Here is a 229,187-nt window from a genome sequence, read left to right as displayed (position 1 = left end):
TCAAGTGTAACAAAGTCCTTTTTGAAAGAAAGAAGTTAAGCTTAAAGTTATTCATATCAATGCAGAACCTATTTATCAAATGAACCTGAACAGCATTTTCTGTCTGTAGCACTGTTTGACACAGCTTTTCCCCTCCTGAGCCGAGTCTAAAAAATTGACTAATTTAGGATCTCAATTATGTGGAACTTGAAGTTATGTGAACCAGAACTAATAATCATGTTTAAACATACAAAGTTTTTAAACTCACCCCACCACTGCCAAAAAGGGGGCTCAACTTTCATAAACCCACTGAGTCCAAAATTAAGAGAGAAAATTATGCATCAAAAATAAGGTTTGAAGACTCTACACATCAGCCTTTATTATCTGAACTTTATATATCAGCAATTCCCAATTATTTGCTGCAGGATCATATTATCCAACATATATTAATCACACTGAAAATTCCCTCATTTTCTAAAACCTGTCTTATCTGAAATTATTCATTGTCCTCCTTTACCTTTGGATAACTGAGCTGAAATTCTGGTCCCTCTGCAGAAGTCAAGAGCAAAACACTTCCATTTACTTCAAGGGGGCCAGGATTTCACTCCATATTCTGTACAGTTGGGAGGCTGCTGTGCATCCTTAATAATAATAAATATGCAAAGACTTGGTTTTTACTGGCAATCCTGTACCTATATCTAGAGTATCTTCTATCACAACTGCAGTCAGGAAAGATTGTTATACTTTACATGTCTGAGTGGGAAAATAATCTACTCAACTTTTCCTCAGTGCTGATCAACATGTACAGAAGTGAAAACTAGAGATTATTTTTATTTCAATTTATATTTTGCATATTTTAAAATGTTAGTATAGACAATTTTAATTGCATGGTTCAGAAAATAATTGGGCATGGCACAGCAATTGAAAAACATAATCATGCTTCTTATAATTTAAGTATATGTACACTGGTGATTCCAGGGGAAACAGACAAATGCTCAGCATATAATTTTACAACAAACATTCAACAAAATGGGAAAAAATAGGAATTTCTAAGAGTTAAAATTGGGGATGCTATTAGAACCCGGCTAGAGGGAGTAACCAAAACTCACTTCGTTCATTGGTCAGATTTTGGTTGAAATTATTTGACAAAATAGGTTTATTAATTACAGAATAAAAAAAGATAAGATCTAGGTGTATTGATTTAAATCACCAATTGTAATCATTATTTAAATCAGGAAGCAGGAAATCTTGATTTAAGTGATCAGTTTTAACCTTGTTTTGCATTTGTACTTCTAGTTATTTTCCTAAAGAAAGGATAATTCTCATTGGTTGGTAACCATTAAACATGTTCATGTGCAATTAAATATAGCCTTTACACTAAATTTGCTACTTCTTTTTGCTAATCAGGATACACAATATCTACATACATTTATTTAAGCAATTACAGTATATAGAACATAAGCAGCATTTAAAAATGCCAAGTAATAAATATGAGACTTGTGATAAAAATAGCAAGATCTGGCAACCTGCACCATGCAGAAGAAGCTCAAGGACCACATTCTGGATTCCAGCCTTGCTGGGGAAAAGATCAAAAATGCCTGAGAAGGGGATATCATTGGTACCTGGGTAAAGGACACTGGCTTCCCTGCTCTGCAAAAAGATGACACAATTGATCTAAAAGGCCTTTTCCCTCCATCTTCTATGAATTCATCCCTGTATTCTGCAGCAAAAACAAGCGGTGCCAGAGAAGACAGGGTTTGAAAACTGCTTGGTCTGGCACATCACCAGGCAGAACTGTCACCAGCGCCTTTCTGGCCTATGGAATTACATAATTTAATAAACAGAACCAAGCCCTGTACTAACCCAGCTGCCTGCAAGGACAGAGTTTAGTGCCACATATTCAACTTGCCCTTGCATCACCAAGCCTAGGCCAAAGGGTGCTTCTGCCTCCAGCAGAGTCAGGCACTGACTCCAGTTTTAATGTCCCAACAGGCACAAGATCACATCCTCGTGGGGAGGGAAGATGGCTGCCTTTATGTGACCCCCTCATATACAGGTCACAATATATGGGGGACAGGTTCAGCCTCCAAGGCCCCGCTCCAGCTGGGGGTGGGAGGGGGGATGGGAAGAAGGGTTAAAAAAAAAAGAAAGAAAAAAAGCCTCACTATGGGAGGAAGTGACGTAATCTCGGTTGCCTGCCTGACCCCCACCCGGAAGTACGCGACAGACCCGAATGTCACCGAGCTCAGCAGTAACCGAGTCCAGCCATGTAGCCACCGTTACCGGCGCGAGGGGGGCGGTGCGTCGGCGCGGCTATGGAGCCGATAGACAACAGGTAGGTGCAGGGCGGAGCCTGACCCTAGCGGGGACCCGTCACCGAGATGCGCCTTCAGGGGAGGGGCGTCGGACGGTACCAAGTGCTGCCTGGGAGAGGTGTTGCCTGGTGGGGGAGGAGGTGTTTCAGCTTCCCCCTTTTACCTGTCACTGGTTGGTACAGTCCAGCCAGGAGCGCAAGAAGGCTTCCCTCCCTCTGACCCCCACCTAGTCCTCACTTCGGTCATGCAGTGACAGGGCAGCCGCCTGGCCCACACATCTGGGGGGGTGGGGAGAGGTGGAACAGCGTGCTACTGCCCCACTCCGGGGAGGGGGGTGACATGACGTCATCGTCTCAGTGTGGCGTCTCCATCCACTCCCTGCACGGCCCTATGACGTAATTCCCAGCTAATACACAGCCCCATGATGTCATGCATCATTGCGCTGACCTGCGCTGACGTGGCTTCGCTGCACGGCAACGTCTCAAACTTGCTGCCCGGTGACATAGTTGCATCAACACACAGCCCCGCAACATCCCAATGGCCTTGTGTCCATGCAGTGCTCTGTCACATCAACACACTAGCCAGCCTCACGTGCAGCCTTTCCTGTGACGGATCGCTACCTCCCCAACCAGACCAGACCAGACCAGAATGCACCATAGGATGTTGCATCAAGAAGGTGCCTTGATGCAGCAGCACAAATGTGCCATGACCTCACATGTCGCACAAAGATGTCATGCTGTGATACATTCCTCCACTGGCACCCCCCCCTGCTAAAACTGGGCAGTGCTGGAATAATTAAGAGAGATGGCAATTGAGCATCTGCAGCCACATCTCTTAAACTGGTACAGCATGGCAATCTCATGAGGAGGTTATAAATCCATGTTTATGAAATGCTGTGATATGGGTGTACTCTTATTTTTCCTTCCTGCAGAATGTTATTAATAATACATATCTTAGTTCTGCTCTTTTTTATTATTATTAAAGGGATCCTCTTTTTCCTCCATCTAATGAGACTGCAGACCTTCCACTGCCAAATTTAACACCAAGGCATCAAGAACTTATTCCCACTCCCTGTGGCCCTGTAAGTACTTCAACTATGTAATCTTGATTTAGAATAGAAGTTACTTTGATAATTTTACAGCAGGAAAGGGTCCATAACCCCTCAAGGAAAATCTCTTTCAAACCATCTATAATATGTAACACTTTGGCTCTCCAAGAGGTCAAATGGGCTGGCCACTGAGCAGCATGTTTACCTATTTTAAAGATTGACATGCGGAAATAAATCATTGTTGGAGGAAGGGGCAGAGTGAAATACAGGTCTAAAATGATTAATTACATACACTTAGGTTAAAATTACATTTAAAAAAACCTATACATTTCCTTTCATATGTTACGAAAACAGCTTAGATTATTAAAAAGGAAGGAATTTTTAACGCTCTTTGTAATAAAAATAACTAGTCACTCCCTCTTTAGTTTCTAGTTAATTTCAGAGTTGTGTACTTGTACAACAGTGGATTGCAAGCACAGCAAGGGAATGTGTGTTTAAGACTTCTTTATACTGGATTTTAAAAGAAGAAAATGAGGGGGGAAATTAGAAAATGAACCAGATTTGATCTGGAATTGCTCACTTAAAAAAAACAAAAAACAAAACAAAAACAAACCAGTAAATGATAGGGAGTGTTGAAAACAATGTCTACATTATCAGTTGATTCTTTACTAGCACAAATGCTAAGTACCAGAAATGCCAAAGCCCACTGGTTTGAATAGCTTGAACTGTATTAATTGTGCCTGCATAGCATTTGTTATAAAAATCCAGAATACAATGGACTACACAAATGGTTACTTTATATGTGGTCTCATTGGAAATTTTTAACTAATCACTTGTGTTAATAACTGACAGAGTATTTATGCTATGAGGTTTTTGCTGTGGCTGTGATCTCTAAAGTGAAATCCATTATTAAATATAAACTGACTATAAAGCAAATTCCATTATTTATCTCCAGTGGGTATGTCTAGACGGAGATAAAAGCCCTGTGGATTGCCCAGGTTTGCTGACTCAGGCCACATGGCTAAAAATTGTTATGTAGATGTTCAAGTTCGGGCTGGAGCCCAAGCTCTCAGACCTTCCACCCTTGCAGCATCCCAGATCCCCATTCCAAACATCTACACAGCAGTTTTTCACCCAAGCCCCACGAGCCCAAATTAGCTGACCTAGGCCAGCTGCAGGTTTTTTATCCCCGTGTAGACATACCCAGTGTGGCCAGTGTATTGCCACTGTACTTATGTACATGCCTAACTTTAAGTATGTGCTGAAATCTCATTGATGTCAGTGGGACTTGCACATGCTTAAGTGTTTTTCTGAATAGTGGTGATCTTAACTGTGTGCTTATATGCTTTCCTGAATTGGGGGTCTGTGTGAATAAAACCTAATATTTGAATTAGGAAATGTTACTGGTTTATACAGTAGATATTGTACACAAGGAAGGTGTAATAAGTACTACAACCCTATCATAAGCAATAAACTAACATGTTACTTACTGTAATCAGTAGGGGGAAGTTACGAAATGAAGCTGTGTGGCAACAATCATGTTATGCTAAACCTTTCCTCTAGATGACTCTTCTGCTCTATATGCCTGTTAATAAAGTCTTTTCCTGTTGCCAATGGCACAGAAAAATAAACATTGTATCAATATGGTATAGTTTCTCAGCAATTCAGCTGGCTCTGAGGTTTTGGCTGTTCTGGGAAAAAGGGAAAATGTAACTCATGCAAATCCTCTGGACACTGCTGAGGAATCTGAAGGGATTCAGTTAATTTTCTAACAAAAGTTCTATAGCTAGAAACACTTTTTTGTGTGTGTGGATGGGGAGGACATCCCTCTATGTTTTAGTGAGTGTATTTATCTGGGTCAAAACCCTTGATTTCAGAGGGTTGAGGATTATAGCATTCTGGCCTTTTATTCAGGGCTACTAAGAGCAGAATTTGGCCCCTCTTGATAAACTAGAAGTTTAATGATCAGTTCTAAGGCTGGGAACTACTACACGACAACCTGGCCATCTCTGGTCCTCCTTAGTTTTGGAGTAATTTCTTTCATTGGATAGAGTTTCCTTTCACTTTTGTAAGTAATGCCCTGTAGTTGGAAAAGTATAATTTAACTAATTTAGTGTAATGCATTTTTTAGGAGTGTTAATGTTCTGATTTTAAACAGACCTGTCTGAGTATAAATATTTTCTCATTCCAGATAAAACCTTGGTCAGAGTTGTCCTCTCCTGTCAAGATCTACTTCTGTGTAACTATCCTCTCTCTACTGAGTGTAATAGGATTAACCATAGAGACCCTTGTTCAACAGACTGATGAAGATTTCACTGTTTCTCTTATACAGTTAATTGGAGTTGGTAAGAATTTACCAGTTTTTGCACTTTAAAATATATGCACTGATTCATCACCAAATTAGTAAATAAAGGACAGTTCAGATTTAGGGTTTTATTCTATTTGATATATACATTGCACCTCAATACCTGCAGGAGCAACATTACATTCGTTCAGTAGTGCACATGCTAGATTTTTGCGGCAGTTGTATTTTGGCATTATTTTAGAAGGAAGATTGATAATAGATAGAGTATCATGTAGAAAGCGATTCTCTGAACAGCATAAAATAAATACTCTGGTTTTAGAATGTTTTAGCTTAGGGCTGTTTTGTTGCTTCTGTTTTTATTTGGTTTTAGTGTAGTGGTTTCCTATTGGGCAACTATACCAATGATTTTAGTTTTGGACGACTATCATTCTACTAGACTGGAAAAGCATGTGAGGGAACACTGTCACATGTTTGTGGGGCTACATAGCATTGGGAGGGTTTTGTTCCCCTGTACCCAATGGTCATTAGCCATTTGTTCTTGTGATACATTACAAATAATCATAACAGGGCATCGCCACTGGGCTAACACTTTAGGGTTGGGTTTCTGCAGTGGAATGCGGTCATAGTGCAATGCTTTTGTCTTCACTAGTCACACTTGATTACAAACCTTTGTTACCAGGAGCACTCAGTCTCTTAAGGACTTTATCAGCATTTGCTTGGGGGTGGGGAGGATGCAGCCATTTTTGAACTGTTCCTTGTCACTTAGCAGCTGTTATGGAGTACTAAGCCCTACTACAGTTGAAACTGGTCATGGTTGGAGATCCGGGGCGGGAGGGGGAGGCATGGATGTTTAATCACAGGATAATGGCAAGTGCTGTTGTTGCCTGCATTGTTACTGGAAGTGTGTTTTTGTTTTCTGTTTCTCAACTAAACCACAAAGACATTTATCTTCCCATTTTCTTTGTGGTAGCATTCTGCTACACTGAAAACTCATAGTGCTTTGTGTAAGCACATAACACTCACTGCACTTTCCCCATCCCTCCCATGTAGCCTTGGAACTGTGGATATTTCTGAACATGGGGGTGAGGATAAGATAGAAGTGTTTGCTGTATGATGGTACCAGAGCCAGACAGTCACACTGTTCCATTTCACGGACTGTGAGTCATGGGCAAGGGTCAGGAAGAAAAGGGGTCAGTGCATTGTGGAAATGGAGGTAGAGGACTATTGAAACTTGGGACCTGGGGCACACCCCTTCCCCCTGGCTACACTACAAACTGGCATGGGTACAGGGCCATGCCACAGCCTGAGGCATGTATTTACCCATACCCTGCAGGTATGCTATCTTATTTGTCCACTACTTGCCTTCAGACACTTGCTTCTGGGATTTAGGTGTGGCCAATAGGGGGATTATTTATGGCACAATCATGCACATGGAGATGTGTACAGTTGCTAGTGTAGATGTACCCTAACATTTCAACCCAACATAGAAGTTGCTATCAGACTGTGGTCAGATCCATTTGCCTTCAGCAATAGTCTATCCAGTAATGCTTCAGAGTTATCCCATAATGCCTTTAGCCAGTTGAGCAATGCTGTAGACATGTGTCTGTAGGGTTAATTCCGTGCCAGCCATAGAGATATAGCTTTCTCATTAATTACTTCCACTAGGAAGCTTAAGTTATTTCACTTAGTATTTTTTTATTTTGTAGAAGGGAGTTGATAGGGTAATATTTTCCAGGTGGCGTATGAGGCAAGTCAGAAAATGGATGTCATTTGTTGTGTGTTAGACATTGTGTCATCTACGCCTGGTATCAAGAATATATGCCCCTTGTGTGTTCTGAGTCCCAGTGGCGTACCAAAGAAGGAGGAAGGGGGAGCCAGGCCCCTGGGCACCAGCCTTTGAGGAGGCACCGAGCCAGCCCTTCACCACGCACAGGAGGCTCTGAGGGGTGCCCCATAGCACCTCTCCCTGCGTGTCGTGAAGGGCCAACCCGGCCTCCCTCCCCAGGTCAGGGTGTGTGGCCACCCCCTCTAAGCCAGCGCCAAGCTGCGGAGCGGGAGAGGCAGGCGCCGCATACCAGGTAAGTGCAGGGAGGTGTGGCGGAGCCAAGCCTGCATGTGCGCCTCCAAGTCCCTCCCATCCCCCCACAGGTACAGACCCCCCCTTCTCTGGAGCAGCTGGGGGGGCGCCGGGACCCCTCCTGCCCTGTGTAGTGGGTTGGGCGGTGTGTGAGGCCGGGGGTGGCACAAATATAGGTTTGGAGGAGCCTTGGTATGCCACTGCTCACTCCCGGTGGTCACTGACCCATCTTTCTCCTTCTCAGTGTTCTGCATGTACTATGTGACCAGAGGGATCCTGCAGGAGAATCGCCAAGAGCTCATTGTCTTCGTTCTCTCCATCTTGCTGGTGATGTTTCGATCCATTGTAAACTTCATAGTTCTCTCTGCTGAACAAAAGCCAAACCTGCTGGTCAGTATCTCAGTTTCATTCTCTTTGCTTTTCTCTAAATACTGACTTTGTAGATCTTAGGGAAGTAAAGCAGCCTGCAAGTGTGTTAAGACTGCTGTCATAGGGAAAGTCAGGCATCTTAGTCCATCAAGATTACAATATTCCTACAGGACATCAGGAAGTTTGATTATCTGAGATGAGGAATTCCTTTCTGTTGTCCAGGTACTTTTGTGGTTCTCCTCACGGGAGTATCTGAGTGCAGCACAAATCTCAATGGATTTTACCTCACAATCCTCCCTCTGAAGTACACAACTACTATTTTCACATTACAGAGGGCGCACTAGCACAGAGCAGGTTAAGTGAGTTGCCCAACACAGGAAGTCTGAGCTAGGAATTGAACCCAGGTCTCCTGAGTCTTCTTGCCATGGCCTAGTGACTAACTCAAATCTTCCTACTGTTTTTTCCATGGGAAAAGTAGTATGATCTTGCTGTGCTGGAAAGTTGCAGTATCTACTGGAAAACAAATGGTGGGTGCGGGCTGTAGCTTTGTTTACACAGCAAGTTACTGTGTTGTAAGCCAGGATATGAATCTATAGCAAACGCACCATCCAGGACAGTCACTCCACTGTAGTAGTGTGCACACCAGATGTTGGTGTGCAGCAAACTGGTGCGCTGTAGATTCACACCCTGGTTTGCAGCGTAGTATCTTGACGTAATCAAGCCCTAATGTACCTTGTCTGTGTTTATTAGAAGCAAATGGGGTACAGGATTTTGAGTTAAGCTGCAGCCCTCACAAACCCATCACACCCAGACTCTGCTTCTAGATAGTCCTTCCCCCTTTTCTTGCACGCTATTTCCCAGGGTGGGAAAGAGGTTCCTACCTCCAGAGTCACACTGAATTATTAACTCCAGCAGGGAGGAACACTGCAGAAAATAAGCTAACATGATTCAAGCTGCTTAGGATTGGCCTGCTCAATTTACATATCAATGACTCATTTGATCACGTTACTTATTGACAATGAACAGGGTTTTGGGGCTCTCCAAGGGAAAGATATCAAGGAAATACTGATTAATTTAATGTACAAACCCTAGCCATCTTCCTATACGGTAAACAAAAGCCAGGAAGGAGATGAAAACAAAGCTATGCTTATTGATCCTAGCCAAAAAAGTTTCAGACTCACAGAGAAACAAGCACAGTATTAAAATTAAAACTGTGTTTCCCATAGAAACAGATAGGGAAAATTTTCTCCATCTCAGGCAATCAGACGTCTTACCTTTTCATGAGGACCTGGCAACTCTCATGAAGTAAGCTCAAAACCAGCCACTGCCAAAGAAATGTTGGCCCTCACAACTATTTCTTTGATATGTAAAATAAAAATCAAGTGTAGGCTTCTATATTAACATTGCAATGACACTGTTTAAATACCCAAGTTAGGGAATGCAAAGGTTAAGGTATAACTCTCCCATTATAAGGGTAGCGTATGCTAAGTTGCACCTTCAACATCGTAATTAGTAATCCATTACATCAAAAGTATTACAAATTTATGAGGGCATAATCAATGCCAGTTTATATTCTAGCAGTACATACTGTGTGATCTTACTTGCTTTAACTGCTATGTCAGAACCTCTGCATTTGCATACAGCCTGATTTCCTTGTTCCTGGTCCCTGTGATTTCCAGCAATAACAAATCCATATTAAATGTTGTCCACATTTTCTCCCTTCTGTTGAAGGTTGACCTGACTGTAGTGTGGCCAGTCCAGGTGTGCCATTGTAACTCTCTTGCTTTTCTTTCCCATCAGGCCCGCTTTATTCTGATCCTCTTGGTTGGATCCTTTGATGTGATCTGTGCCATCATCCTCATTCAGAGTCAAAGCATGATGGCTTTCCGAGTGGGTGGAGCTCTGGAAAGCCTCCAGTTGCAGTATTTTATGCTGAACCTCTGTTTTTCCATGTTGACCTTTGATCTTCAGGCGCAGGTACTAATACACTCTACGCTGCTTCCCTCTCCCATTAATAGTGACCATAACTTAGCATTGGACTAGTGCAGCATTTCGCAAATTGGGGGGCCTAACCCAAAAAGGAGTTGCAAGGCTATTGTAAAGTGGTCGCAGTATTGCCATCCTTACTTCTGCGCTGCCATCAGAGCTGGGCAGCCAGAGAGTGGCAGCTGCTGGCTTGGCATCCAGCACTGAAGGCAGCACCTCCTCTCCAGCAGCAGCACAGAAGTAAGGGTGGCATGGTAGGGGTGGGGGGCATCACTTTTTGGGAGCAGGAAGTCATCACAGCCTGAAGTAGTTTCAAAGGGGGGCCCAGCAAAAAAAGAGTTTGAGAATCTCTGGACTAATGTATGTAAGAAGCAACTGCAATCCTGTGCAATCATCTCTATAGCTCTCTACCCATCTCTAAAATGTTCCTAATAATGATGACCTCCCGAAGTGCCCTTCATAGGAAAAAAAGGCTAAAACCTATAAAAATAAATCTAGATAATATTTTCTCATTGTCCTGCCAGACAAAACAAGAACAGAATCTTATTGTTAGGAAGTCAGTTTGCCCAGAAGTCCAGTGACTTCCAGAAGCATTGAAACTCCACTGTTTTGGTTTCCTAACATAGGAAAGTCCTTATAACTGAATATCTTTACAGAATCGAGCTTCTTGCTTCTGTAGCCACGTAACTGCTACTTACAGTTGGAAACAGGATCCTGAGGTGTGGGTGAATCACATTCTGATACAGAACAACTTGACCTAGCAGAGCAATTAGGTCGAGACACCAACCTGAAACTACAGATATGTAAAGTGAACCACAGCGCTCTGTTTGGAGAGAGATTGTACTTCAATACCTATGCTACTTTATTACTTATACTTTCACCTGGGAACACACATTGCTGCCCTCCCTGTTCCTTTGCTGCACCGATACAGTGTGTAGGGTATAGTATATGCCCTTGTCTCCTGTTTGGTGTTGTCTGTGTTTTCCTGTGGGAGAAATCTTGCCTTTTAAACTCCGCCCATCTGTCGCTGCTGAGAGTTTGTGCCATCTCTTTGGACACTGCTCATTTGTCGCTGTACCCAATTTAAAAACAGCCATTTCACTCAACTTCTGCCTCTTCTCTCTCAGCTCTGCCTTTGTGTTCTGCTGCTGACGAGTCTGCACGAAATCACCCTCCTACACAGCATCATCCTAGCAGTTGGTGTCTTCTGGGCATGCCTCAAAGTGACCGTTGGCATCATCTCAGTGAGTGTGAACCTCAGAATGACTCTATGAATTTTATAATGGGATGTGAACTCCTTGGAGAATGGGTTCTCAACCTGGCCAGACAGGAAAGAGACACGGGTCTGGGGGGTCTCAGCATTGAGGCAGAAGAGAAGCATTAGAGGGCCCTGTTTTCATGTAAATGACTATATTATGATTGAAAATAAGGGCTTGTGAATTTAAAATTTTGGATTTGATCTTACTCAGGCAAGACTTCCACTGAAATCTTGGGAGCCCAAGTAAAGAGTGCAAGATCAGGAGTAAAGTAGATTCACCTCCTTTTCTCTGATGCCACATAGAACGCGTGAGGTGTGATTTAGATGCGTTGAGTGTTTTCAGTTTGCTTCAATGCTCATGGAAATTCTTAACAGCTGAAGGATGGTTTTATACTTCATATTACATATAGGCTCCTGGATGCCAGCAGTTGGTCTGTTTGCATGTCTAGCTACACAGAGCTAGCTAGAAGCACGTAACACTTAAAATACTACTTCCTTCTAGGTAATATGTCACATGAAATCAACCCTGACCTGTAGCCTGGAATCTAGTTGCAACAGTTGTAGCCTCCTCCTCCTATTGCTGGGAAAGCATAATACGGGCCACTTTTAAGTGTTGAGACCAGGAAGTCAGCCCTAGCTGCTCCCCACATGCCTTTGTAAAGAATTCGATCTCTGGCCCCCATTAAATCCCTGTAGACAGACAGCAAGGGAAGTGGGGGAGGCATCAGGATAGCGTGACTGGAAGTGCACAGCCACCAGTTTGTTTTTCCACCACCAAGTGCCAACCAATCATCAGAAACCACCTGGCCTCAGCAGCTGGCCTGCATAAATTTCCTGGGTCTCTCTGAGTTACCTGGAGAGTGAGAGCATTAGGGGAGTCACTCTCTTAGACATGCATTAGATGGAAAGCTCTGTCTTCACACACACAATCTCTCTCACGCCCTACACAGAGGCAGTGCAAAGGTGGGTATCTGTACATTAGTAGCAGCAAATGCTCTGGTGGACCATCTGTCTTCTTACTCTGCTCAGAGCCCTGTCTACACTACAGCTACCACTGGTGACCTGCACTGCAGGGGTAACTGCTGAACTCCAGCCCCATTGTTTCCCAGAGCAGACACAGCCTTGCACTGCTCAAGAATAAGAGATCTGGGATGCCTGGTATATTTAAAGCAATAAAAAGGCAGCATCTCAGGGCAACATCTTGCCAGCCTGTGGTACTCTGCTGCAGGGGTCACAGACAGGGCAGCTAGATTTTAGAAGGGCTAGAATGTTTCCCACTCAGATCCTTGTAGTTCTGCATTCCAATGTCAGGATAATTCCTTCTCTGGCTTTGGGTCATAGGTTCATTGCACCAGGGTCAGGAAAGGGAATCCTTCCCCATCCCAAAATGGACAAGCTTCACACAGTCAGCTCGTTGCAGGGTACATAGAGCTTTTTCACCTCCCTTTGTAACAGTGGGTCTCAACTTCCTTTCCTTGGAGCCCTCAGTCTGCACTGTCACATATAAGCATCTGCTCTCAGCTTGTTGTGGAGGCAGAAACGTGGAGGCACATGAATCTACAACAGGTATAAAAGCTTTAACAACAATAACCTAGCAGTGCCCCACACATCATGGTCCTCTCTAGAACCTAGGGGACTCTGATTCCACTCCAGCCCTTCCAACTCTCTTCCCTTCCCCCCCCCCTGCGCTGACAGTTGTCACATCTCACCAGGTGTTGGCCTTTATCTTGCTCTTATTTTATCATCTCTTCTCTTTATCTCCCTTTTCTTCTCCTGATGTTTCTTTCTAAGGTAGTTCCCTGGTTTAAGCTGCTGTCCACCCCCATCTCTTTCCCTTCGCTCCCGTCATTTTCTGTTTCCTCTGTTCTCCTGTTTCCAGTTCTGTCCTTACTGTTGTGCTTCCTAGTCTCGCCCATCATCTTTCTACAGCCTCCTTCATGGCTACCACCATAGACAGCACAAGGAGACAGCAGAGGGGAGAGAACACAGGGCCTGCCCGAGGGGCCAGAGTGAATCAGGCGTATTCCACAGGAAGGATCTGGCACCCCCAACTTTAGAATCCCTGCTGTAGAGTTTCAGGTAGCGAGCACGGCTGAAGGCAGGGTATTAGGCTTGATGGACCAATGGTCTGGTCTGTCCAAATGTGGTAAATCCTGCAGGGACAGTTGTTCCAGGCAGGTGTGTGGTCCTCTGTGACTCAGCACTTTCTCCTCTCCTTGATCAGACCTGCTCTTCTGGTTGAAGAGGGCCAGAGGCCAGCCCTAGGAAGAGGGGCTAACGCTAGTGTGATGTGCATTGCACCCTTCCTCTTTCCCTAACTCTGGGGCTAAGCAAAGAGAGAAATCACTTTGTCCCAGTTACACTTGATCACTTTCTCAGCTTCCTGATTTTAGCCTTTAGTGATTTTATTCCCGCGTCCCCGCCCCCCAGGAGAATAAGATTGAAAACTGCAGGGCGTGGACATTCTGCAAGCTAAGTAAACATAAATGTTGGAGCAACTCAGAGTGCATGTCTGGGAGCCAGCTAGAAAGAGAGGAGAGAATGATTTTGAGGCATGTTAGGCAAACAGCAGTTTCAAAGGAATTGGCTTCTAGTGAAAAGCTGGTGGCTTTTCCATTCAAACTAGCTGTCAGCCTCACAGGGAGCTGTACAGAACTGAGTGAATTGAAGTTCAGGGCTGTGAAGGGCGACAAGATTGCCTCAAACTAGACAGTAGTCAGTGGTGTCTAAGCTTCCCCATATAGCCAGGCAACCATGGTTCCATAGTGACCTGCACCATCACCGATCATGCCAGTCCCAGTTTCCTCAGAGACGAACCATTGGTGTGTGGTGAGGAAGGCGAAGGGAGACTAGAGGGCAGCAACTGTAGCTTGACCCCAGCGCTGCAGCAGTGAAAGACCAATACATTGCATGTTATCAGCCCCTCTAACTCTGGGCAAAGGGGTGGGCCTGGCTTTGTACATAAACCTTAACTAATCTGGACGATTTGATGTTGGGCGGAGGTGAGGGGACAATTAAGGCATCTGCTGATTCCTGCCAAGGTGCAGACCTGAGTGAGGGGCAAGAGGGGACTCCCAGAGCTCAGTCAGACCACAGCTCGGGGCCAACCATATGCAACCTCATGCCTTGTCAAAGTCTCCAGCATCCAGTTTTAAAGCTGCTTGTATGCAATTTTATTTTACAGATTTTGAAAGAGTTAAAACCTCTGGTCTGGATTTTTCTGAGTCAGAACGTACCAGAAGTGGCTAATCTCATCTACCTGCTCTACATGGTAACTCAAGTATTTTTTGATGTAAAATAAAGGCCGGGGACAATTTTTATACATCGCTGGGTTCTTGCAACCAAGCTCTACCCCCAGGCCTGCACCATCCAACTACTGTTAGAGCCAGCAGGAGTTGTGCATGTACCGCAGCTCCCATTGAAATGATTGAGAGCTGCAGGCATGCCAGACCCTTCAGGATCAGGCCCATTAATGTTTATCAGCTAGCCAGAGGAAAAACACCCAGTGTTAAGTTTGCTCTTGAGCTGCTTGGATACAGGGGGAGGCACTGGCAGCATCTCCCATGGGCAAAGGGTCAGGAACCGTTAGGGAAAGGCGGCAGATATGCCCTAGCACAAGGTATGCAGCTCTTGATAACACCCCCTTTCTCCTCCCTCCCTCCCTCCCCCCCAAGAGGTCTCAGAGCATACAAGCAGCTCCTAGACCAGCTGCAGGCTCTCAGGGTCAGTGTGTGCTGGAGATTTCCTTAGGCAGCACAACCACCACCCTTTCTTCCAGACACAGCTAAGACAGCATAGACACAGCAAACTGCAATGCTCTGCATCTCACGTGTTTCTAAGGCGCTTATCACTCTGCTATCCCAGCCCGTCCGCACTATTTGTGCCAGGAGGGAGGAGGTAGAGGATGAGCATAGGGAAATGCAAAGCGGATTACTGCACGAGGGAAGGGCCTGAATGCCAAGAGGAGTTAGCATTTTTCATACCAGTCTGGGCTTTTCCATGTATGGCCAGAGGGCACACTGCTCAACAAGCACCTTTTCTCAGTGGTTGAGCATGTTGCCTCCGCAGCCTTGGCAGCCTGAGACGAGAGAGACGAAAATCTAGCCAAGTCCCCCTGTGGCTCTACTGAGTGCTCCCACCCGGCCACTGAGCTCTCTGCCCACGTTCTTGCAGCCATCAGTGAACCCCAGTATTTATCTCAGGCTTCTGGCAGTCACAGGGTCAGCAGAATAATTCATCCTTTTCCAGGAGTGGAAAAGCATCACGCCCGTATGCTGTACCTGGTCACAGGACTGTCCCCCATGGTCTCTTCTTACCATGGTATCACTGGGGTCTGCATTTAAATTACAGCCCACCAAGAACAGAGCCAGCTAGGAGGCAGGTTCCTCTGGTCAAAAGAATCCACCCTCCTTCAGGAGGGAATTGACAGACCCTGAGCCCCAGGGAACTCGAGCGGAGCCCCTGGCCGAGTATGTAAATCATTTTATTTCTGAATGTATTATTCATTAAACAGCAATAGTTGCTTTAGAAACCCTGGGATCAGATGGCTCCATGCAAAATTCAGCACATCTTCCTGAGAGCTGGGCGCAGGAGACTTCCCAGGAAGGGCAGGTTTGAGATTCTGAATAGGACTTTAATTTCTGTAGCAAAGTCGTTTCCAGAGAATCAGAAGTGGTGGATTTTATTCCATGTCAGTTCCCCTATCTGGCGGCTTCACTCCTGATACATGAGTGATACAAAAACTTGGAGAAAGTCAAATCCACTTTGCACTTCTGCACTGGCATGCTCAACCTGCAACAATCCTCTCTTAGCAAGAGAGCCCACCAGGTGTTAACACAGGTATTAACGTACAACCTGTGTCTCCATCTAGAAAAGTTACTCAGCGTTTCTCACAAGGAACAAAAGTTTCCTCAAAATAATTCTGCCCTTCTCTACGACTTTCCATCTGAGGACCCCAAAGTGCTTTACAATCATCAATGAATTAAGCCTCTCTTTGACCCTACAAAATTCCTACTAGCAATCACTTCACCACTGAATGCAACCACCTCAGGGCTGCTATATAGCAGCAACCCCCTGATAACAGTTTAGGGACAGGAAGTGAAGAATGCAGTAATCAACTGAAACTACCAGGGAATTTTAATAGGCACAATTGAATCACCTGAATGGGAATTTGGTCAGAACCTCGCTTGTACATCTCAGCTGGGCAACCCCTAACACCATGGTGGGGTACTGATTCATTTCTGACTCCAAGGGAATAGTGCACCAGCATTTCTAACACCACTCTCTGTAATCTTCAATTGTTGTAGAGGTATCTCCTAGTATTAACATACCAAAGTCCTACGCAGCATGAGAGCTGGGTAGCTTACACCCCCCAAGTGGGTCTGCTACATGAAATTTAAAAATGTCATTTTTAACTAAAAATAACCATTCTGCCCTCACTTTGTGTTCTAGGCCCATTCAAACATGGCAGTGACAGAGTTTCACTTAAAATCATAAATCCTCATGGCAGGCAAAGCAGCGGGGGTGGAGGGGAGGGAGGAGAGAGAAAGCTTGTTATAACTTCTTTGATTTTTGTTTATGTGATTTAACTACACCCACATGCTGCTTTTACGTGCCTAACAAAGGAGCTACAGATAAAGCTTGCCCAAGGAAAGTGTGGCAGAGGGTGCAGCAGTGGACTTCATGTATCTTGCACTATTTAGACAGTCATTATTGAGTCTGCAAAATAAGAGTTAGATTAGTTAATGAGATAAGGAACATTTCTGCTTGAAAAATTCATAGCACAACCCAGGCCAAGAATGACGTGTTGAGACACGATAGTAAAATTGAATAAAACTGAGAAACTGGGTTGTGTAGGAGCCCAGAGGTTTTAGGGTTTTGAGGGATTCAATGTGCGATGAAAGCAGTTTCTTAACAGTGCTAGGTAGGTTAATGCTGGAAAGGCAGCAGGGGCTACTACACATGGAAGTGTTTCATAGACAATGGTTGGATGACCCTATTGGAGGTTTAAGTAGAAGCAGCGGGAAAATAAGCTAGATATGGGAAGTGATTCCTGAAATAGTCTGCTTATATAAATAGATGCTAATGGAAACCTGCAAGACTAGAGAAAGATCTGTCAGGCTACTAGAGATCAAGGGAAGGGGAATTGTGACGAGAGTGCCCTTCACATTCATGTCAACATCAGTGCAGTGAAAGGCATGTAAAAACAGCTTTGTCCCCAAACCCACAATAGAGAGAGGTAAGGGGAAGAGAGAGTCCTGCTTGTCTTGTGCCTGCTCTGGCTAATCTTCCATTTCGGGAGAGTGTTGTTTTCACATAGCTTTAACAACGCTATGAGTCTCTGGCCTGGTGCAGTTTAGATGGCATTCTATATGAGATCAGTGTGTGGCTTTGTGTGATGGGATCAGGCTGGAAAAGGGAGGAAGGTGTTGGTATTAAAGGATACCTGGAGGGGAAGGAACAGAAGTCCAAGCTGGAATGTGTAGGGGCCTGAATAAGATGGGTGCAGCAGAAATCGAAGAAAGGGAAGTGTTTGTTTGTCCTTCATTTTTTAATGTAATGCTGGTAAAGGTGCAATCGTGTTAGCCCAGGAGACAGAAGCTCTGCTTATTTACAGAACAGGTACAGCACAGGAAGAAATACGACAAATTTCCTACCAACATTCCTCCACCGTGCTCTATAGGGATCACTGCTGTAACTAAAAGCAGAGTCTCCCTAGCCCATTAACTCTAGTCATTCTTCTAAGACTACTAACAGGCTTCTGCTTGGGGGTATTTTTTTTGTGATCTACTGGGGCTGGACTAGGAGATCATTGTGTAGCCAACACAAAACCAAGAGAAGAAACCCAAGCACCTGTCATAAAAGCACCTCCCCTCCTTGGAATCCACACTGCTGCTTCTCCACTTACCTGTTTTGGCAAACTGATGACTCATTACATCCTATGGCAGGTTTCTGTCAATACAAGTGCTGATTGTCTGTCTCCATTTTTCCTCAGGTGATAAGAGACTGGGGCAAGGGAAATTCCTACACTCTAGAAGCGGCCGTCATCATTGGCTCTTGCATCTCCGTGGCAATAAAATCTGTTTTGTTCTGGGCACTGCTCCATGTCTATCGCAGCTTTGGGCAGGGGCTGAGAGAGAGAAGTGAGTAGTTAGAGAATTAAACTGGCCAGTGCAAGACTGCAGGCTGTAGCATTTCAGCCACAATCAAGCAGGGAATTGGTCAGGCAGGAAAGGAAGTTTGGAGTGAGAGTTTTATGAAAATAGACAGACTCTTAACTATAGCAGATGCTGCTGCAGCCTCTGAATTTACTGACCTGGCCAAAGGCTCCTCAGCTCCTGCAGGGCAGTGACACAGACCCTCTCCATAAGGGTAACATCATTCAGTTGTCCCTTAACCTAAGCTGCAGTGGACACCCACCCAGAGAGCAGCTTTATGTGAGACTTTTTTCATGCATCTAGACTACTTAAACAGGTGCTTTTTATCTTCATAGTGCTTTACAAACCAGCTGAGCTCACAGCACCTCAAGAGGGGCAGCTTAAGGGCTGGAAAAACAGAGGCACAGAATAAAGGGACTTACTGGAGCAATTGACACTTGGGATTTGAACTCAAAAATGTCCATTGGCCCACTGTTGTGCTTAATCCCTCAGCTCCTCTCTGTCATACAAAGGATGTAAATACTAAAAAGTGGCTCTGACTATGACCTTTTTCTTCCTTTCTTCTCCAGTGTTTTCTTCCTATGGAAGGATTGACTCCTGAGGGACAGGAACCCCGTTGGGTCCCATTTAGTGCTCTTACAGAGCGAAACCACAGCGGGAAGGAGCCAATCCCTCACCCCGCCTACAAAGCATGAGATGATGGGATCCATTTCACTGGGGATTTATTCAGAAAACTCAGCCCAACACAGGGAATTTGAGTTCCTCGCTTCTTTGGTCCTCCCATTTCCCAGTTTGCTGTCTACACATTCCGTAGTTTGCTTTATGCTTTCTCAGGTCCGTTTGTCCAAGCAGTTGTGGCTGCATGGCTGATCACTCTTCCAGAGCCCTCTCTGCTTTCCAGACGAACGCCAACCCTGCCATTCCACAGCTGGTCCTGCTGACAGGATGGTACATCTCGCCTTTTATTTCACATTGCTGCACCAACCACCACTTTGTGACCAAAGGCCATTAAGACGTGCATGTGAGTGGAGAGTGTTACTGCTGTAAATGTTGGTTTTATTCATTTAGCACCACAGAGGAGGTTAATTGCACAGAGTTTAAAAGCAGAGCAGCAAATGCTGTCTTACAGCTCTCACGCAGACCACAGAGACATGGGTTTTCTGACTGAGCAGTAAGGCAGTGGATTGGCCTGCCATAGTTTCCCCATGTGGTGTGCAGCGTTGTCCCTTGTAGCACCATGGTGCATACTCTCTGTTGCACTATTACAATTAGAAATGGTTTTTAAAAAACAAACTAAAACCAAGATGTTTCTATGATTGTTACACATCCCCAGGCTTCTGATATTGCTGTGCAATTGCTTGGATAATAGCATGGATAGATCTTTTACTCCTCCAACTTGTTAAACTGGAATTTTTTTTTTTAATCCAACTAAACATTAGTTTGCAGAACAATTGCAGATTAACTGAATCCAACTGTGTGAGTGTCTAATTAGCGTGCCATTTCATACCTGATTGATGGTTGCAGGCTTGGTCTACACTGCCGGTGAAATTCAGCAGCAGTTGATGGGAGATACGCAGGCTACACAAGCTACTCTACGTATCTCCCCTCAACTTCCTATCTTCTTCGTAGCACGGCGTCCCCACTGCTCTGTGTCTATGGGAAATGCCTTCCTGTTGATGCCACATTAATCTTTGTGCAGGGGTGGATTAACGGCATCGACTTCCAGATTGATTGAGCAGGTCTCCACTGCCGCTCAATCAATCCTGCAAAATTGATCTGGCAGTGCCGACAGTGCTGCCATCAATATAGGCATACCCACATTAAGCCTTTAATAATATAATAAGAAGTTTGATATTTTATTAATTGGAAGTTTTTGTTACTGGCTTTGTATTTTTCAATAAAGTGTAAACAGTTTGAATGTGGAGAGTTGTTTTTTTTACTAAGGTTGTCAGCGTGGTGACTTGCCGAGGAAGCTCTCATATGGAGTATGGATTAGAGTTACAACTGCAGTTTTCATGTTGCGGTTATAGATTTAGTTGGGGGGGATGATATTAGAGATCCTGAATTAAGTGTTCAGAGTAAGTAGCTAGTATAATACATTGCATTTTTATATGTAGTTTCTTACATCAGAGGATCTCAAAGCATTTGAAAAATTAAGTCTCTCTGCACTCCTGTTAGGTGAAACTACATCCACTTTGCAGATGAAGAAATGGAAGCACAGATAAGTCAAATGCTTTGTCCAAGGTCACACAGCACATAAGTGGCAGCACCAGGAGCAAACAAGGGAGTTCTCTCTCTCTCCTCTCCACCCTCAGCCATTGGATAAATACTCTGGCTTCACTTCACTAAGACAAACTGTTTTATTTTTATGAATTGTTGCAGAAACGCAGGAAACCAATTAGATTAGCTCAATAAGTTTTTGAAATAAGCAAACTTGCTCTGGCTCTCTCCTCAGCAGACAATGTATGGTTGATTAGCAATACTTCTACTGCACAGCTGGGCTCTGCCAAAATGTTATTTCAGTTAAAAAAATGGACACCTTGCTAATATATCCTTGTTATTTACTTCTCTCTCTCCTAGCAAAGTGGTAACAGAAATGGTTTTATAACTAGACATAACACAGCTGTAACTACACACAAACATTAATCTCCTAGAAAGCAACATGTTCTTATGCCTCAGAGAATTAACCTTCACCTTTTAAGAAAAAATGGTTCTTATCCCCAACCAATGTCTTGTTGAGCTCCTCTGGCAGTCTCTCTGTTCCATTTCACATTTAACTCATTTTAAAAAAACCTGAATATAAAAGTAACAAGCTACCTATTGAGTTCATTTTAAAAGCACATTAACATCCCCATGAATGTTTATTCTTTAGTTACAAGCTCAGCAAAACAGTCAACATTAATATCCAAGCATAAGATCTTTTGTTAAAGCTAAGTAGGTTAGTGAAATTAGTGCACGTGCAAGTGAGGGACAAGTAGGGTTGGTTGAAGCAGGCATAACATGGGCACAAAGTTTCCCTACAGAGGATTCAAAGATCACAACCATGAGAATTCTAAGTGAACAGAATACAAGGAACGATACAGTTGCTTTATTTTTTTGTATGATTTGCCCCTGGCTCTTTTCTCAGAATTCTGTTTCTAACCACAGGTTTCTAGAGCAATTGCTCAATATGCAGATTTTCTCACCACTGCCCCTTCAAAATTCTTGGTAGTTTCTATTTCCATTTCCCTGGTTTTAGGCTCTAATTTTTCTTTGGAGAAAGGACCCAAGGGGACAAAGCCCAACAGTCCTTGCTCAGGCAGATCTATTGAGGTCAGTGTGAGCTTTGCACAAGCTTTAGGTCCAAGGTCATTTTTTTTTTTAAATATATAAACACTACTGCTTTTCTCCTTACTGCCTACTAGCCACCTTGGAGATGTTTGAAACTGCAATGGATTTTTATAGCCGCTGTCAGCTGACACTGGACACTTTAGGAAAAAAGAAAAGAAAAAAAAAATCTAAGAATTTGATTTAGAAAACATGCCACAGAGAAGCCTATGAAGTTGACAAATAAGGAAGAAAAGAAAGTTTTGGCTTTCCAACTTTGCAAGTGCTCTGATATAACAATAAGGCATGAATTGTTATTGTGAATATAAATGCTTGTGAAAGAATCTACACCAGTCGTGTTTATTATGAGATAATCCAACTCACAAGATAGTTCCCTAGTGTTGTTTCTTCAAACCAAATTCTCCTCAAACCCTTTCAATCCTATTAACATTGGGGCTGCACGCAAGCAGAATTTGGCCCCATTTATTTAAATGAACTCGAAGACATCATGGGAGGGTTCAGGCCCTGATCAGTGGACCAAATTATTTCCTCAGATACAGGAAGCCAAATGGCCTGTTTTATTGCTACTTTAAAAACATGTCAAAAATGCTAGCTGTCTGAAGAGTCCAGCCATTCCTGTAAAGCAGCTTTTTATGAATGTAAATGGCCTCCTTGTGTGCCAAAGCACCTGCTTTTTCCTCCTCAACCTGCAAGAAAAATTACAGGACGTATTTATTTTTTGATTGGGTAAATCTAGTTTTTACCACCACCTAAAGCCTAGTCATTTAAAACTGGATATGTTATTTGGAATACCCAGTTGGACAGGAGAAATGTGGGCCACAAGCTCTCTATAAACAATCATGGGAGTCATTCTGTCAAAGGCAAAGACGAGTTCAGTCAAATGAGACCCTTGCTAGGACAATGCTATACCCCCGCAGTAGAGGCAAGAGAAGGAATCATAGTCATGTGAAAGACTGGGTGTGGTTTTAGTTACAAAGAGCAATGTTTCTTAACTGGTGAGACATGACTCTCTGCAAGGAGAAAGTGAAACCCCTCCTACCACATATTATCAAGCATGTCAGCTCTAATGTGGATGCAACACTCAAAATCAGCTGTATTAACCAGGTGCAGCCAACAATGAATTTCCTTCACTGCTTGTCAGCCCCTTCATGTGGCCTAAGAATGTGCACCAGCTGTTGCTTTCTTGGACATGTTACAGGATAGACTAGTCAAGAAACCCTGTAAAGATGCCTTAGATTCCCAGGCTAATTAAAAAGCCCTTTAGTATTTTATCACTGGGTACAGGTCAGGATGAGCTGTATGGCATCATAGCAGAATGTTCATTCCTAAACTTCTTTGGGGCCAAAAGGATTGTGTTGTAGTATTCTTCCCAGTGTCTCAGAGGTTATCCTTAATTTCACCTGTTCTTTATCCCCTTCTCTTGTAATTTTTCTATTCCTGAAACCTTAAGAAATTCAGTGTAGTTATGTGAACACTTGTTTTAGCTTACATAGCAAATGCCAGAAGTTTGTTTTGTACCTTTCCTTAAAGATTCAAAGTCTTTTCTCAGGAGTGCAGACATGCTCAGTTCCACTTCCATATAACAGTAACAATATAGAAGCTAGTGTTCAAGTGATACGTACCCTAAAACACACTGTACTTTTGCGAAATTACTGCATATCTGTTTCAATGTTCTAGAGACAAGTCAAAATGCTGATGCACAAAGCCAACTTTTTTTAAAAGTTTATTGAAAGGTTTGAAAAACATTGGATATTTCAGCAATATTTAACAAGTTTCCAAAGCGTTAACATGAAACATTAGGATTTATTTTTAAAAGTTCAGTATTCACTAGCTTATATTGTTTTACATCAGTTTTAGTACTTCAATAACTTACATTCAAAAAGATCTCCAACTAATTGGAGGTAACCAACTAATTTTTCCTTTCAAAGGAATACAGTTGTAAGTCTCCACTTAGGCCCTGCCTACAAGTGAAAGGGTTTGCTGGTGCAGTGATACTAGCAACCCCCATCCTAGTGGAGATGCAGCTTTTATCAGTAAAAGAGGTTTCTTGCTGGTACAGCTTAAACCAGTTCCACAAACAGAGTAAGTTATATGGGCAAAAGGAGGTTTTTGCCAGCATAGCTATATCAGTAAGGGGTTGCAGAAGAATCACAGCTCTGATTGACATAGCTATGCTGGCAAAAACATTTTAGTATCAACCAGGTCTTAGTAACCTGCTTATGTTGGCCAATTAGGAGACCAGGGTCTTTGGCTGGGGGGGGTGTTCTTATAGTTATAAAAATTCTTAAAGTATTAAAATACAAACTCACTGTTTGAGATCTTTTGTTGAAGAAAAGCTGCTAAGAAAACAAGATTAAGTAACTTTTCCAAAGTGAAAACTGAAGCATAAGTCCATCAGGTGGATTCCGTGTAGTCATGACTGTAGTTCTCTGTATTCAGCTGTGTAGCAATCCAAAGATTTTGTCATCAAGGTTCCTTTCACAGGAAAAATATGAAGAAACTTCACTCAGAGCCAAATAACGCAACTGCCTGGGTATGTTAGATTAATTTCAATAAGAAACATAAGTCAAATTTAGAGAGAGTAGTTACATAGGGTTTATTTAGAGATACATTTTATGAAATGTACACTGAAAATGAATGATATTTACTATTAGAAAAAAGCACAAATAAAAAAGGTGCTGAAAATGCTAGGTTTTAGCTTTTTTTTTTAAAAAAAAACAAAAAACAACCAACTTCTGTTCTATATAAGGCTCATTTTCATGCATTTTGCCTTACCACCTTCTCAAATGGGTTATTTTTTCCACTGATTTTCATTCATTTTAGTATATTTATATACTAAAGTTAAAATTAAATGCTTTACTCTGTTTCTTTTCTCAATTATTGCATTTTTAAATCGGGAAATGTATCTTTTCCAAAACAAAATGTTTCTGTAACTCAGAAAGTAAACAGCTATTCAACAATTGAATACTCTTTCGGTTAGAAAACCCGTAAGCAACTTTAAACAGTGATATAACAATTATACCGTAAATTCAAGTGAAAAACAAAGATCTAAAGCTGTCTGAACATACTCAAGGATGTCACAAATTTTGCTGGTTCAGACTGAATTAAACCAATATTCTAGTTTACAAAACATTTACAAACTGAACATTAATTTATATTAACACAATTTCAGTGTGATTTACACCATTACCAGAGTTTAAATCTGCTTTATGCAGTGCTCTCACCTTGATTTGACAAAATTAAAAAAACCAGGGCAACATACAAAAAAAGACATTAGCCCATCAATCAGAGGACTGTAGGTTAGGCAGAGCATGGGAATTCATTCATCTCCCTTTGTTACCCCTGACTGCACAAACATTAACAAGAGCAAGACAACCATGGAAGTTCAACAGAGCTTCTTTGAAACACCACACTTAATCGGTAGGAAACAGATTCCTCTGCAATAATATGCTGTAGACTTCAAGATTAGCAGAGAAGGTCCATCCCTTTTAATGGTCTGTGCAGAGAAAATGAAGATGCTAGGATTTGAACAATATGGTCATGAGAGATTGCACCACAAAGAACATAAATGTAAACATTATAACCGAGTTTGATTTTTAGTAAAAGTGTTTTCAGTACAAACCCTTTCTTCAAACTACTTATTTTCATAAAAGCATGTACAATAAAATATGTACATAAACAGGTTAGAAACATTTGAAAGACTTTAAAAAAGTACATACAAGACTTAAAATATCTTGAAGTGTGCTGAAGGCACCATCGCTACTATCCTGGGAATGTGTCCTCTTTCTGATCAGCCTATCAATGCAGTATCCCTTTTCTCCTTACTCAAGAGCTCAATCCTGCAAGGAGCTACTGAGCACACTTAACTTCAATGGGCATTAAGAGCATTCAGATCCTAAGTTAGAATATTCATACTTGTGAGACTAGGTAACATAATTAGTGGTTAGTGGCTCAAAAGAATAACAATACAGCCAGTCTAGAAGATATAGCAGTTCAAGTCCAGATTCCTCTAGTTGGGTCAGCAATGAGCACCTGATGAAAATCTGTAGTTTACAACCTCAACTGCTGCTGCTTAGTTCAGAGGGTTAAAAAGAGGAAAGAAAAACCCCAACCCATTTCTAAGGGTCACAAACATGCTGAAAAAACAGAACACTGCTCAGGCATAATTAGGTCATCAACAAAAAAGCATGCCACTTTACCAACTTGGTCCATGCAAACAGTTGTCAGTGTTGCCAATGGGGACCCTAAGAGTTGGAGGACAGTGGGGGCTAAATGATGTTAGTTCAAATGGGCAGAAAAAAAAAAAGAGGGGTTTCAATACTTACAACTTACTAACAAAAATACAGATAGTTTTGTATCCGTAGAGTATCTGTATAGTGGTTCTTTCCCCCTAATTCTACCTTTTTATGGAAAAGCAAAATATTTAAGTGTTCACCTGACAGGAAGACATTCTGACTACTCTACATTCATTTATGTTAACAAAGAGCATTTTAAAAAGAAAAATTCCTCTGAGTTTTAAGATCTTAACCACAGAATTACAAATCTACCAAATTAACTAGAATATTTCAATGCCATTTTTCTATTATGTATCTGGGTACAACTTACCATGCTACTCTACAAATTACTTGTTACAATCGTGTTTTAAGTGGTTTGTAGATTTGTGTGTTAATATTGATTAAAAATATCAACCCATTATAAGTTTTAAAAAACTGGCTAACAAAAATCAGATTTTAAATTCTTCCACTCCAATTCTCAGCAGACAGGAAGCAACATGATAATTTCTGGTCATCAGCAGAGCAGACTGATGAGGTACATCACTATTTAAAAATATATGTATTGGTCTATTCCCAGTAGGATTAAAAGACGTTTTTATACAAGGGATACTGCCATTTTAAATTCCCATGAGTCTCATTAGGTGTCGACATTCAAAATTCTTCTTCTTCAACAGCAAAGTGATTTTGCTTCTTCCGAACATTCCAGTGTAAACACTCAGCCAGGCTTTCAAACCAGTCACTCACAGGATCTCGAAAACAGATCGAAGGAAGGGGATAGCAAGAGGTAGTGATGCTAATACTGCAATACAGAAATACCCTCAGTTAGTAAAGGAGGAGAATAAATAGCAATAAGACTGTGTTTGGTGTTTACAGAATCAATTAGCCCTGGAAACCCAGATTTGGACACTGGCTAAAACACTAAGCATTCAATCTTTGGAGAGGGGTCAGTTTCCAAAGTCTGGGGGTGGCCAAAAATGAGGCACAGTGCCTCAATAATACAGTGAACAGAGTGCTTTACAAATATTGAGAGGTACTGTAGTTCAAAGCTCTTAGAAACAGACGGTCCTAGGTCAACCTGCCTTGCCCACGACCCTCTCATCCTTGGGGCTTCGCATCCCCTTGCTGGGGGCTACCAACTCAAAATGTAACATCTTAAAATATTAAACTGTCACCAAGAGCCTCAAATTCCAAAAATAAAGGCAGCAAATGCTATGGAGTCTAACTTTTCTGCTAAAGGACCAGTCACCAAATCTAAGATGGGGATCTCTGATGTCTTCCTGTCCGTTTTTCCATTCAAGTGGTCAGGGCACTACAGAAGACTCCAAGTACAATATTTTGGTAATTTTCCAGTTCTCTGTCTGCCCACAAATACCTGCTCTTTATGGTGTTTTGTCAGCCTCGCCAATGGCACAGCACACAAACATGGTTTTATCCTGAGAGGTATGGTGCACATGAAACCCACATTGATTTCACTGTGCTCAGCTGCTCTCATGATCAGGACCACAAGTTGAAATCCAAAGTATTCTTTAAGGACATGCATTAAGTAATGTTTGTACGATATTTTCCTGACACTTCATTTGCTTTTTAAATGTGATTTTAAAAAAAAATTTCAAGTGAGAAAATGTCTGAAATGATATAGCATTTTTAGTTCACCGTCCAACTTAAGGGCCATAATGGCTTATAAAACAACCCAATCATTTCCATACTACCTCTAACCCATGTTTGAAAGTGGGGCCACAGATACTTGTGTCAATATTATGAAGGAAGGTGATAATAGTCAAAGAAAAATCCTCACCTGTCCCCATGGCAGACTTCCTGTCTCTTCCTCCCATCAAATGAAACCCATGCTGTGTTCCTGGCATCAGGGGACAGCATGATCTGAGGAAAGGTAAAGTGGAAGACTTCAGAATGAAAAAAATACAAGAGCTTTTGTAGCTAAAGGGCAGAGAGGAAGCACTCCGCTGAATATACTTTGTTACTACTTTTGTACTGAAATTTAGCTTCCTCTGCTGCCATTTTTTACTAAAATGTTTGGCATATTAGGGATACAAGTTAATATTTTATGCGTCATATATTTCATGTGCAGTTTATACATCCCCTCGTTATATGTACACTGGAGTCTTTTCCTAATGATGGCAATAAGCTCATTTAGTAAAGGCATTCTAGTTACAAAAGACCTGAGCTTTATATAAAAGTCAATACATGACCCAATTCAATGAGATTATGAAATTCTCTGCAGAGCGGAGTCTAATCCGCATTCTGCAATAATAGGTTTGAACTTTTACGCAGGGTGAATCTAAAGCTTGCAAATTTAAGACAGTTTTTCTTTTAAGTGATTGACAAACTATCATAAGAACACCTACTGTGTAGAGAACATAGATGCCAAGAATAAGCCACAAATCCATGAAGTAAACTTATCCTTTCTTTAAACTCCACCTTGCATGCTCACTCCTTGCCACATTATCTGCCCCACCCTCCGCTAAAAAACAGCCCAAGACTTCCATAGTATAGATTACTATATAACTGAAACAGTTATATAATAAATACAAAACACCTGACATTCATTTTTTGCACTCAAAAATGATTTTGTTAAAACAAAATCCACTCTGTAGTAAAACTTTGCATGCCAAATTTTTCTGCAGAACTATATTATTTAACCACAGCAGTAATAGACAGAGAGGGTTTATAAAAGATGAGCTCATACCACTTTCACTACACACTTGTGAAAGGTGTGATTCTACTGTTTTTAGACACCAGGGGTCTGATCCTTCACTGGTCATCTATGGTCATCTACCCTTATGCCAATGAATACAAAATGCTACTACTAATCAGAATGATAGTGTATTTACACCCATTTTGCACTGGTACAGATAACTATATAAGGTGCAAGACAGTGGAGACTCATGGTCTAGAAGTTTATTCTTCTAACCAAGTATATATTGCTTCAAGATTACTTGACAAAATTCTGTAGTCTTCAGCCATGGTGGATAATAATAAACACATTGTACCCCCTTTGGTTTTTTCGGTTTTAATAGTTATCTCCACAAGTTTCTATCTTTAAAGAAAGAAAGAACACAATTTAACCTTGAGCTCAACTCCTGCAGGAACAACAATGGGTCTGAAGGACAGTGAGTGAGGGCAGATTGGGGTGATCATTATTGCAGGGACATTTGGATGAATCATAGATGCTCCGGCTGCAGCTGCATAAGCTGTGCTACCAGTTGGTGTGGAGACGATGACTCCTGTGAAGGGAACAAAAGTTTTATACCTGTGGATGCATGGCTCAATGCTGTTGTTAAAAGGAGACTCAGAAATTGGACTGTTGCACTTCCTTCACTTGAAAATACTTTTAAAAAAAAATGAAAAGAATAAAGCTATTTCTGACCCATCACTAGATGGATTTCTGCCTCACTCACTATAGGTGTAGTAGAGGCTGGAATTTTTAGATAAACGCTTTAAAAGATTGTTTATAAAAAGTTACATAGATGAATAGAGAAGTCTAAGCAACAAACTCACACTTCATATGACAGGTGTTGTTTTAAACACATGACTGGGATCCAGAAACATCTTTCCAATCCTTGCACTGACAAAGACTACCTCTACATCCTTGAGCAAGTCATGTGAAATTACTATGCTTAGTTTGTACATTTGTATAATGCTGATAATATTTACTTAATCCTTCTATCTTTCTAAGGTAATGTTTTTGAAGAGCTCTAAAGGTGAAGTGCTAATATTAAATAAGTAGTGACTTGATTAAAAGATCTTAAGATTTCAGCAAACTCCAGACATCCAAACATGATCTTCCCCAACTTCTTATTTTTCTTGTCTTTTGTCCCTAATTCTCTTACACAAACAAGTTGCGACTTGGCACCATGCGTCCACATGGGATACAATCTGTAAGCCTCTTTTCTGCTTTCAGTGCTGCTCTATGGACTGCAACAATTGTCTAAATGAAACTCACCACTCCTCTGCACACCTAATTTTCAACAACTCAGAAGCAGAAGGCAAGGCCTTGATTTCTACCTCATAAAACAATGCACCTTTTTTTAAAAAAAAAAGTAGGAGCAACCTAAATAAGAGCTGAGATTACTTCTTACTGTTAAGACCGATATAGGCTATAAGCTTTTTGATTATGAAATGGACTTACCATCGCCTTGCACTGTAGTTATGAGATGTCCATCTAGAAAAACATCCACATTGGAAAGGTAGGAGGAAGGACCACGATCCACTACAACTTCATTTAGTACCTGACATGATGTCCATTACCACTAGTTAGTTAGTTATTTCCCTGGCAGCATAATATTAGACAAGTGACTAGTTAATGTCTCCCAGATCTTTGAAAGGTTAACCTCCCACCACCCCCCAATTTAGCTTAGTCTTATAGTCACATACTCTTGCTTTAGTGATCACCAGTTGTAATGATTATCTAAAATTACTTTCCAAAAGCCAGTTCCCATTGCTGTTGATGGAGTTTCCCTTTGCTTATATCAATTGGTGGGACATTCAGACATTCAATATTACTGTAAGTAATTTCTTTGTTTTCAAAAAGGTAAAGAAACCTCTGATGCAGATACAGAATACTACAGAAATTAAGCACTTAATGAGGTTGCAGCAAATGATACTTCTGCACACTCCACCCTCCTTTCACTATCTTTAGTAACCATTCTGGAAGTTATGTGGAAGCAGATATTGTAGGAGTCATAATACTGGGTTAATATAATTGGGTGCAGATATAGTAAACGAAAGAGAACTGGTGATGAACTAAAGTGAAGTCAATTATTTTAGTTCTTTTGCTTATTTCCCATTTTATGCTATTCAGACTCTGACCTGATATTGCATGATTTGCTTGCCTACTTCTATCTCTAGACTTGTAGTCATCACTCCATTTTCTTCAATACCATTTTGTATCAATGTCTTCTTTTCTCTGTACTCCTTTACTACTTTCACTTTCAGCCTGCTCCGAAGAACAAGTGCTGCATTGCCTATTAAAAAAAAAAGTGAAGGACAAAAAAAACAAAATGCAACACTAGAGTGGCAACTACTACATTATCAGGAACTGCACTGTTTTCACAGCAAGCTGGTAGCATTCACTGTGAAATGTTGTCCCCCACTTTTCAGTTGCTTATAATGTTTTCAAGTTTCTTTTGCAAGGAAAGTTTCCATGTTTTGTCTTAACTCAAAATTGAATGGGGGGAGGGGTAGGAATGAGCAAAACCTGAGTCAAATATGAGTAATGCAAGTATAAAAACCCACTTCCCCCATATATTCTAATGAGAAATCTGAGATTTTACATGTACATAACCCAAAACAGCTGAAGCTAGAAACTTTGTATTTAGCTTGTTTATTATCCTTAGTGAGACTTAAGTAAGACAAACATGAAGGCAATCAATTCATTTTTAAAAGTTATGAACTCTTAAAGGCAAAACTTTAGCAACATGGCAATTCTGATAATATTTTTGGATAGCTTAATTTTGGGATGCAAGCTGAACAACTTTATTTCCAAGTGACCTGTAAAACCAGTTTTTTTCCTTTTCTTTCAAACATAATTTAAATACTGAGAACTACTGTAAAGGCACCATTCAGGCTGAGAAATCAAGCACTTGAGACAAAATTCAAAAGTTAAGATTTCTCATTCAGTGCTAACTCAGTCACATAGCACATGATTTTCTATTCCAATTTTCCATATTCAGTGTAAACTGTAATGGTTTAAACAACGAGAGTCCTGTAGCACTTTAAAGACTAACAAATTTAATTTCTGCAGGCATAAGCTTTCGTGGGCTGTAACCCACTTCATCAGATGTCATGTAATGGTTTACTGTCTATTAACACATCAACAGGATATCTTCAATTCACAATATGAACAAGATTCAAGAAGAAATTTTAAGTTTTGAATTTTTCTGACTTTCAAATGCTTGATTTCTTACCGTTTTAACATGACACAGCATACCAAAAAAAAAAAAAAAAAAAAAAAAAAAAAAAGTCAGAAGTGGATGGGTCATCTAGAGTGTATCCCTGCCATTATATCTAGATTTTTGCATTTTATACATATACTCAGAAGTTGTGCAGAACATTAATTTTATATTCTTTCTTGGCATACCATAATAAAGCAAGAAGGTATTTCTGGAGCATTCCAACTATAAAACCAGTGAGGAAAACAGTAGTGAAAGTTGTTAAAATATCAATTCATATATTTTTGATAGTTCAACTGAGTCCCTCTTTAAAAAAAATTCCTAACAATACAAATAAAGGATAACTCTCTAAAAAGCAGCAAAGACAATAGAAGATCTGATTTGCATTACAAAAAATTCTTACCTTCTATAACTTGAGTAACTTGGGACTGAAAGTTCTCAAAGTTAAATGGGGTAAGAAATCCAAGAGATCCCAGATGGAAAGCCATAACTGGAGGTACGCTACCCTATTAATAGAAAGAAGAATTGAGAAACTGTTAAATGTTGAACAAATCGAACATTTATGTTACTTCCCTTCTTTTTAATGTGTAAGGGGTACCATATTACAGCCCAATCTTTCTGCAAATATCTTAATTATGGGTTTTACTTTAGTTGCGCATAATAGTAAAAAACAGATATAATTCACCTAAGTAGCTCTCATGCTTTTTGGATAAGAAGGGGAGACTTATCAGGAGCAGAATAAAACAAACACAACATGGCAGAAAACTTCAAGACTGTCTCTAACATAGGGGACTTGATTAGGAAAAGGACCTCTAAAAACTATTTCCTATAGGACTCACCTGGAAAAGTGAAGAAGCATAAAGCAAGGTACCATCTCCTCCCAGACATATGATAAAGTCTATCTGATTGGAGATATCATCATAATCTAGAGGATAACATTGAAAATAAATGTTTAATTTACATAATATATCAAAGGTTTCAATTTACTGATGAAAATTTGGTGCAGCACACTGATGCTAATTTACAAGTGTAAATAATTGACAGCAGGCTATCAAAACAACAACTGAATGGGTTTATCAAGAACAGATTTCCCATCAGACAATCCGATTCATTTGAATAAATCACTAAGGAAACAGGACGAAAAGGTAGTAAACCTAGATTTTAAGAAATCATTACTGTACCTTCTCTGAAAGTGCAAAATTTCTTCTTCACCGGTCCAAAATTATCATCATTAACTATGGCTGGGTCTTCTAGCACTTTTTTTTCTACATAAACGATCATGTTGTTCTCCTAAAAGAAGCATAATTATTTACTAAAAAAATCTGCTAATGAAAGAACATATGTCTGACCCTCAGCAATATTCTATTAGTTTAAAACATATGATGTAAAATATTACAAGACTGATTTCCTACTTCTGTATGTATTGTTATAACCCAGAAGAATGTAAGCGTAATACTTATTGTCATGTGAGGGTCACATAATGGTTGAATTAAACTAAACTAAACTTTGGAATTTTCATTACATGCCTGTGATATGGTTACATTGCTATACTTGCTAATATTTTGCTCAAGACATAATGAAATGAGTATTTTATCCTATTCATCTATGTTAGAGAAGAAGATTCCTTTAAGGTAAATTAAGCAGAGCTCTTATAGCAAGAGAGTCACATGTTTTAAGTTTAGCAATTTATTATTTCTGTTGTTCTCTGTATGTACTGTCTTATTTATTCATATAATTCTATACACTCCATCTGTAATAAAGCTAATACATACAAGTTAAATATGAGATGGTTCTACTTTTACTATGAAAAAGTCCAAACATTCACAATTTGAATTACCTCAGTAAGATATACACAGAGTTCTTTAAAAGGCTGTAGCAGACTGGCATCACGAATCTTTTTGATAACAAGGACACTCTTTGGAGGTTTGTTCCATGTCAACCGTTGGCTTGCTGGGTCCTGAATATGCCTGTGGAGGGGAATCAAAGGTATAACTATTATACATGGGAAAGTGGATTGTGATTTCATGACCATCAAGTTAACATCCTCCTTTAGTCCAAATATGCTGGACTACAAGAGAAGTGAATAATCATTCCAAATCTTAACACAATAATTAAATTTAATGTAAAGAGACCAGACTGGCTACAACGCAAGGCTATACTAGCCAGCTTTCAGCAAATATCTTATTGCACTTCTCATTGAGAACATTCTGTTCAATCTTTGTTAAGAAAATGTTCTAAGTTTTAACCATGAGAGGTCTGGAAAGATGCAACTAAACAATTATACAGTGATTTATAATTATAGCGGTTTTCTTGGAGCCAAACAGCACTGCTTTATATTGTATAGCGTTCTGACTAGATAGACCATTTTTCTGTCCCAATATAGCAATTATTTCCACTGAATTGACAGACTCAACTTATATTAAGGTGCCTACTCTGCAGGTGCAAACATGCTAGAGAAGTTTGAGTCAGCCCGAGTCAGCTGGCACAGGCCAGCCACAGGTGTCTAGTTGCTGTGTAGATGTACCCTAACAGACTTCCAGTGATTGTGCTCCCCTGACCCTTGCATTAGGGGCCATTCCATTTGGACTATCAGAGTGGTGAAGCATCCAATTAGAAATCTGAGAAAGTAGTAACATGAAAAAGTAGCTGAGAAAGTACTAACATGAAAGAGTGTTATGCTTTTCATCCAACACTATAAATTAAACATTCTGCATGGGCCTATGTCAACCTAAGAAATAATGCAGTTTTCTCTCAAATAATTATTTTAAAGGTATGTTTCCCATAGTATTTTGATACAATTCCCATAGTATTTTGATATTCCTATATCAATCCTTCAGTTTTTCTTCAGACTTGAATATAGCTACCAAATTCACCCAAAACAACAGTAGAGTAAAAAGAGGGGAAACATTTTAATCAATCAATGAGACTCTCAATCTGAAATCATTAAAACCAAAACATGTCAAGAATTGTAAAGGGAAGTTTTAAATATTTTAGCTCTAGTCTGGGAAGTTCCCTTAGTAAACATTTTATATTTCCTCTTCGGTGATATTGCAATAGTGCTATTTAGTTAAGCTAATTAGTTATGCCTTCTGAACAGTTGCCCAACTAATTCTATTCCTACACAAAAACTTCATTAAGGTGAAGTTAAGGTTACTGCAAGATATGAGTTCATATTTTCCTTTCAGAGTTTTATTGTCCAATTCACTTTTCAGTTTGTCAAACTCACTTCTAATTTTACAAAAACAACTTAAGCCTCAGATCTAATCTATCAATTAGACTAATATAACTTGGTGGATTTTGGGGGGCAAAAAAATCTGTAATGGAATCTTAGTTGCAACCCTAAATACAAGGCAACAACTGTTGCTCCATAATACATTTAGCTGATTTAGGGAACACATCTACATTCTGCTCTGTTTCTTTAGGATGAACATCTAAAGCTAATAAGTAAATCATTTCATACTTGTGCTTAACAGTTAATAAGCATCTCATCTTTTTCCATATATTATACAGGTAATCCAAGCAGACAAGTGGATTAATGCAAATGCTGAATAAGCCAAATTTGCAAACAGATTTGGAATAGCCATCTTTTGGTAGATAGAGGGTTAAAACAAAGCACAGTAGTTTTACTGTCACTGACATCTCCAACATACATAGCGTAAAAATTTCATGAAGGGATCCTGAATTGTAAGATAAAAGCTGAAAAGATCACCTTCTATACCCAGTACTGCTTATAAGTATATTATATTGTATGTACATATATGTAGCATTAACTAGACTGTAGTAAAATACCAAAACACCAACTACAGAGTTACTGACAAACAATATTGTATTTTTTACTTATATGTAACCACAGAATGTAAAGGGGAGAACAGGGATCTGAACTCATCTACCCCATACCATTTACAAGGCCTTCAGTTTCCTCCATCCTTTTCTCCACTATTTTTAATCCTATTAGATGTTTTAGTTTTGAAGACAATGTATTGTGTTTCAAAGGTCAACACAACTAAGATCACTGCTTACTTTGAAATCTCCTCCAATTTTACTATCCAACCATTAACTGAACTGCTATTAAAAAAAAATCCTTATTTCTAAGATCAATGTATGAAGGAGCAAGCAACTGAACAATACAGAAAACAGTCACAAGCAGCACATTTGAAATTGCTGCAAAAACAATTGCAAAGGGAAAAGGGATTCAAATTTTACAAGCCATCTTCAACATTAATGACCACTAAAGAAGTAGTATTGTTTCTCCTCTACAACAGTTTTCAGAAAGTAAATTAGTATAGTCTCATATCTGTAACAAAGAGACAGGATAAAGACATTTCAACGTAATCAATGTTTTTCTGCTAGCTGTAGGAATAGTAGATTATTCAAGCAAATAAGACAAAGTCCATATTAGTTCTAATGAATTCTCACATTACTAAATGCCATGGTAAATGATACAAACAGCTTATTATTTCACTGTACTCACCATTTCAATGTAGTTCTATTAAACGACGGGTCATTCATAACATGCTTAAAGATTTTCATGGCTTTCTTCAAAAGTCATGCAAGTGCAATAAATAGAACTCCAGAAAAGGCCTTGACTTAATCATTTTTAACAGAACTGCTACCTTAAACAAATCATTTTTGTCTGAATTAGATATCCAGTTGAACATTTCAAATGGTCCTGATAAAATGTTTTTGCTGCTTCACAGAAAAATTCAATACAAAAGTGTTACCAAAAATAATTTAGACACATCTTAATATCTTTCATTTGCAAAAACTCCTTTCAAAAAAGTTTAACTGAGATTAAAAGCTACCAAAAATGAAATATTTATACCAATGGTTTTTCATTAAAATTAATGCCATTCAGTCATTTCAATAATAGCTTTTCCACAAACAAGCTCTTCAATTCTGTCAGACACTAGTACTGTAAAAGACTCAGATTTTGTGCTTTTATACAAACTGCTGCCTTCCCATTCTAATCTAGGATTTTCTGTTATATTCTTCTTGCCGAAAGTATTTTAAACTACAATTTTCAATAATCAAGAAAAAAAACAACCTCATTTTAAAAATACAATTCTTGAAAGCTGAAACTATCATTTACAGTTTAGATTCTAAACAGCCTTTCACTCTGATGACCCAAGAATGTCCTTATCTACCCAGCAATTCTGAACACTGCATGAGCTGTTTTTTCTTGGCAATTAAAGTGCTCTTAGTACTGCCTACAGTCTCTGTACTGGACTAATCTTGACATGCTATCATTATATTGTACAGCACTGGGTCAGCCCATGGGGAGGAGTCTATTTCTCATAATCAGGTGATGAAATACATGATGAAAGCAAAATCTTCAAACAAATTAGTCATTTTAACCACAAACTCATGCTGACAGAGGTTATAAGGAAGTTCAAGTCCTGCCTGCATATCACCATTTCCTCCACACCTTCACCAGAAAAATCACCAACAGATTTTGAGGAAAAATTACTACTTTAGTGCACATTTAAAAATCCAGATCACTTCATTTTGTACATTTTTTAAATTAAAAATTAAGAGCAATAGTACACCCACCAGCTTATTTTAAGAGACGTTCATCAGGATGGTTAGTCCCAAATTTTTATTTATCTTCTCTCTCTCAGCTCACTCCTGTTTACCAAATTAGGAATGAATTCAGTGTCTGCTCGAGGGAGACAGGCAATATTTTTATGCCATCTAACTGAGATGTCCACTGGCCAACTGACACCAATTGCAGAATTGAATTAATGCCTTGTTTCTGCACTAATTTTACCAGCAGAGCATGAGGTAAGCAAAATTGGCTGGTTGACCTAAGTTTTGCCCACAGCAGGTGTCATAGGTAAAGCACTTCAATTTAAGAACATGCACCTACAGTGTTCTAAGTCTAGAAATATCAGCTTGAAACTAAGATCTACAGGGGAAAGGGAAGTGTTCACCACACTATGATACCAATTAGCAAGTTCTGCACCTTACAAAGTCTATGCAAATCTTTGTCCCCATCCCTCCCCCAACACTTTAAATAGAGAAAAATGCCAGTTTATAGGTAGATAAAAACAAGAATGCCAACAGTAAAGAATAAAATAAAGGATGGGAAAGAAATTTGATAAGAACACCAACAGCCTCAATTTTCAAACATCTACTTCTACTCTTTAAATTCACATGATACTGTGATTCTTTACAGAAAACAATTCACTCCATTATAACTTTAAACTTCAAATCAATGGAGAAGAGTTCCACCACTATCAGATTGTATTGTATGATTTAAAAAATCCCTTCTAATAAAGATCAATCTCCATCAGTGATAAGAAACTCTTTTCCATGTAATTCACATCAGAATTACAGATTATGTGCAATTTCCAGAATATAACTAATATGCTTACTGCTTACATTCCCTGAATTATTCTAAGTTAAATGGCTCATGCCCTCTGCAAATTGGAAATAAACTTATTTGAAAATTCACAAAGTAGTTTAGGAGATAAAATATGGGCCATAAATATACCCTAGATATAATTAAGGAAAAGCTGTTACAAGTTGTTCAGTTATAATTCTGCTAGGAAACGAACAACCAAAGAATCCTGACCAATGTATCTTTAGATAAACTGAATTACAAGATCAAACTATTTTGGAAATCCATTAATTATTTAATTAAGGTATTACATATTTTGGTTAGATCAAGCATCAAATGCTTAGGTGTGAAATTCAGAATAATTCTGTCAAGCCACTTTTATATCCTCCAATCATGGAAATTTACAGGTTAACAACATGAAAGATCTGGAATATGATTCAGTCTTCATGCCTCACAGAAAATAAATTGGTTTTGAGATATAACAATGAATAGTCCAGAATTTCTGTCTAAACTTGTGGTGTTCTCTTAAAATATATGTTATGACTACTGGTTGCTCAGTCAATAGAACAAGAGTTGCTTCATGAAGAATACCAACAATGTTCTCAAACACTTATCTGTAATTCAAATTAGCATTGTATCAGGGTTTAAAAAATTAATTCACCAGTAGCAGGTGGGAAGTAATATGATGGCAGAAATAACCTGACAAATAATACATAAGGGATTCCTGAGTCTACAGCCATTCAGCTATAGTGTCTCTGCTGGTGCTCATTGCTTTGCCAAGCAAGCATCAGAGTGGAATTAACACTACAGTGGTCAGTTTTCACTGGGGCAATTCAGAATCCTGTCTGCAAAACAAGTCATGTCAACTTCATGCTGCTACATGGGAAAGCTATAAACATGGCATTGGAATTATTCATGGGTGAGGACTCCTCAGAATGCAAAGCTGGGAGAAAGTAAAAGATAGCCACAACCTTTTTTCCCTCCTGCTCACAGCCAGGCATCTTTAGTGAGGAAGAGAGAAAACAGAAAGCCATTTCTCTCCCTTCCAGCATGTAGAGGGGTGTGTAAATTCTAGTTTATAAGATTGTTTCTCTCCCTAGGACACATTGCTGCAATGGTGATCAGTGGAGATGCTCAAGATCCCTTCGTATACAGGAGAAGGTGCAGGTGACAAGTCATTCTTGACTCTGGAATTCCAGAAGCTCTGGACAGAGCTTTTTGACTCTGGAATTCACCCCCGTCCTTGGTGCAATATAACCCAAATTTTATTGACCTTTAGGGCATGCTGCACAGCCCATATATGTGAGCAAGAAAGTATGGATTTTTATTTGGGGGTGGGTGGGTGGGAGGATTAAGATTTGTAGAAGCAGAGATGGAAAAATTTAAGTTTTGTAGACTTTTCTGTTGCATGGAGAGAAAAATATCATTTGCTGCTATAGATTGTCTTTGACAAACAACTAAAAAAGAAGTCCAGCAAAGAAACAACTACAGAATAGATTGTTTAAATCCAAATAAATAAGGGTCCACAAGACTGCAATGTTAAAAATCTAAGGAAACCTAAAAATTCTTAAACCTGTGCACGAAGGTTTTAAAAATCATCATAAATATAGTGCCAACAGCAATGTTTTTTAAAACTTGTTTCTGACAAAATCTGAATTTGAGATGAACCCTTAATTGACAGTCTCCCTTTGACTGAAGGGAATTTAGATTCTCCAAAATATTCTGGATTAGCCATAGACATGTGATTCAAATCCTTTAAGAGCAAAAAAAATGCATGTTTAAAAAAGGTCCTCATGCACCATATGGACAATTTGACCAGTTTCAGCTGGTGTGTATATTTTCATATAAAAATCTATTAATAAAGTGTAAAGTCATCTAATTCAGGAAGGGAAGTTATAAAACTCTCAAAATAGAAACAGTGTGCATTCACTTCCTTTATAATGGAAAAGGAGGCACTACCATGTTTGGATTGAAGGAGTAAGATCTTGAGTCCACATCTTAAGAATACATTGCCTAACCCAGTGTAGCATCAACTTCTCCTTCGACATCTAGTACTCAGAGAAGGAAGCAATTAGCTTCTCCAGATACCAGACCTGCAACCTCCAATACAAAGCCAGTTTTCACTAGAGTAGAGTAGTATCCGAGTCTAGTAATACATGACCCCATTAATGGCAGTGCAACATGCTGCAGTGGATCAAACCTATGACAATTCATAAAAAGATAGCCACAAAAAAAAAAACAAAAAAAAAACCCCACCGATAGCTACAAAAGCAACACTTCCATCATAAACTTGTGAAGACAAGGGGTTTGTAGAGTAAACTTTGAGGTAACTTGACTACAGCAATGCAAACAAAACCACTATAGAATATTCACTAGAGAAACACACACTTAAACAAAACTGCACAATCTTGGACATGAAAGGACATTGTCAATGTGAAACCTAGTTCATTTTTTTAGAAAAGAGTTAAAAGCCTTTTCAGGCATTACAGCTGCCCCAGGCATACACTAGGACTTCCAATTTTGCTAACAATGTTGAAACTGAACCACTGGCAGCAATAGTAGAAAGATTCCCTAATATAAACTCGACTTTAAGGAAAGATATGGAGTATCTGAGAGACCAGAGGCTGTCTCTCAGATACTGGCTATAAGCAGGGCAGAGAGAAGAAAAGAATGCACCTTTCTAGAAATGGAACATTATTTGTTGGCTGTAGTTACTACAAATTATACCTAACTAAGCTTACTTTGGATGAATTTCAGAGTAGATACATTGCACATACCATTTCAGTTGTTTCAGGATGATTTCCCCTCTCTAGTCTTAAATCAGCTGGGAAGAAAGTGGTGTATTCCTGAAGCACTTTGTTAAGGCAATCGCTAAAGAAATGCAACCCAGATAACTGGCTGCACAGGGTAAAATACAGTAAATTTTTATTTAAAAAACCACAGACCAAGATATTCTCCTAAATGTAGGACAATAATACTGTGCACTTGAAAAAGAGGTACTTACATTATAGTTTTAGGGTTCTGCAGCATACATGCCTTTGGTCCAAATGTCGTCACTGGACATGGTCCATGCAAGGAGCGTGTTCTCCTGAAAAATTAAAGACATGTAAGGGAAAGCTGAATATAATTCATTCTTACATTATCCAAGTCATTTGCTTCTTTGAAGAATTTAACGGTAAAAAAGAAAAGTGGGGGGAGTTACACTTCTAAAGTCTCCATTTGCTGCTGAACAGCAAGTCAAAGTGATTCTACACAAATAACTTCACACTCAAAGTTAAAATACAGTTGCTGGTATCTATAGGGCTGCATATGAGCACCACATGTTGACTTCTGTGATTATTTCAGTTTAAGCATTAGTAGAAGCTCATGTATTCTGTGTATTGATTTGAGTATTTCTACATGCTATGTAGAAAAACTACTACACTTACTGACTGAATCCTATCATCAAACAGAGACTTACTTGACTTGTTCCTGCTTCACCTCCATTCTCCACACAGGAACCTCCACAAACTCAACAATGCCAGAGTGACAATGAAGTTTCCCCTACACAGTTTTGTCAGTGCATGTCAACCCCGACCTGCAACATTACTGTTATTTTAGTCTTAGTTCTCTCCCGAGCAAAGGCTACTAGATGTGCTGTTTTGTAATGGGACAAAAGTCCACCAGAGATAGTAAGTGAAGATCAAACTCACTTGACTGTGATATAACCAAAAAAATGAAAGACTAAAATCAACAATATAAACTTTAAATTCTTCTTGACAACGTGAAAAGTAAAAGCATATATTGTTTTAAAAAACTAAACTCCCATATCAGAAATAAAAATACATAAACTTTAAAAGTTAGCTTTTAGTTTTTTTTCCAAATTACTGTACTGTAAAGAATCTGACAGGTTTTTCCAACCACACAACTTGTAACCCTAAACCATTACTTAAGCAACAACCAACAAGAAGAATCTGAAGAACTTTAGAGTGCTCAACTGTTGGATCAACTAGATGATTAAAGCTTTTCAGGCAGACCAGCAAACTTCCTGAAGTTACGGCACAACACAGACACTACATCAAACATGAGACTCATGGCAAATTTTTGAAGAAGGCTTTACTAAAAGCCAAGCAAAACGGCACATATATTCCAGCTGCAATACAGCTCAGCAAAACAATTACTGTGTTCTGTCTTTATTATTAAGTTCAATAGTTTCATGGCCTTCACTAAACATTTTGCAATAGAACAAGTGTGCTTAGTTAAATATTTAAATACTAAGAAGGAAAGCTACCAGGGTTTCTTCATATTGTATTTTAGGACATATGCAATTTAAATGATAAAGTATTTTAGCACAAATTAAGTGTTCTCCAAACAATGAATATACAAAACAGCTATTCAGAACTTCAAAGCCAAAGACCAAGACCTATTTTTTCATATCCTTTTATGTCACAGAGCCATCAGACTTCTAGTTGATAAAATATAAAACTGCATTTCTACAGCATTTTTAGAGGATTACAAAGTGCTTTACAGACATAAGCAAAGCCTAACATTGGATACATACCAATTTAGAGATGAACCTGAGACACAGAGAGGTTAAATAACTTGCCACAGTGTCACAGAAAGTTAATGACATAGCTGGGAAGACAATTCAGTAATCTTGGTTGCCAGTAGGAGCAAAATGAGTAGCCAACCCATTTAGAAATAGAGGAGGGACTTGCCCAAAAGATAATAAATGTGGAAGTGAAGATGAGAAGCATGAGAATTTCAACTCAAGTCTTACCTAGGTAGTGTCATATGTAGATGAAGTTTCAGAAATAACAACAGGCCAATTTGGAGGCCTGGGAGAATGCGTACACACCTGCAGTGAGTTTGAGAGCCTGGATCAACAGACTCAAGCCTGTGCTTCAGTGATAAAAACAGCCACAAATGTTCCTGCTCTGGCTCTGAAACACACCAGGTTTCAGAGCCCAAGCAGGGAAGTCTACATGGCTGTTTTTATCTCCGCAGCATGAGCTCGAGTCTGTAGAACCTGGGCTTTGAGACTTGCTATCATGGGGGGTTATTTTGGCAGTGAAGACATACCTTAAGAAGCACAAAGAACAGCATCTGCAGCATTAAGCCAAATACAGAGACTCCTAATTGTATAGATGAGTACAATTTTTAAATCCTTAATGAAAGGTGAAACATGGAGTTTTTGCTTAGGTATATTATAGTTTCCAGTGTTTAACTGAAAGTAGGTGAAGTCAGTTACACCAAATAATAAATAAACTGATTAACAATAGTGTCAGTTATACCAATTAATAAATTAATCATTCCACTGTGTAAAGAAACAGAGGACATAAGCTAACCTGCCAAAACGTTTAGTTAACTATTGTCAAGGAAAGAACCCAGATTGTTAAGGACTAGTAAAAAATAAACTTTAAAAAAAACCCTCACTTCTAAAAGGCTAGGAAAATAATTTAGAAAATCTTTTTGGCTTGTTTAGTGATGTTTTACCTCTGGTACAGACCAGAAACCCCACCTTTCACATGGATCAAAGCATTCATGAGGTATCTACTGTTAAATCACACAATAAAGACTGTTGCAGAGGGGCTTGATTGTCAGACCATCAGAAATGCCTCCAGGGCCAGAAAACTTCTATAAGCACTGGTGCTGGCTCAGAAATTGGAAAAAAAAAGATTCCTAAGTTTTCAGCAAATAGATGTAATGCTGAAGAATCCAGCTTTCTAGGCATTTTTATGCAGGTGACTAGTCCCTTGGTCCTTACTGTGAAGTAGATTAGAAGCAGCATAAAGCTGAGACAGGCAGGGTGCTGAGGCTGAGTTATGGAAAAAGACTTTTTCTTTGCAACTTTAAATTTGAGTAATTATTTGCCAACCACTACATTCATTCATATATCTAAGAGGTGTATTTATCTCTTCGGCTTTGAAGAGTTGAGGCAGTAACTTGCAAAACACTGCAGACTAAGATACTCAACATACCCAAAAAAATGAAGAATTGGGGCAAGCATTTCCAGTGTAATTACAAAAGTTCTAATTTTTGTTTTGTACATCAAAGAGAAGGGTTAGATTAACTATTCCTGCATTACACCTCCAACTGAAATGTGAGTTCAGAATTTCAATTCAGCTTCAAAAGAGGGGCATGGTCTAGTGGTCTGAACACAGAACTAATACGAGTTTTAACACAAGTTTATCTTGGGGAAGTCAACCTTTCTGCCCCAGCTTCCCCCCACCCTCTCACAATCTCTAAAATGTGGATAAAGCTTACCTACCTCCAATATCCATATCTGTTGGAACAATTAGCTAATGATTGTAAAGCACTATTTAAGTAATACCATAGGCATTATAGTCATCCCCACTGAAAAGTGACAACAGGGAAGTATGCCTCTCCTATGCCTGCTCAATTCATGTAATGTGCTGACTCATTCCCAGCCCCAGAGAGTTTACAATCTGCCAAAAAACAAAATTAGATAAGTGGTGGAGGAAAGGGATACAACATACAAGCAAGTGATGGGGTGATATCCTATTAGTTCCACATTTTAAAAAGTTTAAACAACATTTGTATAATAAAAACATGTATAACAATTCCTCCCTTTCCAGCAGGCCGACAAAAATTGACATTTAATGGATATCAGAGACACAAGATGGGTAAGGTAATCTCACTTATTGTATCCAACTTCTGTTGGTGAGAGACAAGCTCTTGAGCTTACACATAGCTTTTCTTCGTGTCATTTAATTGGATGTGTCAGTACAATATATTAGGCTCAGCTGTGCTTGAAATTTATACTATCTGATGAGGAAACATTAACAGATAATTTTACAGTTATCCTCATTTATTCTATTAGCAGCAAGCAGAAAAACACACACACAAGGACTTCAATGACACTATTTCTCAATAGCCTACTGAAAACGAACAAGAATTATAAGTATGTGTAGAGGAACAAAGGCAGCACTGAAAGTCTCCACAGATTTTGGAATGATCATGTTTTAAATTAGGATGATAAACTATTCTCAGACCTATGTCTCCTCTGACAGCTTCCATTCCAACCATATTTTTCCCTAATCGTTCTGTCCCTTTTAACCTCTTTTCAACTGCACATATTATCAAACTATAAAGAGTGGCATGAAAGAAACTCCTTGCTGCTCCTCCTATAAAGGGCAACCTCTAAATACCTCTATTCCCACATAGCATTTAAGAAATTAAAGTTATACACAACTTCACATGTTTGCAGTATTACAACATTGTGTATTGTATGGATTTGTACTTTTAAGGACCTCTTCTGGCATTCACTGAGAGTAGAAGCAGTCAGAAGCTCAGAGGATCAGCTCTTCAACGCTGATGAAGAAATCCATATTTTACCCAAATTACCGATTGCACAGCACAAGGGTGTGTGCAGGAATTTAAATCTGACCCCTTTTGGAGGGGCATGTTCTGTACACCTCACCCATACTGGGAGGAACTCTCCCACCCCACCCCACCAACAGTAGCTCACTCTTTCCTCCACTTCCTTCCGCCCCCCTGCCACAGCCAGAGCTCACATCCCACCCCCCCGCAGGAGTTCTATGCCCCTGCTTGCCCCCCTTTGTGCACGCTCCCAGTACAGCACCATGTACCTCTAAGGCACTATATAATCAATAGTACTAGGATGTTATCAGGATTGAATATATGTGCCATTTAATCAAAGGATAAGATTATTTTATTGAATGAATAGAAATAAGAAGGTATTACTACCATATTTTATTCTACTTATATGCTTTAGAAATGTATTGCACTGTGGAGAGAGAGGCTGCTAAGTCGATACATAGAAAGAAGTACTCAATTGCAAATACTGCATAGAAAACCTAAAAATTTTAATTTGATGTTTTACAAGTTCCTTTGAACTGGTGGTAAAAGTATCACAAAACCAGCCAAAAAATGACTTAAGGAAGTTTTAATGCAGGATCTTTTAAGTAGTAAACCTCATTCAAACCACAAATGGATATCCCTGACTGCAAAGATAGATTGTAGTTTCAGAGCAACTTCTATCCATCAGATAGCAAGCTAATCAAAAGAAAATGGAAACAAAATTAAGAAGTGTGCATCCAATGGAAAGAAACAAGTTTTCCTAAATACAAAAAAAAAAAAAAAAGTGACCTGGAAATATTCACACCTAGAAAGAAGAGAGCAGAATTCAGGCTAACAGGCCTTTTACTTATGTAGACTACTATTTGATGTTTAAATCCTAAGAACACAATAAAATTTCTGCACTTAAAAGATGTCAATTATATGATATTTTTACATAAATATTTTGTTTTCTTATATGGCACTGAGTAGTGCAGAGACAATAATAGGAACCTTCAAGCATTAAAAGGTTTCCACTGATCTTGCAAGAACATCCTCCAAAAAATGTTAAGTACATTAACTTTGTTTCCCTAAAGGAACTCCACAACAACTGCACTTGTTTGAAAACATTTATTCAGCTCACATCCTGTTTTGAGATCCTCCTCTCATTGATTTGGGATTCCCCCTCCCCAACCTCATTTTCCCCATCCTTGTAGTCCAGGGCTTGATAAATTTGTTTTGGAGCTAGGAGCCAGTCCAAAAATTAAGGAGCCAGACAACGTGGGCTCAGCAGTGGGGCGCCCTGGCTGGAGTATGGCAGCCGCAGCGCTCCCCCCCTCCCAGCCATGCCACATGGGCGCATTGGCGCCCTGGCCGAAGCGTGGCAGCTGCTCCCCCCAAAAAAAAATACTAGGCGCCAGACTTAAATTTCTAGGCGCCATAGCAACCTAGCACACGGGGTTTGTCGAGCCCTGTTGTAGTCTCACCTACAAATGCTCCAAATTGCAGCCAGACTACTACTAGCAACATAATTTGGTTGGGCGAGACAATCCTGTCTGGTAAGCAGCTCCATTAGAATTTTGTCCATGCCTCTCAGGCATTTGGAGGGTCACAGTTCAGTAGTGTGAGGTGCTCACTCCCTCTCCCCAGGGCAGAGCATACTGCCTCCATAGTATGATCTTTACGTCCCACTGTTGGTCTGAGGAGCGCCACACCAGAAGTTGAATCAGGTTCCCCATGTAACAGAAGAGCAGTACTGGGTTAACAATCTGGCTCGAGGAAGAGAATAGGCATTTCTTGGTTCAGTGATTATGATCCATGAATAAAGAGTTACCTTTGTGCCACTATACAACTGAACCGCACCCAACCAGGTTCTTCATACCATGTATGTTAACTCTAAGTGGAGGTGTGCGAAACATCTGGTACCAAGTCCAGCTCTGTTCCTACAATTTAAGGAAGCCTGAACCTTCCTTTTGGATTATATTACTATCAAGCTATTAATTAAATGTGTCTCAATTTGTTCCATACTTTATCTTTTGTGAGGTGCGTAGAACTTTGGAAGTTAGGTTGAAATGGCAGACATTTCTGTTACTATTCAAAATCCAAATCTATTCTGAGATACTGGAAGTTGGATCCTGTGTGTGATGGCTGACTTAAAACTGACAGGTACAATTCGTTCTACACAATTGTCTAATCTGTATAACACTACAGACTTCTAGTAAATAAAGCTATGTGTATCTTTGTAAAATTGTGTCCATAAAGAACTTGCCAGAGCTAGAAAGGTTTTCAAGTTTTCAAGGCTTTCAAGTAATTTATTTTCTCAGTTATGGTCAAGCTATTTCAGTATATGATCAACACTGCAGCTATGCATTGCATCCATAACTCCTATGCTTTGTAAGAAAAAAAAATGTGTAAAGATATTACTAGGTGCAAAATATTCTCTGGAAGCCAGCATATGATACACCGATGATGTGTTTTTCCCTTGGTAAAATACTTCTAATCTCAGGAGCTATTTAAGGGCTACTTTAAATACAGACTATGTAAATACAGACAAGCAAAGCAAACACATAACCTGGGTATATTTTCACTTTTCCCCTACTTCTACAAAAGCAGGAAACTTCCTGCTCATTCAGAAATACAGGGGGGGAGAGAGAAACAGCCTTTAATCTCCACATTCATGGTTCAAATCCACCCAAACTCAGTAATCACCATTACCTTGGATGGCTATTCGGTGCTCTATATGAAATAAGCTAATAATTTAGTCAAGAGGTTCTCGAGTATTTCCAAAGTGAGGGCCTATTACAAGAGACTGTCTCATCGACCACCTCTATCCAATTCATGATCACACAGACCACTTCCACTACAATTCACTATCATGTGCCATCCCTGTATCAACCACAACAATTGTTTACATGGAAGAACAACATTTGAAAAGTACAGCATTTTTAGCGGTCTTAAACGCAATGTAGCAGGTAAAAACAAGGACAAGCCAGCATCACATGACCAGCCAGCTGTCTGTGCACCTCACAGACTACAGTATATGAACCTTACTGAGCATTCTTAGGGGATGCCAAGGACTGAACAGGCTAGGGAGCCATATCAGCAAGGCAAACATATTGTCACTGTTCTACTTATTCTGTAGTTATTTAGGCTAGAGCATTGCCTTTTATCACTGCTAAACAACGTTCTATCCAAATTGCATTTTATGTATTTCTTACCCTCATGTTCTATATGCATCACTGTAGATTTGTGACAGCAGGTTCTCTTATGCTAAGTTTGTCCACTCCTGAACACTTAACTCTGTTTATGACAATCTAAAGCAACTGAAGATCATGAAATCAAATGAATGTGAAACAAGAGCACACACAGACTCTTACAGAAATCCTGTCAAACAAGATATCCCTAGAAATAAAGCATCAATATAAAGCACAAAGCATAACATAAGCAGAACTGTTCTAAATGAACATTTCTTCAAATCTTACTGTAAGATGTCATTAGCTCGGTTTTAATGCCAATGAAAGCTATCAGCAAAGGAAAAGCCTATACTACCATATTTGCATTACCTAATATGGTACTAATGTTATAGCAGTTGTTCAAAAGAACCATCAGCTTAGAAGATTCAAGTCTAATTTATTTCATACCTGAATTCTTTGGTGCTTCCGAGGGCTGGTGAAGCAGACAAACTGCGAGACTTAGCCCGACCCCGGATAGGGTTAGCACAGCGCCACTCCTCATCATCATGACATGTTGAACAATGATAAGCAGATTCAGAGCTCACATCATCTTTACTGATGCAAAGTTTTCCTTGTTCCATCTCCATACTGGAAATAAAGGAACTTCTGCTGGAGGAAATATGGCTTCCTTTGGGAAAAGAAAAAGTAAAGTAAAATCTTATTTCAAATTTTGGAGAGTAATAAACCACAAATTAAATGGACACCATCTAAGTTCATAGACCTAGAACTGAAAGAGATTCCCACTCTCTGGGCAATTTCTGTGCTCTGTCAAATCACAAGAAAGAAACTGGCAGAAGCAGGGAGGGACAGAGTGAAGTGCATGTGTGTTAACGATGTCAGTTACCTAGGTTGTTTAGGGTAACTTTCAGCTGCAATTTTAAGACCATTACAATCTAGTTTAAAGAGTTGATAACAGCTTTCCATTATAAAAGGAAAGCCAAAAGTCATTCTTAGAAGTCTGCAATTACATTACATTACAATACAATAGTATTACATTACAATAAATCTGCAATTACATTCATACACCTGGATTCATCCCCATTAGGTAAGTGGGACAGAAGGGCATGCTTAAATTACACTGTACAATACACTTGGTCTTAAGAGCATTTTTAGTAACTGTGACCCCAGACAAGAGGGTGAAAGGCATTAAGTTATGCAGTCCAATACTTTTTCCTATCAAAGCAGCTTTATTAACTTAATGTCTCTGACCACAATATCGAAGCTGTAAAGCAAATGAACAATTACTAAGAAATTCAGTTAAGCAGTTTCAGGACAGTGAACTACAGTGGAAGAAATGGACCTGCTAAAGTAAAAAAAATTAAACATTTTGAGAGAATATGTAATAGTTTACTCAAACTATAACAAAACTGTGGTTAGTTTGTGATCTCTGCTCTTCTTGTTGCTCCCATCACTTCCAGCACTGTATTTCCAGGCACAGCTCGCTTCTGAGACTAGGCAACTGGCAGAATGCCAGGAACAGCATTGTAGTGGACATGAAAAAGACTTTCTTTAAGTGGATTTCTTCCTTAAAATCCTGTTTAGAGAAGATGGGGCCCTACCAGGTACCAAAATCTCAACTCTGAGCATATAGTTTTACAGTGGGTCGATTTCTAGCCTTTTTTTTTTTTTTTAAAAAGGCATGAATGTCATGAAGACAAAACAGGCATTGATGCCAACTCTATAAATACAAGTATGAAAGAATTCTGCATTGCCAGAGAAATAAATGGATAAAATGATCTACAGTTCTTTCACATCTTCAAAATCTATCTGTTAAAAGAACTTCCTTCTGAAAGTCTGTTACAATATCAATATATATTTTTAATCAGGTAAGATAAAGAGTTATGTATGTGCAGCTTCTCCATACAAAACAGTCTATACTTCCCCTTATAGAACCTAAGATCACAATGGAACAAGCCAACTCTTATTTTAAGTCCTTAAAATGTTTACTTTCCCCACAAACGTTAAGAATCGTCATTTGTGCAGGTTCTTATTCATATTTGAATATAGCTGATGAAGAATCTTTGTACATATATAGATATAAACAGCAAACAAATTTCAGTTTGCAAAGGGAAACTAAGGAAAAACAGTGACTAAAATATTTAATCTTGGATAAATATTTTATACTTACTCTTTAATGAGCTCAACAGAAAATGCAAAGTTATCTTGCCATAATATTTGCAGGATTGCACTTTTATAACTGCACTTCCTTTTAAACAGATTTCCTAATACATACTGTGAAGAATGGGATAGTATGGCATAACAATTAGGAAAGACTGGTAAACAGAAAGATGTTAATAACAGTAATTTGCAGTGTTTTAGCTGTGCTGGTCCTAGGATATTAAAGCAACAAGTTGGGTGAGGTAATATCTTTCTCTCACCAACACAAGGTGGTCCAATAAGACAAGCTTTAGAGCTTACTCGGAGCTCTTCTTTGAGTCAGAGAAAGGGTACTCAGAGCATATTTTCACCCAATCTGTCTTTTTAATAATAGTAATGATACTTTATCATCTTATAGCAACTTTCCAATGGTTTCAAAGTACCTTTCAAATATTAAGCCTCAGAGCACCCTATTTTAAGATACAGAAACTGCCTCTAGCATGGGATACTGTTTCAGAAGTATCACTGGTTCATTACTGACTCAGATGGAAATGCCACCACTTCCTTCATTCCAGACATGAATTACATCCCCATTCCAAAAGGACATGAGTACAAAAATAGATACAATTAGTGGCATGCATTAGTTACAATTTATAATGTACTTCACTTTTCAAGATATAAGGCTTTAGAAGCTTAGAGTCACCTATGAACTTGAGCTTGGAAATATTTATTTCAATTTACTTTTGACTCTCCTAATACCTAGGAATTTCAGAAGAGGGGCCTGATTTTCACACAAACTAAGAGCATAATGGCATACTAATGGGTGTGCCAATTACTTGATTTGTACACACAATTACTGTGATCATGCGTGTGTGTGTGTGTGTGTGTGTGTGTATGTACTAAAGCTTGCCTCATATGTACATTACTGTAGAAATTACTTTCTGACATGAAAAATTATGCATCTAAGCTCTTGTTTATATTAACTTTGTACCTGTTTTATACAATTTCTCAAAAGGAATACTAGCTGCTTCTGAATTAGTCATACAAAACAATTCATTTAAAAATTATCTAAGTTTAAGGAAACAAGCCACTTTAATATCATGTATTAAATGGCTCAAATAAAATATGAAAGGGGTATTTCAGCACATTAATATTTTAAATGTGATGTGCTGAAAATCCCCTTATTCTGTTTATTTGGGTTCATTCATCACTTTTTAAAGTTCACTGGTGTTCTTATTATTCAAAGATTCATTTATTTGTCACAGGTATTGGTGACACCAAACATCAGATTTGATATAATCCTGGAGTGTATACTGAATTACATAAAATAGCCTTCCCAGAGCAAATGCCAGTAAGTTTCCATTTTAAGTTTTGCCTTATGACTTGCATATAAAGTGTAAACAAGATTATATTTCAGCCCAGATGCTCACCAAGAAGGCACTACAGAAAGTTAGAAAAACAGAATTCTATTTCTGTCTATACCTAGTGGTGCTTTTGAAGTGCATGTAATCCCAGTACATTTCATCTATGAATCAACTTAACATTTTAAGACAATGCAATACCTCAACTCTTTAAGAGTCATCCATTAATATAAATGAGATATAAGTTATGAGACCCTTACTATTTCCATAAGATTCTCCATCCTCTACTTCTACCTCCTTGGTCTTTAAGGAATTATTGGTCTGAGTGTCCATAAGTCTCTGAAGTGGATTCCTGTGTTCTTCTAAGATAATATCAGCCGAACCTGGAGTACCTATAGCAAGTCAAGTTAGTGCCAAGTGGCCAACATGTTTCATTTCTTATGTGTAGCAAAAGCCAAATACTGCTGACAACTCGTCACCAACTAAAATGACAATCACCCAAGACATGTCTATTTTTAAATTAGTTAATGTAAAATTGTTTTTATGATTATTATTCAGCACTCCTAGTGATTTTGCCAGGGCACTTTATAAATAAATGTATTATTAATTACTGATTATTTAATTTGGCAGCTTCAATGGTGTGAATATCATTAGAAAGATCAATTCATTCTAACACAAGTATTCAATTACATTAAATTCACCTAAAAAACCCAGGCAATGACATGTCAGGTATTCACAGCTATTTCATTGTATCAAAGGGGAAAAAATACTTCTGAACTTTTAAACTCAAAATTATTTATTCTTTGTATTATCATAGTGCTTAGTAGCCCCAGTCCTGGGTCTGAACCTATTGTGCTAAGTGCTGTGCAAATAGAACCAAAAACAGATTGTAAACTCTTTGGTGTAGGGACTAAATAGAAAGACAAGAGATCGATATAGATAGGGGCTAACAAGGAAACAATGAGACAGTATTGGTCAGCATGATAAGCAGTTTCTCAGCACAACAGCAACTTAACCGCTCAAGTTTTTTGTACGCTCATGGCAAAGTTCTCCTTTGAGGAGATTTTGAAGGAGGATAATGAGTTAGTTTTGCAGATGTTTAATGCGGTGCTCTTCCCCAAACATAAGGAGCAGCATGGGAAAAAGCACAAAGGTGCTCGTTAGAAAATTTAACAAGTGGGCAATGGAGGCTGACATCCAAGGCCAATCATATGAGAGGATTGACATCAGAGATGATAGGTAAGGTGGAGAAAGACCACTACGGGCTATTTGTGTTAGTGTATTGATCCCTTCCAAGTGTGTTTACAACACCTAATATGGTATATAAGGGTGTTTATCTCATTAATACTTTTGGAAGGAGATCTAAATGAAATTAGATCAAGGACTGTAAAACAGCCTTCATACATATATCTTACATACGTTATTACATAACCAGAAATTATATTGGACATTCAGATCACACCATTTGACCTGTTACAGATCTATTATCGTTTTTACTGACATACTGTAATTCTGATAAGGATAAGAGGACAGTTACACTCAAACTGTACAAGTCACTATTATCTTAGCATCCTTTTCTATTAATTTGCATTATGCCTGTTCTCTGTCATTTATTCAGTAGCTCAAGGAGTCCTCTTCACCGAGAAGCCAGTCAAATGGAAGATTTCCCTGTATAGCTGTTTCCACCCAAAGATTCCCCTGCAGTCCCACCAACAATGGAGAAGCATGGACAAGTGTTTGGTTTTTTTTTTTTTGTTTTAGTTACAGATTTCCCTCCCACCCTCATGTGGATGGAGTTAAGAAGTGCTGCACAATACAATCACTAATCGCACTTGCAACTCAGAGACTTCTTTCCAGTGGATGGTTATGCAACTTCTAATGCTTCTACTTCCAGGGAAAAATAGAAAGTATCACTATCAAGATGAAACACCCAAGATGAAACTTTTCTGCATCAACACCTTCACCCCAAGATGATCTGTACAACACTTTGAGCCACATTCTAGCTGTACTGTTTCTCTTCCCCTTTAACACAGAACAAAGATAAAAAGAAACTGCAAGGCCAAGGCCAAAACTCAAAATTCCAGCAACTTCCCCAAAAGTTTAACCACCAAGATGGTATGGTTGAATAAAAAAAGAAGCCACATTAAAAAGTAGCTGAGGGCTTCTTCATATGACAAGATGCAATCACAGGATCGAAGAGGTTATTCTGAGTGTTGAGTAGTCTCTTTTTCAGTACCCAGATTATGAAAGCACATCTGTCTTTTTCCATCCCCTCAGTGCAGATTTAAGAATTATTATTTTTGGTTCACAGGAACTTTGAGAAAGGTATTTTCTGTCTGTGCCAAAGGAAGAAAAATCAATGAAGAAATCAATAGCAAACTCCATTTCTTAGGCACCACTTGAGACCAATGGCTTTGCTAAGGAAACCTGCACGGAAACTAGTTACGCCACAAGGTACCTTCTATGCACAACATATATGCACGAACTACATGCCAGCTGGTCACCTGTTTAAGAACCTGCAGCAATGAAGACACGTTTGATACACAGGGCATGCTTCAGACAAGCACATCGTACGTACATCCATAGTGCTTCAGGAACCATCAAAAAGACCCAAATAACATTGTTAGACTTGGATTGATTAATTTTTTATTGGTAAATGTTGGTAAACATCAGTTTCACCATATGCTGACAAAAATATTGACTTTTTAATTGTAAATATTGTAACTAAAGTTTACAAATAAGCAGTATAATTCTTTCTTCGCCTGAGAAGTGAGAGCTTGATTTAAGGCTATCTGACTTGTATATTTTGAAATGTTAATTTGTGTTTTAACAGTTATAAAGCTTTACTTTTATAGATCTCAATGTCTATTATAATTAAATTAGTACTGTCTGTACCCCCTCCCCCGCTTTTGTCTGGCCACCCTATAACTTCCCACCACTGTGAAATGTAAATCAATAAAAACGAAAAGAGATCTTAAAACAAAACACCAAAACGCATCGAAATAATTTTTTTTAAAGAGTAAAATTAATTTCTGCCACGCCTCATCAGCGAGGCCAGTTGTGTTTGTCAAGCATCCTCCTGCACAACAACACACCACATCACACCACACCACCAGCCATCCTGCAGGCACAACAAAACCTGCTGCCGCACCATGCTCAGCTTCCCCAGGGCCAGGACAGGACAGGACAGGACCTTTTATCTTGAGCGTGAGGGGGAGCCATGGACAGCCCCTGCCGGGGGCAACACAGAGCACACCCCCACAGGAACGTTACACACCAAGCCTGCCTCATAACACCCCACCGAAGTAGATCAACTGCTGGCCGGTAGGCGGCACCCCAGCGCTGGCATCCTGCCTTTGCTATCCCCCAAGAGCAATCCCTGGGCCCGCCAAGCCCCTCCTTCCCACCCGCATGCCACCAGGACCCCCCCTCAGCCCCACTCCATTCGCCCCCCACCAACCCTCCGCGCGCCGCGCGCCTCGCGCCGCCGTCCGCCACTCACTGCGCTGCGAGCCGCTCCCCGCGCCGGGCGGAGCTTCCCCAGCCCTGCCTCAGAGGCCCACGCGCCGGCACCACCGGTGGGGTTGACGGCGACTTCTCCTGTCCAGTGAGTGCGGCCAACAGCCCAGGCGCGGCGCCTCCATCATCCTCCCTCCGCCTCCTCACAAGGCTCGACAGCCGTCATCAAAACCGCAGGCACAGCCTCCGCCCGCCGGCCAAGGCCGCGGAAGGGAGGCGGGAGGGGAAAGAAAAAAGAACCCACCACCCTGCGCATGCGCCGGCGGTGCGACACGGCTTCCCGGCCACGTGAAGAAGCAGTGGTAAGAAGTGCGGATTTGCGTAGTACGCGAGGCTGGGCCCGAAGTCTGAGGGTGGGCGGTGGGGGGGCTGAGTGGAGAATCACGCTATTGCGCCTGCGCCGCGCCACGCCACCAAGCCGGGGCAAAGGCGATGAGCCTCCATGCGCAGGCGCGGGCTGGCTGAGCGTGAGCCGCGCCGCGTCACGTGCTGATTTCTCTTAGACCGTCTGGGGTTCATCTTGGGGCGCCTCAGCGACTGTGCTCGGGGCTGGGGCGTTCTGCTGCGAGGAAGCGGAGGCTCTGGGGGCCGCCCGCGTGGGGGGGGGGAGAGTGATGTCGCAAGGTCTTTGCTATTGCTCCATTACAAGCCCTAGGGAGCGAGGCTCCTGCTCCTTGGGTTCAGTGTGCATTGCACTTTTTTGCACCATTGGGACCCCCTCACCTCCACCTAATTCCAGGCAGTCACGTACTAGTCTAGAAGAAGTCGTGGGTCATAAAAAAACCGCACATGAGATTAGCTTTAAAAGCATGAGATTTTTAAAAAAAATATTAGGTTCATTTGTCTCCTGGTTTTTGAGTTTAGGTCACGTTTGCAAGCATAAGAGCTAGAAACTCCTCCCCCCCCCCTTTTTTTTTTTTTTTTGTTTTAAACAAAAGCTGAGGTTCCCATTTAATCACAAGACTGTGAGAGCTGGGGCTGTGGGGAAAAACAGCAGACTTGTGGTAAAAGTGCAAGAGTTGACAACATTGTAAAAATGCTGAAAAATTATTTTTTGTATTGCCAAAACCTTACTCTGCTAATCGCTGTGCAAACAAACATAGAAGGGAAAGACAGTCCCTGCCCAAGAGTATAACTGAAGTTTAAAATGAGGAATAGTGCATTAATTTATCAGCATCCTCCCTCCCCCAAAATAATCTAAAAGTTCTGCAAATCTCCATTCAATGGATTCCGTCTCCCCACCCAACTTCTTATGTTTCACTACAATGCTACTAGGTCACCTTTTTAGAAGTCAGACTAATAGTTGGAGCACCTTCCTAGCAACTTTTATCTGATGCTTGCAAAGTGCTTTATAAATTCTGGTTATACCTCACAAAATCACTCTGAGGTGGGAAAAATAGTATCTCCAGAAATGGAGGCAATGAAAGGCATTGTGCAACCTTCAGCAATTACTTCAAATCAATGGCAGAGCTGGAAATAGAGTCTGTGATTCCTGATTCCCCATCCTGAAGTCACCACTCGACCGGGAAAAAAATTCATACTGATCTTTACATGAAATGATTGTGTATAGCATCTGTAGCCCCAAAATGAATGTTATCACAGTGTGATCCCATGCAATGCATGGACAGTGCCTGACACAGTTACATTTCAAAGCAGTTATTCCAATTGCTATTTTGATTCTCTGTGATCATCTAAAATCCCTGAAACTTGAAACTATGGAATTCAACATGCTGCAGTCAGGCTACACTTGCTCCACCATCCAGTTCCAGTCCACCCTTGTAGTTTTTCAAATCTTTCCATGGACCTTCTGTTCTCTGCCTCTCATATCTGTCTACTCCATCCCCATCCACTCTAAGCCTCCTTTCTGTCCCCATGTGTATGTCTTCAGACAGTTGAAAGAAATTTGCTCTTTTATATCTGCTGCCCCATATGTTGACAGGGATTCTCTCTTTTCTATGTTTGTATAGAGCCCAACACAATGAGGCCTCAATCTCTATTGGAATCTTTGGGTGCTACCATCATATAAATGTATAAATATTTAAAAATAATCTGCAATTTGCTCCCTCTGTTTGCCCTTGTGTACCCTATGGCAGCAAGTGCACCAGTGGAAACTGGGTGTAGACAAGGAGTGATTACATCCTCAGAGTAGACTGTAAGATCCTCAGGGAAAAAATTAAGAGTTTTTCTAGTTGCGCACAGTCCCTAGCTGTAAACAAAACAAAACAAAAACCTAATAATCCTTTTGCACTCATCTTTAAGGAATGGGGGGATTAGGGAGGGGCTATACTCCTGCCTACAGAGAACTGGTGGATTGTAGATACCACACTGTTATTGGGAGAATTTATATTATCATGATTTCCTGTCCATGAAGGAAATTATAGGCCAGATGCTTTCATGTTTAATTCAGGAACCATAGCATGTGAAACCACATGCACCTCCATGTGTACACCACATGTAATCTAAGGATTTGCTGGACATGCCTTGCATGGGACTTCAGATGGATTAAAACTCCTTTTAAACAACTTCTTTTGTTTAAGTGACTAACTAGGACCCAACCGCAGACTGTGATGAATATCATACTCTTCAATATTTTATTCCACCTCCCCAGCTGATGGGCACCTGTGGCTTCTTGACAATGTTTGTTTGTAGGACAGCAGGAAAGCCAAGCTCAACCAAGGTCCTCTGTAATTTGTCCCAGTCTGTATATGGTGTGTTGTAATTTTATCAGCAACATCTGTAAAATATATTGCTTCAATATTTAAATAAGCTAAATACAAACCCAGATTCTAATCAGTGTGAGAAGTGCAAGTATAACATACGGGCTGTGTGAGGGGCAGGGAGAAGTGAAGTCAATGATGAGATCATGAATAAATATCTTCACATGCTTTACATTGTAATTCAATGTGCAACTATCAGATCACCTCCCATTGCTAATAGGGATGTTTTAGGGCAGTGGTCCCCAAACTTTTTGGGTTGCACCCTGCTTACCTAGTTGCATCCCTCCCCCTGGAAGCTGCAGTTGGGGGCCGGGGCCAGAGCCGTGATTGGGAGCCCCGATTGGGGCTGGGAACAGGAGTCCGAGATGTATCTGGGAGACAGGGTGCAACCAAGAGCTGGGGCCAGCCAGGGGCCGGGGCCAGCCAGGAGTAGGGCCGCAAACAGGATAGGGCCATGACTGGAAGTAGGACTGGAACTTCGGCTGCGGGTGGGGCTGGAGTGGAGATGGGGGCAGAGCGGGGCTGGGTGGCACTTCTGTCCCCCAGAATGTTTCTCCGCCCCCTCCAGGTGAGTGCATTTCATAGTTTGGAGACCTCTGTTTTAGGGAGACCATGCACTTACCAAATTCCAGGAGATATTCAGCAATTACTTAGCACAGATGTTTCTATAAGTCTGAAAGACAAGTGGGAGAGGAAATCCAGCATTTAATTATTCTTAAAGGTACACCTGTGTGGCATAATAATATAACAGCAGGTCCTAGGCTGAAATTTCAAGCCTGGTGGGCTGATGACGATGTAGGCCTATTATTTTGTTCTTGTGATTTGTGAGGGTAAGAGGGAAGGGGTTACACAATCTTTGCTTCTTTCTGTATCTAGCAGTTTTTTCTGAAAGGGTAAAACTTGAGTCCTCCATTTTGCAATCAAATATGTCACTAAAATGTGTCAGTCATAGAACATGTGAAAACAACTGTGGTAGTCAGACAGAGTAATGATGTATATCTGGGTATATAATACACTCAGTTCCAAGGTTCATTTGGGCATTTGGCTGTTCTTTATTGTCATTCCTCTCCCCATCCCTCCAAGCAACTATTGGAAAGGAAAAGATGAGGTGGTGGAGTTGGGGAAGTATTAACTTTAAATAAAAGTGCTAACTGGTGTCCTAAGGCAAAAATGTCTAACAAAAACCACTGGCGCTCTTCATGGTAGTCTAAAGCAGAGGATTGAAGGATTGGATGAACCATGGTGACTGAACTCCTCTACATTTCAGGTATGAAGCACCCTAGCAGGGCAGCAGGGGGGTGTCTTGTCTTGCTGCTGCTCATATTCTACCTGTTTTTCAAATCTGTCATGGTACTTATAGACCCCTCATAAACCTAGTCTCTGAGCGCTTCCCAATCACTAATGGATTTTACCTTCAGAATGCTCCTGTGAGGCAGGGAAATGTTATCCTCATTGTACAAATGGGGGCCTGAAACACCAGGTAGGTTAAGTGACTTACCCAAGGCCCCACAAGAAGTGTGGCAGAGAGAGGAATAGACAAAGCCTTATAACACACACCAGATCAGCAATAGAGCTGGGAATTTAACTTAGGTCTCTAGAGTCACAGCTCAGTGCTATAATGCCCAGACCACACTGCTTCAGTCTCCACTGCTGTCAAACACCAGCCCAAAATTCAGTAATTAAAAAAAAAAAAAAAAGTATTACAAAGTTTAATGTTCTAGAAGGTTTAAATGGAGTATGTGTTTTAACTGCAGTTAGGATGATTTTACTCTCATCATCTGGTTCTTATTAGTTACCACATTAGTGAATATTCTTTAATACAGAGGACAAAATAGCAGCTCTGAACATTCATATTGACCCTTTCTTTGACAATTGGCTCAAAATTCTCCCTGCTTTAAAATCTGTCCCCAGCCACTCAGAACATGTATCTCATCTTCTTATGTAAAAAGCTCTCAACCACAAATAAAAGTCCTCATGCCCAAAAAGCGTTTTCTTATCTATTGGTGATTTATGGCCAAATCCTGAGAGAAGCTAAGAAACTGCAGCTCCCGCTGAAGTCATCACAAACTGCCTCTCACTTCAATGGAAGCAGGATCAGGTCCCCAGTTCTGTAAAACAATGTATGGTGAGTATATCAAGGTCAAATCCCAAGGGATTTAGTTAACTCCTGCACAGTTGTCTCAGGAGATACCCTGTTTTCTAGTGATCAGATACTACTTTATACTGCATGATGTAATTATTATCTGTTAATCTAGTATCAAGCATATGGCTCATTCAGATCTGGCTAACGATATCAGACCAGATCAATTTTGCTAGGGCAATGTTCACCATCTGAGGATCTGGCCCATTATTTGCTACATTCAAGATTGTTTTTCTAAGTAATGTAGGGAGATGAGAGAAAGTGGCTGCAGTTGATGGGTGGGGCGGGTTGGTTGGGTTGTTTTGAGATATCACATGTTCTCAAATCAAAAGTCCTGTGGGTTTTTCAAAGAATTGGAGAGTTACAACATGGAAGTTAGTGCCAGGAAATGAAATGACAGTTCACATTGAAAATGAGGAAGTAGAGAGCTAAGAGGTGGGGAAATGCCCGGAGATTGAGTAGAAAGAGAGTCTGCTGCCACCATCACATCAGAGGATGAGTAATGCTTGAAATTTTATTCATCCCACTATCACAACCACTGATTTTATTAACTTTTGGGTATATGAGAACACAGTGTACAATTGTTGGATGCCAGTGGTATTTTAGAAAACAAATTGGTATTAAGATGCTTAAATGGTGCACAGATTTAAAGTGACGATGGAACTTGAGGTTAGAAAGGAATTTCTCCCCAGGCCAAGGAGCTGCAAGGTTCTTTTACATTCCCCCCTCTTCTCTTCTGGAGCACTGATAAGGATTGGCTTTTAGGATGAGATGGGAATATCCCACATAATTTCCTGCAGCTTCAGTGGCAGGGTAGGAGGCTAGGATTGTTAGATAGGGAAACTAAGGCACAGAGAAGAGGTGGGACCTGCTCAACATCATACAGAGAATCAAAAATAGAATTAATCTCTGCCAACTCCTTTTCCCCTACTCTTAGTACTAAATGATATTCCCTCTCTAGCACGAAGCTATCTCTCTTACAAGGAAGTAGCAAAACAATTATAGACCAGCACAGAGATCCAGTGTTTGTGTAACAATCATCTACTCCCAGATCTCCAGTACACAAACCAGACAGAAGACATTTCTGTTGTGCTGAGATTCTAATGATAAACTTTTCAGCCTTTGCACAGGTTAAAGGAACAATGCTCCTTTAGAATTTTGCCTTCCACAACTATTTGCAATCTGAATAAATATTGGTTATTAAGAATAAAGATATCAAAGAGAGCAGATTTTTGAGCCTGTTGGTGGCATCCCTTGCCTGCGTGGCACTGCCAGACGTCTTGCAAAGGCCATGAACTCTGGACTTGATGAACACTTATCCTTATTAATTGATGGAGATTAGATGAGATTGCTAATCAGCTGTGTCTCTCCTATTTATAACAAACCTATTGGTACGGCAGCCATGCTGCAAGCTGCCCAGATTCAGCAGTGACCTTGGAAGTCCTACTTCCTGGGCTAATGGAAGGAACGCAGCATGCCATGCCCTGTGACATCCCCTTATTCCTACACAGAAAACAGGAACAGGCTAACTGCAAGATAGTTACATCCCTTTTGAGCACCTGCTTGCTGACAAGGAGCACAGAGCAGTTAAGTTTGCACAGAATCTGAGATTAGGCTGCACATAGTAAGGTGCCATGAATGTGGCCATTTGTCAGAGAGGGATGAGAAAATGAAAGGTTTGAGGGTCTCAGAATTCAGAGTCCCTTGTGCCTCATTCAGGAAAAGCGAGTAGAAGGAAAACCCTTGGTACTAGTACCCAGAGATAAACATAAACACATACTGTTCTCACTGCTTAGGTTCTTGGGTTTGCAAAATATAAAGTGCATGGTATTAGGTTTAATGGAATACTATTGTCAGATTCAACCTCAGCCAATCATACCAAACAATAGCAGGATGTTTCTGCTAGAATGCTCAGCAGTGAAATCATTAACTTCTGAATTGTCACTATGCGTCAGTTAACAACTTGCTGTTGAGATGAAGGAGTTCATGTCTCCCTTACAGCCGTTTAAGGTTTATCTACCTGCCGTTTCAGGGTTTCTATGTAACCATGAGGAATAGGAACTTAATATTTTTCAAAATGGAAGCTTAAATCCTGCAGAACCTGATAGCAAGTGGACATATGACCTGTGATGCTGTTTAACCACAAAACATGGAGTGTTGATGGAGTGATGGGAATTATACAGTACTATTGCTTTAACTTTTCAGAGTGCTGGGCATGTGCACATAGTAACTACATCCTCATAAAACTCTCAGGAGGTAGGTAAATAAATATCATTATCCCTATTTTAAAGATAGGGAAACAGAGAGGTAAATGGACTTGCAATGTACTCACAAGTCAGTGACAGAGCTGGGATTAGAAATCAGAAGGTCCTGGTTTCTAGCTCCATGCTCAATCCACTTGACAATGCTAGCTCTCTCTGATAACATAATGATAAGCTTGAGAGCCGTTGGCAACTGGTGTACAGGAAGCTCAGTTAGTGGTGAGTGGAGAGACTTAGCAGGAGAAAGGTGAAATGTCACAAAGGGGGGGAGAAGGAACCCACAGCAAAATCTTTACTAGAAAACCCAGCAATGTGTGGATGAAAGAAGCAAAATCTCAGTATTGTGGAGAACAAACAACTGGCTATAGCAGGTGCACTGAGAATTTGTGTTCAGGGTACCTCACTTCAGTTAGTAAGACTATGCAGGTAAATTTCGTAAGAGTTTCAGAGGAATTTTTAGCAATGTTAAGAAGGGATTTATTCGGAGGGAAATGTTCTTAAGGGAGTTTAAGCAGAGATTTGATGGCTGGGCAAAAGGAAGGTAAAGCTGCGATTTGAAAGGTCAGCTTAACATTGATAATCGCACCTAACCACAGAGAATGCCATTTAGAAGTAAGAACTGCAGGAAACTTAGCTGTGGAAAGCACAAACACCTTATCTGAGCTGCTATGTCTGGGCTCAGCAAGGAGAGGAAGGGTCACCAAGTTCTCTTGGTCTGAAATAAGATGAGGTTGCCAAAGGCCAGCTACAAGCTCATCTAATGGAAACTAAAATCCTAGACCCAGCATAATCTGGATTCAGGCCAGGTTATGGGACAGAAACCATTTTAGTGGCACTGATGGATAGACATCCATTCTCATTCACCTGCGCCTCTCTACAGCATTCAGCACTGTTGACCATGAGATACAACTATAGTGCCTAATAGAAGTGGCAGGAGGCCAGGGTAATGCACTAAAACAGTGTAAATCCTTCCAGGTCGGATGGACGGACAGGTGCTTGTGTGCGCACACACACCAAATAGTGAGGGGAAACTGCTTCTCCTTCACTAGACCCCTCATTTGTGGACTCCCAAAAGGATTAATTCTCTTTCCAGTCCTATTCAATATCTGCACAGAGCCACTAGGTGAACTGGTGTGACAATGTGAACTCAAGTGCCAAGAATATTTAGATAACTAACAGCTTTACCTAGCCTTCACCCTGTACAGCCACACAATCACCACCAAACAGCCCAGTGCCTGAATGAGATCAATTTATGAATGAAGAACAGGTATCTGAAACTGAACCTAAGCAAGATAAAGATGATGCTGGAGGACAGATGAGAACATTTTGAAGAGTTTGCAGCCATAAGAACTACCATACTGGGTCAGACCAATGGTTCATCTAGCCCAGTATCCTGTCTTCAGACAGTGGCCAGTGCCAGGTGCTTTAGAACAAGTAATCATCAAGTGATCCATCCCGTCAGCCATTCCCAGCCATGATGCAGTCTTCTTTGATTAAAGGTCCATGCCCACAACTGGCCATTTCAGTTCATAGTTTGTGTGCGCATGGATTCCTTACTGATACTAAGTTTTCACACAGTAACATGCATGAATAACATTTTCTGTTTGGTTTTGTTGTTAATAAGAAGCCAAATGATCAGACTCAATAGGTATTTTTTAATAAAAAAAATTAGTCAAAGATTAACACAGCACAATACAACTGAGCTGGAGAGTGGAGAAGTGTCTGTAGCTCCAATCACTCATAATTCCTAAAATCGTTCATCCTCGTGTGTGTTCAAGACAAAGAAAAATTCCTTTCCCATAACTGAACTACATGAGGAGTTCATTTTTGATATTGTACCTTATCTAATCAATTGGCTAAAGATAGCTGAAACTAAGTCCTTATTATAGAAAACATCTGTACCAACAAGTAATTCCTAATAAACTAAAAACATCTCTCAAATGGGTCATTATTTCAAAGATCACCAAATACACTTTGTAATAAAAAGTCTCTCTTTTCTTGGACACCTTGACATTTTCTCCACAGGTCAATAGGAGCAAGATAAAAAGTATACACATTTCATTATTTGGTCACACACCAAAATTCAACCTAAGTACAAAGTCCCTACAATCATAGGTACAAATCACTTTCGTTCATGCACAAAGGAGCATGGGGTTTTATGTTCAAAGAATCATGCGGATTCTGGTTTATTTGCTAACAATACCATTGCTAATTGGTTTGTGATTAGCACACTGGACAGGAACTCAGGAGTCCTGGAGTCAGTTCCTGGCTCTGCCACAGACTCCTTGTGTGGCCCTGGGCAAGTCACTCTCTCTTAATGCCTGTTTCCCACCTATAAAATGTAGATAATTAGTACTTTATTTTCTCCCATCTTTGCCTGTCTTTAGGGCAGGGACTATCTCTGGCTTTGTGTCTCTAGAGTGCCTAGCACAATGGGGCTCTGATCTTGGTAGAGGCCTTTAATTGGTACTGTAGTACAAATAAATAATAATCTAAAACATGCTTTCCTATGACAGTATATGCCCAGACCCACAAAGGAGATGGATTATCTTCCCCCACCCTCACCCCCCAAGTCTAGGGTATGTTTCCCTTTGAGTCAGTTGTCCTAATTCTTTCTATGAATGTAGCTTGTCTCTGATTTGGGGAATCAGAGAGCTTTTCCTCAGGGCAAACTTTCCCTGAGCCAACTAAAGGACTAGCTGAAAGTGTTTGATAGGCAAGTTGCTGAATCAAGGGCATCCAGACTGGGGACCGACGGGCTAGGCAGCAGTTCTGCAGAAAAGGACCTGGGGGTTACAGTGGATAAGAAGCTGGATATGAGTCAGCAGTGTGCCCTGGTTGCCAAGAAGCATATTGGGCTGCATTAGTAGAAGCATTGCCAGCAGATCGAGGGAAGTGATTATTCCCCTTTATTCGGCACTGGTGAGGCCACATTTGGAGTATTGTGTCCAGTTTTGGACACCCCACTATAGAAAGGATGTGGACAAATTGGAGAGAGTCCAGCAGAGGGCAACAAAATGATTAGGGGGCTGTAGCACAAGACATATGAGGAGAGACTGAGGGGGAACTAGGCTTGTTTAGTCTGCAAAAGAGAAGAATGAGGGGGGATTTGATAGCAGCCTTTAACTACCTGAAAGGGGGTTCCAGGGAGGATGGAGCTAGGCTGTTCTCAATGGTAGTAGATGTCAGAACAAGGAGCAATGGTCTCAAGTTGCAATGGGGGAGGTCTAGGTTGGATATTAGGAAAAGGCTTTTCACTAGGAGGGTGGTGAAGCACTGGAATGGGTTACCTAGAGAGGTGGTAGAATATCCATCTTTAGAGATTTTTAAGCTGCCGCTTGACAAAGCCCTGGGTGGGATGATTTAGCTGAGGTTAGTCCTGCTTTGAGCAGGGGGTTGGACTAGATGACCTCATGAGGTCCCTTCCAACTCTAATATTCTATGATTCTATGATTGTAAGCCAAGTCATTGATTAAATATGGTCCTGGGGAAATCATTCCAACTCCCATTGGTTTCCCTCAAAGTGTGAGGCACCAGTCTATACTGAGAGCTTGATTATGGCCAGCCATTCACATTGCTGAAGTCAAGACTCTGTCTTCACTTTCAGTGTCAACCTTATCATATTGAATGTGTGTTAATATTTGAATCATAGATCATCACGCAAGACACTGTGGTTGAGAGCGTGGGAATCTTAGCAAATTAAAAAAAAAAAAAAAAAAAAACAACAGTTCTTGACAAATAGTCCAGTTCAAAATTTTAAATCACACAAGATTAAAGCAAAAAAATAGGTAAAGGGTTTGATATATTTTTGCATCATCTTATCATTCCAGACTGTCTCCACATAGAAAACCTTGACATTTTGCAAGTGTTCAGTCTATTATCCAATTAATAATTACATTTAGCACATAAGAATTGCTACCATAAAGCAGGCCAATGGTGGCTTGAGCCCAATATCTTGTCTCCAACAATGGCCTGCACTAAATTCTTTCAGAGGAAGGTGAAAGCCTTGTTTTGGCAAAAGCTATCAGAGTTTTATATAAGGACCTCCAAATTTGTCCCTAAGAAATCTAAACATCTTTAATCATCTCAAAAGATATGGCTTGCTCCCCTGACCTGGGCTGGATTCAGACATATCCCTTTCACCACTTTATAGAGGAAATAGGGTTCTAAAGTTAAAATGTTCCAACCTCCAAATTCAGCTGCTTTTCAGCCCTTGATAACCAGCATGGGTTAGTTTGTTTGGGTCCTTTCAGTGCCAGAAACCACCCAAGTCAGACAGATGGTACGATAATAGTCATTGCATTGAAATGGAGAAAGTTGCGCCATGAGCTTTCACAACCAAGTGGGGTTTGAGAAAAATATTGTTCTTTGGTAACAACGCAAAAACAGAAGTAACCGAAACACTCCTTCTACTTTGGAATCCAGATAACTTTCTAGTCATGCCATTGGTCAGCAAAACACATCGTCCGCTACCCAGAAGCCATTGGTTGCTATGGTCTCATCTTACACTGTAAGGGGTACAGGCTGACTTAAGTGAACGAGGAATTAAACATGCAAATCTTGTTCTTGTCAGTAGTGAGGTTAACCAAGAAGGGATAGAATTACTGTTTCTTTTGATTGCAGTAGCACCCAAAGGCCCCACCGTGTCAAGTGCTGCATATATGTGATACAGTAAGGCACTTACAGTCTAAGCCAGTGGATTTTAACCTGGGGACCATAGACTATGTTTAAGATTTCTAAAGAGGTCCACATCTCCATTTGAAATTTTCAGGGGTCCACAAATGAAAAAAGATTGAAAACCACTGGTCTAAGTGAATAAGAGACAACGTGTATGAAAGAGGGGCCAAACATGTATGAAATAAGACAGGATAAGAGTGAAGTGACTGAGGTTGGAATAAGGAGTAGGAACCGGAGCACAACAACTGCCTTGCTATTGTAGAGTGAGGAAGAGAAGGAAGGAGACTATAGGAAATGGGAGGAGGGTGAAGCAAGAGCTAATAGGGTTGTAGGGTTTTGTTTAAATATAACACTTTCCCTTTCAGCCCATTTTGCTTTTGTAGTTTTTTCTCTTCTTTTGCTCAATCTCAACATGTAGCTGAACATTTCAGCACAACAGCTCGAGGCACTAACTTCACCAAATGGTTCTTCCTGTTATGGGAATACCTGTATCTTGGACTCATGCACTTCAAAGACTTTGGAGGCTCTGGTTTTCAGCCTACAATACTGTCATCACCTCAAAGACAAAAACACCCTGCAGCAACCATGAACAATATCTGTATCACAGGTGAGAAGAGCATGAGTTGGCACAGCCATAAGTGGAAAATAATTTCAGATGAGTGATCAAGTACTCTTATGCTGTGAGTAACTTCACAGTCCACTGAGGATCATCACTGCACGTGTTAAGAATTCCCATGTTGTTACAGCTGATGCAGGGCTTTGGTGGAACACACTCCAGTACAATGGGAGAGGAATCCAATAATGAGTGTTGGCGAACAGCTGAGAGAGCTTCCTGCTCCCAAACTTTGCTTACAGAACACATCTGTAAATAAGCCTGATGGTGGCCCTCATCTTTTGGAGGCTAACAAGTTCTCAGAGATGGCTTTTCTCCATTAGTCTGTATATTGGATGGGCAAAAATATTACTACTGATAGCTACAATATGTAAAACCTGCAAATTGAGCGATGAAATGCAGCATTCAGACTGGATAGATTAAAAACCCAAACCCTGGGTCTACATGAAAGGTGTTAGTGGGGGGTGTCATATTGTCAGGAGGAGCTCAAGAGTGAGTGCCAACCTCAGGGCAGACTGTCAAAAAGCAGGGCAGAAAACCCACACTGATTTTAATTATATTTCACCAACCCAGTAACAAGTCTGAACTCCTAAAGCCCTATAACTATCTTACCATAGAGTCACAGATGGTCCCCTTGAGAATTCCAGTGTAACTTGCCACTCAGGGAAGCTGAACTATATAATTCAAGTTACAACCAGTTCCAAGCCATTCTCTCTTGTGATCGCTCCAGGTTAGTTTTGGGGAGAATGGTTGCGTGGGGGAAGCTGTCACTTCATGGCTCCTGCTGCACCTGCTCTGGGAAAGGAAATGTGCTCAATCTCCAGGCCTGTCATGCCAGCACTCAATTCATTAAAAACTTTACACAAAATTATAAGATAAATCTTTCCATTGCTCTCTCTCTTAATATAAAGTTGGACTCAGACCTGAGCCCTTTGAAATCAGCAGTATGGCAATTCCTAAGTCAGTGAGAGTTTTGTAAATTCAGTGGCAGTAAGATCTGATCCATTGCTTAGTGAGATAGCATGGTCTAGCTGATAGGGCGCTGGAGTGGGAATTGGGAGACCTTGTGTTATTCCTGGCTTTGCCACTGATCTGTTGGGTGACCTTGGGCATGTCACCGCCTGTCTGTACCTAAATGATAATTTATCCACCTAGTTAAAGTGTTACTGTTTAAAAGTGCTATTGTCAGATATTTGCATACATCTTATGACAAATTGCATTTCACTCAACGGGCTAGAGAGTGAATCCAAGTTCAGAGGCAGTGTGGTAGGTTAGGACGTGTTCTAGAACTGTACAAGTCCATACCACCCCCACCACACACACCCTTTAAAGGAGTTCCCATTCTATGCAGCCCTAGCTGTGCTTGGGGAAGTGGTCTTTTTGTTTTTGTTTTTAACTCATCACTGACCATGAAGCTTGCCCCATGGTGGTTTACTGTTTGCAGCATATGAAACTATCTGACTTAACAGGAAATGCACAGTCAGAGGGTAAGGAACTGGGCAATGAGGAGTAGGCTGCTTTTAAACCCAGATTGGGGGCAGCATGGAGAAAAATTCAATGTTGTTAACCTGCTGAGGCTAGTTTTACACTTCTGTGATAATGATTCACTAGCACTGATATTCATAGGATAATCCAGTGAGTGGGGCTTTGACATGGCTTTGACATGAAAGGTAACTGACAATACATCTGTTGTGTAAAAGTGACTAATACTTTGATTTCTCTTGAGAGCAGACCCAGCTCTATGGCACTGGTCTAGAGGGTGAATTTGGGCATGTCCCTTCTCTCTGTGCTTTAGTTCTTCATCTGTAAAAATGGGGGATAATGATACTGATGTCCTTTAGAAAATGCTTTGAGATCTACAGATGAAAGGTGCTATAGAAGAGCTAGATATTAATGTCATTAATGTCTTGGAAATCCATCAGTGCTTCTGATCAGGAGTTATGAACATCCAAAGTGGAATCCACAACCCACCTTTCGTTACTCCATCTCAGGTTTCAAACAGCATACTGGGAAGTTTTAATCAGTTGTGTGTGGTTTTGGGACCAAAGCAAATCCTGGATCCACACTTTGGGAAATTCAGATCCCGATCCACACTTCATGCTAGCTCTAATATCTGCCATGGGATGAATCAAAAATCTAGTCAGTCTCCAGTATTCAAAGAACCTTGTTGCTTATGCCAGGCTGTCATTTTATGACCAGCAAAGTTGCTGGCTTATTCTTAATGAGCATCTATACTTTAAGGTGGAGATGTAAAATGAGTTTTTTGTTTTATACTGTGTACTCTATGGGAGGAATTCACAGTGTTACTTTGAAAATTGGAGCATACAGGAAAAGTAGTGAAATAATTAGTGTGTGTTTCAAAGTCAGAACTAGCTAGTGGCAGCTGCAAGCCTCAACTGAAAATGGAGTTAATTCTGAACAATAGCCATTACACTCCATCCTTCTATATTCAGCACTACCACGTCAGTTAGATAACCATCAAAAACACAGATTAAAAGAGGTCCCATTCTCTATTAACCATGTATTCATTTAAATTAGAATTCTCCACACCTCAACATTATTAACATTCTTCTGATGTATTTCTTTTTCTAAGCTGTGAGCCGCAGATGCTCAGATCACAGATGTATTTGAAAACCTCATCCTTCAATACCTTTCTTCAGAATTTAGGAAGCAATAGCGAAGCAAAAGAAAAAAGCCCTTCACCTTGCACAAAAGGAAATGTCCCCTCCTGACTGAGCTCCCGGAATAACGAGAGCAGCTGCGCCCAGCCGTTTAATAATCCTTCTATTTGAGGCAGGTGTCTTAGTGAGTTTCAGATAAAAGGATTAGACATTTGGAGGGATAAGCCCACACCTGCACTTTCAATAGGTTGGATAAAATTACTAGGGTGATTGGTCCTGCTGCTTCATGGTAGAAGCTCATCTCCAGCTGGGGGTCAGGAAGGAACATGCTCCCCCATGGTGAGCTGTAGGACAATTTTTGGATATTAAATGGGTTTTACACCTTCCTCTGAAATATCCAAATCTGACCACTGCTGAAGACAAGATATCAAAGTAAACGGAGCATTGGTCAGTTCTTGGGTGGTAGCTAGCTGCACCTCTGTCTCCTTTTTGGTTTCTCTCAGAGCATCTCATCAGGTGTCAGGCCTCCTACCTTTACCTCTCCTACCGTGGAATTCCACACTTCTCTCATTCTTAGGCTTGGTCTACCCTTGAAACGTTATGTAACATAGCTACGTTGGTCAAAGGCCTGGAAACATAACCCCCATGTAGAGGCAAGTTTCTGAATAAAAGAGTGCTTCCATCAACATCAACAATGCCTCTTTTGACATTCACACCTTCTCATCAGCTGTTGTGAATGGGACTCATCCACCCTGATTGAATTACCTTGTTAACACTTGCCCTCCTCACTGTGATGTAACTCACCCATCCTTGCATGTGTATATTTACCTATCTAACTGAAGTGGGTTTCTGCCCACAAAAGCTTATGCCCAAATAAATTGGTCAGTCTTTAAGGTGCCACAGAACTCTCCTTGCTTTCCATCAACATAGCTAACCTTGTTCAAAGAGGTAGCATTCCTGCACCGACTGAAAAACCCCTTCTTTCAGCATAGGTTGCATCTATGGTACAGGACTGTGCTGACATAATGACAGTGACAGAGCTATAAAGGTATAGTCTCCGCAGCGTAGTTATACGCTTAAACTGGCCCCGAGCTGTAGTACTGAGTAAAGCCTATCCATGACTGGTGAGTCAGCATTCTATCTGTCAGCTACCATGCTAGCATATACACACATTCAGCTCTTGACAAAGCAAGCATAACTCTAGCTGCAGTCAATGGAGTTGGGCCTGCTTTCATTAAGGCGGTGTGTGTGTGCACGAGAGAGAAATGAAGTAACCAAAATGTGCAGACCTGCACAGTAGCCCCCAAGCAATTCTCATTCTTTACTTGTGTTGGGAGTTTTCCTGGAACCCTCAATGTTAGGAGTAGAGGAGCCTGCAGCCCAATATCAGTTCTTGTCAAAGGCTTCAACACTTGACCGTGGGTCTTTTAGGATAAGGGAATCAGATGGGTGGGATAGCTCTGTCCCAGCCTGTAGAAACAGAGGCTTTTAGGAATTGTGTTGATGAACCTTAGTCACCACAAGCCAAGCCGACATCTGAGCAAGCGGAGGAATTCTAGCAGGGGGGAAGGAGGGGTGGGAATCAGACCTTTGGATGCGAAGAAAAATCATTGCGTTGTGCAAACTTCCCAATCAGTGCAACAGAGGAAAAATGCTATTGAGCCACTGCCCCCTAGCGCCTGTGAAAAGGACATATACTTTCTTTGATTTAGTGCTAGAGGACATGTTTGCTAGGAAAATACTATAAACAAAATTAAAACTAATATTAAAATATACTTAGTTGCAGGTCGTTACTGTTTTTGTTTTTTTTTAAAGTAACAATTAGAAAGCAGGAGCATTCTGGGGATTCATCATAACCACTTTGAGATCTTCCTATGGAAGGCACTCTAGGAAGGCAAAGTACTTTTTAAATATTAAGTCCACCAGCTCGCCATGACATAGCTTAGTATTTTTATCACCATGTTATAGATGAAGCAGTTTAGTGGAGCAGAGCAAGCCTTCCCCATTAGATCATCCTTCCTCCCCTTTAATGAACATGATTAAGAGTATTTATTTTACCATTAGGGATCAACTATAAGGGCCTGCACTGGCATGGGTATGTCTACACTGCAACATGAGGCTAGGGTTTGAACTTGGGCTCCAGGCTAAACCCTCTTCTGTCTACACACAAATCATACTAACCCAGGGCTGGGATCCAAGGTCTGTGGACCCCAGTGGGGAGGTGGAGTTGAGCAAGGTTCAAATTCTATTGCTTTGCAGTGTAGAGGGAATTCCACTGGACTTGTTCTCTGGGACTCTGCCAAAAGTATCCCACAGACCAACTTCCTTTGTCCTCGGGACAGTCCAGTTTTGTGGTCTTCCAGTTTTCCCACACTTCACCACAAAGGGCTAGAACAGCCACGTTTTGAGAGGGCGCTGGGAAGTCTGGGATATGGGTGGTTGAACTTGGGCCCACATAAGGCAGTGTATATGCTGGAGCCCCAGGTTGGTGCAAAGCTCAACAATTCCTAACCTAGGGTTACAAATGAGTGGTGATACTGAAGCTGTAGGTTAACAAACCCAGACTAACTTGAGTTCTACTAACCCTGGGCTTACACTACAGTGTAGACATACCTGCTATGAGTGCCCAGCACAGTGGGGTCCTGGGCCATAGTTGGGGTCCTAAGTATTATAGTAATAGAAATCAAAGAACCGCAACAACTTTATAGAAATGCGCACCTGAATAATGATGTAAAGAAGCACTTTGTTCATGCGCATGATCAGAAATAGTTACAAAAAAAGGTTTTTTTCCATGAACAAACTCCAATCAACCCAGTCTACAACAGCATGGGCCTAATTTTCAGTGGCCCCACATCTTGCACAGCCATTTACATCACCAGAAAAGGAGAGTGTAACGGGTGTACAATGTGCCATTCTGCTTGGGCAGCATGAAGTACCTGTGGTGCACTGGTGTGACTGAATGAGCAAGGGTCAGGGATCCAGCAGTTTAGACACAGTTTAAACAGTAGCACTTTGTATCACCATTTCTGTGGGCTGTAAATGAATGTCATCCATAACATGGTATTTCCTAATTAAAGAAAGTGGAGATCTACTGCTGTATATGCCAAAGCACTATTAATTCTAGGCAGTTCTTCAGAGCATGCAGCGGGGTCCTTTTCTTGATGTAAAGCATGAACTGCTATACACTGAGAAGTTAACTGATGTTTTCACAAGCATTCTGGGCAAAAGAGTCAGAGCTTTTACAGTATCACATACATAAGCACAGGATACAAGAGTGTGTCTTGGTAATATGCTAAATTAAGCCAGCCATTCACTATTAATAACTTCAGTTTTTATTTGCCAAATGTGCTATCTGTTTAACAATACTGTAACATTTGCAGAGATACCTCTACATAGCTATCTACTTCAGGATTTTATACTGCTGCCCATCACCATGGTATCTGACCACCTTCCATGTAAAAATCATTAGCAATAGTGAAATCACTAGTGAGCTTCATGGAATCGCTGGCATGTCTACCTTTTCAGGGTCAAAACTCTGCCTGGAGTAAGGGTTTTAATTTTTACTGTAAAATGACATATTAGAACTTAATCATAAAAACCTGTGATGTATTGCAACTAAAGATGATGTGCAGCCCTTCCGAGGGAGGTGACAGGGACTTTCACACTAGGAAAAGCTTTAAAACATATAAAGTTTAAATATAAATCCATTGACCTTTGTCTATTTGTTTTTTTAATTGTCATCCAACAGATTTATGTTTAGAGAATTCTGACTCAGAAACTCCTCCTTTCTCTTAAAGCATTAATGTTTTAAATTTGATTTTGGTGCAAGAGGATGGCCTATTTGATGACTGGGATCAGTGGGCAGAGTCTAGCAAAGCAACAAACCTGTCCCACAGGTGAGGGAGCAGTCACAGAACTCAGACAGCAACTAAGTACAGAAGACCAAAACAAAAAACAAAAAAAACCAGGGACCGGGGTATAGGTTTAGCAGAAAGGAACACAGAGGGGACACTGAGTAGAGAAACCCAGATGATGCCCTTTGCTCTGCAAAGGAGCCAAGAGTCAGTGGCTTTCATGCAGAGGACCTTTGCCCAAATTCTGGAATAGAAAAAAATCCCCCACATAGTCAGAGAGACCCTCCTGTCCAGCTTCCTCTTCCTGGACTGACAGCCCTGGTCTTGCGGTGAATGTGACACCACTGTCATTTTTATAGCAACAAACTCACAGGGCATGTCTTTACTGCAGGACCTGGTAGGAAAAGAATAGGTTCAAGGATCAATCCCAGTAATAGCAAGTGCAGAGAAACACTGCCATCATAAACTACTTGATTTGGATTGATTTTTTCCATGCACTGCCCCGGTGCCCATAACATAATAGTCTATGGGCATATAAAATATAGCCTTTCCACATAATGTGACAATTAAGGTAATGTGGTTTTTAAACTTACTCATATCAGAAACATCTGTAAATAAGGCAGTATGTCCAGTGGTTAGAGCAGGGACTAGGAGTCAGGATGCCAGGGTTTTAGTCCCAGATTTATCCTGGGTTCACTATATGATTTTGAGCAAGATACTTAACATTGCAAAGAGTTACAGATTAGTGTCTCACAAGCTTTCATTTTACATCACATTAACGGCAGGGGGCAGTAGAAGCTGCTGTTTGTTGCTTTCCATCTAAATTAGTTAAACATGAGATTTAAATCAGTTCTGGACTGTTTCTATTTACAGCTGATATTTTTTCCTCTGGATATCATCCTTGCCTTTCTGCAATATGATTACAAGATCATATTAGAGGAGCGGAGCATCATTACAGGATAATAGTCTTCTGCTTTCGCCTTAGCACTTGTGCGGGAGGAAGTGTTGAAGCAAAGCTCAGAGTGAGATCTTCAAAACGAGGCCATTAGGTCTGATGCACAAAGACTTCATTTAACCAATAGCATGTAATTCACAGATTAAAACAGGAGAGGATCTGCCCAGATGGTCAAATCCTCCCTAGCCTCCCACAGATACAAAAGAGCTAGTGGGGTATGGTTTGCCTGCTCAGCCTGGGCAAGATATTTTGTAGTGGGCTTTGGTAAGGCAAATGCATGTATTATGAACTTGGGTCCTGATCCCACAAGTTTCTTTACCTAGGCTGACCACTTTGCCCTTGCATGGGGCTCTGCCTTTGCGGAGCAGTTTGCAGAATCAGCACCTATAATTATCCAAATCCCAGCTATCCAAAATTCTATTTTCCCCCAAATTTCAGACATAAATTATCTGAAGGGCTCAGGGGATGTATGAAAATGTGAGAGATGGTGTTTTTGCACATACATGTATAAATATTTTATATATATATTTATAGAATTAGAGCTACCCCACACTTAGTAAACCAAACAAAAAACTGCAAGGCAATATATATTCACATTGCCTTATTATTAATTATATATATTAGGAGGATGCTGGATGCTACACATACAAAGTCGGTCCCTGTCCCGAGGACCTGACAGTCAATAAGTGATACCCTAAGCATTTCTAATGCTCCCAGTCACCTCAGTGTCTCATTCCCCAGTTCTACTAAGATTTCCTTCCTTTCACATAAGATTCAAATTAAAACTAAACTATAATTCATAGAACCAATGAACAAAGTCCAAAGCACCTATGGAGGACCTAGCAACAGAAAAGTATATTAAAAACTCACCCAAATTATAATGGTATCAAGGTAAGAGGTCCAACCCAAAACCTTGTTACATGTCTGGGGAAAATGATGTTTTCAATAACACAGCACAACCTTCAACTCTAACAGCAAGGAGGCATGTGTCTGGCCACTCATGCATGTAGAACCCGTAAATAATACATGGTGCTACTGTAGGCTAGTTTTTGACACACCTGCTTTCTGACAGACTTGTAAACCTTTCTGGTGCAGTGGGCAGCAGTGCAAGGTAACTTCTCTCTGGCAGTGGGGGTCAGAATTAAAGCCAGTCTCTGGCTATTTCCTCCAGTTCTAGTTTAGCATGAGCCTCCTGAAAGCTTTTGGCTTTATGACATGGAAAAGAGAGGAAAAGGAAAGATCCGCCTAACTTTCAATTGGGATGCAGCTGCCAAGTTACATAACTTTTCAGAGAGCCCAGACACGATTATTTTATAGTCTGGTCTTCCTCCATAAAAATGAATTTCCATACTGCAAAGCATTAAAGTGACTCAAACAATACCAAGAAAAACAGGACTATGATTGAACTAGGATGAACAGACTCATAAATCCCCATTAATCTAATTGTGGAGGACATCCTGTAGAAAACCAAGCGAAGCAGAACTCAGAAGGATTCTCTTTCCCCACTAGGAGAAACTGTAAAATTAGGAATATTTGTATTTTCCCTGGCTTACATCCAAACAAGCTACAATTGACATTTCCAGAATGTCACACTAAACCCACCCTGATTCAGTTGACATTGCCCTTTGCCACATACTGGATTGATGCTGGGTGGCACAAGGTGACTGGAACTGCCAAGTTTCACCAGCCTGAGCAAGCGGATGTGCAATGGGAAGAGCAGACTTGAAGGGGAAGGATGGTCTGGCAGCTAAATGCAGAACCATAAGTCAGAAGGGCTGGCTTGTGTTCCTGATTTAGCCATCATGGGAGCGGGGGCAAAGTTACAAACCTCTCTGATGCTCAGTCTCTGCATCTCTAAAATGGCAATAATACGTACCTCACAGCAGTGAGGAGAGGCCCTATTCGTTGCCTGTTGTGGTTTGAGACGTTAGGATGGAAGAGAATATGGAAAGGTAAAGTATTAATCTTTACATGAAAGCAGCAGGGAGATTAAAGCAAAATATACCTTTGGGGACGGCAGGGGGTTTTCTCTTCATGATTTCTTTGAAAAAGGAAACAGGGAAAATGGTTTGGATTTAAAAGCTTCCATGCAGTGTTTGCAACTGGAACTGTTCTGTGCTAGTGCAACAGAGCCAGGAAGTGAAACTACCTGCTTAACATCTTTGGCCATTCTGAATGCAGTAAAAAGCATAAACAAAGCAATGAAGTTATATTTTTAATTAAGTAATAATCTAAAGTATTCAGAGCAGAGATAGTGACCGTTAGGATTTTAAAATATATGTATAGTAATAACGCATTTAATGTTCAAAGCACATTTCATCTCGATGCACTCTGTAAATATTAACTAATGATGGGGTCAGAGTTGTAGAGATGCTGAGCACTCAGTGTCATTTGAAGTGAAGGGGAGATGCAGCTGCTTGATGCCTCTGGGAGATCAGGCCCAGAATTGTTAACTTGATTTTTAACAAATGGAAAGATGTTGAGAAACCACTAGGAACCAATTATATGCAGCCGTCACTGCAAATTCCAGCTAAGTCAAAATGGGTGGAGTTCTTTTATTTCAACCTCAGTCCATTCACTTACAAAGTACACGTAACCTTTAGTTCCAATATAGCTGTTTCTTAGAGTCTTTTTTTAAATTGTTGGCATTTCCGCTCCTTTCTTTCCCAGATGCCAGTGCCTAACCCTGTCACTTGATTGTAGCAAGTCACAGAATGAGGGAGTTGAGTCTGAATCAAAGAAACCTCCAGCTGTTGATCCAAGCAGTCCCAGGAGGCCAGATCCACCACTGTAACCAGATCAGCTTCCACAGCCCATCCGCTCCTGAATCCCAGGGCCTCATTTTGTATTGCATTGCTCCATGGGCCACCCCTTCTGTCACACTATCTGGAATGGCTCACAGCCATGAGGCTGCCTCCAGGCAGACAGTCAAAAACAGGGCAACACCACAAACTGGTGGCATGTTCTTTAGTTAGATTTCACCAAGCCAGTAAGAAATATGAACTCCTGGATCACTCACTATAACAGTCTTATTATGGAGCCACGGACAGTCCCCTTAGACTTTCCTCTATCTTGCCATTCAGACAAACTGGGCTTAGTGATAAATGGTCACTTACACCAAAAATCACACCACATTCAGGTTGCATCCAGTCCCCAGAGACCAGTCACTTACCACCAGATCAATTGATATCTAGATCTTACAAAGACAATGCCTGTAGCCAAACTATCTAAAAGTTTAACTAAGAAAAATAAATTAGTTATTTACAGGTTAAAGCAAGCAAACATATACACACAAATGAGTTAGTTACCATCTAAATCCTAAGAGTGACAGTTATAGTGATCTATCTATTCAAAGTGGATTTCAGGGCAGCCCCAGGGGGCAGCTGCTAAAGATCTCTGGCTTCAGTTTCGGGCCTCTGGCCCTTCAGAGTTCAAACAGTCAAAAAGATGGAAAGATTTCCTGTGGCTTTGTTTTATTTCTTTCATTCAGTTTCCAAGCATTTCCCAGGTGCGACAGGGCCATTAACCAATCCTTTGTATTGCAATGATCCTTCATGGTCCATTTGATTTTGATAGTCCTTCTGGATGGGCAGGGGAGGAGGGGATAATTCCTGTGCCCGAATTAATAAATTCAGAGCAAACATTTTCAAAAAGTTATAAAGCAAACTTACATATTTCCTTATAGGCATGGAATACTGACATTACAAGCAAGATTAATGCATACAATAACTTACAAGTATTTCATACTAAATACATTCTTAAACAACTAATACCTATTTTGAGCAAAACTAACATACAGGTGACCTGGTCTTGTCTCCAGCCATGAGGTTGTCAGTTCTTAGCTAATGCTTGCAGCCTGGGCAAGAGCTGGCATCTAGCCTTCATTTTGCTTTCTGACACTAAACAGGAGTGAGATCTGCAGAGGCCTTTGGGAGCTAGGCTAAAGGGTTAGCACACATCTGAAATGTGCAGTGGACCAAGGGTGGAGTGGTTCAACTAAGTGATGTGGTCATCCTTGGAAGTATTCCCAGCTCCCTCTTTAGTGCAAACTGATGTCCCTCTCTCCAGACATGGAACTGTCGCTCCTTGGATGCTTATTGTTCATTCAAGAGCACTGAACATCCTGGGGGCGAAGGAGATTGCAGTTGTTTAAATAGCAGTGAAAGCTGCTCTGTGACGCAGAGGTCAGGGGAGTGGGAGATGGGAGCATCAGGGCTTTTGTATGAACCCAAACTTGAAACCCAATGGCTTCTCTCTCTGCTGTTCTTACTTTAATTGTTTCCAGAAGCACAGAATCATGAAGTGGTGGTTGAGGTGGAAAGTTTGTGTGCACTAAAAAAACACCACTACCAGGCTAGATTCTTCACCCTCTCAAGGCTATGAGGAAACACCCTTTAGCATCAAATGAATACAGGATCACTCCTTAGTTTGGCTTTCTGTTATTATTAACACAGTGTAATATGCACATTTCTTCACAGGCTTTTCTGAAGGACGGGAAAATGTGCTGGGGAATGACTGAAGTGCTAGGATAGGAATGCCACTGGGTGAGGGTGTTGTTTTTTTTTTTTTTTTTAAGTTCCAGGTTTGTCCTGTTCTGTGATTTGATTGAAAGTGTACACAGTTTACAAACCTGCAGTATATCTTGCACCCAGGTCAGTGCAGACTGAATGTAGTTTAAATAACAGAAATGCAGAATTGAAAGGGACCATGATATATCATCTAGTCCAATCCTCTGCACTGAGGCAGGACTAATTATTATCTAGATTATCTCTGGAAGGTGTCTGTCTAAACTGTTTTTACAAACTTCCAATTATAGGGACTCCACACCCTCCCTTGGAAGCCTTAGAAGAGCTTAGCTACTCCTACAGTTGTGAAGTTTTTCCTAATATCTAACCTAAATCTCTCTTGCTGCAATATAAGACCAATACCTCATGTCCTGTCCTCAGCAGCTAAGGAGAACAATTTATCACCCTCCTCTTTGCAACCACCTTTTACGTACTTGAAGACTTGAGTGCGTCTCTTCTCCTCCTACTCCCCCCCTCCCCCTTCTCTTCCGTTGCTTCTCGCACATCTGGATATTTTTCATGCCTTTGTGTTGGGTCTGTGCACACCCTTGTAGGTGGAGAGGGACATGTAATCCTAAAAGAATTGCCTTATGGAGGTGAAATACCCAATCCAGTCATGAGATTACTCAGTTGGTTTGAATAGGTCATCACAATCAAGAGTGCTTATCTTTGAAAACCATAGGAAACATATTCTCAACTGTTGACTCATGCTAATCTGGAAATGAGATCTTTTTGAGTGTGCATGAATTGTCTCAGTGAATTTTGTATTGATCTAGGTAACACAAACTTGTAGGTGTTTGTAGTGTAAGCTGGGTAATGATCACAATGAGTGTGCACTTGGAGTCTAAGATAGGCATAACTCATCAATAAAATATGAACATGCTCACCTGTTTCTGTGTAATTCATTCAGAAAGTACAATTCACACTAGATGCAGGGCAGGTTTCCTGATATATAGAATCTGTACATTGTGCAGTTGGCTGTAATATAATTGTGCTAAAAAACACATGCAATTTCTGATATCTGATTTAAATGTGATCAGTACCAGTAAAATAAAATAGATGCTCTACTGTAGTTCAGGGCAAGGCAGAGTGCTGCATTTCAATAGAGCTCAGGGTATCTGAGTACAAAGAGGACCCTAGCCAGAAGTGTCAACTCTTCTAGATTCCTGATGTATTAAGCACCCTGGAGACAGCAATATTAATAATCAGACTTAAGAGGCAAAGAAAGCATCAGCAGCTCTTAACTTTGTGATGGGTGAATGGTAACAGTTTGATTTTAAATCCAGAAATTCAGGCAATTTTTTAATCATACTCACAGATGATGTATCTCCAAAACTGGGCTGGGTTAATATTGTGAGTAGTAGACTCTTTCAGAACCCAGAAGGAGAGAAGATGGTTAAGCACAATATTTCAGACCTTAAAAAAGAGCTTTGGGCACAAAAGGTTGAGGGCGAAGGCATATCTTATAATATGAAGTGCAGAGTAAACAGTGGATGTACTCACTTTTTTGTGATGTCTATTGAAACTCTTGTAACACATCCCTTACCATGGTTTTCTGAGTATCTGACAGGTGCTAATGTAGATGTAGCACAGGTTTGGAGCTCTAGTAACCTAAAAGGGCAGGCGTAGTCTAATATACACTTTAAATAATCTACAGAGGGAACAAGAAAAGGTTTCTAGGACAAGTGGAAAACTGGCACCAGAGCAAGAGAGACCATAGTGTAAACTTGGTTACACTTGAAACCTGGTTTTCAGTTTGCTTTATGAGGGAGAAAGGAAATGCATGTAGAGCAGAGAAGAATGGAACTATATCTAATACAATTTACTAACATTTTTTTCCCATCAAAAAGTGTTTTTCTGAAAATTCTCTTGGAAATTAGCCTTGTTTGACATTTTCCAGTTTTGATGAAAATTGGATAAAAAGGGGATTTTTCAATTTTCAAAAACTGAAAAATTCTATTTTTTTTTTTGTCATAGAATCCCCAAAACCCATTAAAAATTTCAAACAAACAATGAAAAAAAAATTGAGATTGAAATTTTTTTCTTCCATAAAAATCTATGGTATTTTCAATTTGCTATAGTAATAAATGAGAAAAAAATACATTCTGTGTTCCTCATGAAAATACACCCAAGTCTTGCAGGGGCTGCCATCCATCATGGGTTTCCAATGAACCAGTCACCCTAGCTTTGTTCTTATGGTTTATGCCACCAGATGGAGTTGCACCCTTGTGTACAGAGGGTAAAAAGAACTTCGTAAGCGTTACCATCTTACATCACCGAGGGAGTCATCTAATGAACTGGATAGTTCATCTGCTTCAGATATTTTATTTTCTCCCTTGTGTATTGTGCTATTTAAAAATTGTTACATCAAACAAACTTTTCTTTCTCTACTTCCAGCTCACCAGGTGACCACCTTTCAGGGTCAATTATGTCAAGCAGCATTAATCTAAAGCAAATGGCTTATGAATAATTAAGGAAAAGGAGCCTCCCTTTGTTCTAAATTATAGCAAAATTCACTTGGTGTAAGCCTGCAGTATTTGAATGCACACACTGGCTCAGGGTTTACATTTCAGAGGGAGATTTTTACCAGACTCTTTTATAAGGGGAAGAGTGGTTTTATGTCAAAGACTTTTAGAAAATGTGAATAGGAGGGAGGGCTATTCTCCACCCACTCCTGTGCAGATGGAATATTGTGTAATGGTACGTGTGTGTAAGTACATACAAGCTATACCTACATATTTTTCAGGGAATTTCAGTGCTGCTGAGTGAGACTGACATCTGAAGACAGCAGCCTAGTTTGAGGCGGTTTGGAGTGACTAGTGATTTTGGGTACCTAAACTAAGATATGTTACAAGGGACCTGATTTTCAAGAGGACAGGTGCCCAGCATTTTCAGAAAAATCAGTTTTAATTTGGGGCCCCAGAGCCACTTTTGAAAATCATGGCCTTGGTTTGACTAGAGAACAGGTACAACAGTGGTAAGCAGCGGCTCAAGCTTCTCCAATTCTGCTAAAGTGATACTCAATTCTGACTGACAGAACAACCTCCCGATAAGAAGGAAGTTCAGTCTCCATGTCAGTTTGCTCCTTGACACCTTTGCCAAGGGCTGCCAACAAGGTGGTGAATTACGATCAATTGCAGAAATGTGTTTTCTGATGGGGACAGCTGACTTCTGGCAACTGGGTTGTGACCAAACTCATTTCCCTATAGCAGACACAAACCGAGCGTGGTCACAACTGATCCTAATGATAGATATCTGGAAATGAAAGGCTCCATATCCCATTACCACTCCAGTCTTCCAACCTTTAGTCCTATCAGATTATGACCACTCTCACCTGGCAACAGTCCTTATTGGGCTGTTAACCAGCCCCAAATTTTAAAGAAACAAAATAAAAATCGACATGCCCATCATGGAGGTCATTCTAACTTTGCAGCTGTCCAGTTTGAAGTGGTTTCTAATGGAGCCTGAGCACTCTCATTTGTCCTGGGGCACATGAAAATGGTACTCTTCCTGCTTGATTACTAAAATTCTATTTTACTTTTTTTTGGAGACTTAATAACAGCGGTGGTGTAATGGTTATATAAGCGAGTAAGCTCCTAAATTAAACTCCATATTCCCCAAACGAGAAGCGGGTAAATTCACTTTAAGTTTATCCTTGACTACACTAGCAGCTATAAGGGTAACTTAATATTATGCTGCAGGCAGGTTTCCTTTAAGAAAGGATCCAATGCCTGGCACAGCTTTTGCTAAGCAGGGAAACTGAGTATCCCTTTTGGGAGTGTGGAGGGGAAGCAGGCAGTCAAAGATAGGGCAGAATTTGATGGCCTTGTATCAGAATGCCAGGAATCTGCCAATCACATGCAGTGCGGTAAAGCAACATGCTACCCCACCTCCTACCAGGCATCAGGGAAATTGTGGATTGTCTGAACATCTGTTCCTGAGGAGCTGGCCTACCTTCATCAGTAAAGCCTAACAATACCTAGGCATATCAGAATAAATTACACAATAGAATTATGAAGGCTTTGGGTTTGTTTTAATTCAAGTGAATAACTCTGAGCAAGTGTGTATGTTGATTTACTGCTAAAATAGCGTTAACTAGAGAGATCAATAATTTTAGGATGCTCTGTGGTCCTTTTAGAGATAGAGGAATGCATGAAGGTACTAGAGTTTGCAACCTTTGGAACCTTGTAAAAATCTCCAGGCTCACTAGAGCGGAATAAAATTAACTAAACTAGCAGATAACAGTAAAAACATTCCATTTATCTTCAGGTGAATAGGTAGTGCTCCAACATTTCAGCTACAAACTGCCTTTATCAGCTACCCTCTGGTTGACTAAGAACAGAGATGGACACTAAAAGCTGGAGACTTTCAAACACTATATTCTATACAGGCACTATTGTTTTGTTAGAGAACTGTTTACATTTCTTGTTGAAGAGCAGTAAAGAACAGTGATTTGGGGCATTTGTACCTTCTTCCTGTAACCTGAGGCTCATTACAAACTGATCAATTTTACGCAGCCCCTTAGGCTGGACTAATGTTTAGAACTGAAATATGATTTGTTTCATTATTTGAAATGGGGGGGGGGGGGGGGGGGGGGGGGAAGGAACAATCAAAGTGGTGTAAGATGGAAGTTATCAGTCACTTGGAGGGATCTGTCCACTTATCTGTTTTTTCCTTCCTGTCTCCTCCCAGTCCCACACCAAGCCCCACACCAGAAAAATGCAGAAAACTATGGATGTTACCTACCTTAAGAACAGCATTGCGTCCTTCTGTAAACCTTACCATACATGTGTATTTCAAAGTTACTCAAAATTCAGTCAGGGTTTTGCATTTTAGTGATTATTCTCTGTTCTTCACTATGCAAGCTCCTGGAGGCAGGGGCCATACTGTTTCAATCTTGTACAGCACAGAGCACAGTCTCAGCGCTTTATGTCCGTTTAACATTTGATATTTAGTGAATCTAGACTGTGGTTTAACTATGCACATAACTTAGGAAGCCACATTCTGCTCCACTGCTTAGATTTCAGAGTGACGTTAGGACAGCTGAGCCACTTGGCAAAGGAATTTCTCAATGATTTCTCTCAATTTAGGAGATGTTGCTTTCTTGCAGAGTTCAATTCTTTAAAAAGCCATTTGCACAGCATGTGGAGAAGAGAATCTGAGAAGCATCATCTAGGCAAACAAAGACATTGACTTTTCCTATGGTATCATGTTCCCTATGCCCTTATTGCAGGTAGCTCGTTTGTTCAACCCTACTTTTGCAGACCAGTTTGAGCTGGTTATGAAGTAAAAGCCCTATTTTTAGGAAAGGGTTTGTTTAGGACCCATAGAAAACAGCTGCAGAGTCATGACTGCATTGTGATCTCAGCATAGGATAAAGAAAGAGGAAGGGGTGTTACAGATGCAACATCTATTTAAATCCAGATCCAAACTTAGTCCAACTTTGAGGGTGTTCAAATATGAGGCGGCTGGCCCATTACAGAGACAAGGGCAAAGCTTTAGAAGAGCTAAGTATTAGTTTCAAGCTGTACATCATTCTCTGCCACCTCCCCAACACAGGTTATAGTATTCAGAACAAATGTATTACTAAATAAGAGGGAAATGTCCATGCTATGCAATATGAATCTTATTTAAACATCCATTTATTTCAATGGGAAGTTTGCAAGGGAAGATTGCCTGTTGTTTTAACATCTTAGAGAGATCTCAAAATATATTAAAAGATTTCCAGTAAAACATACTAACCTCTCGACACTGGGAATCAGTGCGTTTTGGCAGATATCCCATTGCCTACAAAGGGGTTCCCAGCAGCTGTTAGAAGCAAGAAGTCAACATATGGGTAAGAGCATGGTAAGGTGCATTTGGGCACATAGTGAGGAAGAATGATTGAACTGGTTCCATTAAAGACTAGACAAACTCACAACTGAAACATCTGCTGCATTAAGAAAATATATCAAGGGAATAGAAAATAGCAGCAGTATAACTTGGAACAAGAAGAGAATTTTGAATTAAATTTATAGCATTTCAGTCACAAGTTCATTTTAAAGTGTTCTAGATGTTTTATGTTTGTTTTAATCATAAGGAAGTACTTCTTCATACAACTCACAGTCAATCTGTGGACTTGTTACCAGAATATATTGTGAAGGACAAAAGTATAATTGGGTTAAAAAAAAAGAATGGGAGAAGCTCATGGGGGATAGGTCCATCAATGACTACTAGCCAAGTTGGTCAGGACCATAACCCCATGCTCTGGGTGTCCCCAAAACTTCTGATTGCCAGAAGCTGGGACTGGACAACAAGAATGGATCATGTGATAATTGCCCTGTTCTGTTCATTCTCTCTGAAGCATCTGGTATTTGCCACTGTCAGACAGACTACTGGGCTAGATGGACCATTGATCTGACCCAGTATGGCCATTCTTATGTAATGCTCACGGGCTAGAAGCTCATAGTTAAGGCTGCAAATTAATCATTACAGAACCATCTTTTCTAAACTTGCATCTTTTGGAAAAAACATACTTTGGGCTGAAATGTTTACCATTTGGTTTCACCCCAAGCAATTTTTTGGCTGAGGGGGAGCAGATAAAAGATGAGGAAAATTGAGTCAGCTGTTTCTGAATCAAAAGATCAGAAACCTTTTCCATTTAAAAAAATAACTAGGACTGACTTTTTGTGCACTGATAATTCAAAACTAATTGCATTTTAAAACAATATTTTTGAAAAACTAACAACGTCATCTATTGGGATGTAAAACAACAAGAGTTCTATGACACCTTAAAGACTAAAAAATGTATTTGGGCATAAGCTTTCGTGGGCAGAAACCCACTTCATCAAGATGTATTGGGATGTAGATTTTTTTTTTACAAATTTGGGAAGGGAAAAAACTTTCCATAGCTTTGTTAGGTAGAAAATGTATTTTACATATGGAGACTCAGCCTTTTTATTTTTCCTACTGAGCATTATATTGACACCTACTTACCCATCTCAATGCCAAATAGCAGAAATTCAACAGTGTAACTAATAAGCCACAGTAAGCTGATAGAGCACTCCACTGAAGTTGAGGAAAGGTAAACACTAAGCAATTTTAAAAATGTATTAAATTAAACTCTTGCTTAACTGTTTCCAACCTCAGCAGTTGTATATTTAGATAAATGTAGCATCTTCCACCCAAGAATGCTTTGGCCATGAATACCAAGTGATTCATGTGCTACAGTGACCTTCACTGGAAGTTTGTGCATAGACAGCTCAAAGCATTTTTTGATTAATCTCTTGACTGGTTCTCACAATCAAATAGATAAATGTCTGTCTTAAATATTTAACAATGGAGAAAAATATGTCTGCAGCTGCTGAGTTCCAGATACTTACTATGTCCTTAGTAAACCCTATGTTAGTACATATTCAGCATTCCACATAGCTGCTAGACACTGATGGTACTTTACAAACACTGATGTTTCTGTTAGCATCACATGGCTGAAAGATTGTGGAATGGTTTAAGTTAGCTCTGCACATTGATCACTCTACAACACTCAAGCAGAATCTGTTAGTGTATATGCTAGTTATTCAGACATGCAATTTTTCAGGCATTTTGCACAACGGATTATACCTGGTTTGCCAATTAGTACTGTGTGCAATAGAGTGGAAAATCCAAACCACTTTAAAATGCTCAATTTAATCCAAAAGATGCATCAGAAGCTGCCACAGCACAGACTGCCATTTTTATGCTATTTGTTTGAATTCACACTAAAGATCTGTTAGTTTAGGAAATTTTATTCTTTATGCAGAGCAATAAACCGGAGAACAAATCAATCAGACCAAACTCATGTCAAACTGCTTTATTACATCTTAAATAACAGTACATTTTAATATAGTATCTATCTTGCATCCAGCTTTCTTGAAGTACACTGACTTTAAAATTAAATACAAAAGGTGAAGAAGAGGGATACAGGGTGCGGAGAAAGCTCTACAGAGTGGTTTCATGAAAGAGAGAGGGAATTCATCTTTTTTTTAATGCCAAATCCAGGCCTAACGCACAATTACAGCACATTTTTGTACAGAATGTTGCAGAAAAACAGAATGGAGAAAGCTACTACTGCTGCTAGGGAGGAGCATTTTTGGATACAGTGAAGATAGGAGGATTTAAGAGAACAATTTGCTGTCCAAACGCTGCTGCTTTTAACATTTTATTTGAAAAGAAAGCTAGAAAACCTGTTCATTACAAAAATGATTCTAATCAGATGCAAAGAATTCATTCTACAAGAGGAACTGGCTGCAAAGAATTAATATAAAGATGATGATCTGGGTTCCCACACACCCCACCCGCACCCCAGAATCTTTGACAGCAATCGTTTGAACAGGCTGTTTCTTTCTTTCTTTTTTTTTTAAATGACTTCTCACGCTACTCCAAAATGTGCATAGCTTTGTACTTGAAGTCTTCATAGATTTATGCACAGAGTAGCAACAATAAATGAATACAGCGGCAATGGTTACAGTTTTTAAACAGGTTATTTCTTTTAAGAAAAAAACATCTAAGGACTTAGTCCGGTATGCACTTTTTAGCATTTCTACAGCATGCGATTCTAAGAGTAAACCCACCCAATATGGCAAACAATCAAAAAAAATTTTTTTTGTTTAACTTAGAAAGTTTAAGATCATTATTTTCAAAACATTGATTTGTACATCATTTCATACACAAAGAATTGCCTTAATACCCAAGCGCAGGACAGGTCTCTTTTGAAAACAGAGATTCCTGGTTGTTGAGACTATGGGGTAGTGTTAGGATATATAAACTGCCCTTCCAAGTGGACAAAGAAAAACTTGATTTAAAAAAACAAATAAAATCAGTGGGTGTGGGGGTGGGTGGGTGGGAATTGAGGATTTGCGTTTGTTATCCATAAAAGGTGAAAGGTTCTTTAAACAAGCATTCAATACCATGTACAGCATGTGCTTGGTTACCTTACTTCTTAACATTATTCTATAGATGCCATGTTTTGTGCAACAATTGTTTGTGACACTAGACAAATAAAAAAAGTAGGGGCTAAATTTACAGCATTAACAACCCCAGATGCACTGGGCACTCCCTTGTTTTGCTCAATTATTGACAGTAAAGAAATATATTTAAAAAGGAAATGTGAAAAAAAAATTAAATCCTTCTAAAAATGTGACTAACATTTGAAACCGTGTGAGATAAAACAAAGTTCTCAACTTTAACTTGAAAACTACAGTGAAGTTAAGTTTGTTTCACAATTATGCTCAAGTTTACTTTCTGGTCATGCTTTTATGATAGTGTTTCTTTTTTAAATTCTCAAGACAGAAAATGGTCCCAAAAGGAATGCACAATTTCATTTTGTTTACAACTACAGAAATTCTTCTTTGAAAGGTAATTGTGCTCTTCATTTCAGCAATAGGAGACGGTAAAGATCTTGCCCTTTGAAGTTTTGAGAACGGGGATTCCAAGTTAGTCTGATTGAATTGGATATGCTATCATTTTAGTTTTCAACCGTTGGAAATGTCTTCCAGTCACGGTGGAGTCTGTTGCTTGTCTGACACACAAAAAGTTTTAGTAAGACTTATGTTCTGAAATGGTTGAACTGACTTCTGTATCTGGTGTAACTATTTATTCTCCCACACCCTCTACTATATCTTCCCACTTACATCCATTATTTTTTTTTCCACCATTTTCAAAAGTTTTAATAATATCTATCAGCCCAGATGTGAAAGCCGTTCACCCACCTGTACCATGACAACAGTGGAAAAAAGATTGATACCTATCCACACAAAAAAATTGCTTCCCCTAGGCATGTAGAATTTTACAAGGCTGAATTAAACTGTAAGAAGTTAACCTTATTTCTAGTGTTTTAAATTAGTTACTTAAAAGCCGTTGCAATGTACATTTGAAATTAGAAAAAAATGAGATTTCAACAAGGTAATTAAGGATGTTCTTCTCCATTCCCCACAAATACCTACAGACTTCAGTTCCAGATCTTGAGGAAGCTATCCCATGATCCTGTTGCTACTGCCATGCCATCATCAGTCACACCTAAGCAACTGACACGGTTATCGTGCCCAGCAAGGACACCTAGAAATAAAACAAAATACACATGAATGTTAAAAAGTTTTGATGAATATATGCTTCATTTCAAGGAATGCAATGATAAGAGCTTATGTGTTTGTACTGGATACCCTGGCAATCAGAAGAATGGAACATTAACTTGGTTTAATATTTACAGAAGTCTGATTTTGATAGGTTTTTATTTATTTTTTCCTCAAACTTTTGGCACTATTCACTTGGAAATGACTGAAATAGTCAATGAAGGACTCCCAAATACAGAATGACAACGTGAAGTGTGTTAGCCACAAGATTTTCACTTGCTAGGAATAATCTTCAATCACACTTCAGTTACAAGGTCATCACCAGCCTATCAAAATACTGCGGACAGCACACCCCATCCAGTTTTGAATTCTATATTAGCATGTTGCTGCTTAATTCAGTTACTTTCCCTCCTACAGTGTTATACGCCAATCAATCTTTTAAAAAACCCTAGACTATAAAAAACGCAGAGTTAAGCTGCAGAATCTTAAACACACTTAATCTTGCTTGAGTCCTAGCCCTCCTTGGAGGCTTACAAACACATGTATTACGAAAAGGTAATCAAAGGCTGGCCACTTACATGCACTGGATTTGCCAGTATGGAAGATGCTTCCATTCAACCAACACATCATTTTGAAAAACTGAATTGAGAGGGATTGAAAGAGAGACTTACACTTAAATAGTAAGGAAGCTGGTATGACTTTTTATATGAGCATTGAAAGGAAAGAATGTAAAAAGCACCCATGTTCAAGTCTTGCTCAACCCATTACATTATCAAAATCCTGGCCTGGAGAAGTTTCAGTGATGAAAGGACTTAGTTAACCTCTCTCTTTGCATCAGTAACATTGTTCACATGACTCGGTACATTCATGCTGTGAAGAATATTTTCCCATCTAGTTCAGTTGTGACACGTTTAAAAGAACTTAGTGTTAGTACGCATGTTTTAGAATTTAAGTTTCTAAATACTGACTTGGTCACCTAAAGCAAAGTTACTGCTTGCTGAATCAGAATTTGCTTAATTTACTGTACAGAATATGTAATAATATGTTGGGTAATACTGCTGATCTCCACATCCTGTTAAAACTGTAGCAGTGTCAGAGTCTCCCATTTGAATCAGTGGGTTTCTTAATGCAACAAATTCTGTATTTCTGGAGCAGCAGCCACATAATACATGTATAAGTGGTTGATCGCATCTTTGAAAATTCATAGTGCCATGTAGGAAGCCTGCTCTGCTGTCATAGGTGATTAAATGGCTCAGAATTATTCTAGGGCACATGGGAGTAGTACTGTGGATACCATCATGATTATTAGTGTGTCCAGAAGAAAGATGTCTTGCAACTGGGGAAAGTGAAAGGAAAAAGATCCAGTATGGTGCATAAGCTCTGGATATGAGAAGTAACACCACTACCAGAAGTTAGGGAACCGACAGACTCAAACACTAGAATTGTGTAGAACTCTGAGATTAAAGTGGTCCCCAAGCAAAGTACCCCAGGAAGCAAAGTACTTGAGCAGTTAATTTGTGAAGGATGAGTCAATGCATGTTAGGATTCTAATAACCAATTATTAACATATGTGACTGCACACATCTGCAGACTGTCATCCCTTCCTCCTTATTGAGTATTACTGCTCCCTGGAACTCTAACCATCCTTGGTCATCCCTTTTTCCATTCAACACCCCTCTACTACGAGGTTTATGCAGGGAGCACAGAGGATTTCTGGGAAAGTGGGAGCCAGATCAGCTGTGGTGATGTATCTATTTTTCACCCCTTCCCTTCCACTTTCCCTGCAGGAGGAACATGCAGAAATCACTGCCTCTACAATCCAAAAAACAACCACAGCAAACCGCAGAATGCGGGACTCCCAAGGTAAATACTACCCTAATTAAACAGATGTGTAATGGGGCAAGGTAACTTATTCTATAGGGACTCTGAAAAGTAGTTTTTCCTACTTAAAAGTCAACCCAAAGTACAACCTAGTGCATTGGTGACAAGTCACACTGCATTAGTATAGTATAAAATCAAAGCAGGAAACGGAACAAGTATTAGTCATTTCAATAGGCCAGCAAGCTCAACACTTCCTCCTAGTCAGCTTCAAAGAGGAGAGTTGTCACCAGGGACCAAATATAGTTTTCCCCAACAGAAAAATCATAAAATGTAATAATATGCCACTAAAGAGTTCCCTAATCTGCTTGGATCACCCACCTAATAATTTATCACAAGGATTATAGTGTTGGTCCTAATACTACCACGGAGTTACAAAATTTATGAACTGAAGTCCTGCAGGTAATCCAAAAGCAACAAGTGGCACCTTATATTCATCCACTCAATGGACTCTCAGGTGGAACAGTGAATTACTTTATTTCTATAGCACTTGATTCAAAGCCAGTAGTAGGGAAGATAACACATTTATGAAAGAAAAATTCCCTGCCTATCAATATATTCTGCCGCAGACAACCAATTTGTTTTCATTTGCATGTCCATTTCTGGCTGAAGTATCAAGATTACAGGCTTCAACTGTAAACAACCACCATGATGGGAAAATCTTGAAAGAGGTGCATTTTGACGATATAACGATGTTATATTTTATTTGAAAAATACGTTCCTGGTACAATTAAATCATAAGCAGCACTGAAAAATGAAGTAACCTGCTCTACTCATCAGATGAACTCTGAGCTACCACTGTGCCAATTTCTGCACAGCACTGATAGAAGGTATCAGATTTACTGGAAGAGGGTGGGGAAGAAACAAGCCATGGGAGCATTGCTGTTAGGCTACAGTGAAGGTACTAACGTCACACAGAAAGTCTCTGTTGCTGTGGTCTTCTCTATTCTGAGCACAACCTCCCCCTCAGCAGTGATCCGGTTTGTACCAAGTAATTTTTGTTTATTACTTTTGTCCAGCCTCTAAAACAGAAACTTAGTTTTTTAGCCTTGTGCTGGTTCCAAGGATTAGAAATATTTTCTCTTAATCTATTTTAGTTTCTCTTCTTTACGTTCTATAATCATCAGCAGAAACTTTGTGGTCATTTATGATAACTTGTACTTTCCCTGTTCTAACATCACTAGTTTATATTTTAGGAACTGTTCGTATCTATACTAGCTGGGTTGGTAAATTCAATACTCATTTCTTCCCATTAATTATATCCCTAAATAAAGTGACATAACCTTTTTTTCCTTTTCTTTTTTTGTTATGCCTTTTATAAATACTGCCACAAACACACGTTATCCAGGCATGCCTTATAGATAAGGACACAATTTGGTCAAAGAGGTCACAGATTCTGTGACTTTCTGGGATTTCAGTGACTTCTTGGGCAGGGCTGGAGCAGCTGGTTGGCCAGCCAACTGGCTGGAGTAGCAGGGCTGGAGCGGCTGTAAGCCCCGGCAGCTCTGTTTTCCCTCCTCCCCCAGGGTATTTTTAATAACCGCCAGGGACAGGTTGCAGCTTCTGTGATTTTTTGTTTATTGTCTGCCACCTGTCCCTGATGGTTACTAAAAATACCTGTGACAGAATCTTAACCTTATAGATAAAGTATCATGTTAGTGAGATAGGTACCATCACTCTTACTAAGATAAGGAGACAATAGTATAAGAACCCATCACCACCGACAGTTTCTTCTTCCAAAGCATGCAAAGTCACATTTCATAATAAATACACAAATAAAGCAGCTTTAGAAAATGTGAAACATGAAGTAACTAAAGGGTGAATGTTTAATAAATATTATTCAAAACTCTTCTACTGTGTGAAGAATTTTGAGGTAATAAATCAATGGCTACAAATCTCTGCTTGACAGTTACACACTACCTAAAAATCAGTGCAGGTTCTCAGAGGAATACTAAACAGCTTCAAGCACTGCAGCGCAGCATAGCCACCAACTCTTAACCTGAATCATTTCAGTGAAATAGTGACAATTATCTTCATGTAAATATTAAGCAATTGTAGAACCTCCATATGTGAAGTGATTAATAGTAGGTGTTTCATAAAGTGTCAAATACTTTTAAACCGTCCAAGTGTAAAATAAGCTCTTTGAAGGTAAAAATATATTTAATTTCCACAGATTTAATTCTTTTACTGGGTTCTGTTTGCAGAGGGCAATCTTTCTGTCCTCAGAAACCCCATATTCTTCATTAACATTTACAAATCTACCAGCATGTTGACAACATGGGTAAAATACCTTCACCTGGGATGATCTCACAGCAGACCACATTATTGAGTTTTAAAGGTGAATTACAGTAGGCTAACACCACTGTGCTAATGTTCGATTAAAGGACTGTCAACAGGTCACCCCTTTAGGTATACCTAATAGTATTTAAAACCCAACGCACAAACTGTTTACCTGCTCTATCAGCTTTCAGTGTGTCCCAGACATTACAATTAAAATCATCATAACCAGCTAGGAGGAGACGTCCGCTTTTGGAGAATGCTACAGAGGTGATGCCGCAGATGATGTTGTCATGTGAATAAACCATAAGCTCCTGGTCAGCACGAAGATCAAAGAGCCTGCATGTGGCATCATCTGAGCCTGTGGCAAATGCATTGCCATTTGGGAAGAACTTTAAAACAAAACAAAGAAATTATAGTGTCATAGATACTGTGTATTTTGTAGCTTTTGAGAAAAGGGCTTTTTCTATTTGGCCAACTACTATGAAATCTTAGTGCAAAACATGCTAGATCATTTTCATTTGGTACTTCGGAATACTCTGATACACAGGCCAATCATCTTATGTTGGGAGCTAAAGATCTATTCCCAGCTTGGACTGACTCCCTTTGTGTTCTTTGTCAAGTTCTTTCGCCTGCCTCTTGCCTCAGTTTCCCTATCTGTAAAATGGAGATAAAAGTGCCTTATTATCTCCACCATAGAGGCATTGGCATGACTAGTTAATGTTTTTAAAGACTTCTGAAAATGAAATAATACTATTACTATAAAAATTTTGTAATGTACTATTTAAGCACCTAACAAATAGCCATTTATGGCAATAAACTTTACATTAAATTTATTGTATTGTGTAGTTTTGTCAACGGTGGAAAACACTTCGTTTAGGAAAATCTATGCTGTAATACTCTAGGATGCACTATATGCTAAGTTCTAACAGATGACTGCAGAGTAGACATCATGAACTTAAATCCCATCCCCCAAGTTCCAGAGATCATACGCACACAGATGGCATTGATGTCCGATTCGTGACCAGTGAATGTTTGCCGACACATTCCTTCTCTAACATCCCACAGTTTGGCAGAGGCATCGCAGGCACCAGAAACAAAACACCTGGCATCAGGAGCAAGGGACAGACTCATGACATCCCCAGTGTGCCCAGTAAATGTGGTCGTCTGCTGGCCTGTTTCAATATCCCAAAGGGCGCTTGACAGAAGGGGGAGGAGGAGAAGAACAAAAATTAGAGCCATCAAATAAAATTGATTTAAAAAAAAAAATAAGTCTTGCAGGACATTGCTAGAAGGTTAGACCATGTCAGACAGGGCTGGTTTGTCACTTGTTTTTTCTGGTTTAATTTTGTATTAAAAAGAAAAAGGGAAATATTAAACCCAAAACAAATGGCAAGAAGATGCTCTCCTTTGAGCCATTTTGATACATCATATACAAGTTCTTAGTCTTTGCCTTAAAAAGGCACCAGTGCTTTCAGATGGAGCCACATATTATTCCTGGTTACAGAAGATCAGCTGGGCTAAGAGCAATATAAAGCGAGCAAAGTGACTAATGTTCATCATTGTTGATACATGGAGTTCTGCAACATGGCAGTGTTCTGTGTAGAGCTGTTTTAGAGTAGCACCCACTACTGCTGCTATAGTTAAGATTGAGTCAGTGTTTCCATTATTTTTAAAAAGCAGCTTTTTGAAGGTGTATAATTCAGCCAGAATAATTCACTGTTGCATCATGGCTGTCAGTGCCCCCACTTTTCCATTGACAGCAAGATCATCACAGTGACAATCACAGGGTATAAAAAGAGGATGAAATACTGACTGCATCATCCACAAAAGCAGCAGACTTTCCAGAGATGTTTAGAAGAAAGCATTTAATTTGTCTGTTCTGCTTCTCAGAGGGTTAGCACAATGTAGAATTCTGCTTTGGCTCAGAGCCAGTGCAGAAACCAGTTTTGCGTTTTAGGGCTCCCCAGCTATGTAAACCGTATGTTCAGTGATTAATTCTGTATCAGCCTTCAGTCATCAGTTCCAACTATTATATGAAATTTTACTCAGTGTTCCAGCCCAACTCTACTTACAGCTACAAAACATCATGCCCCACATATAAGTCTCCTCTCTAGTTCCCCATTCTAGGAAACTGCAGGCTTAGAGGAAGGAGATACTGGCTTCCTCCTTCCATAAATGAAGGGAACCATCAGCACAAAAAGCAGAAGTTTTTTCTTAACACAACCAGTTTTCATTATGAACCATGTGTGTTTCAGAGATGCATATGCAGAAACAAGAACAAGACAAAAAGGAATCCTCTGCCAATGGCTAGGCCATAAGAGAAAGCCAGAACATTGCGTACTCAACACCCTACCCAGACTTTGTAAAAATTATTATATGCAACAGTCAGAACCTGCTAAAGCTACATAATCCTGCACAAAGAGCATCACTTTTGCAATTCTTGGTGTATTTAAAAAGTATTCCATTCAATTTTGAAAAATCATGTTACCTTTAAAGAAATTCATGTACAGTCAACATCCGTCTTAAGAAGCCACTCAAAAAGGCCATTTAATAGGTGGGTCCTTAAGAAACTGTAGTGAAGGTCTTAGGAAGACTTCAAAATAATTGCCTTAATGACTGCTGCCTAGTGCACGTACTACTATTTTCCTTTTAAGAAGATATATTTATTCAACATGGGAATTTGTTGGTAAAATGGATATTTATTGGTTAAGCAGGTGTTTAAACAAGCCACACTAAAAGCAGCATAAAAATGTTGTTAAAGTCCAGAAACGCAGCAAACTTTGGGGGAACCTAACGTTACCGTTCCAGTTCTGATGGATTAAAATTAAATCCATCTTAAGTAACAATTCAGTATAAGAACAGAACACAGGCTGAACCTGCTGAAAATCTTGAGTCTTGTTAAGCCTTATTCTATAGAACTATAACCTAAAGGGGCTGTTTCTTTTGTTGGTAATTGCAGAAGAGCTCAAACCACGTAAGGGTCTAGCCCACAAAAACAAGATTTCTTTGCTAGTGGGACTAGAGCATAACATCCTAGAAGCAAATGCACTATAGACAACTCCTAAAGGAGAACGCACCTTGAGTGTTTTAGCTGATCTCTGAAAATGGACTTTGGAGTATATAAATTATAACAGAAAATTAGATTTATATTAAGCCAATGGATCACAAAATTGAAAAATGTTCTAAACCTGATATTTTTAGTTTTGGAATGAATGTTTTGTTAAATGTTCAGCTATGTTCCTTTGAAATTCACTTCTGCTAACTTTTTAAGACGACTTTCTGAAAGTTATTCAGAAGGTTATAGGTTTAAACAAAAAATTTTACCAATATGACTCAATATTTAATATTTTTTCCCTATAATGGTACTACAGAACTTAAAGGAAAAAAGTCTCATTAGTTCTTTCAACCTATCCTTCAGCTGACAACCAAAATCTACGGTTTCATATTCCATCTTCTCACTAATAAAAATTAATATAATGGAGTTCAGAATTTGAAACAACCAACCAGTAACAGAGTGCAAAAAAGGAAGTGCAGAATGTTGGGGCTTTTTTTTAAATGGCTCTGGCATAAAAGTAACTAAACTCCTGTAAAAGTTTGTATTAGGCTAAACCACATGCACTAACTGTGACTCTTTACTGTCTGTATACATCAAGTTCACTTCCTAATAATTTGATAAATGGATTTTTAGAAAGTGCACAAGACTCAACTAAACAGACATTACTGCTCTGGGGGAGCTATTTCCTCTTATCAGACACTGATCCATAACTAGCAGTTGTTACAGGAGACTTGTTTGAAGCTATAGCTCCACAGTGTGTCAAAATTCATATTCCCCAAACTTTAATTCTTTCCTCAGTGAGCCATAATTGCTTTGAATGAGCTCTTGCAGACCATGTGCAATAGTTTTACATCTTAAAAATATTTGTATTAGATGTGTTAATAAAAATCATCAACGATGAAAGTTAGTTAGCACATGCATCTGTCAGCCAATGGTCTGACAAATTCAAAGAAGAATTTAAAGTCTGGCTCTTGACACATCTAATGCTTTTTATTTAAAAAGGGGGTATTCAAAAGCATAGTCTGTAGAGCCTTACAGCAGTATTTCCATTTGTGTGTTATTTATCCTAAATTGCAAGCCATTAGAGGTTTTTAGGCATGCTGTCCAATGAGAATTCTAGAACAAAGACGGCTCACACAGAATTCATACAACAGGAGTGCACACTATTGCTATTACACAAGTGTTATGACAAGTTCCCCTATAATATATATATCTGTATTTTTAAATACACAGCCATTAGTACAAATGTTACAGTTCTACTGCTTACCAAGTAGTGTCTCCAGAGCTGGTAACAATTTGATTATCATCCAGGAAACGGCAGCATGACAAGTAACCTGCAAAAAGTAACATTGGCTGAACAAAGTTGCAAATTCCAGTCTACTTTTCCTATTGAGTTGGTCATGTAGTGAAGCCACCTTTCATGCATGTACTGGGCATGTCTACATTGCAGTCAGAGGTGTAACTGCAGCACATGTAGACATACCTAATATAGCTTTGATCCAGCTAGCAGTAGCAGCATGGGCTAGCCGCCCAAGACCAAAATCTAGGCCCCAGGTGGGTTTGTACAACCTATGCTGCCACAGCTTCACTGCTATTGTTATTAGAGCTAGCTAGGGTATGTCTACACATGCTGCAGACACACCTCTGATTGTAGTGTAGATATTCAGAGAGGAAACCACCAAGAATAGTCAGAAATTTCACAATAAGTACAGATCAGAGTAGTTGGTTAAGGACCACTTTAATTTATAGACTGCTATCAGATTCAATCAGATATTTGCTGATCTTATCCAAACAAAGAGTAAAACTCAAGGCTAGAAAACACAAAAAGTCCATTGGTTGTTCAAGAAAAAAAGGAAAGATCTAAATGAGCAGATGATAGACAGTCTTTCACATAAGACTAGGTTTGAAAGTTCTATTAGCGCTTATCTGGGACAAGAGGGGCTGGGAGCATCACTAGGATTCACTGTCCAAGCAGAAGAGAGTGTGAGAAGAGATGTATCTTGTTTCATAAGTACTAAGGCAACATGAAGAGAGTAAACTGGTGGCCTTATACACAAGGGCAGCAAGCCCTCATGGCATTACTTGGATCAAGCTAACTCTCCTCTACAGGGAAGTACATTGGATGAGGCAACATAAAAAACACCATTTTATTTGGGTATTTCTGTACTGCAGTTTTCTGATCACCCAAAAGCGACCACATGACAAACAGTAGTGCAATAACTTGGCTTCAAGTTGGCTGTCCCAGCTGCCTCCATTGCAAAATTTTTATTCTTATATAGTTCATCTACAGACATATGATATTTTTAGATCTAAATTACAGCACAATGTAACTCCTCATAAAATATCACGCAACTGCCTTAACAGGTTGAAAACTTGATGGGGCTATTCCAATTACTGCCAGTCCCAGCAGAAAGCATGAGAGCCCTCGCTGAGGGATGTGGGGTGGCTCCTCCTCCCCAGGCATTATCCATTCATTGGCCAGCTGGAGGAAGGAAGTGATTCTTCCCTTCCTCTCTCTTTTCATTAATTTAAAGCTTAGGTCAGACCATGTGGAGCCTCTTTTTGCTTTATTTCAATCCATTGGGGCTATATTAGCATAGGCCTGATGGATTTTTTCACCTTCCTCTCAGCATCCTTCATGCATGGTCAGGTTGAACAGGAAGAGGATTTAGTAATTCATGGCCATACTTGGTAGGAAGGTTAGTTGGTTGCATCTTGCAGCCAGTTTCCAGTGAATTTGGAAGGCTAAAAGGAACGGTTCCCAGAAGCGAAAGATCTGTAATTTTGCTGATGGGCCTTCTGCTTATAGGATAGGGGTGATCTGTGGCCATTGTGGACTAAGGTTCCCCCTTTTAGTCCCCTAAAAGGATGTTGGTCAGATTCAGAAAAGCAAGCTGAAACCCTAGGGGTAGGCTGAGGATAGTTTACCTCAGATTCTGGGTTATAAGAACATATGAACAGCCATCCTGGGTCAGACCAATGGTCTATGTAGCCCAGTATCCTGTCTTCCAATCGTGGCCAATGGCAAGAGCTTCAGAGGGAATGAACAGATCAGGTAATCATCAAGTGATCCATCCTGTCGCCCATTCTCAGCTTCTGGCAAACAGCAATCCCTGCCCCTCCTGGCTAATAGCCATTGATGGACCTATCTTCCATGAACTCCATTTTCTTTTTGAACCCCATTATAGTCTTGGCCTTCACAACATCCTCTGGCAAGGAGTTCCACAGGTTGACTGTGTGTGGTGGGAAGAAATACTTCCTTTTGTTAGTTTTAAACCTGTTGCACATTAATTTCATTTAGTAACTCCTAGTTCTTGTGTTATGAGAAAGAGTAAATAACACTTCCTTATTTACTTGCACCACACCAATCATGATTTTATAGACCTCTATCATATCTCTGCTTAGTCATCTCTTTTCCAAGCTGAAAAGTCTGTCTTCTCTCTCTCCCCTCATGTGGAAGCTTTTCCATACCCCTAATAATTTTGGTTGCCCTTTTCTGTACCTCTTCCAATTCCAATATATCTTTTTTGAGATGGGGTGACCAAATCTGCACGCAGTATTCAAGATGTGGGCGTACCATGGATTTATAAAGAGGCAATATGATATTTTCTGTCTTCTTATCTATCACTTTCCTAATGATTCCTAACATTCTATTAGCTTTTTTGGCTGTCGCTGCACGAGTGGATGTTTTCAGAGAACTATCCACAATTACACCAAGATCTCTTTCTTCAGTGGTAACAACCAGTTTAGACCCCATCATTTTATAGGTATAGTTTGGATTGTATTTTCCAATGTGTATTACTTTTATTTTATCAACACTGTATTTCATTTGCCATTTTTACAGCTTTATTGCAGCATCCGTTTAACCCTGCACTAGAAGAGCATTTCATTTACACTGACCCTCTAAGATTTCACACTAACAAATGAAACCAATCACCTCTTTTGATGTACACTTTCCAGGCATCTTGTGTTACAATAAAATACAGTCTTTCACCCACTGTGGAGACCCCATTCACCCTGACATGAGCCCACATACTGCATTTTAGTGATCATACTAATTTACAGGATGCTTCTCTAAAGGAGGTCACTTAACAGCTAAGATATATTACAGAGATATTCTTAGCTTTTTATTGCTCAAATCTTTTTTTAGAGTTTTGACAAGCACATAGACTGCATCATGATCCCCAACAAAAATGTATAAAACAGCTAGTTCAATTTTTCTTTATAATAAGTACTTAAGGAAAAGTATTTTTTATGGATCATGGTTTGCTTAGTTATCACAACTACTAAGTATCTATTTTAGTGGTCAGTCAACATCTCTCTACTTCAGACAGAAGTACACAACTCCAGTGAACCAGATAGCTAATCTATGCTTTGACAGAAACACAAGAGATGAAAGGAAGTGAAGTGCCATCTAAAATATGGTTTAACACATTTTTGTTATTATTTTCATTAAACAAAAGCTTGGAAAGCTTTGCCTGATTACAACCATTTATGAATCACCTTGGTTTCCTTCAATGAATAGTTTTCAGAGAGTTCCTTTTACTCTGTATAAGTAGAGCTTGATCAGGCAGAAAAACAGCAAGACACACAGCCCGCCTGATGTTTACTCTTAAGAGCTGTTAAAGGTTTTTCCGGAGCCATGCTGGCAGCCTCTGGAGTAAGAGGCCTCTGTTTTGCTGCATCTTGGGATTTTGTTCTTTACAGAAACAAAGGCAGCATAAAGATGAGACACAGTTTCTGGGTTGCAACCTTGACAGATATGACTTATTACAAGCTGATTCCGTCCTTCAGATTGCTGGGTGTATTATTACTGAAGCTGGAAGTGAACAAAGGCCTGCTGATATAACACTGAGCAGGTCACATGCTATGGTTATAAGCATCTAACTACTGAAGTGACTGGCACTATATAATATCTAAGAGATAATCAGTCCTGTTATGCACAGTTGGGCTTTCCAGAATCAGCACAGGCACTCTTTGAACCAAAGTTCCAGCCCAATGCAAGAGACAACGGACTCAGACCTCAACAAGGCAGGATATCAAGCCAATTTACATCCTATTTCTGAGCAGCTTCTTGTTCCCATTAAACTTTCAGCTTCCTTTCCTTTTTCCTTAACTGCACATTCCTTCAGCAGGTAGAAGTCACTCTAATGAATAATCATTCCAACTTCTGCTGTGATATGGGATGTTACTGCTGCAATGCTCTTGGGCTGTAGAAGGGGGAAGAGAAAAATCCTGAGCTCATCTCCAAAGCTTTCCACTCTCTGCTTTTAGCTGCCTTACTGAATCTTATTTCAAGGAAACTAGACCCATTATGTGGTTACCTTTATTCTCACAATCCTAGCTCCTTATCCCTAATTATGAGACTCACTTACTTTGGTGAAAAAGCTTGGGACAAATTCTGTGCTGCACCTCTGAAGAGACAGAACCCAGGAGGGCCAAATATAGCCCTGTAGTCTCCAGGATTTTGGCATGGCCCTGATGTAGATTAGAGAAGCCTCAGAATAGCTGTAGTACAGAGAACTCAGACCACTTTCACTTCCTTCTGTCCCCTCCTATCTCCAGCACAAGGGAGCAGTGTAGGACAATCTACACTAACAATTCCCCCGCATCCAGTGAAACTAGCTCTGTGCCCTCCTTTTGAAGGGTAAGCCACTGAAAAGGAATCATTGTGGATCCTAGAATTGGGCACTTCAGGTCCTGGTTGCTAGTAATAGAAATGTGGGGGAGTTTTTTTGCTTTGTTTTGGGTTTTGTTTTTTTTTTTAAAAAGGCTTTCAGATATTTCTACGGCCAGCCAAACATCCTTATGGATTTCCAAGAGTAATAAGATACGAGTCACTCTAGAGTTTAAATCTAAATTCAGTTCAGAAGTTCTTAGATAGCAGTATCCTGAACAGCTAATTATGTCTGGGGGTCTCCAAAGGTATTATGCCGTATCAATGATAATTGGCTGAAGATGTGGGGAAAGAAGGGCTGAGGATAGGTAAGCATCTCGAAGAAAATGAAGACCTTGAAAAACAGGCCACGGTTTAAACCAAAACTCAAAGAATCTATTACTTCTGCCTTCCAGAACTGAGACGGCAATTTAGAAACCAAGAATGGAAATAGTGGGTTTGATTTTCAGGAGGTGCTCAGCACCCACAGCTCCAGGTGAAAGCAACAAGCTGAAATTGCAGCACCTCTGAAAAATCAGACCTCAAATCTTTGAGACCTTATGAAAATCAAGATGAAATTGTCTTGTTCACAGAAATAAAAATTGGTACCAGCAGACAGTCTGAGATATATGATTGCACTCCATGATAAAACAAACGGATGGCCAATTAGGTTTCTCTCTCTGAATTTTTAAATGTAGTGTCCTTTCAATATGAGGGAAGAGCTTGGATACAAAAAAACCAAAACAAATCTCTAAGCAGATATGCTATACAGTAGTAGTTTTACTTTCCATCAAGAAAAAAAGAGTTGCAAAATGAAATTCCCATTTATAATCACCAAACTTCCCTTCCACAACCTCCAAAGACTAGATATTTTGACCCAACTGCATTAAGCTTCACTAGGATATGGTTTTACAATAAGAGCCCTCTTATTAAGAGCACCAACAATGAGGTAAATAAAGAATTATTTAAGACCGCGCACAAATGTAATAAGTTAGGACTCATGTATTTAAGAAAAAAATTTGTCCAATTTTCTGCTACAAAGTTCATTACATATAACGAGTTCAATTATTTTCAATTTGTGTAATGCTGCACTTGCCAACATTTTTTCTGTAAGGGACTGTTGTCTTTTTAGGGAAGTGAGCAATAAAGATTTATGAAGCTGTTAGATTGGTGAAGCTGTTATATTCATTATTTAGATATTTAAAGTATTGCAAAAGTTGTAACAAACATAGTGCTTGTGAGCAATATAGAATTAAGGGCCAAAAGGAACAATTCCTGAAGAAAGATTAAAAACTAAAGATGTATAGATTGGCAAGGTGATGACTATGATTTTGGCATGGGGAAGAGGAGAAGAAAATGTTACCTATTTGAAAACTGAACACACAAGGCAGGGGAAAAATTTATTTAACTAGGTGCAAAAGGGCATGCACAAAAGCAATAGAATTATAAGATGACACTTAACCTTCAGGTTTAATATTAAAGAAAAATTTCCTTACAGAGACTAGACTATGGAATAGACTTTCAAGGGAAGTAATTGAAGCCTCATTGCTTGGTGCATTTAAAATAAGACTGGACTTTATGCTGTAGGAAACCAGTCCTCTGACACTGCAGGATTGAACAGATGACCTAATGGATCTTTTCTATATCTAATGTTCACGATTCATCATGTGTTTCGCTCACAATTAGTTTACCCTTTAGAACTGAGGCTCACCTGTGTGACCAGCCAGCTCACGGCTGACACGTACATTTCCTTCACGAGTTTTCAGGTTGTAAATAGAACAGATGTTATCAAGACCACCACAGGCCACATAGTTTCCAGAGGGGGCATATGCACAGGTCATCACCCAAGATGAACGCAAGGGAATGGCATGGACCTGGAATATAAAGATAAATTACGTATTCTGTTTAAGTCGATTGATCATGAGGAGATTCTTATTTACATCTTCTCTTACACTAATCTCTCTTCAGATCTTATTTTAAAGGTAGCAGGAGGAAGAATACAGACTATAGATTCTGTGGTAATGGGTGGGATATAAAAGTCCAAATAGAAGAGGAATGCCCTGCACTAAAAACACAGCCAACTAATTGCAAGACATGCATCTTCTACCATGAAGCTAATAAAATACCTCAAAATAGTTGTTCAAATCTCCTCAGGATAGGATATAACACATTTATGATCACATTCCTTCTTATTACTAATACTGTGCGCAGCATAATTGCAACAAATACTGCTTAGCCACCATGTAAGACTAGAACATTTTTAGACAACCAGTTTTCAGCTGTAGATAAGCTGTTTTCAGGTGTAATCTACACAACTATTAATAAAAAACTTTCTAGGTTAAGAACATGCCCTCAAATTTTCTGGATTGGAAAGTCTTTCTTTCACTGACTGGATCTTGTTTCAGGGGAACAATGTACTTGTAACCAGAGCACTTGATAAAGAATTCTATTTATGACTCTACCAAAGACTTCCTGTGTGCCCTTAATCAAATAGCAATGTCTCTGAGATCCAGTTTTCCCAATTCTAAAATAGGGATACAAGTCCCTGCCTGCAAGGTATGTTGAAGATTAATTAATGTTTGCAAAAGTTTTGAAATCCTAATATGGATGTCACTGTAGAAGAACAAAGTATTTTATTTCCTATTTCTGCATCATCTTTTTCAATTAAAAAAGCACTTCTGGTTTTTTAACTGCCATTTACCTGCTGAAGATTTTTTATTTTCAGTTCTCTACAACCAGTTTTGTAATTATTCATTTACAAGCATTGCTTTTTCACTCATCATGGAATTTATTATAGAGCTCACAACAGCAATCCTTGGAAACTGTCCACAGCCATATGACCATAAACCTTCTGTAACCCTTTTCCACATCATGTTACTGCAGTCAGAAAGACACCAATCTCTTACCTGTATTCTGCTAATTCTCTGCTTTATTACAGAGCCCAAACTAATATGGCTGTGCTGTGTAGCACATTTCTGGGAAACCTTTGCTAATTAACTTCTACTCCCTTGGATGACAGCTGCTCCTGCAGCAGCAAAGCAAAAATACACTCAAACAACTATATATTTTTAGTTTTTCTGAGACATTTTTTATATATATACACACACACACAGGTCTCTAACCACATTGTTTGAGATTGTAACGATTTTAGAGGTCAAGTTTTTTAAAACTAAGTTTTGCTGTATCCCTTTCAGAGCTAAAGTAGGTAAATAATATTCCCTTCCCTTGTATTTTCAGTCAAATTTTAATTAACCAGCAGTCAATTACTCTCACCTTGTTTGTGGTGTAGCTATCCCAAATGATAAGTTTGCCATCCTGGGAGGCACTAACTAGAAGCCTGGAGAGAAAATGTAAGATAAACAGACAATTACTGCAGGAAAATAAGAAGAGAACAATTTCAGATGGAATGCTATCAAAACTACTAAGATGTTTACATGAAAGGTTTAAAAGATACTATATGAAGTACAATGCAACACCAATATTCTCTTAAATAACATGCCTCAGAAACAAAAGTAGATGCCCTTCATATTACGTGTTAAATATTACTGCTCTTTGAACAGCAGTGCAACCCTCCAAGCCATTTCCAGAGCTTTAACTTCAGAGAAACTATATTAGCAGTTAACAGCAAAGCAACCCAATAGTTGTTGCAATGTTATGTGGTTAAAGCACAGGAGATCTAGGTTCTATGACTATCACTGACTTTTGCAATAGTCACCTACCGCTCTAAGCTTTCCTTTCCCCACATTCGTAAAATAGGGATGCTATCTTTTACAAAAAAAAATTAAAGACAGCAAGATGTTCACTCTCTCCTGATTGTCAAAGATTCTGAGGGTGTGGGTTGAGAAAACACACACAGAGTTATTAGTAAAAGCCTATTTTAGCTTGCTTCCCAATCCAGAAATAATCTGGTAAACTATTAAAAATACATGTGTTATTCTCAGAAGTTGATCTTGTTTCCACATACTTTGCATTGTCTTTTGCAGACCTTCCTTACTGAAAGAGCTGGGGAAAAGGATCTGAGAATTCTTCCTTCCTTCTCCCCGAATGATCCACCGATGCACAAATCAGGAAGTAGCAAAAATAATCCCTAAACAGCACTGATGTCTCTTGATTCATGTATTTGAAACCTTAGAAATCACAGTGATAGGCATACTAAAAATAAGCAGAGCCAGCTAGTTATTTGGACCATTAATAGAATGCTATCTTCTCAATTTCTATTTTAACACATGGCAAAAAAGTTTGTTTCAGGCTGAAAACCAATACAGACCTAAAAATAAATAAAATCCAGTATTGAGTAGAGTTAAAACCCAGGCCAACAGAAAATTTAGTTTATAGAGAAATACTCTTGAGTTGAAGGGTAGAGTGCAGGGAAGGAAGGGGTTGCTTTCTTTTCTTTGTTTCATGTGTGAGTGAGAGAGAGAGAACCTCATTCCTCTCTCACTGGAGACTGTCTGAAATACACCATTTTGCAACAGTGGTATTCTTGGTCTAGTTTAAAATGTGAGCTTTTGTTTCTAGGCTTTATATATATAAATATATATAAATAAATAGGTTCTCTTACTCCAGGAACAAAAAGATCCAGGTTGCAGGAACAATGAGACAAAAAGGGCTGAGCATGCCTTTTTCTACATTAGGGAAGCAGATGTAAAATGGAGTTCAGCTGTGTAATGTTTCATGCTCTGTGAACTGACCTACACACTTTCTTTCCAACATATTACTTAGACTAAGAATTTGGCTATTCACCTTAGAAGTTTCAATAGTATAGTGCTAAAGCACCACATCATTTCAATTTCCATCTTAAGATCTGTATGTGCAAACCTAATTCAAGCAATACCACAGTAAAAAGTCCAAGTCTCAAACACAAATACTATGCAGTACCACCTTTCACTAGTGTAACAGAACACTGGTCATTTTCTAACTTTTAAAGCTGCTATCATCCTAAGAGGCCTTTGTGAAAAGTGTCAGGTTTAATTGTTTATTTTAACACATATTTGTGATAAGGGTCCACATCTCAAGCCAAGTCCCTCCTTTTAAAGATACATTCATTAAAAAATAAAGCAACTGGCTACAACAAATCACCTACCCAAATACACCACTCTAGCTTTATATTAGATCTTCTATTCAGAAATCTGACAGCTTTACTTTTCAGATTCTGGTATCAATACAAGAGCTACTTTAACAGTACAATTACAAACTTTAGGGTAGGGACTTCTTTCATATTGTGTGTACAGTGCCTTATCCTTGATTTGGGCTAAGTGTTACTATAATACTTGTCAGGGTCTAACTGATCACCATATTGGCGTTGGGAAGGAAGTTTCCCCAAGTCAGATTGGCACAGACCCTGCGGGTTTTTCACCTTTCTCTGCAGCATTAGGTGTGGGTCACTTGCAGGTTTAAACTAGTGTAAATGGCAGACTCCCTGTAAACTTGAAGTGTTCAGTAATTCAGTGAACAGTTATGGGTCTAGGACAGGAGTGGGTAGGCAAGGTTCTGTGGTTGCAATGTGCAGGAGATCAGGCTAGATCATGATGGTCTCTTCTGAACTTAATGAGTCTATGAGAAAGAACTGTGGCTGCCTTAGGCTACTCTACTGTGCACAGGTTACACTGGTGCCACTTGAGTCTGACTTTTGTACCTTTAATTCAAGTTCATGAAAACAACCCCAGTTGGCTCCTCTCAGATTGAGTTTGTTGATAAGTGCTACACGTATTTTCAGTAGATAACAGTATTACCTAATTTATCTAGCGAATAAAACACGATGTCACACTTTTGAGCCTTCTACTTTCTCAGGGCAGGAATTGTGGCTTCAATATTTGTACAGTACTGAACACTGTTGGAACTTAGTGGGACATTTAAATGAAATTTTAATTGACTAAATTAAAAAACTTGGTTTCCAATAGATTCCATTTCAACTAGCATGCCCCAAAATTTGTTAAAAATCTTCAAACTAAAACTAACAGAAAAAGGAGAGCCTTTTCCCTAACCTATTAGTTTCAGTAATCTCAGATGTTATTTAAATATATTTATGGTAATACAAATAATTTTCAGACGAAAATATGATTTTCAACTTAGTTATGTCCCTTCAAATGATAGTCTAATCAGCAAAACATTCCTACTGCATAGTAATCTTCTGAATCTCTCCTTTACTGTTAGGGATATGGGCACCTCTTGAGAAAAGGATAAAGATATTTCAGTCCTTGGGGGTGGGGGAATGCATCATGTATAAGTTGTCTCTAGTGAAAACAGTTTTACCTGGAACTTATGTTTTAAGTATCATGAGTAGTGGTTTTTGGTCCTATATGACTTTCTAAATATGCTAACAGTCAGGGTTATTTCTTGAAAATTACATAAACAGTGAGAAAATGCAGTGGGATGGAGACTGTTTGAAGTCAACTACTCCTTTTAGAAATCTGAATGAATTTAGTGTTCATAAAATGCAGAACTAAAATGTAATGGGTAAACTAACAGTGAGGGTAAGTGCTAAGCTGTCTTCCCCAACATAGCTCTGCCAACTACCATCAAGGATGGTACATTGTAAAGATGAGCAAATGAGGCTATTGTAGTCAGGCTGTGTTAAGGTTATGTACATCTTAAGGAGTTCTGATGATATTATGCCAAATTTGCATGAGATTACTTCAATCCAGAGATATATGTAGTCTTGTTCACAGATTCCTTATGTTGTTGTGTATTGTATTTGAAAGGAAAATATACTTTTTAAAAAAATAATTGTGTTTTTATAAAAAGTTACAAAAATATTTACCTGGCCTCCTTCACTTTTTGAAAGAGTGTTAGATAGAAATAAGACAAAAAATAAAGGTCTATGATCTTGAATGTGACACCAGAACTAATTTGGTGATTCCTCCGGCTGACTTTGTTCAATCCTATTGCTAAAAATGCTGAAGTTTTTAGCATGATTTCCTTACTCTTTAAAGTTCTCATTTCAAACTCAGCTTGCCACATGCATAAAATTTAGTCATCCGACACCATAGGCAATGTGATATTGGCCTGTTGATCTAGCTTGCACAGAGCTTAATGGTTTTTCTTTTAAAATAAGTATTTGCCATATAAAATACAACTTTCAACATTGGAAACTACATACTTGTGACAAATTAAAACAATAATCCTATGAAATAAAGTATGAGATTTGACAAAACAAACATGAAACTTTAAATGAAACTGTTATACTTAGTTTATTTGTTGCTCTTCCAACCCTGAGCAATTCAGAAACTGAAAGTAAAAACAAGTACCACTCCTTTAAAAATATTTTCCTCTACCCTCCTCCGCCCCATTTGTTAATATACTAAGCACTTTGCTTTATTCTTGCCTTTGATACATAAACAAACCTAGGATTTAAGTTACTATTTATCAAACTTGTGTGAAAAATCTCTGTATTTAAGACTGAGTTAACAAGATCACCTTCATTAGATTAATAAGGCTTCCTTCAGTAATTTCTGTTGATTAGAAATGTACTTGTTAGGACCAGACTAATTCACATATTAACAAGATTAAAAAAGAAGCTAATTCATCTATTCCTATGATGAGAGATTACCATGTCTACTCATTTCAAGATGGACAATTCACTGTTGTGTGTGCTTTAAGATTCTTATTAAAAAAAAACTGTTCTGATATCAGAGAAGGACTAATATCTTTGAAATAATGTCTGTTTTTAAATGCTTCCTCTAAATCACTGACATAAATTCTACTCTATCTTTAGATTTCCACAGAACTCCTTTGACACCAGCACTGTATTCTTCAGGCAAGAAGGGATTGATACTTTGGAACTGAATTTAGATTATGATGCCAAAAAATAGGGAGGTTAAAAAGAAAAAAAAAAAGTGACATTTAATGTTGCTAAATTCTCTTGGTATTAGAATAGAAGCAAAGGCTATGGAAACTTCAAATGAAGTAACCACCTCCACCTGCATCCAAGATCCCCTCCCTCCTCTTCAAAGAGGACTCTGGTATTTCTAAAATTCTACTTCTAGCAGAAAGAATTTCAGATGGATTATAGGCATGACCTGAAATGCTGTGATTGAATTTCTAATCATCCTATATGAAAAACCAAATTAAACTTTCCACACGCTCTTAATGAAACCCAAAGATTATCCTTCTGTGCCAGTGACACTCACCTGGAATCAGTCCCCCAGTGCATTGCATAAATTTTAGCCAAGTGCCCCCTCAGTGTTCTTCTAGTACGCATCTGAATTCGACCCACTGGATCAATGTTGGCTGTGATCTAAATAGACAAGTTATAATAGATCTTAGATTCTGCATTTATCTTACTCTGAGAATATTCAGATATTCCATTAATGCAGACATACGTAGAGTAATCCATTGCAGAAAAGCAAAAGGATTCAATGCACACATTAACATGTTCACTGATTTAGACAAACTGACTAAGAAATATCTTAGTCCTATGCAATATTTGCTATTCTTCCCCAGGCCCAACTCTTTATCTGAGCATTGTAGGCAAAGCCCTAGCTAAATGTAATTGCACATCCCTCCTCTGGAAGAACAGGAATGTTATCCAGGCCCAGTGAGAAACAACTACATGCATTAGAAACTCTCTTATGTTCAGTTCCCATCTTCTGAAGCCTTTAGGTTTAGGACTACTACAGTCTTGTGGAAAAACATCCTCTCCCTCCCCACAATAGAGATGCATTCAATAGAATATAACTTTCTGTTTTTATAGGTGATGGGAAGTATTTGAGGCTTTAACTGAGCCTAACATTTTGAAGATAAACGAACTCTGAATTTAGATTCAACACAAACTGCCTTTTGAACATAAAGTTTTCAAATTATAATATTAATATTTAATCTCACTTTCTAAAGATAAAAGTATATTCTGGAATGAGTAAGCGAACAGCAAAGTGAGGAAGAAGTCAATACACTATCATTACATTTAATATAAATAGTTTCTCTGGCCTGAAGCAAAGCAATGGCTAAAAAAATAGCACACCGCACATTTCCAGTAATTTACTGAATAAATGAACATACATTATCGTGAATCCAAAAAAGTTTTTAACTTCATTTTACAGATAAGGTCTGCATACTTGTCCTGTCTCCACCTAACACAATTATTTAACAAAAGCATTTGAGTAAAGAACTCTGCTTTATTTTGAAAACTGTCAAGACAGATTAGCGTTCAAACTAACAGATCAGGCCAGATTTAGAATGCCCTTCACTAGTATAAATACAATAGCTTTTTACAGACTTTTGCACATGGAAAATGTTTCAGATATAATACATGTTAAACTTAGCCCAGTTATTTTACAGTTATGGGCAACTTTCTCTGTCACATATAAAAATTTCCCAAGTAATTTAATGCTCAAAGGATGGCTCTTGCTCACTGCCTGTCTCTTGCCTAATGCTGAAGTGGTAGTACTGAATTTGTAGCATTACTCACTTCCGTGGCAACAAACTGACGTCACAGACACAGGGTTATTATTCTAGGTTCAAGCAAAAAGGATTAAACTGAATGGTGAAAGGTAAAATCTGATAAAACACACATCTAGAATAGCTGCTGGCAAAGGCTTCTGTGTAAACAGCCTTCCAGGTTGCTCCAATGTGAGTGGTCCTTCAAATTTTAGTTCCATCTGTTTAATGCTCATCTAAAAATTGGGGAAAGGAACTCAGTGACCTACCAAGGGAAGTACTACTTGATCCTATTATTGTTAGTAGTTGGCCAAGCACAAGCAGTAGGACCTATGCATCATCAAAAGTCACACCATGCGAAGAGGCAAAGAAAGCTAATGTTGCCAAAAAAAAAGACTTGAAAGTATTAAGATATTGTTTATAGTTTATACACACAACTTTGTGTATTTATATTTTTCTTATATAGATTCTTGCAATTAAAATGTGAGCATCTTAAATGAGTGCTTACCTGGGCCAGAGTGGCATCTGCACATGCTTTTCTGGCATCCTGTAACAAGGGAAAAATAGAGACAGCTTAATATGTGTTGAATCATTGCTGACCATTCTGCAAAGTTACTCAGCAGCAAAACAACTAGATTTGGGAAAAATCTTTCAGTTATCACTCAAAGGAGAGAAACTGGAAGAGGAACCTACCAAGCCAGACTTTGCTGCCAATGCGTGTCTAGTATTTTCTCTGATACCTTTATTTATTGAGAAGATAATTCTAGTGTTTAGTGGGCAAGAGTAGGAAGGAATCCTTAACAGCAAGTTTCAAAATGTGATTTCTTTTCATATCACTGATTTCTGATGTAGTGGGTTATCCCTCAATACTTATTGCTGACACTCTGTACATCTTATAATGGATGGTCAAGTTCCAGAATGTTAAGTACAAGGGGGAAGTTGGACTCCACAGGTGCCTTAAATAGGAGCAATACACAGTATATAATTTCCATCTCTGTGTAAGGAACCTAAAACAATTGTTACATAGAGCTAGAAAACACTTCAGAATAAAAAACTATAACCTAAAATAGCCTGAGAGTACATTGCTCTTCACTTGGCCAATGAATACTTTAGTCAATGCTTTAGTGTTTAATGCTACAGACATCAGGTTTTTTTCCTCAAACAGATACTAAAAAAAATGCAGGAAGTCTCTTTATTGGCGCCAAACTTTTATTCTGTTTAAAGAAATTTAAAATTAATGAAGACAGGAAGACATGACATTAGTTTCTTAAGCTCGTTATGTACACAAAAAAGACTGGATAATTTGTGAGTTGTCCTACAATAGTCATTTATATGGATGGAGTCAGCTCAAAAAGAGACTCAGCTATTTTATTCATCTTGTGAAAATTTATGATTGCTTAGGCTCGTCATTGAAAATGCTTCCAAGCACATACTAGTAAGAAATGATGGTGTTGCCATTTTTATCAGTGATCTGGAAGAGGAAGTAAACAGCACATTAATGAAATATGCAGGTTATACAAAACTGGAATAAGTTTCATTCACCAGCCAGGGAACAGACAGCGCCAAAGGACTTAGATTGGAAGCAAAGGCTGCCCATGCAAATTTGGAGTACCTTCTCAGAAGCATTAGTCACAGAGTCCTTTTCCTATAGGACTCTAGTTCAATCACACCTAGACTACAACGTTCAATTCTGGGCACCACATTATTAGAAATATTGAGAAATTGGTAGGGAGTTCAAGCAAAATTGATCAGGGATTGATTTTATTGACCAGAGATTGATTTATTAGCTACATGTAGTTTGGCTAAGAAGGGAAGGGAACATAATATTCTACAGTTATCTGAAAGGTGTAAATACCCTGGATGGAGATAAGTGTAGCATGGCACAAGGAGTTACAACTAAGTAATGGGATTAAGAAAAAGAAATGTAGGCTAAATATGAATTGCTTGTCAGCAAGAGCTATTGGACTGTGGAATAGCCTCCCAAGGGAAGAGTTGGAAGCCCTACTGCTTGAGACTTAAAAACTAGAACGGACAAAGCAAGGGAAAATGTTCCTTAGGGAACAATCCTGAATCAGCCCCAAGGAAATTAAACAAAATACATCTTTTCCACCTTTACATTTCTGTAACTGTATCCATGCAATTTGGCAATAATTTGAGAAGGTTCTTTACTCTGCTTGAGCTTTCTTCAAAAGTGCATGCACACACACAAGGACATGTTTAAATTATCTCATAACAGGATTTAATCTTAAACACGTAACCATGGTTCTGCTCTTAGTCACTTGATGACAACATTAAACAAAAACTACAGGAACTAAGCGAACTCTGTCATACTAATAAATCTGTGTCTGTTTATATTTGTGCTGCCATGAAGTCTATACTATAATCACAGGATACTTGCACATTTTCAGGATACAATACAATATATTCCACTTTTTCTAAATAAAAGGGAACTTTTACCAAACTATGGCACAAGATTTCTTTTAACATTCTGATTCATTTTCTACTCTCAAATTCTGTTTATGAAAAGAAAAAGTTCTATTGATCACACCCTCCAAGGAATGGTTACTTATTCTACGGCAATACTGGGGTTCGTCTATACGTTGTCAGCGTAGAACCTATTGTAGATGCATATGTGCCTTGTGTGCAAGATCAGATTTTTTATTTTTTAAACAGGCATGTCCCAAGAACATAAATGGCGGAGCAGCTGTGACCCTCGCTCAGTTCCCCCTCAGCTTGAAGCCCATGGTAGATGAGGACTCTTCAAAGTGGGGATGAAGGGTGGGTCATGGAATTCATACTGACTACAACATATCAAAGAACCAGTTACTGTAGGGTAACCATTCTTTCTTTGAGTATCCGTCAGCATGGATCCAACTGTTAACTGGCAAGCAGCATCCCCTCAGGATGGTGGGATTGAGAAGTCTTAGCTGCATCAGTTGAATAGTGATTGAAATATTCCTCTCCTAAACATGGCAACTGATCTAGCAGCTGAATCTAAGGCATAGTGGTTGGCAAAGGTCAGAGGTTTACTCAACATTGCTACCTTACAGATTTTCAGTATTAGCACATATAAACAGTTAGGGCATGTTGCTTGTGTTCTGGTGGAGTGAACCTTGAAGTTTGGTGGGATATACACACTGTCCTCCATTCTGGTATTCTTGGTGAGGAAATGGCCTGACCTTTAGAATGCTTGGCTATGGCTAGAGATTGACAGGCTAATTCAGACTGTTGCCCCATCCATGGGACAAAGCAAAGTCCTGGACACATTTAGTGGGTGCAAATTCTCTTTTTCCATTGCTAAACGTGGCTTCAGGAAGATGACCGTAAGGTTGACTGGTTTAGATGAAATTCTGAGATCACCTTAGCAGTGAACTTTAGGTGAGGTCTTGGCACCATCTTGTACGTGTAGAATATCATATAGAGGGTTTGGCCACAAGTGCCTGAAGCTTCTGGCTGAAGCAACATCCACTAGGAAAACAGTCTTCAATGTTGATGGTATAACGAGCATTCTGAGAGAGGTTCAAATAGACTCAGTGAGCCTCTGGAGGATTATATTGAAGTCTCAGCCAGGAGTAAATTCTTGGACTGGCGTATAAATGATTTTCTCAAAGAGTTATTTCAGGTGGGTGCAGAAGTGCCCAAAACCCCCTGGGGGTGGTTGATCCCTCTTCTCCGCTTGCTTAGGGAAGATAGGAATCATAAAAGTGTAGAACTGGAAGGGACCTCAAGAGGTCTTCTAATCCAGTCCCCTGCACTCAAGGCAGGACTAATTATTATCTAGACCATCCTGATAGGTTTTTGTCTAATCTGATCGTAAAAATCTCCAATGATGGAGATTCCACAACCTCCCTAGGCAATTTATTCCAGTGCTTAACTACTTTGACAGTTAGGAGGTTTTTCTTAATGTCCAACCTAAACCACCCATGCTGCAATTTAATCCCATTGCTTCTTGTCCTATCCTCACAGGTTAAAGAGAACAATTTTTCTCCCTCCTCCTTGTAACAACCTTTTATGTACTTGAAAATTGTCATGTCCCCTCTCAGTCTTCTCTTCTCCAGATTAAACAAACCCAGTTTTTTCAATCTTCCCTCAAGTCATGTTTTTATACCTTTAATCATTTTTTTTGCTCTTCTCTGGACTTTCTATTTGTCTACATCTTTCCTGAAATATGGCACCCAGAACTGGACACAATACTCCAGTTGAGACCTAGTCAGCAGAGTCAAGCGGAATAATTACTTCTTGTGTCTTGTTTTACAACACTCCCGCTAATACATCCCAGAATAATGTTTGCTTTTTTTACAACAATGTGACACTGTTGACTCATATTTAGCTTGTGATCCATTGTGACCCCCAGATTCTTTTCTGCAGTACACCTTCATTTCCCATTTTGTATGTGTGCAACTGATTGTTTCTTCCTAAGTGTAGTACTTTGCATTTGTCCTTATTGAATTTCATCCTATTTACTTCAGACCAGTTCTCCAGATCATTTTGAATTTTACTCCTATTCTCCAAAGAACTTGCAACTTCTTCCAGCCTGGTATTGTCCGCAAACTTTATAAGTATACTCTCTATGCCATTATCTAAAGCATTGATGAAGATATTGAACCAGACCCAGAACTGAACCTTGTGGGACCCCACTCGATATGCTCTTCCAGCTTTACTGTGAACCACTGATAACTACTCTCTGGGAACAGATTTCCAACCAGTTATGCACCCACCTTATAGTAGCTCCATCTAGGTTGTATTTCCCTAATTTGACGACGGAGGTCATGTGAGACAGTATCAAAACCTTACTGAAGCCAAGATATACTATGTCTACTACTGCACCCCATCCACAAGGCTTGTTACCCTGTCAAAGAAAGCTATTAGGTTGGTTTAAAGAGTGGCTGGAGTTTGCCATAGTCTTTTGGCCAATTCCAGGTCTTCATGAGTTGTGAGGGTGATCCTGGCTGGTGCTGTCATGCTTACAATATCAAAAAGCTTATGAGATTGTTCTTGTATGAACAGTCTCAATGTCCAAGGTCTCTGCAATTTGAAACATGGCTTTCTGCATGGGGACTGGTGTCACTCCCCTGAAGAGGATCCTTTGGGTGAATGCCGGTGTCATTTTTGCCTCCCTGTCATTTCCTGCTCCAGTGTACTCACATCCAGTTCCAGTGTAGCCTAGCCATCGATGTCATTAGGCTCCTCTTCCTAGATGTGCAGAAGGGTGATCTGCTCCTCAACACATGAGAGTAGGTGCCCAGTACAGCCTGTATGACTATAGTTGCATCCCACATGGTTACTGGCCTGATTGAGACTAGCCAGCCCAGTGCTACTCATATGCTATTTCAGACAGCGCTCTGAAGGGGAGCTCCCAATATGCACTTTCAGGTCCCTTTCATTCTATGGAAGAGGGATCTCTGCTCAAACACCTGCATGACAGAACAAGTCAGCAACGGCAAGAAGAAGAATACCTTTTCTTCAAAAAGGCAGCACCAAGGGGTGCTCTGGAGCAGGTTCCAGTGTTGGTCACATCTTTGATACCAGGAATGTCTTCAGAGGCATTATGGATTCCTCCAAGGCATTTCTCATGTCCTTGCTCAGTGCCATCACAGTTACCAGTACCAGGTCTCTCACTCTACCTGACTGTTTGGGGAATTTGTCCTTAGATGAGTCATGTTTCATGTCCCTCTCTGAAATTCCCCTTGATCTTGGAGATATGTGTAAGCTTGGTATTGTTACATGAGTTGGTGTCCAATTTATGAGCAGGCAGAGGTGTCTGCTTTAATGCCTGAGGTGTCAGCATCGAGGCCATCAGTACAGATGTTGATTCATCAGCCCTGGGGCACTCAGTGCCACAGTCTTGCATGCAGCAGACTTCATTGATGTTGAGGTGGTCAGCAGTGAAGCTGCTGACAGTAACTGTTGGAGTCCTATTCACTCACCTTCCTTCCACTGCTCAATCTCAGAACGTGATGTGTATTTAAGGGAGCGCTGGCCAACAGTTGTTTATTGGTCTGGTTCTGGTCATAACTGTCACCTCTGGGTCTGAAGTGACCTGTATGAACTGCTCTAGCACAAGTAGCTTGAATTGAGGTGCTGGAGGAAAAGGACTTACATACAGAGCACCTATCCAAGATATGCCTCTCCTCTTGCAGAAGAGAGGTTTGAGGTGTCCTTCCTTGATGGGATCAATCTGTCACAGGATGGGCAGGTTTTAAACTATGAGGGTTTGATTCCACCATGGGATGTAGGGAAAGCTGATGTGAAGCATCTTGCCCTGCTGTACAGCAGGTTATGGTGGGGTTGTTGTTCCTTAAAAAAAAAAGTCCATCTTTCAGTTGCTTGTAAAAAGAACTGGTTTAGGATCTCTGAAGAGTAGTGGGTCAGACACCCACTGGCTTCCATCTTGTTGCCACTGGCAGTAAGAGGGAAGCGAGACAGGATTGCAGCAGCTCCATCCTTTCTGCCCTTGTACAAGAGCATGAGGTGGCCAAGAGCGTATATGCAAAGCTGCCAATGCTATTCAAAAAATCCAATCTTGTATGCATGAGTACCTACTCAGATTCACACTGACATGTATTTGAAGGACTGTTGCATATGTAATGCATTATGCTTAGAGACTTCTATTCCCTTGAACAGTGATGCTTTGATTTATTGATCTAAATTTGTTTGGTTAAAACTACTGTACATGAAGCACACAAATCCTTTCAAAAATTATGTTAACAGTATAATTTAACAATATACAGTTTGTATAGTTTACAGTGATGCATTATCACCCTTTTAACAAGAAGGTTCCACACAACTGTCCCACAATGTTGTGATCATTCACTAGCACAATTCGAAAAATAGCTGTGTGTGATTTAGGATGGGGCAGAGATTGGAATTTCTTCTCATTTACAAAAGTGATTTTTTAAAAATAATGAAGAAGGGAGGCAATGCCATCTGGCAGACACATTTCCATTGAATGTACTTGCTGGAGAAGTTTGCACATTGTTCTTGAAAAATATACTGCACTGTACCATCTGAAATAGTGGGGGGTGGGAAGAATCTCGACATGAGGGAGACATGCATTCTAACCCAAGGACTTTTCTAAAAAATTCATCCCGGTTGAAATCTGGTGCATTAAAGGGCAGCACATTTACTCCTTAGAAATACTTTTGAGCCCTGGGAATGTGCTGACTCTGGTGGGATAATTCAGCAAGTTAAAGTGAGTGAATTCTTAATTGAAGAAAAAGTAGGGGTATCTTCATTGACTCTTTTTCCAGCAGTTTTAACAAGGTAACCCTTCAAACCTCCTGCAGTAATGACATATCATTTAAACCCTTATTAAAATGTGCTACATCTAAGAAAATTGTAATCCTGGTCTTATTTTGGTGGTTTTAAACAAACTACAGAATTACATTGGTGAGGTCCAACCATGTTGTTTACTATACAGTACTGACAGCATCTAGTTTCAGTATACATTGATATTTATTGATGTGACCTCTTGAAATTAAGGTCAGGAATTACAATTACACATTCTCTCCCTCTCAACTCCAGGACACTAGCCTTTCGTTGCTCCCTCGTTTTAAATTAAAAAGAGGTGTGAAGCTGAAAGAAAGGGTCTTACAATGTGAAAGAAAAAAAGTGACCACATCAGCTCACTTAAAACAGGTGTTTGGCAGTGAAGTCAAGTTATGCTTGTCTCTCTATATTTCCACATGAATGTAAGTTTTCTGATTTGCTATCCCAAACAGCACAGACAAAAACTGGTATATAACTCGCCAATCCAAAAACATTTCAAATTACATTAAAATCACTTGAAGTTTGGGATTTAGTTTTACTGTTCTCATGTTAATTTTTAACTATATAAGTGATTATTATATTAAAAAGTCATTTTTCCTCCCACACTTTTAAAAGAAGTTACTTAGTTTACAAACAAATCACAGGGCCATGCAATAGCAGTAAGTTGCACATAGCCATAGCAGTGTAATGAACTCAGTTACATAGGCTTTTAAGTAGAAGTAGAATAGGATCCCTGTCCCAAGCAGCTTACAATCTAACAAGGGCAATCTAGACTGAAGGGGGTGGAGGGTCAGGATAGAATGCAACAAAAAGCAAGTGACAGGAAAACTTCAGCATATGTTCTGTTAGCATTACTATTCTACGCACACTGTGAACAGTAAGAAGACTAGGATATAAATCTCCACGAAATCCTTCCATGGGAGGTTTCTGAGAGGTTGTAGACATAACACACTGGGTCAGAAAAAAGCGATCAAAGTGCAAGGGGTTGCAGGAGGTTCAAGTGGAAGGAGGATGTAGTGCAAACTACAAGCTGTGCAGCTTGGGTGAAATAAATGGGGTGGTCAAAAGGAAACAGTTTCTTTCCAGACTACCTCTCTGGTCTTATCATTAGTGTCAAGTAATCTACGTTTACTTGAATAAAGGTAGAGTGGGGATCCAGACATTTTCATTATTTTTGTTGACTTGGGTCTGAATCCTAGGTGTCTCATTACAGCTGTTATTTTGGGGCCTACAAATATTGGGGGCTGTCAAGATTTTTAAGGCACATCTCTCCATAATAACAGCTGTTGACAAGTGCAACCTGCAGGAGGCAGAAATGAGGTTCCCCCCCCCCAACACACACCTATTAAGTCTTGCCAGTGTAAGTACTATAACTTGGCTATTGTGCCTCACTTTACTTCTGAGTTCTTAAGTCAGAATGTAATTTTAAGCAATAAGCTAATGCCCACTGTTCTTTCAGTGTGTGATCTGCATCATTTAAATAGATTAATCTCAATAGCTATCCATCACTGTTGAATGCTCCATATAGAAAGGGTAAGAGGAGCTCAACGTACGAAGATAAGTCTAAATATCAGTTTTGCCCAATGTCTCTTTTCCCTTTTTATTTGGGTTTTTCAACACAAACAAAGTTACTTAATGTAATAAAATTATTTGCAGATCATCTTTACAAATGGCAAACTCTAAATAAAATGCTGCTGGTACTTCAAATTAAAGGGATGTTCATAACAATATTTTTTTAAAATTCCATTTGGATTACAACAACTACTTTGAAATATTAAAAACATCTCAAAGAATACAAAATCTAGTTTATTTTAAGCTATTTATATTTTGGGCCTCTCATCTTACACAAACTGAAATTAAACTAATCAGTTTCACTCATTTAGAAAGTCAGTTTCTTTCTGCTTCTTTTATGCTAGTATCGTTTCCAAAGAATTAAAGAAATTGAGAATAAGTTTGTTCATGTTAAGTATCTCATTATCCTTCTGAAAAGAAACCTAAAAATTAAGCCTAAAATAAAAGCGTCCATTTGACAATAATCCTTTCTTGGAAATATTAAAACACTTTTATTTCACTCAGCATATACATGGTGAGTAGTTGTGCCAGCAAGTCAGAAAGAACCTGAGTATATTTGCCATGATCTATAACTTAATACCGATGAATCAAGATGACCTAGTTTTACTTCTTATGTAAACATTTGAGCATAAGCAGGAAATAAAATCTAGAAGGTAAATAAAATACGATGTACTTCATTCAGCCAATCCTCTTTTTAAATCTTTCTTTCCTTCCAAGGAGGGTTGTGAGGAAGTTTATTCATGCAAAATCATCCTGGGGAGTGATGAATTATAATTTGTTTAGTACTAAACTCTACCAGTCCAAAATATTAAACCAAGTTATTATCTATTCAAAAGTGTTTTACAAAACAGTCTGAAGGCTTCATAAAAATATCTGATACTCAAACCTGATGCACTAGAAATTGGGAAGGCTTAAAGTTTCAAGAGAAATATATACTGGCCATAAGGGCTGGTGTAAGATACAGAAATGCTTTAAAATATAATCTCTACAATCTAATATTATTCCGTGTGACTCAATCATAAAACTTACTGGAAATTGGAATGCATAAAAACAAGGAGTTACCTGCAGTTATGTTTACAAGATATCCAATACATTAACTTCTGAAATATATTGTTAGGCTGAAACTTTCACAAGTAAATTTTATCCATCTCCCATCCTGTTCCTAAACAGACAGCTGGCATAAATATCATTTGTGTTAATAAGATCTAAATTGATTTAATACCTACTCTGATTTGGTTTTTCAGTTGCTCAGCCTCCTGGCGTAACTGGTCGAGTTCACTCATCTTCCTGTGCTAAAGGTGTGCTTCACTGCCACCTCCAAGACGATCAGAAATCTGAAATACAGACACAATGAGGATTTAAAAAAAAAAAATATATAAGGTTTGATAAATTAGTGGAGCAGAATGTCCTTTCCACATAGCTAGAACTCAACCCAGAATTTTATAATAATTCTGCTTCAGCTGGTCCAAAGCCACATTTCTCAAATCTGTTCAGAAGAAGGTACAATCCTTCATATCTACTGTTCAGTTCTTTATGCCCTGACTAGTAAAATGTGTGTAGGATTGTTTCCTCTCCTTTCCCTCAGGTCCTACTGCATTTTTCTTACAGTAAAATATCTTCTTGATTGCACTTTGCACAAGCTGTCAGACTTCATGAGTGAAATGCTCATTTTTTACAACACTAATAGTCATAAGCCCCTTTTCCCTTAGGGTGAAATTTTGTGTAAGTCATCAGTGGAAGATTTGTTTTTGTCAAAGAAAAATAAAGATGTATCTTTATTTATAGACTGGAGTAAAATTGAGAAGATACTCCAGACAGCAATACGATGAAGAGTTTCCTGAAATTCATTAATTGTGAGGAATACTGTCTGGATAGCTGAGTAAATGGGGATTGTTCAGGTCCCTATGAGGCAGAAGAAACAAAAAGGACAGTAGATTGGGTGAGAAGCCCTGGAGATTATTCTGAAATATCAGTCGGGGAACCTCATTTAGTTTTCGCTTGCTAGGTATTCAAGTCATACCAGAATAGATATTTGTAAGTGTTATGCGCAATTTCTACTGTGAATACATTTTCTATTTATCCTGCAATGTAACTGAAAAGCAAATATGAACTTACAGAAATTAGATGAAATATTGAAATGTTTCATTTTATACAATTACATTTGTTCTCCCACTTGTCATACAGCCCCACTGTAATGCTTCATGTAGCACATAAAAGGGGTGTGGCTATCCACTGCAGAGGACTAAAACAAACAGGTTCAACTTAATATAAATAGCTAGGTAACACTTTTTCCTCTGTTGGTGACATGCATTCGAGATAATGTTTCATACAAAAAATTCACCAAAATCTGTGGATACGATTATTTATACTTGCTTTAAGAGTTTAACTAAATTAGAAATTGTAGTAATGTTCAGAAAACACAAAACCCTCCTCTCCAAGGGAAACCATATTCTGTCAAGTGTTTTAGAACAACAATGAATGGTTTCCTTCTAGGATAATAACCTAAGAACTCATTCACACTTTCTATAACAGTGTTAAATGGTTTCATTCTGTCTACAATATCAATTACACAGTTTAATGAGTTGGAGAATCTGCTGCTGACAGCCATTTTCTGCAAATAGCTGATTTTTCCCAGTGTAGATAGTTTCTGAGTTATTGGCTAGCATATATGCCTCTAGCTAATGCATCCTATTAGGAAATTCTTTATAATCTAGGACAAAACACCACCCCCGAAACACTATGAGTTTCCCCACAAAGACATCTTTGTTCCAAGATGTTACTCAACTCATTTAAATATCTTCTGCTAAGTTTACTATCATCATTTTCCTTTAGGGTTCTAGCCTAAAAATTCTTAGCTACCCCTAAACTTAACATTATAGTACTAGGCACTAATGTAAATTGCAGAGGTACAGAAATATACATTTGGGGGGGTGGAGAGAAGGTACATCGCTTTGTCAGAATTTTAGAGCTAACATAAGAGTGGAGCATTAGCTCAATTTTACAGGCAGATTAAATCAATAAGTTAACCTTCTTTAAATACTTCAGTAGCATAAACATCTAAACCAATTTATCAACATGCCACTATTGATGGACTAAATTCTTAAATTAGAGCACTTGTTAAAATACTTATAATAAGAACTGTGTTTAGTTTATATATTGCTCACAGCAAATCTTTCCACTTAGCAAGGCTGTTAAATTTGAGGTAATAAACTGCTGTCATATTTGTTTTTCCCTTGAAGTGCTATCTATAGCATGCATGAAAATCTGAAGAACAGAACTAGTATTTATTTTTCAAAAAGTATTTGGATAACTAGAATTGATCCTTTACCAGTACAGAACATGAATTCTATGCTAGCAGTTTTAGATATTATTCTACTGCGATTCAATCCTCCTTTTTTTTCTTTTCTTTTTTTAAACTCATAGATAGCCATTCCCAGGAGAAAAGATAAGGATAATTGCAAAGTCCCCTACTAATCACAGTGATAAGAAAGAAGGTATAGTGAAGGGAACTCAACAAGCAAAGAGATTCAAATCCACCAGGAAAGAAGTGGAAAATAGCTGACATAAAAGTTATGTGCTCCTGCTCTCTAAATAGGTCATCCTATAAACTTTCCTACACCTTTCTATCATTGGGAAAAGTAGCAAAACTTCTGACACTATTACTTACAAATATACTGCCCTCCTCAGCAGCCCAAAATATACTTACAATAGGAACTTTAGTCAGCTCCTATGAAAATACCTCCAGTCTTATTGTTCCAGAGCTCAGATGCTATGTTCGTGTAGAACCAGGACTCTTTCTCCTTTCAAGTTCCAGGGTCATAGTTAAGCCCTTATAAGAGTGTTGGTTTAGCTTAGTCTCCCAGTCAAATCCAGTTAAGACAAAACCTGCTGAGAGCCTTACGCTATCCACTATCTTTCTGACCCATATTCACCACTTTTTGTTTGGAATAGTCTTCCATTTCAGAATATTCTCCTCTCTGGGTTCAGTACTATGGACTCATCTGCTCAAGCCACACACCAGCAGTCTTGAGAATGGAGCAGTCACTGCTCATCTCATCTCTGCAGCTCAGCTCTCTCTGCTTGGAGTTGTTTGTACAGCAATTTTGACAATGAAAATCACTTCAGAGCAATACAAGCACTAAACAGTGTTGTTCTTTAGCATACAGTGCACCAAATTTGTCATATTTCAGCTTCATCAGAGATCAGTTAGTCTTTAATTACAACAATATTAAGTTACTGTCTAGCCCTATTTTAACTGGTCAAGAATACAGAAATATCGGAAATCATGCAGAAATAATAGTCACTTGTATTACACCTTTCAGACAACTTCAAAGCACATCTATGAAGTAGTGGAGTCCTCATTTCAGAGGTTAAGTGATCTGCTCAAGGTCACAGTAGCTTAGTGACAGAAACGAGAACGAAACCCAAGTTTTCTAGGTTCCAGTTTCTTACTTCAGTCACTAGGCCCTGCTGATTCCATCTGCAGCTTTATCTTTAAAAAGTCTGGTATGGTCTAGTATAGCAGCAGACAAAGGACTAGCTATAAATCGGTCCTGCTACAGCACTTGATGTAACATGATGCCAATCTTCTACTCATGCCAGAAATTATAAAATAAGCAATGGAATTCTAAACCTGCTTATTGAAACAGCTTTTTTTCTTTTAAAAATGTCCTCTGTATTAAAGAGGAGTGTGAAAGAGCCACAGCAAAGACAAAAACTGATCCTAAGAACAGAGTAATGTTGAGAAAGTTCACTTTACAGTGACTGAGCATGGTAATATTCTGGATCATTTGCATACACTCAGCAGTTTTAAAAGATACACCAGATGAGTTTACTTCATGCTTGTACCTTATTGCTTAATGTGATGCACAATGAAGAATACTACTGCAGATGTGTAAACCAGCTGAGGTGGGACATTACTATGAAGTGCCTTATAGCCATTAAATACATAAACGTAATAGTATGAAATGAATAAAACCCAAAATGTTAGTTTAGTGCACAAGATATTAAGATACTCCAAAAATATGTATATGCATTTATTTCCACAAAGAAGAGCCTTCATTAAACAAGGTAAAGATTGCTTAAAGAGAAAACCCACCCAATTTAAGTGACCAGATAACAAGTGTGAAAAATTGGGATACCGGGTGTAGGGGTAATGGGCATCTACATAAGAAAAAGCACTAAATATTGTGACTGTCCCTATAAAATCGGAATATCTGGTCATCCTACATCCAATGCAATCCTTTTAAAGAAGTGTCCAATGATGAAACCTCCTTTAACATACCTCAACTCCCACATTCACCACTTTCACTGACAGATGCCACAGATAGCTATACTACACAACACCACACCACACTCCTCATGGATTCATGCTATACTGTGAAACCTTGATTGCAACCTTATACTGTCTAATAAGAAAACACATCATACATTAACTACCAGCGTAAGGGTGTTTAAAGACGTTAATCTTGTTGAATATGAGTTAACATTTTCTGTGATCATGAGGAATGTGGTATGTACATTGTTTTACTATGTCTGATAGAGATGAGACTTCTTTACAGGAGAGGGAATCTGACACTAAAAGTGGTGAATGATGGAAAGTAGGGGGTTAAGAGTTGTTAAAGGATACCTAAACTTCACATTTCCTGACTTTTGGGGATTGAGGTGGGTGGCTGATCACCATCCATAACCTTAACTATTTTAAAAAGTATTCTCTTTGTGGGAATCTTGATTGACGTTGTTATGTAGAGGTGCTGGGGAAAAGAGGAAACAGACCCTTTTGCTATACAATATGATGTACACATGTAAATAGTAACATAAAAAATACAAACATACAGAAGGTCAACTCTCTGATACACAACATAGTTAAATAGATAAGACTTGGTTCCACTCTGCTAAAGAGCTGGGTTCCATTTCTAGCTCTTCTGTTCTATATTAAACAAATGATCTTCTCTTTATACTGAAAACACTAGTAAGTCCACTCCACCTTGCTTCTCTGCCTGATCCTCCTCCTGAACTCCAAAGGTATATCCTATGTATGTATGTATCCTATGAAAGAGCACAGCAACCTTCCAAACCTCCTCTGACTTTTTCAAGGTTCACAGGTACTGAGTCAGGGTCTCTACAGGAGCCCCTGCTTCAGGGTCACATCTCTTTTCAGTACACTTTTCACTGTGCAATTCAGATAGGTGCTTCCGTAGAATGAAACCTTACTTATCTCTAAGCTCAAAAGTGCCTTACCTATGCACTTTGTGAGCTTAGTGAAAACCTCAGCATGTTTCCTCAATATAGGATCCAGAGTCCTAATGAATACTTCATCTTTCACCCAAAGATCTCAAAGTGCTTTACAACCATTAAGTAACCTCTATACACTCATACAAGGTATTGCCCCCATTTTACAAATAATCAGAGGCAAGAAGTTTGAGCAACTTGCCAATGATATTTAGCGAGTGAGTTGTATAGCAAAGATAGTACCAGAAAGTCCTGATTTTTACTTACATGCCTCTAGACATACTGCTTCAATTAAGCAAACACTATACGTGATTTCATGGCATGCCACAGCTAAAAGTATAAAAAATGTGGATGCTTGCCTGCTTTACATCACATAAAATATATTGTATTAACAAGATTACACTATAACAGTGAGTTAAACACGCCTTCATTCAGAGTTAAAAATCAGCCAGCATACATTACAAACAACTCTAAATCCAAAACTGGATTTCTAGCACAATACCACCAGAAACTGTTTAAGCCAGATTTCCCATTTCCTTTGCAGGCCCTTTTTTTTTGTTTAATTATTAACAGGAAGTTTAACTTCTGCCAGCATGACTGAGAACTCCCTGGCTAACATTCAGGAAACAAAAAGCCTAACCCAGCCATGGGCATTAGAACACAGAGGTTCTTAGAAACAGATGGTTTAAAATTTACGGGTGAGCCAGCCAGCCAGCCAACTTTTCTGTTCCTTTCATATCAAGTCTCACAAATTTTATGCTAATATCAAACCTGAGAAGGGGAAATATATATACCTTTTGCGTTAATTTGAATCAAACACCACAAAATATTTTTGTGGCTCTATACAGAAATGAGTCAGCAGAGCTTTTTGAAGCTCCAAAAATAAATTTATCTTTTCTTTAAAGGCAACGAACCCAAAAATATAAGTTTATTAAACTGAAAGGAGCATTGTGCGGAAATTAGTTATCCTTGCTCCCCACGTATGGACCAATACAATACAAACTGCCATACAAAAAAGCTTGAAAAAGCATTGAACTGAACTGCCTATCTGTAGGACTTCCCTGTCAAGCTGACAGCTTCTACATAGCAGAGAAAACATTATTTTACTTCAGTTTCTGTGGTTTTGAAAAATTTTGCTCCTGAATAAATACTGTACTCATAAACAAGGCCATAAACATACATTTTGTTTTCCAAATTATCACCTTGGGGGATAAACAAAACAAACAGATACCCATCAATCTCACACTTACCTCCCTTTCTCTTGAATGTGCTATCCTCAAAGGCAGGTTTCTCCAGAACAACAGACACCACTTCATCATCACACCTTCACTGAACTCACTCAAAATCTCCTTCCATAAGCTGAACTGCTTAACTGAGTCTTTCTGCTGTGAGGCTAAATCCCCCTAATCTTGTTGACAAAAATATATCTTGTAGTTAATTCTCTTTTTGTAAGAGACATTAAAATGCACACTTGACAAGTTAGTTTATTATTCCTTGCAACTTCAAATGACCCAAGTCCCTCATTTAATCTGTTCAGTTACTTTTCCCACACTCAGAATTTAGATAACACACTATACTGGTAACTTATTAATGTATCATATGGGGGCTTTTACCTCTTATCACAAGAAATTATATTTCAATACTCTTGCTGCACCTCAAAGTTACATTTTTTTAAATACTAAGAGGAAAAAAAATGTGCAAAGAAGATATTTCAGTATTGGAGACTTGTAAAGAATCACCACTGGTCCTATGGTGTAAGGGAGTCTTGTTATTTCTCCTACACAGGAAGGGAAGTTACCTTTGTGTGTTTTTTGCAGAATAAGCAACAGACAAGTTATTTATACAGCTGTAGTAACAGTGTTTGAACATTAAAATACCCAACTACCTGCTGTAATTTATAGCAGTTTAAAACTTTATAAACACCAACACAAAACAAAATAGCTATTGTGAATGGGGAAATAAGCTCAATAAAGAGTGTCCCATTACAATGTTTCTGCCCTACAGATAAAGCTCACTCTTTGTAATTAACAGTGACACAAAGTAAGGAAAGGAGGGATGTAGTGTTTAAATCCAATCGTATTAACACTACAATTTTAATTTAATTTACCAGATAAGTCTAAATCATTTAAAATGCACTATACCTAGCTCAGTCTAATACCAAGATTGATATTTACCTTAAGTTTTGAGTTGTGAAAAAGTCTAGCAGCTATATTTTAAAATACGACATCATGCTTTAATCTACTTGACCTACAATAGCCTCTTCAGAGGCTTAGTGTTGGGTTATTCTCTAAAAAAAAGGGAAAGAAATTAGTAATGTGGCAGCTTACTGCACTTCACCCCATTTCAATTTTTATTTATTTTACAAAAAAGATTAAGATACACATTTTTTTTTAAAACAACCGGCCTTGTGAACTCAACCCAGGCTTTGAGAGTCAAACTGGGTTCTTTCCCTTTCTATACATCACAACCAGTAAAAAAAAAAAAAAAAAGTAGTGCAAGGCAAATGATTCCCAATTTCAAAACTTCAGTGGAAATACACAAAGTACTAATGGTATCATTTTGCTTGCAGTTATCCTTATTACTAGTGACGGTGCATGAGAAGTAACATAATCCAGCTTGACTGTATATTGATAGTGCTAACCACGTCAATGTACAAGGTTAATAATTAATGCCTGCCATATGACTGCCAAACGTAAAACTGGATATAACAATTTTAAGAGGTGAACTAAGACAAAGTGCTCACAAGACTAATCTTGTTTCCTGAGAAAAGCTGTTCTTAGGGGCTACTGAACATAAAACATTGCTCAAAGTCACTCCTTTGTCAAGCTCTAGGTGGCTGTTGTGCTTTTTGAAACAAGAAGTCACACTCAGAGACCTGCATTATACCTATTAGACAGAGATTAGCAGAAGCCATTCTAATCTATCATATTTCTATAACTCCCATTAGTAACATCAATAGTATCTTGTACCTTTTCATATGGTAGAATCTGCATTCAACAAAGTTACACAAGTGCCACTGTTTAAACTGAATTCTGAGATTTCTTTAGAAGTTGCCTTAACATTGATATTTCTTGCAACATTCTCAGTTCATCAAAAATTTGCCTGCTCTTAAAAGGACACCAACATTCTAGATCACATCTCCAGCTGAACAATTGTGTCACTACTGTTCTAAGTTACCCCTAAGATTACTATCAGAGTAAAGATAAATATTGTTTCATTTTATTTTGTGTATGCAATAGTACTTTTGGAAAATCAGATCAATTCCACTTTTGTTGATCATGCATGCCTTTTCTCAGTCCCCGCAAGAGGGCATTTACCAGTACTAACAACAATACAGCTGATACGGAACAGAAAGCAAGCTATAGCTATATATAGAGAGAAAGGGTATAGAACAACAGGAGTCAGCTTGCGCATGTGTGTTGGTGAAGCTTCAAGATCCCCAGAGACATACAAAACAAAGAGGAGGGCCATAATATTTTAGGCTTTTAATAGTTTCAGGACATATTAAGGTCTATTCTTCTAAACATTCAATTTTCTGACAATCAGTCATTACAAAATCAACTTGAGAACATTCATTTAAGGAGTTCTGAGCCAAAATTAAAGAAAAGTCTTATTTCACAGGGCCTCTTGAGATTGGACTATAGCTACAAGTACACTGATGATGCTTTAGAGCAGATTCATCCACACCTGAGATGAACACAATCCAGTCACTTCATCTACAGTAGGATGTGCATGTATGTGTGAGAAAGACTAGTCACAGGGACTCAGGTAGTTCTCGCAACTATTCTCCAGTTTCACTTTTTTAAAAGTAAAAGTGTGAAGTCTAGCTGTTGGGGTTGCAGAGAAAACCTTCACAAGATGGAGAAAAGCCAATGCAGCAATCTCTGCGTGAGCTTGCAGAAAGCCTCAAGGAACAATTTGAGGTGTCAACCCGCCCATTATTTTAGTGGGTGCTAACTGAGATGCCCATAACAGTTAAAGCATTTCACGGCTTATAAAAGTTTGTAAGAAAGGAGAGGAAGAATCATATGGAGATCTACATCAGTGTTTCACAAAATGGGGAAGGAGATACTAGGTATTAGCCAGAGTTAGGAAGAGGAAGAAGGGCAGGAAGATGTATGCATTAAGATGGGTAACAAGCCTTTAACACCACATGATGGTATTATGGGGAGGGGTTGGTAAAAATCTTTGACAGCTTTCAAAGTCTGGGAAACACTCACCTAGAGGGATATGTCCTCCACATGTCTATGAAAAGACCTGAGGAGTCCCCCTGCTTGACAAGGGCTTCACCCTCAAAGCCCTGATATGACACCATCCTTTAGTCAAAGATTAGGTAGGACTTGCCTTAACAGTCAGTCAAGTATGTGAAACTGAAGGATAGGCCAATGTTAAAAACATAAGCTTTTCTCTCCCATGCAGAAGAACTAGGAGCCTACCCCCTCTGACGCCATCTCCCTTTCAGCAAGGGAAGAGACTGGGATTGAATCTGGTCTCTCTTATGACCATGCAGAGTACTATCTGGCCACAGCTTCAATTTCTGTCATCTACAGCACTTCTGAAGCAATTTTTAAGATTATAAATTATTTAAAATTACATTTTATCAATCAAATATAATCTTAACTTCACACAGAGGAGATATCTGATGTGTTCCCATCTGCGCTCCAGTGACATCAGGCTTTGCCAGCTCATTTGTCAGTTTCACACCAACATCTCTATGGCTTATATGTGCATGGAATGCCCTCCTTGAACTGCTCTGCAAGTCCATCAGCCTCTTCTGCAAATCTTTCAAAATTCACCTCTGCCATGATGCCTAAAAACCCCCAAATCAATTAATGATAGTTTGAGGGACAGATAGATTAGTTGGCAATTACAAGTGTATATATAAGCAATGTATTTGATTGCATCCCTCTACAGCCACCCTTCCAATATCACTTGTTCTAGATTCGGTGCTTCTATTTTAGTAATTTACTAAATGAAAAAGCAGCTTCTCATCTTAAGCAGAAATTATTACAAGAACTAGGCACAACCTATAAAAAGATATTGAACACTCATTACATCTTCAGCGCTCCATATAAAATTAATACAACACCCAGGTGAGGTAAGCAGTGGTTATCCCTATTTTACAGATAAAATAGCTAGAGCTGAGAGCTTAAGAGACTTGTCCAGGCCACAAAGAGAGACACTATCAGATGCAGGATAACAAAGCAGGAGGATTCTGGCTTTCGGTCAAAATTCTCAAACCATGCTGCATTGCTTCAAATTATTTGAAAGGCAAAAGAAAAACTAGCGCTTGATTTTCAGTGGTGCTGATTCCCGTACAACCTCCAATGAAGTCTAAAAAATCAAGCCCTTAATTTGTAAAATCCTTATATAATAAATTTAATCTTGTTTTCTCTGTTAGTTTGGTACAAACTACAGTACACAGCATTTAAACAAAAAACTATAAAATATTAGCCTACGATTTTATAATCAAGATCACAAGTGGGGAAACGAAGAACTGCATGACTGATGATGTACATCATGACCATAACTGTTACACTCCAGTAGAAGAAAAAACAAGTTGCAGATGTGATGAATTCCAAGTGTACCAAATCAATATCTCCAAGCAGAGGTTACAATTTAAAAAAGTTTATGGTAAAGCAATATTAGTGAAATTATCGAGAGCCCACCAAAACAGGGTATTCTACAACTTCTTTTGGGTCAAACATGTAAATCCAAAACAATACGCTGTGTCATTTATTTGGGCTTTCAAAAGGCCTTTGACAAAGTCTCTGGCAGGAAGCTACCAAGGAAGCTGAGTAGTCATGGGTGATAGGTAAAGTTATTTCATGGATTAGATACTGCCTAAGAGAACTAAAAACAGTTGCAATAGATAATCAGATCAAAATGGCAAGTGTTATTATTGGTGTGTCCACAGGAACTGCACTAGGATCAATGATCTAGAAAAATGGATTAACAATGACATGACCAAATTTTCAGACGACAAGGTTAGTCTGGACTAGAGCTGGTCAAAAAGTTTTCTGACTGAATATTTTTCTGTTGGAAAATGAAAAGTATAAGAGAGAGAAACCCTCAGTTAGGTTATAAACCAACCACTATATGACAGAAGTTAAGAAAAAACTCCCTTAAGGGCCAGCTGTCCCACAAGTGTCCAGGAGATTCTTGTACCTTAATTTAAATATCCAGAGTAGATGGACCAATGTTCTGACTGACAATCTATTCAGCGCATTCGAATTTATTGTGTATCTGACATCTTCTTATCACTTACGAGTGTACTACCAACAATTATTTATTTTTAATAAAATATTAAGTAATATAAATTATTCTTAGAGTTTATCAGCATCATTTGTGGATTTTCCCTCAAACTGTTTGTTAAAAGGGGGCGACCTGCAACATCAACAAAAAACATGTAATTAAAGCCGTGCCACTCATCACCACACTCATTTGCCTCTATGTTGTGTCCCTATTCCCAACCCTCCGTTTAGGTCTTCTAGATTGTAAGATCTTGAAGGCAGGAACTATCACTATCTGTGTTTGTACAGACCTCAGCACTGTCCCAACTGGACCCTTTGGCCACTACCATAATGTAAGTGATCACTAATAAAGCTTGAGGGATTGTGCCAGTGTGTGTTCATTTGGGAAAATCTCAGCCTAAAAGGAACCTTTTGTGATACAGTCTTGATAAATAATTCCTTCCTTATGAGAATAAATATTCTCATCTTAATATGTACTACAATCTCCTTTCCCCACTGAGATGAAAAACAGTTGCATTTATGCTCTCTCTCTGCTTTGCCTACTCATTCTTGAAAGCAGGCAGACATTACATTTATTATTTAGTAGGATTCCTGTCCATTTTAAACTCCTTCCTGTTCAAAAGATGAGACCAGTTACAGTAGAATGATGGCCATATAGACATGCATAGAATAAAATACAGGTGCTGATATTTGAAACCTACTAACTTCAGTGTGTCCTTTTACATACAATGAAATTTATTTTAATAGCTTAAGTTTCTTCCAAGTGCCATGCAATATAAAGCAACTAAATTTTTCAACTTACATTTTCTCTCACTACAGTAGAAAGCAGATAGCTGCTGTCAAACATGTAAATTCTGGAAAGAAACGAAATCAGAATGAGTCTAATTATCAAAGCTACCAAAAACAAGTAGTAATTTCAATTTCCCAAAGAACATAGCAGACATTCTAAATACCGATGTCAAAGAGCCCACCCCAGTTTTTGCTATGTCTTTCTTAATAAGAATTGTGATTTAGAATAGGGACAGGGATAAGAATGTTAACACAATGGGTCAAAAGAACTTGAGAGAAATTCATCAGTCTAAGAACAAAACTTCCCAAATGAGCTTTTTCATTGTCAGAGATCAGCCAATTCTAATTATATAATTTAGATTTAAAAAAAAGCCTTGTCACACTTACATAAGAATAAAAATAATTTTCACAAATATGTAAGCACCCACAAAAATCTGCATTTTAAAAATGTTAAAACATTCTGTTTTCAACATTACACATTATGTACATAGTGTGTTCAATTCCAAAGCACTGCTAATAGCAACAATTAAAGTAGTAAGAAAAGCTTGGAGGAAGAAGCAAGACCTCAAAGTCACCTGAAGTAGCACTGAGGAAAAGAAAAGGATTTACAATTACAAAGTGTAATTTCCATTTCCTCCCAGTATGCCCAGTTTAGAGGGCATTAACTGTTGCTCATACAAATAAGTTTTGAGATTTCTTTTAAGATGACTATATGCCTATCAGCAGCATATGAGACTAACTGGTGACCCACCTCCAGATGGATGGTATTCATATCCACTGTTAGAGCTGTTTATGTATCTAAAACATCACTGTTCTTCACTACATAGGGAGGCATCAGGCAAGGGTGTCAATGCTGATAAAGTAGATCTTTAAGCCTGCTGCATTAGGACAATAGGAGATTATACTAAGTATAAAGCAGGAAGGCAAACTGAAGTGCAGTAACCAGAGATTTAAAAGCTAGTTTTGTAACAATCTTGATTTTGAGATGTTTATACACAATTTTTAAATGTTTTTCTGCCTGTATAGTAGATTATTAGCCAGAGAATTCACTTTTGTGACCAACACTGAAGTTAAGCTTCTTAGGATATGAGTCAGCCTCATCCAAACTCTCTTAAAGATGAAGAGTTTAGGAGTGACTATGAAACCATTCATAACAAAAGTAGTTTCACCTCTTTTTCCTAGAATTGCCATCTCCCACACACAAACCAATGGCGGTCTACCATCAAAAGCAGGGTACAAATATATTTCCATGAAGGTTTCTCTGTCCGACATTCAATTATTTCACATTTTAGAAATCAGCTGGTTTATCATCTCATCTTCCTAAAAGCGGAACAGATGAAATCTTACTGATTTCATCGGTAGTTTGTTTCTGGCATTAAATTAGGTGAGAACATTTAAAAGTAAAAAACCCTAACTGAAATGGAACTATAATGATGCACATCAGAATATGCAATATTCATTTTCAAATTAAAAACAAACACTCCATCAGTTTTCCTGTAGCTACACCTCTCTACTACAGGACAGAAGCCACAGATTGTTCATACATTCTGGATAAAAATTAAGTTATTTGCCAGGTCCACATTAACTATAAGAAAAACTCAGAAGAGTTATACAAACCTATTTTGCAGAAAGTTTCATTTAATTTTTGGAGCAGATACTCTATAAGTACCCTGTGATGGCTGCAGGAAGGAACCTTAGCACTGGAAAATTTATTTTCAGTTCAACCCTGCAGTTAGTACTCACTTAAGAGCAAACCAGACAAACCATGAAGAGAAAGAAAGATTTGCAGTGCCACAAGCTTCCATTTTTAGATAAAATATAGTCTTGTAAAAGCAACATTAAAAATTACAGGTCAACTCATTTTCATCACACCCACAGCATGGCTCAGTGAGGGAGTTCTTGTAATTCAACTACCAGAGGCCCTCTCTGAAACAGCATTTATACTCCTGGTAAACTGAGAGCTTACAGGTCTCAATATCACAGTCAAAGGAATGGGTTTTTAAAAAACAGAAGAAAAAGTAGTAAAACCACAGAAGGAGAATATATGTTAAGCAAAGTTGGGCAGTTATATCATTGCACCAAGACAGCTGGATGATAGCCAACAGTGTAAGAGCATGGTGGAAGTAATGTCCCAAAATACCCCCGTCTTCCACCTCCAGGAAAGGAGATGGAAAAGCTGGGGCTAAAAACAAATACACTACTTCTGGGAGGGTGCAAAAATACAAAAATAGCAGTTTAAGAGATAAAATCTCTCTACTGAAAACTGAGAGAATTGTGTTCTACTGCATATCAAACTAGTCTTATTTCTCAGTTTTTCAAGAATATAGAGTAGTTACTCTGGTAACAGCATGGTAACAGTTGACCAGATTGTCACTAGAAATTCATGAATATTCAAGTATCCATTAAATATCAGTCTTGGTCTTTTCCTTAGGAGAGATTTTTTGCCCATCACTTTTCCTTGGGAAAAAGTATTTTGAAGAAAGCTTTTGGATTTCATCATTTTCCACATTACCCCCAAATCTTAACATGCTCAAATGAAAAAAAAATTAATAGAAACAACTTGCTTTACATTTTTATAGAAACAGCTTTAAAAGATTGACTCCAATGATAAATTTAATACTTCTAAGCCATCAGCTGTATGAACAGGTGCTTCTCTACTTATGCTTACACCCTCCTCCCTCAGCAGTATAACATATTCAAACACTGGAGTTCAGACAAACATGCAGCATGTTTGGCTCTTTCAAACCTCCACCACTTCCTAAGATTGTTTTATATTTACACTGACCAGTTCCCAAAGAATGATATTTGACTTTTATTAGGATTAAGTTATTCTGATTTAGGCCTTTAGATAGGGACTGCACCAATTAACTTCCTAGGCCTCTAAAAGGTTAAATTGGCCCCTTTAAGGTAGAGTTTTTTTAAAAGCAAGAATAGAGAACCTCCACCAAATGCAACCTACTTGGGCTGCAAATGAACCCAATGCTTATGGCAACTCTTTAGTTTAATATGTCATTTATGGTGAACATAAAAACAAATATAATGGCTGACCTCCGAAGGTAAGTTATCTCAAGAATTTAAGCACAGAATTTTTTATTTCTTTATCTGACTAGCTTTAAGGATTTTTATTCATTCAAGCTAACAAAAGATTGATCTGAAGTTTTTAATATTGCAACTGAGCCCAGAATGATTTTAAAAATTGTCCTCTTGTATTCAAATAGAAGTTATTTCACTGCCGACTCATGATTTAAAACAGAAAGTAGATTTTCTAAGTATCTACTGATAGTCGTCAATGCCTGAATAGTGTCAGCAAGACACGAACAACTCCACTCTTCTTCATTTGCTAGCAGTAATAAATATTACATCTGGACAAAATATTTTCGAGTAGAACCAAAAATGGCTGTATTACAGAATTCTCCAGTAGCAGTGAGAAATTCACCTTCATTTGATGGACAAGTTGTTGTGAGTTTATCTAAATACGTGTTCTATTATGAGGATACTGCTGCAGGAGAATAAAGTTAATATCTCAACAACATGAACTTATAGAACTGATCCATTCAGAGACTTCAGCAAATTCGTATCTACCTGAGTTCTGACTTGTCTACAAATTCTCTCATCTCAGGAGCATACTGCTACAATCCTAACTTGTAACAGGATATTTTAACTGCAAATGGTAGAAGAGTTTGATAACTATATGTAAGCACTACAAACTCACAGATTATTATTATTTATTTCCCCTTTTACCTAGCCTCCAGGTACACCCACAAAGCTGTAGTCTAATTAGAAAGGCTGCTCTGTAACTATTTTATCTTTGGCTCACTACCCACCCACCTTTCTGTAACTGTCATTTATGATCTTATGTAAACACTGTCTTCAGGAAATGTATTAAAACCCATAATTTTTAAAATAAAATGACCATTCTAATGTAAACATATATTAGTGTGTCTAAAAAGTAAGTTTATCTCATTATGCAATAGAGTACTGCAGTTGATTCATTCAGCCACAATATCACATGGTTCTACAAACAGGAACTTCAATAGTAGATAAGCCCTGGGTGTGGTCTCACTCAAGACAAGTTTTCTTGTCAAAGTAAAAATACATAAAGCTAATCTATTTTAATTCAATATTTACTACATAGACCTGTTTACTTCTCAGCTTCTTTTCAAAATACAAAGTCATAAAATTTAGAAGACAAAATGTTCATGCTGCCCCATGTGCCTGAACAGTTTCCTACTTACTGTACACCAAGCTCCTCCAAAAGCTTGACACCTCCCCTTCTGTGGACTTTGTGCTAACACCTGCATTTGGATTGCATTGTAACATACCATAGCCTGGTAGGTGCATGACCATATACAATCAGTGAGCATGCCAAACAGACAGATCATATACAGATGGCGCACACAAAATCTGTGGAAGTGAAACCTCTATAATGCAAATGCCTACTTCAAATCAAAACTCAAATGGAGAGTTCTGAAGGAGTGGCACATCTTCAGTAGCTTTATACCTGTTCCACAAAATACTTAGCTGTAACTGTATGAACAAGAACTCTCCAAATGAAGATGTACATACATTCCACTATCTTCTTTTAGCTCAAATTAATAAAAACGAATCAGGAGCTACAAGCAGTTACTTCTAGTATGAATGATGATTAAATGGACTAATACCTTGAATAAAGTTTTTACTTTCATCTCATACATATCTCGTAAACCTTGCTTTAACGTAAACAAAAGTGAAGTTTTATGCAGCAATTATGTAGGGGTACCACATTAAAAAGCAAAATTTAGAAAAGATAAATTAAGAAACAGAGTGTAGAGTTAAAGGGCATGCCAGTTGGTCACTATTGTAATCTTATTATAAACTTATCACTACACATATTTTAAGTTTTCATTATACTAAATGGAAGTGTGTTAACTTTTCTGCTAGTACAAGAAAAGTGTAAATCTCACTTTTGCCTGAAATAATGCACTGCCAGTTGAAGCATCTTGCAAAGTAGCAAAGGCTGAACAAACTGAGCTACCATCTGATACCTTCAGTTGCCCCTCTTCCCTTCACAGAGAAAATAATTTAGATGGATGAAATTCATGCCAGAGCTTCCCCTTTTTTCAGGAGAAAAAATAGCCTTTGGTGTCAAGAACATCATACTATGCAGCATTTTCACCACATCAATCTGTCTGTCAGCTACTACGAACTCCACAGAAATTACTATAAATACCTTTAATTTTTATTTATTCATGCAGCATCATTAAAGGAGTAAGCCTTTCCATTATACGGTTTGGAGCAACTTTTAGGAGTTGTATTACTATGAAGCTTCATGCCAATTGCCACAGGACAGTTAGCCTAATATAATTAGTTATCACATAACTAATATTAATAAAACAATATGAAATCTTCAACCTCAGTTACTAGTAGCTTTCAACACCTGAATTTACATTCAGGAAGTAGCATTTAGCTTCTGGAATATTTTAAATTCCCCAACAGGATTACTTGTGGTGATAAAACTGGTCTGCCAGTTCTCAGCCCAAAAATAGTATTAAAAAACAAAATGTGATCATTTAAATACATATTCGAAATCTGGAGGTGGGTAAAAAAATAACACAGTTAATAAGAATTGCTTGAAAGCCAGAAAGTTATGGACAGCTTGAACTGGCAGATCTTGCCCAGTAAATCTGTGTACATTTTTTTTTTTTTTTTTAATATAAAGAAAAAAGGGTACTGCTGTTGAAAAACTAATGAACAGGACTTTAGAGTTTTCTCATAGAAAATATCAAAGATAGCAAATAAAAAAGTGCCACAGTTGAATTATCATAGACCATGTTCAGCAGTGAAATTTACATAATGACAGTAAACTAATCACACTAAGGCCTTGTCAAAACAGGAAAGGTGCACCAGTTTGGCTTAAGTTGGTCTCTAAACAGATTTAAACCAGTGCAAACCTCTAGAATCTATGGGTATGTCTACACAAAATTTTGGAGTGAACTTTCCGGCTCAGGTCAACAGGCTCATAATAGTACTCTAAAATAGCTGTGTAGACAGGGCTTTGAAGTTGCACTCAGAGTATGCCTACACTGCAGACTGAAGTCTATTTATTTTAATTCGACTTTCCCCCACCAAACTTTAGAAGTCGCAGGAGCATGATCACACCACGCTCCTTGGGCGGGGCTCTTGCGTCCCCATTTGCCACATTTGGGTCGATATTCAAAGCAGTGCACAGATTGATGGGATCGCACCGTTATGGAGGTGTGGGATGATGAGCAGTGGCTGCGGAACTTTTGTATGCGAAAAGCCACTTTCTTTTAATTTTGCACAGAGCTCTTCCCAGCCCTGAAGCGTGTGAATACTCGTTTGAGACCAGCTCTGACAGTGGAGAAGCGAATGGCCATCACTCTGTGGAAGCTGGCAACCCTAGACTGCTCCCGGTCATTTGGGAATCAATTCAGAGTCAGTAAATCCACCATTGGAGCTGCTGTGATGCAAGTGTGCAGGGCCATCAACAGGTTTCTGCTAAGAAGGGTAGTGACTTTAGGAAACATGTAGGACATACTGGATGGGTTTGCTGCAATGGGGTTCCCAAACTGTGTAGGGCAATAGATGGCACGCATATCCCTATCCTAGCACCCGATCAGCTTGCCACAGAGTACATAAACCGGAAGGGATGCTTCTCAATGGTGTTGTAGGCCCTTGTGGATCACGGGACGTTTCACCAACATTACTGTGGGATGGTCTCGGAAGGTGCATGACACACGCATCTTTAGGAACTTGGGTCTGTTTAATAAGATGCAGGCGGGCACTTTCTTCCCTAACCAAAAAATAAACATTGGGGATGTGGAAATGCCAATAGTGATCCTGTGGCATCTTGCCTACCCCTTGCTCCCTTGGCTAATAAAGCCCTACATGAGAAGGAGTGTTTCAACAACAGCCTCAGCAAGTGCGGAATGGTGGTGGAATTTGCATTTGGACGTTTAAAAGCCAGATGAAGATGTCTGCTTACTAGGCTTGACATCAATGAAAAGAACATCTCATCAGTTATATCTGCGTGCTGTGTGCTCCATAATTTGTGTGAAATGAAGGGGGAAAAGTTCCCGCAGGGTTAGGCCGTGGAGGCTGATTGGCTGGCTACAAATTTTGAGCAGCCAGATTCCAGCACTACGCTTAGAGCCAATCGCGGAGCACTTCAGCAAGCATTGAAAAACTGGTTTTGCAATGAACTGCAGTAATGTATATCTGTGCTGTGCCTTTATTTCCCATCCCCTCCCTTGCTCCAGCAGTCCCCTACCTTTCTCTCCTCACCCAAGCTATGAATGAATAAAGACAGATGTTTTTTAATACTACAAAGTTTTATTTGTGATCCATCTTAATGGGGGGAAAAGGAGGATAACTTAACATTGTAAAGTGTCACTATGCAAGCAACTGTGGTTGCATGCAGTTCTTAAAGGGGCCATCGTGTCCTTCTGCTCACCTCCACCGGTGTGGAATGCAGCACATACTGCACCTTGCTCAGTCTCCTTCTAGACCGCTTGGGGTGGGGGCTGATAAAGCGGTAGGTGGTGGAGCATTTTGGAGGGGCTGCAGAGGGTATCTGTCCTGCTGCCGCTTTTCCTGGAGCTCTACCAGATGCCTCAGCATGTCGGACTGAACCCTCATAATACGCAACATCTGTGGCATATCACGCTCCTGCGCAGATCTTCTGTGTTCCAGGTCCATATCTAGTTTTTCAGACAAGGACATCCTCCAGGCTCTGAGCTCTATGTCAGCAGCTGCGGAGGCATTCATTAGTTCGCTGAATCTGTCATCCCACATTTTTTCCCCCCACTTTCTAATCTGGGGAAGTCTTTCAGCTGGAGTTTGGCAAGGGGGGGAGGGGATGCCGAAGGCTGAGGTGTCTACTGTAAGATAAGCAAGGCATAAAGTTGCCATTGTTAGCTGACCCAAAGTAGTAAAGGAAATGTTACAATGTAAAAAGTGCTCCCCTTCATGTTCACAAGGCTAAGCCAGACCTGCATTCCATTCTGTACATCTTGGAAGGGTTGGACTAGTGTTACAGACATGGTAAGCAAGGGGCCCTTGAGTCTGTTAGAGAGAGGCTTCATTAGCATTAAAATCCACAATCCACACTTGAACAGGGAGAGGGATCACTGGGCTCCCCTGTAAGATGCCAAAGGCCGGTTTGGGAGGAGGTGGGCAGAACAGATTAGAGGACCCTGCAGGAGAATTGTAGTGGCAGAAAACATAGGGCAACCAGTGTCCCGACCCATAAAGCCCAATGCAACAATATTAAAACTAGGAATAGTCTTGGGGAGGCACACAAGGACCCCATCCACAGCAGAGGAATAAAATGGAGTAACTGTATTGGTCAGGTATTTTAAACTTGCGCCATCTTCCCTAGATGACCATGTGTGATATCAGTCTCCTGAGGGTAACGCAAGCGGAAAGGGAAGATTTGCTGCAAGCATCAGGGTACAGGCCTGGCCCTTATGCTGCTGTGCTGTGTTCCGCGATGATGCCTGCTCATTTAATAGCAGAGTGGCAGGGAAAAGTATCCTACCATAGCAGAAGAAATAAGGCTGCCCTCCCCAGAAACCTTCTGCAAAGGTTAACAGATACATGAAAATTTCCACAGAGGATTCTCGGAGCATACCTCTGCACATAAATAGTCTGTTCCAAGAGTAATGCTCCGCTGAAGTTTGCCACCACACAGTAAGTCCCTCCCCTCAAAAACACAAACTCCTTTTAAGAAGCTGGACTGGGGACATAACTGGAAAAACAAAACAAAAAAAAGATTTGCCCCACACACACTCTCCAGATGTGCCTTCCCCTGCATTTTGGTCAGTCCCGCAGTCTTCTATGTGGCTGGACTGCTCTGGAGTAATGAACAGGTCCTGGCTCTCAGGGAGAATGGATACCCAGCTCTTCTGCACCCTGCTCTCTTCATCCCCCTCGTCCAGAGTCCTCCTCGTTCGTCCTGGACTGGGATTCTTCAGAGATATCAATGCTGCATAGTGGCACAGTGGCGGGGTCGCCACCGAGAATTGCATGCAGCTCCTCATAAAAACGGCATATTTTGGGTGAGGAGCCAGAACGGCTGTTAGCTTCCCTAGTTTTCTGATAAGCCTGCCTCAGCTCTTTGATCTTAATGTGGCCCTGTTGTGCCCTTTCTCCAAAATGCCGCGAGATATCATCTTGTATATATCTAAATTTCTTTTGCTGGCTCGGAGCTAAGCCAGAACAGACTCTTAACCCCACAGACTGATGAGATCCAAGACCTCTGGTCAACTCCAGGCTGGAGGGCGTTTGGGCCATGCAGTCGCCATGAGCAGTTCAGCTACAAAGCTCTCTCCATGCTGTCTAAATCGGAAATGGAAATCCAAAATTTCCTGGGGCTTGAGCGGAGGAGCTATTTCTGTTTACGTGGCCACGTTATAGCAGAGTGTGAATGTCCAAAGCAGTCACAACGGGGCATTATGGGATACCTCCCAGAGGCCAATGGCATTGATTTACATTGTGCTCTGCCTACATTGATGCAAATTCAACCCATGGAATTCGAATTCAGCGCTACACCACTTACAGAAGTGGTTTTATTAGGTCAACTTTTACAGTGCTTTAAATCGACAGAACTTACATGCCAGTGGAGATGCATACTTAAGGGGGTTGATGTAGGCAGCGTTACGTCGACCTCCATTGCTAGTGTAGACCAGGCCTCAGAGGCTACAGTTCGGGTTCTGAGGCCTAGGAATGCAGGTGGGTTTCACAGTCCAAGCTCCAGACTGATCCCCAACTTCAAAGCACTGCCTATACAGCTATTTTGGCTAGCATGAGTGTGTCGACCAGAGCTGGGAGGCTCACTCCAAAATGCTGTATAGACATTTATTTTAGTTTTAAAAAGGCTTATTTCAGTTTTGCTTAAACATCTTCTCAATCAACATACACTAAACCAAAATAAGCCTTGTTTAAACCAAACTAAGTGTCCAAACAGCCTTTTGCACTAGAGTTACTACACTGACTTTTTTTAAGTCAAACCTTCACAGTTACTTGGCTGTAACTTTCTCATGTGCAAAAGGCATTCACAGTTGCAGATGATTTTGGTAGAAAGACTCCAATCCCGCCCCAGCAACCACACATTTCAACCTATTACTAGGTAGAAAAATATCATTGTTGCTGTTAAGGTTAAATGTTCATTTTCAACTGAAAGTTAGCTGCTAATGTGCCTGTTCTACTTCATTTCACGGCATATAAACTCAGAATTTGAAAGGGATATGTCCTACATCTTCCATGGAAACTGTGCATAGAGACTGTGAAGGCTTTATTGCACATGCTCATGTTTAGTTACCTAAGTACAGTGCACTTCCCTCTCTTCATCATCCATTTGCCACTTCCTTCTTGGAAACCTTTTATTCAATTCACAGCATATCACTGAAGATATTATGGTAGAATAATATATGAAAGTTAAATACTTTGGAAACCAAGGTTGCAAAGCAGCACTGCTCCTACTAGAAAAGCAAAGCTGCACATCTACTTCTATGGTCACTGTAAATCAGCAGATCCCAAATTCTACCACGTTGTGTACCACCAACATAAAATGTCACCACCTATAATACCACCACCTGTAGGGGTGGGAAGCACAAAGCAGTAGCAGCACAAAACAACTAGAGTGCACTGGCTAATTAAATTCCGTTTACAGAGCAGTAGAAAAGTAATTGGAGTATGAACCCAAGTTTTGCCTTCCTCCATCCCAATGTTCCCTAGCACATAGAAAGCCTTATTAACCCTCTATATCCTGCTCTCTGTCGATTAGACTGATGCAATAGGGCATCTTTGGAAAATTAGGACTAGTGAGCATTCCCCCCATAATGGAACCTCTGTCAGAGGATAGTGCATAAAATCTCATCCTGCAGAGGCACTCATGAAGAGCTGCCCTCTTCCAAAACAGCCACCACATTCCATTGTTACCAGCAACAGTGACAGCAAGCTGCCCTCAAAGACAAGGCCAATGGCTCCCTGTGCTACCAGAACACTTGGGATTAACTCTTATTGCATTTCCTCACTAATTTTAATCATCACCTAAATGTTGCATCAATACTATTTTTAAAATATGGACTGTGTAAGGTTACTTTCTTAATCCCTTCCCAACATTTGTTATTGTATTTCATAACTGTGCATACATTGCCAATCTTAGAAATACATAGTTTTTGTCTCCACAAACCTGGACCTTAAAAGCCAATGACTAACTTTAATCTATTGGCTACTGTAATGTTAAAATTCTTACTCAAAAAGCATGACTACTGCTATCTTAGATATAAATCTCAGGAGATTTGCTCACCAACATCATACACCTCTCCACTAGGCAAAATTACCATAATATTTTTCTAATATTTTATTAGTATTTCTTTTTATTAAATATTTTTAAAAATCTTTAAAAAAAAGTTAAAGTTCCTTGCTCACACTATACAATTATCACCCACCTTTTTCATAAGCTGGGGGAAGCCCGCATGAAACAGACAAAGAAAATGTTTGTGATTACTAATGGAAACTGGAAAGGAATCAGATGGAAGAAAAGCCACACCCTAAAGCTGCACACAATTACATAATGCATTCAAGTTCACTTTTTAAGTCTTTGTTGCTTTGTATATATTCATTTTAACATAACCAGAGACTAATGCATCTTACTGTGTCTTGTTTTTTTTTTAGATTTCTAAGATTACTTGAGATCAATATAAAAAGGTTTACTTTTCAAATAGAAAAAATGTGAGAAGTCTTAAGAGCGGAACACAGCTGTAAAATAGCATATTTTGGATCTATTCTACTTAAGCTCTAACATATAGCAGCACTAGCTGTACATATGGAATGTAAAGGCTGTTATTTTGTTAAGCAAGTTATACGATCTGAAGAGAAACCAGAGCATACTACACTATCATTTTAGACAAATAAAAGGGTTTAAAAGTATTTCAGAGCTGGAATTTCTTTATGCAGTTACCAAAACAAGAAATGCCCAACTGTTTAAAGCAAAACCACACTAGAAATTAAAGGCTTCATATGGAAGTTCTATGGAAAATACTCAGCGTTCTACACTAACGTATCTAGCTGACACACTGCAATCTCAAAACACACATGAGGAATGAATTAGGTTTCTGAAGATATCAATTCTTCTTTAGGAGAAACCTAGCTTCGTAGCTTTTCCTGGATCTATTTCTCCAGCTTACTAATGTTGAGAAAACCATCCTCAGAGAGTTCTCTTTGGATGACTAGATAAGATACATATTTTGCAATTGGTGAAGGAACAGGCTTCTGCCTGAAATTTCTTTTAGGAACACTTCCCTCAACCCAGTCACCCACCTATTTAACTAGTTATCTCATCAGATAGAGACTTGAAAGCCCTCTGTCTGAAAAGTCTCCACTACAGACCTTACATCTATTTCATATTGTCCCCAAATCTACCAGACTTTCAAAATGTGCAGAAAAAAAAGAAACTATGATGTTTGGCAGCTAGAATTGCAAGGGCCTCCTTAAATGTCTGTCATCTGTTGCAATGTCTACCAAACAACTTCCTACTGGCTAGACAGCTGGTCAGCAGCAGGGTAGATAAAAGTCAATTATTTAAACTGGATTTATATTTTGTTATTTAAATTATAAGAAGCTTTAAAAAAAAGCTGTTGAAAATGACATCTGAATTTAATGTGAAATATGTTCAGGCCTAAATTTATAATAATATCTCAAACCATTTAAATAAAAGATAAATATGTTGAATTCTTGAGTTTCTATATAAAGCTTTGAGTTAAAGGCTGCCTTTTTATATAAAAAAGAATCAAGGGAAAGAATTTTTTAGGTCAAGCTTTATAAATATGGCACAATAAGTCATTATTGTATTAAGGGCTTGTTTTGTTCATTAAAAATAAATGTTACATGTTGGGTGTTTAATTACATTTCAGTTACCAACTTAATGCAGCTTGACACAAATCATAAGCAAAAAGTTAGTTATCTAGTAAGTAAGCAATATATCATTCACCATTTTCTAATGTACTAACAAAGCACAATTAATTCGATTTTAATTATATCCACGTCTACACTGGCACCACTGTTAATTCGAATTAAGGTGCCTGTAAAATTGACTTAATAAGACCACCTCTGCAAGTGGCGTAGTGCCTAATTTGAATTTGTTAAATCGATTTAGCATCAGTGTAGACGCAACGGGACTTAACTCGAATTAATTGACCTCCAGAATGTATCCCACAATGCCCCATTTTGACTGCTCTGGACAGTCGTGCTGTGCTGCTCTCTGGTCACGCTAGCAGGAAAAGTCCTCTTCCCTCAAGCCCCAGGAAGATTTGAATTTTCATTTCCTGTGCTTGTTGCCAGCGTGGAGAGCACTTTGCCACTGTTCTCCACATGGCTTCTGCAAAGCCCAAACACGCTCCAGCATGGAGTTGATCAGAGGTCTTAGACCTCATCGGGCTGTGGGGCGAGAAGTCCGTTCTGGCTCAGCTCAGAGCCAGCAAAGGAATCTGGACATTTATGGGAAGATATCCCAGGGCATGCTGGAGAAGGGACACCCGAGGGATGCTCAGCAGTGACGAGTGAAGATCAAGGAGCTGCACCAGTCCGACCAGAAAGCCAGGGAAGCTAACAGCCGCTCTGGCTTCTCTCCCAAAACATTCAGGTTCTATGAGGAGCTGCATGCAATTCTAGGTGGCGATCCCACCACGGTGCCTCTCCGCAGCATTGATCCCTCCGCTACTTCACAGTCCATGATCAATGAAGGGGACTCCGGGGACGAGGAGGAGGAAGCTGTGGAGAGCAGGGTGCAGGAGAGCGGGGAGTTCGTTCTCCCAGAAAGCCAGGACTTGTTCCTGACCCCCGAGAAGTCCACCAGCAAACAGGACAGCACAAATGATCCCGGGGAAGGCACATCTGGTGAGTATTCTAACTTATTAGCATTTCTGTCCTTGTACATTGGGTGGGGAGGACAGGGACACGTTTCATTGACTGTACTGGGTGGTTAACCAGGGACCAGTTTTTTTATGTGATGAGAAATGCTACATTTATCATCAGTTGATATCACATGGAAAATGTATTGTATGTAATCTGTTATCCCTCAAAAAACTTTTCAGGGGAGGGCTGCCTTGTTCCTCCCTCCACGGTAGGATTCTTCTCTTCAATCAAGATAGCCAGCATCATGGCTTCATGTGTTTTAAGCATAGTCTCCCTCACCACCATGCCGTCTGCAGTTCCTTTTTGTAAGGGTTTGAAATACAAGCAGAGATTCCACCCCACCACCACGCCCTTCTGCAGTTCCTCTCTCTGAGGGTTTGAAATACAAGCAGAGAGAGGAAGTCATTTGTTACATTGCATCATGAGATCAGCATCTACATTGTTACATTTGTATCACGTTCTTCACTATGCTAACTGTGGCTACCTTGTTATTTTTCTTTCATTCTGTAGACACCTCAGCAGTGGACGGACCCTTAAAAAGTGCTGCAGACAGACAATCTCAGATTAGAAAAAAAGGGGGGGGGAAGCAGAGATGACATGTTTGCGGAGCTCATGAATGTCTCAGCAGCCACAGAAATAGAGCAAAGAGCGAGGTGGCTGACCTTGTCCCAGAACATGGGACAAATGGAGGACCATGATCGCAGCACCACGCAGGAGATGCTGCGACTCCTGTGGGATCAGGCAGACATGCTCCGGCGTCTTGAGGACCTTCATGAGGAGTGGCGGCAGGACAGAGTCCCACTGCAGCCCCTCCATAATGCTCCTCAACCGAGGGCCATGCCTCCCTCCCCCGTCCCCAAAAGGTCTCGGAGGAGATTGGCCAGGATGCAGTACGTGCTCTCCTCCACCCTGGTGGAGGCAAGCAGAAAGCTGCAGCGGCCACGCTGACTGCTGGCCAGCAAGCTACCACCCTACCCCTGCGGACAGTGAATGAACCCTCCCCCCGTCTTCCCCCATGACTTCAATATTAAAAAAATAAAGTTTTGCATCATTTCAAAACATTTCTTTATTAAATCATACCTTGTTCAGGAGGGATTTGTCAGGCACAGATATTGAAGGGGGATCATCAAAGGCAAACAACATACAGGAACAGAAATCAGTCCTGCATCTCATTGCAGAACCTGGTTTTCAAAGCTTCCCTAATGCAAAGCGCTCCACGGTTTTGCTCTCAGCCTTGTGCTGGCATCTGGCTGCTCATAATTGGCGGCCAGTCTTTCTGCCTCCACAGCCCAATCCTGGGGGAACCTTTCCCCCTTCGCTTCACACACATTCTGAAGAACACAGCAAGCAGATATCACAGAAGGGAGGTTCTTCTCACTCATGTCCAGCCTAGTGAGGAGACTCCTCCATCTACCCTTTAAACGCCCAAAGGCACATTCTACAACCATTCTGCAACTGCTTAACCTCTTATTAAAACACTCCTTGTCACTGTCAAGGTGACCGGTGTACAGCTTCATTAGCCAAGGGAGCAAGGGGTAAGTAGGATCCCCCAGGATCCCCAGGGGCATTTCCACACCCCCGATCTGAATTTTTTGGTCAGGGAAGAAAGTGCCCGCCTGCATCTTAGAGAACACAGCCCCGAGTTACGAAATACACAAGCGTCATGCACCTTCCCAGACCACCCCACATAGATGTCTGTGAAACAATCCCTGTGATCCATAAGCCCCTGCAGGACCATGGAAAAGTACCCCTTGCCATTTATGTACTCAGTTGCTAGGTGTGCTGGCGCTAAGATGGGGATGTGCATCCCATCAATGCCCGCCTCCCCCCCGCAGTTTGGGAACCCCATCGTGGCAAACCCCTCCACTATGTCCTGCACGTTTCCCAAAGTCACTAGCCTTCATAGCAAAAGTCTATTTATGGCACTGCACACTTGATTCACGGTTATGCCCACTGTAGATTTACCGATTCTGAATTGATTCCCAACCAAGCGGTAACAGTCGAGGGTTGCCAGCTTCCATGGAGTGATGGCAACTCTCTTCTCCACCATCAGAGCTTGTCTCAAGCGAGTGTTCACACACTTCAGGGACAGTGCCAGCTCTGAGGACAGTTTGAGGAAAGTTGCCTTTTGCATACGAAAGTTTTGCAGCCACTGATCATCATCCCACAGCTACATAACAATGCAGTCCCACCAGTCTGTGCTTGTTTCCCTACACCAGAACCTGCGCTCCACAGACTACAGATGACTTGTTACAGCCTGCAGCAATCGGGAATTGTTCTGCTCGATGTCTTGTAGCAGGGCAGCCTCGGTGGCCTAGGTGTAGTATCTGCTTTGCCTTCTTGCTCTATTTCTAAAGTACTCCATGATAAGCCGCGATGTATTTGTCACGCTCACAATTATAGTGCAGAGTTGAGCTGGCTCCATGTCTCTGCAGCAATGGCGATCGCAGGGAGTAAAAAAACAGCACAAAAATCCTTTTCCTGTTTGTTTGGATGGGGGAAAGGGTGGGGGAAGCAGCGTTGCATCCTGGGATGAAGACACTCATCCCAACAGCCACTGTGGCTAATTGCACTGTGGGATAGCTATCCACATTGCACTGCTTTCTAATTCAAATTAAGGCTGGCCAGTGTGAACACAAGAGACCAGTGTAAACAGCGTAGTGTGTACACTCTGCTGCGATTTCTAAAAATCGGCTGCTGAAAGTCGAATTAAACAAAGTCCAATTCCCACGACAGTGTAGACATAGCCCTAGTGTAAAGGCTCTATTTAGTTATAAATCAATGTGTTTTAATTGTTATATCAACCAATCAGAATGCACCTTTCATTAGAAAACAACTGAAATACAAATGGAGAAGTTGATTACAATACATTATTTAAATCGAGGTTTTTTACTTGGTGATTTAAATCATGATTTAAAATCACTGAATTAAATCAGCTTGATTTAAAATAATCCACCTTGGTGAGCAGTGACCACTGTTCTTCGTGCTGACCACTATTGTCTCCTTGTTACCTTGTGCTCCACTTATCTATTTGTTGCATCCACCTGTCATCTTATACATGAGTTATAGACTCTTCAGGGCAGATACTGTGTCTATGTTACGAGTCTGTACAATGCTTAGCGCGGTGGGGCAATAATCTATGACTGGGGAAGTTAGATGCTAATGTAATATGAACAACAGCTAGCACATGCCACAATTTCTTTCTTGCTATTGAAAATGGACCAATGCTGTGCTGTTGTCCTGAAGAGAAAGGTACCTTTAGGGTCATACCTCCTGACCAGCCACCAGTAGCTCAACCTCCAAGAAACTTGCATCTTTAAGGAGACAGAAAGTTAATACTTCATCCAAGACTAAGGTAAGTCTAGTACCCTTAAATGGGTTATTTGTTCAGAGGTTTAGACAATAGCAGAACTTGGGCATCAGGACTGAGTCCAAGTTAAAGCATCATCATCATCATCATCAAGTAAAGTAGTTCAAAGGCCACATATGGCTCCTAAAATATACCCCAAAATGTTGTGACAACTGATATTTTGGCACGGAAAACCTATTTGACATTTCAAAACTGCAGCTGGAATCAGAGATTTGACTACCTTGAGTGTGATGTTGATATTCTGTGGTTGTCACTGTAGGTTGCAGTGACACTTGAGAAGATTAGATGGTTCAGTGTACAGAAAATAAGCTATTTTACCTGAAGGTTATTGGTTTAAAACACTGCCGGTGAGCAGTCTCCCAGCAGTCTCCCAGCTCCAAAAAAAAACGTAGGTCTGCACTACTCACAGTCAGTCACATCAAAAACACTTAAAACAACAAAAAACAAAAAAACCCTTTGCCTTAGGATCATAGGAGAAAGTTATGCTAAAAATGCAACACAATAGTATATAGCTGAAGTGACAAGTTAGGAGAGTAAAGAAATCTAACCACAAGAATAAATCTAACCTCCTTACATGAAATGTAGAAGCCACATTTCCAGGTAAAAAACACTTTAGTTATACCCTCAGATTGAACCAGTCTGAACCAACTGCACTTGTAGCAGTCTGTCCAGACAACACAACACGACAGTTCATTTAGTAATTTCTTGTCAAGACTGGAAGAGCCACTTTTGGCCATGGTAATTCTGGCCCAATTTTCAATAGATGCAAAGAAAATTGCTCAATTTCACATTTTTTTCTATTACCATCATAAAAGACCTTTAGCTTCAAGAATGCTTGAAGCACATTTAAAAGAGAACAAGATGTGGTAAGAGCCACTACGAAGTTGGGATAAGAAGAAAAAATATACACTGTAGACTGAAAACTGTAAGACCCTGCAATGAAGGCGAGAGGAGGTAAATTTGTAAAGGAGACACCATTTCCATATCATGAAACAATGGTTGACTCAAGTGTACTATACAGTATCTGCATGAACATGAAGTTTTTCAATACATGGTTGTTTGACAACTATGCAAAGTGAAGATTTAAAAACAATTTAATTTTTTAGAGAATTTCAAGTATGGAGACAATGTATGTTCAGAATTTGTCTGTCATCTCTTATTACTAGATCAGCTGAATCAATGGGGTAATAGTTTTGGAGAGTTTAGAAAGGAAATTCCAACAGCAGCATATTTTCTTCTAAAAACAAAAAAATACGCATTAAAATCAAAGGAATGGAAGCAATCTGTGTTGCTGACCCAAGCAATTTACAACTAATCCCAGCTGTGACCAAGCAAGCAATGACATAATCATAACCTAGCAAACACCTACAGTAAAAATTTAACATTTCCCTCCCTAACCACTGTTTTCAAAGATAAACATATTTATAGCAAAAAGTTGTTTCAACACACAAACATGTACTTCTCCCATTTTGAAATACATTGTATGTTTAGAGTTCACACACACCTTTGCTAGGCTAGAGAAATACTAAACCCTTTTCAAGCTACTTATGCCCCATTAGACAATACAGTGAATTAGTTTTACACAATAAGGTTATGCTGCTGTTATAGTGTTCACTGCAAGGTTTCATCTCCTTCCTTACTTGATTGCCTCTAATGCTGAGCATATTAAATTCTTTTGGATGCATCAATGTTAAATCGGTGAAACAGCAACAGATAGAAGAATAAAGGCTATGGGTGAATCTATTTCATGAACGAAAGAGTGCTGTTGGTTTTTACTGAGGAGGCCATAAAAAGAGATCTTCCCATTTAAGAGAAAATATTGTATTTGATGCACTTTGTTCCTTTAGTGAGGTAAGGCTAGTTTAACCAATACTAGAATTTATGCACCAAGTCAAAATATACTACCAAAAAAAAAAAAAAAACACCCCTACTGCTTATTCAGAGTTCTATATTACTTAAAAGCAATGAAATATGATCTCACTAAAGCTATATTCTACATTGAAAAGAATGTCAGCAGAAGTTAGATGTGTTGCAATCAACCTACACAGTTCTTGTGAGGAAGAACAGATTGAGAGAAGCCCTCGTCCTTTGTCTAATACTGACCCCACCATTTAATTGAGTTAAACTAACACCAACGGGAATAGATCATCCAGTCTTCACTGATTATTTCAACAGTGGCTCAACTAAAACATTCACCCAGACAGAATGGTTCTATTGATGCATTTTCTGAAGCCACAATAAAGGAGTACCCTCCTAAAAGCTGCATCAGCAGATGGCTGCAAGCGTACCTAACTCTGTGTTTTTGAATGTATTCAAACAAGATGAGGTTCCAGCCCAGATCACTTCTGTTGGACATCATGCTCTCTCTCTCTCTGTCCACACAGCTACTGCTAGCATAGAGTACGCTTTAATGCCTTCAGGTAGTTACATTTTCAGGAGTCTGGTGGCAAATGCAGCATTTCTTCTCAATAGCTCAGTCCTTATGCCAATACGTTCTACAGACGTTCCAGTATCCATAAATGCTACTTATTGAGAAGGACAAAGAAAATAAACTCATGGAGGCTCAAGTGTCTCAGAGAAGATGAAATAAGTCATCTGGCTTGGGATGCAAGTTGGTGTGGCTTTAACATATCTGCTGTTTTTAAATTTGAGAATCTGAGTGATGTGCAAACTGATTTAACAAACCTACATAGACAACTATTCTAAAGCTGGATTCTGCCATCTGCATTCTGATTAAACTAAACTCATATCCCAAGACATTTACTCCTTTAGAAAACTCATTTCAAAGAACGCTTTTCTGTTCCATGTTCAGGGACAGTCTGGTCAAAGTCTGAGATCCTGACTCTTCTATAGGTCCTTCCATTCAATCAATCTAGTCCGGTTACAATACCTATTTCAATTCCTTTGACTGACTGTTGCAATTTTAATCCTTTCTGTAATAATGGAGCTGCTGCCAAAGCAGAGAAAAATCCATTCCTTGGAGAGCTGAAGGCCCCAGTAACTGTCTACTGAAGGAGGTAAAGACCAATTAATAGTGAGGGCAAAAATAATTGCAAGAGTATGTGGAGTTTTTCCTTTTCTGCCTTTTCTAGAGAGCAAAAGTCTTGAAACTGCTGAGAGAGAGAAATCCCACAGTTCTGTTCAAATAGGTTGAATCCTGCCACTCAAGAGAGACAGACAAGACTAGTTTGTTCTTCATTTCTGGAGAGCAAAAGGGAAACCCAGAACCATGAATGATCTCAGTCAGAATTGGTGTGCAACATGATATTCCTGGCAGTAGCTGCAGAGATATTGCCCTCCAATCAGATTCTCACTGAATAAGGATGCAAAAGTTAAGACTAGCTCCTCAAATATGGCAGCTTCCCATGATGTAGAATGAGAACTTTTTGGTAGATGTGTGGATCCTGAGCACTAAGGACTGGCCACTTTTTAACTGCCTCTGAAGCTTCACAGATAAGAGCACCAATTCATCGAAAGAGCTGGTTTCCAGGAAGTTATTTCACTCTTTGATGTGCTGATAATTTATGGAATGGGTATGAAAAAAAAATTGTTTTGCCTTTTAAATTTGAGTTGATTTTGCAGTAGTGAAAGTGAGGAAGTGGGTGGAACCAATCTTATTGGTGGACAAAGCATTGTGTTTGCTTGCTCTCACACAGCTCAGTCAGCACAGTTTATTCCTGACCTGCAATATTCATATTGTTCAAGCAAAGGGCTTCTACTAAGCGGCAGTTGACCATTATGCTGACTTTCACGAATAAGGCTTACTCAAAATAAAGTATGGATATTTTAATTCTGCAAAGATTCCTAGACATATTTAAATGGCAAGATACAGTATGCAACAATCCCACTTGATTTTTAAATATTAAACACCTCCAAAGTTCTCTCTTCATATATTAGCTTCCCCAAGTAATTAGGCTAATAGTGTTTAATGAATCACGAAAGAATGAAATCACTCACCTGCCGAACCTCATTCACAGTTACAAACACCATTTTTATAAAAGTAATAATGGTTTACACAATGCCAACTTAACTATAAGAAAAATCAGAGTGATCAATTTTATTTTTCTCTTTGCTACAGGTTAAGTGGCCTTTTAGAATAAGTGTTCATCACCAGACCTGTGTATATCAGATAATGAAGGAGGGTATACTCAAGTCATCTACTACATCAATCTTGAAAGATGGGTAATTTGCAATTTTCTTTCATTAAGAAAAAAGGATTTTCATGCCCTTGCTTACCAAATTCTGGAAATTTTATAACCTCTCATGTTTCATAATCTTCTCTGAACTGATAAGCAATTCACTAAGTGTGGTCAAGTAGCAAAGACATTACTTATTTTAACCCTTCACGGTAATATACTCCAAATAAAGCTGAACCTATATGGATATTTAACAACATCATAAGACAAACTAGCAAGAGGCAGCAAATTAAAGATGTGCCATACCATACCTTTATCCAGCTGTTCATCATAAACACAGCATATATAGCAACATACTGATCATAAGTGAAGCCTTCAATACGGAGATACAACACAACTGAACACAACAGCTATATCAGACTATGAGAGTTGATTCATTCTAGAGCAGCCACTCCACAGTTCAGCTCCCTCCAGAACCCCAAACTTGTAAGTGCTCATGAAGGGGGACTCCTAGCCACTTGGTCATATCAGTTGTGCTCCCCTCCTACAAAATTCAGCCCCAAATCTCACTTTTGGTCCTTTACTAACTCCTTTGTTGTACAACGTATGGGGACCTAAGTATCTGAATACATTTCTTAGTACTTAAAGTTCAGAATTATTCGGTGGACACAAGATAAAAAAATTTCCATCTGTTACTACTATTCATTCCAAATTTTTAGAACTGAACAGGAAAGTCAAACAATAAGAACCAAACACCCAGTTTCCTTCTTTGGACACATGTTATTTTTAGTTGTATCTGCTTTTTCCATGCACACACATCCACTGCTACCATCACCCCATGTAGACTGAACCAAGTTCCCTGAAGCTCAACTCATTTAAAGCTCCATTCCTTAAAAACCAGAGGAAGTACTGGGTTACATGCTTTGAGAAACAAAGAACTTGCACTCTGAAGACTCCTTGTGGAAAAAACAAAAAATCTACTTGGTTAATTTTTCACATTCCTGTGTCCCTTTCCCAAATTGTGAGTCACCTCTTTCCTACTATGTGACTCAAAATCTCCAGCCCAAATACAGGCTAAAGAAGTTTTGAAAGAAAGTGGTGCAGTTCCACCACAAAGAGATGGCTGGATTCTGGGGGATCATGCCACTGGGCATGGAGGGTGTAGAATAGGCCAAAGGAGGTGCAGGAAGGGACATGGCCAATAGATTCACAACAACGGAGTTCCATTGACTACACCCTCAAACAAGAGCAGAGGGGTGAGGGTGGGTTAAAACACTTAGGCCTGGTCTACACTACAGAATTAGGTAGACGCAAGGCAGGTTACGTCGACCTAACTATGATAGTGTCTACACTTAATTTCACTCCCGCCGAGAAACTGCCCCACTCAATAACTCCACCTCTACGAACAGTCTAGAGCAGCGGTTCTCAACCTTTCCCTCTCCCTCTCCCCCCCCCCCCCCCGAGTACCACTCGGGAAAAAAAAGGGGGGGGGGGGGACTTGTGGCGGCGATGGCCGGGTTTTGCCGAGGCGGTGGAGGGGGACTTTCGGTGGTGGCGCGTTACATGTGGGGAACAATGCCCTCCGCCGAAACCCGTCCGCCGTTTGCCCCTTTTCGGCGGCAGGGTTTCGCAGGGGTTGGTGGGAGGGCACTTCCGGCGGCGGATTTGGCGGCGCAGTACGGCTCACGTACCACTCAGCCTTCTCCGAAGTACCACCGGTGGTACGTGTATCACCGGTTGAGAACCGCTGGTCTAGAGTCAAGGTTGATGTAGTTACGTCAACACAGTGTAGACACTGCGTTGCTTACATCGACTGTTACTGGCTTTCAGAAGCCATCCCACAATGCCCCACACTGATTGTACAAGTGATACAAGAGCTCCTGGTGAGGATGCACACCGCTGACACAAGGAACAAAGTGTAGACATGCACAAGCAATGTAATTATTGTGGCAACTGTATGCTGATGTAAGTTAGGTTGACTTAATTTTGTAATGTAGACATGGCCTTAGAAATGTTACTGAAACCTCAAGTCTGCAGCAGAAACTGTGGATTGGCTCTTCTACTACTTTATGATCACAAGGAACTGTCCTTCCAACTACCTGAGAAAAATCCATTTGAGCTTTGAGCACAATAATACACTTGTCCCTTAACAAAAAAGCTTTTCCTCCACTGCTTGATCTTGATAAAATCATAAATCGTGGGGTTGATGACTTTACCACTGCAACGGAAGTGACATCAGTATGAGTATTAGGACCATTATGATGAGATTAAATTGGAGAAGAGTGGCTGAGTTGGAACGATACCTTGTTTAAAAACAGATATTGATAGTTAAAAATAGGAACATTAAAGACATGAAAATTAATTTATATTTAAATCTAGATCATGAAGACTCACCCAACATGCACGTGCATCCATACAAAAAAAGAGAGCAAAATTTAGTTTATTTCTTTTAAAAGATCACCACGGTCTATTCTGTACGCTCTACTAAATACTTAGTACATTCTCAAAATAGAAAATTAAAGATTAAGCTTTTATGATTTACTTTAAATACTTTAATTTGCTTTATACACTATATCTAAACTAGCATGGTAATCCTTTTCACTTTACAAATACATGTAATCAGGAAATTGATTGAGCCAAGCTAACAAGGATCATTTATTGCTCCTGTTCTCACCACATCACTTAAGGTAGAAAAGCTTAAGACGAGTTCTGTGTAAACTTGAAAGCTTGTCTCTCTCACCAACAGAAACTGGTCCAATAAAAGATAATACCAAACCCACCTTGTCTCTCTAAGGGCATGTCTACACATATAGCGCTGCAGTGTCTCTGATGAAGATGTTCTATGATGACGGGAGAGAGCTCTCTCATTAGCATAATAAAACCACCTATGTGAGCGGCAGAGCTACGTAAGCTCTCCCACTGACACAGCATTGTCCACATCGGGTGTAACTTAAGTCACTCAGGGGGGTGGTTTATTCACACCCCTGCGCGACAAATTCTGCCATCATAAGTTGTTGTGTAGACATAGCCCAAGGTATACCAAGGCAGACAATTAAATTTTCTTAACTTCTACAATGCTACATTTAGCAGTGCAAATTACTCCACACATTAACATTCCAACAATCCAAAAACATGAGATGGTCAACCTAAGCAAAATGTTCTTCAACTCTTTTCTTCAGTAGTGTGAAGCTAAACAATTATGGTTAAAAGACATCTAGGCATATTTTCCATGTGCAGAATTAGTGATAAAATGTTCGGGTCACAGGCCCTTATCCAGCAGAGCATTTAAGCATGTGAATAGTGTCACTGATAGCAGCAGAATTATTCACTTAAATGTCTTACTGGATTGGGACCATAGTGCTTTAAAGGAATACAAGTTGTATTAAAATTAGAATGTTTACTTATAATATTTATCTATGGTGGAATATACTTTACAATACAGATAAAGACAAATTCCCTGCTCCAAAGACCTTGCAATATAAAGGCCTGATCCTGCACAAAGCACTTCAGCCATGTAGATTCTTACCACCACATGGAATCAGATTGACTTCAACAGAACTATGCAAGAGGATCCCGTTGCAGTACTGCAGCCCCAAGACAAACCAAAAAAACCCTCCAACTCAGGGAAGGATTCAACAAGGATACAAGGACTGCCTTCCATCCAGCACACCTGCTCAGTCCTGGCTATACACTATTATGGTAGCTATAGTTTGTTCAACTGACCTGAACATCTCTACCCTTGCTCTTCCACCCATCCTAATTGCATATAGAAATATGGAAAGAGATTTCAACCCCTACAGGTATCTTTTGTGCAAAGTCTTGAATAACAAGCTTACTCTTATTTTGAAAAATACTAGCGTATTTGAGAATTTCAATGATTGAAATGTAAAAATTCAGAAGCCCAAACAATTAAGCTAGTATGCCAGTCCTGAATAGAAAGAGCAGGACAAAGAATTAAACCATTCCAATTGATATCTACTCATTTACTACTTATAAGTCCTTTGAAGATATAAATATTCACTCTGGTCACAAAGCTAGCAGAGATTTTAGATGCATCCACTAAATAACAATCCTCAAGAGGCATTTAAATCTGACATCATTTTTCCAATTTTATAACAAACCTAGCCCGTTCTAAGCAGCATAACTCTGTTCTGTAACTTTTCAAATGCCATAGTCCACATTCAGCATAAATGCACAAAAAGTTCTCATTTCATGAGTCTCTATGATGCCAGTCCACACACCCTGATTGATTGTAGTCTCCTAGTTGTCTTGCACAACCAATAAAACGTTACATCAGGGATCAGAAAAGTGGCAATGGAAATGGAGCTTTTTTACCCGGAGGCTATTATTTCAAATCCAGCTCAAGATGGTAGTCATCAAAAGTGATTGCCATCTTAAAGCTGTTCAGTGACCCCTACGTGAAATGTACTGGTCTCAATACAAATCCTGGTGGATAGGTGTCCACAGCCCAAAATTATAATTGCCATCCTTGTCAGCAGTCTCAGCAGAGGTACCAAGAACTGAACAGGAGGCTAAGAACGGGGAAAGTAGTGGAGACTTCCAAAACATGAGGCTTTGAGTCATGGGAGGTGTTTGGGAACACAGAATGCTTCTTCTCTCAGCAACCAGTGGTTTAGGGGAGTGTGACTGAGGAAAGGAAAGATGGTCTAACAACGGAGCGATATGGTAAGTTTGGTTAAAGGACTAGGACTCAAGAGATCTGTGTTCATCTCACAATTCTTCCATAGATTTTTGCTCTGCATTTGTACAATGGGGTTCCAAATTCTATTGCAGCCTCTAAATACAATTTGTAATAAAAAAACCCAAAACTATTTGTAAATACAGCAAATAGAAAATTGGTTGAAAATATATTCTAATTACTTACAGTACACGACAGCTAGCAGATATTCCTTTAAACTGAAAGGGGGCATGGTTTCAAGGCCCAACCTGGGGACATGCCATTGCATGTATTTTTCACTTTAGCTAGTAGAGTTAGTATTCCGGGATCAAGGAAATTTTTCAAGACCTAGCTTAGTATAGGAGTTTATTTATTTATTTATTTTTAAACAAAGATCAAGAGGTTGCAACTGAATAGGAACATTAAAGGATTACACTGTATCATATACAGGCCAGCCTCTCATATCTGGCGATTCGCCAGGTTGCATTACCACAAAACTTCCAATGTTGTTTGAAACATCTTCCCATTGTCAAGGAATTTACACAGCTTATAAAAACCACATCATTTTCTCAGGATATTCTATTAGATGACAGAAAGTGGAGGAAGATTTGAGGAAAATGCTACAAAATTGCATCTAAAAAACTTGTGATTAAATCTTATGTATCCAGCACTAAGAAGCAATATCAGGTTGGAGAACACTGAAGTAGTCACACCTACAAACTACTATATCTGGGTCTAAAGGTCTTATATTTAGGTTCTGTTAAAAAAATGTGTTGTTGGGTTCCCTCCCACTCCCAACAAATATGTTTGTAATAACAGAAGTGTTTGTATTAAGGAATAAAGCATTTCCCTGAAGTGCTGGAAATCCAAGTACAAAGCTTTTCTGAGAAGTAAAATGTAAATTGACTACGAAAGGAAAGTGAAATTGCCTAGTCTAGCTTCACTGTCCAAACTGAGTGAAAGATAAATTGGATTTTTAAACATTTGAGTACACTTTATTTTTCACCATTTATACTATGACGACAACATAGGTCATAAACTTTTAAACTAACAGAATTTAAGTTGACAGCGTCCTCTTTCAACAAAAAAAGACTTCACTTTCTAACAATTTTATGCAGGCTTCTAACTAATTCAAATTTTTTCTATTAAGGGCTAATAACTTGTCTAATAAAACCTGCTGTAGTTGCAGTGATTGTAATTTTATTGGGACTTTATGGACAATCCTCCTATAACAGTAGTGAGAAGCATTCAAAATCTAAATGAGCTGCTGTGTAACAAAATTGGAAGCTTATTTATGGACATTATCTGGATATTTCTTAATCGAAAAAGTTGATCGACATGTTTGAAGTGATTTAATTTTTCTGCTCAGTTGCTAATCTCTGAAAGTGTCCTAACTATGCTATTAACATTTTGTATTATTTGTTAATCAGCAACTGTGGGCTTGGTACTGTACAAAATATGGAATTTACAAGCTAAGCACACTTATGTTCTGCATACTGTACTGGACCTTTCTACATTAAAATCCTGATCAGGGCCATAAATGCACAGATATTCTGCAAAACTGGCAAGTTTCAAGGTCTGAAACTTTGTGAACCCAAGACAACTGAGTATAAATTCAACTCATTCCAACTATTCACAATTTGTTGCCAGCTCTGACAAGTAACATGATCTCAAACTTCAAAATATAGTGATTCTTAAATACAGTCTTGTCTTTCCATATCATAACCATACACAATTACAACTACTTCAAATTAGTATAAAGCAGTATTCCAATTAGCAGTTCATGATATATTGGTTCTTAAAATCATATATGCAATTCAGAGGAAGTAGAAAGATAATGCCATATTTTAAAAGTATGGGATTCATTTATTGGGCCACTGGAGCTCCTCTCGAAAGTGTAAAGAGGAACTGCTTATGATGTCAGCAGCAGCATTAAACTAAAAGCTTTTCTGAGTGTGTGATAGACAAGGGAACTCCCACAGAAAAAATAAATAAATATGAACCCTAAGGGTTTTTTCAGCCATTGGGAATGTTTACAGTGAGAGTGTGGACCAACCTACAAGAATTCTCCAGTTATCCAAGCTATACTTTTGAGCCTACAGAATTCAGTGTAAGATCCATGCAACAACAAAACACCCGGTCTTTCAATGTCTGCATACAAACAGTATGAAGTTTTCAAACGTAGATAAAAGCTGAAATAACTGCAGTTTCTGCCCTGTGTCAAACTGACTTTCATTGACTATCAACACATGTTCCTAGGTCAGCAATATTTTGACTCTAGTGCATGGCTCCAGCTTATGACATTTATGAAAATAACTACATCAATTTAAAAATTAGAACACTGAATTTATGGATCATCCAGCTATAAGTCCAAGAAATATTTCTTATCAGGTTTTAAGTAGCAAAGGGAACGAAGAGTCATACTAATAAACTAGTTATCAAGCACAGAAGAGGTACATACTGATTGCCAGGCAGTGTGTCTGCTAATACTCATGAAAATTCAGGACTTCGTAACCGGCCGCATAATTAAATTGCTATAAACATCAAGCGAGCTGTTGGTGATGTTTCTGTACAGAGAACACCTCTGCTTAACAGACAGTGGTATCTATCCACTAAGTCAACGGTTCTAAAACTGTAAGTTGAGACCCCATTTTAACGGGGTCACCAGGGCTGGTGTTAGACTGGCTGGGGCCCAGGGCTGAAGCCAAAGCCCAAGAGCTTCAGCCCTGGGCAGCGGGGCTCGGGTTACAGCCTACCCTCCCCCAAGGGCTGAAGCCTCCGGCTTTGGTTTGAGCCCCCTGGGGTGGTGGGGCTTGGGCTCAGGCTTTGGTCCCTCCTCCCTGGGTCACGTTGTAATTTTTGTTGTCTAAAGGAGGTCACGGTGCAATGAAGTTTGAGAACTGCTGCACAAAGATCTTCAGCACATCTAACATTCATTACCTTATGAAGAGTGTGACACAAGACTATCACCACTGCAACATATAAAAAACAAACAAACAAAAAAAAGAACCAGAGTCGGCTACCCCTCTGGAACTGCAACATATGCTTACCCTTTCTAATAGCTGGATTAAAGTACAGAAACTTTTACTTCTTTGCTGGCATATTATAGTCTGATTTGGAGTCAGAGTTATTTCAGCAGGATATAACCACAACAGGAATCCTTGCTTCTTTTGTCTGCCTTATTTTGTCAGACCTATGGAAAGTAACAAGCCCCGTTTTTTGTTAGAGTTCTTTGACAAGAGCATCTTCTAGCACATACATCTAATGAGAATTTCTACAATTTAAAATGAGCTATGAGAATTAGATTTTTTGTTTTAGATTTTTATAGTATACAAATCCCTATTTTGTTAAGTTCTATTATTTTATTTATTAAGTATGACCAGAGCCAGAAGATTCATTTACATTATACTGTCATAAACCTCAGTATGACAAACTTGATGCTTATGTTGAGGCATTTTAAATACAGCAAAAGTCTACTGTAAATACAGCACTGCAATACTTTGCACCAAACATGCCATATATAGACCCTCATGGTCTGAGCTAGTGAACTGTCAGCCCAACAATTTAAAAAGGTATACAGAGGACAAGGAAGAGAATTCATCTTGAGCCTGTCAACATAGCTCAATCTACAGTGATCAAAACAGAATTTATAGCATATGTCTACAAAAGAAAGCTTGCAAAAAAAAAAAAAAAAACCATAGGATTTCGCAACACATACATAAAGAAATACTGAAACAAGAAGCATGATATAGCCATAGTCCAAGTTCAAATCTTCAAATTGATTAATGTTCTTGTATGCCCTTACATTTTCCATTTTTAAACCCCTAAAAACAACATATCTAAACATTAACTCCTGCAGAAAACCATGTAGTTCAAAACCATGAAATAACCTATATTAAAACAGCTATATATTTTCCCCTGGTAAAAAATGTCTGGGATAAATATTCGGTGGTGCCAAGGCATCCAAATGACAAATATAAATTGTCCGAAAAATGTGCCAATCATCACTACTGGTCATATAAATTCAGTCTGTAAAGCAGCTACCTTGGAATTTGGAAGTGCACAAACTATACATTCGTCTGTCAGAAAGATCTGTTAATAATCTGTATGAGATTCCCACAAATCACAAAAAACCCACCTACATTAAATACCTGTGTAAAGTTCCATACACTTCCAGATCAGATTCTACATCACCTCTATTTACAGACAAAGTGATTTCAATGACATTCTCAGTTGTTGCAACTATATCCTGAAAACAACATGAACTAGTACCCCAGACGTGAAAGTTTCATGAATTTGCTTATAAACAAATTAGCAAACAGAACATGAGCGATAGAGGTGTTTGAAACATAAAAACGCAGAAACTTTAGAACCAGCTAACAAAACAAAAAGGCTTACATACTTTACATAATAGATGAGACGTATAGAAGGATTTGACTTTGTATAAAGAAGGATTCATTTTTTTCCTAGAGGGAAAGATAACTGCTACCAGCTTTTACAATTAAGATTATTTAGAATATGAATAAAGTGGTTTACAGCAGCAATAATGAAAGGGTACACCACAATCCTGCCTGTTAAGAAGAAATAGGTGAAACGTTCATGTTAGTGATGCTCATCCTTGGTGATTGTTTACCTCTATGATAAAACCTTATGGCAGCCATGCAAAATTCAATTCACTCAACTCCCCTGGAGCGAGTAATTTTTTATTACTGAATGAGGGTGAACAAGCAGCTTTAGTGCCTGACCTGCTAGAATGTTCACAATTAGTTTGTGAGGCTACTTTAAGGAGGTTTTGGAACTGCATATTTTGCTATTACAAATGTTTTTTTTCTTTGAAAGTGATATAGAGAATGACAATATATTTTGATTATGATCCTTCATATCTGTATTCAGCTTTATGAATTATTACAGGCCCTGATTATTCAGCACCAGCTGAGGTGGAGTGGGCCCTGTGTGCGTTATGTCTGATGCATGCCTACCAAAACAACTGTTGTATGCCCAACTCACCAAAGTAGGAAGGAAATGGAGATGCCAAAAGAAACGCTTTAAAGACAAACATCAAGAGATGTGGCATTGACATCACACACTGGGAGACAGTTGCCCAAGACAGGACAAACTGGCAAAGACTTGTCAGATAAGGAACTACCACTTTTGAGGAAAATCGCCTCACCTTGATCTCAGAAATACTCCAGAAAAGAAAGGACAGACAATTGCCATGTAGCAATCGAAGCTCAACTCTGCCTTCCAACACCATCTGCAATGTCTGCCAATGAGTCTGAGGGTCAAAGATCAGACTTCGCAGTCACCAAAGCACCTACATAAAACAAAACCTGTGAAAGAGATCATTCTCGACCATCGCTGATGATTCAGCTTTATGGCATCTGCCTTTGTAATAAAAGCAAACAACTAAATATTCTGATTATGGACAATCCAGATTTTATAATTGGGAATGCTGGTGGATGGCACTGTTGATTTCAAAAGAAAAGCAAAGTACATTTTACTCAGAAGAGTGTGGTAGCACTAGATACTCAACCATAAATACAATTGACAACATCTGGAGCCCAAATCAGAATTACTTTCAGCAATGACAGGACATACATAAAATGCTGTTCAGCTATCCAGAATTCAAGTAATCCTTAAGATTTGTCAAACATGCTTCGTTTTCTCAGAATCACTAGAAACTGTAGAGAGTTTGCAGGCTAAAAATTTAAATACAACATCAGGTATGTCTTACAAGGCTAAGTTTTAATACTAAAAATATACCTAGAGTAGTGCAGGGGTGTTACCCCAAGATTAAGATTTAAACAATCAGACAGTGTTTCTTCTTTTATTATGCTTTTTCCCTACTGCTTATCATCAGCAACTGGTTTTTCCTTTTTTAAATTATAAATATTCTCTGTGAAAACTTCAAACTGAATTGTAATCCTGTCTTTGTCACTTTTGCTACGTTATAAGGCTAGCTATTCCTCTGTCTCCTTTCTGGTCTCTCTGAGTAAAAAACCCTCTCAGGTCTTAGGGCTTGCATCATTATATTTCCTGGGGTGGAATTCCACCTATCTCCTACTCTTGGGGTCGCTCTACACAAACATTTAGTTCACAGCAAGATGGGGTGTAAATCCACCCCGTACTAGCACATCAAGCACTAACTGAAAGTATGCATTAGCAGGGTCCACCCGAACAGTTTGTTAATGCACTCTGATCTAGTCCCATGTCAAAGAGGACTAGATCAAAGTGCATTATCCAACTATTAACAGGCATCAGTCAGCAGGGTCCACATGGACAGTTATTCCACAGCAGGCTAGTGCGGAGTAGATTCACACCCCTAGTTGCCACAGACTAACTGTTCACATAGATATGACTAGAGTCTTGTGCGGATACAAAAATGTGGATCCGCATCTGAGATAATCAATTTCTGTCCATTCCGCAACCCGGACTCCCTATTTTATATCTATCTGCATCCACACCATACCCACATCCCCCAGGCCGCCAATCAGCTATTTGACAACCAGCCCCACCCACCACCACTACATCTGATCAGCTGTTGCACTGCCAGCCACCAAACAGCTGATCAGCCGCCAAGCCCCGGGGGGGCCCCAGCAAACAGATGATTGGCAGCAGGCCCCACCCCTGGATCTTGAAGGTGGGGAAACAGCCTCAAAGACTATGAAGACAGCTACTTCCCCATCTTTGAAATCCACGTCCAATCCACGATCTGCAAAAAATGGTCCATGGATATCAGCGGATTTTTGCAGGTCTCTAAATATGACCTTAGGCCCTGGGCTACAATAACCTGTGTAACAGTGCTTACTTAGCAGGTCTAAGTCCACATACCTGCAGTTCTTCCCTTCAGGAATTTGCAACCAGTGGCAAAACAACAAAACACCCTCTTTAAAGAAACTATTGTTTCTTTTGCAGTAGGAACAGAGAATTTAGACCAAAAAAAATAGAAAAACGTGCATCTCTACCTTATGCTCTGATAGTAACCTAAGCAGGTCTAATTTCTTTAAACTTCCATGACAGGTTTGTGTCTCAGCCTGCCTCCCCTGCACAGCTATCCCTCTCCTCTTCTCTGGAGAGAGCATTGGCTTTTAAACCTGTCCTCATTCTTTTGCAGGCCTCCTCCTCTCCTAGCATTGTCTCTTAACAACTCTGAAGTGTTTGCTGAGAACAGACTTACAATTGGCCATTTTTTTACCTTCCCATTTGTTTTTTCCCCCGACACTCCCATATTAAGCTAACCTAATATATTCAAACAGTAAACACCCAATAACCAGAACATACAATATTCATGGATTACAGAGCAGCTCCAAATCAGTCACAGATTTTAAGAACCAAAACAGAGAGGGTTCAAACTAGCATCTGAAATTACTGGGACTGACCTGAGAATGATTATTTTGGAGTCTCACCACCAATCATGTTTATGCTTCTATGAAGTTACAGAAATTTTATTATGATTTACATATAAAAATGATAATGGTGACACCTAATTACAGTATGGCTGGGAAAAAATGAGTAGATGATACGCATAGCAAATAGACATTGTGTCTTAGTTGTTCCCAGATTGTAAAATGTAGGCTATGTGGTTATTCTTTAGCTAGAGATCTAAGACTTAAGGCACAGGAAAGGGGGAGGGGGGGAAATCAACCCGTGCCCTTTAAGTTTAACACTCTAAACTTCCGGCTGGAGTCTTCAACCTAAATACAAGTAATTCTTTCTTAAAATTCAAATACTTTCACATCAACCTAACCCAATTTCAATACTGCAGTGGAACAATTGCCATATCAGCACCAGAGTCAAATTACATATACAAATATTAAAAAATTTGAATACACCATGTTATCTGAAGTCCACAGTGCAAAGTTGTATTTTTTAAAGGGGTAATAGAAATTTGTTCTTTATACACCAACAAGTTTTCAAATGGTCCTCTCCGAATGCATGTTTTTCTTCAAGACAAACCTTTCCTCTGTGTCTACTTTAAGACCACAATAAATAAGGTCTTGATTTTTACAGTACTGTAATAAAAATATAATACTTTACTTTTAAACATTTATGCATATTTTTAATACTACTTTTCTGCTTGCATTGGGAAGCCTTCTATGGTAATTCTCATTACCACTAGATGCAAAAGTAATCAAGGATACAGTTAACACTTAGCTCAATGCTTTTAAAAAGCTTTTAATGTTCTGTTAAACTACCAATTGGCTCAAGTATGTACAGAGTGTGGGTATATTTTTGGTTACTGCAAAAAAACCCAAACAACTAGATTTCAGCTGAGAATGCTTAAAAACTTGAACACATATGCCACACACTCTTTGGAGATATAGTAAATTGTGATCCAACATTAAACTATCCATTTATAATTTTTTAAAAGTACATTTGCAATTTTTGTTCCAAGAAAAAAAATCCAGATTTTCAATTGGATAAACTATATCTTAGTGTGCACTCAAGGTTATGGTTAGAAAACACCCTCTCTCTCCACCCTATGGTGACCATCAAAGTAACAGACGCTAGCCAGCAAAAGCAAGTCACTTTCAGAGTTGTCAATGTTTTCCCTATCACAACCATTAATACATTACTACAAGAAATACTGATGGTAGTCAGTGTAGGTATTAGGGGGAAAAAAAGAGTCCTAAGATGATTTGTCTAACAGTAATTCAACCATACGACTACATGATTTCTAATTTCCATTTGTTAGTATCAAACTAGTTGCTAAATAGGAGTCTCAAAACAATACAGTATGCCATATGGCTAAAACTGGATATTAAAATTGAGAATATCAATTACCAATCCACTAATGCGGAGAGCCAAAATCCATGGACAGTAAGAATTTAATCCAATTCAAAGACTGCAACATGAGCCAAGCCCTACCTACAAGAGGCAAAACCTATGGTCATTTTAGCTAAAAGCAACCAATTACCCATTTTAGTCACCAGAATAAACTCAATTAGTAAATGCAACACCTCCTTAAACACTTCTATACTCTTAGCCTAGGAGTTGCAGGGAACCAACCTAACAAAGAAAGACAATTTATCTTGCTTTGTTAAGAATATATTTCTGGATCATAGCTTTATGAAGGGATCTAAATTAAGATCCTTCTTAAAGGAATTAAGAAAAAAGCATAAACTTTAGTAAAGTTACATATACAGTTTATATTCCTACACTCTGATTTTATAATTACTGTTATCTCTAACTTTATACTGTGGTTGAGAAATCAAAATTCAAAACATAACTGCTAAGGAAGATCAGTTAGTTTCCTACATGACCTAACTTAGACCTTCAGAACACCAGGAAGTTGTTACATATAACCACCAGCAACATCTTGTTTGGTTTGGGGGAAGGGTGTCCTACACACAAAAGATTATATGTATTTGTTGTTAATTAATATATTCCAAAGCAATCATATTTACATGCTGTGTATGCAACAACCAGAAGCCAAACTACTCTTCAAATTCCACGGTAATTACTAATTTCCAAGGATATTAATACCCTAATAAGGAAATAGTTTTAGTTGTTTCAGTTTTTAAATTTAAGATTACTTTATTAAATGTTCACAGTTGGATGAGATTATAACTGCTGCCATATTATAAATTTTATATGCATTCAAATGGTGGGAAACATTGGCTTTCTTTTGTTAAGAAATTTTGAATTCTCATTAGGTTTAACATTCCATCTTCAAATACATCCCTCAAAGTGAGGAGATGGCCTCAAAGCTGTTCCAGCTGGATTTACAGTGGATTTCAATCACTAGGCACCAACAAAGGTTTCATGACAGGGTGCTTCCTACACAATGACCTGGTGGCTACAAGGACTAAGCAGAGATAAATGGCAAGTGATTGTAGTCACCCAATATAGGACCCTACTTTATTTTTCCAGTTCTTATTCTTAAAGTGAAAAATCTGAAATACTAAGTACTAGTGAAGCTAGTTTCAAATTCCATGACATAAAAAGATATTGAAATTGAAACTTAACACTGGCCAGTTCTTAAACAAGTTTCCTTTAAATGATTTATTGGACTAATTATATAGATGTTTTATTATTTATGGATTATATAGATTTCTTCAATATTTATCTTCATTCTGGAAAATGGGAACACTGTGCATTTCTGATACAAAATACAAAAATGGAAATTAAAACTTTAATCACGAATAAGGTTTGTGTAGCTAGCCCAATACAAAAGTAAGCTATAAAACAGATTGGTTATTTAGAGTATAACCAATGGCAAATGATGGATTATACAAAAATAAATCCATAGAGCAGTACTAAAACTCCTGATCCATTATCAAGGGTTTAGAGGTCATCTGAATACAAAAGACATATTCTAAAGCAGCCGAATATTTTTAGAGTAGTGTAACATGTATTTTAAACTTGCTAACAGTCATCTGAAAAAGCTTTGGAGTAAGTCTGTTTTGTTAAGTACAACCTAAAGAGTTTATTTTATTGAGGGTGTTTAGGTTAGAAATAAAGTTAACACTCGCATAAATAACAAACAACATGATAAACTACCAATAGGACATTTGCACCTTTCAGGAGGATATAAGGTCACTTTTTTTAAAAGTTAATTTAATTTTAAAATATGACACACACCATATAAAACACAGAAAAAGGTCTTGATATCCAAATAACCTTTTTCTTCCATCTCTCTATAATGGAAAAAATAATGGCCTAAGTATGACAACAATTTCAGGTCAAATGCAGTTTTAGAAGCCTCCACAAATTATCTGAACATTCTCAAGCAGAAGGGAGCTTTCTTCTTTCGATCACAAAAAATGACTACTTGGGGTCTGATTATTACTAGACTGCTAAAACATAATTATACAAAGCTATTCACACAGGATTTTATATATACATTCTGTTTTATGGAAAAATATTTTTTAAAGTTTATTTGTGGCTAAAACAGAAAACAAAGAAAAATGTTTCTAAATGCCATTATAACAGGCATCAGATGGTAGAACAAAATCATGTTACTGCTTTATCCTGTCACAGCCTATGTGAAAATTTCAATAAACTATTTACTCCTCCCACCTAGTCTATCCTCCCATCTATTTGGGGGAAAACCTACACAAATTAAAATAGGAAGAAAAACCTCAACGTTTGTTTTACTATTCCCCCAATCTCTCTCCCACCACAAAAAAATAGGAGAAAGCAAACAAAAAACAAAAGAGACATCTAAAATACAAGTAAGGAATAAGATCTAGTTTGGCAAAGCTATGATGAGGAGGAGTTGAAAATGAGAAAGCTGCCTTGCTGCAAACGCCATCTTGTTGCAGTTATTGGGCCCAGGCACATAAGGATCCATTCATTCAGAGCAAAAAGAAAATCAAACACACACCCTCAGTAAGCTGCAGCCACCAAAACAACTGCACTATCACCCCACTCCCCAAAAATAAACTCTATCTAAAGAGACTGATGCATAACACTTAGGGATGGTTTAGATTTCAGTGCAATATCTTATTTTTTCACATATAAATCAACAGCACTTTGTCTTGATTCATATCCTTGTGCTCAGCAAACAAGCTCCAAAATATGGAATAAGTCTCCCATGACTAGGTGCAGAAATGATCAAACTGCAAAATGTTGTGTGTCTTATTTAATTTTCAGTTTAAATCCTTTCTCCTCGAGTTCAATCAGTTGTCTTTAAGAACAATTTAGCTGGATTTTTTAAAGCTTCCTTTTATTATAAGATGTTCTTTCCTCTTTGTTTCTAGTGTGTAGACAATACTTAATAATGTGGCAGTTAACATCCTGGAAAGGATGCCTCATTTAAAATGAGTCCCAAGTAGTGGCTTTGCCAGAGAAAACTGAAAAAAACTACATCTGTTAAAATTTCAGCTGATCTTCACAAATGATAAATTGACATCTTGGAACAACCTCTATGTCATCCTGACTTTCTTTTAGACAAGATTCTTTTTTTTAAAAGTCTCGCCTATTCCCTAGTCTCATATTCATTACTTAAAATATACACAAGACTTTCCATCCTTTTTCATTTTTATATGCAGTTTCAGAATTGAAATTCAAAAGGCTATACTTTGAAAACACCGTTAATGGGTAAAAATAATGTACTCAAAACCTTTTCATAACTAAGCTGTGAACATGGGGGGGGGGGCTTGTTTGTTTTTAATATTTTTAACATTTCTTCCATGGAGAAACTCCCTTATTCTGCTGTAGCAAACATCCTCCATGATCTTCGATATTACACTTACAGGCATTCAAAAATATGCAGTACCATAACAGATGGAAGAACAACAAATATGCAAGCTAGATAGATCCCTTTCTTACGGTTTTTAACAAAACTACAGAACGTACCCCCCCTTCCTCCCACAGCACAAAACAGTGAACCCCTCCTCCAAGCCCCAGATGTTCCCTTTTCTGGGTTGGGGGCTACGTGGTGGAGCAGTCTTACCCTGTTTGTCTCCTCTTAAGCAATTATCCACCATTACAGCACAGAGACACACCACAGCATTTTCTTGAGACTCTCCCCCAACACTCCCTCTATAGGGCTCGGTTTCTTTGCCAACTCACCTTTATATCTTAACACACACACACACACACACACAAACAGCACAGTGCCTAATGGAGCTCACTCCAGCCTACTTGCAATTAAAAATGGAACCCTGCAAAACCCGGGTTCTCCTCCCTGCTGGTCTTAAAAAAACCTTCAAAAGAAAGACTCTCACTCCCACTCCTACCCCCCACCTCTTCTTCCTCCAGCAGTTACACAGAGACTTGCAAGGGGAAGCTGAATGCGAGGAGGGAGGGAGGTTATTTTCAATCTCTCTGTGCTAGGCGCTGGACAAACTAGGGGCAAGGGAGGTCGAGAGAGTATGAAGGGGGGCTGTTGGTGAAGGGGCAGGAAGGGGGCTGATGGGGGGAGGGGGAAAAGGGAGTGAGAAGGGCGGGGAGACAGGAGGGGGGGGGGTCAACGGAAACCTGGGGAGTGGGGCAGCCAGAGTCTGCAGGGGGAGAAAGTCCCCAGGCCCTTACCTGCTTCTCCGGCCGCTGCTCATCAACGGGGCCGCTGTGTCCGCGGCCCCTGCCCACTCCCGCTGAGTCCCAGCCGGGCTGGGGGAGCCGCCCGCGCTGCGTCTGGCCGGTCCCGGGGAGGCGGCGGCTCGAGGGAAGGGGGGAGGGGGGCAGCTGGTTCTCGACTCCTCCTCGCGCGCTTGGATGGTCCCCCGCTCAGCTCCCTGCAGCCATCGGGAACCGGAGCCTGCCTCTGCCTGGGCGCGGTAACCGCCCCGCCCGTGCGGCCCGGCCGGGAAACCCCGGCTGCCGGGCCGGCCCCTGGCCCCGCCTCGCGCCCAGCGCGGCTGACGGGAGGTGAGAAAGACGAGGAGAGGGGAGACTTGGGGGAAGGGCACTGGGGTGGGCAGTAGGAAGGGCACTGGAGACGGGGGGGGGGGGGTCTGAGAAGGTATGAGGGGAGGGCTGTGGGGCAATAGGGGAGGCTTGGAGGAAGGGCACTGGGGTGGGGGAGGGGTCTGAGAAGCTATGAGGGGAGGGCTGTGGGGCAATAGGGGAGGCTTGGGGGAAGGGCACTGGAGGCAGGGGTTGGGGATGACGGGAGGGCTGTGGGGCAATAGGGGAGGAGGGCAGAACACTGAAAAGCAATGGGGAGGAGGGGAGGGAAGTGAGGTGAAGCGAAGCAGCAATGGTGAGGGGCAGGTGGGGAGAGGAAGTGGGGGGTGAAAGGAAGGGTGAGTGAATTGGGGTTAGGGAAACAAGGGCCACAAAGGGACTAAACTGGGCCTGGGGGGCTCTAAGAGTTGAGGAGAAAGCCTTATTTGTGGTATAAAGCTCCTTGGAGCTGTAGGTGCTGGAGTTTTACATTAGCCATCCGCACTGCCACAGCACAGAATTCATATCCGCCATGCAGAGCCAACCCATCTCACCCCAAAGCTCTTTAATTAGCCTCTATACAACATTGGAGGCAGAAGTGAAAGGGAGATAAAGGAGGGAATTAGGAGAATGGGGATCAGGCCAAGTGAAGTTTTTCTAGTTACACCATTTACTTCTTGCATTTCTCTCTTCTGGACCATGAAATGCAGAGTGGTCAGGTCACTGTCTGGTTCCCAGTCTCCCTACTGCAGTGTTTCATTTGTTTACTTGGTCCTGCCTGAGCACAGGGGTCTGGATTTAACTTCTGGAGGTCTCTGCAGCTCTGTGATGCTACACGGAAGTGTTTAAATCCAGGTGTAGCATTCTCAATGTCAGGACAACCTTTCAGGCAGTTTAGGTTTTGTAAAGGATGACCAATTTAAAAACAAAAACACTAAATTTTGAGCCTAGCCAAAGTAAAGGTGCCATTGCAAAGAAAAAAATTCCTTTTATTACAAAGTTAACATACTTACCATGAGCATAAATTATCCATCCAAAATAAAGGGGTTTGAACAAAGAAAACGACAACAGTCAGAGGCCTAAGTGAGATTTTTTTTTAAAGACGTAAGAAACCTATTCACTTTCATGGTCTTGAAGAGAAAACTACTAGGCAAGAAGGTTAGAAGTAGTTCCCTTTTATTTTACCATCTTTCCCTAGGAGATTCAGAAACCAAGCAGTGACATAATCCAGTATAATCAAACACAGATGTCCCTATAGGGCTTTATTTGTATTGCAGCAGTGCCCATAGCCCTAACAGATTGAAGCTCAATTGTACAGATATATAGTAAGAGATACTCCCTTAATGAGTTTAATCTAAATAAGCAAAAGAAAGGATAGGGGAACAAAAGTTTTATTCTTATTTTACAGATGGGGATTAAGGTACAGAGAGATTAAGTGATCTCCTGCATCCCAGTTTAGTGCCCTATCAATAAGGCCTGCTTTCCTAATGGCACAGAAGTAAGTATACAGTTACACCAGTCTTTTCCCATTAGCAGTCCCAAATACATTTTTCTGTATTTTCTTACATTAAGTCACATGTGAGGATTTCTGTTCGTGCCTAACTAGTTACAAGGAAGCCCATAAGGGCCAAACAAAATCTTTAAAATATGCCAAGTAAAACATATAGAAAAAAGTGGCTTAAAATCCTACCTGTAAATGTACTAATAAAGACTAAAAAAGAAATATGACTATTGCTTAATAAACCAAAGAAAAGAAGTTGCTCCTCGTAGCTTCCAAACTTTCCTGTATAGGGAAGCAATTGCCTCCTCCAGGATTTAAATTGCAAGGTATGTGAAGAGGTGCATGCTAGGAAATGTGCTTATAAAAAAAAGGAGCGACAATTCCACCCCAGAACTGTGTAGTTATGGTAGTTACTAAGAGTAAGGATAGTTTTGATTATTATGATTCCAGAGAATGAGTTACCTGACACGTGTTAGTCTAATGTGAAATAACTTAGATATCTATGTTTTTGTTTATTTTTGTTTGTATAATAACTATTCAAATGTTTTTTGAAAGATCATACATACTGTGTTTGAAGTTAAGGACTCCACCCTCAAACTTACCAGTAACAAACCAGGAAACTGACTTAGGTGTCTAGAGCAGAGGACTGAGCTCATGAGTCTTGGGTTACATTCCCAATTCTATTATTGTTCTGTTGTGTAACCTCAGGCAATTTGCTTATGCCCCATTTCTACAAACATTTATGTGTGTTTACTTCCATGAACAGGTATAGTCCCACTGAAGTCAATGGAACTACTCATGTGTAAATTTGGGCATGTGCATAGATGTACACAAGACTGGGGCCTTGATCTCTCTTATGTTTCATTTCTCCCATCTGTAAACTAGTGATGAGACTTAACTACTTCAGAGACTTATTGTCTGGTTTACTGAGTGTTCGTAAAGTGTTTAAAGTGTAATTATAAACACAACTGCTGCAATGTTCTAGTCAAAACAGCCTCTTTTGTATAGACATATAGATGGGTAATTTTTAAACACTAGCTGAGATTAAAATGTCATTTTGAGACCCTAAAATTTGTGTTTAATGAAGGGGAGACCACCCAGTATTAAAAATACAAAAATGATATGGCACATAGAAGCTAAAAATCTGTACTGATAAGCAAAGTTCAGGCCTGAGAGCTCTTGTGGAATTTCATCAACTTTAATTGCCAAAACAGATTGGCCCATTTCCAGTCTGACTGTATCCAGAAGTGTCTTGGCAAATTTAAAGTCCAAAAAAGTATTTTGTCTTTAAACAAGGCTCTGAACTCACTGGGAAATAGAAAACCACCTTTTAGGCCTGGTCTACACTACAGACTTTTGTCAACCAAAGTTGGTTTTTTGCACTAAAACAGTGGTGGTGTACACACTGCAATTCCCACCCCCCCACCGACCCAACTCCCTTGATTCTGAAACAAAATAAAACCACCTCAACGAGAGACATAGAGCTTTTTGCACCACACTTTTAGTGACAAAGCATCAGTGTAGACACTGCGCTTGGATATGTTGCAGTAAATGACCTCCAGAAAGTGTCCCACAATGCCCATCCTGACCACTCTGGCCATCAGTTTGAACTCCATTGCCCTGCAGCCATCTGCCCTTCCCCCTTTAAGTCCCAGGAATTTTTTAAATTCCACTTCCTGCTTGGTTGGTGTGGAGAGCTCCCATCTCATCTTCCCAGCTGACCATGACAGCTCCACTCACCAGATGCTCTCCTGCTTGTACCACACTGGAGCTTTTAGATCTGATCAGCATTTGGGGAGAGGAGGCTGTGCAGTCCCAGCTCTGTTCCAGCCAAAGGATATGCCCTTGAGGGGAAATTCCTCCTCACCTGCCAAGTACCTGCAGCTAATAAGAAAATGACCATGGAGAAGCAAACAGGAGATGTTCCAAGAACTCCTTCAGTCCTCTGGGGCAGAATAAAAAGAAAAAAGGGCATGGAGACACACTGTGTCTGAAAATCAGAAAATTGATAGGCAGGAGAGGAGAGAAAACCAGGAGCGCGTGATAGCAGGTCACAAGCACATGATAAAAGCCATGGAGAAGCAAATGGAGCAACTAAAGTCACTAATAATGCTGCAGGCTAAATTCATGCATGCTCACCCTCTTCTTCCAGCCAATACAGAAGTGCTTTCCATGCCCTCCCTAAACTCCACGCACACATTCCTACCAAACTCCCGGCCTGTCTCAGTACCCCATTCACTCCACCCCTTCAGACAGCTTCCAGAACAACAGCTGGGCTTACACCTAGCCGTCATAGCTCACACTGTCCTCACTGCTTTCTCCCCTTCCCAGCCCAGCTTTTTGTGTGTATTGTGAATAACTGTTATTTAATAAAGGCATACTCTGTCGAGAATAAGCAATCTTTATTTCTCTCTTGCACACAGTGGTTGCAGCTCACATTTATACACAGTGCAAGCTGGATAGCCGTCATAGCATGGCACAGCACTGTTTACAAAGGCACCTTATTGTTGCTCATTGTCAAAATGACTCCTTCAGGCCTCCTTGATATGAATGATCCCCTGTTGTGCCCCTGAAATAACCCTGACATCTGGTTGTTCATAGTCAGCCACAAGGTGATCCACCTGTGCGCTCTACCCAGGGGAAACTTTTCACCCTTAGCTTCATAAATATTATGGAGCACACAGCAGGCGGCTATAACTATGGGAATATTTTCCTCATTTAGGTGTAACCTGCTATAAAGGCATCACCAGCAAGCTTTTAATCTTCCAAACCACATTCAGTGGTCATTCTGCACCTACTCAACCTGTTATTGAAGCACTCCTTGCTGCTATACAGGTTGCCCATATAAGGCTTCTTGAGCCATTGCAGTAAGGGATAGGCTGGGTCTTCCAGGATCACTATGGGCATTTCAACATCCCCCATTAGAATCTTTTGGTCTGGAAAGAAAGTCTCTGCTTGCAGCTTTCTATACAGGCCACTGTTCCTGTGCTTCATGCACCTTCTTTGACCAACCTGCACTGGTGTCAGTGAAATGCCCACAGCACCTGCAGTACCATAGAAAAGTACCCCTTTCTATTGATGTACTCCATCGCAAGATGGGTCGGGGCCAAAATTGGGATATGCGTGCCATCTATTGTCCAGCCACAGTTAGGGAATCCCATTGCAAAGCCATCTACTGTTTCACACACATTTCCAAGACTCACAGTCCTTCATAGCAAAATGCAATTAATGGCCCTGCACACCTGTGATAACACAGGTCCAACAGTGGACTTCCTGACTCCCAGTTGATTAGCGACTGACCAGTAGCAGTCTGGAGTTGCCAGCTTCCACATGGCGATCATCACATGCTTCTCCACTGAGAGGGCAATTCTAATTTTGGTGTCCTTGCACCACAGGGCAGGAGCAAGCTCTGCACAGAGTTCCATGAAAGTGGCTTTGCACATTCGAAAGTTCTGGAGCCACTGTCATCTCAGACCTGAATAATGATGCGATCCCACCACTCAGCGCTTGTTCCACGCACTCAAAAGCGGCAGTGCACCATGTGCCGATGCTCCATAAATGAAAACAGTAACCCGGTGTTATTCATTTTCATGGCACACAGCAGGTCAGTCTTTTCAGATTCCTGTTCCAACTGGGAGCTCATGATATGCTGCATGACTAGCCACAATGTGTTCAGAACACTAACAACATCAGTGGAGAGCAGTGCAGGATCCATCCTTTCAGATAGAGATGGTGGGCACTCAGGAAACTGGGGCCATTGAAAAATGTTGCAAAACGTAGTTGGAAACTCATGGAATGACGGAATGGAAATTACTGCATCATGGGATGTTGAACCTTCACCCATGATCCACTGTGATCCTCTCTGCCTTTCCACAGCTCCTAGCAGCACAAGGTGGCGAGTTGCACAGTGGGATAGTTGCCCACAGTGCACTGCTTTCACTGTCAATGCTAGAGCACCAACTGTGGACTCGTTTTGGCTACACAATGAGTGCTGCATGGACAGGCACAAGTATTGTAATTACAGCACTTTTTGATCATCGCTATAGCTTGCATTGACAACACTTTCTAGTGTAGACAAGGCCTTAGTCTTATGAGATGGTATCTTTCCCTGAGGTTGGGTCCCATCTCATTCCCTGTATTACTAGACTTAAATATATATGGTATGAATCTTTGGTTATAACCATACAATAACAAACCAGTGAACATTTCTTCCCCATAATTTTAAGCACCTATGACACTAGATCACACACATTACTACTGCTTTGCTCTGCTTTACATGTCTGTTCCATTCATATATGCTACTCATAAAGGGAAAAGTACAGGAATCATGAGCTTTTAGAAGAGATGCCTTCAGAATTATAGACTACTCCTCAACCAGGAATCCATTTCATTTTTACCTTTCTCCATATTATCTGAGAACTAAGAACTAAATTCTTCCTATTTTAGTTCTGGGCTATGCAACCTACTTCAGTATATGTGGAGTTTAGTAAGGGGCTTGAACAGGCAGAATCTAGTTCTACGTGTCTAATTACAACAAGTTCTTCCTTCCCAAGTGCATACTCCCAATTCAGCTTTGGAGCAGTTCCTGTTAGAAATGTTCCTAGTCCAGTTGCTTAATTATGACTCACCTTCCAACAAAAATTTGAATAACACAAAGTCATGCTATTAGCCTAAAAAGAAAGAATGGAGGACTTTTTTTTTTTTTTTAAGATGACTAACTGGACAAGTCATATCTATGGTTCAGCAGGTCTCTCTTCATCACAAAATTACATATTTTAAACTTGCTGAGAGTTGGAAGTGTTATTTACCTGAAGGTTATTTTATATTTCAATTTTCCAGGGCCCTAGAATTAATACATTGGGACTCAATATTAAGGCAAAGAATTTGCAACTTTTTAGAACACATAATGTTAATCTACTTATACTTAAATTCCATATGTTCTGTTTCCAGCAGAACTGGGGCTTGTGCAAAATTTGAGAAAACCGCTCTTCCTTGATTGTCCTAAAATATGGTCAAGAACATATCTGGGATCATTCTTATTCAGTAGGTTATGATGTCTAAGCTTAACCTACTTCATATTTACAGAAATAGTATACATTGATTGTTTACTTATTGCAGGACTGGGGCCTAATTTATTATATCAAATATCTTGCATATTATAATGAACTTAATTCCATTTATCATTGCAAACAAATCAATAAAGTAACATTTAAAAACCCATTACAAACTTTAATCTGGATACCCAGTGCTTAATATTGCAGATGTTATGGATAGCAATTGCTATACAATGTAATAGTAAAATGGAATCATTTTATTTATACATATGTTTAGAACTTCAGAATTTTATTCCTAGGGCTTGACTGTGACAAGTGCTGATGCCTGCAGCTCTCATTGACCTTAAAAGAAGCCATTAGGAGCATGCAGTTAGACACCATTTGGGCTCCAAAACTGGGCATGTGAACCAGTGATAACTGAAGTCAGTTGACTTCCATTGGATCCATTGATTTCAGTGGGCATTGTCTAAGGTCTTGAGGGAGAAGTATTCTTACCTCAGATGACAGGTGGCTTAAAATATAATTATATAGACAGAAAAATTAGGTGTAAAAGCACCTTGAAAATCATCAAATAGGGCTGTGAAAAAGAGAGTAATATTTATATAGCAAATTGTCAGCTAAAATTCAACCAACTTAGTTTGGGGAATACACTTATTTCCCTATACCAATTATCTTCTCTTTTCCATTGCCACACATTTCATTAAAAAGAGACATTGTATAAATTAAATATTTCTCACTTCTGACACTCTTTAAGGGAATAATCTGAAAGAGTGTGATTTAAGAGAGTTGGTGTGATTCTGGAATATTAGATGGTCTCTTCATTTATTATTTTGGTTGTTTTTAGAAACCTTAGTCCACTAAAATTATTCAGTTAGAAGTCACCAAATAGAAGCCTTAGAAATACGTACTTTTCTACTGCTGGTGCTTTATTGTTGTACATTCAATGGAGCCATAGAACTTTTTCTTTTTCTTTGTCCTGTCTTAGAGAATAGTATTTATATCTGTCTGGTGAAAGTCATCTGCTTTTTCCAGAGTCTGGGAGCAACTGAATTCATAAGATTCATACATTTTACTTGGATACAATTTGTAAAGTTGAAATAATTCAGCTAAAATAACAATATTATTTGTATGCAAAAATTAATTACTTTCTAAGAACAGGGAAAACTGCTGACAAAATACTTTACAATAAAACATTAATATATTATATTTCTAAACAATAGGTAATAATTTCACTTGCAAATAATCTCGTTTGTGAACTGAGTTATACTTTGGGGACTAAATTAGGTCTTTGCTTTTCTTGTTTAACAAAGAACATTCTCTCTTGGGATAGATCATCTATCCCTCCTACCTTCTCTCTTGCTTAAAATGACTTTCTCTGACTCCCACATACTTGGAAAAGGAGAATGTTTTCATTTTAATGGTTACATAGAAAAGACCTAATACAGATGTCTTTGAAAACACTACAATATGCATTAGATAAGTAGATACTGCTAAGGATTTTTCATTGAACATTGTTGATGTACTTGGACTTGTACAGTACTTAGAGAAAAACAGAGTCCATGCCAACATGGTCTCAGAGGGGCTATTATGTTTTGGTTTAGGGAAAAGTTACCTTTGTTACTCTTTTAAGTTAATAACAACATTTTATATAACACTTATGGCAATCTAAAATAATTTGATTTTTTTTCCTCTCTAAAATGTATATGTTAAACATGACTGAACTGGAAAGTATTTTATATATAATTTAAGGATGGCAGGAAGAATGGAAATTTGTCAAAGGGACTAGAAAAAGAACTTGAATGGACTGTTAACAGCTAATCAAGTATCACCAGCTGATAAGTAGTAGAAGTAGTAAATATTTCTGTTATGGCAATGTTCAAAGGCCCCAGTTAAGGCAGGGTCCTCATGGTGCTGGGGGATGTACAAATACAGATAAGAGACAGTCCTTGCTTTCGTTTGCAGTCAGGGACTGTAAAGATTTTGGTAATGAGAGAGGATTCTGGAACTGAGAGATTTTAGAAATAGACCGAGATTGAATGAGTTCTCAAGGGGAAATATCAGTAAAAAGGCTTGGCGAAAATTACATATTATCCAACAGTCCTGCTTCTTGTGCGTATTCAGAATCTTATCTGCTTCCCTTACTGTTAAAAATAAGTTTTTATTACTTTTTAACCAATTAACATTACAAAGCTGCCAGAGCAGTGGGAGAGCAAGTTGGATTCTATACTAGCTCATGCAACACCTTGAGAATTGTTAACCAAATTCCTATAGCAAAATCTTTATTAGTAGTGATAATGTATGAGCCAGAAATAACCCAGCTTTACTTTCAGACCCAGGTTGAGTTTGTAGGGCTGCAGCATAAACTTCCATAGCAAATCATGCTGGAAATTCTGCTGGTTTGGAGGGGATCCCTGCCCAACCCCATCTGCCTCAAAATCTGCTAGTGACCCAGTCAAGCGTATGATAGCATATGCACTTCTCTCTCCCCTTTATGCACACCTATCTGTTCAACTCTTTTACATCAGAAATTTAAGAGTGAATTGTTGTAACCCTCTCATTGCCCACAGACTTTAAGGTCAGACACTGCAGATGAACTCTTTAATAAAGGTTCTGGCTGCTGAAAGTGCACTCCAATTCCTGCAGTCCTATTATTCAATGTTTGGATTATTTAATATGTATGACCTCCATTCCTATTGCTGTTTATATTTTCAATAATTTTATTTAATCAATGTATTTATGTATATTTACATTTGCACCTAATACATTGTCTAAAACATGTTAAAAAACAACCCATAAAACAAAAATGTTAATCTTATACTTCAATCAAAACACAGTCAGGCTTAGACTTAGTCTGATCTCTACCAACCAGCAGTTTCATAGCCAATGTCTTTTGTTTGAGATACTATACACAACAATTCTGGGAAAAGGTCAACGCCAAGGAAATTATTGGCACAGGTTTACAGACCTATTCAGATTTTGTTAATAGCCTTAGTAGATGTAGATTGGTTATTTCTAATGATTTTTCAATGTCTTAAACACTAAGGTCAACTTTCAAAATAATAGAGTATCTAAACAAACTGTTAGTTCCACATCCTGGCATGTAATTTTCTGCAATTCCTGTATATAGGGATTGTTTTATTACCAGAGAGTATACTTGGTATCTATATAAAGGTTTAACCGGTTTATACATATCTATGTCTATATATATAAGTTAGGTGGAAGTACAGATAATTTATAATAAACTAAGGACAGAATTTGCCTGAAAGACATTTCAGTAAAAACTTAGCAAAACGGTTATTCAAAACCAGATGTTTTGAGTAAACTTCTACATACTTAGATTTAATGCATATATCTCTACTCTTGTGAAAATTTTTATTTTCATCTCCTATAGTGATAATACTTATTAATCCACTAGGGCAAAAAAGTTTTACTCAGCGTAGCATATTTTGTCGTACAGTCCGTGATCTCCTTTCCTAATGTTATATTTTTTAAAATGTATTTATTATACATGAGAAATTCAGAACTATATTCCACCACCAATACAGGCGGTAAATACCTCAGGTCAGATCCTAAGCTTGTGTAAATTGATGTAGTTCCATTTAAATCATGCAACTATGCCAGTTTACAGCAGCTAAAGATTTAGGACCCTCCCTCGAGTGATTTCTGTAGGAGTTCCCAAAGCCAGCAGCCTCCTCCGTAATCTTGCTATCTGCAGGCATTGCAGGGGGCCACTGTCTACCAGACTTTTCTGATGGTCTGTGCTGAAACAGAGCAAGGCTTGTAACATTTCCTGTCTATTGTGTTTATGTCTGTGCCCAGGGACTTGTAGTGTGAAGGGAGGTGTGCAATTCAGTGGGCTTGTAAGGGGGCTCATGGAAACATTAGCCTTGATTTTGATATGCTTTGAAGTTTCATCCCATTTGGTCCAACAAGGAAAAAACAAACAAAAAAGAAACACACCAAAAAACCCCACTCTGCCAGAATCATTAACTTGCCTTTCCTCAAAAGTACATGAAACTTTGAGTTTTGCATCATTTTAACTCAGAATCATACATTTTCCCCAGCTCTACTCAAAAGGATCACAAATCTTTTGCCTACACTGGAACTTTGTAGACCTGCTGCTCTTTGCCAACTCTTATTAACAATGCAGTGAAAATCATGGCTGTTGGTTTCCGAGGAGGAGCCCAGGTAGCAAATTGTCTAGATCACATTAATTTTTTAGATTTTTGTTTTTCTTTTAATTCATACTGAATCCAAATACACAGCACAGGAGGAGGAAAAGGTGGGGAGTAACTAGTTCAATCTCCTTAGTTACATTTTTAAATTCCATGATTTCTTTCAGCTTGCCTATTGCTATGGAACAAAAAAGTTATTTTAAATATTTTCTGAGACTGGAAAACAGAAAATTAGCAACAGTATTCTGGTCAGGAGGGAGTCTTCAGGAAGGATGTTTGGGAGAATTGAAGCGGTGGGGAGAAGCTAGTTAAGAGGGTTATAGCATGATCTAGTAGTAAGAGCAGGGAATCAGGATTCTTGGGTTCTGTTCCTAGCTTTGCCCTGACATGCAGCAGGGCTTTGAATGAGTCACTTACCCTCTCTGTATTTGAATGTACTCATCTGTTAAATGGATACATCTGTGAAATGGATCCTAGCACCAAATGTGTAGCTACAGCATCAGTGTGCATGTAGCTGTACGGAGTCTGGGGCATGCGCAGCTCAGCAATGTGAACTCTTGGAGTCAGGCTTGGCTAGCACAGGCCCATATGCATGCTAGCCAGGATCTGGGTACATGCTGCAGCTAGATATATTTTTAAGAATATTTACTTAATTCACAGGGGTGTTGAGCGGCTCCTCATAAACCATTCTGAGATTCTTTGAAGAAAGGCACTATGTAAGCATGCAAAGTAGTATAAACAAATGGGGAAAGGTGCCTTTCTCTCAAATGGTGTGAAAGCAGTGTAAAGAGATGCACAGTTCTTGTTGACAGTAGCCTAAAGACTGCTGCATGAAGAAAGCAGTGGGTATGGCTTGGAGATCCATTCCCCAGCCACAAGATAACATGGAGAACAAAGGCAGTTGAAGGACGGTAGCCCTCCTATAGGCCTCATCCTACTACCTTAATGGGCAAATGAGTTACCAATAAGTACACGTGACATACTTCTGTAGATATGCCTCTCCCCTTATACATCTTATTCTGGTTTGAGATTAAATAAATTACACAGGGACAGTGCATATTGCTGTACCTACATATGCTCTAGTTGCCCTCATACATACAGTTGCCCTTCACGGCAGACCTAGACCAAGCAGCTTTTATTTCAAGGGGCAACCCTCATCCATTCCACCTAATGCCCTGTGCCCCACATTAAATCAATGTAGTCAGCATCCCAGATTTCAGCAATATACCACCCTGCTCTGAAATAGCACCTTTCATAAGTAAGGTTTGTGTTGTTACCTCCATTTTACAGATGGGAAAATGGAGTCACAGAGACACGAAGGGACTTGGGCAAAGTCACCCACCGAGCCAGTGACAGCTGGGAACAGGGCCCAGATCTTAGGAATCCCAGTCTAGTGCCTTGTCCACAAGGTCACATAATTTTGTAAAGAACCCCATACTGTGATACAAATGTATGATTCTGCAGTGTATATTATTTTGTACCATAAAATAACAGCGGGTGCCTCTTAAACGCAAGCTTTGGTCTGTATTTTTCACACATTTGTCTATTTTTCCCCTTGAAACATAGGGGATTGCCCAAGCTGGTCCTGCTCACTTGTGCTTTGTCCTTCCTCTTTTTCACCCTTCTTCATTTTCCATTTGTTCAAACTATGCTGGAAAGTCCCAGTGGAACAATCTTTTTGTGCTTTTCTCTGCAATCAGAATTGTGTCAAAACCCCTCTTCCCCGTGCTATGATTATGGATTGGGGTCTTGCTCTGTTTTTCCTCCATATTCATATTGCATCCTTAGCCACTCATTTAAGTTTCATTTTGCCCTATACTTTTAAAATCAATTGGTCAGATCTTTGCTTCTAAAACAGCTCCTGTGCCATCACAGCTGTGCAAACGGTCTGTAAAGCTGCCCTGGCTGGTTAAATGGGTATTTTCTCAGCATAGGGGAAACTACGTGTGGCATAAAGCCCATATGTCTGGCTCTATACTCCCTCCTCTGCCCCTCCCTATTCCCACTATAGGGAGCATGACCAGAGTGCTGCTGTGCTCTGGTGAGCCTCAGGCAGAGTACTGATTCCTTGGGGACTGTTAGCTGGTGCAAGTTAAAGCAGCCCATTGGTTGATCTAACTGGTGTTGAGCAGCCCCAGGAACTGGCAGCCCCAGGAACTGGGAGAGCGCAAAATTGATGTGTAGAAACCTTTTCCTGTAATCTCAAGTCATGCATTGTGGTTAGGTCAGCTAAATCTGGGGTGGACCCTGTAACTATACCCTATCCTCAGCATATGTGGGGAAACTGAAGGAGTGGGTGTGAGGGTAGCCACAAAGGAGAAAGTTGTCTCTCCTTCCCTCCCTCCCACCCTGTAAATGTAATAATGATGCGGCATACAGCAAAGTGAATCCCAAGCGGTAAGTGGCGCTATCATAATGATCAGACCCTGCGCTATATATTTCTGTTTTCTGCTAACTAAGTGACCTTTATAATACCATTTCAGTGGCATGAATTCAAACTCATGGAGCAGCTGATGAGTGGAAGTTAATACGAAATATTTTTTCCCTTTTAAGGGACTTTTCCTCAGTGGGATCATTGCCCTCATCGAACAACTAACAGATAAACAACGGGTACCTTGGAGATGCAGAGAGTTTAGGATCCATGTTGAGAATTCAGCCTAGCTACTGAAATTTCCATGATGTCAAATGCATCCGCCCTGCAGTAAAGTGTGCCCATGGGAAATACCTCCAAATACAAAGGAGAATCCGCTTATCAAGTTGCATGTCCATTTCCTACAGAGCATTCTTTACTCCTTGACAGAATGCAGTTTCAGGAAATGGCCACGGTCATCATAGGGAAGCTGTTACAAAACATGTTGGAATTATTGATGAGAGTGCCGTCTCTAGACCATGTCTTATTTTATTGCTGTAATTGCAATGTAGCTTCAGTGCAGCTGCAGATTCCAAGATCTAGACAACAATACAACCAGGTTTATAAAGCAAAAATATTTCCTGTGGTGTTAAGATAAGGAGGATCCAGTGCACAAACTGAGGGGTTTATTCCAGTGTCCATGGAAAATTCATTAATAATCAAACAGGTCTACAGAGCCAACGTTTGTGGTACAAGAAAGGGCTATGGGAGACTCAGCAAATAAATGCCCATTCATTTGATTGTAATAGGCAGTAAAGTTAATGGATTCGCTAAGGGATGAATCCTTTTCCCAAGAGCCAGTTTTGGTGCAAGGAAACTTCACTAGGGCTGCAGTTAGGGTGGTGGTGAAAGGGATTCTGCGGAACCTTTGGCCTCTTGCATCCCATTCCATGGGTGGCCACAGATAATGGATTGTCTGGTTCTGGTAATCGAAAACAACTCAACAATAAAAAGGAAAGACTCCTGCCTAAAAGGCAGCTCCAGAAGAAGTTGCCACAAATGCTACATAAGGTGTGTAGATGTTCATGAAAGCCTTTGCTAGTGCTCCACCTGGCAAACTATTGTTTAAATAGCCCTGGGAGCCCTAAGGGCTGAGGGTACAACGTGAGAATGAACAAAGACCTGATTAAATGAGAAGGAGTGCAAAGAGCTGTTGCAAGAGGAGCTGTGGGAATCATTAGACATCAGGTCCCATGGTATATGGGCTTAGTTACTTTTGTTACCCGTTGAAAACATTTTGAACAGAAGAGCAGTGCAGACTGGGAAGGGTAGAGACAATTAGTTCAAAGAGTGCATTAAATCAAGGTCAGTTAATCCTTGGAATTTGAGCCCAGCAGATTAGGAGAGCCCAAATGCAGTGATTCTGAAAGTGATCCACACACTGGATTTCCTCACTCGACTGAGCAGGAGGAGCTAGGATGGGAAATTCATGGAGATCTTGGGAGGAACAAAAGTGAAGTCTGTCAAGGGGGCAAGGCAGAGAAAAGAAGATAAAGGAGTGAGGAGCTCCAGTGTTTGGGTCCAGGCCCCATTCTATCTTGCTCTTCGTTGTTACTTGCTGTTTAGAGATTGCTTAGGGACAAGTGCAGTGAAATGACTGCTCTGTGTATCCCAGTGAACTCAGACTCTCTGTGAATACAGGGGTGAGTCCTCCAAATGGCTAAAGGGGGAGAACTTTCCCCGTGCATCCAGGATCTGATTACAATGCCTGTCCTAACTTTCAAACCACTTGTCAGCAAGGATTCCAGTTCAGCAATGCCTTCTCTGGAAAGCACCTGTTAGAAAAAAATGGCAGTTAAAAGCCATGTTTCCATGCAACAAAACAAAACATACACAAAGTAAAACTTCTCCTAAGCCACAACCCAAGGGAACAGCCAGAAACAGTTTCCTTTTTAGCAGAGCTGGCTCTTTAACTAAAGGTCGAATGAGATGGCATTGGGAGCCTGGGGGAGACTTTAAAGTGATTGTTTACTCGGGAAGGGGACTTCAATGCAGGTTCCCCAGTATCCAAATAAAGTGAAGCCCTTTTTAAAATGCACATGGTAAACTTGGTCCATGCTTACCTGTCCTCCCCGTCCCTGCAGACCTCTCCCCCCTCTATCTCCCTTTTCATTTCATCTTTCTCCCTCTTTAGACAATGACATTAAAGTGCAGCGATTTGGACACCCGACTCCCCTTGAAATGAATGGAAATTGTGGATGAACTATTTACTCCATTGAAGCCTAAGGGAATGTTGCCATGGGCTTCAATAGAGCCAGGATTTCACCCTGGATGTTCAAATCCTCTAGGTGGCTATGAAAATCCCCTCCCATATGACCTGTGGTTGAAATGGCAAACAACATTATGAAAAGGAGGCTGGAGCACATGCTCAGCTTTATGGACAAGACCTACCACAAAGTGAGTGATTTCAACTATTCAGGGTTGGAATGATTTAAATCAAAGGAACCTCTTGGTAGTAATCAGGAGCCCATTTGCTATTAGTATTTTTGAGGGGATTTTTAGATGTATTCTTATACATATTTTTTTAGATTATTTTTTACAAGTTATAACAGGTAAGAAATAAGCAAAAATATATGAACTGTTAGGAGTGTGAAATCCTGGGATGAAAGTTACAATGGGATTCTTTAAAATGCCACTGAATGGGCAGTGGCTTCCCTTTTCTAGCCCACTCCTGCACCTACTTGATCAATAGCAAAACTCCCATCAATTACAATGGGAGTAGGGTTGGGTTCATATTTTTCTCAGCAGAAACATATGCTCTTTCACAGAATTTCCCTAATATCTCACCATAGTCATGCTGCCTGGCTGTTATATCTGAATAGTATCATCACCCTCCTAACTGAAGATCTATCTAGCTTCAGACTTCTCCTCATCCATGCCTCTGCTGTCTCTCTATTATCTTTTTGATTTTCTCCCAGGAGTCTCAGCACAGGGTTTGCTATTTTAGAGGGTAATCTTGTTTGAAGATAATCCCATTTACAGGTTATCCTTCCTGCAAAATAATCTTGTTAATATTTTCTCCCACAGAGCAAACAAGGAATGGATAGTGACAGCTGGAAGAAGGTTGGTTGTGGATTTAAGGCACAGAAAAGGGTATTTCTATACTGCAAATAAAAACCCAGGGCAGGCCCATGCCTGCTGACTCCAGCTCCCTGGGCTCGCAGGTTGTAGAGCTGTTTCATTGCAGTGTAGGCTTCTGATCTTGGGCTGCAGCCTGAGCTCTGGGACCCCTCCCACCTCACAGTGTCCTATAGCATCCCAAAATGTCTACATTTCAAGGAAATAATCCCTTAGCCCAAGCCCCATGAGCTCGAGTCAGCTGGCACAGGCCAGCCATGGGTATCTAATTGCAGTGTAGATATACCCCGAGTCTCGAGTCCTCCGTTCTAGTCCCAGACTTTGCGTGGCCTTGAGGAAATCACTTAATCTATCGCCTCTGATGTAAACAGGCCTAATAATACTCCTCTGCCATATAGAAGTGTTGAGGGACTTAATCCAGTCATGTTTGTGAAGTGTATTGAGATCCTTGGATTGAAGGAACTGTAGATATGGAAACCATTATTTTTATTATTATTGAATTACTCTTCTCAGCTCTAGACTTGGGAACTGAGATTCAATGCCAGGGGAGTGGGGTGAGAGAAGCTTACGCTGCCTCAGATCCTGCTCTATGAAGAAATAGAGGACATTGCTCTCCAGTCTAATCAATTTGGTTTCAAAATTCACTGTGGAATGTAAAAGAAAATAATGTTTAATAGCAGCCAGGCATAAATATCAATGCAAATGTCTAACAGTTTAATTTAGCAGAAAAGTCTAGTTAGTTACTTGGGAGAATTTTTTCTAATTGTAGGCAAATCAAGCAATAATACAGCAAAGAAAGAAGCACGTATCATTCTTGATATAGTGCCATTAATGAGCATTATATAGACAATGTGGGTGGGGTATTTCTTCTATTGGTCCAGTATCTGTTGGAGGAAGAGACAAGGTTTCGAGTTTACATAGAGCCCTTCAGACCTGAAGAAAGCTTGTATCTCTCACCAACACAAGTTGGTCCAATAAAAGATATTATCTCACTCGGCGTGTCTCTCTACAATCCTGGGACCAAAACAGCTACAACACTGCATACATAAATGTGCATGGCATTTAGCAGACAAATATAAACAACATGGCTCCTACTCCAAAGGGTTTACAGTACTGTATAATGACCTGATCCTGCTAATGGGACTACTCCCAGTAGTAAGAGTTTGCAGAATCATCTCGTAAGGCCTTGATCCTACAATGAGCTCTGCACAGCCACCGGGCTCCTGCCGCATGGAGCTCCTTGTAGGATTGGAGCCTATGTCTGAAAGTTCTTGTCACAATTATGTGCAGCATGACACCAGTTCCATATTCCACAAGGGCCATTGGTGAGATATTGACAGTTAACATTACTGTGTGATTTGTTTAAAAAGCCTGTTTTTATGCTATCTTGAAAACGTAGAAAAAAATTAAAAATAACTGCTAAGGATATATAAAAACTTAGAAGGGCTGTAAAATCCACATTTAACATTCAGAACAGTATCCAGGTGTGTCTGAAATTTTTGTATTTTCACAGTTCTAAAGTCTGATGATTTCTGACAAATTGTGTGTGTGTGTGTGTGTGTGTGTGTATTTAGAGCTGCTTTGAAAATGTGGGTTTTTCAACCCTTGCGCCCCATGGAAACTTTCGAGTTTTAATAAAAAAAACCAGATAACCCCAAACTGACAAGCTTTTGGCTAAAACACACATTTTTGATTTTGGGGTTTTCAATTTTTCAGTGAAAAGTTAAAATTTTCCACAGAAAGAAGCCACTTTACACATTTTTGTTTAGCCAAAAATCCAATTTTCCCTTAAAAACTGTTTTGACTGAAAATTTTTGACCAGTCCTAAAATCTTAAACCCACCCAACTCTCAAACCAGGAATTTCTAAACAGGACAAATGATCCATTAACAAAAGAGATACTCAGATGGACATTAACCACCCCCCATCTCAATAACAATAACTGATCTTCACAGACAAACACAAACTAAAAAGGAAACCCACTGTCAAGCTGTGTGATTAGTTATTTGTCCAGAAGCCTTTAACATCAAATTAGCCGAACAGATTTATTTCAGATTTTCTAATAAATTCCCTTCTAAACTTGATTGTTGTAATGTGGGTTTCACACTAGGATTAAGGACATTTTTACCTCACAATTCTAACTGTGAAAAACACAGAATTTATATTATACTGTAAGGGACATACCAACACATCCCTTAGCTACTAAAGCCCAACAACAGAGCTATAATATTGCCTCTGTGTGTTTAGGCTGAGTTATGCTGATATATTACTGATGCATATCATGCTAATCCAGCAGAACAAAGACCATTGTATTTTCTGTAACTTCTACCACACTGGTACCAGTAGGGATTTGCATTGGTAATATAACAGCAACAAAGCAACCCAGAGAATTGTTAAATGTGCCCTTTTTTTTTTGAGACTAAGGACCCAATCCTGCAAATAACTAAAACTCCTGCTGACTTCAAGGAGAATCTAGGGCTCAGAACCTTCCAGAAAGGACTCAGCACCATGGAGGAGAGAGACCTAAGGATGTTGTTTGTTTCCCCTTTTAAAAAATACTAGCTTATAAATACACTGACAGTCCCAAATATCTGAGTTTACTATAGTATTACCGCAGTATTTTGTTGTTTGCTTGTTTTGAGGGTTGATTGTGTATGTTATTTACTTTGGATTCAACAATTCCATATTTTTTTTTATGTAATGGAATTAAATGGATATGCATTCTCACCTCTTCCTTTTGTTTTCTTAATCCTGTGGATTTTGGGGTACCATTATAATGTAACAAAAATAAACCACTTTCATTAGTTAAAAGGACAGGTAGGAGTAAAATCTTATTTAAAAATAATTCTTATCTGCTTTACTAACAACATCTTAGCCTATTAGAATTTTAAAGAGTGAATGTACTTTTCACCATTTAAAATAATTGCTTACTTTTTTGCACTTCACTCACTTTGGATGATTAAAATAGACTGGCCAGTTTCATTTTCTTGATCTCATGTAATAGTATGCTGGGGTTTAATTCCCTACAAGAAACAGTTTTCATAGAAAGAAAGAAAGAAAGAAAGAAAGAAAGAAATGAAACAAATGAAATTTTTCCAGTCATTTTTGTAAAACCTCCCCCCACTTCTAAAAATTAATGTTGGGGCCTCAACTAAGAGCACTATGCTGCTTTTACTAATATGCATCAGTCAGCAGATGTGCATCTAAGTACAGCATAGCTCTGTGACATTTGGTATTGACTGTGTTGCTATTTATTATTTATTAATCTCTGTCAGCGTGAGCATTTGCAGTGTTGTTGTGGTTCATTTATTCTTTTTCTCATATGCATGCATGCATGAGTGGGTGGTTTGGTATGGGTTTTAAACACATGCTGCCTCTGAAAGGCATTGAACCCTGATGCAAGCAGTAGCATGTGGGCCTTGGGGGGGAACTCCCCTTTTTCTAAATGTGAAAATTCATAATAAAGCTTTCAGGTCTTGAGGTCCTGCCCATCTTATGCTTTGTGCCATACCAGTGACAATTTTCTTCAGAAATGGTTGTCAAGCATTATTCTAGGACAGTGCTTCTGTGTGGACAGGGTTGTCTTTCTGAGAACCACACTTGGCTCAAACTTTGCTAGAGACTTAGTCCATTTCAACACTATAGACCTCTGCTGCCATAGCTCTGTCGATTAGGGGTGTGAAGAGGTGTGATCCCTGAGCAATGGAGCTATGCTGCCAGAAGTCCCTAGTGTAGATGCAGCTAAACCAGCAAAACTAGTGGTAGTTTCACTATCTTGGCACAGAGCACAGCTTTGTGTCCCATTTAGGGGCATTTTGCTGGTGTAATATACAAGTATCCATATACCAGTTAAGTGCTCCAAGTGAAGACATGGCCTGAGTGTTAGAGCTGAGTGTAGCATAAAAGCCTAGAGCAGTAGGTTTTAAATGGTGCCAAAACCTGGTTAAAATTCAGAGGGTGAAATCCTGTCCTTACTGAAAATGGGAATTTTGCCATTGATTTCAGTGGGGCCAGAACTTTACCCATTGGGTGAGGATATAAATCATGTTGAAGCCATGTTAGGATGTAACCCCAGACAGATTGGGCCTAAATGTATTCTGTGCTGTTCTGCATTTAGAGAGATGGTGAGGGAAATCTGCTGGAGAGGAAGTTGAACTTCCTGTACTGGAGCCTCCTCTGAATTCAAGACAATGCAGCAAAGGCCTCAGATATGAATCACTGGAGTAACAGGCACACAGGCCTTGATTGCCTGCCAGAAAAGCCCTTCTGAATCTGTAACTGCGGTTGGGGAGTTGTGTATTTGTAAATTCATGTCTAACCTGACTCATTTTTGGACTCAACTGCCTCTTTCCCCACTCCTGCAAATGAGAAGAAACTCCCCCTTCCTAGTTCCATTTCTATGAATGTTGCCTCTGATTTCTAAAGAGGCTAATTTGGGCATCTGGGTTATAATGGGCACATGTATAAATGACTCCACAGTCTGAACTATGAGAAGCAGAAACTAAATAGTCTACTTTCAGGATCAGGGCCTAAGTAGGCAAGTGACATACAGTATAAGGGTGTGAGGAGAAGGATGTGTCAAATGTACATGATTGTTATATACCTGGATTCATTTGTAAATTGATTTTTCATAATTATACATAGATGAAGTAAGTGCCAAACTAGCCCCATCTGTCTTTCAAGCCCTCATGAAGTGGCTGATTTCTTGTCATGGCTCTTTAAAGATGAAGTACTTAATAATATAGTAGTTCCTAACAGATCAGTGCAAGAAGGGTCATCCATATATAAGAAATCAAAGAGATATTTGTGTGAGAAGCTCAAAGGAAGGAATAAGTATGGTTTTTATCTGTGTGGTATGCTAACACACACTGCCTGCTTAGTTATACTATCATTGAGTCACACCTATAATTCACACTACAAAGTAAGGGCCTAAGGTCTGTTTTTTGATTGACTCTTGTGGGAACAGAATCAAGACCTGAAGAAATATAGTTTTCTCCATGGTGTAAAGTCACAGAAATTCAAAATGGGGAAACCTATCCCATTTCCAGTCCAGTACAGCATTGATCCCTATATGTTTTTGTTCCTCCAAGCAATTTCTTGGACCCATCAAAAACCTGAGGGATATTTATATAGCACCTTCCACCTAGAAACATCAAAGTGCTTTGTAGCTCATATGCATTTGTTTTTCTATTTTCAAATGTTTCGTACATTTCTGAATGATGAAACAGAACAAGTGGAAGTGTCTCACTGTCCTCTCTCACCTCCCCACCCTTTGTTTCCTCTAGCAATCCTCTCACCAGAGGGACACGAATTAGCAACACACTGAGCTAGCCCCTGAAATCACAAGGCTGTGTTGAACTCTCACTGTATGATATGATGCAATGTCAGCCTAAGCGGTGCAATAAAAATATTGCATAGGTAGCACCGACAAAGAACACAATTGAGCAGCTCTGTTTGTGAAGGTAAACACGGTGATTAATTATCCTGTTCATGTCACATTTCCCATGGACCACTTTCTGCAGCTGTTTATTACACCATCATGTTCAACAGAAATACCACAGTTAAACCAGACCTGTGAATTATCGTATATAATGTATAAGAGCATTATATCACTCTAGTTGCTAAATAGATGGCAATGGAACATTAACTGAAAAGTTCCTCAACAATGCATTTTAGCTTGTGGGGAGAGGGGCAGGAAGGAAGGGGAATAAAGCACTAAGGACTCATTCAATCAAACCAAAGGTATTCTAAGTTATTCATTTTTGCATTACAGTAACATCTAGAGGCCACAGCGGAGATCAGGACCCATAATTCTAGGCTCCATACGGATACATAGTGAGAGACTGCCTCTGCTCCAAATCATCTACAGGCTAAATAGACAAGACAGACAAAGGGTGAGAGAAATTAAATATTATTATCCCCACTTTACATTTGGAGAACAGAGGCACAGAGAGGGGAAGTGACTTGTCACAAGGTTATACAAATAGCTTGTGGAGGAGCTCAGAATTTCTGAGTACCAGTATAGGGTCTTCACTGCAAGACCATCCTTCTTGTCGATAGTAATATCTTCTCCTGGGGTATTTTGTCTTCTGGCTCTATTTTTTGGAGAGTAAGCTCACCAGTCTTAATTACCACCTGTACAGTGCCAAAGACAACACATAATAAATAACAGTGTGTGACACTGTCTGTAGTTATGTACTGAAAAAAGTCTCTTATAGGGAAGGAAGTGTAGACTGGTGGTTAGAGCATGGGAATAGGAGTCAGGAGTTCAGAGCCATTTTCCCAGCTTTGTCACTGATTTGCTTGTGACACAAGGTAAATCACTTAATTCCTTTGTGACTCTGTCTCCCATTTGTACAATTAGGATAAACACCTGATTCATGAGGTGTAGGGGGTTTGTTATGAATTAGTGTTCATAAAGTGTTTAGAAATACTTGGATGGCACTGTGGAAATGCAAAGTATTAAAATAGTGAATAGGCAAGCAATGGTAGAGAAGAAGCTGGGCTTGGAATCTGAAGTGAAAATTTCCCTTATTTCTTAGGGATCAAAACCCATATGTGTGGAGAGAGCCAGCAAAATGTTTGTGCATCACTGCAGTGCAAAATGTTGATGGCTTAAGTAACACTTAGTGGTGCACAGGCGTTGGCCCCCTGCACATTTCACCCTAATGATGAATTTGTGCTGAGGAAATAGGTTTTTTTGCATCAAGAGAAATGAGAATAAAGAATCTTTGGCCCTCGGAGTTTCAGCTTATATCCTGCTATAAAGAACTTTACTTGATATCACTAGTAGCACATGTGGGGTGAAAACAGCATGAAAAGTCAGGCTTGCCTTTTTACAAATTAACAAAATTGTAAAAATGATCACAGTGAATGAATTTAGCTTCTCTCTCCTCCTCCATCTACAGGTACAATTTTCCATGTACTTTACAATGAAAAATAACAGAAAAGATATTTCCTTTTTTCCTTCCCATGACCCATCTCCGTTGAATTTCAAGATCTCAGGGCACCATAACCAGGTCCAGACAGCCTTGTGGAGATTAGATAGTTCCCAAGGGCTGCTTGTTGTTTGATGTGTGTATGTGAGTCAGCAGAAAATTCCTAGTCTGACTGGTAAAGCCTTTCTGGGTTTGGAGTCTCTTCCTTCTGTCACTCTCATGAGAGAATGAGCACCAGTGTCTGCTGGCATTTTATGGCTGAGATCTATATCCAGGAGTAGGAATGCATGTTTAGTAGTGGTTTCTGCTAATAACATCAACAGTAAACAGAGAATCTATGCAAGCTGAAAGCACTATTATGCTGCAAGGCTGCTGAAATGGGCACTGGGCAGCTTAATTGAAGTGAGTGCCAACATGGTCTGGTCCTGATACTGGACTGAACTATTGTATGTTTCAGGATGCTTTGAAAACTCTCCTTTAAAACAAGCTTCATAGATTGTTAGTACTTATAATAGAAGAAAACCAGACACATATATGGCCAGTCACTGAGGACAGGCCCAGTTGGGCCAGCCTCATATCAACAATGAAGGACCCCAGAAAGAAAACTGTGAGCAACACTAATAGTAGAATAGATGAAGCTATGTGAAACAAAGAGAAGACTCTAATAATGCCCTTCCAGGATCTGGAATGATGCATCATTGCTGCTATACAAAGAGTGGAAAAGAAGTTGAGACTAGATTCTCTAAGATATCTAAGGTGTGGAGCTGTAGACCCAGATCAAGGATACCAACATTCAACAACCACTGGCAGCTGCTTCTTCAACATGGGAACATTTGATGATAACTCAAACCCTCTGTTCAGAAATACAACTTGCCATCTCTCCATTGCAGATGTTAGACTTGCACTTGCTCTCAGATGGTGCCAATACATGTGAAAAGAGAAAGTGGGTAGAGAACAAGGCAAGCAGCTGGGTACAACATTATCAGACAGAGGAGATTTCCCAGGTTGGACCGTGTGTGTGTGTGTATATATATATAGTGAACATAGAGATGCTTACTAAGTTCTAAGCAACAAATGGTCCTAGAAAAGGGAGATGAGCAAGAGGAGAGGCAGGTACCCTATGCCTTCTATGGGCCAAGAAAGACTGAGACTAAACTGAGTTGGTGACGAATTTGGATTGGCGGCTTCATCAGAGCAGGGAAAGTACTTATTTAATCCATCCATATTACAGTCAGGGGCGTTACTTAAGATTTATTTACACTAGTGTAAAGGAGATCAGAATATGGCTTAGTGTCTACACCACTCCTACAATTTCTTTCTTCCAGAACTCTTTGTAGTCTGTTGGCCAAGTCTGCCTGGCCAGTCTGAGGCCTGGTCTACAGCAAAAATTTAGGTCAGTCTAACTATATTCCACTTGTAGTACCTCTGAGAGATGTAGTTAATCCGACCTAATCCCCATCATAGACATCATTAAATTGACAGAAGAATTCTTCCATCTACCTAGCTGCTGCCTCGTGAGGGGGTTAATTCACTACACCAATGGAAAAACCCTATCTGTTGCTTTAGCAAGTGTCTACACTACAGCAGCATTGCAGCAGCTGTGCCACTGTAATCTTTATAGTGTGGACATACCCTTCTTCATATCACCCACTGATTTCAGATGGGACAACTCACGTGAGTGAATCAAGCAGGATTTGGCCATATGCATGTTATGTAATAACACTGCTCTACTGCAGCCAGCTCTGGGGTGGCACATGGCAGCTTTGTATGCTAGTGGAACAACGCAGGCTTATCTTTGTCTTTATTTTGGGAAGTGAAAACATTACTTCTCTATTTGAATCTTGTCAAGTCTGTCTGGCCCTTTAAGGGGAGTCAGGCTTATCTTCACCTGTGATGCAGCAACTGTCCCCCAGCTGATCCTGAATGGGTGGCTTAATTGCAGTTGTTGGACACAGCTGAGTAAGGGTCAGGAAGGCCTACAGAGAGAGAGAGAGAGCAAGCAAGCAAGCAAGCAAGCAAGAGCGAGCGCGCGCGCGCTTGTGTGCTCAGCTGGGAAGGAGGGGACATGAGAGAGGAGGTCGGGTGTTTTTATTATTGGGGAAGGGGTTGATGGGAGTCAGGTGGAAGGAGAACTGGGGAAAGCCCAGGAGAAGAGTTACCTCCTGTGGTGGGCACTGAAATAGAAGTAAAACAGCAAGGGAGGTGGCCCTGAGTGTTGGTGTTCAGTTGGGGAATGGAATACAGGAAATGTAAGAGGGATCAAAGCTCAAGCTAGGATGGGTGGAGGCTGTTTTCATTGGCTTCAGTTTGTTTGTGGTTTTCTGTCGGGGTTCTGTTGTGGAACCTGCTACAGGGAGAAGAGTGGGACTGCAGAGGAGCCTAGGGTGAGTGAAGATACTGTGTTGATAATTAGAGTTTGGGGGGGGGAGTACTGGTTGTATGGAAAATTGATATCCTAGCCAGAGTGAGACTTTAAAGTGGGCTGGCTGAAGGGCTAAGTCATGAGAAGACACTGACCCCTGTAGGGTTGGCAGTGGCTGGTGGCAAGGGCATCAGATGAGGAGATCTTGCTATATCAAGCAAAGCCTCAGGGGCAATATTGTCCAGTGAGTCACTCTACAACAATCTATATAGAAAATTTTAAAGGTATGCAAGAGAAAATGAAGGTTCCTTCACTATGCAACCTTCTCTCTCATACAAAACTCTCTGACTTCCTTGAATGTCCCTTCTAGATTCCCAGTGTTTGGAGAAACCTACCTGTTTGCCAGACTGCTTCTGTCCATTACAGGACCAAGTGGCTATGGATACAGCAAAAAGCTGGGAGTTGAGGGCCCTGGGTTCAAGCCCTACCCTTGACTGGTCTGGGCCTTTATGTAGGTCACTGCACATCTCTGAGTTGGCGTAGCCCTCTCTAAAGTAGGGATGACAATATTTACCTGTCTCACTGTCAGTCTGAGTGTGAGGGAGTAGTCACAATTTCATGTAGATATTTTTTTCTGGTGTTTCTCTCGCTCTCTCTGAGCTTCAATTTATCTGTAACTGTTTCTCTTTCTACTCCCCTTTTCACTTTCTTTCTGATGCTGAATGGGAATCCAACAACATTAGAGTTTGCACCAAAAACTTTTTGAGACTGTTCAAAATGTGGCAAACCAAGCCTGCTCCTCCCTAATTACCACATGGAGCAACCCTGACTAACCAAACCTCAGTTGTGCTCCTCCCCTCCCCCCATGTTCAAGGGGTCACATTCCTGACTTCCATCACATACTCTGAAAATCCCTATGATTATCCAGAGCATTCAGTGTCCTTGCCCCATGCCATTTGGATAACTGAGTATAAGCTGTGCTGTAAGGAGACATCTGCTGCTCTCTAGTTTGACCTGATGGAGCGGTCTCTCTCCAAGGCAGGATGTTTACCTCACAGAACAGACTGGGGGGCTCTTGGTCTGCTGCTTTTCACTTTCATGAATGCAGATTTCTTTGTGGTGAAAGCGTTGCTACAGTGGGGCAGGGGCAAGGGGAAAAATGCAGCTTCCTGGAGGTCCTCTGGCCGGGCAGAAATTTCACAATATCCTTCAAAATGCTTCATTAAATACATCACTTCTCAGGGTAGCAAGTGAATGGCTGTAGTTCAGCTTTCACGCTTAGGCACACTGATGCCATCTTGTGGAAGAACAGTGGGATAGCCGGGATTGTGTATTTACAAGGAGGGATTGTTTTCACGTTGTGCCTGGCTTATTTATTTTTAGGGCCTTTCTGGCTGGCTAGTAGCACTAATGCTACTACCTAGTGCCTATAAAAGGAGCTGATGTGATCTTCATAGCTACACAGATGTCTTCTACCTGTTTCTCAGAGTTCTCAACATCCCCCTGGGTTTAACTACTTACCCCTTGGTCTTGTGCTGTGTGGCAACTGTCTTTCCAACTTGGGGGGGACACGTTCTGGAGGAGCTGTTGCAGAAAAAACAGCTGCCCTTCCTATCCCAAGGGCCTGAAAGAGCTGCAGAGCTCCCAGCCACAACTATACTGGATTCCCATGTGGCAGGGCGGAATGCTAGTCACAGAGGCTGCTGAGCCAGTCCAGTAGATTATATATGGTGGAGCAAAGGCTGAGAGCCTTCAGAAACAGAGAGAGGAACCAATGTGCTCAGATCCCACTAGATACACAAGTTGAGTGAGGAGTGGTGTTTGGATCCAGATCTGCATTAGCCTAGAGTCCAGTGTTCAGATTTTAGGCTGAGTCTCAGGAGATTTGAGCCCCAAAACCTCAGCAACCTCACATGATCAGCTGCTGTCACAAGATATGAGCCAAATTGCCACTGCTTCTGGGCCTGCCTTTGAACTTCTCTCCCCTCAGCTTCTTTCCTCTTTCTGTAGTTAGTCATGTTGTATGATAAAGGGATTAGACACCTGGATTATGGGGGCTATTACTCACCCTCACAAGCTGCTTACGTTTGTCTGGGTCTCTCCAATCCCTGTATAACTAGTGGTACTAGCCAGATGTTCTGATGCAAGCTTTATTGGTGCTTTGGTTGTCCTTTTCCCCCCATTTCTTTCAATTCTGCTCTCTGATTCAAAATAATATAACAACTCAATCTCATGACTTTTCTCCTTGCCTTCCCTAATCGAATCCTGTCCTCTATGCACCTTCTAAAAATGGTTTTTAGTAACCAATTTGCTTAGAAGCTAAACTTTACAAAAGCCCTGCAGGGATTTTTCCAAGCAGAAAAAGTGGGCATGGCATTTGGTGCATCCCAGAGCTGCATTTTATTCAGAACATTCCTTCCCCACCATGTTACCATAGACTACAGCTGTGTAAATGCTGCAAACTTCATATTGCAGAAAGGGCTTGTGTCCTGACTCTTGCATTTAGGCTGCTGTTGCAAACCTTTAGAAGAGAGAGAAACTCAAACGTCAAATCCCAAATGGGGACACCCTCTGAGTTTGAAGGAAAGGAATTAGAAATCTAGAGTTTACATTTATGCCTGCAATATGTAGATGAGAATAGGTGAGATTAAAACTCGAGAGGAACATGGGACAAATCTAAGAACAGAACAAGTAATATTTCAGATGTCCTCTGTATTCAGTGTATAATGTACCATTTAAAAGTATGTTACTATTTCCATACACACTAGGAACCAGGTACTTTCCGTCTAGAATTCTAGATTAAGGGACAAAGAAAGTACAAATATAAAGTCTTAAAAGGGAAGGAAAGATGAATGCATCTCTTCCTCTAAAATTTCCCCTGCCTTCCTGCGGGGTGACAGACTTTGTACACTAGGGACAGATCCTCAGCAGCTCTAAGTTGTCATAGCTCCATGGTTACAGTTGCAAGAAACAGAATGAGAGTATCACAACGGTCTAAGGTGTTCTTAGACACACTTTATATTAAGGATCCATACAGTGTTTATAAAAGGTTAATAAATGATTAAGCATCTATAACAATTGATAGATATTTTAATAAATTCCTTATTACTATAATCTTTAGGTAAGGTACTTATGGCACACAGCACCATAATATTTCAGCACCTCACAATCTTTAAGGTATTTATCCTTATAACATCTTTGTGAGGTAGGGAAGTATTATTATCCTTATTTTACTGCTGGGGACCGGCGGCACAGCGGCTAAGTGACTTGCCCAAGGTCACAAAGGAAGCCTGTGGCAGAGCAAGGAAATAAAGTTGAGTTTCCTAGGTCCCAGGGTAGCACCTTAACCACTGGATCATATGTAATCAGCATTCTACTGATGCATTGATAACCACCTATAATGCATTACTACTCATGCCTGTTACAGACATATAACATCTATTAATCATTAATAAACCTCTGAGTGGAACTGTCATATGCAGTATGGTGGAAGGGAGTTCAATACCTGTGGGCACCTGCTGACATAGCCCAAACTCCCTATATGTGCAAGTTTTGTCTTAGGCAGTGTCCGTGATGAATGCAGGTTTTGTAATAGGTCATAAAATAGGGACACAGAAACAGTCCCTGAGACTCTTCAGCCTTTTGATGGCCTTGAAGATCAGGACCCTGTACTGAATCCACTGTAGTACAGGGAGCCTCCAATTTCTCACAAAGCAACTACAGAACACTGCTCAAGCTGACTCACTTATCTGACTGGTAGCATTTCATACTCACTTTACAAACCTGTAAATGACAACACAAAGTGCAAGACACTGGTCAGTCAGGCCTGATGTGTTCTCATCAGCCTCCCTATATATAAGGACTCACATGACCCCCATTAATAATGTAATATCTGAGCACCTCACAGTCTTTACTGTATTTATCCTCACAACCCCCCTTACCTCCACTGCACAGATGAGGAACTGAGGTACAGAGAGACTAAGTAACTTGCTCAAGGTGACACAGGACGTCTGGGAATTGAGCTGTGGTATCCCAGGTTAATGTCCTAACCACCGGACAATCCTTCCTCTCTTGTGGCGAGGAAGTGGCCTGTGCCTACCAGCAGACTGCCTGCCATCTGAGTATATATTGGGTGATGTGTCCATCTATTATCAGCCTATTACTCCTGGTTTAATTTATAAGCTATTGGTGAGCTCAATGTATTTGAAAAACAAGACAAAACAAAAACACACACCCTGAGGGGGGAAAAAAGGAAGTGCAGCAATGCTGAACCACAGTATTGTTGGCTTTGAAACAGGAAGCTTTCCCACCCTTCCTGTAAGTACCTGAAACACGTTAAATAACAAGCATTTGGGTTCTAAAAAAGATGAGATATCTCACAAAAGACCTCTTCTTTTCCCTGTCCTTTAATAACCCATCTTTTCTCAGAAAGTCAAACTGCAGTTGTCATGTGCTTTTGCATTTTACTTCTTGGTATTTGTATTACCATTTTCTGTTGAAATTTAATTGAATTTTTTTAATGCAACACAGTAAGAGCTCAGTAAGGAGTAAGGGAGAATCTGAAACAGAAACCTTTCCCCAGTGGTGTGTTGGTGCACCACAGAACAGCCTTTTTGTGCACTGGATTTGATTTTAAGATGTAGTATTCCATAAAGCATTTATTGCCTTCTCCGTTTTTATAAAGCATAATTCCCCGAAGATGCCTTCTGTTTCCATAATCCACTCTCAATCTGATTCAACAGCTTTACTCACAGTTTGAAGCTTAGTTGTGGGCAAACTAAGGAGCCTGAGACATTTACCAAAAAAAATTAGCAAAAGGCTCAGTGAGCAAGGATGTTTCCAGCAGACAGGATAATTAGAAGCAGAACCAAGGGAGACCTGAGAACAAGAATTTAGAAAATGAATGTATGCCAGCTATTTTTATTTATATTTAATTTAAGCAAGCATATTTTGTGTGTCCCCCACCCACCAGTGTTGTCAACTCTGATTTTATCTCCAATTTCATATTTGTGTCTGGCTTAAAGCCCAAACTCCTGGAGTCCTGTGGTCATTTGAGAATCTCGGAGGGGGAGGGGTAAGTGAAGTGAAGACTCTTAGGTGTTTAACCTTGAAGATTGCTGAGAAAAGCTTGAAAACATGACTTCATAAAACCCCTGCACTCATTTTAAAAATGTTCATGACTTAAGCCAATCACATGAAATGCTTGGGGTTGGCAATACTGTAGGTGCACAGAGCTGTTGGATTAAAACAATTCTCTTGGCATGAATTACTGCAGAGGAAGACTGGATTTAGTAACATTGGGTGTGTCTACACAGCAAAGAAAAACCAGTGCTGGCCGGTGCCAGCTGGCTCAGGCTCCTAGGGCTCGGGCTGTGGGGCTGTTTCATTGCTGTGTAGATGTGTGGGCTCGGCTCTGAGCCCAAGCTCTGGGACCCTCCCATCTCACAGGGTCATAGAGCCTGGACCCCAGCCAGAGCCTGGAAGTCTGCACAGTAGTGAATCAGCCCGGCAGTCCAAGCCAGCTGGCATAGCCACGGGTGTCTAGTTGCTGTGTAGACACACCCATTGAAGGTTCCATTGGCGACTTCCCAGGAGCTGGAGAGTTGCACCTGAATTGTGCTATAACTCTGCTCAGTTGAGTCTAGCTGGCAGCATTTTGACAGCTCATGTTATACCCTATGCAGCTCCATGGAGTCCTCATTCTGTGCTTTTTTTTGTGTGGTGGCTGGGAGAGATGCAGCTGGAGCTTACATTAAGTCCACTGGCAATGCAGAGCAACAACTTGGGGATGTCACAGCAGGCTTAGACTCTAAGGCAGGAGCCAGCCATGGCGGGTTAAATTCTGGAGTTTCATTCTTTCTGAAGATTGATTCAAACCGCTCCTCTGCTCCTCTTTGAAGCAATGGGGGCTGGAACCGAAGATCAAATTGTTTTCTCTTAATTATAGTTATTTGCCTTTTGGAGCAGTAAAAAGCTTCTGCTTTCCCATTTTCTGAAAAAGCACAGCCTGATTCTCCCCTCAGTGTAGTATTGTGCAAATGTTTGGAGTTACTCCAGATTTAGGGCCTGATCTAAAGCCCACTAAAATCAATGGGAATCTTCCCACTGACTTTGGATGAGGCACTTACACTGCTGTAAAAGGCCCCTTGGACCAAGACAACTAACTAATTTCACATAGTCTTCCAAACAGTGCTGGATTCAAACCAGTGGCAGAGGTGAAAGGCTCCATATCCCATTACCAAAATTCCCTAAGCCTGCCAGTCCCAGAAGCACAGTGACATTTAATATAATCTCAACATTAAACCCACCCCCAACTCAGAGCCTTTGTGTAAAGCAGACACTGCAAATCTTCCCAGAGCCTGGCTCATATTTGGATTGTTCCTTCATCTGAACATTTACTTTCCCCATTTAGAAAACCTCCCTCAGACATTGATAACTTATTTGCTTGATTCAGTGGCATCTCCCCTTCTAAAGCACTTGCCATTTGCTCTGTGTGAATCCCCACTTTGTCCTCATTGTGGCCACCTACCCGGTCAGCTGGAGCTATCTTTGTGTGTAACATTTCAGGCAACTGCATAACCATTGAATAACTATTCCATTAAAGGGGGGGAAATGAATAAACTCCACACAGATTAACACATGCTCCTGTTCTGAAGCCCATCTGTGTGCAATGCTGAATCTCATTATCTGTAACACTCCTCCAAGGAGCAGCATCAGCAGATTTCAGTTTGAACAGCAGGCGTAAACTTATAGTGGCGTTTCATATCAAATAGCGCCAATCCCCTTGATAATATTCTTAAATAAACTCGTTCTTGAACCACTCCCTTTATTTGGCATTCATTTGGAAGGCTCCTTCTCCTGGGACTGGTATCCACCTGTCATTTCAATAGCCATTTGGGCAGCATTGGCAGATTCTGAAAGGAACAGGTGCTGAGATGTGGGGCCTGTCACTTGTTTCTCTTTGCAGAGGCTAATGACCAGGAGAATATTTTCATAAGAAGATTTACAGCAGCTAAAGCTACCTTGGGTCTAGCAGACTAGCGGTATTATAATCCTGAAGGCAGTACTGAGCAGACAGCTTTGCCTACACTGTAGAATGAGATTTCTTGTCCTTCGGTTGGATTTGCAACTGAGTATTTCCTGGGGGTGGAGAGTACATCTTAAAAGGGGTGAATGATGTGTGAGATCTGGCCCTTGACTTGTTATACCAGCCATCTATTCTTTTTCACAAGCCCCTTCATATTTGCAAAGTGGCCAAACAACAAGATCCCTTTATGGCCCATCTTGGATAATACACAACACCTTGCATCTGAGAATTTCAAAGCATTTTACAAATATTAATTTATTAAGCCCCATAACCCTTCCTTAGGGGGGAAGGTCAGTATCATAATCCCCAATTGTGGAAACTGAGGCATTGAGCTGAAGCTCACACACTAAGTTACATGTCAAAGATAAGACTAGAATCAAAGAGTCTTGCCTCCCAGTCCTCTGCTTTAGTCAGGATTGAACCTACGTTGGGAGTGTAGGTAAAAAGAACATAATTATCTGAATTATAATTTGGCTAAGACCCCAAGAACTGTATCCCTAGGCAGTATGGATCTGATCCAGCTCCCAATGACTCTAGGCCCTACAAGCACAGATGGCATCAGTATAATGTGGAGTTTTAGGAATCTGAATTGCTATGATCTTTTAGTTTTGTTCTTGTTTCTTTAAAGGACTAGTTTTTCCTTTTGCTTTTATCCTCTTTTCCCCTCTCCCTGCATGTGCTTTTCATACCTCTCTATTGTTCATGGATGGTTCATGGACCAGTTAATAAAGCTGACTTAAGCAGGTACAGAGGGGGTAATAATGAGTCATTTGAGTCATTATGGCTGAGCACTAGCTCTGCTCTAGGTGGGGTTGAGTCTCTCTCTATATAAAGGAAGACGATTCAAAGGGCTCTAAAATTCACTAGCTGACTCAGACTATCTTGCAATTTGTTGTGCCTCATGGGGGTGATGGTTAGTTTATATGGTCCAAATTTGGGGTCACTTGAGCAAGGGGTACGTGAAATACAGCTCCCTTAAAAGAGAACTTTACAAAATCAACTCATTCTAAACTTTTTTTATGCATATCTTGGACGCAAGTCCTGACTCTAAGTACCCCCCGAATGATCTCAGTTGCTTGGCAGTTTGCTCAGATAGTGCACAGCACCAACTGCCCTTTTGGGGAAGAAATCCTGGAAAAGTTACTAACCTCAGCATTTGGACCTATAAGTCAGGATGGGATAAACTGCCAAGCCAAAGAGACTGAAATGCACAGGTGCAGCAAGTCTAAGACTTTGTTGAAGCAAGAGGTTTTGCAGACAGCGTGTTGTCACAGTACCTGAACAGCTCAAGGTGACATGCAGTGCTCATTGAACCTGAGCTGTGCCCCTGGCAGCGTTCAGAGAAAGTGTGCCCTGAGTGCCTACACACCAGTATGTCCTCTTTTTGCAAAGTTAACTCAGGTAATTGGCATCTGGGTTAGCCTAACCTGGGTGTGAGCAGCCACACTTCAAAGCTCTAACGAGTTACTGTGTTCTCACTGGTACTGCACTCCTCGTGTGTCAGTAGGATGTCCGGGAGCACATCCCAGGATTTTTTGTGCTTAAGTAAATTGAGCTGCTTTATGAGTCTTTCCCAGTGAATTGTGGGAGAAATTGTCTGTCCTTGTGGACGCATGAGGAGAACTGTGGGAAGGCATTGGACTACTATTAGCATTACAGTGAGTTAATCTGTGTCCTCACTGCAAAGCAGGTGGGTTACCAGCCCAAGTGAAAGCAGCACTTGGGCTTTAGCTTATAGCTTGGGCTGAAAGCAGCACAAAAACTTCGCTGGGCGAGTTTAACATGTAGACTAGGGTTGGGAGGCTTAGGGGCAATTCCTGATTCAACTCCGCAGACCCGCAAACACTGAGCCTACTCCTGGCAAGACACCCCAGACTTGCTAAAAGTTGCTTCTCATTCACCCTTGCTCTGAGGATTCTACCTGAGATGCTGCCTTAGTAAGCCCTGGAGATCACATCATGGATGCCGCCAGCCTGCTGACAATCCCCCTGGTGAGAAGATACTGAATTTATCAGGCCATTTTTCCCCCACCTAATTTATAGTCTACACTACAGCCGTATAGCCAATGAGGAAGTGTTATATAGTAGCTAAAGCAGAAAAATGGGAGTTAGGACTCCAGGATTCAATTCTTGCCTTTGCCACTGTCTTGCTGTGTAAACCACAAAACAAAACAAAAAGAGAGCTCCTGCCCCCAAAAGCTCACACTCCACACACATTTCTAAGAGGGATGTGGGATAAATGGGCATTGTTCCGAGGCTCAGATGAGTTTGCTGTGCTTCTTAGAAGCTCTTCACAGCTGTGTCAGGGAGGTAGGTAAAATTATTGTTCCCATTTTACAGGTGGGGAAACAGAGACAGAACAGGCAAATAACTTGCTTTCAGTTGGAAGCAACAGTCTCATAACTGTCAGGAGTTCCCACTCCCACTCCTGTGCTCTTTCTCAATCATTAGGTTAGCCCTGGGTTCTGCCACTGCTGAACACACAGGTCTTACAACCTCTAAGTAGGTTTTGTTCATGTCAATGCCCTGTGATTTCTCTGCTGTCAGCACGTAACAAGTCCCTTAATCTGTGTGCTCATAAAGTAGAGCAGTTATGGCACATTTGTCCAATTACTATATAATCAGTTCTGGCAATTACAATACGCTCAGTTCTGGCTCATCGGAGCTGCTATTCACTCCCCCATGATGAAGCGAACTGCCCCAGTCTCTCTCATTTATAATGACAGCGTGATTTGTGTAGCTTTAACAGAATGGGATGGGGGGTTACTCCAGGCTGTGGTTATACAGCTGCAAGAGAAGCAGACAGCAGTAATCAGGGGGGGGGAAAAAAAAACCATTTTTCCCTTCTAAAAAAGATGCATTTTTCCCTCCCATCTCACACATAGGAGAAATCCAAAACTATAATATAGAGCTGAGTGCATTCCAACACAACTGCTACAAATATCCACTCAACTAAATCACTGAATTTGCTTAGTCTGTGTCAGGGCCCATTGGCTTCCTAGGACTCTTTTAGGGAACAGGTTTATAGGCAGCCTATAAATATTGATGGAAAGTGAACTGTGAATTTGCAAATGCAAAGGATTCATACTGGAAGTGTGATCCTAAGAGCCATGTTCAGCCAACCAATGCTCAGAAACACCACAATATGACCAGTGCGTTCACTAAAAACTAGCCAAATCACATTGAATTTTAGATGCTTGTGCACAAGCTAGAGACCAAGAATAATTCCAAAATTATTCTGGTAAAGAATTTCCATAACCAATAAATAAGAGAAACTTGTCATCTGATTGCAGATAACTTGGGAAAAGCTAAATATTTGCTGCAAATTATACATTCAGCTTGAGATATGAGTGTAAGCTAGATCCTCAGCTTAACTATGATGCTTTATGTTGACTTCAGTGGTACTGTGCTGAGTGAGGATCTGACCCAGTATTAGGGTAACCTTTTTTCCCCAAAGCTCTTTCTGAATTATATAATTACACTCTCATTTCATCCACTGCTAAATGCAGCCACCTCTTGGCTGGAAGCAAGGCAGATAATTGGTGCAAAGCCAAATGCACAACAGGTTGCGGAAGATGTGTGGAAGTGGAAATATTGTTCCAATCAACACAACCAGGTCAAATCCTGCTTTTATGAAAAGTACCAAGGGATTTTTAAGGCTGAGCAAACAGGACTTTGTCTTTAAACATCTGTTCTGAAAATGCCCCACAGGGTAAACCATATGTAACTCAATCCCCTACCTTGGGAAGATAATTATATGTGTTGTTATGTATTTTGGTAGCCTCTAGAACCTCAGTCATGAGCCCCAATGTTCTAGGCACTGTACAAACACATAAAGAGGCAGTCTAAGTATTTCAAATATGCTGCTTAATCCACAGAGTCAGCTCCTCCTAGATAGTAATGCATATCTTACTGATGGGGAGGAGAATGTATTTTGCATAGTGAATAAATAATATTTGGGGGCAGTGCAGCAGGCAAAGATAGGGCAGGGGATGTTATCTCACTGCCTCGCACTGCATTCAGTTCCTACTGATGCTTCACTTCTGATGTTGCAGGTTTATCACTTAATATTCTCCAAAGATTATACTGCAGTGATCATAAACACCATTATAAATGTACCACTTTGATATTAACGAGCTTTACTATAAGGGGACATGAACTTGAATTTTATGACAGACCCTGGGTATAATTTGCACTGGGCTATAAAGCCCATGAATTATTGAGACAGTTTACTTCCCTGCCTGCATTTCCTTCCTGAATGAGCATGTGTTATTATGCTGCAAGCTGCTGACAGTGACGTAGGTGCAGACCTGTTCCAGCAGCATCTCTTCCCACCGCTGGCTCCAGCATAAGGCTGGCAGATCACAGCTGTAAATAACTGGCAAAGTCAATCAGATTGGACAAGTGAGAGGAAAATTGTATGCTGGAGGAAAAAAAAAAAAAACAAAGGTTATCAGAACTCTGAAGAGCACCCTTCCCTAGAGCTGGGAGGTCTCTCTAGTAAACACAGGGTGGTGTTTTACCGTCAATCTGAGACACCACATGGGGGTGAGGTGTGTGCACACCCACTGATGATTTATAGAGAACTTAGTGATTATGAAAGAGGCTGACTGCAAGCCCAGAAGTTTAACATCCTGTCGCCAAGTTCTGGACAAAGCTAATCTGGAGGATCACATCTGTCACTTATTTTTTTATTAGTTATTTACATTACATTAGCACCAAGAGGCCCTGACTGAGACCAGAGCCCCATTGTGGTAGGTATGGTACAAACACAGAATGAGGGATTCCACTGCCTCCAGGAGCTCACTCATTAAACAGAAGAGACAGACAGGATGGGAGAAAAAACAAAGGCACAGAGATAGAGGAAGTAACTTGTTCAAGATCAGCCAACAGGTCAGTGGCAGAACCAGGAATACAAGCCAGAGGGTCTGAGTCTCAGGGGAGTGCCCTATCCACTGGCCACACTACATCTTCTCTTTTTCCCTGCCCCCATCCTTCTGCACACACATTGTGTGCTGTCAGAGTGTAAACAATTCAGGGAACAGACTGCATCTTCATGGAGGTTTGCACACCATTAACACCCCAGGTCCTGAGCCTGACTGAGACATCTGAACAAACACATAGCAGCAGCACAAGCATATGCAGCAGCAGACAAACTACCTCACCTCACCTGACTCGGAGAGCACCCTTTTAGGACTGGCTGTATTAGGAAGTAAAACCAGTTCCCACACCAGTGCTGCAGGGAATTAACCAGTTCCAGACCCTTCCATAAAACGTGATTGAGACCAGGTCTCTATGGCCCTGCCAAAAATGTCCCACTATTGCTAACATCAGTACAGCTCCTGCATAGCCCTAGTACAGAGGGGCCACTGGCACTTTAAATACCACATCAATTAGACCTAGCTCAAGCAGTTAGGACAACATGGTGGTTAAGGGTCTGGCAACTGCCAGCAACCTGTCTGCACTAGAGATTCCAATACTGCTAGCCCCAACTAGTGCTAGCAACAATGGGAAAGGTTCACAGACTTTCCTAGCATAGAAAAGGCTAGTCTCACTTCCTGTAATGGTGATCTAAATAGTTTTGTCCTGTCTACACTAGTACATAAATAGTTTTTAACATCAGTTGAGAGTTAACAGGATGGGTCAGCAATAGCTGTTTTTTGTCAGTCCTCTCAGCAATGGCTGATTTTTTTGTAGCCATGGACCATTAGAGGTGAGAGGGGAGTTCTGTATGGCATATTTCATCCTTGGCTTTTCTGCAGAAATGAGTGCTTTGGGCCCATCTCTAACACATCCTAAACATGAAGCGAGCCAGCTAGCCTGCTCTACCTTATTTCTCAGGGTTCATTTTGCTCTGGCCAAATACAAATAAACCAGACTTATGGCCATTTAAAAAAGAAAAACCTACCAAGTCTGAAAGCAACCCTGGCTTTTTTTCATTGAAACAATAAAGTCCTTCCCTTGTATCGGAGAAAAGCAAGGTCTAAGAGCCATAAAGCAATGTTCTGTTGGTTGAACTATTTTTATTTCTGGTCATAAGATTAAGAAAACATTATGTTTAAAACGTCCCTTTAATGTTACTGCTTTCCCAACCTCATGTCCTCAGGCTCTGCCATTTATTTTGCTTTCTTTTTTCCTGTTTGAATTCACAGCACAAAGAAACCCATCATCCCAAGAAGTTTGTTCTTTCAGCTGATGCACTCGCTATGCTTTCTCTTGAAATCCATTTGGATTTTCATTGGCTAGAGAGCCTCCTATGTGCAAACAGACACTGACAATACTGCATTGTATTTAATCACCCAGACTCCTTGAATTGTGTCTGTAGATCTTTCAATTGGCTCATTCCTCCTATCCCCAAAGAGAAAAGGGAACATCAATTTTTTTCTTGTCTCTTTTTTTCTTCAGTGGTGTGACTCTTCCTTCCCTCCCCACCCAAAGGCACTAGCTTTTTAATCCATCTAATCTTCATTCATCAAATGAGTGGAGTTTCTAATCCCCTCCTCATGAAGGAAGAGCTTCTGGGCAGTGCACAATTTTTGCTGGGAATTATTTAACACATGACTAAAAGCATGTGGGTACAGGTTCAAAAGGAAAAAGTGCTATGTACACACAGTGTAGTGCATGTGTTCAAGTTAAAGGGGTGCTGCCAAAGGATTTAGGGTTCAGATTTAAGCTACCTAAAATCTATAAATATGGTGGAGATGTCACCTAACCAACGAGCCAAAAAAAAATAAAATCCAAAGCTTTGTCTCCAATCAATTCTAAGAAAGCTGCAAATATTGATACCCTGCACTTCTCTACATCTTTGCATTGAAGGGTTTCAAAGGCTGTGTTTACACTAGAGAATTTTAGGAAAAATATTCAAATGGGGCTCTGTGAGCTTACACTGGTTTAGTGAGAACCCTAGCATAGACAAGGCTGCAGGAGCTTCTAATTACTTAAATTTTCTGTTCCCCTTGCTGACAGCCATTGTCAGCAACAGGTATCTTTGGAGTCAAGATAAGTCTTCAGGACCTGTGACTTCTGATCTTCACCAGGACTAGACCACATTTCCTTAACATGGCGGTAACATATTTTGGTTTTGTCCACATACTCAAGATCAACGCATGTTATAACATGGCAAGGCCACTGCCATTTTTAAGCACTGTGCTGTACAGTTGTATGATCCCCACATTCAGTGAGAATTGGATTTCTTTCCTTCATCAGGAAAATTAATAAAACTTTGCATTTCTACAGCACCTTTCAGTGGAAGATCTCTAAGCATTTTACAAACATTAGGTAAACTTCCCATGAATTGAGCTTTCATCACTATAAAAGAGGTTAATAAATTCTTCCCATTTTTTCAGATGGGGAACTGACCAAGAGTTGTTCAGGTCAAAGTTTTCAAAAGTGGCCACTGATTTTGTGTGCCCAGCTGGGGTCATTAGAGGTCTGATTTTCAGAGGTGGTGAGCATCTGCCCCCCACACCTGCAGTTCAATTCAATAAAGTCTAGCTGATCAGGTTCTCCATGTCTTGAGTTGGACACCCCGAAATGGAGACACGTCAAATAAGTAGCCACTTAGGAAAATGTTTGGCCCAAGTGACTTGTCTGCAGTTAGAGAGGCTGTATTATCAGCCTGGTACAGATTATTGATGTTACACTTGCTGTCTTCACTTATTAGAATAACACTACCCCAGGAAGGTGGAGAATGTAGAGAGAAAACCACTCTTAAAAATGGATCTTGGCTGTGAGCTGACAGTCTCATGTACTAAGCAGATGTAATTAGAAATAAGATTCTTCCAAAAATAGGGTTCTCTGTCTTAAGCTCTTGAAGCCATAAAAGGTTTCCAAGAATCTATTGTCCCCTGAGGATAGATGTCTTAACCCTCTTCTACGATCTAAAAGGGGGAGATCACTTTACATTTGGGGCCAGACACTGTTACTGGTAGGTTACTGACATCCTGTCTGAGCAACCTTCCTGAACACTGCAAACATGGTGAGTGCACTGTCTTTCCTTGCTATCCCAAACTGTAATGATTGGAGCATTTTTTCTGTGTACCTGTGATATTGATTAAACACCTTTCAAACAGCCTGTGCAGGACTTTATGTGAAAACCTTTTGCAATATAGACCTTCGAAAGACAAATGATCTCAAAGCAATGTTGAGCAGCTCTAACAGACAGACAGTGGACTCCTATTTTGTTAATTGCCTCATCTAAAATAATTTAGACATGCTTGAATGACTACCTCATTAGAGAATTACTGAATTTTTTAATATGTCCATTTAAATTCACTTCTCTTGAAATTTTTTTAAAAGTGTTTAATAATTAAAGCATTTTCTAGGAAAAACGTGCAGGATTAATTCTTTATGAGTGGAGATGTGGTGAACCTGGAGCTTTCTGAAAGGTTATTTAACACCAACTCAGCATGTACTGTATGTTTCACAAAAGGAAAGGATGCTGTTTTAGACATTCAGAATTTAGATGACTGTAGTGCTAATAAATAATTACTGGCTTTTATGCTGAGTCTTGTCCAAAGATCTCAAAATATTTTAAAAACTGTCTATAAAAACAGTAGAGACACAGAGAACACTTCGTTCATTGCTGAAATGCAGCCTCCTCTTGGGAATATTGTGGCTGTTTAACAGTACACAGCAATATTACATGGTATTTCAATAGAAAGTGGGAAATGTCCTGTGTAGAACTGAAAACACAGGAGGAAAGCACTAAGGATCATTCATACTCAGCTGCGAGAAGTGAAACCATAAATGTCAAATGGATTGTTCCTTTGTCTTAAAGGTCTCCTCTTGCTTCCATTGACCTCAATGCACAGAATCAAATCCTAAATCAAAATTGGCCGTTTAAGTTCCAAACACTCCCTTCAGCAAATAAACAGGGAACTAGCCATCATGGGGAAACCAGTAACTAAAGTACATGAACAATCATAACCTCATCAAATTAAGCTCACTAGAGTAAACTCAAACAAAAACATGCCCAGGTTGGGTGGCTTCACAAATGTATCAGTTTCTTTGTTGGGTTCCCACTGCTTGCCTTTGCCTCTGTGAAAGATTTCAGGGACTGCAGAGTCAAATACCCATACCCAAATATACCAATACTGATGGTTAGATGTAGTTAGCATCAGGACACAAGGCAAGAACCAGAAGATCAATGCAACTTTAGGGTTTCTGCCTCATTAGAGAAAGAGGAGGGGGAGCTGGAGACAGAGTCACCATTGCATGTTCCCAGCTTTGGCCAATTAATGCCACAATTAATGTTTACAATTAGGAGGTCTCTTCTTATTTTGGTTTAACTTTAGTTTTCCATGTAGCTGAGTTATGCATGCCTGAAAATATCCATTTGTAATGGAAGAACTGACACCTCCTCTCTGGGAGGGAGCATGGAAGCTGGCAACTAAAAGATATCCATTTGGGGCCCAAGTTCATAAACATTAATAGCCTACACCAATTTAGAAATCCCATATTTTTCCTGACTTGCCCAGTTCAGTAGAAGGTGAATCAGGTGGCTGGTTGGGAGTTGTTATTACACTGCTTGCTGCCATTAAGGACATGCTGGGCATTTGGGGAATTAAGAGAGGCAGCATCAACTAATGATTAGATCACAGGATTGGATTGGATCAAAGGATTCAAGACACCTGGATGCTAATCTTATCTTGGACACTGACTTGCTCTGTGACCTTGGTCACTTTACCTTACTGTGTTTTAACCATCTACAGTGGGGATTGTGAAGATAAATTGGTGGGTGTAAAGTGCATTTATCTCCTCGGGTGGAGATGCTAGACAAATGCAAAGTGTTTTCACAGTGGGGTGAGAGCTCCTTATTTGCTGCAGGAATTTAGGTGGACTTCATGAATCCCCCAGTCACGATCTTATTCCGTGGTGAGACAAAATGTTTCCAAAACTACTGAGGTGAGGAAAGCCTTTTAAATGAAGATTTAAACAGTGAACAACTTCCTGTGTCCTGGCATCTGAAGATGAGAAATTGATGAGCAGCACCAAGCTTGCCGGGGCTCTATGGTAAAATATGAAAACTGCTTAATGTAACTTTCCATAGGAATTGAAATTCAGGAAATGTTGAGAACCTAATCCTGCCTTTGCTAGTCACACCCAGAGCTCTTACTGACATCTGGTGCAGCATGCTGACCTGAGAATCTCTGCTAGGGTAGGATAGGGTTGAAAATCTGGAGGAAGCATAAGGATAAGTAAGAATGCACAGAAAAAAAATCAGATTCTTTGCACATTATTTATAATAATCATTATAACTTTAGCCCCACTCTAGCCCTCTTATCTTGAAGGATCACAAAACGTTCTACTGACTATTAACCTGCATATTACATAGGACCACTCACTTTTTACCAGAATGTCAGAACACAGCAGCAACATTAGGGAGAAGACTGATTTTGGCAATGCCAGTGGTTCTAGATGGATTGGAATTCACATTTGAGAAGGAGGAGAGTAGAGGGCAGAAATAAGAAAAGATGCTGTCGCCTCAGCAGCTAAAAGAAGCAATTTTTAGAGGGGGAGAGGAGGCCCTTTAGACTAGAGAATAAAATACTTTAGCTTCCCTCATGCTAGGAATGCAGGAGCCACACAATTAGTCTGTGCCTTTTCTCCATGCCATTGGAACCACACTTCCTTTGTTCACTTCCTGCATTGTCATCAGCTCTTTCCCCAGGATGTGTTTTGGTAATGAGGATGCAGGAAGGTCTGACTTGCCTTTGACCCTGGACTGCGGGAGCAATGCTATAAACTGAAGCTCTGTGGTGAAATGCACGGCAGATTGCTACCCAGGGCAGTTGCTTTTAGGTTGGCTTTGCAGAGCTGCCCAGGAGTGAGGCTGACTGAACAGAGATGAGCTCAGGTAATAATATTTGGATCCAGATCCAGATCTGGATTTTGAACAGCTCTTTGGGATCTGAGGTTTGGATCTGGGGCCTTGTGTGGTTATGGTAGTTTTTCGGGGTTTCCATACCTCTGCTAGGGATTGTCAGTCCCCAAGCAGACTCTAGGGATGACTCACAAGCAGGAAGAGATGTAAAAGTGAAAGCATTCTGGGGTAGAGAAGTCAAGCTGGAATTGTTATGACTCTCTCAACCCCATTAAACAGGCACCAGCCTCACTCTAGTCAGAGGGTCTTTGGCAGTTGCAAAACTGGGCCTTAGCACAGCCATTTCCTCTTGGCAAATCTCTCATTGTTCACAAACCCATTCTCCTTGATGTAACAATGCAAGTCACTGAAAAGTGCAGCACCGCCCCCTAGTGTCACCCACTGGATTTGTTGTCTGCCCAGTCCTGTCATGCTGTGCAGCACTATAAATGCGGCTAGGAGTTTCACCCCAGTAGTTTTGATAAGTTACATCTCTTACCCGGTTGATGTTTGCAGTAGGAAACAAGAGCCACAACCATTCAATGATCAGTATAAGCATTTACCGCTCTGGACAGGCATGAACATGTCCCAAACCAACAGAATGTAAAGCAATAGTTTATTATTCAGGCTTTGTCTAGGTTAGGTTGTAAAGATGTGTTGTTAGAACAGGTCAGCTATCATGGGCAAAATTTTCAAAAATGTCTACGTGATTTAGTTTCCTACATCTCATTTTCAAAAGGAAGTTCAAAACTTAGGAGCCTAAGTGCTACTAGAAAGTCAATGGAACTTAAGCGAAGTGCCACAGTCTCTTTTGAAAATGAAACGGGCTATAGTCGAATTTTCTCCATAGCCCCTCTCTGTAACTGAGAGCTGGCTGACTTAGAGCTGGCTGAAAATAGTCCAATTTTTATGGAAGTTTTTGACACAAATTTTTCCTCTTTTCAACAACTCTATAGTCTTTATCTTTTATTACAAAAGTTCTCACAGAAAAAAATAATTCACAAATTTTTCTTTTGTTTTTCCACAAGCTATAAGGTTGACAAATGAAGTAATAAGAGATCATTCAAACTACTCACATACGCTGCTAGTTTCTCAATCAACTGTAACTACTCAGGGGAAAAGATCTGGGTGTTACTATGGGCTGCTCAGCTGAGAACAGCTGCTCAGTGGCAGTTAAAAAAGCAAACATAATGTGACAATGCTTAAAGAATGGGATGGAAGATACTGAAAATATCTTCCATCCCAAATATCATGCCACTATATAAATCGATGGTATGTCCTCACTTGGGATACCATGTTCAGCTCTGTTCACATTATCTCTCGAAAGAGAAGTCCTTTGCTTCTCCTTTCAGAGATGGGTGATAAAAATGAGAGGCCTGGAGAGACTTCCCTCTGAACCGAGATTTGAGCTATAGCAAGACTGTCTTTAATTATGAGTAAGCAACAGGATGTTGTAGCTCTGAGGCCAGCTACTTTAGAGAGACAAGACAACATTCACTCAACTTCTCTGTTATACAGAACTCAGAAAAATAACTTCCCAAGCTGCGCTGCGATAGCAGAGTGGAAAGCGGGGATTTGCCCCTCGGTACCAGACTGATGGAAAGGCTTAGTGGATAATAACATATCTACCCTATCCCTGGCCTGGGATCACCCAGGGATTGGGGGAACCAACAACTGTCTGTACCTTGGGGGAGTAGAAGAGATTCAGCCTAGAGGTATCTGACATTTTTTGGAATCACTTAAGGTCAGATTCATTCTGTTAGGAATGTTCCTGCCCATTCTCTGTCCTGATACAGAGTGCTGGGCAGGGGTGGGGGAGGATGGGAAAGAGAGAAGGAGAAGACTCAGTAAGTGAATCCTTCCCTGCTACCTCCCCACTCAACTATGAGCCAGTTAAATATAGACCCAACACTTCTCTGGGGAGCCAGATGCACAAACTGATCAAATGCCATGAGTCTGTAGCAGAGAATCTAGTCTCTACTCTGTTGGCTGGCAAGGAGATCTTCATTTTTAAATCATTAGCATTTGTCTCAAATGTCAGAGAACAGGCTTTTAAAAGCCATTTGAGATCTTTCTCCCATCATGCTCCTTTGAAGAATCTGGGGCTACCGTTTAAAAAACAAATACCTGAATATTTGTAGACAACAGCTACCTCCTACAGCTACCACGCTGGTCTCAGCAGAAAAGACCATCAATCAGATTCTTATTAACTAAGGACCAGATAACGTTAACCTCATCCTAACATTTCCCACTCCCTGTTCTAATCACTAACAGCACTTGGCACTCAGACCCCCACTCCTCACTTAGGTCTTGATTCAGGAGTGGACTAGCATGGAATTTTTGGGATATTGGGATACTGAAAAGCAAGCTGTCCTGTTTGGTAAATGGTCTCTGATGGCCCGTATTTTTGCCTGGTCTGAGGGACCAGTGACCATTTCACAAGTTTCAGCTTTCAACTGAAGTACAGAATGATGTATTTTTCCTATCATTGATGGTTCATGAGATGGTTGGATTATTCTCTTCCACATACCGTGTTCTGTGCTTGTAGCTTAGCCCCTTGCCTGCTGACCCTGGTAGAGTTTCCTCCTGCACATTGCTGAGCACACCTAGCTAGAAAATTAATGCATTGATTGGAAGCTGGCATGGACCTTTTGGTTTATTCCTTTCTGTACAGACTGAGACACTGACACCAGAACAGATAACAGAGTACAAAGGCGTCTTCGAGATGTTTGATGAGGAGGGCAATGGATTAGTGAAAACAGAAGATCTGGAGAAGCTCATGAGCCTGTTGGGAATCAACCCAACCAAGAGAGAGCTAGTGACAATGGCAAAGGAGGTGGACAAAGACAGTAAGAACCTCTCCTGGTCCTCTCTTTTACTATATTTCCCTCCCTGAAACCAGTGTGTTGAACTTTCCAGGTTCTGTGGTTCATAAGAGGGAATCCACAAGACAGGATTCTCAATGACTAGCATATTAATGTAGCCCAGTGCTTTGTTGTTCTTTTAGATAAGGGCACCTTGAACTGTGATGGTTTCCTGGTTTTGATGGGCATTTATCATGAAAAGTCTAAAAACCAGGACGAAGAGCTGAGGGCAGCATTCAAGGTCTTTGATAAGGAACACAAAGGCTACATTGATTGGAATACACTCAAGTAAGTAGCAGATTCCTGAAGGTATGAAATATGGGCCTGATGCTGAACATACCCAACTCTTTGACTCACAAGTCAGTAACAAGCCGCGCCTTTAAAGTAGGAAGAGGAATGCTAAAGGTTTGGGAAGGCAGAATGGGTGCTGAGACCCCAGCTGAGTCAGTGTCCTAGTTTGCCCCTGGACTCCAGATGAACAAATGACTGGTTTAGACCCTAAACATTGAGTATATCTTGATGTTGTTTTACTGTCCAGTTGAGAGGTTCCAGACAGGGTTTTTTCCCTAACTGTTCAGTGTTTTCAGAAGATCAGTGCCCACATGTCTGAATTACAGTGACATCCATATCTGTGAAAGTTACATTCCAAAGAACACATGAACAACTGAAACAACAATCAGAACTGAAGCTGGGTGAATAATGAAAAAAGAATTCTCATGAATCTTCATTCAAATTTTTACATTAATATGTTTAGTCTATGTATGCATGTTTTTCTGTTATCTTTTAGAGACTTTGCTAGCAAATGAGTTTACTGATAAGAATGTTGGCAGAAACAGTGAACTTAAATAAAATGTGGGAGACTATTTTCTGAAATTGTGAAATCACATTGGAAACCTGAGCTACCATGCATGAAACAAAGATGCCATGTGACCGATCAAATCATTCAACACAGCTCAGTTTGAATAGTGAATGAACAAACTAGCAACCAAGAATCATTCACAGAAATTATTCAGTTAATCACTGAAAATAACTAACACATTGGAGAAAAATGTTTAAGCCATTAGTAGACAATCCAGGAAAAGAAATTTGTCAAATAAATCATTTGCTCAGATATAATACAAATCAGCGGACTATGTCTGGAATATGTCTTCAGCAGGCATAAAATCAGCTACGCCGATTACACCAGCTGAGCATCTTGCCCTTTGTATTATCAACAACAAACAAACTAAGAATTAGCCAACACCGTAACAACAAAAGAAAAAGGAAGCAATAAAAGAAAAAGAGGATAAAAAAGAAAAGGAAAAAAACCCTAAAAGATTACTTTGTAAAAGTAGCAAATGTTTCTACTCTTAACTTTGAAATTAACCTATATTTCCATATGCACATGAAAAAGATGTCCATTAGACTGGATAAGATTAATGCATATAGCTAACTCAAGGTCATAGGCAATATTCCTCTGGTTAACCAGCATTAATCCAACTCCTGTTTATAAATGTGTAAAAGAGGAGGCACGTAGCTTGGAAATTTTTCTGTTTATCATTTAGACACGAGGTTCCAGACTGTCTAATATGCTCAGAACTTGGTCTTGATGAGGAAAGAAAACAAACATTCTTTAATTAAAAAGCCTGGGATTTGCCTCTAAGTTTCAAGCTACCAATGCTGGCAGAATCAGAGGAGCTACACAGTTTGTACTACAGCAAGTTCCAGGGCGGCTAGTGCAGGCTTCAGGCTCCTGCAGGGTCCTAAAACGAACTTTCATTGGAAAGGCAAGATTGTTCTGACTATTTGTTCTACCCTTTCATGGATATAGAACTAGGACAATCAATGATTTCGCCAACAAGGCCAGAAAGTGCGCAGCACCCAGCTATTTCCCATTTTGACACTTATGGTCAGATTTTCAAAAGATCTCAGCATGTTGGATGCATTTTTTGTGCTGGGTTCTTTTGAAAATCTAGCCCCAAGAGGGTGCTGAACACTTAGAAATCTGGCCTTGAACTCCTTGGAAAATCAGGCTTCAAGTCCCAGCCTGTGCTGTTCAGGTCTAATGATTTCTGTTTTCTCAACTCACATAATGTTTCAGCAAAAGAGAAAAACTTAAATGTTACCTTGACATTATTTCAATTCAAGAGTGAGCAGTGTTGGTGCCCTTATTCCCCTCATCTTTTTGCCAAGGACAGGATAACTGCTTTGAAGACTTTTCATGAAAGTGAGCTTCTCTGGCTGCTTTTGCTTTATTGATCTGTGGATCATTGATGTGCTCTGATGATGGAAATTGCCTCCCTGACTTTGAGTTACGCACGAAGCACATGGAAGGCAGTATTGCCTGTATGCATTACAACTCAGCAAGAAGAATATAGCCAGGTGGGATAGGGGCAATAATATCCAGCACTCTTTTGTGTCCTTACACACACAAGATACTAGCAATCTTTACAAAGCTCCGACAGCCCCAGGGACACTTGGATAAGTGTGTGTTTTCTTACATCTGCTAAAGGTTTGTATGGAAGTATCATGCCTTGGTGAATTAGGTTTCCTTTCTTTCATCTTGAAAGCTGGTGTTAGCTGTACTATGCCCATGTCTACATATACACACAGGACTAATCACATATCTGAGAGTTTGATTGGCCAAACCAGGCTTTATTTAGGATCAGGATTCTCAGTCTCATGGGCTAATACCATGGGTGAGATTTCAAGGTCTATTTTTCTCCACTAAGTGGGATCACAGCATCTCAAGTTTCTGTTTGTGTTGGGGTTGGAAATATACAATGCACTAGAATAGATACCGTAAGGAACAAGTATGGCTTAATAGGGCTTTACCATCTCTCACTGGTGTAATATTATCTGGTTCACTTGAATGTTGATTGTCATAATTCCATGCACGTTTTCCATTAGAATATGAACAGAGTACACCATAGCTATGGGCTAGTGGTTAAAGTAGGGGACTAGAAATCAGGACTTCTGGATGTCATTACTTTTTTTACCAGTGATATGGTGTGACTGAGATTTTCAGAGGTTCTGATCACTTGCAGCTCCCATTTACTATAAATGGAGTTGTAGGTGCTCACTTCTTCTAAAAATTGTCATGTGTGACCTTGGCCAAGTCATATTTCCAAGCCATGCCTCAATTTCCCCACCTGTAAAATGGATCTAATTATACCTACCTTTGAAGGTTGACAGGAAGATGTTCATGTTTGTAAAGTGCTTTGAAATTCACATATGAAGGGCCAAGTATTGCCAGATTTGGTGTGTATTTTTAGGTATGTGCTGATGAATGCTGGAGAGCCACTAAATGAACAGGAGGCTGAACTGATGATGAAAGAAGCTGATAAGGATGGAGATGGAACCATTGATTATGAAGGTATAGTATCCACACACACATTTCTTTGGCAAATGAAAGATGCACTGGAAAGATTACTCCCAACAGCCTGTGGTCAGCAGTCTTGGATCCTTCTTGCCTTCCTTAGAAGCCTTGCCCACAGAGGTCAACCAATTATGACTTGGTGGGTGTATTCCACAATCAGCGTCATGCAATTGTGAGAGGAATGTGTGGTCTAGGTCACAGGGTTGGGGACTTCTGAGTTCTAATGCTGGCTTTGACACTGACTCCACTGTGCCTTTGGGAAATTCACTTAACCCCTTTGTACCTGAATCTCCCAGTGACTTTGTGTGGCCCTTCCTCCCCCATCGCCACCCAAATGAGGATAAGATTTTTCTATCTCTTAGGAGGGTTTGTGAAAATTAATTAGAAAATGTTTGTGAAGTGGATTTAACATGATGGCAAAGATTTTCAAAAGTGACAAGTGATTATGGTTGCTTCAGTTTTGGGTACCCAACTTGAGACACATTTAAGAAGCTTGATTTTCAGAGGCCGGGTGCTCAGCATTGTCTGAAAATTAGGCTCTTTTAAGGTGTTTCAAAGTAGACTTCCAAAATCACTAGTCACTCTTAAAAACTTTGGCCTGTGCATGTGGTGCAAATTCTAAATAGATGTGAATGCAGGGCTGACAATCTAATACCTTTCACCAGCCCTACATTAACTTTAAAGTAGTCATTAAGGAAACCAAACTCTCCAGTGAAGTAGAAGTTCTTCCTGTAACAAGAAAAATGAGAACTGAAGTGCATGAATATTCATTTGTCAGCAACGTCATTTATATAGCAGAATTCAAAAGGATTTTTCTGCTTTTCCAAAATAATCTATTATCTATGTGACATTTATAGTCGTGTGAAACCATTTTTTATTTCTGTGCCTTCAATCTTCAAACTCCAGAGAAATCTGCTGCCCTTCCCAATGCAATCTGAAGGCATTGGAAAAATATCTGTTCATGGTTTGGATTGACATTAAAAGACTGGTCAATTAAGTGGCTGAGTTTAATGAAACCATATTGCATTTCATCTGACCTTTCAACAGAAGGTAATCAAAGCATATAGCAGAAAGAGATCACAATGCCAACCCAATATTGGTACATTAGTCAGACTTCTTGGAACGGGCATGGATTGTTTACAGAGATTTTGGATGTCTCATTACCACTGTTTTTTGACTAATATAGTATTGCTTTCAGAAGATGAACAGAAATTTGTTTTCATTAATGAATATGCCCTAATAATACTGAGTCGTTATACTGTGTAGCTCTTTAGAAACACAGGGATAGCTGCACCATCTCAGACATGTGGTTCATCTTGTCCATCTCTGTTAGTGGCTGGCATCAGCTGCTTCAGAGGGAGGTGCAAGAAATCCCATAGTTTAACAACCTGCCTCTCAAAGGAGTGTCTTCCTAAACCTCTCATTAGTTAGAGGCTGGCTTAAGCTTTCAAGCATAAAGGATTTACATCCTTTTGGATGTTTTACAAATATCAATTATTTCCAACATCATATTACCTCCACTTTACAGATACCTTCACAGAGGTGTGCCCAAGACCAGAAAGTGAGCCAGGATGAGAACTTGGGGGTGTCTGGCTTTTAGCCCTGTGCTTAGATCATTGGACTATATGCCTCTCCTTAATATTACCACCTGCACCCTGCCCTAACAACCACCCTCCTGCTCCTCCTACTCTGAGGTCTTCTTGCTGGATTTGTGGTATGTTCACTACCACCTCAAGCAGGCCATTGTGGAGCAGAAGGAGGTGGGGAAGAAGGCCCTCCAACTACATAACTGTCTCTACAAAAAGAAAAGGGAGTAGAAGGGCTCAAGGTGCCGTGTTTGGATCCAGATCAGAACTTCCCTAAGGTTTGGGGAAGTCTGATGGAGGAGCCCAACTCAAACTGCTTTTATGTCAGCATGTTCTGTTTCCACCACCATTTGCCACAATGTGAAATTCCCTCTTTTACCAGAGATGTATGTTGCCAGTGCCAGGGGGAGCACTTTGTCTTGGAAAATGGGAGGCAAAGCAGAGGTAAGGGGCTTATCTCTAACCATAGCTGTCAGTTTAATTAGCTCCTCATAGTTCATCACAGTTCAGCAAAACTTGTCTTGACATCCTGACAGCACCAGCTTGGCATGAGCCATTTCGTCACTGAAGAGCCCAATGGGTAAAAACGAAGCCATCAGAGCTGCATTGCCGCTGGTTTATTTTTGATTGCTGTGGCATTTCATTTGAGGTGCCATCTAACTAAGGTTCTCGCAATTTCACACTAACAATTCTCTTTAGGTGAGAGCTGAGCAGGCAAATTCCCACTGTAAGAAGGATGTGAAATCCTTGTGAGATGTGGAAAAGATATTTTTCATGCCATTCTTCAACTGGAAGGGAAAATATTATAATACCAGAGGCCCCTCTCCCACTACACTTAGCCAATAAAGGCTGATAAAAATTTACCCAAAGCAATTTCAAGACTCCCATAAACTTCAATGGTCTTTGAATGAGACCTTCATCTTTGCTATGGACTAGTGATTGTGTCATGACATTAAGAAACCCACTACATCTGCAAAAATCCCAGTAGGGCCCATTCTCTGCTATCATCACTTTAGTGACTTCAGCGGAGCTGCATTAGAGAATTTGCCCTGTGGTCTGAGCATTGAGCTGGGAGACAGGAATGCATGTAATGTGAGGAAAGAGGGGATCCCTTTCAACTTCTGGAGCAAATTCCAACCTTTGAACATTCAGATTTCAATGAACAAAGCACTATTCAGCCAGCAAGAATCCAACTAGCGTCCCTGTGCTTGAGGCCCACCCTGCTAAGTGAGCACTATAGAAGTATTCTGGAGTTCTTCTTGCCCTATTAATCTGTGATGAACCCACTCTGTGGCTTGTGCCACCGGCACAATTTGAGGCTAATAAAATCCTGCCTTGTCTGTGGTTCTCTTCCTCTCAGAGTTTGTGGCCATGATGACTGGAGAATCCTTTAAGCTTGTTCAATAGAGCACGGCAGAAGAACTGTATCCTTTGTTACAAAGATCCTTCCTAGACACCCTCGACTGCAAGAGCTGCAATTCCTCTCAAGATACTGTGATCAGAGATGTCTCCAAACACCACTCATACATTACCCACATCTGAATAACTTTACCTGGCATTCACAGGAGGAAGCTACAGATGAGAGCAGAGCTGAGAGACTCCTCTCACGGCAGGTGTGGAAGCTCTTGCAGGACAGATTCATTTATTCAAGCAAGCTGTTTTGGGCCATGGAAACCATACAAGAGCCATAATTTATGTTTATTAATAAACTTTATAAAGAAAGTCTTTCCAATATGGCTTTAGAGTCCTATGAAAGGAACATAGTGTACTTGGGAAAGGAATGCATGTGCTTTGCCAGAGTGCTTACTTCTCTATAAATCATTCCTGGGACTGAGAATTGCTCCCAGGGCCACACCTGCTTTTATGCATCTCAAAAAGGGTTCACACCTTGGTTATAAATGCCTAAACTTCACTTCTGCATGGTGGACTAAATAAAGCCACGTGAGGGAGTGCCTGAGAACATGAGTCACATTGCACTGAGTTTCAAGCTCACAATAATTGGAAGAAACCTGTGAAATGATGCAGTCAGGGCTGGGAAGCAGATGGATGAGCCTGTAATGCTGCAAGGGGAAGGGCACTGGACTTGGGAAAGCAGAGGGAATGTGAACAGACCCTTTGGGTACAAACATGAAGGACTTTCCCTTTGATTCTTAATATCTGTATTTACTAGCTTGGCCTTTCCTATTAACCCTCTAGGGCTCTCCCTTCACTCACATCTTAAACCTTTATACACATTCACCTCAAGTAAAATAAGCAAATATTTTTACAAACCTACCTTTATGTTGGCTTCCAACAAGCACAGTTCACCAGAGGGCAATTCTTTTCATAAGCTACCCTGGGGAAATCCCCCAGCTTCCTGGAAGTACCTCCATCTTCCCTAGGCCAACTACAGGATAATTGAGAGCAGTTTTAATATTTCTTCCCATCATGTCCACAAACACTCAGCGGCACTAACTTTCCAACACTTGTTTGCTAAAAAAGCCCCCTATGCAATGCAGGCTACTGGCTCTTATGGGAATAATTTTACTTGCCTACTTCACAGGGGTATTGGAAGGGTTCCTGATGGGGTATTATGATTCAGATGGTGCCAGGTTGTACCATCAACAAGCACAAGTTGCATGGGAGTGGGGGGAAGTGCCTGGCTAGTCCTCTATACCTTGGCAATGGGCAATAGATTAAAGCCACAAGGGGAGCTCTCACCTCACCAGCCAAGGAGGATGGGAGATCTGGGGGGAAGGGAGGGGGAACTGCACTCTCATTTACTTGATCACCTGGGAATAGGGACTAGACTGTGAAATGAATTGAGGAGTGACCTATAGGCATCAGTGGCATACTGAGAAGGGTAGGGGGCCACCGGTCGGGCCCTCCTCAGAGGAAAGTGCCCATTCTTTTAAGGGATCTTCCAATTGACCAAAATTTTAAGATCCCCAGGAGCCAAAGTGAGTAACAAGAATGTGGTAGAAGTTGGAGACGCCCCCTCTCTCATTATGGTAAAATCTGGTTTTACCTAGGACAATTTCATGATAACCAGAATTACAATTAGCACATTGCAGTTTATTGTGTAATGTCCTGGGCACATCCCCTCACATCCATGCCCCTCACCAGGACTCTGGGACAGGCAAAAGAGACACACCACAGAGAATAAATGCATCAGGTTTTACACTAATCCCAGTGCAGAATTTTGGGAGTTTTAGCCTCTGCTGTCTGAATACAGAGTGCAAACAGAACCAGTAACTGTACTGAGAGAGTTGAAAATTTTCATTTGAAAAATTGGGTGGAAAATGGCCACTTTTCCCAACAAATGTGCTGAAAATTTCCATCTCTTTTGAAATTTTCCAATTGGTTCATGAAAAAACAAAACCTGAAAATTCCAAAATTTGTGGGGAAGGGGATAATTGTCAAACCACCTCTGCTCAGAAATGAATCTCAGTGCTTTGAATTAAGGAGCTTCCTCTTAACCTCCATCATATTACATTGAATCACTCTGTATAATACAAATACTCTGCAAGCCAATACAGTATTATTGCAAAGTGCAGTGTTTAGGACCAGTATCTTAGCACTGTTTAAGAGGGGAATGTACGTAAGAGAAACAATCAGCAGGACGCTTTTTAGATAGGGCGGCTCTAGGCTGAGAAAGAGGAGGGATTAACTTGTGCAGCATTTCAGAACTCATGTAGCTTTCTGCAAAACAACATTACCATGTACAGTAACTATACTGGCCTGTTAGAGTGAGCATGAGCACTGAATTCTGTGTCACGTTCCGGTACAGAATATGC

General features: G+C 39.9%; 4 protein-coding genes and 1 long non-coding RNA gene across 16 annotated transcripts; 3 read left to right on the top strand and 2 right to left on the bottom strand.

Annotated features, from left to right (window-relative positions):
- Positions 1 to 2,190: 2,190 nt before the first annotated feature.
- LOC137165770 (uncharacterized) lies at positions 2,191 to 20,408 on the top strand. The gene is made up of 9 exons (XM_067567204.1): positions 2,191 to 2,314; positions 3,279 to 3,375; positions 5,534 to 5,687; positions 7,969 to 8,114; positions 9,894 to 10,070; positions 11,207 to 11,323; positions 14,522 to 14,608; positions 18,332 to 18,479; positions 19,064 to 20,408. The coding sequence occupies exons 1-9, from the start codon at positions 2,295 to 2,297 to the stop codon at positions 19,093 to 19,095; spliced, it is 978 nt and encodes a 325-aa protein (XP_067423305.1). The 5' UTR covers positions 2,191 to 2,294; the 3' UTR covers positions 19,096 to 20,408.
- Positions 20,409 to 24,536: 4,128 nt separating this feature from the next.
- Positions 24,537 to 56,050, bottom strand: NADK (NAD kinase). Of its 5 annotated transcripts, XM_067567185.1 has the most exons (13): positions 55,837 to 55,886; positions 52,595 to 52,726; positions 49,285 to 49,504; positions 41,349 to 41,432; positions 33,842 to 33,971; positions 33,186 to 33,294; positions 32,844 to 32,929; positions 32,408 to 32,510; positions 30,923 to 31,077; positions 30,243 to 30,342; positions 29,180 to 29,337; positions 27,891 to 27,973; positions 24,537 to 26,894 (listed from the first exon to the last, which is right to left on the bottom strand). In XM_067567185.1, the coding sequence occupies exons 2-13, from the start codon at positions 52,665 to 52,667 to the stop codon at positions 26,747 to 26,749; spliced, it is 1,449 nt and encodes a 482-aa protein (XP_067423286.1). In that variant the 5' UTR covers positions 52,668 to 52,726; positions 55,837 to 55,886; the 3' UTR covers positions 24,537 to 26,746. The 5 variants fall into 5 exon arrangements, with proteins under 5 accessions (XP_067423286.1, XP_067423287.1, XP_067423285.1 ...); XM_067567186.1 differs by lacking the exon at positions 52,595 to 52,726 and having other exon boundaries at positions 55,837 to 56,050; XM_067567184.1 differs by lacking the exon at positions 55,837 to 55,886 and having other exon boundaries at positions 52,595 to 55,614.
- Positions 56,051 to 56,107: 57 nt separating this feature from the next.
- LOC137165768 (uncharacterized) lies at positions 56,108 to 94,753 on the top strand. The gene is made up of 3 exons (XR_010923487.1): positions 56,108 to 56,155; positions 92,129 to 92,204; positions 92,832 to 94,753. It is a non-coding gene; the product is annotated as an uncharacterized lncRNA (long non-coding RNA).
- GNB1 (G protein subunit beta 1) lies at positions 89,501 to 173,993 on the bottom strand. 3 transcript variants are annotated; one of them, XM_067567192.1, is made up of 12 exons: positions 173,783 to 173,993; positions 134,714 to 134,765; positions 122,653 to 122,760; positions 113,094 to 113,132; positions 111,340 to 111,446; positions 106,484 to 106,547; positions 104,922 to 105,084; positions 98,822 to 98,888; positions 95,493 to 95,694; positions 94,672 to 94,888; positions 90,212 to 90,327; positions 89,501 to 89,791 (listed from the first exon to the last, which is right to left on the bottom strand). In XM_067567192.1, the coding sequence occupies exons 3-11, from the start codon at positions 122,707 to 122,709 to the stop codon at positions 90,221 to 90,223; spliced, it is 1,023 nt and encodes a 340-aa protein (XP_067423293.1). In that variant the 5' UTR covers positions 122,710 to 122,760; positions 134,714 to 134,765; positions 173,783 to 173,993; the 3' UTR covers positions 89,501 to 89,791; positions 90,212 to 90,220. The 3 variants fall into 3 exon arrangements, with proteins under 3 accessions (XP_067423293.1, XP_067423291.1, XP_067423292.1); XM_067567190.1 differs by having other exon boundaries at positions 90,216 to 90,327; positions 173,783 to 173,990; XM_067567191.1 differs by lacking the exon at positions 134,714 to 134,765 and having other exon boundaries at positions 90,216 to 90,327; positions 173,783 to 173,990.
- Positions 173,994 to 174,020: 27 nt separating this feature from the next.
- CALML6 (calmodulin like 6) lies at positions 174,021 to 227,617 on the top strand. Of its 6 annotated transcripts, XM_067567199.1 has the most exons (9): positions 174,021 to 174,118; positions 175,545 to 175,634; positions 179,033 to 179,241; positions 196,127 to 196,247; positions 213,706 to 213,804; positions 220,278 to 220,452; positions 220,611 to 220,755; positions 223,722 to 223,822; positions 226,772 to 227,617. In XM_067567199.1, the coding sequence occupies exons 5-9, from the start codon at positions 213,799 to 213,801 to the stop codon at positions 226,816 to 226,818; spliced, it is 474 nt and encodes a 157-aa protein (XP_067423300.1). In that variant the 5' UTR covers positions 174,021 to 174,118; positions 175,545 to 175,634; positions 179,033 to 179,241; positions 196,127 to 196,247; positions 213,706 to 213,798; the 3' UTR covers positions 226,819 to 227,617. The 6 variants fall into 6 exon arrangements, with proteins under 6 accessions (XP_067423300.1, XP_067423301.1, XP_067423302.1 ...); XM_067567200.1 differs by lacking the exon at positions 213,706 to 213,804; XM_067567201.1 differs by lacking the exons at positions 179,033 to 179,241; positions 196,127 to 196,247; positions 213,706 to 213,804.
- Positions 227,618 to 229,187: the final 1,570 nt, after the last annotated feature.

This window comes from Emydura macquarii, unplaced genomic scaffold, assembly GCF_026122565.2.
Source record: "Emydura macquarii macquarii isolate MOO-44397 ecotype Brisbane River unplaced genomic scaffold, CSIRO-AGI_Emac_v2 contig_2768, whole genome shotgun sequence".
Classification (NCBI taxonomy): domain Eukaryota; kingdom Metazoa; phylum Chordata; order Testudines; family Chelidae; genus Emydura; species Emydura macquarii.
The sequence above is the reverse complement of the archived record's forward strand: the minus strand, read 5'-3'. Positions and strand labels throughout refer to the sequence as shown.

Coding starts and splice junctions, on each gene's coding strand:
- GNB1 (XM_067567192.1), bottom strand. CDS start 122,709: ATGAGTGAACTCGACCAGTTACGCCAGGAGGCTGAGCAACTGAAAAAC. Junction 105,085..106,483: donor ATAGCTACACCACAAACAAG/GTGAGAGTAATT, acceptor TTTATATTCCAG/GTCCATGCCATTCCCTTGCG. Junction 98,889..104,921: donor TGAGCTGGCTGGTCACACAG/GTGAGCCTCAGT, acceptor TACTTTTTGCAG/GTTACTTGTCATGCTGCCGT.
- NADK (XM_067567185.1), bottom strand. CDS start 52,667: ATGGACACTCAGACCAATAATTCCTTAAAGACCAAGGAGGTAGAAGTA. Junction 32,930..33,185: donor ATTTTGCACTTTCAGAGAAG/GTACAGTAATGA, acceptor GTTATCCTCTAG/ATTATGATGATATCTCCAAT. Junction 27,974..29,179: donor CTGCAGGAGTTGAGCTCAAG/GTTAAATTGTGT, acceptor ACCTTTCCTCAG/ATCATGCTGTCCCCTGATGC.
- LOC137165770 (XM_067567204.1), top strand. CDS start 2,295: ATGGAGCCGATAGACAACAG. Junction 2,315..3,278: donor ATGGAGCCGATAGACAACAG/GTAGGTGCAGGG, acceptor TTATTATTAAAG/GGATCCTCTTTTTCCTCCAT. Junction 10,071..11,206: donor CCTTTGATCTTCAGGCGCAG/GTACTAATACAC, acceptor CTTCTCTCTCAG/CTCTGCCTTTGTGTTCTGCT.
- CALML6 (XM_067567195.1), top strand. CDS start 199,568: ATGGGTGGAGGCTGTTTTCATTGGCTTCAGTTTGTTTGTGGTTTTCTG. Junction 199,676..220,277: donor GGACTGCAGAGGAGCCTAGG/GTGAGTGAAGAT, acceptor CTTTCTGTACAG/ACTGAGACACTGACACCAGA. Junction 223,823..226,771: donor TGGAACCATTGATTATGAAG/GTATAGTATCCA, acceptor TCTTCCTCTCAG/AGTTTGTGGCCATGATGACT.